We start from the raw sequence: 233,518 nt of genomic DNA on the forward strand, positions 1-233,518 counted from the left end.
TACGCTGATGTTCTCACAAACAACTGCTACAAGCCGGGCTTAAATGGCTTAAGGATGTCTGCAAGTAGTTAAAGAACTCGCTCAGTTTAAAAATACACCTTCGTTAAGTGGGCGCAACTGCGGATCTAGTTTAATCCTATATAGAAAGTGTGGTTTATGCAAGCAGGAAGGCTTTTGTTTGAATTGTAATTTTTGCCAAGTTCCTAGTGTCGGTTGGTAAAAAACAGTTAAAATCAATAATTTGTCTGAGCTAAAATGTTTTTGCTTTCTTCTGTATTAAAGACTATAATCTTCAAATAGATCCCCAATTAAAGGAAAAATACTGCTCTGAAGAGAACCACTCAAGGCAAAATTGAAACGTGTCATAGGCTCCACATGGTCCATGTTTTCACTAGCTTAAAGAGATTGTTGTCTTCTGTCTTTCTTCTGCATTGATGAACTGGGCCATGAAACCTAAAGGTGTTTTTCTGTATTGAGTCTCTTTCACTGTCAGATTCCCAGCCAGCGCAGATTGCCCCATCCTTTATAAATAACTGCAGAAACAGATTAGAGAGTACAAACTCTTGGACAATCAGAATTTATTTTTATTATCTGCCTTGCATGTTTTGGATAGTTACAAGGAACGCTGTGAAGATTTTTTTTTTTATATGTACACTTGTATCAATATTCCTTTAACAGGAAACATCAAATACAACTGAAAAAAGCACAGAAATCAGTTTCACCACATCTGAACAGGAGAAGAGACAGGTGATAAAGTATAAATGTTTCTAATTTTCTACATAATATAAAGTGCTACGATGAGAGGAAAGGTTTCGATGCGCCTTGGTATTGTAATAGAAAGGCTTTGGCTAAGTGGCCCCAGTCTGGTAGCGTGTGCTGGTGGGCTTTGGCAGACGGGATGTGGCAACAGCTATTTCCTTGGCCTTTCTCCAAAGCTGAGCCAGTTGGCGTGACTTAGCGAAGTCGTGTTAAACTGAGCGCAGCGTTCATATCTGAAGAAAGCGTTAGCTGAGCGGGAGCCGAGATCCTTTCATTCTGCCCCGATTCAGCCTGGTGTGGTTACGTGCCTCGGACACGGGCAGCCGAGCAGCCTGCGGCTGGGAGGATAAAGAGGGGTTTTGCCCCTCAGTAGTGGCAAAAAGTAAGGGTTTTTTTTTTTTACAGTGCTCAAACTCCTCAGGAAGGTGGGTTTGCCCTGATGACATCCTGGGCTACGAGCAGGGTCAGGTGAAGTGCGAGCACGTTTGTCGTGCTACCTCCTGTCAGAGAGCCTGGCTAGGCAGCGGGGCGGTAGCGTCGCACGCTGCCAGGGCTGCTCTTACCCAAGTTACGCCATCATTTTATCTCAGCAAGGGTCCAACTCCATATAGGTAGAGGAGCATAGGCGGGGTAAGGCAGGTATCAGAAGGGGAGTAAGCGGAGCACCTGGGTGTAGCACTGTTAGCAGAGTAAAGAAATGCAAGGGTTACATGTGTAAGTTAAACGGTGTAAGACTTCAAAACAATAACAAGGAACTGGGTTTGTGGTGTCCATCTGCTCTGAAATGCTCCATGTTCTGTTAGCTGCTTATGCCCTGGCTCTTGCCTTGATTTGAATTACGGGCCGTCTGGGCCAGGAATGCTGTATCTGTACGTTGCTTAGCATAAGAGCATCGTGGTCCACGGTTAGTACTTCTAAAATGGCTATGAAAATAAATTATGAAAGCACGTAGTAAGTATTGCTCCCTTTTTTTTACTTTACCACTTTTTAATTTTTGAAAGAGAAAAGCCATAAATGTGTCTAGTGAGTAGAGCAGGCAAAGGTCAGGTAGGAAGGGTACAGACACCTCAAAAATCTGCCGGGTTGGTGGGCTTGCTCAGCTAGGAGACTGTCTTCTTTCTCAGCTTAGCAGCTGCACCACATTAAATACGACTTGTTCTTGTATATTTTCTTTTTAAACACAGACTAACCTCAACCTAAAAATGCAAAGTGTAGATTAAAGAGGAACTGTTACTGAGCAAGAAAGGACATGGAAAAAGTAGCTGCCGTTTCATTCACGCTCTGGAGGGAAAAATAAGCTTATAGCCTCCAGGTAGAAAGAATAACAACTGGTTTCTTATTTCTCCTTCAAACCCACAGCGCCGAGATGATTTTATGAGAACGGTGAGCTGTGGGCTGGACGCCGCGCGTGAGGACGTTACATGGACAGAGGCCGTTTCTGAGAGATCGCAACCTCCGCTGGTTTTCTTCTGACGTCAGTTGCTGTTACCAGCCTTACCCCAGCGTAACTGAGAACAGTGAGTTCGTCGCTAATTATTTCTGCTCCCAAGTCGCCTTAACGTTTTAAAGCAGAATTGGCCTGTTGCATTTTGACAACGAGTTTCATCTCTGCTGTGTCATTGTGCTAGAAGTTTCCCTCAGAGTTATTGTTAGAGATTCCTCCGAAGCCCTCGGACATTAACACTCTACAAGTAGCAGAGATACAATAAAGTGCGTTTTGGTGGTGTGTTCTGTTTCGTTTCTGTACTTCTTGTGGTGTTATGGATTGAAAACAGATTTCAAGGGGAAGCATGTAAAATAAGTTGTGCTTACATCTTACGAAACCAGAACTTAAGCTTTTGGTAAAAAGCCTGAATAAAATGTGTATGGCCATCCCCTCTGCGTTCAGTAATTGTCACACCAACAGTTACTTTGTTAAATACCTCAGCACCCCCTGGAGGTACTGTCCAGGTAGATTTCAAAACACTTACAGGACAGATTTTAGCCACAACGATGCAGCTCCTGTGTTTATTTCCATGGCCACATTTCCTCAACACACTCAAGCATCCTCTGGGCTTGGGTCAGAGTCCCGTCCTGTTTGGGATCCCCTCTCCTCGCTCCTCCAACTCAAGGACTTTCCAGTTCTGTGCAGGTAGATTTTTATTTCCCTTTTTGCTGATGGTCTTTTCTTTTTCTGACAAGCAAAACCTGAAGTTAAGCTTTCTGCTACAAAAACATGTTCTGTTTTCCATGTCTTACCCAACCTTTCAATACTTCTGAGCCAGACACACTCATTTGCTGCCCCATTAACAACAGCAGACTGATATCAGTGTTTGCCTGCTGAAAAAGTCCTGGTTGCTCTTATCGGGTGTGCTACGCCCTGGGATTATTCCCTGGAAACTGAAAACAAGTACCTCTGTGAAATGTGTGTTCTTGGGAACTTCGACTCGATCAAACTGCAAGATAAATCTTCCTGACAGTACATATGGAAATCAGCCCACTTTCCATAAAGTTGTGTGATAGCAGTTCAGCTTCTCATTTCTACATAAATATTGTAAAATGCAACAAAAATATTTCTGTGATATAATGCAAGGTGTCCTCTTGATGTGTTCCTGCACATGTGTGCAGAAAGCAGGCCACTTTCTATTTCAGATTCCTTCCCCTTGAGAAAATGATTTTGTCGAATAAAGGGAAAATACTGTTGTTTACTACATGAGAGCCAAACAGAGCCAAAATATTCCTCTTTGCATATGAAAGTCTCTTGAAAGCTTTTCTGCAATCATCATTCTTGCATCTCCTCACCTCTCATGCTGGCAGCGAGGAACTATCTGGAGATTTCAGTCTGCTTTAAAGATTGCAAAACAACCATACTCTACTGCAGCCAAATTTTTTCAGTTTTCTTTCTGATCATGTCACGGAACAACCTTTTACTATGCTGAGCACAGCTCAGCATTGGCCCCATATCTGAGTTGGGTTTCATAAGCATTTAAGCAGCGCAAATTAGGATCAGACTACCTGTATGAGATTGCGTAAGGACCCATAGAACTTAAAAATCCTGACTGAAGTCCATAGGGTGGATGACATGCAGTTACTTCAGGAAGCCACCTCTCTTTCTGCCATTACAATAAAAATCAAGAGTAGTCTTGGAAGCCTTAATATTAAAGGTGGAGAGAATAGCAATCAGGAAATAATTCAATCAAGGATTAACAACCTGATAAAAGTAGTTATACTGTAAATATCAATATATTGGCTGTAATCTATTCATTGGTTTTATAATCTCATATAGCTATGTCTAGTGCATTAATAAATATGTTTACGTAGACTCAACATGCAATGGTAAAATAGGTTTCCCATGGTACAGCTTACCCATCTCGAAACTTCATTTGAAACTTCGTTTGAAATGCGAGTTTATTACTTGGATTTGTGAAATACATTTTAAGGATATTTTGAGATGTAAATGATATCAAAGCAAAGGAGACAGACTGACATATATTTGAGGAACCCTCAAAAGAATTAACAGAACTGATAAAGTGTATCACTGAATATCACAATGTGCTTTTAAGAACTCTTTCTGTTTGTGCGTCATCGCTGCCTTGTTTAGTTAAATCCTTCTAGCTGTATTTTGCAAAACAATGTAATAATCGTATCATTTAATCACTAGATGTAAATTACCACAAACTGTGAAAATGAAGTGACTTTAAAAATGTTTAAAAACTGAAAAGGGTATTTTCAGAATCAATGCAGAGGAAAACCTTATCCTTTACTAAAGAAAATATTTTGATACTCTAAATTCAACAAAACCTCCAGGACACTGGAAAAATTGGGTTTTTTGATAGTTTTGTCTGTGTGGAACATGCATTGCTTATTTATGCTTCAGCAGTTACCCTCATGCTAAGATGAGAGAAAAGTGCTTTCAGTACTGCTGCCAAGGTACAACTTAAGCAAATAGAGGAAGTCAAAAGTGTGAATTGTGTTTTTTCCTTCTGTGCTTCTTACAGTCATAATAGATTCGTGGGAATGATCAAAAAGCCATTCTCACGTAACTTCCTCCAACTTTTGGAATAAGCTTTAAGGGATGATAAGCTCTAATAGAAGTTTAGCGTTTCGGCTATCCAAATGTTGAATGTGACACAAATGGCTCTGTAGAGTAAAGGGGGTAAATGTATTTATTCAGGCCTTTCCAAAGCAGAAGCTGCTGCAAAGAGCATAGGATAAAATTCATTCTCTAAGAGAAAATCAGCACAAGGTCACACAAATCTCATCTAAGCCTGAACATCTGGCCAAGTGCCACAAAATTTAAGTATCATCTGAATTGTTTCTGAAAATCACATAGGCAACTCCACATTTGTGTCACATACATCATTTAAACTTTTGGCTCAAGTTAGGAACATCAGGACCTAATTCTGTATAAACCCTTGGTAAATACTCATCCAAGCTGTTGTCTATAGCATTCCTCAAAGAAAGAAACATGAAAGAAGGAAATAATAGATATTGTTTGCCTTAAAATATGAATTAAAAAAATGTTAAGTCAACATAAACCCTCAGAAGACAGTTTATTTTACTGTGGAGCTGGGGAGCTGGGTTGGCATCAAAATACCACTTGCTCTCTTGCTCTCCTGCTTGTGCCTCCTATTTGTACTCTGCTTTGTTTCCGCAACAGCTGTAGTAGTCTGCTCCGTGCCTTGTGCGCAGAGCTTTTTTTTTTAATTAAATCAAAATGTAAAAAAGCCACAAGTGTGAACTGAAACGTCTGAGCAGTGCGGATGTGGGTGTGCACACGTGTGAATGCACATCCGCCACACCAAGAAAAACATGCGGTGCTACCACGGTGACCTTTTGGTTTCTAGACATTCAAGTCCTGAGGTTTATTTTAGCTTTTAGCACTTTTGGTACTACCTTTTCAAAACTTGTGTTATTTGCACGGAAATCTGGGTCAAGACTGAGGACACCATTTCTGCGCGGTTACGTGGCATAGGTGTGGACACCATGACAAATCCTGTTGACTGAAGCTAATGATCTCCCCACTCTGCCTTTTCAGGCTGCTGTTTTTCTCTCCCAGTTACTAACACAAATATATATGACTCAACGCTGTGAGAACGTGTGAAGTGGTTGCCTTATTTTGTTTGAGTTTCTTTTAGAAGGAGGAAAGGATTTTTCTTTAAGGGTCATGTTTAATATTCATGTTATGGATATAACAGACCAGACAAGAGTAAAGAAACACTCCTGGCACGTGGAGCAACAGCTACCGGCATTTTGTGTTTATGCAAACCCCATATGAGGACCATTTCTGACAGGGGCCCCTTGCTTGCTCTCCTCTGGTTCCTTCTGACCATATGCCACTGTTTTAAGCAGGCACTTAATATAAACAGTTCAAACTTTACTAAAAATCCTTACCCACTTAATGCAAACGAAAGGGTGTAATGAGGTTAAAGTCATGGGAATAAACAGTTCTTATGAACTGTTTAAATACAGCATGCAGCCTGAGGTGTTCAAGTGATTTTTCTGGGAGATGCAAAATCAGTTACTGGGGAATATAAGAAAGAAAAGCGTGGGGTTTTTTTGTTTCAAAATGCCATGCATTTGTGATGTGTGCTCTTGCTCTGAGGCTTTGTAGATGTCACAGAACAGACTTTTACTGGTGAACAGGCAACTCTAGACATCTGTGAGGAAGGAGTTTAATTTTTTAGATTTTTTGCAATTAAAAACAAGTTTTTGCTAACCTCTCTCTAGCATGACGAAAGTGGAAACTTACCTTCAAGCATATAGAGGCATGTGCGAAGACATCCCAACTCAGGTTGAATTTTGGTAATGCATAGTCAGGTAATGCATCTTCTAGAGCGAACACTTCCTCTTGGGGTCCAGCCGCTTCCTCCTCATGCATAATGCCCTAGTTTTGCTAGGTTCCCCCAAATCATTTCCTCAGAGTATGTCCACTCTGCAGACTCAGGTGTAGACGTAACTCACCTTAAACGAGCTTCTCCAGGTCTAGTGCAAGTTCTTGGAGCTGGGTGGCAGCTGAGCTACCTTGGTGTTTGATGAGAAATTTTAACTTGTGCAAAACTCTGTAGCGGTAGCTCATCAGCTTCCATCACCTGAGCTACCACCTCCCACCTAACACTCAGCTACCAACACAGAGACGCAACAGAGCTCCCGGAGGAGCAATGTCTGGTTTGCTTGGTATGCTGGAAAACAGTGCTAGGGACCACTGTTTTCAAGCGAATCGCAAGGTTGATTAGGAGCCACAGAGGATGACAGAATGTCAAAGTGACCTTTTGTTTTCAGTATAGTGAATTTTATTGCAAGGTTCGATGCTGCATGGGATCAATAACAAGTTATTTCATCACAGATCAAGATGAGTCTTGATACTGGCCCAGTGTTCAGGGGGCGGATTTGTTGGTTCAGATGTCCTCATCTGAGCAAGTCACTCAAGGCTCCCTTTATCGTCATGGGAGAGGCATTGGTTCGTCAGACCTGTTTTGGACATCCATGTTGGAGTGAGCTGAACCTGAAGCGTCAGCTTGTACCCCCAGTACAAGCCCAGGGCGCTAACTCAGGCATCTGCATGGCAGACTTCTACTTCTCATCAGGTGAATCTCACCCCCAGTGTCTGCTTAGTGACCCATCCAGTCTGAGATAAGTTTCCCCTCAGGGCAGAGAGGGAGTCCGTGGCTGTTCTCAGTTCAGAAAAGGTCCCAGAGCCCCTAGTTATGGTAGCGAGGGAGAAATGAGACACTCCTGTTCCTCCTTAGCAGGCTAATGTATACTCTTCTGAAGTCAGGCTACCTGTTTGATTTTCATTTTTCAGTCATGCTGTGTACCTTGAAGGAGAGGCTGGATTCTTACGGGTGAGCAACTGGCTGTACCAGCCACACCAAACTGATAAAGCTTGAATTTTGAATCGATATCATTACAAAGGCATGTACTGCAATGTGACAAAGAGTGGTGCTCAGATACGGATATTTGCTAGCTGATAACGGTCCTCCTCGTGGGACCATTGGATGCGACAGTTGCATAAAGCACCTCAGAACAAGGCTAGCCTCCATCCTCCAAAAGAGGTCTGAGGCTATTCACGTGAAGGAGACGGCCAGACTCTAGCGGCAACATGTCCAACCTGGAAACCGCAATGGGAATGACCATTGCCGTCTTTGACAAGTACGCGAAGACTCAAGGCAATCCGCAGACTCTCACCAAAGCAGAACTAAAGACTCTCCTGGAAAAAGAGCTACCTAATTTCCTCTCGGTAAGATAACAAACACTTCAGCATCATTTCTGTATAAGCGCGAGAGCTACACGCAGACGCAGTGGTCAGCACATTGCAGAGGGAACTCCATCCAGAAAGCTACAATGGTTTGCAGGAACTTTAAGTACATCATTTGAAGAAGAAAAGGCTTTGAGCATACCGTGTAAAATTGATTCTAATATTCAGGGCCAGCCCCAGTTCACCGAGTTCATCACTCAAGTTATCAGGAAAATGGCTTTGAAATAGATTATTTTTCATTTTCAGAATTCATCTACTTCTGTTTATTCCTGGGTGTATAATCTTAGATGATGTTGCAAGTGCTGTGAAGGTGGTTTTGTTGTCAACAACTGAGGATCTTGATTGCAGTGGGGAAATCTCTCTAAGTGTTTCCGTTACACCAGTATGCACACCAAAATGATATATAAACAAGAATAAGAGCAGATTGTTTAGCAATTGTCTTTAATCTTAAAAGAAAGACCTGAGAAACTATTTTATATAATAGATTTCTCTGTAATCATCATGTACATTTAAATGGTTTCAATATTTATATCTAAATTTCTCTAGACAGGTATTCAAACCTCTTAATATATTATAGTAAATGATTAGTTACTGGGGAGACAAAATGCCTTTCATTTTCAGTCATTTTTTATTTGCTTTCCTTCACTAAAAACCTAGAAAATGGTTTAGGAGTCCTGTTCTTTCTACACAGGAGTAGTATTTATCTATCTGTGAAATTATTCTCCTTACTTGCAAAAGTCTAGGACCAAATCTTCCAAGTGCGGACACCACTTTACGTATCCAGAAAAACTGAATTTTCTAACTATGTTAGAGCACTACAGCAAAGGTAGTTCATACAATTTAGTATCTTTCCATGATACTAAGCAGTAGAGCCACAAGCAGTAGAGTTCGCTGTACGACATGTACGCCTGTTGGATTTATGACTCATTAATTAAATACAGATGCAATATACAGAATAAGAATCCAGATGGCTCTGTGTAGTTACATGAAAATGTCTCTGAAAACATAGAAAATAGATCGGTGACTGTGACTCAGAAGCGTCATGGTAAGTATCTTGCTCCCGGTCATCCTGTTTTTGTAGTGCTTTCAGTTAAAAACCAACCTGCCCTCGCCACCCAAAAAACAACTAATTGTAAGGGTGCATGGAAATCCACGAGACACTTTAGAAACTTTAGTCTTTTTTTAGACATTTGATCTAAAAAAAGTTGGGGAGCCACTGCCCTAAATGGCTACCAGATGGGATAACTCTCCAAGGTCATTCCTGAATATGTCTACTGGTCGGGCACCACTTTTTTTTTATTTCCACATGACTGATTTTATTACTTCTATTTATTTCCTGAAACAGCAGAAAGTACTGGAATTTCCCAAGGAGGTAATTAGCTAAATGTCCTTTTATGCTCTGGCTTCTGCCTCCCTTACTTCCTTTTTGTATTCTACATATTCTAGAGAACAAATAACACCAAATAACATTTTATGTTAGCAGTTAAAATAAATTTAAAAGAACGATGTTCTGTCCTGTGGGCCAATAACTACATGCAGGGCGTGACTGAGAATATAAGTCTGACTTCACCAAAAAAATGACCATTTTACCTGCTTTTTAAAGACTTTCATATATGTGTGTGTGTGTGTGTGTGTGTGTGTATGTATATATATATATTTTTTTTCAACAAGAAAGACAGGATCCTCTAAATGCTCATCTATATTTGTGGTTTAGAAAACGTTATACCTGAAAAGAGCAAACTACCTAGAAAGCTCTTTATGAGCTTCAGTCAGAATCAGAATTTCCTAATTCGTGATCAGGAGGAGAAATAAATCCATACATTGGCCTAAACTATTGGACTAAGTTACTAAGTGTTTACATAGAATAATTAGCGGGTTACATTTCAGAAGCAATTCAGAAGCTAAAACTAGTTCATGCAAGTAGCTAAATGACTGTAAATATGCACTTGTAAACTGAAAAGGAACAAAAACCTTTCAGATACATTCATCAATCAAATCTAGGCAATGGTTCAATTTTTAGTGATTTCAAAGATGCATTTTTTTTTCTTAAGTGAAACATGAAATTACATAACACAGAAACTTAGTTAATTAGCCTGTGATCCAGTAGAGCCTTCAGATTTCAGTCAAGGTAGTCATTATTCTAAATTCCGGGAATATTTCCAAAAGTTTATTTAACTTCTTCCTACCGTAATATCAGATTTATTTTTTTCTTTAGCTTCAACAAAGCCCACAGGGCAGTGGTTTCCTGTATTCCATAGGTCTCTGCTGCCACCCCCTGTTTATTATCAAAAACTGCATTTTCCAAAATCGGTGGAATCAATAAAACCGACCCACTGCAAGCACCTTAAAAAAAAACTTTTTTTTTATATTGCAAAAATTAAAAAAAAAACAAACAAAACTCTTTTTACTCAGACATTTTCCTGCTTAACATGCCGGGGTAGCGCGCCTGGGCTGGGCCGGGCCGGGCCGGGCCGCCGCGGGGCTCGAAGCCGCCCGTTCCCACGCCACCGCTCTTCTTTCGCAGGCGGGGAAGGAGCAGGAGGCGATTGACCAACTCTTCAAGAACCTGGATGAGAACGGCGACTCCCAGGTGGACTTCAAAGAATTTGTCATCTTCGTGGCCACTCTGACCTGCTGCTGCCACAAATACTTTCAGCAGAGAGGAGCCAAATAGCGGCGGGGCGGCTGGCCGCACCTTCCCCGAGCGGATCCCATTGAAAATAACCCCCCCTCTTGTTTCCCCCCCCGCCTTTGGCTGTGCGCAGAACTCTTTTTGCAACTTGATGTGCTTGTAGACTGTCTCACCCAGCTTGTACGGATTTATTTCCTAAACAAGATGAGGCCTTTACACCCATATAAGACCGCTAAGGAGTTGGTGATGTGGATGGGGCTATGCACTATAACCACTTGACTTGAAATAAATTAAAAGAAACACACCCCAAAATGGCATCAAATAAAAATTTCTGTGTAAAGCAAGCCTGAGGACAGCAATTCTTACTTCTTTACCTGAGAGCTTTTTTAATCTGCGGAGAAGCAGAACAGCTTGCTTTCAGGGGCCAGGCAACAGACGCGATGGTTGTGACCACGCAGCTGGAGCCAGGCTGCAATAATTTGCCTTTTGAAGCACTCCCCCGGTGAGAAGGCCAGTGCAAACTGCAAAAGCAACTTCAGCTGCTTTGGATGCAGAATCTCTTCTCTTTGGTGCTAATTCCAGTTTATGCCAAGAGCCAGGTGAATCCCGAACCCCCCAAAGCGTGCAAACGCGCCGGGCAGAGCAAGTCACTACAGCTACCCGTGCGGCTGAGCGACTTCTTTGCTTAACTCTCCAGATGTGGCTCAAGGCCACGGGGCATCACTTTGCAGAGCAAAAATGGGAGCAAGCCCTCCAGGGTCGCAGAGCTGGGCTTTAACTGAAAAAACATTTTTCTCTCCTTGCTGAAACCTGGAATAATGAGCTAAACTGCTGGCAGCTGGTATCTGGAACTGGACCAAAAGTTTTGCTGTGTTTAGTGAGCCTGAGGTTAAGCAACAGGTTTGACTCATTTGTAACCGTGTCTGTGTGTGTGTGTGTATTGGTATAAGCGTATTCGTCTTTTTGGGAACAAGCTAAGAAAAGGTTGTGTCCGGGGCGATGTGCACCAGAAGACGACCAGGAGCAGCAACAAAGTATTGCCTCGGTGCAAGAAGCCCTGGGAAAGCGCGCCTAACGTGAAGACTTGAGTCAGTGCCAAGACGGGCAGGTGCCCGTGAGCTATCCGAGTGCAGATATTGAAACTAGGGCAAGGACGTGAGAGAGGCAAGAGAATCTCGATGCAGAGCGCGGCTTGTAGTAACGCAGCAAAGCAACTGTAATCTGTAAACACAGCTGTATTCTCACACAATAAGGTATGTAAGAGAGGACGAAATATGAAATAAACAATCCTGCTTCACTACACGCAAGGTGCGTGCTTCAGTCCCCACAAGTGGCGCCCTGAATCAGGGAGCTGAAGAGTGAAATCCGGTGGGGAGCCCAGCTGAACTCGACAGAGGCTGCGCAGCGTTTTTTGCCGTTGCCTTCACGGAAGGTAAGCAGCTGGGAACGTGGGCAGTTCTCTACCGGCAGAATATGCATCTGTATACAAGGTTATGCAGCGTTTTCTAGAGAAACGGCAAGTAACTGTAAAGGCAGAACAATTAAAGGAGCTTTTAATTTGGATCTCCGCGCATGTTGAGGAAGCTGATACGAGTAATATATACAGTAAGGGGACTTGGGATACCATTGGAGTGTGTTTGTGGAACGCCGCCACCTCGGATGATCCCGTCGCCCCTTCCTTGTTAACGACCTGGCGACTTGTATTTGACGCGTTAGATCAGAATCACCAGGGAAGTATGCAGGAGGCAGCTAAGACACCTTCTGCTCCTCCTATGCGGGGCAGTGAATCTGTGGACCATTTGACCCTGGCCCTGTAGACCCTGAAAAAGAACCAGATTTATTTCCTCCGCAAACTTCTGCACCTGTTATATCAATGCCGGTTGTTACGCCTGTACCTCCAGTAGATCGGTGGAAAGACATGCGAGCTCAGGCGTTGGCAGAAGGAGACCTTGAATGCCTTCAAGCCCTCCCGATGCCTGTCCTCCTGTGCGAAGGTCAAGCCCCCACCTGGGAAAGTTTTAATTTTAGTTTAATAAAGCAACTGCGGAAAAAGTATCAAGGACTCTGGACTTAACTCTCCCTATGCGCGGGGCTTGATACAATCGGTTTTTAATAATATGATTTTAACACCTAATGACTGTCGTACGCTGGTCAGCTTTTGTTGACCCCCACGCAGTATATGTTACAGCAACAGGCGTGGTGGAATAATTGCGATCAAGCGGCTACAGCTAATTTAGATCGGCAACAAGGGGATCCACTGTATGGAGTGGGTCCCGGGGTCCTTTTGGGAGAAGGTCCCTATCGGGAAGAGACAGCGCAGCTGCATCTTGCTCGAGAGGCGTTGGCGCAAAGCAAAGGAGAGGCATTAAGAGCCTTGTTAAACCTCCCTGATGAAAATGGGAAAGGATTTAAGTCATTTGCGATGGTCAAGCAGGGTGCTACTGAAAGCTACATGCAGTTCGTGGACCGCCTTAATACTGCATTAGAAAGGCAAGCGGACAATTCAGAAGCTCGAACAATTCTGTTAAAACAAACAGCAATTGCAAATGCTAACGTAGATTGCAAGACAGTGCTTGATGCTCTGTTAGCGGCGAAACCCACTGGGGGAATTCCAGAAATGGTAGACGCGTGTAATGTTGTGGGAACACAGACTTACCAGCTGTCAGCTTTGTCTACCGCCTTTGCAGCGCTGAGTGCTCGGATTAAGTGTTTTTCGTGTGGTAATGTCGGACACACGAAAAAATTTTGTCCCCAAGGTCCTCTAAAATGCCCTCGCCATAAGAAGGGCCGACATTACGCTAACCAGTGTCGATCTAAATACGATAAAGACGGTACGCCACTCGGCACTCCCCAACAATCGGGAAACGGGAAAAGGAGCGCCAGGGGCAGGGGCGCTCCGACAGCAAATCCCTCCTCAGCACCAGGAACCTGGGTCGGCAACTGCAATGTCTTCGCTCCGCCTTGCGAGCCGGCACCGGCGGGAGCGCCGGCTGGGACTTGGCCACCTCCCAATCCGTTCACCTCATAGACACAAAACCTGTAGCGGTTTCTACAGGGGTGTGTGGTCCTTTACCAGAAGGGAATGCTCTTCTTTTGGGGTGGTCACCCACTACCCTGATGGGAGTTTTTGTCTTTCCAGGGGTTATTGATGCTGATTATACAGGGGAGATTAAAATTATAATATGGACCCCTAATCCTCCTTGTTTTATTCCTGAAAAAACCCGCATCGCTCAATTCGTGTTTTTTCCCACCATTTGTAATTCGGCAAGGCACGAGCCCATTAAAAAGGATCGGGGAACAGCAGGCTTTGGATCCACCGGACTTCCTCAAATTATTTGGCCTTCTACTATAACACCTCGATGGCTGATAATTCAGCGTCAGATACAGCATTCATCTACACAGCAAGTGACTTCTATCCAAGGTCTACTTGACACGGGGGCGGTCGTTACTATTATTGCGGAAACCGATTGGCCTACTGACTGGACATTGTCTCCTGCGGTAATGACGGCAACCGGTGTTGGCGGCCCGATAACCCCATAGCAGGGTACCGAATTTGTGACTCTATCCGGCCCCGAACAGAGAACGGAAAACGTCAAACCTTATGTGTTACCTATACCAATTACGCTATGGGGTCGGGATGTTTTAACGCAATGGGGAATGGTGTTGCACAATTTTATTTGGGGGCCACTGACCAGCAGCTTATCCCACAGGCTCACGACATGTCCAGTCTGGGTGGATCAGTGGCTTCTAACATGGGAAAAGCTGCACCATTTAAAAGAATTGGTTGATGAGCAATTACGGTTAGGTCATATAGTCCCTTCTCATAGTCCATGGAATACCCTGGTGTTTGTGATAAAAAAGAAATCAGGCAAATGGCGTCTACTCCAGGATTTACGGGAGATTAATGCTGTTTTGGAAGATATGGGACCTTTACAACAAGGTGTCCCTTCCCCTGCGACCGTTCCAAGAGAATGGCCTCTATTGGTTATGGATTTAAAAGACTGTTTTTTTACCATTCCAATCCATCCTGCCGACGCGGCTCATTTTGCTTTTTCTGTTCCTTCCCTCAATATGAGCGAACCTCGTCAGAGGTTTCATTGGACAGTTTTGCCACAGGGTATGAAAAATAGTCCCACAATCTGTCAGTGGTATGTAGCTCGGGCCCTTGCCCCGGTAAGAAAGAAATTTGGCAACTCCTTTATTTATCATTACATGGATGATATTTTATTGGCAGCTTCAAATGTTACTCTTTTACGTCTGTTGCCTCAACAGGTTCAAAAAAGTCTGGCAGAACACTCTCTGGTTATTGCTCCAGAGAAAATACAAACAGTAAGTCCGTGGCACTATTTGGGATAATACTAGTGCTAGGCCTCAACCTGTTAGCCTCAAAACCAATATTAATACTTCACGTGATTTACAGTGCTTGTTAGGCACGATTAACTGGGTACGCCCAGCTTCAGGAATCTCTACTGCAGATCTTAGTCCGTTGTTTCAATTACTAAAAGGTGATCCCAACCCTGCGTCCACACAAAAGTGGACAGACGAAGCTTATAAATCCTTACAATTAGTTACAACAAAGCTCCAGATAAACACTGTTGATCGCTTCGTACTTAATTCGCCAATTTTGTTTTTTGTTTTCACTAAACAGAAACCCTTTACTGCTCTTATTGGCCAGTTGGCAGAGAATCAACTGTGTAAACTCGAATGGATATTTCTCCCACATAATGCTACAAAAACCCTTCTGCCATTGGATGAGCAATTAGCTCTGCTCATAGGGAAAGGTCGTGTCCGTACCCGACAACTATTAGGTCAAGATCCTGACAAAATTTACTTATGCGTGACTACCATATATTTACAACATTTGTTACAGTTCAGTGATGCCTTTGCTGGTGCTTTAGCAGGTTTTACAGGCCAAATTTAATTACACTGGCCCAAAAATGTCCTTTTGCAGTTTTTTGATTCCATATCCCTTCTACAACGACCACTACTCAGTCTAACGCCGTTACCGCACGCTTTAACGGTCTGTACAGACGCCTCGGGGAAGACCGGCAAGGCTGTTGTTGTGTGGCAGGCCAATGCACAGTGGCATTGTGATGTGCATCATGTTGAAGGCTCCACTCAAATAGTTGAGCTGTCTGCTGTGGTACGTGCTTTTTCTTTATGGCCCTCACAAGAGTTAAATATAGCAATCAGTTCTCGCATATACTCCCTTTTCTCCTTTTTACTCAATCTCTTGTCAGGGCGCAAACATTCATATTTTACCATGCATTTGCGAGCCCATACTTCCTTGCCATGTCCTCTTGTTGAGGGCAGTCAACGAGCTGATGCCTTAACAGCGCCGGTGCTAACGCCTAATACTCTACAACAGGCCCAACTTTCACATGATTTTTATCATCAGAATGCCACTGCGTTACAACGCCAATTTCACCTCACGAAAGAACAGGCTCGCTCTCTTGTTCGGTCCTGTTCTTCTTGTCAACATCATTTTTTACAGCCCTTGTACGGTACTAACTCTCGAGGTCTATCCTCTCAAGATTTATGGCAGACAGACATTACTGACATCGCAGACTTTGGTGTTTTTCGCTTTGTCCATGTTTCTCTGCATACCTATTCTAATTTACTGTTTGCCAGTGTTCATCGTGGAGAGCGCGCTCGAGATGTCTGCGCTCACTGGACGCAAGCTTTTGCTTTTATGGGTATTCCTTGCACAGTTAAGACTGATAATGGTCCCGCACATGTCTCTGTGAAAATTCGCTCTTTTCTTCAAGCCTGGGGAATCCAACATCTAACTGGTATCCCACACAACCCTACCGGGCAAGCTTTAATTGAACATGCTCATAGCACTTTGAAACAGATGCTCTCTAAACAAAAAGGGGGAACCGAGGGGTATGGGTCTCCTATGTCCTTAACTTTTTGAATCGGGTCCGTGATGAGCAGACCCCTGTTGCCTCCCATTTTAACTCTTTTTCACGCCTTCTTCCCTCAGGACAAGCACAGCTTATGGTCCGTGATCTGGACTCTGGCCAATGGAAAGGACCTCTTTCTCTGATAACTTGGGGGAGGGGTTATGCTTGTGTTTCTACAGGTACCCAGCCTCGTTGGTTCCCTACTCGGTGCGTTAAGCCCTACGAAGTACGACGCCAATTTCGTAGCGGGGAATCTGAAGAAGTCGTGGCGTAGTTCTGGGAAATAATATGTTATTTTCTGCGATAATATGCCTTTGTGTTATGTCTGGAGAAACAATAGACGTAGGCAGAGGGATGTGGCCCTCTGTCTCCGAACGACCTAATCCTTGGGTAACTATAGCCAATGCCACAGGACAGGACACTGTTTGCCTGTCTGTGCCTTCGGCTTCTAATCCTTTTCAAACTTGTCTGGTGGGTCTTCCGACAGACGGAAAAGTATATCAAGTTTGTAATGGTACCCCGGCCACCCTAACGGGCTGTAGTCGGTGGGGCGATGTTTGGGATGGTTGGACGCCCTACGTACCGGTGTTACCTGGGGGACCACAAGAAATAGAGTTATTAGGTTCTGTGCAGATGGATCAGTGTATATATTTCAATTATACAGGATGAAATTCCTCTCGAAGGGGAATCGCTGTTGTTAATGCTACTTTAGCTGTTTATCGCAACACAACTTTATGGTGTAATGTAACACTGGGAATGTATTTGCCCAATTCTACAATGATTCTACAAAAACGACGAAATCGCACTAGACGATCTACACATCTTTTTCAAAAAGATTGCAGAGATGATTTTACCTTCTGGAACCCAGGAGAGATTATTACAGCATCCATTTTTACTCCTGGGGTCGCTGCTGCAAATGCTTTAGCAACCTTAAATAAATTAGGATGTTGGCTTGCCAAGCAAACTAATAATACTGCAACGGCGCTGTCAGGGCTGCTTACCGATGTTGATTCTGTAAGACATGCTACACTGCAGAATCGCGCAGCTATAGATTTTTTATTATTGGCGCACGGCCGCGGGTGTGAGATTGTGGAAGGAATGTGTTGCATGAACTTGTCAGATCACTCGGAATCTATCCACGACAGTATATTGAGACTGAAAGAGAGCGCAGCGAAGCTGAGGTTAGACGACAATGACGGGCTGGAACGATTGTTCTCAGGGTGGGGGATCACAGGGTGGTTATTAACTATTGTGAAGAGTGGCTTGTTTATGTTATTGATGATCTTTTAGCCTGTCTGTGCCTGTTTCCCTGTCTTCTGCAATGCGTGCAACGAATGATAGATGGCGCCTTCAATCAACAAGCGTATGCAGTTTTGTTAAAACAAAAAGGGGGAGATGTTGGGGGCAATGTGCACCAGAAGACGACCAGGAGCAGCAACAAAGTATTGCCTCGGTGCCAGAAGCCCTGGGAAAGCGCGCCTAACGTGAAGACTTGAGTCAGTGCCAAGACGGGCAGGTGCCCGTGAGCTATCCGAGTGCAGATATTGAAACTAGGGCAAGGACGTGAGAGAGGCAAGAGAATCTCGATGCAGAGCGCGGCTTGTAGTAACGCAGCAAAGCAACTGTAATCTGTAAACACAGCTGTATTCTCACACAATAAGGTATGTAAGAGAGGACGAAATATGAAATAAACAATCCTGCTTCACTACACGCAAGGTGCGTGCTTCAGTCCCCACAGGTTGGGCCTGTAAAATTATTTTGGACTGTGTTTTAAGCATTACAGCTATCCTTTTGTCTAGCCTTCTTCTGCTCCTCAGTTTGGCTATACCAACTAAATGCAGTAAACACCACTTGAAAGTTTATTCACAGTATTAAGAGCACAGTGTCACAAGGCACTTGAGCTGCCGTGCCTGCTGGCAGCTTGGGAAACGGCCGGCTCTGCTCGTCTCGCCACCCACCACCCCTCTGGGTTGGGTCGGATCCAGTGGCGGTGATCCAGAGCTGCACTTGCCTTGGGAACGTGGGGTCTGTCCCCATCACAGCTTTCTAACCCGGGTGAAATCTCTCCGAGTCCCGTCGCCCGCTCATGCTCTTTTCCCACGCTCTTGCCTTTTCCCTGGCACCTTACCCGCAACCGAAGACAGAGAAGCAGAGAACAGATTCCTGCCTTAAGGTGGAAATACAGCAACAAATTAGCTAACGTACTTTATAAACTGGTATATCTGTGCACGTAAGAGACTGCTTGAGAGGGAGTGTGTGTGTGCACGTGCGCAGACACGGCTGCCCTCCGTGGCAAGGGGCTGCAGCGCTGCCTCCCTGCCCCAAGGCTGCGGGAGCCCGAGCGCGACCCTCCCGTCGCTCCCGCCACAGAGCGCTTCGGCTGGGGGCCTGACTTCTGTCCGCCAGCGCTGTGACGCCGCAGCGGGACGAACAGCTGTGCGGGAGAGCAGCGGGAGGGCTGCTAACTTCCTGGATGGCCAGAGATTAATTGCAGCCCATACGTTACATTTGCAGAAATAACCGTACCTCCTTTAACAGTGACAGTAACCTTTTCTCTGCACCATCTGGGCAAGAAAACTAAGAATTACAGAAATGCACAAAATTCTTGCCAATCCAGAGCTCCCACGTTGGCCTTCCCATCACAGATGATTGCTCCATAACATTTCAGCTGTTTGAGGAACCTATACAGCTCTAACGCAGTATGTTGCTGGGGGATGACCGACGCGCAGCTCATCACCTGCACCCGCTGGCGGATCCTAGCATTGCTTCCTCACTAGTTCACCAAGCCTATAAATAAGACTTACTGTCGCTTTCCGTATTGTAAAGGGAGTTCGTTATAAACTACAGAAGTGAACTTCATATATTGCATATATAACAGCTAGCTGTATAAACCTTCCCCAGGCACAGACATTTAGGTGCTATCTGTTTAAACTGAACAGTTTGTATTTAATTCTCCAGAACTTATTTTTCCTTTTGCAACTTCAACACGAGCATCGAAAAGGTTTCCTCTGCCTTGCTTCGTGATATCGATCCTCACAGGAAAAAAAAATCCATTTTTTACCACTGTGTGGCACTAAACGCAGCCTTTTTATTACCCGCTGCGTCCGAAATTCTGTATATTGTCACTGAAACACAATTTAAAGAATTTCTATTCAGAGTCAAAAAAATTCAGAAGCGTTCGTGACATGATGGCAATCTCGTCTCTCAGCAAACACCGCACGTCCCGTGGAGAGCGTGGCCGTTCACCTGCAACCATCGTTTCGCCCGTCGCAGTGAAGGCTGCGGGAACCGAGCCACCGCGAGCCCACACCTTCCTCTCTCTCAGCGTAGGCTTAGCTGCACCATTGCAGTTATCTCAGTCACAATGTTTCCCTTTATTTGCAAATTGCAAATTCCTCATAAAAATCTTGTATAGCTCTAAGCACCATTGAGGTCCCTTTAAAAGACATCTTTGAAAGAGAGTAGTGGTGAACGGCTCTTGTCCTGTTAAACTAGAGCTTCACCTTGTTACTCCACTTTATCTGGCGCTGCTTAAAAAAACGTGCTCTTCAGCAGCGTGAGCTCTATACCAGTCTGAGCAGTGCTGTCATTTCCCCCAAATTCCACCCTTCTTTCCTAGACTTCCTGCCCTGATCTCCTACATCCCCCCGGCCTCGCTCCTCCACTACCCCCTTTTGCCCCTTCTGACGGAGCGCAGGCTGGGTCTGCGCTGCAGCGCACTTCAGGACCGGGTTTACCCTCCTCACTTGCAGCTCTGCTCACGGTAGCACAAAGCGAAGCCCTTTTTAATGCCCCCTCACCCCGCAAAACGTGAAACGACCTCGATCTGAGAACTGTGATGAGCTAAACCGTTCTCACGGTCATGGGGGAGTATCCGAGGTGGCCCTCTTGCCGCCAGCTCGAGCGGGCTGTGAACCCAGTGGGCTATCATCTTCCTTGCCCTTCCCGCAGGCCCCCTCCTGCGAGCCCGTCTGCCTGCGTTTAACTCCGTCAGGGATGTACGGCGCCCCGGTGTGTGGGGGGAGACGATCATGCCCAGGAGTACGCAGACGGGGTCCCTTTACAGCTGACGGTTCACAAGTTGCGGTCCAGTATTTTAGCCAGAGGGAGCTGTGGACGTTCAGTGCTGCAGAAAGAGGGGGAAGAAAAGGGTTTTGTGGTTCTTTTTTTTTTCCCCTGCAGTTCTTTCAACAGCTGCAACTCAGCGATGAATATTCATTTCAGTGTAGTGCTGAAAATTCAGCGGATGACACCTCCGAGAGAAAATGATCCAGGAATAAAAGAAATTAACATATAGCTCCCACCTTATCATATAACAAAGGTGACTTTTCAGAATGTATTACTTAACCTAAAAGCATTTCAGTAGAGTCACTTTAGATCTTTCAATCCCCTAATTTTCTTCCCCAGTATTATTAACTTTCTCCATGAACTCACAGTCTGCGCAGAACATGCTGCTTTTCCTTCCCAAGCAAGCTTTTGTAATTCAGAGTTAAAATTGCACAGGTGCTAGACCTGTTTTATACCTACCATTTAATCTTAGCTCTTAGGCCTAAGTGTATTACATAGTATGTGATAGTTTAAGGAATAGTATAAGTCAACTTTAAAAGAAGGGAAAAAACGACATAAATAGCACCTCAGGCGTTAGGAGGTAGCAGTTGTGGGCAACACATGTTCAACTTAGTTATGCTAACAAAAAATAAAAGATATGGGAAAAGACAGTTAGTAGCAAATGAAGATACGGAGAAACATCATCCGTGAGGAGATTCAGACAACGCAAAGCTTTCCAAAGGCAGAAGTAGCAAATCAGCCAGTAGACATTTTTGTTATCTTATACAAAATAATATGACTTTGTGTTAACAACTAATACCTTCTCTAGATTAAGATACTCCAGTATTAAATTACCTTACATAGGTTGATATAATTTTATATCACTGCTGAGGAAAGGTTTCGGTGTCAAGATGATGCTCTTCTGACACTGAACTTGTGTTCATGGGGCGCTTTCCATTGCAAGTGTCCTGAATGCTTTGAAAATTAGTCTCTGATCTTGGGTAAATTTTCTTCTCTATAGCAACCTACTCATGTTCTCTGGAGTAACAATTTAGTATTTAAAAATGTAAACATTTGCATTTATAGTCCTCCTCACTTTTAGCAACCTAATCATATGCTTCATAGTTCCGTATCTTTGTAGCACACATGCACCTCATGTTGGGCTCCTTTTTGCGTTACTGTTTGTTCATTCGTTGTACTGTGTGCTGCAAATGTAAAGTAAAATTTATTTTTCCTGTTACTATAGTTTCTCTGGAACAGATTCCCTTAATTCCCACCTCATGTCAAGGGTCAAACCTTTAAGGATGCTGCCATCAAATCATGAAAATATGTGCAAAAGGAGCAGAAAAAAGCCTCTTCAGATCCAGGGAAGCTCATCAGCTCTTACAAATGTTACTAAATTGCCTTTTATTCCAAGGTTAGGTGATTTTCTTTTTAATAGGGCTTTTGTTTTGAGGTATATCAGTTCTCATCTTTGAGAAATGTCTTCTCAGTGTCTTGCCCGTTTCCCTACTTGTCTGCTGACACCCTCTAAATTGTTTTTCACTTGATAAGAAAAAATTGCATGTTCAATTTCAAGTAAAGCTAATTATTTTAACAATTTGCCTTACTCCAGTGTCTGCCTGCTGTACTAGTCATTTTGAACTTTCGGTGGGGTACTGTCAAGGCTCTTCAGTTTTAAAAATAACCTATTGAACTTCCATTTCTAAGCACATGTGCAGGAGACAACACGCATAATGCTGCCTAACCCTGACGACACCTATGCTCCCTTACATTGTGCTTTTACCTGACGAGCTTCCTTATTATTTTACTTTCAAGTTCACTAGTGCTCACGGACAAAACTAAGTCACTCAGATAAGCTCAGTGTTTATTTCCTCAGTACCCCAGTCTGGGGCTCAAAACTGGATATTTTTCTCCCTGCGTCCGCCGAGCATCCCACCTAGCAAGGAGCGCTTGGCCTACACTGACAAGTTCAAGCGCTGTACAAAATTCATTTGTAGCTGCTTGTTGCTATAGAGAAGATGGGCAGAGGTTACCTATTTTTTCTGCAACAGCCTCATGGTAAAACACTCCCATAGCAGCCGGGAAACTGTGTTGAAACCTTCCCTGAGCAGCAGCCCGCAGGCCCCAGCTGAGCGCGCTGACTAGCAGGCTCGCGGCTAGCAGCAGGCACAGGGCACTGGCCGCCTGGTGCTGCCATGGCGTAACAGCTAGCGAGGCCTGGAGAAGGGGGACAGGAAGCAGCATGTCTCCGTAGCCTCGCAGATAGCGTATTTAGCTGGCAGTGCAGCTGTATGCATCCCAGATATGCTATAAGGGCAATTTTTGGATTTTAATCAATAACTACTTAATGCAAAATACGCAGGCAGCGTTAACTGAAATGACACTCTTTCCCAGGTGAGTCCCCAAACCACTATGCTGTGGACTTGCACTCGCTTCTACGTTCCTCTCTCCCTGGCCCACGATCTGGGCAATATGGTGACATGGCGTCAGCAGAGAAGGGGAAACCTGCTCCTCCTGCTTCTGCTTGGAGCAACCTGTCACCCTGGTAAATCAGAGACCACAACGCTCAGCCCCACCAAGGGCTGAGGACCCTCCTGGGTCAGCTAAGGAGCACCACCAGCTTTTCTTCGAGTGAGCTTTTACGTGAAAAAAGTGGACTCTTGCTCAGACACCTGGACATGAGGATCTAGGCTGCTATTTTCCAAAAGAGGCTTTGCAGCTGCAGAGCGGGTGACGTTCAGCGCTTGCCTGGTGTCCTGGGAGACGTCACCTACTGCCCAAGGCAGACTCCATGACCGACGTCCTTTCTGGCTTGGGTCCCTTTCCGAGATACCCTTCACATGTGCTGGGAGCAGAGCCCGGCTGCTTAACGCCGGTTTCTGCGTTCTGCTCTCAGAGCCACCCACCTGGAAATTAGTCATTACAGCATCTAATTGACTATGCTTTTATACAGCTTTTTCAGGCCATTTTCCTCCCTAGATGTGTTCCATCTTTTTTTTTTTCTTTTCTAGTCAACATTTTTTACTCCTTTAGCAACCTGAAAGCCTCTGGGTCACAGCTCCATTCCAAATGCTAATCTTTGTCTGAAGGGAAAGAATACGCTACTTTTTTTTTTTAAGGGTACAGCTCTGCTGCCCTCTGACAGGTGATAAACGGGTGCATATGCCATGTTGTGCTGTAGGACTAGGCGACAGAATATTCTATAAATAAGTTTAATTCTCTCTAGTGAACCTTTCCATTACATCCAGATAAATACATTGAATTTTTTCTTTGTGATTTTATAGCTTTCTATTTAGATGCAATTGCCAATAACATTTTCTTTCATTTTATGACAGGCAGAAGTAGGTCTCTAAAGTATTAGGTAGCTATTAACTCTTACATTCAGAAAGAACAAAAGGTTCCTGAAAAGAAGTGGATACAAAAGCTCAACAGAGATGTGCTGAGACCACCAGGAACCTTCTCTCCAGGCTGTAAGTACAAGCACAGAGAGAGCAAAGCAACCTGCAGGTCACTGCCACAGATTGTAGCCTTTCCGTGTAAAAGGGTTTAGATTTGATGAGGGCTTGAAATCCAAGGACTGTGGGTTTGCTTTGCAAGTATTTTCGTGTTCAGAAATTTATTTTCCTTTAGAGCCTCAAATCCTAGTTCCCGTCCTTCTCCTTGTTTCCAAACTGCTCTGTGATTTGTCAGGGATGCTTTGACCGCGTAGGATCAGACATGCGTGTTCTGGAAGCCACCAACACTTGATCACAAAAGCCAGCTTTCTGCTTCTGAATTCACTTCCTAACCCGTGCTAACCTCAGCTAGTTCAGCTTTCCCATACGCTTCAAGAGATTTCATATCCACCAATGTAAGTTACTGGGTTTAAAAGGCTGCAAAGTAAAACCTGCAGAACTGGTAAAAGGCTAAAGACGCTGGGCTCTCCGTTGCTCTTTCTGCAAGCGCTAGGAAGGCCTGGCTGAAACGCGTATTCAGCCTACCATGACAAAACCCACTTCCCCTTCCCCATTGCTGGCTTCCCCAAACGAAACGGCAAGCGAAAGGCCAGGGCTGCCCTTGCAGGGGAGCTGGGCCACATCTCCTGACATCGAGGACGGGATGACGCCGGCTGTGTCCCCGGAGGACTTGGCCACCTGCAGAGCGGCCAAGGGCCCAGCCGGGGGCTCAGCCTGCACCCCTGCTGGGAGAAAGGCTAAAAAACCAGAGTGAGGTCCCTGGCCAAGGAACCATCTTCCCCTCCAAATTCCCAAGGCCTCTGCCACAAGGAACCAGGGCTAAAAGCACTTCTTTAATTCTTTAGGTCATTCCCCCATAACCCCAGCTGCAGGATGATTTTCGTCTGGTTTTGGCAGGGATAAGCACAGCTCCTGCAAACCCAGCTATGGCCTTCCAGGTCTTTCTCGAGGAGGACTCCATCTCCTTTCTCCCATGACGAGGAAATAGCGCTGGCTCACAAGCAGCCAACACATCGGTTCAGCTCTGCTAACTGCAGCCACGGGAGGGATAACAAAGGCCAGGATAAAGCAAATGCAGCACAGCGGGGCAAAAACAAGACCTGGCAGAAAGGGCACTTACCACCAGCTGAACTGGAGCAGTATCTTTGTTTTTCCCCATATTTTTCTCCTTCTTTCCCTTCCTGTTTTCTTCCTGTTCTAATATAAAAGAGCCTTTCAGTGGAAAGAAAGCTGGCTTGTGGTTTATTCTCTAAATAACAAACTGAAGCATTTCTGTCCTGCTAAGCTCCTAAACATCAAGCAGAAGGGCTGTCCTCCTCTTGTTGCAGGAGGCTGCTGTTTTGGCTTGCCAGTTCACCAGCACAACGCAGTCCTTGCTAGCGAGTCTTGCTCTGCTGCAGGTCAGCCCCCTCTTTCAGTCCTCTTTCAGTCCTCAGAGAACGAGCACGTCAGCAGCTCGATAGGAGCAATGTTTGCTTCCAGTTTGCTCAGGCTATGCCCAATTATTTTATTAATGTTTAGATAAAACAAAGCTGTGCTTTAGGTTTGGCTTTGCAGTCCTCCCGGTTTTAGAGCAGCAAAAAATGAAGCACAGTAGTGTTAGCTTTCTTTCTGTGGGACACGGTGGAAGTACAGGCTTTACTGCGGAAGTATAGGCTGAAGCCAGTCGTCTGCAGAGCTCAGCACTGATGAGAGCAGAATAGCACATTATTTTCCTGATACTTTTGAATAGGGAAGGATATTTCTTAAAGATTTGGTTCAAGAATCTTAAATGTCTGTTTAACAGACAGTACCTTTGGGACAATGAGTGTGGTGCTGCACTTTACCAAGCAAGTCCAGGGTACATTTGGCTCTTCTCCTGCCACCCTCCCTTTATATATAAACTGAAGTTTATATATATTTGTGTTGCAGATGCTCTATATGGGGAAATTAGAATAGCTCTCTCTTATTACGCAGTAGCACCTAAAACTGTCATTTCTGAATCTTGGCTTAGGGTCCAAGATAGCCTCAGGCATTGTCATAGGCAATAAATGAAAAGTCCCTGGAATTAAAACTGTCACTACCTTTTTTTCCTTGCTTCTTTTATTTAAAGTGAGGTGAACCCCCTAAAGTGTTCCAAATCTCAGAGAGTATTTAAGTTATTGCCAAGGTTTTGTAGAAGAAGAGAGCAAAATTGTCAAAAAATATCCTTCTCAGAAAGTCTGGACGAGTCTTGGTAAATATTTGACTCCTGCCCGGAAGATGATCTGAGCCTAAAGGCAAAACTCCAACTTATTCAAGCACAGTTAGGATACAAGTTGGCTCTGCATTCATGGGGATATCACAGTCCATTTTATTTGAGAACCAAATCCTTTTTGCACCAACAATTTCAGTCATTCTCCTCCAAAGCTATTCACTTCTTCTTAACTGAAAGTAAAATCCAGTTTATCATCTTTCTTCTGTGAAGCCCATCCACAATTGCGTGGTAATTGCGTGTGCTTCATAAAATCCTGATCAAGGCTGCAAGCCCCCAAAACAGGGAGGGGAGACAAGCATCATCCCCCTCATCCGCCTCACAGACCTTGAGGGCTGGACAAGACAATAAGAAGAGGAGGTAACTGCACCTAGGTTTCTGCTATTGCAAAACCTAATTTCAGCCACTTTAATACTTTGCCTCTTAGAGACGAAAAAAATCCAATATATGTGCTTGGAAATGCTTTCTGTAGAAGGAATTAAGATGATGTCCTGTGCCCGCTATGGGCTGGCCCTGTGACCACAGCAAGGCTTGGCAGCGCTGCACGCTGTCGTCCCTGCCACAAGCTTCTCTGTAACTCGAGAAAGTCATCTTTAAACCAAAGGTTTTGATGGAGGCCACTGGCTGCTGGGTTGTGTACTAGTGTTGTGACCGGTGCCATTTTTTAAATCTCCTTTGAGAAACTGATCTTCCAATAAATATAAAATAAATCAAACAATGATTAGTATATTTACTGTTCAGTGGTGCCTATTGCTGTATTTCCTCTACATTTTTTAAAAGGATTTGGGCTTCATATAGCACTGAAAAAAGTAAGATAGAAAATTGTTTTTTCGTACTGCCTGGGGAAGGCTAATAGGTCTAGACACTTTGCAGTAAATACTCACCTTCCTTTGAAATTTTTCTTTTAATCTTTGAAAATGCACACAGCATTGATGCACAGCTAGAAAAGAATATTACAAGAAAGAATAAAGTCCAAATCTGGTAAGTATCAGGCTTTCTAACCACACGATCTCTTCAATCAGCACTAAATGTCAGTTATACCTGGGGATCAGAAGTGGTGGACCTCTTCCTCCCAGGCTAGAGGAATGCTGAGATATGGTCATCAAATAAGATGCAGACCTTGGCAGATAGATGTGGGGATTAAGATTCTTTCAGATTGCTTTGAAAAAGCCCTAAAAAACATTTGGAAAAAGTGCTGGCTCCCAATTCCATTTGATAGCAAAGAGTACTAAGTTTTACAGCTGGTCAACAATATGGGATAACAGAAGAGGATTCATGGCAACACACAAAAGAGCCATAGAAGCTTTGTTGTAGGATGTCATTCTGTATTTTAATAGCTCCTTTGTTTCAACGTACTAGGGAAGGATAACAGCAGTGAAACGGAAAGCAATAACTGGCAATGAAAGCAAACAAGTCATCAGCCAGTGATCTCAAGTGAGAACAATATATTGGGCTTATGAAGGAAGAGAAGACAGTAAGACAGTGGGAGAGGCAGTATAAAGGAAAGAAAATACATCACTATTGCTATATTTGAAGCTGAAATTTCGAATGCTAAGGAAATACTTTTTTTGCTGCATCACCTTGAGGTAAGGCACAAAGACCCTGTTGACATTTCTTTTAGACCTTTTCTGCCCTGTTAGCTGGTGACAGTGCTTCAGGCTGCAGTACCCCATTGCAATGGACACTGGAGGTTTTAAATCATCTACAGAGTATGTCTAAATTGCTTGATGTACCTGACTATCTGCAAAGCTCTGCAGTACCCTCAGCAAAGTCCGTCTAGCTCTGCTTTTGTCCCCAAAATATCTGTCTCACCCTTTGCCCCTCTCCTTCCCCAAAGAGGTTCTGCTTCACCCTTGTCATCACCTACCTGGTAACTACCTACCTACCTGCACCCATGCTGAGAGGGCAGTGGACAGACTCAGCCAGGGCTTAGAGGGCATACCAGGTCTGGTAGCCCAAGGAGGGAGGACAAGTACCCTGCTGTGCTCACTGCTGTGAGTGTACGGAGCTGAATGCGCCCTCCCTCCGCAAGGCAGGCTTCTACCCCTTCTGGTCTCCTCCACTCTGCCCTACGTGCTGTCTAGAGCTTACCTGCCCTCTTCCCTGAAAAGGTCTGCAGCTGAGGCTAGGAATCACTGTAGTCCACTAGCACCCAAGAAGACAGCACATCCCCAGCAGAAGGCGGAGTGAAAGAAAGAACCCTTTTGGAGAACGTGGGGTTGAGATGGTAATGGAACTTGGGAGGATCTCCTTTCAGGCATTAAATCAAGAGAGCAAATACACTTTCTGTGCACCAAGTTATTGCTGCCCAAATAAAACCAAATTCCTTCATTTTCACAGGCCGTAGGCAAAGAAGCGGTAGGCACAGCCAGCAGCGAAGGATAGAAACCAGCAGTTTTGGTGTCCCACAACCAACTTTGTCCTGACGCACCAGCTAGGAGAGGTCTCTGTTTCTTGGCCCGCCCTGGAAAATCCTGAAGGCAAACACTTCAGGATGTGTGGAGTAGGACAGGGTCTGAGATGAAGAGAGTACTCCTGCAAAAGACAGGCAATGATAACAGGTGCATCTCTGACTTTGGCCTTCCAAAAGCCCAGGAATCAAAATTATAATTAATAGTTGTGTCAGCAGGTTTTGGCTCTACTTAACAGAACAACAACTTGCAACAAAGGCTTCAACCTTCTCTTTCTTTCCGGACTGGTTTCTGCTCTAAGATCAGGGACTATTTGCTCCGCCAGTCAGGCCACTGACCTATATGGAACAGAAAAGCTACACACAACAAAGGCCAAAGCTGAATTTCCTTTTTAAAAATAATCTAAGTTTAGAAACAATTTAGATGCTGATGTAGCCATGTGACTCCAGGAGCTGTGGAGCCTAAAGCCAGTGGTTTAATCTGTACCTGACTCTTGGCAGACCTTGCTCTGCTGCTGATTTTTCATCTACAAATCTTCGCGTAAGATGTTAATTGGTCTGAAAAGCAGAGGCATAGACAGAGGAAACCATATTTCTTAACGTGTATCTGTCTCTAAACACAATACTTTGCATTAATTTAAAAGAGGCCTGCTCTAATTTATGCATACTGTCCAGCCCAAAGGAGGTTCCAATTCCCAACGTAGACCTCTAGACACTGTGCCGAGATGAATAAAAAATGTTAATGATCTCTCTCATTATACTTCCCTACTTGCTTACATGACTTTTAACAGATTTCATGGCTGGGATTTTCAGAATTGCTCCATGCTGGTCTAAGTCTGACCTTGGTTTTTTCCAGTGAACAAGGTATTCATTCAAAATAGATCCCAAAAAGAATATATAATTTGGGACACAGAATCGATTTTTCCCCTTAGTCTGATGGAGTAAAATCTTGCTGTTAAAACACATTATGTCAATCTCATGCCAGCGCCAAAATAATTTATCCCAGTATATACTATATTCATCTTGTTGTTATTCATAGTGGTTTATTGGGACTACGCAAGCAAGTAGTCAACCTTCTGATTTCTTAGCTTGTATCAGGAGAGTTTAAAAGTGCAACTTCTGTCATCTTGAAGCAAAAATGCTTTACATGTGGGAAGTTACTAGGGGTCCATTTTGTGATCGAATGCATACAGCAAGATTAGTGATCATCTGTAGCTCAGCTGTTATTTTTGCTGGGTTATCAAAGCCCTGGGGAGGATTTTGTAAAGCTATTTAGCCTGAAGGAAGGGATTAAAGAGGTTTCTCCCCATGAAACATCTGTTGCAAATGTACTTTCTAATATTCAGAGCAGCATGTTAAAATTAATCTGAGAAGGGAACACTCTCTTACCCTTTCAGCAGTCATACTCTCGAGTGTCAGTCATCCTAAGAGTCAATCCACTGCTTCTTCCCTAGCCCAAATCAGAAACTTCCCCAAACAATACACAAAAGAGGGCTTGTTTGGGTGCTGTGCACTTCAAAACATTGGTGGGATTCTTCAGCTTTTTCCACAAAGATCTCTTCTCTTTCCTCAATTAATGACAAACTACAGCTTGAAGTGACTGTTTTAGAAAGCCCAACCATCCATGACCTCCTTTGCTCCTTTCCCTAATTCCTGTATGTTCATGTTTTTGTGGTATATGCACATACACACAGATTTTTTTGCAAGCAGGTGTCTGATGGAATAGATGCATAATCTTGATTACTTTGAGCAATCAAAGCATATTTTTTTCCTCAAATGGAACCCAAGGTATCTATCTCCCCTTATCTATGTGATTAAAAAGGCAAAAAAATCTATTCTCAGTGAAAAAAGAACAGAACACCAATAAACGTGGGTACTAGCAGGTCTGATACTTATGGCCCAGCCTTTTTTTCTGTAGCTTTTCTCTGTTCTCAGGGTGCTCTCTCAAGCCTACTTATCCCAATCCCAGAATAAAGCTTGTGTACTAAGGACAATGACAGCTTTCTCCAGTAACAGGTAGGACTATGTTGTGCTGTACTTTACTGATTACAGCTTTGATTTCTAGAGTATCTGGCGGGGAGAGGAGACATCCCCTAATAAGAAAGTACATTCACTACACAGCAATATACGCTGTGCAAGCCTGTGGGTTAAAAAAATAGGTTAAAAAAATTCTCAGGTTGTTGCCTAGGTTCATGTATAGGCGATTTGCACAGAAAGTGGAGATCAGGCTTTTTGTTCCTCATTTTTAGTGCTTCTTTTGATTACTCAGTTTAACAAAATAGTCTGATTTTTTTAAAGCAAAAGGAAAAGTAATTTAATTCTTTTGCACTATATAGGCCCTTATACGTGCTTGTATATGCTGGGTTCGCTAGACTGAAGTTTCAGGAAGGGTGGGGAATGGCTTCCTGGTAGTATCCTAATATGAGCCATAAGTGGCACTGATTGGTGCTGCATTTCTATCCTCAGTTCAGGCGTGAACAAGTCCCAGAATTCTTTAAAACATGACATTATGGTCGTTGCTATTGATACGCTATCAAACGCAAGAAGAGGAGCAGCATGCTGCTGAACGCTTAGTAGGACACATCCATCATTGTCACTCCATGCCCCAGCTCTGAGGCAGGAACAGAGCCGTCTTATCTCCAGCGCGCCGCGTTCGGCCGCTCCAGGGGAGCTGCAGCCCGCAGACACGTGCGCGCAGCAGGCGCTGGTGCGGGAGCCGTGCACCCACCGTGCAGAACGTAAGGAACAGAGAAGGGAGGATGCTAAGGAGAAAAACTCCTGAAGCTGGATGCCTGGGGAGCTGCCAGAGGGAGCCCTGGGCTTACGCCCTGCAGTCATCCAGGAAGGGAGGAATTTTCTTCTTGCAAATACAGTTTGTGATAACAGAAATTAGAACAGAAATTTGTTTAAGAGTGTTTTTAGCAGATATACAGAAGAGCTAGAGATGCTATTTCTAGTGCTGAATAAGATGATAAGGGACATAAATGAGAAGCAGATAATAAAATGAGAGTAAATGCTAGTTCCTACTGGTATTAACTGCATCTCAAAGAGTAAGGAGTCCGAGAAGGACCTGGGAGTGCTGGTGGACAACAAGTTGAGCATGAGCCAGCAGTGTGCCCTTGTGGCCAAGAAGGCCAATGGGATCCTGGGGTGCATTAGGCAGAGTGTGGCCAGCAGGTCGAGGGAGGTGATCCTGCCCCTCTCCTCAGCCCTGCTGAGGCCTCACCTGGAGTACTGTGTCCAGTTCTGGGCTCCCCAGTACAAGAGAGACATGGCACTCCTGGAGAGAGTCCAGCGGAGGGCTACCAAGATGATTAGAGGGCTGCAGCACCTCTCCTATGAAGAAAGACTGCGAGAGCTGGGCCTGTTCAGCCTGGAGAAGAGAAGATTGAGAGGCAATCTCATCAACGTGAATAAGTATCTGAAGGGGGAGTGTCAAGAGGATGAGTCCAGACTCTTCTCCGTGGTGCCCAGCAACAGGACAAGAGGCAATGGGCAGAAACTGAACCACAGGAAGTTCCACCTAAACCTGAGAAAAAGCTTCTTCGCTGTGAGGGTGACAGAGCATTGGATCAGGTTGCCCAGAGAGGTAGTGGAGTCTCCTTCGCTGGAGATATTCAAAACCCGTCTGGATGTGATGCTGGGAAATATGCTCTAGAGGACCCTGCTTGAGCAGGGAGGTTGGTCTAGATGATCTCCAGAGGTCCCTTCCAACCTAAACGATTCTGTGATTCTGTGATTCTGTAACTGGTGTAGTTGTATCAACTGAGCTTTTCTACCTGTTGTGCTGGTTGAGGTTGTACCGGAAATCCTGGCTAATACAGCATGAAACCTGAAAATGGATATGGTGGCAAAATGACCAGGACTTCTTTCCGAGGTGATGAGGAAGGGGCAACCAGCCTTCTCCCAACGCTGGTACGCAAAGCTGCCGTGCGCTGATTCGGCATCCCCCTTTCATGCCCGTTCAGACCTTCTCGTTGAAACTTACAGTGAAAGTGTGAGCTCTTGTCTACTGCACACTGGAGTAAATCCAGAGTCATGTCACAGAGGACATAAAACAGCCTGTAAATAACCACAGAAAACCTAGGCCATATTAAAGCTGGCGATACGTGATTAAAAAAAAGCGACCGTTCCCCTCAGCCTCTGGTCCCACATCCAGGTGACGCTGCCCCTCCTCTGGGATGACTGGGAAGCAGCAGTTGACTTGGCAACTACCGCTGCAATGAAATACTTTCCGTCCGAATCAGAAAGTATTAAAAACATACTGACAACGTGCACCCTGCATTTTTCTCACGTAATAAATCTGCTTTTATATTTAAAGACTGTACTTCTTCCCCTGGCAGAGCGTAGCTGCAGAACATGTCCTTCCTCGGCAGAGGCTGTAGCGGCTCGGTCTCTGGCGGGCTTGCAGAGGGGCCCCGCAGAAGCGCCGGAGGGTGGCCGCCCAGGGAGGCACTGGAGATGCTCGAGGCTTTGCTAAAGACACAGCCAGGAGCCGGCCATTACGGGGCTGGCAGCCTCAGCTGGCTAACGCGGGGGGAGAGGGCTGCCAAAGCCCTCCCCGCCCCGGGAGAAGCTATGTCCTTCAGTCATGGCAAAAATTTCCTGCGTTCCCCGGCCGGCGCGCGCCCGGGCTGCCCCGCCACCACGCGTCGGCGCAGAGCCCAAGGCAAGCGCGACCGTTCCCTCGCGGCAGCTGTGAGGTCCCCACGGAGTCGGTGCATGTGTCTGTCGTGACCTGTCCTTAAAAAGCGCTTTGACTACAGCTATTCAGACAATGTCGTCTGTCGAGACGGGGAGCGGGTGCGTGAGACGGAAGCTAAGGCAGTTTCCAAATATGATATGCCCTGCTGCCGCTGGCCTTCAGAGGACATTTAGCTGGACCCTGAAAGGAGTAACCAGAAATAACTATGGCCTTACGTGACATCTGCAGCAAAGGCTCAGGCACAGACGACAAGCCTCTTGCCTTGAATGTAACCTTGGGTCAAGACTACAGAAATCAAAAAAATTGATAAAGACATCTATTAACTATGTCGTGGCCGCCGGTTAGTCGGCGCTCCCAAGCGCAGTAGAAGCAGGGTTTGTGGAGCAAACGGTAGCTGCTTTTTCTGGTGTAAGTGACAACTCCCTACATTTCTGCAAAATAACTCTGGGGAGGCATGCAGAGAAGCAAAGCCTCTGAAACTCGTTTAATTAGATAAGTTGGATCTGCAACGAGGAATTTGGAAACTGTCCAGGTTGGGGATGGATAATTCAGTGCTCTGGCTGGGCGGCAGCAGATTCTGCTGATTTGTGCGTGAATCAGCTGCTGCTCTTCTGGGTTTCCTTTTTCTCTCCTGCCCTGCAACTCATCTGACCACCCATTCCCCCCTCGAAAGCTTCTGGGTTTTTCCACACTGCAATCCCTCGCTTTTTCAGGACGGGTTTTGCAGGGCGGAGGCAGGAGGTGCGCAGAGCAGGCCTGCGATGAGCAGCAGGGCCGTGGGGCAGCGTGACTTCCCGGGGTCCCCGCTCCCACAGGAATGCTGTTGCATCCCCTCCTCAGCCCCTCTTGGAGGGAAGGGAAGAGTGATCTGTATACCCCCTCCCTGATTTTTATTTCCCTGGAAGCAGACAGGAGAAGCAGAAGAGAAATCAAAGGGACAGGACCCAAATTTGCAGGAGGGCTGAGCAGCTTCTCAACCTACTTTTAGGGCCAGTTACAGCCTTCAAGATATGCTGAATTAGGAGCACTGTGGGGGTGTCTAGGAGCACCCTGATGAAGAAACACAGGTTATGTTGGATGTTGGCAAAGTAACGTCAGGGACAAGCTTGAGCAGTATTAAAATCTGGAACTCCGGGTGCCCGTGGCCCCTGCCTAAGTAATAGCACCCAAGCGGTTGCACACGAGACCGCTTGTGTCCTGAGGTTCATTTACCTGACTCCCAGTCACCGTCTTCTAATATCGTCTGAAACCTGCTGGAACCGAGTCCTGTCTCCTGTACGCTCGTACCTGGGAGTGAGAGGCAAGACCCCGGCCGGTCCGTCAGAGCCGACGGCAGCGGGGAAGGGGCCAGCCAAATTCCCGCTCGGCAGAGAAACCGAACCTGCTGCGAGCGGGCAGAGGGAGATGGGGAGCGGGGGGAGCATGTTTCAGTAGAGGATGGCAAAATGAAGAGTCTCCAACCCTTGAAGCTGCACAGCAGGTTAAAGAAAGGAGTCATTGCCTAGCACGCTGGCTTGAAACAGTAAATTGCTGGCCAGCCACTTTGGAGGGAAACCCACCAGTTTCCCGATAGTGTCACCTGGAGCTTTAAAATAACATTTCCGTAGCCAGAAAAGATTTGGGCTTAATTTGCACTGGTAGCACTGCAACACCGGTGGAAAATACTGCGAGGGAGGGCAGCCGGGACTGCAAATGCAGGAAGGCGCCTGCCGCGCGCGCACTGCGAGGTGCAGGTCCCCCGGCGGCGTGCAGCCGTCCACGCGCTGGGAGCGGGCAGGGGACGCGCGGGCAGGGGACGCGCGACGAACACACCTGCACTCCAGGGGACGCTTGAGCTGCAGCAGCCTGGGAGGGAGAATTAAGGGCATGTCTTACACATGAGTAATTTTTAAATGAGAGAACATGTGAAACCTAATGGGAGAGGGCTTTCGGTATCGTGTTTGGATTATTTGGTGTGAAGTAAGGTGCAGGCATTGACCAGAGCATTTCCTCAGCTCTCTCTTCCCTTGTATGAGTTTTCTGGTACTCAGTCACACCTGTGATCTCACCGGGTGATCTTTGTGTGACGGGGGCTCATTTGGGCCTGTCCTCCTGCCTAAGTTTTCCAGACCTGTGAAAACAGACTATATCTTGGAGACAACTAACACTCAACTCATTTCGGTTGAAAAGTTTGGGTTTACCATTTGGGAAACCAGTGGCAGGGTAGCTCCATTGCAGAAGGACATTAAAAAACTGAGGTCTGATGTCACTTCAATCAATCATACTTCCCAAAATAGTGTATTTAACATGGCAGAGTGAAACAAAAGTGCAAATAAGTCGTGCACATGTGATAAACATTACCCATTCAACTCTAATGTTGTTCAAGGCTCATGAAATTTATTTCCTACTACCTTGTCCCATTCACTGAGAAAGTTTGGAAGAAATCTAGTCCCCTCAAATCAGAATTTTGTCTGATTTTCCTAATGGAGCAGGAAGCCTGAACTTTGTCCTTTACTATTTTTAAGAACAGAGCAAGAAGTAACGGAGTTTTCTTTTTCCAGGATTGTCCAGCAAGTGTTTTTCAGAAGCATTATATTTTCTTTCAAGATAAATATATTGCTGTCTTGCTGGTTGAAAAGTGTAAGCCAAAGCGTCTACATTAATCTCATCATGTTAAGCTGAAAAAAACCACCGGTACTCTAAGAAGCTAACAAGAACGGGTGGACGACCAGCACCAGTGTTTCCAGCGTGATTTGCCCGTCGCTGTGTGCCTGCTGTCCAGGCATTTCTCTGAACGTGACGGCTAGAGAGAAAGTGCTGTCTTTATATTGTACTTGAGCGCTTCAGGGAGAATGGGTTTAGCTGTGGACTAAACATTTCTTCTAGCAAACAGCTCACCGTTGCTCTCACCCAGCCTCTTTTCTGCAGAATTGTCACTGCTATTGCTTCTTCTGCATGAGACAAACACGCACAAACCCCAAAGCAGAGGAGTGACGAAGCAGTGCACCAAAGCAAGTGGCATAAAGCAGAGGCCCTGTAGGACACAGTGAGATCAGAATACCTTAATGCACAGGTAACAACCTAATTTTCCATGAGAGCAAAAAATTTTTTTGCAGAAATCCTATTTTCACCCCACTGAACTTACCAAGGTGTAGATTTGCAAAAGCCCCTGGGGTGCTGGATGCCTGACATTAGGCTACGACCACCTCACTCCTTTGGGATCCCTTTGAAAATGCCAGACTGTGGCCAGATGTAATGGTCAGAAGTACAAGCTGCATGTGCCACATGATTTTTGTACAGCTCACTCAAAGAGTGTGACTTTATAAAGTAAAAAAATTTTGGATTTTTGTGTGTTGCAAAAGGGAAGCATTAAAAACAAAATGTTAAGAATCAAATGATTCTCAGGTTGAACAGCTTTTTACATTGCCTAAATCGTTCCTGTAGCCTCATTTGCACCACGACCTGTTTGTATCCGCCAAGTAGTGTAAAGTCGCCATTAAAAAGACGTAAATACTATCCCCAACTAAAGGTAACCCAAGCAGACGTAACAGCTCTGTGACCTTTCTCAACTGAAAACATGTGCATGTCGGAATTGAGGTTTTACCTGCTCTGTTGTGATACTGAGCTTATCTCAGCTAAGGTGTTCTCTCTGTTGTCATCTTTCATCTCTGTGTTTACTGCTTAGAAATGTAGGAAGGCCCCACATGTGTTTCCTATGAAGTCCAGGCGAAACTTCTTACATCCTGTCCAATGTCAATGTGCAAATCAGGGCAACATGTTGTCATAGATATTTGCAGGCACGAATATCTCCTTTACACTAAGATGCTGCCCAGCGTCTCGAGGTCGAACCTCCAGCAGCGGAGCATTTGCTGCATTTCATTAGGCTAGCATGACTTTAGGGAAAGCACAAAGCGCTGCGGGAATATCAGCAAGCTCGTATAACGGTAACAGTTGTGTGGCGCAGAAGGGAAGCAGTGAAATTCAGTCATCAGAGGATTATCCTGGTCACGGAGGCAATCCAGATTTAAAGGACAGCCCAGGAGAGACCCAAGAACCAGCACACTGAAATTAAGAGACTTATGTACTTCGGAAGAGTGAAAAATTTACAGTTAATGTCTAAAATAGCCCTAATTCTACCCCGATCTGATGAATGAAGGAATATTAAGACGTTCAAAAGTTCCCTACACACAGCTTAGTCTTGCTGAGGAGCCTAAAATTAGTGTGTGTTAATCACGGCTGGATGGTTACTGTGCGCTCCCACAAGAGGAGAAAATGATGCTGAAAAGTTTCCGGAGTTGTTTACTGATAGGATGTGGTAGGATGTGGTTTAGAGAGAGTAATTAAAAAAAAATAATAATTAAATAATTAAAAAAAAAAAAGCGGGCAGCGGCGAGGCAGAGCTGCAAGGAAAAGGTGACAATCAGCCGCCAGCTTCGTGACCCTTCCTTTGGGTGCCTCACCGGGATGGCCTTGAGATCACAGCCCTGAGCGCGCGCAGCCTCCGCGGGGCGACTTAGCCCGGCTACGCTGGTAGCTTCCTTCAGCTCCGCAGCTGGCTGGCTTTCTGGTTCCTGAGCAGCCTCGTCTGGCTCTAATTTGGCTTTTTCGCGTGCTGTCGCCCGGCATCTTCACCCTCCTCGCTGGTCTGGGTCACTTTTGAAAGGGGGCTTAGTCATGTCGGTCACTTCAGCCTTGACACACCCAGCAGAGCTAGACATAAATATGTTTTAAATATCTAGGCACTGGCACGCTTCTCAGGTGGTTTTAGGACTCCAGCCTACACCACATTTCAATGCCAGCCGGAGAGCAGCTGACTGCTACATTCATGGAAATCCTGGCCAGGCACGTCGTTTGCTACATCCATCACAAAAGTCAATTAAATTGTGGAAGAGAATACAGGAACCAAACAAAAATACTAGTCATCACCCGTGCTATGACTTTGCGTGAAGAGCTGGCAGCTCGAACGCATGCCCAGAAGTCTGAAATCCCATCGGAAAACATAAATTCAGGGACAGCCCTTGAGAACTGCTTACATTTATTTAAAAAACAAAACTTGCCTGTTTCCCTTCTTGGCTCTTGAAGGAGGAAACTAAAGTCTTAAAGGTGTAGACAAAGTCTTCCAGAAAACAGTTTATATGTGGAGACTGTCCTCAGATTTACTTTTAAAATAAATTCTCTTGTGCTGGGCTCACAGTGGCAAGGCTCGGCATAGCGGTTGCCAAACAGTCAACAGGCCACGCCAGGAAAGCAACCTTGCTCAGAAACAAGTTACAATTTTACAAAGTCAGGAGAAAATACACTTTGCCCATTACACCTGCAATAACCTGAACTACGGTGCCATATCCATATTCTAGTATTACCTAGTCATCAAGGTTTAAGTATATTGTTATTGCCATAATTCTCCAAGCAGCAATTGTACTACTAAAGACTTTATTCAAAAAAAGAATTTTCTTGATTAGTGCAAACGATCTAGCAGGCGAAAAACAACAGGTAGTATTATTCAGTATCTTTGAGGGTTAGAGAGAACCAAATTTCTGCAAAACTGCCTCTTCCGTCGCTCAGAAAATTGACTCTGTGATTATATTATACGTCCTGACACAGAGTTAGTATGTACAGCACTGTTACGCGCTTCTTTATGTGCATGTTAAGGTGCCTTTTTAGATTTTTCGTAATTTTTATGTCTAGACGATTCATTCTGAGCAGGAGTAAAGGAATCTTGAAAAGCGACATTTTTTTTTTTCTAGGTATTTCTGCAAACCCGATCACAGCTTTACGCACGCGCGAGTTCACGGCTGAACATTTTAAGCGCGCGCGCTTGCAGAAGGGGCTCTGAGCTAGCAGCGCTCCGCGCCAAAGCTGCGCGGCGCACCGCGCGGCGCACAGCGCGGCGCGCAGCCTGCGAGCGCGGCGCTGCTCGCGGTAGCGCGGCGGCGGCGGCGGCGGCAGGTGGGGCTGCGCGGCGCTGCGCGGCGCTGCCGCGGGGTGCTCGGGGCGGGCCCCCGCGATTAGCCGCCCCGCGGCCGCGGCCGCCCGGTTATCAGGCGGCGGCGGCTGGCGCCGGTCGCGGGGCGATAGGGCTCGCAAGCGGGCGCTCTGCAGGAGCTCGGCAGCAAGAGCAAAGTGCGTTGTCGTACAGGCTCGAGCTGTAACGCCAGCTCTGGCAAAGCCTGTCCTGTGTTTTGGAGTCTTTCTGGGCTTGCAGCTTTTTCAGATATTTAGTTCTCCATAGGATATCTAAACCGGGACTAGTGGTTATCGATAGAAGTTAAGGGCCTGGGTGGAAAAGAGAAAGTATTTTCGAAGAAATAGGGTGTTTGGGATTTTGCGTTTTTGGAAACCTGGGAAAAACAGGGAATTTTGGAAAAAGAAACTGAAAGTAAACTTTTTAAGGTATGTGACATATTTTCCCACAGAGTGATCAGAGGCTTGTTTCAATTTGTGCAAATGTTGGTTTAAGGAAGCACATGAACATGGGAGCAGAAGTTTCAGAATTAAACGTTGGGCTCTTCCAGAGCCTGACTCTGCCTAGAGAAACCAAAAGGAAAAGCTTGAGCAACATCACCTTTCCCGAGACTGTATCAACAACTGCATTGCTCAACTTGCCTTACACCCGTGGTAAGAAGGCTATTTTTGTTTGCGGTTAGGACGCTGTAGCGTGACGAGAGCTCCTTGTGGAAGTGCGGGGGCTTCCCTGCGTAGCCTCACCTATACTCACATGTTGGTCTGATCCCTCAGGCTGCGTTGCACAGGCAACAGAGAGCAGCGGCACGTCCGCTTCCCAAGCTCTTTTTTCTAGAAATGGGAGTTGTATTTGCCTTATAACACACCTGTATTTCATACTGTTCTGGTGCCTTCTATTTTGCTTATAAGTGACGGTTTCCATTTTTAATGGCTTAACTCCTGCTCAGATTTCAGAGATTTGTCAACAGGTTTAAAAAAATGCATGTAAGCACCTAAATGTTCATCACAGCTCCATGCCTATTCCTCGATGACTTGGGTGTTGCTCGTGTACTGGTGCACAGATTTGGAAGCGTGGGCTAGCAGCTCCGTTGCAGGATTAAGTTCACCCTTTGTGCATTAAGACCCCCTCTCCAGGCTCAGCCACATTCGGCTTTGGCACGTTGCAGGTGACCATCGAGGCCAGCTGTGCTAGGAGGGATCTGGCCGCTTAATCAACTAGGAAGAGCGACCAGCTATCGCTGGCGCCCGTTCCCGTCCTCTGGCAGAAGATGTTTTTCTTGACCCACTGCTATTCTTGCCGGGGAGACCTGATTTAGGACTAGTGCCTTTAGGAGCTACTGCAATGCACATAATTAATTTGATAATAACGGTTACAGAAGAGTAGTGCAAAACTGATAACGTTTACAGAGGATCTTTCTGTAAATGCCTCTGTATTTACAGAAATAAATTACATTCGCATTTCCTGTTTTCAAATGTTCAAAGCCGAGAATATGAATGTTTCTGCATCTGTATAAAAATACTCTAAAAATGCTTATATTACAATATTAGTGAAACAGGCACAAATATATAGGCATATATATAAATATGAGAGAAAGACACTAAATAAATACCAGTTCTTACAAGTGTTTAGCCCCTGTAGCAGGCGCACGACGACGCTGTAAGGAGGACAGCTTCCTCAGCTACTTTCCGTTGAAATACATATATCTAAGAGCCAAGTTTAGGTCTAAAGTTAAGCTACTTTCTACTTCCCACGTGTTCAAGTACGTTCTGTAATTACCGTAACGCCCTGGGGCTTGGCGCTCGCCCCCCCGCCAGGGGTCCTTGCCCACCTCGTGCCCTTAGTGCCCTGGGAACTACACGCTGCTCAGCTCCCAGGCAGGTTAAACCTGTGAATCCCTGCGCCGTTCGTGCCAAGCCAGGCTGCAGCGATAGCAGGCTTTCTGCTACTAACAGTCCCAGCTATTGGCTGGGAATATTTTTAAGATTTCTAAATCATGCATTTGATAGAGTGCAATAAATACCCGCAGGAGAAAAGCGGTGACACAAAGCTCTCGCTGAGACCCCCAGGCGGGGCTCTGCAGCCGCCTGCAGCAGCGCGGGGCGTTTTTATGCCCAGGATTAGCAGGGCTTGGGCATGATGCACAAGCAGCATGCTGAACCAAGGGCTCGCAGAGCGCGCTGCTTTGCAGGGCAATTTCCCTGGTAAGATTTTGAGAACGGTGATGATTCCCAAGCACAAACGAACATGCTACTGTCATGTATTCAGAATTCGTTTGTTTAATCTCAATTTTTGCACAGTAAATGGCGCAGCTCGGACCTCTTTTTAATGAGTTGACGCTGCTGCGTTTCATCGCACAAAGGTTTGCCTGGAAGTGACAAAACTGTCAGAAAATTTCCAAGTTTTGGGAGAAGTGAATGCAAATGAAGTTTGTTAAACCTCGACAACAAACACGAGAGAAAAAAGAGAACTTGTTTTCAATCAGAGACGTCCGTGTCATCCCCTTTTTCCTTTTTCAGGAAAGGCAGTGAAGCGCTTCTGTTCTGGCTAGGCGCGTTCTTTGCAGTTGTGAATACAGTTAGTTTCAAAAGTGTATTATTATACAAAACCTCTGTCTCCAGCTATGAACTGAACTTTGATGATAAAAGGACTCTCTGGATCCATTCTTGGTCAGATGAATTTCCACCTCTGGGTTCATGTTTTATTTTAACTTTTTCCCCTAATGTTCATTCTGTCCTTGTTAAGAATACTGAATTAAGGAAAGTGAAACATTTCCTTTTGCTGCAAAGTCCACTCCTTTTTAAAGCACCATACCTCATTTTTCCCTCATCCTTAATTCTCTGTCCCTTTGATCCACCTCTGTCCAGTCTTCATGCATCAGAAAAGCCGCAGTTCTCTTTTCCATAGGTTTCTAGTAATTATCTGTTCCTTGTTTCTGCAAACTCTCTCCTATCCTAAAGAAGAACGCCAGCACTAATAACCTGAATGTACCTAAATACACCTAAATGCAAACACACTTGTGAATTGTCTAAGTTGGAGTGTGGATGAAGACTGACACATATCCTTGCATGTTGACGTGACTCAAATATATCGGCGGATTAAGAACAGTAGTAGTATTTGTGACAAACAGAAACATCTCCAATTGTCAGTAACAAGGAAGAAAATCATACCTTGTTTTGCTCTTCAGCAGCCTAAAGACTGTGTCTGTGGAATAAAAGTATTTTTTCTCTTCGCTGAAGGACAGAGCTGCATGGTTCATCCTGCCAAGCTAATGTATTTATGGTGTGTGGAGCTCTCTGCACCCACAGACGGCAGGCTTACGCTGGAATCCAAGGTATGTAATGATGGCATGAACATGATACACTTCCCTGTAACCTGCGCTTCGGGCAGCTGCTAATGCCCGTCTAACTTTCTGTAGTCTGCGGCCAAAGGAAAGTTGTCTGCAGCATATGCAGAGCTCCAGTTCGCTGCATACTTGCTGTGAAGGCACTGGCATGCTGAAGGAGATGCCGCAGAACTGGGCGCCATTTGCTGAAATTCAAGTCTCCGATGTTCTTGTATATTTGGGATAATTTTTCTGCCCGGGAAAGAAAGTCATTTCCTCCCTGCTCATAGTAGCATCTAAAGTCTCACACAGTGACCCACAGACACATTTCACTAGACACTACAGAAATGCTGGGGAAGATGGGCCGGCTCCAAAGAGCTTAAAGTCAGAGGTAGCAGAAAGGTCAAAGCACATAAAGGAGAAACCGAGAAGTACAGCGGGAAGGGAAACAGAGTCTGCAGTGACCTTGCCACAACTGCTGAGCAGAACTACAGCAGAGGAAGGGTTTGAACTCAGTCTATTGGCTCCTAGTCTAATCTCCTATTGCGTGCAGCCTCTTGTTTGACAGCCTTCCTCAGGAAAGATATGCCTTACTATTTCAATATTGCCTCAAAATAATCTCTTCTGAAGTTCCTCTCTTTAGGCAGACCCTTAAATTTTCAGGCTCGATTTATGCAATCCTTATGTCACTCTGTTAACAGGAAGCTCATTATAGTTTTCACCAAATGTAAAGGAGTCTCGTGGCATGCCACTTAATAATATCCTACTCCCCGAGCAGTTTATCTCCATGCGACACCGGCACACGAGGTGGAGTAGAACATGCACACAGCGCGCTTCTCTACAGCGCCTCCCTTAGTGGCTTCGGCCCTGGGCTATTAGGAAAGGCAGTCAGTCCTGCGGCTTGTTGGACTCTCGCTCCAACTGATCCACAAAACTGGGCGCTAGTAGATTTTAAATTCAGATCTTAAAAATGCTAAGTAACGTGGCAGGTCTGCTTGGTTTCTTTACATGCAACATTCCTCTTCCTACCTCCCCACAGGCTGTCTGCTTTTGTGCAGCGAGCGCTATGGTACGGTTGACTCATACATGGGGTTTTTTTTTTCCTGTAGTCTCCAGATCCTTTTCTACCAACTTGCTGCTAGTAAGCAGTTCCCATCTGGTATTCATATATATATTTATTGGTACCTAAATGCACCTCAGTTACGAAAAATGCCATGTGAAGTATTACCAAAGGCTTCATTAAACTCATCATATATAAGCTCCTTATACTCTTATTTATGTCCATATATTGGTGCATATAAAGTGAAGGCACCGGCATTAAGTATTGATTGTACTGGAGATTAGCTTTTAATGATTACAATTGGTAGAATAAAGACATAATTAAGTTAATGTAATTTATACTGCTGTGGGATAATTTGCCTTCCTGGCAACATTTTCTGGAAAACTAGTTCTTTACAAAGTGACTATGTTTTTAATACTACTGCCAAAATATAAAATTGGGTTCACAAGCCAAGTGCTGTATACCAACTACATTTTCAGTCTGGAGGTCTGCAGACCTTTTGGGAGTGCATGGGCATGGCCCATGCTTACGAGGAGGTAGAGCTCAGGTTTGGACCAGGCTATCATCTACATCTGAATTTCTCATCTATGGAGCCAACTATCAGGTATCGGACTGAACATCAAGTGCACGCTGGCAGGTAGGCTTTGTGGATGAGGGAAGATGAAGAGCAGGTGCAAAATTTACAGCAGATCATCTGGACAGCATAGACACACTATTATATCCTGGAGCTTCCTGGAAACGGCTCCAGATATCTTCAAGGGCATTTCCTCTTACAGAGCAGAGCTTATGAGTCCCTTCACAGCTAAATTCCTTATGGATCTATAAAGGTTAAGCATTAAGGGAGGAAGAGTAAGGGCTAAAGTCCTGTAGCTGACTTTTGGCAGAGAGGAGCATTCAACAAATAACACAGATTTGGCTGTAACAGGCAAAACTTGCATTTAGTGGTGCACAAAGGTACAAAAGGGTGTAGTCAGGAAAAGATGACAGCAGGAGGACAGTGCAAACACAGAGAGTAAGAGCAGGCTGCACGTAAAGAGAAAGAGGCAAAACAAGGCAAAGGATATTAGTGTCAACATTTTTTCCATAAAAGTCCTGTTTTCTACAGGATGTTTTTCCATTCTGTCTTAGCCTTTGACATCAGTTGAACAGTGTCTGCTCAATCTGACAGTAAATCTAACCCGTAGTTTCTAGATCACACTATATAACCAGATTTTGGAACTTTGTCGTTTCATTATTTGCGCACTTCTATTGATGTTCTTGTCCGTGTGACATTCTGACCACTACATCCACCATAAAACATCGTAATACACCTTGGAGTAAGTGCAACAATGGGTTTTTGCTTGTCTGAGGTTTTTAAATATTGAAACGCAATGCATTTTCAAGAGAGGAGTAACCTGCATGTGTCGAATCATGAGACCAGTTCAGCATCCTGCAACCGCGTTTGGAGAGAGCAAAATTAACCACTTAAGCACACTGAGTAAGGCATCGATTCTGCAAATACTTCCTGCCAGGCACAATCCCTTTGAAATCAGGGGGACTATTCACAGCCATAAATAAAAGCTGCGCCTGTGAGTAAACAATTGCCATTGCTAAGCCCTGGAAAGTGATTGCAGACAATACTTTTCTTCTAGGTGACAGCGCTTAACTTGCCTGCAGTCCGCAGCTATGAGATGACATATATGAGAAATATGAAAATTACACAGAACTGCCCCTAATAATAACTCTGTAGCTCGCAACTGGCTCCACGGGGCGATTAGAAGTGCTTAATCACTCTCTGAGAGGAGTACAGGAAATGCCGAGGTGAATTGCTGTAATTAGACACGTTTACCATTATTATTTATTAAAACATAACTAGTTACACTGGTTGTGCATATTCTGTAGGCAGGCCTTGTGCTGACCTCAATATACTACTATAGTTAAAGCTGTATAACGTCTCCTATTTAGATGGAGTTATGTCAGAATAGTTTATTTTCCGTAGCAGAGGGAAAATCAGTGATATTAGTGTAAGACATCTTAATGCCATTATAACTGTGCATCAATTTAAGCAGTACAACCAAAGGGGCTGTAACAATTCAGGCAGCTCAGATAACGTTGGTGCATGATTTGCACAGAAAACATGGTTAAATTGGTCTGTGATTTGTGAAGAGACCAGATTCTGCGCTTCACAAATAAACATTAATGAGTGAATCTTGCCCCCGGTGCGTGCAGGAGGACAGGGGAGAAGGGAGAAGCAAAACGCACGGTTCCTTGTTTAGGGTAGGGCCTTTTATGTCTGAGCATCTTATGACTTAGCTAGCATTTGCAGCTCTGTGAAACGCAGTGGGTTCATTTGTCTGCCGCCTGCAAAAGTACTTGGATCAGTCTGAACTGATTCTTTGAATGTGAACAAAAAGGGGAATCATTACGACTGCAGGGAGAGAAGCTGGACATTTAAGAGCACAGTAGAAGGTCACAGAGGGATAAACATTTCTGCCAAGCACTAATTTTGCCGTAATGTTCCGGTCTCTCATCTTGAAAAATGAAGGGAATTTTGTCCTTGTTTTTCCACTCAGAGAAAGTAAGGGAGTATGCACGTATATGCAGAAGGTGCACGCGGCATTGTGGTGGACGCTTGCTAATACTCGCCGAAGGAGGTTTCTGTCTGTCCGCAACCACTGAGGAGCCCCGTGGCGCTGGTGGACGGACAGCTGGACTAGGCTGAAAAGACTGGGCTTCTGCTTGCACCTCCGCTGCTGGTCTGCGGTAAAACCTTTGCTAAATTACTTATCTTCCTGTGCCTCAGTTTCTTCCTTCATAAAATGAGATAAGATCTATTTGTAAAGCACTTTGAGAGTGCTTCAAATTGGCCGTGCGGCACTGTTATCAGCTTCTATATCTTGTTCTTTTCTTGGACAACAGCCACCTTCAAAGGGAGGCATTTCAGGTCTGCATGCTTATTAGATAATTTACTAATTTTGGCTCCAAATCTGAGTTCAGATTTCAAATCAAGTTCAGAGTTTCAGCTTCCTGAATGTGATATTCCAGTTTGGGGTATTAATTTCTTAAAAATCCACATTAAAGAAAATGCCAGTTTTCATACAGAATGCTTCAATAGAACACATCTCATTCCTATTTATTATCTCAAATATCCAAATGGATCTGCTCAGCAGCACTACCACTTTTTGAAGATTCCTCTCATTATGTATTTATACAGGAATGGCTACAAGTAATTCCATTACCAATTGCTACCAGTAATTCTATTAGGCTGAATCACTGAGTAACCTTGTTTCTGACACTGTAACCAGATTCATCATATGAAGTAGTGAACTGAATGCATGACGCGCTGGGTGGCTGCTCAGAAGGATGTACTGAAAGCTAGGAAAAAAGAATATCATACATAGCCATGGGATCTAACCAACTGAGCCAGGATTTGGAGCCCATCATCTCTTGCTGTCCTTTACTAGTAAACTTACTACAATTACAGTGCAAAAAAAAAAAAAAAGTTTTGCTTTTCATAATTACCTGGCACATGGCACATCCATTACGTAAAGCCTCGTGTATGGAAATAAACCTGTTCACATGCAAAAACACCTTCAGGATGAGACCCAAAATTGTCGAGTGTCCCCATACATAAATTCCAGAGTGTGTTCTGTGCCATAGAAAGATCGCATTTGGTCTTTGCTATACTGTTTTAGTTCTGTAAAGCATCAAATATGAGTGAACTGGAATGAAAGAAACAGAATTTGGTCCCAGATGTTTGTATTAGGTGTGGGATACTAACTTCTCTGAGTAATTTGTAGCCTGATTTTAATTAAGCAAAAGCAGGAATTGTCTCTATTTCTGTCTTATAGTTGTGTCTGCTTTTGTATATATTAGCTAAACTTACGCATATTAATTACATAAGGTTTCATATTCGAGCTGTTTATTTTATCCCATTTTTATTGATACAGCATAGAAAACAAACTAAAGGCTACATTTCAATAATGTTATTACTTGTTGAATTACTTAATCTATTTCAAAATGGACTGCTCCTTTCCTTTTTTGTATTTCCTATACTTTTTTCTCTTGTTAAATCTAAGAAATTCTTCTTACATAGCACTGAAACTTTGACTTGTAGTAATATATTATTTTCTATAAGGTAGAAACATCCTGACTCAGGAAATAGTTCCTTCTGAAGTCCAGGCAAATCTTTGCAGCATTTAGAGGTCCCATGTGCTGTATCAATACTAGTTTAACTGAGCTGTTTGCCAAGATGCATCTCGTGAAATATCTGAATATTTTTTGTTTCATTAATTGTCATTTGGGCCTCATCCCAGCATCTTTTGACCCTTCCGATTCATGCTAGCAGAAGAGGTAGGCTTAAATTAATTTTCCACATTCAATGACTTCTCAGTTCAAGGAAGTTCAGATGCAGGCTCAGATGTGCTCCCTTCGTTCTTTCAGAAATTCCCTGCCTGTATCCCTTAATCTTGGGCGGTGCTGTTATCTGAAAATCCTATGCAAATTACAAAAGCTACGATTTTGCCCAGAGTTATATGAAAATGATATTGCAAATGTATATACAGATGACAAGAGCGGAATACATTCTTAACAGGCAGTATTCCTCCTGTTCGATTAGCTGCAAGTTGTATATCTGTCTGGCCCCAATTCAGGAAACCACTTTAACCTGTGATTAAATCCCAGTGGAATCAAGGAGCTCTAAGCACACATTTAAAGCTTGGAGAGTACGCGTAAGTGTTTAAAAAAGAGTGGCTTAACAACATGCATTCCCGAAGCAACATTTATTATGATAAACCAGTATTTCATCATGACTGGGGCACAGTTTCCAGGGAATTCACAAAACGAGATCTAAGTGGTCATTTTAAAAAAAAACATTTTAAAGAACACCGAGGCAACTTAAATATTCAACATATGTGACATAGTAAGTTCAGTAGCTCCACCCTTTCCATCGCCTGCAGGTGACTCCGCATTATCTCAGTGCCCCACAACCCACGCAGTCCCTTATCATGCCACTTCAAGAATTCAGACAGCCTCCCAGAACACACGTGGCAATGGTGTACGCTCACACGGAGAAATGCTGAAACCTAGCATCCGAATCACCACTTTAATTTATAGATATCAATATATATTAACATATATGTGTACATTTATTACGTACATTATTTATTATGGATTTCCGCTTTTGTTTTATGGACTTGTACAACAAACTTGGGAGCACAGCGTTGCAGACTCCCTCTTACTTTAGTGTACAAGTGGCCTTTTTGACGATCTGATGTCAGAAAGGATTAAAGAAAAAGGATTAAAACTGAAAGAAACAACCCTTATCCAAGAAGAAAGGAGTATGCATATTTATGTGTGGCAAAACTTTCCCAAATAGATACCTTAAATTATGAAAGCTATTTCTTTAATTAGCACTAGGTTCATCTCTCCCTCAGACATTTAGCCACTGCAAACAGTAACTGATATTGTCTGCAAACATGATACACTGCTGTGGGTGTTGTGCAAGCCAAATACAGCCCACAGGACAATTCCTCTCATACTATCATTACCATCTTATACAATCTTGGACTGGAGATGAAAGGAAATGACTAATTCAGGAGGTGCACAAACCTCAGCAGAAGTTGCTGCTTCCACATGAAGGGGTGGTTTGCCATCACTCGGCAATCATACTGACATATTTGGCCAGCAGCAGCTCCAGGGTGAAAAGGCGGAGACTGCAGGTGTGTGAACCTCTGATGAACCTTCTCAGCTCCTTCTGAGAACGGGTGGCTGCTGCAATAAGACTGTCACAGCAGCCTGTCTGGAGAAGGTGCTTCTGCTCTTGCATGTGAGGGCAGAAACGCGTTGGTGCAACCCTCTCTATTCAGCCCTGGGAAGTTAGTAAGAGCCATGAAACAATGAGCTTCTGCTCAAGGAAGCAGTACCGTACTGTCCACTATGCCTGTGATGACATATACCTGACAGGTGATAAATCATGTTAACCTACCTACTTGCTTTTATGTTTCCCTTGCAATTATATATATGTATCCGTTTATTGTGATGTTTTATCTTACAGATTTCAAATATGATGAATTAAAACACAGTGCAGTGTAATCCAAGTGCAATGAGGCAAGTAACTGTGAAAGCCAGAATTAGGATACAGAGAACAATGTATTTCAAATTAAGTGGGAATGAGATTACTTATTAGCTGAAAATAATGAGCACCTTCACTGCTTTATATGCATGCAAATGATAGGTGTACCGAAGGAATATGATATCAGCTGATATTACAAAACCTACCACCATGGAAAATAAGAGAAGTGCACTGGAGAACATAATTATTACAGAATTTTTTAAAAAATCCCCCAAAACTAACATCAGAAGCAAAGAAGTATATTGATTTAACCTGCCACTGCATAAACTGAAAACCTGGCTACCTGCCATGAGACCTGCTTCAAATGAACCCATAAAATGGGATGATGAGCCAGAAAAATGTGTGCAGTTAAAATAACCTCTGCATCTAGGGGTTAAAAAAAAAAATTGCAAGAAATCACTGAAGCTTGTTATTATTTCATGTTACTATAGCAAGTAGGATGGTTGACACAAACTGTCATGCTCTCAAGATCTGAGAACAATCACAGACAAATCTAAGCACTTTTCACTCACTTTGGATGAGAACACTGATACCAGTGAAATTAGGCATGTATTAAATTTCAGCTGAGCAATTGCTAAGGTTTTCTTTGCAAAACACATGGGGCAGTACTTTCAAAGTATTTAGGAAGTACTTCTTTCTGCCATTAGCTCATGTAACAGTTTTCAAAACTCTACAGTCACAGGTCATGATAAGCAGTGATGAGTATGTTGAAAGAAATGGCAGCTGAATGCCTTACTTTCACTGCACAACACATTAGCATACAGTTGGTGGTATAAAACAAGTAACATGAAGACTAGTATAATATAAATGGCCAACCTCATTTGCAGACAAAAAAATAGCACAGAGGCACAGAAAACGTATCAAGTCTTTTAAGGAGCTGAATGCAAAATATGGGAATTTACCTCCTTATTCAGAAGCTGAGTGACTATACGTGGGGAAGCTGCCTTCTATATTTTTCCAAGTGCACAAGTCTTTAAGAAGAGAGAGCAAATAATGCATTTCAGCTGTAAAAGCCTTTCTCTGCCCCTTAGTCTTTCTATCAGCTATAGTAGCTCCAGTCTGCATGATGCCTAAAACTCAAGAGAGCTATTCAGGTCAGGCTGCCAGTCCATGGAAGAGCTTAAAATCTGCTAGAGTTCCTATACTGGATTGCAAAATTCTCTACAAAGACTCCTTAGACACTTAGAAGTATCCCAAACTGAACTCTTAAAGGTTGTAAATGAGAAAGAAGTGCCTCAACTCATCCCTAGAGATCCCATTCCCATACCTATCATTCATGAATAGCACCGAATTTAGCCCCCCATCCATTTAGCACTCCCCTTTGACATTAGCACTCCTATTCCACCAGTGGAGAGAGCTTTTCCAGAAAGGCTGCTCTAACCAGCAGCCCTATAAAACAGCCTAGGATGAAGTCCATATCTTCCCTCCTGCTAACACTCAGCAGCTCACTCATGAGATGCAGATAGCATTTATATTTTGCATTAAAGTCAGATAAATCACATACGTATAACTGGAAACGAGGCTGAACTCCAAGACTTTTCCTTTCAAAGGAGTACTTTCAGCAACAAGATAGAGACTTTGAGTTCGTTTTCTTTACACTCTTGCTGCTCCCCTCTTGCAGTCTTTAGCAACAATAAGGATGGAGAGAAGCCTGTATCCTGGGATATTCTACTTTTTGCTCATCCCCTTGGAAAATTAAGAGTCAGTGGGTTCAACTTACACAAGATTGCTAAGGTCCCAGAAGAGCGGTCTCTGCCTTCCGAGGCAAATACGCCCATCACTAACTTACTGTGCAAAGCACTGTCGTTGCTACATTCTTCACTGGTTGCTGCCGGCTCTGAAGACACAAAATAGTATTCTGAACCCGTCTGTAGTGGTAAATAAAACAAGATCAGGGTTCAGACTGAACACAGGACCACATAGTACTTAACTATTTGCACAGTCTTTGCCAATAAACACTGCCTGGCGCCTGCATGTGCCAAGAACCATCCCTGATAGGAAGCCTGGATGCAGCCACACTGTTTTTTGGAAGTGGCGAGAGGACAAAGTGTAGTCACGTGGATATGAACAGTTCTGTGCCTCTGGGCCTTAGGGCCTCTGCTTATTAGTAAAAATACCTTTGTGGCCAAAGATGTTGCCGGCAAAGCCAAGTCTACTGTCTGTTCAGATGATTCTCAATAGTGTTTTCCGTGGACCAGCTCTGCGTAGTTCCCCAGCTGTGCACATGGGAGCCCTGAATCATCTGGCAGGCCTGAGCAGTTGGGTCAGAGAAGTGGGTGCCTTATATAGGCATCCTGAATCACTTCTTAGAGGGGTTTACATTTTTTGTTGACTGTGGAAGAAACCTTGCCAAATAATATTTTTTGACAAAGGAATGCTTCAATTCCAGATATGGAAACCAATTTTATGCACAACAGTAAGGCAAAGAGTTCTCAGCTTGTTTCTTAAGGATTTCATTTCCCACCTGAAAAACTTTGCAATGCAGTACTGTTCCACAGCACAGAAGCAGATACATTTGTAAAGGTGTGTTCCCAGGAATAAAAATCTGTAAAATCAAAATATTGTGACAGGTCAGAAAGCAATGCCCTTGGCTGCCAACTCTGACTCACCACTATGAATATTGATGTTGACATTTAGGAAGAAAATCTTTACTTCTTTGTTCTGAGAAATAAGCTATTCCCTCATTTAATGATATTGCATTCATTATACTCCTTTAACAAATAAATCTTGTAGGATTATATTCTGATCAGTCTTGTAGGATTATATTCTTATCTGTGATACGCAGTTGTGCCCCAAATCTGACACCTAATATTCCCCCCGATACACATCCACCGCATTATCTTGGTCTCTGCCCCCTCCTTATGTTACCTGATCATGGTACGTTCACGATTTAGCTCTATCTGGGCCTACAATCAGCCTCAGAGAAAAAAAAAATGTTGCTTTGTTAGGGAAAAAGACCTCAGTCTTCCCTATGCCTGGAAAGACTGGCTGGAATAGACATTTAGCTATTCCTTTATTTAATGATCTCTTCATCTGCAAAAAAATACGTGCTTTTTGAATATCAAGACAGCTATTTTCATTTAGCCTGTTAAAGCAAAAGCTATACCTGCTTTTTTATCTCTCAGGATTTGATGCTGAAGTAGTATCAAACACAAAAAACCACATCAATCTGTAATACAAAATCCTAATGAAACTAGAAAACAGCAGTTTTCATCTCAACAGAGATAGCTCTCTTGATAGAAAACGCCCTTGTAATATAAGTCCAAAATCTAAATTGCCATTGGAAAGTCAAAAAATTTTGTTCTTTTTCAACAAGTTCCAGTAGGTAACTAACTCTTCAAATGAGTATCTAAATATAATTCAGTTAGAATTACAAGGCAAACGATCACAAAAGACATTTTAAAGAGGGTATCAATGTAGTTGCAAAGTATAGAAATATGAGCTACTTCTTGACAGAAAAATACCCCTTCTTCCTCTCATGCTGCTCAGTTCTTTCTGTTTCAGCCTACCAGCCCTGCAGTCTATCACAGAGGCTAGAAAAATCTCCTTAGTGTGGTTACAGTTTTGGAAATTCAAGTATTAGATCTCAGTGTGTATTTCAAAATGATTTTTTTTTCCAAGATCAAAATAATAATTTCTTTTGTTGGGATTCAATACCCCTTTTCAAACACGGCTTCTGTCAAACTTGGCTTTTTTCCTATCCTATATGCACTCTCTGTAAGGACTCCTGGCAATAATGTTAATCAGCCACTCTTAATGGTTCTTCAACATCTATAAAATCAGTTTTTTTACTGGGCAATCTTTCCCAAGGTACCAGTTCTGTCAGAAAGTAGCAATGACCGTTCTCCCTCTTGCTCCCACAGTCGGTTCACACAAAAAAATACACAAAAATATATAGAATAAATATCAGTTAGTTACAGCCTATAAATAATGCACAGAGATTCACTTACCTACCACAGCTCTCCAGACATGTATTACTTTTTTTTTAAGTGAAAATGCTGAAAACATGCATTATTTTTGTTTTGCAGTTCTTAAGCACGGGATCAGATAAAAAAGCTTTTTTGATCAGCCAAAACAGCCTGTCAAAATGCCAGGACAATAAGCCATTAAGATACAAAAGATCTTTTCTTTTACTAGGGTCTGCAACAGAAACTCGTATTAAGAAAGTGCTGATGCATTAGATGAAAAGAATAATACTTTAAATGCAATTACTTTAAGAACTCAATACATTTTTGTTTGTGGTTTTTTTCAGTTTTGATTTCATATAAAACATTAATGAAGATGGAATGACTATCTCAGTATGGTCATTCCAAAATCTGTGGCCAGATCATCAGCCAGTAGAACACGATATACTCCTTTTTCAGCATTGTCACTGACTGAGAATATGGCCAATATCTGAAAATGTGTTTGCTGGAATTACTGTGGAACAATAATTATATTTCTGACAAGTAAGGCAAGGATTGGATGCTGATGCTGCAGGCTACTCAAGGATGGCTAATTGTATTCATGAACTATTTGTAATACAGCAAGCTGCCAAAACCTCAGACATTTCCAACATGGTAATTCTGGAATGCCGTAGTAAATAGGAAAAAACAGATGTCATAATGTGTTTCATCTCATTTAAAACTTAACATGTAATTAACTTAATGGCTTGACAATAGCTGATGTAGCAACAAATATAATGCAATTAACTTAGTACCTCATTATGACATCACATTCTTCTACATACACATTACAAATAAAATGATCAGATTTTGAGACATTAGTATATTTTATGTTGACTAACTATCCATAAAATGCAGAGGTAACACTTGCTTTGTATTTCATCACCTGTGGAAATCATTTCATTTTTATAACACTGTACATTCTGTATTCTTTTCATTGCATTACTAGTGAAAGCTGTTCCTTGGTTTATTGTTAGAAATGTTTTTATCTAGCTATTTGGACTTTTACATTCATTATGCAGTATAAAGCTTCCATTTTCTTTACCTTTTGTACCACTCGGCTGTTTGTCCAAAGCGTTTTAAGTAGTTATTGAAGTTCTTTCCTATCTCCTCTGAGCATTTCTTAAGGTGGACTTCAGGTGGTTTATTTTATATATACATAGCAGCATTTTGTGAAAGAGTCCTGTGCATGCATTGTTTTGGACTTCCCAAAGGTTTCTCAAGGTATTATTACGGTTTCCCAATTGTTAGTGCTGCAGGGGGAAAAAGGGCAACACCGAACCCAGACATTCATTATTACAAAACAGAACTGCCTAATCTGAAGTTTTGTTCAAAGAAAGCAAAAATACACATTTTGAGGTTATACTGATGAGGTCCTCTTGAACAGAAAAAAACATTGCTTTGAATTATGTAATTGATTTCTCAGGTGATGCTAGGTCTTCCAAACTCACCATGATAGTACTTTCCTATTAATGACATGGAAACCTGTCATAGCAAAGTCTGAAAGGAAGACGGTCCAACTGTGGCCTGAGGCAGATCCTACACAAATTTAAAGTTGCCTTCCATTCACTGCAGTGGATGCGGTCCTTCATGCTAACTACAAAGTGGCCCTCTGATGCTGTGCATATCTACAGCTGGCTTTTCCACTGTGCAGTGGTATTATTAGGAAAGAGAGATCAGTAAAAAGGAATCTGAAACTTGATCTAGTGCTGAGGAATGCCTTTTGAATGTGTCATTTGAACCTAGTTATTACTTCTGGGAGGTGTGAATGTTTTGCATGAGCTCAAAACCTGAAATCCATTGTAAAAAGTAGTAAAAGGATTATGCAAGCCTTCTTGCAATTAGACAAAGTAGTTCCAAAAAGATAACTACGTGCTTCTGAAGCTGTAAGTCATTATGTCCAATAAAAGATATTGTGTATTGGTTGGATGTGCCACCTTATTACCTTAAGGTCTTTTCTGGGATTTTAAAAATAACTGTAAGTTAATGTACATATTTGGATTTAGATTCTGGACACTTAGATGATCTCTCTGTTCTTAAATCACATTTATTCCCTCACGAATGTTGTTCTATCTTCATTTCTAAAATGCTGAATAGGCAGAGTGTTTCTATCAAGCATTTTATGTGAAGAGTTTATGAAGTGTGAACAACAGTGGACTGTCTAATGATTGGTTATCATGAATTTCAAAGTTAACCGTTATAGAACCCCTGCTCAGGGAAAATTAGCTTTTTATTGCACCTAGCAGGATATTCTAGGGAATATTATAAACTGACTAATTTCAAGGAAGTAAGATGCATAGTTGGCAGTAACATGCTTACAAGCCATGAATATGTCATACTAAATTGCTGTGCCTGTTACCCTTCCTCCTTCGCTGTGTTTCTTAATAGGAAAAATATTACATGACAAAAATCACTTTATGACAAAATTCACTATATGACAATGAATATGGAATTCATTTGAGACCCTTTCCAGCAGGGGTCAGAATGAAAAAGGGAAACGCTGGTAGCTGCTGAGGCTGACAACAGCTAAAACCACATTATCAGTCAGTCACCCAAATTTGTTTTAGCATTCTTTACAACACAGATCATTTAATCTCGATTTTCCAAATAAATGCTGCTACCTACAAAGCACGCCCGTGTAGTTCCTCTCTCTGTGTGTAGATTGTCACAGAGGGGCAACAAATAAAGTTCCCCTAGAGGGCTTCCTTCTTCGGTAGCAGATGAAGAGTTAAGAAAGGAAGAATCAGTGTTGCAAGTTAGTATGCTCTATCCCTACAGTTTTCGGGAGGAAAAGTTCATTAGCTGCTTCACATGCCAAGGGACCAGCTGTCCTCCAGCACATGGAGCAGCTCTGCTTGACCAGGAGGACAAGTGGGAAATAAGCTCGCAGCAGCGCCAGCACAGCATATGGTCCCTTACCAGCTGTTTCTGAAATTCTTGCCAGAGGGAACGTGGTTGGCTTTTAGGAAAACAAAAACGAACAAAAACCAACAGGCAAACAAAAAAAATCCACTCTCAGGATTCCTGAGATCTGACCGCAAAACCAGAACCTTTGATTTGAAGTGTCACACAGTAGCTATGTGAATATTTGTAATAACCTGTGATTTGTCTGCATGCTGTGGCTCCCTCCATCCAGAGGCTTAGGACTTCTCCCGAGCATCTGTCCCTTCTACATGACTTCTGAAGCAAGTAAATCATATAAAGCGTTAAATAAACGGATTTGTGCAAGTGATATACATCACCTTGCAAACACTACATAGAAATTGATTTAAATTGGTGCCGCCTTTTATTACAGACCAAAAGCGTGCCACGTTTTTCTGTATTTTATTTCTACCTTGAAAAGGGGAATTTAGGTTCGGAGCACGTGAACAAAGGGGGATTTGGTCTTGATTGGCGCGAGTCATGTTACAGCACTGGTGAAACGCGTTTCGAAACGCCAGCGGAATGACTCAGCAGAAAGCAGCCAGCAGCATTTCTCCCCCAAGCTTTTCGGTTCGCAGCAAGAAAGTAAAATAACTTACTCAGTAAATAAATAGCTCAGAGTACGACTCTGCCCTCCTAGCACAGGTTTTAAAGATTGACTTTCTCTCTAGATCCTTCCCATCGTACTCGTTCAAGGTTTCAGAGGGAGCTGAACTGCTTAACGCCATGTCCATATGACATCAATTACCGCCTAGGCAGCAATGTAACAGAGGATGTCAGCAGCTAAACTAGCTACACAATCCTGCATACTGAAGTTAAAAGAGAAAAATATAGGCTTATTCAGTTAGTCTAAATCAAATTTAGTACTAAATTAGATGTACAATTAGAACCATACTTTACAAAGATGAACTCTAGCTGCAACAAAAAGGAAAATAGAGTAAGGCTATGCTTGTATCACGAAATTAGCATGTGGGCAGGGAGGCAGCGGTTACTATTCTATATATAAATATACTATATAAAATAGTATATTTACATTTATATAAAAATAGTATATTTATAGTACATAATATAGTATATTTATATTAAATATAAAATATATACTATATAAAAATATTTATTTTATTATTCATGCTTTTATGAATTTCAATATACAGGCATAACTTGTTGAAAAGGCCTAAAAGAGACAACACCTTGGGGGAGGGGGGGGGGAATCATCCCTTCAAAGGTGCGGGCAGTTCCAAGATGGTGTTTGGCTGAAGACTTGGTTTGTAGAGAAAACACAGCGTTAGCCCATTTAGATGGCATACCACACCGTGGAACCCCAAAACCACGCGCCTGGCTGTGGATAAAGGGGGAAAAACAGTTAACGCACAGAGAGAACGTTTACTTCGACCACCTTACATAATATTGACTGTCCTTACGCCTACAGGCATTCACCTAGCTGAGAAGTGTGAGGAGTTAACATACATCTGAAAAAGACATTATTTTCCCAGTCAGGAAGCTTAATTAGTACTTTGGCGTCTTTGTCATATTTTCAGTGTTAAGAGTGGCCCGTTTTCGCACATCCACTACGCTAAAAACGCTGCTCTTTCACTATTCCACGGCCGTGTAAACAGCTCCGACGAAGCTGGCATTTAATCAATCGGGATAAAAGTTTCGCAGCGCCCGAGCAACTCGCCGACGTTTAGAATTCTCAAAAAAAAAAAAAAAAGAAAGAAAAAAAAAAGGACTTTTAAGTGAATGAATTTTTTTAAAAAGACGACTTTCTTTCCAGACGGGTTTTCACTGAGCGGCAGGACAAACCGCCCGCGTTCAGGCTCTCGGACAGCACCTCACGGCAGCGACGCCCCGCCGCGGCCCCGCCTCTTCCCCGCTCAGCTCGCTCGCGCCCGGCGCTGCGGGCGGGGGGCGGGCCGCGCCCGGCTGACGGTTACCCGAGGCGCCGCTCCCCTCGCCGGCCGCTGCGGCAGCGCCGCCACCGCCGCCGCCGCCCGGCCGGTGACTTTCAAACGCCTCGCCCGCCCCTCTTCTGTCTCCTCAGGCGCCCGGCGCGCCGCGCCGCTCCCCCCACCTCACTGCGCTGCGCTGCGCCGCGCCGCGCAGCCCGCGCTCTCTCCGGCGGGCGGGGCCCGGCCGAGGCTGTGCAACCAGGGCAAAGGGGCGCTTCCCCTCCTCCACCCCCGCCCTTCCTGCGCAGTCGCCCGCCATGCCGCCGGCTCGCTGGCGCCCGGCCGCTAGCGGCCGGGGAAGGACCCCGCCGCCCGCCTGCTGCCCGCCAGCGCGAGCACCCGCCGCCGCCGCCCGGCCCGGCCCGGCCCCGGCGCTGAGGCGGCAGGATCCGGGCCGCCCTCTGGGCGGAAGGATACGGGGAGGAGCCTGCGGCTCGGTCCGCCGGGGCGCTGAGTCCTGTTGCCGGGTGACGGAGCGGCCGGCCCCCTCCCCCTTCCCCCCCCCCCCTCCCCGTGGCGCTGGAGCCGCCGCCGCCGCCGCCGGTTTACGTAACGCCTCCCAGGGCAGGTCCCGGCTCCGTCCCGCCCGCCTCACTCGGGGACGGCAGCAGCGGGACGGAGTCCGCCGCCTCCTCCGGCTGCCAGAGGCCCCGGGGCCCCGCTCTGCGCCGCCACGGCAGGTAAATACCCGCCGCGGGCCCGGGGAGGGGCAGGGCCGCAGGCAGGGCGGCCGCCGCCTGCCCGGCGGCAACGGCGAGGAGGGAGCCGGGCGGCGGCGGTGCCGCCGGCGCCCCCCTGCCGCCGCCGCGCCGAGGGCCGGGCGGGCTCGGCCCCCGGGGAGCGCCGCGGCGGCGGCCGGGGGGCCCAGGCCCGCGCTGCCCTGCCCTGCCCTCCCCTCGCCGCTAGCGGCCCGGGCAGAGGAGGAGTTGCGGGGCCGGGCCTGGCCGGCGCCGGCAGGACGGGGCGGCGGGACGGCGCGTCCCGCTGCGCGGCTCTGCCTGCCGCAGCGCCGCGGGAGCGTGCCGGGGAGGCCGGCGGGGGGAGCGGGGAGGAAGCGCGGCGAGGGGCCGGGGAGGGGGTGCCCGGCAGTGCGAGGGGCCGGGCGGGGGGCTGGCGGGAGGCCGGCGGTGAGGCAGGGCTCGGGGGCGGGGCCGGGGGCCCGGCCGGGGTGCCCCGGTGCGAGCGCCTGCCTGGGAGCGCAGCCCTGCCCCCGGCCCGGCCTGGCCTTTGGGGTCCCGGAGGCGTCAGGTGAGCGGCTGCCCGGCCGGCGGCGAGGGAGCAGGCGGCGGCCACACGGCCTGGAGCGGGCGCCGGCGCTGCGTGCCTTTGGGGCAGGTCACCGGGCAGCGGCGGCGCCGGCCTGCGGCCGCGTCAGGGGACGAGGACGCTGGGGGATGCGGGGCTGCTGCTCAGGAGGGAGAGCCCGAGCCTGACAGCCCCGGCCCGGCCCGGCCCTGCGTGACCGCGGCGGGGAGGTGACAGGCCCTCGGCGCCGCCGGCTCCCCGCCGCGCCGGGCCGGGCCGGGGCTGGGGCCGGGCGCGCCGCCGGCTCACGCCGTGACCTTTCATCCTGCGCGGAGCCTACAAAGCCCCGGCAGCGGCTGTTGCCCGGCCGGGAGCCGGCTCCCAGCCCTCTGCCGTGGGGCACCCCGCCTCGCTGTGGGGTTACCCGGTTAACGGGGGAGGGGGGGGGGCGCATCTGGCGGGGCTCGGTCCCCTCCTCCCCCCCCCTTTTTTTTTTTGGTCCCCTCTCCCTCCCCCCGACAGCATTGTCCTTTAGGGGCCTATTGAAGGCAAAAGGCGGATAGGAAGGCTAGGGCTGCTGTGCCTGAGGAGGAGGAGCTCGGCTGATGGCAGAGTGATGGGAGCCGCGTCCTATGGCAGCGCGGCCCCGCGCGCCGCCGGGGCGGGCCCTGGAGGGCCGCAGCCTCTCGGAGGCACCGGGCGGGGTGGGGGGGGTGGGGGGGGAGACGACAAGGTTTGGCGAAGGTTACAGCTGAATGCAGAAGTGACAGAAACTGACGCTTCATTCCGGCAAACTCCTTTCCATCTTCCCCTCGCATTGTTTCGATTAAAAGTACATATATGTTAAGTCACGTCGTGAAACTTTGGGAAAAGTGAAACTGCAGTGCTGTTCTCTACGTTGTCTTTGTTTTAATTACTCATTGCAGTACCTGGTACTCATCTGAAGGGTGAAAACAGTACGATTGGCTTGTCCTTATTTAAAAAAAAAAAAAAGGCATTCCTATATTCCAGTGTTTTTTGCATATAAATAATTCGGCTTTCAGTTTATTGGACTAGAGGTCAGGAGCTACTGTGGTAGGGCTCATTGGTTTTCCTCCTGTAAACCCTTTCAAATGTTTAGTTTTTTGCTCTTCTGTTGCACACTGCATATTACTTGTATTTTCCTGGGATGAGGTGGGAATTGCAAATCAAATTTGGTTTCTTAGCTGTCAAAAGTGAGCTCATCATGATTCAGTAGATAATTGTTTAAAATAAGCTACTTCACTGCAGTGCTTAAATTGCAAGTATTGCAGGCTTCTGCCAATCCATGGAAGTCTGAAAATGAAGTAGACTTTTTTTTTTAGTTCATTCTTTAAGACAAAAATGTGCCTTATAAAAGTAAATGAAATGGAACTCGATTGTATCGCTACAGATTTTATTTTGTGCTAATCCTCCATCTGCTGTATCTTGTCAGTATAGATATGCTAAAATGGTAGTGTACAACTGCTCCCTTCCAATCAATAAAGCATACTGTATATGTATTAAAAAATCTTCAATTTCAAACATTGAGATACAAGAGGTGTAGATCAATGAAATAAGTGGTACATTGTACATTTATAATGTTCAAAATTTTCAGAGGCTAAGTGTTATAGGGGAAATCCTGATTTGCATACTTCATTGAAAGCATCAGCAGTTTAGATCTGCGCCATGTTCTGCTTAGCAGATATTCCCACACTTACACTCATGGAACTTTATCTCAGTTCGTTTGTCTTGTGCACCAACAGAGGTAATGACTAGTTCAGACCTGGTTCGGCAAATGTGTGTTTTGGTTGGGTATACGACCTCCTTATAGCTTTCCTGCTCGTTGGCAGGTGAATCGGAGAGGGAAAGAAAGGGGAAAGAGCGTTTATATGTAATTCAGGAGGAAAAATAGGAGGCCTTGAACTTCTGTCGTTATCTTAATATGCTGATTTCATGGCCAGTGCTCCCTGCTGCATTTGTTGCTGTTGCTATTCTTTATCCTTCCAAGGAAGAGATATTCCATAGGAGTGTCAAGTGATGTCAGCATCTTCCTTTGCTAGTTTGCTGTGTGTTCTAGCAGGAATAGGGACAGAAGAAGATCTAGATACTGTTCATAACTCAGTGTCTGCTTCATTACGTGTCCTTCTTGAGCGTCTTGTTCCTGGGTGAATGAATGAAGACAAGAGATTGGTTTTATTATTAGCTTTTTTTTTTTTAATTATTAGCACTATTGAATTTTATGTGCAATTTTGTTGGCTTTTAGGAAGGATACTGTAGAATAAGAGTAGACTTTCTATCTATTTATATAATAGATTACTTAGCTAGGATCTATCATTTTGGACTCTGCTCGGCTGACAGAAATAAAAACATACAAAATCCGTAATGATGGATGTTGAAAAGTAGTCATGTATTAAATATTTCCTTTAAATCATCTAAACTTTAAAATTCCTCTAAGTGTTAATGTTTTTAAAATGAGAACTTCACAGGTTTGGAGTTCCTTTTTATCGGGGGGGGGGCGCTTCTTTAGTTTGTGGGAATAGAAGAAATGAGGGTCTTCTATTTTTCTTCAGACATGTTTATAGGATAGATTTCATGTGTATCTGAATGATCATGTAAATAGCCTACAATTGTGAGATGGCCAATAACTGTTAAGTAATAACTATAATAACGATGATCAGCAATGCCTGGTAAAGCAGAACGTGGTGATGACAGAAAGGTTTACCCAAGAGAGGTAGCAGGAAGTATTCTGGTTATCCATACAACTCCTGGAGCTTGGAAGACAAATGATCTAGATGCTATTTAACATGCTCCGTTTACTGGGATAGTTTCTTCTGTATTGTGGAGCAGAGGTTGGAATCCGTCACTTCAGTCCAAGAACGGTGGCAGCCTGGTTAAGTAATTTGTAAACGTAATTATCATAGAAACAAGTTGTGGGGGTTTGTTTTCAGGAAAACTTCCTAGTAAAGTTGATCTCGCAATACGAAATAAAAATGTTCAGATAAATATTTAAATGGTCTGTTGCTTTCAAGTCATCAAATGCAGAAAAAAATGGCTGTTATGAGGGAAAAGCCTATTTTCATAATTTGGAAATCATTTATTAGAAATATCAAATAAGCATAGGACTATCTGTCTGCATGTTTTAGAAGAAAAGAGCTATGGGAGCTAGTTAAAATTATTTTTGCTGTAAAGCATTTTGTCATACCTTCCCAAAAGCTGATTAGTTGCATTTATAATGGACTCTGAGAGGTTAAATGCACGTTTTATCGTGCCACAGGGATGGTTTTGTTTTTGTTTTTTTTTTGTTTTTTAATAGTTTGAAAATTCAGTAAAAGGATTATCCCCCTTATTTCACAAACTTAATATTAAAAATATTTCTCTAGCTTTGTTGGAAGTTACCAAATATTTTTAATTTTTAATCTACTACTTCCTTTTTTATTTCATATACGAGTGTGTGGATTTACCTGATTACCTATTTAAAACTATTCTTCTGTTATTTTTGCATCACCTAGATCCTGTTTGTAACTTAGCTTTGGTATGTCCACTTTGGTATCCGTCCTTCCAAGATTTTTATTTCTACGGGAGTAGTGTGAAATTTTCAACTATAGAAGATTTAAATTATTTTCTACTGTTGTAATGTTACATATAATAGGTAAATTATGTCCTGCGAAGTTTGTGCATAGTCTGTGCTCAGGCGTCCTATAACTAGTTTCAATTTTAATATGATTTGAGGAATATTTAGGGTTCTCTTTTTATTGCTTACTGTGTTGAGGAGGAAGTTTCAAATATACAGTGAATGCTAGTTTTACTCACATCTGTAGCTTTCTGGGCCCTACTCTAGAAAGGATAGCATGGGAAAACATATACTCTGTACAAAAAGCTTGTTAATAAGTGAAAATAAAAGTTGTAACAGGAATAAGATCTGAATACTGTTTATGCTTTTTGTCACTTTTAAAAATCTACTCCTCATTATTAATAAATGTAGGTAAGGGTGTAAGGATACCAAGGATGCGTGGTCTCCTTGGTAGGTAGGTCACTGGGCTGGACCTGGAGAGACCTGCATTTTACTCTCAGCTGTCATTGAGTGAATTTGAGCAAATTGTTTCATCTTACCGCGTCTATCTTTTCCCTTCCTGAAGACTGGAGATAATATCAGCTTCCTTTGAAAAATGTTTGACATACATTGATGAAAGACGCTCTATGAAAAGGAGGAGCTGTTATGTTATCTGTGTATTATTAAGTTGTGGTGTGTGGGTTTTTTTTTTTTTTTTGATTTGGTTAGAAGAGCTAGCTAGGTTGTGGAAGGATTCTGAAGGGAAGCATAAGTGCATTGCAGAAAAGGTTTTGTGTGTATAGACTGTGGAAGAAAGTGTAGAGATAAGAGAGAAGGAGATTAGGGGCTAGCTGAAGACCAGAAAAAAAGAACAAGTTTCATAAGATTCAACAGTTTTGACATCAACGTAACAGAGATGAGTTGCGAGATATACCCTGCGAGGTTATTCCAGGTAGTGTTAGCTTAGTCAAGACGTAGATTGAGATAAATCTTTAACACTAAAGTGGCAAAGTATACTAAAACATACATAGAGAGTTTTTAAAAGGTATTTTGGTAAGTTAGTTTGTGTCATATATACTTCTTAGGCTAATAAAAGGCCTTCTTTCCTTAAAGGAAAGAGGCAGCTTGAAGCATTAGTAATGAAGAAATCAGTAATGCATACTCCTGCTATTTGATTGAGTAATTAATTCTCACTAAATCCTGATGATACTATAGTCTGTTATTACAAACTTGAAACAGATTTGAAGACTGTATGTCTGAGTGGGAGTATAACATTCAAACAGTACGTTGAATTTGGGGTATTGGAGTATCTTAAAAGGACCAGAGCCAGTTTCCAGTCATTTATATAACTTTGCTTATACATCTTTACTTTGTTAACTTTACTTATGAATCTTAAGGAATAACTTTTACTTTTTCATGATATTTAAATTTCGTTAGTGGAAGATCTTGAGCTAACCACTGTTACTAATTAGCTGAAGGTTACTGTTGCGTGACTTCTGTTCCCCTGGTTTTGTCTTCAGGGGTAGAAGTTCACTCTGCTTCTTATTTGATTGTTGCATTTAACAGTGAAACAGGATTACAAATAGGAGATTTTTTATTTGCTTTACTGAAGTTTTTCTAAATGTTTTGTTGGAAGTCATGTTGAATTAATTATGTGTGGGGTGGCACAAGAGTTTTAGAAAGTTCCCATAAGTCCAGATATTAGTTTGATTTTCCTATTGAAGTTTATTTTACCAGCTTTCTGAACAGGATAACTTATCAGCTTGAGAGAGACCTCAGAGTATCAGTTTTCAGTAACTTTCTTCTTGAGATGTGATAGAAATACCTTGATTAACAGTACAGTAACTTCCTTGAAGAGGAGTAATATAATCCTAAGCTGCTGCTTTTGTAAGGGTTCTTCTGGCAATAATAGTTAAATATTTCACGCTGTGATAAAATAAGATTTCCAGCTGTCATTAGAAGTAGCAAATGGCAAAATTATTATTTCAAAAGCAGTATTCACCTATCTTACCTGTTTAGTTTGTGAATTTTATTTTATAAATAAGCAATAGCATTTTTAAGGCCCATACGTGATCATAAAAATTGAACTAGGACAACAAACGTCATCACAATTTTCTGGAAAAGAAAGGGCGAAAAAAAGGCTGTTTTCTTAAGGGTCTTATAGCCTAAACTGCACAATTGCAAACAAGTCAAATGCAAAATGCACTTGAATGCTAAAATATATATTAATTCCTTCATGTGAATTGTTACTGTGTTACTGCAGGTTCTCCCAGTTCTATACTCAGTTTCATAAATGTGTGGGATATTGTTTACTTACATTCTCTATTAAAAAAAATAGAGGTGGTAGAAGTGCAGAAGAAATGGGATTGCCTCCCTTGTAGGTCTGTCTGCCATATTTTCTTTGCTTTGAAGTCAGTATCTTCTTTGCCAGTAAATTCATGGAGCTTGCAAATTCAACTTTTCAGAACTATTTGCTATTATTGAGCCTATTATGGCTGGCATATTTTACATTTTTACATAATTATTAATGAAAACATTGTCTATATATGGCTTCCAACTTAATTTATGGTAAGTCACTTTGTGAAAGGAGCTATTGAAAAGGCTGTGTATAGTCAGGCAAATGTAATGTTTTTTTTAAACCCTTTATGAGACTATTTTTAAGCTTTTAAAAAAAGATAATTAACCCTTTAGATCACAGACCAAGTATAGAAGACTGCAACCAAATATAGAAAAATTCAGTACTAAACACTCAGAGAAGTGCCGCATACAAATTAATGAAGGAATCAGGAAAATATATAGTGAGGTCATTATTAGGTAGCTGTTTGTATACTGCTAGATTATTAGCTTTGGAAGTATAAAGAGCTGGGAAACGCCTTAGCCTTTACAGAGGCAACAGCTATGGGATCTCTGGAATTCATAATTCGTTCTCCTTTTCCTTCCCCAACTGGAAGATACAAAGGATGTCTAAGAATAAATTCAATATTAATTGAATTAAATGCCAAATATGGTCGCATTAGAAGAGTGGCCACTGGGCTACTTAGTGTTGCGGTAGGGTCCATCTGATGTGAAGAGCCTGAATATTTTATATGTTTTTATCAAGGTGGCCCCACTTGTGATCTGGGGGCTGCATTTCTTCTGGCCGGCTGCCTTTGCCTCGTGAAGGCTGGACACACCTGCTCACCCATGCTGGCATCTGTGTCTGGGCACCAAGAGATCATGAAACTGGAGACAAGTCTGCTAGCGGACGCATGCACAGCCTGGCGCCTGGACCTCTAAGCCATTACCATCCCGCTTGAGAGGGGGAGTTACAACGCTGGCCTGTTAGTACCTGCTAGTAACAAGTAGCTTGGACTGTCATAAAGGTTGTGCGAATTGGAGAAAGGAGGAGGATAGAAAGCAGAGTGATCAAAAGTGTAGATAGCATATGTCTGGTCTGTTACTTGACTGTATCCTTCTCTGCTGCACTGTCATGCCCCCTTGTATATTCTAGGCAATAAACAAATATAAGGACGTATAGAGAGACACAAGGAATAGGAAGCTTACAGATTTTGCGTGGGAATAGGAAGCTTACAGATTTTGCGTGCTGAAAGTCCTGAAGATAAAAGTCCCAGTGAGTTTAGAACACACGCATCCTTTGTGATCTTAGTTACGTTTGTCTTTGTTTTTTGTTAACTCCAGGTATGTTTCCTTAAACCCTAGCCTGAGAAAGCGTTACTGAAGAACGATAATGGTAATCAACACTGTGCAGTCTGTTGCTTTGGTGTGTGTATGTAGTAAAATACAATACAACTTCTGGTAAAAGGTTCCCTTAAGACTTTAATGGGAGTGAACAAAAAGGCTGTAACTATGTCTCCTCCTTGAAGTAATTGCTGGACAGGTACTTCTCTCCAGGACCTACCAGGTGCTGTAGCATTTCATCCAGGTGTTCCCTGTGTGCGACAGAATGAGGCACACGGGAGGAGTGAGAGGTTTGTCAGTGGCAGTACTCCTGTCTGCTGACTTGCTCCAGTGTGCTGATATGATCTGCAATTTTAAACTGAAATCCTTAAATCATGCTGATATTTTCAGTGATAGAAAGAAATAAAAGAGAACAATCTGAACCTGATGTTGATCATACTGAAACGACACTCATGGTTGGGGAATACCGTAAAGTATAAGCTGAGGCAATGTCTGCGCTGTTTGAGGTGCACGCGTGCCTTCTGCTGAATTAACATCCACTGTTTCTCTCAGATTCTTTGCACTGGTGATCCATAATGTTATAGGCTAACTACAGTGCAGCACTTCCTTCGTTCCTACCAAAACTTGCAGCAGCAATCAGTAATTTCGTTGTCCTCTCCAGGCTACTGTTGCAGTGGGGTTCTGTTTCTTTTAAGGCTTTCCTACAGTCTGCTGAGTTATCGGACAAGTACAGGATACAGTTTCAGGATTTAGTAATGGGCATTACTGTGAATATGTTGGAAGCACATATTGTCTCTGTTGAAGTACCTGGACTAGTTTCCACACTTAGTATTCAAAAAAAAAAAAAAAAAAAAAAAGACGGTGCTCTGGAAGACTTGCATGTGAGTTATCTAAAGTGCAGTTTCTGAACTCCTCATTTCTTCCTAGTGTTCAGGATACTGGGTTTGTTATTGTTGTTCTTCAGCAGAGTTAACTGGGGGCTGCCGCTGAAGGGGGCAACCCTGCTTCCTGCGTTATACCAGATCTAGAAACTTTCTGGTGGCAGGATGAGTTGATCAGTTATTTACATTTGTTGAAGACTGACCTACCAAAAATTAATTTCTTTCCTTCAGAACGAACTGATCCAATTCACTCCTGCAACCACACACTGGATAGGCTTTGTGCAAGGACGAAAGGGTGAGGAGCAGCTGGAAGGGGCAATGGAAGAAACAGTGGAACGTCCTCTTTTGGTGATGGGTGACAGTTGGGATGCAGTTTGTGTTACGCTAATTAACCTTTGAGTCAGCCAAAGAGATTTATCAGTGAAGCTGCTTGTGGTGTCTTCCTTCTCTTGGAGGTCTGCCACTGCTAGTATAAAAAAACATTGCTTCTAATTCTCACAAACTGGTAACTTGATTTCTGACTTGCCAGCAGTAGCACCAACTACTTCAGATGATGTCAGTTATATGCAGCCTCGTTTTAAGATCGCTTTTAATGTGGAAAAGGATTACTTGGATTCCTTCTCAGTACATGCCCATTTATGTTTTTGAACTTATTAGAAGTTATCTTATTTCTGAGTTAGTGATATGTGTACATCTATTTTTTTAGTTTAGGCGGGATTTAAAAGAGCCCTGTAGTCTTGTTTAAGCAAAGCAGTAAAACTGTATTTAATTCAAACACCAGTTTTTAAGCAAGACTGAAATTTAATTCAGAATCCAATCTGTACGGGATATCTGAGTGGCAACTAAATTGGAAGAAAAATCACTCTTATGTGGCAGTTTATATTCTTCAGTTTTTATTAATAGAATGGAACCATTGAGATTGTGTTGGTAGGTGGATGACCTTGTTTGGAGAAACTCTGACTGAAGTAATGTCAACGTTGCCATCATTAATGATGGCTGAGCATTAGAAATTAGTGAAGCTGTATCTCACTTCTTAGATTCAGACTGTTCGTAAATATTTTTCAGTTTATTATATCTGATTGATATTTCAAGGTGTTTTTAACAGCTGTAAACTCCTTTTTAAATGAATCCTGAAATTTTTGGAAACAGTGGTTCATAGCAGGTAGTACAAGTGTGCTGTCCTTGCACACTTGCCTGGTGCAACCACACAGCAAAACTGGTACCAGAAGATGGTGTTTTATTTAAGATTCCTTTGTCAGGAGTGGAAGTTTTGTCAGAAGTGCTCTGAGCTCCCTTAAGTGTATGGAGATGGAAGTGTTGCCTGTGCTGCATAATTAAGTGCTTGCTTTTGGTATTTTTTTTAATACCAACGTTGTTTGATAGTGAGTTTTGATCTCCTGAAATAGTTTCCTGAGTGAAGCTATGAAATAACAGTATTATGTCCTGAAGATAAAATCCACACACGAAATTGTCAAGACACCTGTTGAACCGTGTTCTGCAAATCTTGCCAGTTGTTTTGGCTTATTAATTAAATATGCATACACTGTATGTAATAGGATCCATTTCAGAAGAGTCTTTTTGTAAAGCAACTTTTAGGCTTTCTTGTAATTCTATAACGTGATGGACTTTCCACATGTGGTGGATGTAGTACAATATGACCCTTTTTCACATGGCTTGTGGGCTTTGCTGCTAGTCCTGCTTCTTCCTCTTTCCATCTTGCCTTTTACTTCTAATTTATGGATTATACCTTTTCTGGCTTATATTACATATTTGTTTTGAGGAAGTGGAGAATATACTTGGAGTACTGGAATCTTGGCCATACAACTGAACCCCTTGTGCAGTGGCCTAACCTCCCTATTCTGTGGTCCATTAAGAATTATTTCACATCGTGCAGGTCTTTGCTTTGCTCTCCCGCAGGACTGATGTTCTGACAACTTCTAACAAAGTTCATATGTGTTAGTAATGCACAGCCCTGTGAGCGGGTCAGCTAATTGAACTCCTGCAGCTACTTTTTTGGAGTGTTGTACTATGCTGAACATGAATGTTTTATAAGAACAGCTGTACTCGTTCAGACAAAGGCTTTGTCAGGTCTGGTGCTTGTCTGCAGCAGCATCTGTAAGTGAGCTCTTAGGGAAGAGAGAGAAAAGGGAGAGTATATGTGATACCTCTCCTGAACATTTCCTCATCCTGGCACTATTTTCAGCCTAGGGGATTCCCTGAGCCTGCCGTGTTTTTTTTCTGGTTGGAAATTTTCAGAGGCTCTCTCTTGTTCAATTACTTCTGAAGCCCATCTAAACTTTTTGTGTCCTTAGAATCTTTTGGCAAGGAATTCTTACTACCTGCTGTGTAAAGATAATCTCCTTTAGTTTGTTTCATACCTAGTTGCTACTAAAAAAATACATTGAACGGTATTTCAAATACTACTGAAAAATACATTGAACAGTAAATTTCTGTACGTGGGGAGTCATGTCATTCATGATTTTATAAAGAACTTTTTCTGTCTTATTTTCCCCGCTTTCCTTTCTGTCATCTTTTGTTCAGACTGCAAAATACTAGCTTGCTTGCTTGTGGTATGGAAGCTGTTTCATATCTCTGATCATCCTGGATATAAATCTTTTCTGGATTCAGTATATCTTCTTTGATATTACAGGACCAAAGTTATATGTAGTGTACAATATGTGTGCAAAACATGGATTCATACAGTGACATAAATATGACCGATTTTGTTTTGTGATTTGCTCTTCTGACTGCTGCTGGATACAGAGTTTATTATTTCACAAAATGTGCATCATGCTACTCTGGAGCTAGATCCTGGGACTAACAGTCAGCTCAGAACTCATTGTTTCATGGAAGGAGTTCATTAGTAGCACGAGGTTATTATTCCTGATGAGTCTCAGTACGTCTTCATCTACACTGAACTTCATTTGCCTTTTCATTGCCCAGTCACTTCATTTCATAAGGTCCTTGTGCAGTTTTTCAGTTTACATCATCTTCGCTATCCTTGATAACTTGGTATCATTTGCAGGCTTCTTACTTTGTTGCTCATCTATTTCTCAGGTCACTTACAAAAATGTATATAAATGAATATTAGCGACACAGATCCCAGCACAGAAGCCTACTGAACTGTGCTGGTGACTTCCCTCCTTGTTTCGTCTTGGTTATGTCTGTGGTCGTCTTTGCTAACCTAGGTAAATGAGGCTTATACAGTTGCTCTGACAGCCAGCCATTAGCTCTTGAATTCTTTGAATAATTCCGTTACATGAGTAAGTGTGCAGGTTTACAAGGAAAAAATCCTATAGTTATGCCCACACGCTGGTTTCTCTCTCTAGCGTGGGTTCTCTGGCTCAGCTGAGTTACGCTAGAACAGTAGCAGGATCCCAGCCTTGCTAGACATCAGTCAACCATAAACAAAATCCATTGGAAACTAGATTCTATCACTCTCTCACTTCCTGGCGATACTGTATTAAAGAAAGATGGTATTCTATTTAGATCTAAAAGTTAATTCACAGAGCTACTATCATGCTTCTGACCACTTTCAGTGTTCTTTGCTTTGATGCGAGTCAGGTGTTTTACTCTGTCATGATACAGCAGTGCTTCTGAGGCTTTCTGGCAGAGGTCGTCTGAAGTAGGATGGAGGGAGAGGTTTGTTTACAGCATAGGCATTATCAATGTTTTATTTTACAGTAGTGTTTTAGTCATAAATCATATTCTTGCTCTACTGTGTGTGGTACGATAACATTGTATGCTATCATCACATAAGAAAAGCTGTCCTTGCTCCAAAGACTTTATAGCCCAGTTTCATAGACTATATGATTAAAAAAAAACAACTTCTTTTACTTCTGAGTTCACATGTCTTTTGAATGCCATGTGAAATTTATTAAGGACACAGATCCCATTGTTCACTAGATTTTAAATAGGCTTTGTTTCTAGGCTTTGACAATGTCCTCCCTAGTGTGTGACAGTCTGGTTTGTATATTAAGGATTTGCAGAGATTTTTCACTAAAAGAAACAAAACAAATCATAGTGTAATTGCTGATTCCTCCATAATACATAAGACAAATTTTGGAGCTTTCTTAGCATCACGTGATATGACTGTGCTTTTGTTTGTCGCGTTTCTAGGTGAGGCTGAAATTTCCTAAAGCAAAAATGGGATTTTAATATGTTACTGACTCAACTTGATAAAATTTTTGCTTCTGATTTATACTAATTGGGATTGCAGGTGTTTTTTTTTTTTTTTCTGCATATAATTGTTAGGAGGACAGGTTATTTGCTTTTAATGCAACCTTTCTGGGGAAAGTACTATTTTTTTTAAAATCTCGTCTTGTTCAGTTTTCATGCATTGAGAAAACATTATCAAAGATCTCGGAGAAAAAATTTTCAAGACGCAAACTGTTAATTGCAGGCTGTGTAATGTTATTAGTATATTTCCTGGAATAAGAGGGATTTTTTTGTAAAACTGTAGTTTAAAATTTAACATTGTTGTGAGAGAATGTTTGGTCTAATTGTTGACACACAAAAGCAGGTTGAATGAAGTCTGGAAGTGCAGATGTGATGGTTATCCCTTTTGGGAAGGAAAGGATGGAAACAAGTAGCTTTGTAGCTTTACCTAAGAGACTGACTTCTCTGTAAATACAAATAAATAAAGTAAATATATAATAGCGAGTATAGAGTAACTTTGAGGCTTGGCAGATTTTATAGTTTATGCAAAAAAAAGTATTAGCTTTCAACTGTCTTTAATATGTATAGCCCCTACCTTTTTTTCCATTGAGAGTGCAGACCTCTATGTAGTGAATTTAAGCCTGCTGACAATTTGTTTCTTTTTTAAGTTACCTTTTTAGGATTTCAGAAATAGTCTGTGGACCTTTAATTTACCTGAAAGATGGGCAATAATAAGATATGTTTTTCCTCTTCTATTCCAATGTACTGTTACTTTAAAACATAATAGTAGGCATATCTGTAAGAGTCTAAACCTGTTAAAGCATGGAGTCTATTCATTTTTTTTCATTTAAAAGAAAATTTTTGTACAGAACCTTGCCTTATGGATACATAATTTTCAGGGGCCTCTGGGTGCTAGTAAAATGCAGATGAGGCTACCTTATATTAATTCAATGGGTTTTGTGGTTTTCCTTTATTTACCTTTTCCCAAGAATAGAAACAATTGAAAACAGAACTTACTTTTTGTGAGCTTCTTAAAAGGACAACTTTTCTGTATGAAAGGGGATTATGGAGAAAGTAGCTGGTGAAGACATAGAAATGTCTTGCCTGGCTTGAGTTTTTTAGGCAATTTACTCTTCCTGTTGACAGTCTGATAAGAACAGTTACGTATGCTAGCACTTCCGTGGTGGGCCTGCATCAAGTTAAAATGAAGAGTGGGTGAATTGCACCTTTTTTCACTGCACTTTTTGGTAACCTCAATATAATTTTATGCTATAGTACTGCATTCCTGTGAACACAACTGTCACATTACAAAAGAGGTATTTGTGTGGCGCTAGCTATTAGAGTACCAGGGTGTTCTGTATCTTTTTTTTTTAATGCATTTCTCATGACTGTAACCATATTCCACTTCCCATACAGAGAAGACTAGGTACAAAGAGACTATTTACTATGCGAGGATTCTGTTGTAGGGAGCTTACCTGGAATGTTCCAGCTTCAGTTTCCATATCGTTCATCCTCCTTCGTGTTTCTTATTATAAGCAATTTGAAGTTCTTCCTTTTCCCTAGCTATATTTAAGCATACTAGAACTCAGTTATTGTCTTCTCCTGTCTATTTTAGGTCAAAAGAAAATTTAGTGTTTATCACACAGTAGGATTTTAAGGAAGAGTGTCTAATCTAAGATGCTCTAAATTGTAAAATCACAGTGCTTGTTTACACAATATTGTATTCTCATTCCTTTACAAGATACTTAATACATTGGCTGTTGTGCCTGTAGTTGTTAAGCTCTTTAATTGTTAAGCTCTTTGATTAGTATTCAAAGCCCGAAGGTTTGCTAAAAGGAAAAATAGGACTAGGAAGTGGAATAAGAGGAAATTCTTTTGAAAGAATTGCACTGTATATTTTGGCTTTGTGATTTGTGAGTAGTGTTTTTGAGAACTATATTAGTGGATATGTGATGATTTTATTTGATAATCCTCCTCATAAGGCATATCCCTCCATTGCATTTCCTAGCTGGAAATTGAGAATTCTTTCCATCTTGGCAGTTAAAATAACTAGCCTTGTACTAATTACTTAAGCTGTGTTGCAGTCTCCCTTTTCAGATTAGCCATAACAGTTGTGACTGGGGGGGGAGAGGGAATGGAGAAAGTTATTTTTAACAAGACTGTTTGAAAAAGGCTAATTATAGTTTAAAAATGGATGATAACTTACCTGTCGGAAATGGCATTTCTAAAGTTAAGCTTCACATCTCTTAGCAGAAATATTTGCTTTTTGAGTGACTTCTTGTATTAATTTGATATGGCAAACTTCTGAGAAGGGAAAATATTTTTTAATTTTGCAAGGAATTTCTTCTCCAAAACATAGTGGAAACATACATTTAACACTTTCTGTAAAGCACAGTACTCAAGGCAGTTGTAAAATGAGAATTCTCAAAAATATTTCTTTGAAATTTCATTCAGATTTCCAGTTACCATGTATGCATTTTGAAAAATGTAACAGAGTAATTTTAAAATGGGTGATTGAAATATCTTTAGTAAAGCTTCACTGTAATGTTTCAGTGTCATGGAAAGGTTGTTGTCTCGTTTCTTAATTCCTGTGATCTGTTTCTCTTGCAGTTTCCTGTATTTCCCATATCTGTCTCAAGACACGTTTTAACTGGTTAGTCAGGGTCAGACAGATTTTACCTGCCCTCATCTCAGGAATGTGAAGTTCTGCAATGCTTCCTGAAAATAATTATCAAGATAGAAAAGAGAGACCACGTTAATGTGTCGTTCAGGGAAAAACTAAAGCATAAACTCAGTCCTGACTAGATGCTAAGACTCTAACCATGTAGCATAGGAGACAATGTTTCTTCACTCTGCGTGTCACAGTTGATTGCTTTCAAAATAATTTTTCATTGAAGTAACTCGTTTTGCAGAAACCGTTTGCTGTAGTATATCAGATACTCAAAACATTCTAAGAAATATGCGATTGACTTAACCTTCCTCGCCCCATCTATTCCCCCTGCACTGCTTTTCATGGTATCTGGAGCTGAGTCTTTGCAAACCAAAGACTACCTGGAATGTGTGCTTTTTGTCCCTCCCCATTTTCTGCAGTCTCTGAAAAAGAAAAGATTATGGGTCGATGAGAGGCCAGCAAGATTAGAATAAAGGAATTTCTCGTTTTGCTACTTTCACTTTTAGATATTTTTTTTTTCTAATTTTTTGGGTCCTCCTTCCATAATTCCACTTTCCAGTTGGACTTTACCCCCTCCATCAAAGTCGTTGAGTTCCTAAATGTTCAGTTAGTTCTGTTCCATGCCTCAAAAAACTTGCACAAGAGTGTCAGCTTTCACAGCTCTCAGAACATGGGGCTTGGGGAATGAATTGAATTGTGGCATTGACTTAGGAAGAGGATTCATGACATGCTCTGATGTGGAGTAATTGGGTAGTAGGAAACACAAGATGAATGGAATTTTATTCTTCAACGATTGCAATTAGGAGGACATGGACTGTTTAAGCTCTTAGTTCTGAGTATTTTGGTCACAATACTATACTTCTGGCGTACTTTCTATTCTGTAAACATCTGGTGTAACCGTAACCTCCTAGCCCTTTGTAGGATGTTTGTATGTAGTTATTTGGGCTTCCTTCTGAGATTCTAGTACGTTGCATTTCAAATTCAAATATTGATTCAAATATATTGCAGACAAAGATTTAATACTGTTGCATTAGTTTTTCTCTCAAAACGAACCTTGCCATCGGAGCTGTAAGGCAGGGTGGGGCACTGACAGCTGTCCAGCGTCTGATTATAATGGCTTTCTTTCTGATGATGTTGTAATTGATTTGGCAAATATGTGGCATATACAGTTGTGTCTGAAGTGATGCAAATAAAGCTCCTAAACTATAATCTTCTGTTGTGAGGGCATCAGTATCAACTGCAATGGCCCCTATTAATTTTTTTTGGCCACAAAACATATGCTACCCACGTGAATCTCTCCTATGAGGAAAGGCTTCTACAGGGCCTGTTCATCCTGTAGAAGAGAAGACTGAGGGGGGGGGGGATCTGATCAATGTGTACAAATATCTGAAGGGAGGGTGTCAAGGGAATGGGGCCAGACTCTTCTCCGTGCTGCCCAGTGATAGGATGAGAGGCAACGGGCAGAAACTGAACCACAGGCAGTTCCATCTGAACCTGAGGAAAAACTTCTTCACTGTGAGGGTGACAGAGCACTGGCGCAGGTTGCTCGGAGAGGTAGTGGAGTCTCCTTCCCTGGAGATATTCAAAACCCGTCTGGATGCGATCCTGGGCAATATGCTCTAGCTGACCCTGCTTGAGCAGGGGGGTTGGACTAGATGATCTCCAGAGGTCCCATCCAACCTCAGCCGTTCTGTGATTCTGTGAAACACTACACACAGTAGATTGTATACATACTCATGTTAGGTGGTGTCTGTTTTGGGCATATTAGTCCCAATTATCTTGCAGTGTGGTTGAAAAAAAAGTAGTGGGTTTTGCTTAGATTCTTTAAGCTTTGTTTCCTTTCAATGAAGGTATGTTTCCTGCTAGGATATGATCTTTGGTTTTTCTTGCTGAGAAGTTTGGGACTGGGAAGGAGGGAGACAGCCTACATAAATACCAGATTTGGTCTTTTTTGGACCTGACTTCTGAGTTACAGAGTGGAAATGCCTGCATGTGTGGTGCTTGCTCCTTTTGCCACTTACTTACCGAGACTGATTTGGGATTGCAGGTGTTCTAAGTCTAGGCTGGTTTGTTTAATGTAGGATATGGTTTAGAGCGTAAGCTCTTTCAAGTAAGACTGGAGTATGTTTTCCATAAAGAGGTTTAAATGTTAATTCTGACATGGGGGTACCCACATATTTCCTGATTTATTCCAAAGAGTTTTTTTTAAGTGAGGACAGCTTTTGAATGATGAAATGCTTTGTTGGCCTATGGCAAGCAAATAGTGAACCTACCAAAAAATTCCCAAACCCTAGAATAGCAACTATTTAATGGTAGGATTTGGGAAACAGTTTTATGAATGTGCTAAAACTTCATGTCCAGATGAATTTCGTGAATTCAGTGTTTTATAAACAGGACTTTTGTTTTTTTTTTTTTCCCTGGATGATAAATAGATATTACTGCAAAACAGTAGGACTATATTGCCTTCCAGCGGTGCAAATTATATACTCAGTCTTTATGCCAGCTTATATAGATTGCTTTTTTATCACATTGTCTTCTTTCAGCTAATAATGAAAGTAATAAAATCTCAGCTTTCCTATAGAGCTGGATGAGGCAAATATATTTCAATCAATGGATTCATTGTGAAGGGTTTGATTGAAGAGTTTCTCTTTCTGTATTAAAAAGCGCCTTCTTGAAAAGTCTCCTATAAACTTGGAATAATTCCCGTTATTTTTCCAAATGACACCAAAATTGTATATTATATGTGTGGTGTAAGCAGTACGTAAAGGACTGTGTTCTACCTTGCCTTTTTTTTTTTTTTTCTCTGAGTGTTTAATATTATTCTTGTATGGATATATGTTATCACAACTTACCATTTTTTCCTCTTTATAGGTCCTGCTGGGGACTTGCATCTGGCCTCAATGTGAAATTAAGGTAGAAAAACACATCTGCATATGTGTTTGCTATTAGGATTTAGTTTATTCACTGGTCATGCCTGAAGAGTGATGTTCGTCTCTAGACGGCTAACTGCCAGGAAATATAAATGATTGTCCTAGAAGTCAAGCCTCTCTCCTATTTACTGGAGTGAAAATCACCTCCAGATATCGACGGAATATCAACTACAGAAAATGCTTCACGTTATAAGGATGCCAACCACCTAGATTCATGCGCCCTATCTGTACAGTTGTTGTGGATGGTTTGCCATCTGAAAGCTCCTCAAGCTCTTATCCAGGCCCTGTATCTGTTTCTGAAATGTCTCTGCTACATGCTTTGGGCCCAGTGCAGACCTGGCTGGGACAAGAGCTAGAGAAGTGTGGCATTGATGCCATGATTTATACTCGGTATGTCCTCAGTCTTCTGCTGCATGATAGCTATGACTACGACCTGCAGGAACAGGTATTTACATATTTTAGATGTTGTCCAGTGAAATGAGTTCTTGTATCACTTATGCTTTGTGTATTATACGTGGGTACAGCTCAGATAGTGTGTGTTGGGGGGTTGTCTTTCATTGTGGGGATAGAAGGGGGATATGAACCACAATGAGATCAAATTTGATTGGTAACCTAAGGTTGATATAGTTAGTCTGCTGTATAAGCAATTATATTAGATAAAATATTAGCATTGCTACGTTTTGATACCAGATTAGTTAACACTGGGGTGTCATGTATCGTAAATGTGATAAAATACTGATGGTTTCAAAATGAATTTAATTTGGAACATTAGTAAACTAATGTAGTCCTTGTAAGCTATGTGTCCAATTGGGCTGGTTTACAGTAGTTTATCGCTCTTCCCGATGGATTTCATCTTGTACTGTCTTCAGTAAAGAATGAGAACATATTCTTCTTTAGTATTTGGGTATTTAAAATACGTTATTGCACATGTATTATTCATCTCTTTTAAAAGAATGTGAATGCTGAATCCTGATAGAAGGCATGAAAAAGAGTTGTGAAACAGAGAGTTGTTGTGCATGGCTGTAATTCACAGAAGCAAGGGAAGGAAAAGTGCGGCCATATAATATAGGCACAACTCTATTACTGTTTCCATGTCTCTCTATTGCTAAAGATTTTGTGTGGCCCTAGAACGTGTTCTTCACTGCTGACTTCACCTTTAAATTTCTGTATTGTTTAATGTCTCTGCATTGTCAAACTATCTCAAAATACTGTTAGTAGTGGAGTATGTTTCAAAATAAAACTCAGGGAATATAGGACTCTGGTATTTTCAAGGAGAGGTGAGGATACTGTTGATCATAGACTTCATCTTATAAGGTAGTTATGATTAGTGTACAATAGAGGAAGGGAAGAAAGCAAAAAAATATATATGATGGCTTAGTTAAGAGCTCTTTTTCATTGCTCTTGTTATAGTGACACTTTGTGTATTGCGAACTAACTGGATCAGAACTTTTTGTAGTTTACCTTTTTAAAGATCCGGCAAGAGCAGGGCAGGGTGTTGTGGAGTAGATGAAAACACAGCTGAAGCAGGAAAAAAAAACTGTGTGCGCCAGATGCTGCAGTTTGTGAACTCTTAGGAACTGTTAATGTGCATAAAAGCCTTCATGCTTCCAATGTGCAAAACAAAAAACCTGAGTGCAAAAGTAACTTTTGTGCAAAAGTTTACCTGACAGCAGTTCAAGTGGCCAAGAACAACCTCATGACCAACTTGAAAAAAAAATTGCCAGGAAAACTGTAAACACTCTTTAGAATACACCTTAACAGCGAATTTATTTAGGTCTTGGTTAGACATGAATAGCTGTATTTTTGATGGGGGCTAGAATAAAGTTCCTGAAAATCTGCTTAATGTGGGGGCAGGGCAGAGAAGAGAAACCAAATGAAACCACACCAGAATGTGATGAGCTTTAAAGAGAGCCCTGTGGCCTTGGGGAAAAATGAAGACTTGTTTCTTTCCAGTCCATTTTAGAGCATAGTCATAACTGTAAAGTCACTACTGTGGTCATTTAAAATGACTGAAGTGCCAAAATGAGTTTTCTTATTATCAGGCTTTGCAAGAAGCAGGATAACTATATTACGAAAACCTCATTCAGTTTATTTCTTTCTTTGATACTTTTACTGGGTGCTTTGTGGGTTGATAGAGTTTAAAGGAATGTCTCTGTTCTTTTTCCAAGTTGATTATCTGAACCTAATGAGCCAAAGAGAGAATGCCACATGCTGACAGGATAGCCAAAACTGGTGTTGCTGAATGGGTACTGTAATACAAAAATACAGGGTGTCTTTTGAATGACATCTAGATTTGAAGAAGTTGCAAGTTTATCTTTTCCACCTCCTCCAATATGATCCCTGCTTGTAAAATACCTTTTATTCTGTTTCCTCTCTCAAATAACTCCCTTCTAAATTTTGAGACCTCATATTAATTTGGTTTTGGAATAATGTTCTGTACTAATGATTGGATGCGTATATTGTGAAAATATTTTGCTATCCTTTCTCAAGTAGCTTAGTGTTAAAGACAGCAAATATAAATTCCACATTCAGAGAATTGGGGAAATCTTAAAGAACACATACTTGATCTTTATTTTTTACTTAATCATCCTCTGGTTTGTTGTGTGAACTAAACAAAAATTCATTTTAAAATGCGAGGTAGATTAAGTCATTCAGAAACAACGGAATTTGGATTCTGAAGAATATGTTTACGTTTAAACAGTTTTAATCAAAATTTGAAGATGGGTGCAACATTAAGACAAATGGAAAAACAAATATCAACATTGTTTACTGATAGACTTCATGGAAGAGTACGGCTATTAAATACGTAAAAGAGCTAGAAATATATTAGGACTAAAATATTGAGAGAAGCTGAGCTCTTTTAATTCTCATTATTTTCCATGGAATAGTTGGTCCTTGGCATAATTCCTGAGGAATTATTTCTCCTATGTGATTCCTTTGATTCTTGAGAAATACAAAATTTCCAGGGGAATAACTGTTCTGAATATCGGTTTTATTTTAATGGTACCTCTTTGCTTTTAGAACTCTATTTCTGTGTTTTAGAACTCTATTTCTGTTCTTACCCGTCACATCTTTCCCCGAAAATGTGGCAATGACTTTTGTTTTGAGTGGGGTAAAAGGGAACGTATGGTCTCTAACAACCAGCAATGGGTCCGCAAATATGAACAGTGCGTACCAGTGCTGTTTTTGGCAGGAGGGAGAGGGGCCGACTATTTAGAATCTTCACTTAAGGATGGTTGTATGAATCATCTTAATTAGAAAAGTCTTACGCTGAAGTTACGACAGTCATTAAGATCTTTCCACCTCAGAATGTTGATGACATCATTAGCACTGTGTTAATTGCTTCAGGGAGCCTCCTTCATGCTTTCTTTGTGGTATTCTGGTGTCATCAACTGTAGCAGGGAAACGCAACTCTGTCTTCCTGGACTGTGGTTCTGCGAGGTAAGTAAAGAAAGATGTAAAACCAAAATGAACGAAAAAGCCTCCTAAACCTTACCAGACAACTACTTAAGATACCAGTGTTCTTGTGTTATCAGTTATCAGCCACTTCTGCTTACTTCTAAAATAGTTGTTTCAAAAAGACTAGGGATTCCTAGTTGACTGGTCTTCAGGATTTAGTCTTGAGAGTAGCCCAGGTGGTCCATTTTGTTCTGTTAATAAAATATGATATGTGAATTCTGTTCATGATTCAGCCGCAGACATCTGTGACTTTGTCACATCATTTATTTTCCTCTATTTCTCCCCTTACTCATTTCTTCCAATGTTGTCCTGCTCTATATAGTGAGGTAGTTTGATGTGTGGATAGAGAATAAGATGCGTTTAAGGATTTGTTGGGTTTTTGTTGGGTTGTTTTTTTACGATCGTTGTTAATTCCATGATATGCGCGTATAGAGTAGTTTCTGTTGGGTATCGGTATACGTATGCAGGTTTAGTTTTGCAGGGTAATAGCTACCTAAGTCAGGAGTTTTCAGAGAGTTGCTATCAGTTTTTTCAAGTGCAGGGATGTGGTGAGAGGCACCGTACAAAAAACAAAATGAGGTGAAGGTAAAACAGTAAATATGCTGTAGCTAGATTTTACTGGACTGTTTGCCATTTTTAGTCTGACTCATTGGCTTGAACTGAAATGTTGTCCAGTGTCTGTAAGACTATTGGGAAAATCAAAAGATAAGCAAGTATGTTTTTCCCAACTGTGTTTCAAAGGCCAGGTAGCGTGGGAATCTTTTATGTTGAACTGCAAACTACTATGATTGCACTTGAGTATATCAAGAATTACAGTAACGCTTTCTAAATATAGACACCCTAAAAGTTTAAGAAAAATATTCAAGTACTGATGTTAATCATCATAGGCGTTTACACCGCAGTTCTTACTCAAGCCAGTTACATCTGTGGATATTTGCAAATTTTGGAAATGAGTCTAAAAGCTCAAGACTCAAAGGTTCGTAAGCAGTTTGTTTGTTTGTTTACTGTGTGGCGATGATATTGCTGGTGGGGGGGTTTTACGAGGGAGGAAGGGAGAGAATTTGGGGGAAATTTGGAGAAAAAGGTTAAATTAAGGAGAAAAACATGTGAAATTACTGAGAGACCTTTAACTTTTGAGGATCCACAGAAATACTGTTAGGGGAGGGCTGAAATTTCTGAAGCAGCCTTTTGACTTCGGATCAAATTGATTTTTAATTAGAATGTCTTGCTCTTAGTACTTCCTAATTTTAAACCATTTAGATGTTTTTAAGGGTTTTGATTCAATTATATTGTTTAAATGCAAATTAAAAGTGTATTTATAGTTAGATACATGTCTTCCCAAATCAGTTTGATGCTGTAAATATTGCATTAAGTTAGTATACTTTGTGTGAAGCATTGTATTTAAATAGTATATTTTGTGTAAAAAAATTATTTCATTGACCTTTATGCAGTATTAAAGTCTGTGTTCTCTGATGCGTCCTTTACGTGCTATTTGTAAGCAAAGCTGTTTCCAAAAATAACAGGTTCATGGTTTTTGCCTGCAGAATGTTCTCCCATTTGAAGGCGTGGAGCCTTTATTAAAAACAAAACCAAAAGGCAGATCTTCTGAAAGATGAAGGCGTCACTGGGTCATGCAGCAAGAAGGTGTAAATGCATATGTGGAATATACTTTTCATATTGAATTTCTTATTTTGATTTTAATCTTCTTCTTTGAACTCATTTATTTAGGAAGTTAACATTTTTTCTGACCATCAAAAGCAGAAACGCTAAAAAAAGTTTATAAAACGATAGTGCCTTCGTAAGTCCCGGAATTAAGTAGCTGTTGGACCGCAAACTATACTCCGACATGACTGACATGAAATTACTTTTTGGTTTTGAAGTTTATAGGGGAGTTTTATTCTTGAGAAATAGTTATTTCTGGACTGATTTGAAATAGTTTACTATTTCGTTTAAGTAATAGTTTACTATAGTATTGCTATTTAGCTGAAAAAAAGGTGTACTTGTGCTGACTCTGTGATCATGGATTTCATTCTTGCTTTTCTGTCATTAGCACATACGTATTTAAAGTCCAAATGTAGACTACTTTTTTTCCTGGTAGATAAGGGAAGAATAGGGTGGTGGAAAAGGGAACTGTGACCAAGGCCTCAGCCCACATTTAGGGGGGGTGATGGGGATATCATTGCCAGCTCTTCTGTATTTGGCTAGCACATACATGCTGGTGACATGAGACACGTATGCTGACAACACTTGTGATGCCCTACTAGGTTCCAAGATCCAGTCGAATGTGGGGCATTTGTTCTCCTTGCCGTCATAAATTAACCCAGTAGAGGGACCTGATGCCTCGATTCTAGATTTATATTCTAACAATGGATATTTAGTTGTTCATCTGTATGTGTGTATATGTATATAATGTATATGTGTGTATGTGAATATATATATACACACACACACACATATATATATAGTTACAAACTTCACACTTCACCAGTAATATGTTCATTTTTTGGATGCAAAACATTTCCAGTTTACTTTGTGTTTGTGTTACCGCTTATTAAACTGTGTAGCATTAACTTTTTAATTCTCTGACCGTAGCTTTTTAACTACTACCCTAAAATTTCCACAACTTGAATTTCACATGCTTAATATATGAAGAGAAGAATATTTAGGTAGGAAATCAAACTGCGAGACCAAGACTTCCTCCTGTGCGTTTTTTATACGATTAGTTTGAAGTCCGTAGACTATTCAAGTGTGTATGTGTTTGCAGGACTGGGACCGAGTAAACTGAAACTGAAGAAAGACAGCAGATTTATCATATTTAGCAGACAGTCCTATATCCTCAAACTTAAGATGCCCACAAAGCTTATTAGTTAGTGGAGAATACTTGAGCTTTTAAAAAAGTTAAAATAAGAAGTTCTTACAGGAAAACTTAGCTATATGTTTTTTTTCCCCCCTCATTCAAGGCTGACCAGCTGAGGATGATATAAATATGACAACGTTGTCACATTTAATCTTTGGGAAATAAGACTTTTACATATAGTTAACTTGATGGGAAATATTTGGGAGATGTGGATACCTCTTCAACACATAATTAAGCAGTGGAAGACAATTGAAATATTTTTACCCTAAAGCCACGTGCCTCAGAAAACTCCCAGTTAGTCTCTTTGAACTGCTATGTGTGCAGCAGGGTAGGGCCTCTTGTTTTCAGTCCTAGAGTAGCCTTATGATTCACCTAGCTCAAGGGACTTTGTCCTGTGAAAGCCTCTGTTGATCAGTTTGTGAAGAACTGCTGCACCAGTAGTTGCTTTGCAGCTCCTGAAATGGTTGCAGTTGGGTTTCTCTGCGATTGCTCTCAGTACTAGAGCTTCCAGTAGAAGCTTCTGTAACAGTCCTCATCAACGCAGCTAAAATTTTTACTGGTACAGTGCCTTTAAGGGACTGAACTTTTTGATTCTTTTTTAGTTGATGTTTGTTTTGTTAATTATGTTTTAATTATGTAACATATGTTAACAACATATGTTAAATATGTTGTTTTGTTAATATAGAACCTGTCCGTTCTATATTTCTGTCTTGGTGACTGCTACCTATGGGGTGGAGTTGGTTTATCATGGACTATGCAATTGTCATCTTTATTTTTTTTCAGGGACAGGAATTGCAATTGAAGGGATTAGAGCTCAGCAGTAAGCAGTCAGACTTATTGTCTTTGTGCAAACCGTACAGGTTTCACAGTAGTGTGCTTCAGCTGATACGTTATTGCAGAAGAATAGTGGAAGGCATTGTTCTCGAGAAACGTGGTTACCAAAGTGATTTTTCTATGAAACTGTCTTCTGGCTCTGTCTCACACTGGTGGGTGACATCATATTGAAATGATGTTTTTGCTAACATTTCTTTTCCATTATGTGAAATGTTGTCCATCTCAGAACATCAAACTTAACCCGAGTTCCATGGTACCTATGTTACACGCTGTCCTATTGAAGTAGACATGTTCATGTAATTATGGTTAAAATGTTATCATTAGTTTCTGCTTCAAGTAATCAAGGCTACCTTTGGAATAGGTACTATATTGCCTCTTCTTGGCTTGCACAATAACTAAACATTAGATACTATTGAGAATCTCTTGCAGTCATGCAAAAAGAATAATAGAATCGCTTTTTTTTTTTTTTTTTGGTTATATTAGTTATCGCTACTGATGTGTTCTCACAAAACGAAGGTACTAGTACAAATGCCAGGCTGGTTAGCCCTCTGAAGAGTCAGAATTTATTAGCAGCCCTCTCTGTGCTGATATAATTGTACTGTTTCTGATTCTGGGGCTATCTGAGATACCTTTCTTTGTGTTTTTTGTACTGCAGAGCGTTGCATGGTGGTTCACTCAGCACATGTCTGCAAGCATAAGGGTATGCCGCCTGTATACTCTGGAATCGGACGATTATCTGTAGTGATTGCCCTGCAATTTTATTCCTAAGTCCAAGAGAGAGTAACCATGAAATTCTTTGCTAAATAACTTCTCCAGTCACAACGTATCCTCATCAGACCTCTGGACTATGTAGTGACAGTTTCTGTTAAATTCTTAGCTGTCTTTTCTGCCTTGTGGGCAAGACATGTAAACAGAATGATCTCCTTATATCATTGCTACGTTTTCTTCTTCTCTATATTAACTTTAATAGGAGAACTCTATAGGCAACCTGCTCAACAAACATAGGATTTCAACAGATGCAGCATTTGCCTGTTCTTCCCACTCTTGGGAGTGGGTGTGATCAAATTTCTTTTGCCTGGTTTCATCCTAGAGTAACTCCTAATTAGTGAAGAACACACAGGCTGCCCTTCCAAGTTAGTCGGATTATAAGCAAGAGTTTATAATTGATAGAAACTCAAATTATGGTATTTCATACCCAGACTGCTTGGGGTGGGGGGGAGGTTGGTTTTTTTAACAGATAAAGCTCTTCCCTGCCTGCAAATTGGGGAATAATCAGTCCTGAATGAATGCCTTGAGGGCCTTAAAGTCCTAGCAGTATACGCAGCATGGTCTGATAAACAGTAGTATCAGCTGTTCTATTACAATCCAATTGAGCAGGATAGTAATAGTCCACTTGCTCTAGTAGCAGCAATCAGGAAGGGAGATTACTGTAGTGGCTGGGGGCTTTAATAGACTAAGAGCTTATAATGTGCCTTTTTTCACTGTTAAGAACTAGATTGCGAATAATTATTTAACAATTAAGAATATTTTTTCAGTCTTCTCCGTTCTGCGGCCAGCATGGCTTCTGACATGGTGAAAACTTGTGGTGCTGCCTCTGTGAGAGTGTACTTATCTACTAGTTTTCTGCTGGACTACTTGCGTGTCCTTTAGAGTGCGTAAACTGAGCTTGTGCCACAGTTTTCAAGCATGTCCTGGGAATCACCTTATGTGTGTAGTATCTTATTATCTCTGTCTCCGACTGAGTCAGCCTGTTGGGAATGTCTGAGCCAATCCGGGCCCATTAGACCTTTCTGTTTCGTTCTAATGAGATGCAACGTGTCTTAAACCTTGCACAAAAGCCATTATGAAAAAGTGCGCATCTGTGTGGCTCTAAGCAATCTATGAAAATTCTTCCTGAATCTCAATCTACAGGAAGCATTTTCTTTTCACAGAATCACAGAATCGTTTAGGTTGGATGGGACCTCTGGAGACCATCTAGTCCAGCCTCCCTGTTCAAGCAGGGTCACCTAGAGCATATTGCCTAGGGAATGTCACTTTGGCCAGCTATGTAGTCTACTTCCTGAGTAATCTTACAGGTGAAATACATCTGGGATCTGTTGCAGTCTTCCCCTTGATCTCTCGGATTCTTCTAGAGGTAGTGAGGAGCTGTTCTATTTTGGACATCATTTATGGCTGTTTTCTTGCATTGCCTGTCTATTTAAACATTTCAGAATTTATTTTTGGTGTTCTTTGAATAAGTTTTTTGGAAAAGTTTCCTGCAGTGCACAATGGTTCATAGGTGTCTACGGAAATCTTGGATATAATTAAATGTCAGTGCTTTAAAAACTGCTGTTGCCAGAAGAGACCAGGTCTGCTGGACTGCCTAGCTTGTCATTATGTCAGATTATGTAGCCTAGGGTCTTTGTTTTCTTACATTTGCTACAAGCTCAGATAGCTGTTACTGCCTTAAAATGGATCAGTGATTGAAGCTTCATGGGCTGTGTGTTGATATGCAGGAATTATTTTGGGTGTGTTTGTGGAGAGGGAATGTGAGTGTCTTTGGAGAAAGCTGCTGACTTGAGTTTAAAGTATTCCATCTCAAAGGCAGGGCAGATGTTTTATTGAAACGTTTTAGGGTTTGGGATGTCTTATACAATTGCTTACTTAGATACAGCAGTTATTTTGGGTGACCTCTCTGTCTTTTCCTCTTTTTATTCTTGTTTCTAAGGAAGTAAGACTTAGGCATTCAGTCTGTCCACATGTGCATTCATTCCATTCTTTCTCTTTGTCCTATCCAGTGATTTGTTGATCTATTTTAATTCCCTTTGAAAGTCTTGGAAAGTTTTGTAGGGAAGGTTTGTCCCACAGCTTGGTAGAGCAGAGTCCAGGGTGATGCACCTGCCTGGGACCAGCAGACAAAGCTTAATCGTTATATATTCCATTTGGCAGGAACTGGCCAGCCATTCAGTAGACGGACGCCTTCAAACTGCCCGTGGCAAAAATATCAATCAACTGTCTTATTGATTCTTTAGCAAGTTCCTGTTTCTCTTAAATAGCTGTGCATGATGTCTCCCAGGAAGGGGGAAGAAATCTCTTAATCTGTTAACTAGTCAAGAATTGTAAGAAGGAAAAGTTGTTCCCATATGTTCCTCAGTCTTGTCAGGCTCTGCTTGCATACCTTAAAAGCCTTAGGAATTCTTTTTCACATTAGAAGTTAAATGACCTTGTCTGGCTGTCTGAATAACTTATTTTAAGTGTATTCTTTGAGTTGGAATCTTGAAAGGAGAGACTTTGTGTATGTATTTATTTTGTATTTGAGAAGTTATGAAATTGAATGTTTCTTATTTTTTTGTATGGACTTGTTACTAGTGATTGCTTGTTGAAGCAGCATGTTTTGGCTGGCCAGCGATAACTTTTAGGAGAAGAAAGAATACTAGGTCAGTAATATGCTTGAATCACACACAGTTTGTGCTGAAATTAAAATGCTCAAAAAATAGGAGCTCTTCAAAGTGTTCTTAGTTTAAAAAAATTCTGAATCGGAGAATTCTCTTCTCCCTTCTAAAAGAATTGAAAGTCTTTCCTTAAAATTGTTCCATGAACAATTCAAAATAGGAACGTTGGCGGAATAGATAATCGAGGCTACTCGATTCATTACCTGAAAATTCGATAAACGTTGCATTTGTTCATCATCTTACTGTATAGATGATTCAATCAGTACTGCATTTTTGGAGAGCGAATCTCAGGGAATCAGTTTTTCTGAAGTTACTTTTAAAAAACAGTGAAATTTCTTAAACGTGTTTTTCTGCTAATTTGATTTCTCCATTGGAAGAATATGTTGATCAGGTTATTAAATCTGATTATTTCCTGTGTGCTCTGTTGATGAGGCAAAATGTTAGTTTGCTCATTTACCTGAGCAGAAAATGGATCGATGAGCCCTCTAGTATTTCTGCATCACTGAGCTTGACTCCAGCTTTTATAAAATATGGGTAGTTCCTCCAAGATTCCTGAGATAAGCTTTTTTTTCTTTTTTGAGATGATATTTAAAAAAAAAGAATATAGGTACTTCACCAAAATCTCTGTAGCCATATTTATAAGTTCTCTGATTATTTTCATGACAAAATTGTCCACTTTCAGTATCTTTACAATATGCACTCTGAAATTATCTAGTTACTTGGTAGGTAGGCCTCTGAAGAATGGATAATTACATACCAGTTTAGATATTCAAAGCTGATTTTTTTTTTTTTTTCCTCCTCCTCCCCCCCCCCCCCCCCTCAATATTCAGATAGTATCAACAGGAAGCAGAGGCTTACTTAATGTTGGATGGTTACCCTTCAAAATTCAAGTAATATTTTTCAGTCAAAGGAATAAGCCTACTAATGAGCTTCTTGCCATTGAAAAAACTGCAAGAGATTAGTTACAGACATTTGAAAATACTGAATTATCTTTTTATCACTTTAGTCGTAACAAAAGCAGAATGCTCTTCAGTTTATTTCAGTTGCATCTCAAGTTCTAAAACCTCAGTATAGAGTTTGTGAAATGTTCTTAGTCATTTTACTGTAATATCTTTTCTAATTAATTCAGAGTAATTCTGATACATTACAGCAGAAGAGTTATATGTAAGGATTTTTTTCATTGTTTTGTAGTATTTTATGGGTGTAGTGTTTCAGTTATGTGCAGAAAATGCAAATTCCTTGCTAAGTTTTGGCTTACGTGTACTGAGAAATTCCGTAATTTACTTGGGGGTTTTAAACTTCAAAATTTCATGTGGAATGGTTGTAACGTGTAGTGTTTGCGGATCTTATAGAATGTGAAGCTAAAAATTGGTGAGCTTGTCCAGAAAAAGAAAAAAGGAAAACTCAAGTTTTCAACGGTGGCAGTCATATGAAAATTAAAATAGTAGTGTGAAGCGCTGGCAGCCAGAAGTAATTGGAAGCTGTATGTTCAGAAACAAACTTGCTATGTATTTTCTAAAGTGGCAGAAAGGAGGCGAGGATTCTACAGGAGCTCTGTCTGCAATCCCTGCGTCTTGCAAGATGAGTCATGTTGTTCCCAAAACGGACAAAGAAAGTGCTAACTCTGACAGAGAGGGATAGGATGGTGATGGACAGATAAAACCAGTTCTGTGTTGGATGTTTGAAAGAAAATGATGTTGAGTCTCCTTTTCCCCCATTAAAAAATAAGTATTTTTTTTATCACAGAGATTAAATATTTAAAAATTGGAATGTGCTAAAGTTATCAGACAAGTGTCAGTGCCAGATATCCTTTTATTTATTTCTACTGTTTATTACGTGTATGGGTACAATGGCTGTGCTTACAGGCTACTAGCATGTACAGCTGGTGAAACTACCCTTGCAGAGGGTTAGCAAGCTTTGTTGGCATAGGTATATCAGAAGTATTTTAATTTATAGCATTTTGGTAATGTTTTCGTAGTATAAATGTTGCTTTACTCAACTTTTCCCCTAAAAACAGACCAAATAAAACAACCTAGTGCACGCTTGCTGGTGTGCCTACACTTTCCTTTAAAGTAGCCTGCTGCAAGTGAGTATTTAATTTTGTTTTCTTTGTAATTGTGCCTGCATGTGGAGGAATGGGAGAGGCCTTGGGAGCTGGTGGGTCTCAGCAGTTGGGATGCTTTCAGGTGAATATCGGGAAGAGTTAGGGTACTGAATCAGTGAAATTTGTGTTGCATCTTGCATGCAAAGCAGAGTGTCAGTCTCTTCATTGTGTATGAAGAAATATATAAAGTAAAATTTTGGAAAAAATCATATAAAATTATAAAATGGAGTATGTGTGTATAGTTTATTAAACCTATTTTCTGAAAACATTTTCTTACTTTTTTCTGTTATTGTGTAAGTATCTTTTTATTAGTGTTTCTAATAACAGAACAGCAGAATATTTAGCTTTCTTGTTTTAAAGGACCTCTTGAAATCTTGCACATATACAAGTTAAAAATAAAGTGACTGGTAACTTTGACTTAAAAAAAATTGTTTTTTCAACAAATTCCTCTACTCTTTCTTGAAGGACTCAGTGATGTAAAAAAACAGCAATGGCAGTCATTTAAAGTGTTTCTTTCAAAGGTGATTTCCACCATGACCCCTCTCGCTCCCCCCTTTTTTTTTAAACTTTCATTCTATTTTCTGATTACAGTGGGGCAGCTAGTTTCACTAACAACTTGAGTTTAAACCATAGGCAATTGGCAGCTGTTTGAAATGAGGGTAGGCTTTAGCAGTGATTTTTATTAGGAACTGTCACAGATGGTAGGAATATCGGAAGGCATCAGGTTTTTGTGGATCTTTCTGAAGGAAATGATTTAGACAAGCATGCATTAAGAGACATTACAGATGATTTTGCTGGTAGTCAAAATACTCACTTGATCAAATGAACACAGGAAATCATATGTATATGTGTGAATGGACAGTGAAGAGCAAGCAAGACTCGGTGTGTTTCAGGAGAGAGAGGAGTATTTAACAGACTGAGAAAATGAATAGGGGAGGAGGGCAACTTTGCAGAGGGGTTGGAAAAATACTTCTGTGGGGGGCAGGTTGCTTTTTTTTTTTTGTGCGTGCGTGCGTTTTTAGGTGTTCTTTTGTTGTTTGTGCCAGAGTGATTTGGCTTCTCCAATATGGTATAAAACAGTCAGTATGTGCTACATTGATCAATGTTAGGTGGTAAGCTCTGAAAAGTGTAAACCTGTAATGTGATGTAAACCAGATGCTACATATCTTCAGATGATTGTATATAATACAGTAACATTTTCTTTAGATTTTGTTGTGCTTAATTCAATGTTCCTACATATATGGGAATTCTCCCTCCTGAAGGGTGTCTAACTTGCTTTAAAAATTAGCTTAGGACCATTGGAAGGTCACTTTTATTTTAACGGTATGTTGGTTTTTATCCCGTTCTGTCATATTACTGAGATATTTATGTGCTTTAATATTAGTGTAACTTTCTTTCCTTTGATTTCAGGAGAATGACATCTTCCTGGGCTGGGAAAAGGGAGCTTACAAAAAATGGGGAAAGAGTAAGAAAAAGTGCTCTGATCTAACACTAGAGGAAATGAAAAAACAGGCTGCTGTCCAGTGTCTTCGCTCTGCTTCTGACGAAGTAAGTTTGGATTATTTAATAGATTCTTAAGAATTTATGCCGTTCTTTTTGAGTAGGATATATTTAGCTTGTGATGCTTAATCTTTTAATCTGTAGCTTCTTAAAATGCAAATTCTCCAAGAGTTCTCTGAGAGTTCTTTATTTCTTCTTTAGGAAATTATGAAACCTGTGTATGGCAGCAGGATTTCACAAAAGATTCTGTACTGTGTAGTGTCATGCTTTCGTCCTATGAGCCTTCCCCTGCTCTTGTCAAGGACAGTTGCAATACATCAGTTTCTGTCGAAATTACAACAAAGCTTTGCACAAGGATATTTATTAAAATACTAAATTTACTTTATGTTGAAGTGTGGATGAGCAGCAAAGAATGGAATATTTAGGCAGAAAGCCATCATGTTTTGTGTATGCTGGATGTGTAATCCAGAATTGCTAAATAAAATGCAGTGTCATGTAGCAAACATTCATTTTCTAGATTACATCATTAAGTGGGAGCTGAGCTGATGCACACTGACTGGAGAAAGGGGGGAGAGGGGAAAGCAACAGGTTAAAGGAGGATGCCAGAAGAAGTAGGTAGCATGTAGCTCTAGCTTAAAAAAAAAAAAAGAAAAAAAAAAAGAAAAAAAAAAAAGAAAAAAGCTTATCTTTTAGCTTACAGAAAGAAAGGTAAGGCCGCTGATGTACAAATACTTTAATCTATTACCACTGCAAGAAGAAACTCTCCCTGCCTCCGCAGCCTGGTTGCCTGTTGTTCTTGCTCCATACACCTTTGTGGTCACAGTTTCTGCTTGCGCAAGCGTTTGTGTGGTTGTATGGTGAACTGAATTGGGAAACTGAATCAGTTTCCTGAAATTAACCTGGCTGGGGTGGAGGAAGTGTTAAGCCAGAGAAGTTTCCCAGTCAGATTTGTAGCACAGACACATGTGTCAGCTGGAATGAGGAAGGCATGTGGCCAAGAATAATGAAGAAAGTGGGATTGATAAGATTTTTTTTTTTTTTTCCCCTTCCCTTTCCCCCCATCCCCCTCTTCAACAGCACTGAAGCCATCTTATGCTGGTTTATTACGAAGCTACTAAAGCATTAGTTCAATTACTAAAGTGTTAATTGACTAATTGGGAAGTTACCTAAACTCCCATTTTCCCATTACTTATGATCCTAGCAAAGTGGGGCAAAGTGTAATTTTGTTGGCAGTTCGCTCTCCTCTTACACAGTACTAGAGCACTGATGTCAGCACGCTGACTACTGTTTGAGGTAATGCAGATATGAAGAAATAGTTGCAAGAAATAATCCCTTTCTGAGGTATGATGTCTTTTGCTGCTCATAAAATTAGTATAAAAAATAACAGTCTCATACATAGACCACAGGAATACTGGCAATCTATTTTTGACTTTAGAAATAACTTTCTTGGTGCATCTTCGTGTAACTGAAAATCAAGGAAGCATCGCTTACAGCTAGATTTTTATCACATAAATAAAAACAGTTGAAAATGGAAAGGAAGAGGGTGAATTTATTTGTAACCCCCAAAACTGACTCCACTTGAAAATTTGTATAATCTCAAGTAGAGTAAGGAGGGGGAAAAAAACCTTTAAGTAGAGTTTTGAAAGAACGAAAAGAGGTGTGATCTGGAAGTTTGAATAAGTAGCTTCTTCCTTTGACACCTACAGCATCATCAAACTTTATTGTTCAACAACCTCTTGTATTCTTTTGGGACTGTATTAACTCCTATATTGTGTATTCAGACAGTTGGCACATTTGTCTTTAAGGAAATTGTAGGTTACAGGGTTTTTTTTCCATTTTCAAATAGAAAACCTTTAAACCTGCTCTTCATCTGTTTTTAATTTTTTTTTAAGCTGGTTTGTAGATAATATATATTGTATAAAAGAGAGAAATGAATTTTATACCCAGGAGTTGGGTGGAGGGGGACTGCTTCAATACTAGTGATATTTTAAAGTAACTTGGAGGTACCTTTTTTTCTGCTTTTCAGGCAGATTTACTTTGTTAGCTGGTTTCTGTATTAAAGTTGTGTGCTGCTCTGTTAGGAATAATCAGTAGTTCTTGTACTCTGAAACATAACATTGTAATTGTATTTCTGCTGAGGCATTCAAGCTGCTCCATGCAACGTTCGTGATTTCACTCTACAAGAAGATAAAAATACTCTGGTAACAGTAGCCAAATTTGATGATTAGTGGTGTGTGAGTGAGGAGTGTTTATATAAACTGTTAAAATACAAATAGACTTCTTTCTTTTCAGTGCTGCTTGAAATTCTTTAAGATCTGGGTTTTTTTTTTTTTCCAAAGCAAAATAAAAAATCTCTGATAGGAAGAGGTTCGATGTGTTTGTTAGAATCTTCATAAATATGATAAGTAGCAACTTTCAAAGTTCTGTCCTAGACTAGGCTAGGCTTAGTATCCTAGTTAGGTAATGCGTTAAAATTGCCACTTATTGCAAATTGCATTTATTGCAAGTGTGTGCACACACACGCACAGGCACGCACGCGCAAATGAGTAAGCTTTATTTTATTGGTCTTTTATTTAATGACTGAAATATTTTGAAAACTTGATTTTTTTTGTGCATTTTCATAGGCTAAATTCTGGGGAATACTTTGTTTGATAGATTGAATTCTGCTAGTAATAAAACTAATTTTGTGTCTTTTATTGAAAAGGCTAGTATTGTAAAATATTAGTGCGAGACAGAAACCCGATATTCTAGTTACCATGTTATGGTGCAGGAAACAAACATTTGACCTCAAAAAGCTGATAGTTTGGTATTTATTTCTGAAACTCTTCCTAAGCTACAGAATATGACAAGTTAGAGAGGCTGAAGGCTTCTGACCACTGTGTACCACCATATCTTGCAGTGGCTAAGCATGTTGCAAACTGAGTATTTTCGTGAGAGGAGGTCTGACTTTTGACAGATGCTGTCTGGTTAATGTGTATCTAAGAATGCAAACCATTTACATAAGCATGTTCTGGGAACAGTATTATTTGGGTGACAAACATTTTGATGTCTCCAGTTGTCCATATTCATACGAATGTTTGACTGCAGATGCTCATGATGCAGTCAGAAGTAGAGAAAACCCAAATACGTTGCAACTTACCAGAAAAAGGAGACAGAATGATGATGAGAAGAACTTTAAGACTAGTACTTAAATGTAATAATCAATTGCTATTCTTTGTAGTGCAGCTCTAAAGTTTATCTTTTCAAATACTTGAATGGAATATAAATAGTTGCTCAGAGAGATGTGCTGAAGAATTGTTCAAACTAAGCTCATAAGATCTCTACTCAAGGTCAATAATTATCTAATATTTATCATCTTGCTGAAATGTAGAAGAAATCTGAAAATATTGGTTTGCAATTAAATGACAAAGTAGGGGTATTCATTCTAGTGAAATGTTGGGGAAAGAAAGCTGTTTAGGAGTGGGAAGTGTTCCTGTAAATGTCCTCTGAGGAAAATAAGGAATTGTATCAAAGTAGTGCCTCAAATTTTAAGCAGAAATAGCTGGGTTTTGTCATTATTGAATTACTTTTTAATTTTGTGTACCTGTCTGGTACACCAGAAGTTCAGAAGGTCAGTTCATGTATAGTTTGAGATGCTTTTTCTTCCTTAGGGTTCCTAGTTCTGAAACTCTGTAAATTATTTTGGATTTGAATAATGAAACTTATCAGTAACAGGACAGAAAGCAATATCACTGAGACTCAGAAGTTTGGCATAAAAAGTAAGAATTGGGAAATTGATCTATATTTGATTGTTTGCAAGGTGGATACTGTCTGAACAGGACTGAGTTATAGGTTACTTGTTGAAACTGATACATTGAAGACTTTTAGTTCAATCGGGATCCATGTGTGTACATTTCCTACTAACAGTGTTGAAGTTTGTCATGATGGCTGCCTGTTGGTCATAAAATCTGAACTTAACTAGGAAACGTTTTGTCCGTTAACTTATGTTTTAACTAGTATTCCGCAAAGGGTTGCTTTGACCAATAGAGTGAGCAGGTTTGCAGCTGTGCTGGTGCGGCTCCTGTACAGCTCGTTTGGTGAAGATTTGGAGTACTGCATGTGAAATTCCACCCCAAGATGGTGCTAGAGTTTCAGTTAAAGCAATTGGTGAATCTTTATTCTGCTAAACTGTATGAGGACACTTTAAGAATGAGCAAAGGAGACTACTTCAGATATACCTTATTTTCTGCACTAATGATGAAACCTAATCTATCAGGGTCTTTCCTCTTCTCCCAGGAGGTGGCCACTGTACTTAGGCTGTTCCATTGCACATTCTAGGAGATTGTGTTAGCGTCTGACTAACGTTGCTGATCACTCAAGGCTTGTCCTAATGGAGTTCAGGCAACGTGGCACCTTTCTGAAATAACCAGGTCCTCAAAATTTGTTGCCACAGGGAACAGTCTGTAACTTGTTCAAGTAAGAATTAGTCTTGTTTGACAGGAGACGGTGAAGTTTGAACAAGCACTGCTCTAGTATATATGACAAATGCAAATAGTGCCTTTACTTCCTAGCAGTAATTTGTTTGAAACGTAGTCAGGTGCGGGCATGCTGTTAGCTGGCGCGTTGGCTTTTGCTGGCTTTGAGTTGCGAGGGAGGAAGGTGACCATTCTGCCGTCTGTACTCTCATATGGGGGCATGTGGAGTGGCCCTAGTTAGCAGTGTTATTAAGAATTTCAAATGGTAGTATCATTCTCCAATGTATCTTGCTCTCAGAGTATGAATTTGAGATGTGACTAAAATACGGTTTTGTTTAAAATGTCTGGGCAATTTGCATCTTTCCGTTATGGTCTCAGGGCAGAACCATCAAACTTTCCATGCAGTCGTTACAGTTTTGCCCGTGAAACTTATTTGAAGCAATAAGGTCATAATCGGGCCAAATAAATCACTTAGTTATAATTTCATGACATGAAGAGCCCTGAACACGTTCTTATTGATGGGTTACTTTGTGCAGCTATTACAATCTCCAAGGATTTTTATATTTGTGTGCCACTTGGACCAAGGCGCTGTTACATAATTGCACTGTGAAATAACGATATGAGAGCGGAGGCAGGAGGGCTTGGGGAACCTTGTTTCTTTTCTAGCCTAACTTCTTGTGTAGGATGCCAGGTTCACTAGATTCTTCACAATTCTTTATTTTATTGGACACCTAAGACTTTTCTTCACTAATCCATTTCTGCTGTTCTCTGCTTCTCTGATGTAAGCCAATATTAATTAGATATATTTTGCTCTCCTGTGCTAGTAGTGAACTGTACCAGTGAATCAGCTAGTAAACATTAGATGGTTTAAGTGAATTGACTTACACATCTTCATGTAACTAGAAGTAACACGAACAAGAGATTTGTGGAGAAAGTGCCCAATAGTCTTTTGATCTTTTTTAAGAAGAAATGAAAGCCATAGTCGAAAAGCCCTATAAAGAGGGCGACCCAGTGCTCTGATGGACACCGTTAACGTAACGATAAAGGACAGTACAAGAATGAAGCAAGTCTTCTAAAACCTGTCTTAACAAACCAGAAAAATGAAATGCTGAGGTTACTATTCAAAAGTCCAAAACTGTTAAAGCGAAAAACCCAGAGTTAAGATTCCCAAACAGCCGTGATGTTTCTTGAAGTATTATCACCTAAACACCCAAATAACCCAATTTGATATCGGGGGGACAGGGTGGGGAATGGAACCATACTACTTTTTCTTTCTTTTTTTTTTTTTTTCTCCATCCTCCCGTAAGTTCTCTTGCTTGACAAAGTTATATCTGTTTGGCTCTTTCTATCTTCCCTTATTTGAGTTTATTAAATCTGAATTTTCTTCATTTTTAGAAATTGATGTTTGGGAAGCTTTTTTCTAAATCCATTTTCCTGATGTATCCTGACTAGCTCAGTAGTAAGCATTTCTATGTGTCTGAGAAGGATAGTTTGTTTGGGATTCCCTGGGGGAAAAAAAAAAGCATTCTCAAAACACTTCACAAAACCAGTGAACGTAAGCTTCCTTCTGAGATGTACTCCTTTCCGGAAGATCAGCTGGATACATTGTCTGTCTTTAAAATAAACAGCACCATTTAGCAAAGGATTTTGAAACGAGTTAGAACGCTAATAAGAATTTAGATGGGATGTATGTATTAAAAAAAATACAATTGAGCTAGAGCTGATGCCACTGAGCTTTTTCCATGAGAATGCACCATAGGTTTTTATTATCTCTTAACAGTTGCTGTTGTTCCCCCATAATTTAATTTATATTGGCTTAAGAGAACTGGCTCTGTATTACCACACCTATTGGCTTCAAAAGTTTCCCTTTCTCTCCATTCATGTACTAAGCTGTGTACTGTGTTTAACTTGGCAGACTCTTTTACCCTACGTTTATAACTCTTTAAGTACCACATAGAAAATTGAAGTGAATTTATCTTGCCAAGGTAACCGCCATAGAATAAAATAGTTACAATAGTAATTCAGTTCCCTTTTCCTTATGATTTTTGCATTCCGATTCAGAGGATATTCATGGTACCATGTATCTTCTTCAAGTTCCTGAGGCTGCTGTCCTGAGTATAATAGTAACTTTCGTGGAAGATGATAAAATTCCAATTCTTATGTTGGTTCCCTTGATAGTGAATGAGTAGTTATCTAAACGTATGAGTTCTTCACAGAACTCATACATTAGTCTACACAGAAATTGTGTTATAACAGTTGGGCACAAAAACTTCCTCAGTTTGTATCAAGCCAGCAAAAATAAACAGGTACTTTCTCTTACGTCCCTTGTATTTACGTATCCCACATAGTGTAGATCATTTTGTGCTGAAGACTGGAATTAGGCCTGTTCTGTATCTTTGCAAGTTATTTCATCTTGCACGCACTCCCCAGGGTAGTGGGAGCAAAACTGTTCCTTTCGGGGGGAGGAGAATGTCTTTTGTCAGCAACTTGTCTGATGAGTCTCAGCACAGAAAGGAAGTTTCCATGTATAGGTGTACGTGGAGAGAAAGGATACACACCTCTGTGGTCATGAGAATGCCACAGAAGTCACTCAGAGTGAGCCGAATAATCGCTTGTGTTTCGTCACAGAAGGATATTATTAGATTGTGATTTTCCTTAATGCAAAGTAATTGTTTTCACAACAAGTTGAATTGAAGCTTCATTCTTCAATGGATATGGCAGAGTACCTACCAAGGAAATTCCAGGTGTCCCTTCTACATTTCATCCTATGTGGAGAATAACTTTTGTATAATTGGTGAAAATAGGCTTTTACAGTTTTCTCACGTTTCACTGATAATACAGATAAAAACATTTCCACATCTGCAAGCTGAAATACAGTGATACAGTGAGTCTCACAGCAGCATTACTTACAAGGATAAGTCTGTTCTGGCTTTGAAGTCAGCATGTTTGTTTACAAGGGATTAATAATAATCAGGAAGAATAGGTCCCAAAGAGGAATTATACTTTCCTGAGCGGGGATCATTTCTTATCTCTCTGTTGCCCGCTACGGGAAGGAACTACTACAATTAAGTTCTGAATAACAGAAGTCAGATTAGCTACTCTCATAATTTACATTTAGGGATAGCTTGTTCATTTTAAGTTACTTTAAGGTGGTAGTTGACCTCTTCTATCTAGAATTGGTAAATCACACTTGCTGTGGTCTATCTCTGTTATAATCTGCTGTGAGAAGTGATGAATGACAGCTCTGAAATCTGAGCCTGATCTTAAATGTGGGTTTTAACTTTCCTAGTGCTCTCTTAGTACAGAAGACAGGACCAAGAGAGTAGCGAGGATGTATTTCTTATGCTCTCTTTGCTGGTGAGCTAATGCTCTCTGGCTTGAGGTTGGTTGTTTTTTTTTTTTTTTTAAATATTATTTCTGTCTGCTAAAGAAAATCTATTGTGTCAAGGTCACACCTTTTATTGGAGTTCATTATTTGGATGAAATATTCATGAGCCCCAAAACAGAAGTTAATAAATGCAATTTATTTTTCTGACTGATCCAGAGGCTTTATTGTAAATGATTACATATGCAAGTGAACAGGTAAAGATACAGTATTCTCACTAGTGAAAAAGGGAATTTTTACAAATGTATATTCTAAATGCTATCTTAGTGTCATCCACCTCATTAGAATTGAGGAAAATCATTAAATGCAGACTGAAACATTGTTTTTTTCCTTAGAACTCTACATGGATTGAACCATTCCAGAAGGCTGTGTTGTTTGATGGGGTTTGTTTGTTTGTTTGTTTGTTTAGTCCTTCCTACCTGTTGAGTATGTCTCTTCAGTTACTCAGTGGTGAGGATTCTTGATTTAATTTGAAATTGGAATCTTTCTCTAATAAGATGAACTATTATACCTGTAATTCTCTATGTAAATTCAAATAATAGCTCTCCTGTTGAGCCTTAAAACCTGGTCCAGGTAAAGTGACAGTCTCTTACTACTCACATACTTACGGATAAAGCTTAGTGCTTATGCATTACTCATTTGGGGTTTTGATTTTGCAAAACTATTCTCCATGATATTTAGCGCTCAGTTTCTTCTGAGAGCCCCCATTCAGACGATTATCCTGCTTCTCAGCACAGGTACTTTGCTGTGAAGATCAACTGAAGCTGATGCAGGACGTTATGTCACGCAAAAAGGAATACTCGTCTGAACTTGCTTGAAAATCTTATGTCTTGAGTGATAGGCTTAAACATATAGCTTATGGTGTAGACAAATGGGAGATTCAGAATATAGATGAATACTTCATCCAAGAGAGAGATTTTGAATGGAAACTGCAGGCAGTTAGCAGGGGAAATGGACAGTAACTTCTCACTCAAGTGTATTTAATACAGTTTGTAACTTCAAGAAAGATATGAAATAACTGGCACTCACTGGAGAAAATGTCTGGAGGTTGAGAGCCAGTGGGGATGTTTGTTCTTGTTCTCCCTATCTTCCTCCCCCCCCCCCCCCCCCCAATCCTCTTGGCTAGTGATAGGGCAAGTTTCAATCTGCTCTCACCCAGCAAGTACACTGGGGAGCTTACTGAAGCTCTTCTGAGTGTCTGTCAATTTAAGAAGGGAAAGTTTGTGACTTTTTTTTCCCAAAACTTCTGGAAAAAATTAAAAAGTCTGAGACCCCTGTACTTGTTACTAGATAAATTATACTGCCTCAGAAGTTTAGAAATGGAAAACGCAGACTTTTTAGCTAGCTCTCTTCATCCTAAAAAAATGTAGAAATAGATGTGCGATTGCAATGAATCATATTTTGTGCCTTGCTCAGTTCACATGGCTTAGCGGCTGATTCACAGAGAACAGCTACCTAATCCTTCTCTTGGTGACAGGCTGCTCGCCAAGAAAACAATCTGGTGCACTGCAGTTAGAGCACCATCTCTGTTTGGAGTGCCCTGTGAACTGTTAAGGGGACGATATAAAACTATGAATATATTGATTGACCTTAATTTCTAGATTGTTCAAAGCTGCATTCTGTGAAAGTGAAATGAGTGTTTGCTTTAACGGTGTAAACTAGAATGTGCTCCAAATTCTACAAGGAAATAATCGATTATTTTAGTTGTTAAACTAAAGTGTAATACTTCTGTCTCTTGAAAAAGCTTAAAAGAGGAACAAGGAAACTTCCCCATACCTTACAGGCCTCCTGCAACAAGCCATATTTAATAAATAACGTACAGGACGCAGTTCGAAGCATCTGGAAGAAGACGTTAAGTTTTGTTAGGCTAAAAGAAAATAAAATTGCCTCTTGAGTTATCTAATGTGATGGAATTTTTCAATTTCTACAGATATATTATGATCCAACAGGTGTGGAAGGCTGAGTCCAAATACTGGCTACCGCAGCCCTGTTTCTTCCTTGACATGTTTGGGGGTTTTTTTTGTCCAGAATTTTTGGCTGTTGCATATGTGCAGGTAGACTCTGTAGAACCACGTACACGTTTGCTTGGCATTTTGGGGGTGGAAGTGTAAGACCCATGACTAGACATTACTGGGAGAGGAAAGGGGTTGAAAATTGGTGAAAAGGAACAATTCTCCTGATCCATGCTATCTTCAGTTCCACAGAATAACTCTGTGAAATAATAGTGATGTACGATTATTTATGACATCCAATTTGGGAAAAACGTGTTTAATCTTCTGGGTGATGACGTTGCAGTGCTTGTTTGCAACATTCAGAAGTAGTCTACTAGCAGAGATAAATGTCAACAAGAATTAAAGCAAGTCATCCAGAATCTGAGAGGACCTTATATCTTGCAGCTTCTTACTCAAACTCTGGGGACGTAGGAGCCAGCATCCACTGTTCACATAAGCAACAATTTTTTTAGTGGACTGAAATTTGACCAAAGTAATATATATATATTTTTTATTTCCATGGTTTGCAATTGATTAAACCAGTTATTTTAAATTTATAGAAGTATTTCAGAAGTAGCTAAACTTATAGATTTAGAATCTTCTGAGAAATTTTTCTGAAACTATACAAGGATTTGAACATATGATCAAGAGCAGTTGGGTTGCTGTGAGCTAATGAGTTGCCACCTGTCAGCTCCCAGACAGCAGAGCATGTTAAAAAGGTCTTTGATTTAAGCTTTGACTTATTTTGTGTGTGTTGCATGCACACGTGCACACGCGCACACACAAATCTGTGAGACCTTCGCCTTTTTTAATGGCTGTCATTTCTTGTTATGTAAAAGTATGTTAATTCAGTTCTGAATAAAGTTATGTTGTGCAGAAAGCAAGACACTGGCTAGTAGAGAGAGTCCTATAACTCTGCAGTCAGGCTGACTCTCTTTTTCGTGTTGGATGAGTTCAGAAGCTTAATTTATCTATTAGCATAGTCACTCCTATGCCAGTAACGTGACACCTATCCTTTATATAATCCCTTCCTTGCTTCAGCCAGCTGATGAAAAGCCAAAAAGGACAACTTTTGATGGAACTGGATATAAGTTAAAGCAGGGGAAGGAAATATAAGCATGTTGGAAACAGTAGAACAGAATAAAATATTTGGTGTGGAGGAATATGTGGAATACCAAGTGAAAATATGAATTAAAGAAGCGATGTGCTGCCCTATGTAGTATGAATGAGAGAAAAGGAGTAATAGAAATCTGGGTCAACAGTTAAATGATCTTGCAGACAATCATGAGTTTTAAACCTTTTGTGTTAGACTTAGCACTTAATCATGATGGCTTTTGTAAGAATGTTATGCTAAAAAGTACTTCTTCGGTACTCCAATACCGGTACAACTTTGTGACTTTTTTTTTTAATGCTAAGATTAGGAAAACATTTCAGGCAGAAGATCTAATTTTTTTTTTTTTAATTCGTTTTGTGCTACTGAGGTAAGCCAATACCTGGCATACCCTGCTTTCTGGAGGTGGGGATGTTGTAACTACAGTGCGTTAACTTAGACAACAAAAAAATGCAGTAAGTGTATCAGACATTCAGAAGAGAACGCTGTCATATATTGAGCTGCTGCTGAGAAATTCGTTGTATTAAGTCTGCAGCCAGGTTTTATATCCTGCAGTAAAAGGTTGAGTAAGTGGTCTCTAGAGACTTGACATTCTGCACAGTGGCTTTTTTTTTTTTTTTTTCCTTTAACCTAGTGCTAGCTTCGTAGGGGTGCTGTGCAGGACAGCATGCTGTATGTCAGCTGACTCACGTATTAGTTTCATGGTACAGGAGGAAATGAAGCGTTTGATTCCAAAAGTTTTCGCTTCTTCGATATAATGGTGAGCATACTGATCGTATTGTTGTTACCCTTTCTTTCTTTCTTTCTTTCTTTCTTTCTTTCTTCTGGACATGATTTTATAATTAAGTTAAGGAAGTGAACGTGGCTTAGGTTTTGAGTATTTGCTGCAGTTGTCTACTCAATTAGCCAGTGCGGAGAGCTGAGCAAAAACAATGCCAGCTCCTCCTCTTCTGCCCTTTTGTGGGGGTAGAAGGGAAAAAGTCATAAATGGTATGTGTATAAACTGACAGTTATTACAGCTGCATAGGACTGTCCATATTACTGAGCTGCTTGGTTCCTTTTAAACAATTTACGTTAGTAAGTTTACTAGTGTACAAGACTCCTTCTAACATTTAGTACTGCTAAGTCATCCTCAGTTGTCTGTGGCATAAAGTTTTATATTTAGCACTTCAGCAGTGCAGCAATGCAGTTAGGAATAGAAAATTGCTTTTTCGCTTGACTGCAAATAATGAAAATGTGGAAGTTAGTGTAAAAGTCAGTTGGTTCAGTATGTGACTTTTCAAATGCATGTTTCTGACAGAATGAACAAGCTAGTTTCACTATATAGTTTAGTATTTTGTTTTTCCATAACGTGTACTTGTGCTTTACCATTTCTTATCCACGTTTCTCAGCAATTTCTGCACAGCAAGCAGGAGAGAGGAGGAACTCTTGCATCTTGGAAAAAATAAAATCTTTATGCCACCACAGTGACACAGCAAATCTTACCTTTTTTTTTGTATGCATTTTTTATAACATCTTGATCTGTGATCTGTATTACCTTTAGGGAGAGTGCATATTTCATGATTGTGTACACACAAGATTATGTCAAATTCAGAAGGTGAGATATTTATTCAGGAGTTTTGCATAAGTCTCAGAATCTCCAAGTATGACGGAGGCAAGATTTTGCAGTTGTTACTGGGGAAGCTATGGGTAGGATGTGAAAAGGTGCAGAATTCTTCCGTAGTTACCATTCCTAGGCTTATAGTAACGTGAAGGGGGCATCTTACATCGTCCTTAATCATTTCGGATTGCTTCTTTTTGCTACAATTCCAACTTTCGTTTCCAGTTGTGGAAACTGCAAAATGTAATCTCGAATTGTGACCACTGAGTATCCAAATAATTAAAACATGAAAACCTACATAATGCCTTGCTTATTTTTCCTTTCAAAAGGAATGGACATTTCAGGCTGTAAGTTGATGTTTATTATATCACTGACTGGCACACAAGTTATATCGCATTAGAATAACAAAGTGTTTTCCGCTATGGGACAGTTGGTAGTATAATATTGCACTTCATATATGTGTTTGTCTTACAGCGTTTTGCTGTTTTGGTAGTACTGCTTTTATCTAGGATTACTTGCAAGTCTAGGCAGATAGCAAAAGCAGAAAAAGCTGTGTGCAAGAATGACATAGAAAACTGATTGAAAGGAAGCTAGAGTTGGGGGCAGAGGGGAATACTGGCAGAGAGAGGAGATGGAACTGTTCACTTTTCCCTCTCCTCTCCTCAGCAAAAAACACAAAGTTTAAAAAGAGAAAAAAATGGGCATGGCAAAGTAGCAGAACTATGGGATAGGTTTTCCCTGAAGATACTTGGAAAGCTTTCTTCTCCCTCCCTTCTACGCGCACATCTATCTCTTCGTAGCGTTTTCCTTGTCGTCCACTCCTGAATCTTCTGTGACCGTCCCTTTCCCAAAATCTGAATTGTGCAAGAAAAAGGTTCAGGCTTAGCTTCTTAAAATGCGTCTGAGTGATTAGTTGAGACTTGAACTTTTAGCCTGAAACACTCAAATAAATCCTAAGTGATTTATTCCTAAAGTGCAGTAAATGTGATAGTGTATAGTTTGCAGAACCTTGGATGTACAGTAATAACGTATGCAACTTTGTAATTTGAAACCTGTAGTGTGAGTGTATTTAGTTGTTTTATGTAATCATTTTGACATCTGATATAAGTTATTTATGGAAATGGATTTATACCTAGTAAACATTTTTGATGCTTTTTAATAGTTGCCATGCAAAAGAAAATACATGGCTGCTGAACTATTTTTACTGTAGTAATGTCATTGTGTAAATGTAAAAAATGAATATTCTTTTTAGTAAGTTGCATTTTGTGGGTTTTTTCTCCATTTTGTTTTCTTTTGTGGTTTTGTTGTACAGAGCTCTGGGATTGAAACTTTAGTGGAGGAGCTTTGCTCCAGATTGAAAGACCTTCAGAGTAAGCAAGGTAAGTTACAATACTTTATTCTTTTGAGGTCATATATCATGTTTATCAAGTACCTACCATTCTGAGATGGGGGGGGGCCTGTTACTTGAGTAGCTGTTTGTGTAGGTGATGCAATTTTAAGATACGCTTGAGTAGTTTCCTTCAAATAGCTGGAACAATTCTATAACGGTATGCGTTGTTTGCCTAAGAAAGAGCCGTTTACAGGTGGAATTTTCCGTATGAAACGATGTAACGATTCATGTCCAGCAGCGCGTACTTTTTCAGTGAATATTTTCTATTCAGTGTTCCTCCATGAAAAGACCCGTAAGCAAACAAACAAGCAAGTAGGTTTGCTTCTATTCCGTTTTTTATATTGATATTTGAAAAAAAAATACAGTGGCCTCAAAATTGATTATATATTAGCTATTCCAGTGAAAATCATCCATGCGTAGCAGTCTCATAGAGAAGTGCAGTTAAAATTTGCAGGCTTCAGGGAGAATCGTGATGGGGGCGCTCTGTGCTCAAGCATAGGGCAGGGAGCGTACAGTTGTGGTGTCCCCAGTGAACACTTGTTGCATATGAATGTTTGTTCAGGAACATAACAGCAGCCTTTGACACTGCATAAAAAAATAAATATACTTACTGTGTGTGTGTGTGTGTGTGTATATATATATATGTATATAAAAGTTGAAATGGACTGACTGAACTTGTTTTCTGTGCATAAATATGCAACTCTTAACTTTTGCTTCTCTTTCAGAATAAGTATTTACCTACTTTAAGCATGATTTTAGTTGTTTCAAGTCGTTTTTTTGTTTGTTTTTTAAATAGCAGAACTATCACTAATCAGTTCTAGGTGTTTTGTAGTGTTTAGCAGTGACACCTCACTGAGCAATAGTGGTGCTGACTATTTATTTTGGGGGGGGGGGGAGTAAACTTTAGTGTGTATCTTGCTGCTTACCTCCCCCCCATCTTACAGATTTTGATATAAAGGTTTAAAAATTTGTAAAGTCAACTCTTGCTCAGGATATCTGCCTTATTATGTGTTCACCCAAAACACAGCAGCTGCCACAGGGGTACTTCCTTTTACTGAAAGACATGCAAAATTAGATGCTACCATATATTTTAAAAAAAAAAAAGTTGTATTTAACTAAACATTTTGTGTATAGCAATGCAAGAATGAGCTAAGGATTTGGATACGAAATAACTAAAAGCTCAGTAAGAAGTCTTGTAGTGAGGACACTGTTAACCACAGCATGGCCTGCAGTTACTAGCTGGCCATGTTTGGTGAAATCTGTGGGCTTTAACAAAACAACTGTGGAGAATTTACATCTTGGGTGATACCTTATGGTTTTTTAATGCTTAATAAGCAGACTGCGAGTGGTTTGTTTGGTTATTTGCAATACTATATGGAAATATACTACTACTTACAGGCATAAATCCTGGTGCGTTTTTTGAAATACTGTTAAAAAATACATTGACTTCTTGAATTTTCTCTTAAACATTTGCAATTTTCTTCCAAAACAGAGGAGAAGATTCACAAAAAGTTAGAAGGCTCGTTGTCTCCTGAGACTGATTTATCTCCCACAGCAAAGGATCAAGTAGAAATGTATTGGTTTTTTTATTACTTGAGACTGTTTTCGATTTTCTCTCTTTACTCCCATATTTTAAAACAGTGAAGTTAATATAAAATTTGGAGTTCTGTGAATGGTAGGAAGTAAAATCCTTTTTTTCCTGCTATCTTCTTTTGCACATCTTAAATATTTAAATATGGCTGCTTGATACCACAGGCTGGTTTAATACATGGAAAAATCCTGACCACTTTCCTTTGACTATATGCAGACCTGAGTTTTAAGCCATGCTGTATGTTAGATTTCTTAAGACCAAGTCAGCTAGGCAAATTAAAAGCCCTTAAATAGCGTTTATTGACACATCACAGACATGGTTTCCTGCCTTCAGAACTCTGTCTTCTGTTGCAGAAATGGGAAGCTGAAACTGTTTATAAACAAAAGGCTCTTCTACTAAACAAGTACCCGAGTCCGGTGTCACTAAAGTACCCAGGAGTTTTGTCTTTGATGTCTCTTGGAGAAATGACTGTTGCTGGAGTTTTTTTGTTTGGTTGGTTTTGTTTTTTCAACAACGGCCATTGTTAACAGTAGGCATTCTGGTGGAAGTGTTGCTAAAGGGATAGCAAATCTTCTAAAAACAAATGAGGGAACTGGTTGTCCGAATGTGCATTTAAGTGAGCAAAAGGGCATTCAAATCAACATACTAATGACTGTAGTATCACTCAAATCAATGCTCTTAACATTGGAAGAAGTTATAACAAGGACATAAATTGACATAAATCTACACACTGGTAATAGTTACTTAACTGACTTCTGAGGGGTTTTGAACAGGTTTTCACTGAAATACATATATTTAAATACATGAAATATACATGTATAAGTTTCTTGACTATCAAACCCATGCTACTTTGAACGTCATAGGAAACCATGTTTTAGCCTTGTCCTTGTTGGCTAAAGCTCTGACTGCATCTTAAACTGCTGTAGAAATTAACCTCCTTCCCCTGCCGCCAATAAGATAAGGCATCTTGTTAGAAATGGAGACTTGTTGAATCTTGTTAGAAATGGAGACTTGTTGAATCTCTCTGTAAAGCCATGTCGATGATGATGTTTGATTCTTGCAATTGCTGTGACTTTTTTTTTCCTTAAACTGGAAGATCAAACTGTGGAGGCTAACAGAAAGTGTCTCACCTCACAAAGAAGAATCAACAGCTGATAGACTGCAATTCAGGACTTCATTACTGATACTCTAAATCAAACATGATTAAGTAAGAAGTCTGGAGTGAATTGCTACGTTATGTAATAAATTAGAAGTCAGACCTTCACTGTTTTAAGCATCCACCATTTCTGTCCATAGCAGAAGAAAGTTTAGTACTTCCTTAAAAATGGTAATGTTTATTTTGCAGTAAATTTTTAAACATGCAATATAAGCATCAATATAAACACTTTAAAGTTTTTCTTAACTCTCCTTTCAGCAAGAGAGCTATGAATGGCATGTGCATATGTAGAACAAACTAGATGTACTGGCAGTTAGAGGTAGTAAAATTATGTATTTTTAGTAATGCTTTCTAACTTTAATGCCTATCTGAAGTTCTAAGATCTGAATGTCACCTTTTTGTTTTGTGTGCAGGTACTATGAAGCATTTCCTCCTCTTTCTGAAAAGCCAGTTTGCCTGCAAGAAATTATGACTGTATGGAACAAATCCAAACTATGCTCTTACTCTAGCTCCTCATCTTCATCCACCGCTCCACCAACTAGCACAGATACATCTTCTCCAAAGGACTGCAATAGTGAAAGTGAAGTAACTAAAGAGAGAAGTAATAAAGTATCTGCCACTGTACATGAAAGAACCCAACAGAAGAAAAGTAAAAATGAGAAAGAAAACAAGTTTAGTAACAACACTGTTGAAGATAAGCCTGTTTTGTACAAAAAGCAAGTCCGACATAAGTCTGAGGGAAAGATGCGTCCTCGCTCCTGGTCATCTGGCTCCAGTGAGGCTGGTTCAAGTTCTAGTGGTAATCAAGGTGAATACAAGGCATCAATGAAATGTATTAAAGTAAGACACAAAACAAGAGAGGTTCGAAATAAAAAAGGGCGTAATGGGCAAAGCAGGCTTTCAGTGAAGTCTGGTGAAAAGGCTGATAGAAAAATCCACAGTGGAAGCAGTAGCAGCAGTAGCAGCGGGTCCATCAAACAGCTGTGCAAAAGAGGTAAAAGGCCATTAAAAGAAATTGGAAGAAAAGAAGCTGGCGGTAACGATGGAAAAGATCTGTATTTAGACAGCAGAAATGAGAAGGAGTACAAAGAGGAGCCCTTGTGGTATACTGAGCCGATTACAGAGTACTTTGTTCCTCTTAGCAGAAAAAGTAAGCTTGAGACTACATACCGCAACAGAGAAGATATATGTGGTGTAACATCAGAGGCTGTAGAAGAGTTGTCTGAATCAGTGCATGGTCTTTGCATTAGCAACAATAATATTCATAAAACATACCTCGCAGCAGGTACTTTCATCGATGGTCACTTTGTAGAAATGCCTGCAGTTCTAAATGAGGATATTGACCTCGCTGGGACCTCAATATGTTCTCAACCAGAGGACGACAAATATTTAGATGATGTTCATCTGTCAGAACTAACACACTTCTATGAAGTGGATATTGATCAATCCATGTTGGATCCTGGTGCCTCAGATACGATGCAAGGGGAGAGTCGGATTTTAAATATGATTCGACAAAAGAGTAAAGAAAAAAATGATTTTGAGGCAGAATGTTGCATAGTGTTAGATGGAATGGAGTTGCAAGGGGAAAGTGCAATATGGACAGATTCGACCAGCTCTGTTGGTGCTGAAGGGTGGTTCTTGCAAGACCTTAGTAATTTAGCTCAATTTTGGGAGTGCTGTTCATCTTCTAGTTCTGGTGATGCAGATGGGGAAAGTTTTGGAGGGGATTCTCCTATTAGATTCTCCCCCATCTTAGACAGCACAATGCTTAATTCACACATGCTTGCTGGCAATCAAGAGCTCTTTTCAGATATTAATGAAGGGTCTGGTATAAACTCTTGTTTTTCAGTGTTTGAAGTGCAATGCAGTAACTCTGTTTTACCATTTTCTTTTGAAACACTCAATTTGGGAAATGAAAATGCAGATTCTAGTAGCACTGCTAATATTCTTGGGAAAACACAGTCTAGATTGCTAATATGGACCAAAAATAGTGCCTTTGATGAAAATGAACACTGTTCCAATCTTTCAACAAGAACCTGTAGTCCATGGTCACACTCAGAAGAAACACGTTCAGACAATGAGACTTTAAATATTCCATATGAAGAAACCACGCAATTTAATGCAGAAGATATTAATTATGTAGTTCCTAGAGTGTCTTCAAGTTATGTAGATGAAGAAATTCTAGATTTTTTGCCAGAAGAAACCTGCCAGCAACAAGCTAGAACTTTAGGAGAAATGCCCACTTTGATTTTCAAAAAAAAATCTAAACTAGAATCTGTCTGTGGTATTCAGCTAGAACAAAAAGCAGAAAGTAAAGACTATGAAACTACACAAGGGTGTAGTGAAAGCAGTCCACACGGAGAAGGCTACAGCTCAGGGGTTATTAAAGATATCTGGACAAATATGACAGACAGAAATTCTGCAGCAGTGGTAGAAATAGAAGGAATAGAAGATGAATTGTTTTCAGCTGATGTAAATAACTATTGCTGCTGTTTGGATACAGAAGCAAAAGGTGAAACCCTCCAGGAGCCCAATAAAGCAGTGCAGAGATCAGAGTATCACCTTTGGGAAGGTCAAAAGGAGAATTTAGAGAAGAGAGCCTTTGTTTCAAGTGATTTATCAAAAGTAGATGGTGGTGACTATACTACACCATCAAAACCTTGGGATGTTAACCAGGAAAAAGAAAACTCATTTATACTTGGTGGTGTGTATGGGGAGCTCAAAACATTTAACAGTGATGGAGAATGGGCGGTGGTGCCACCTAGTCACTCAAAAGGGAGCTTATTACAATGTGCCGCTTCTGACGTAGTGACAATAGCTGGTACGGATGTCTTTATGACTCCAGGCAACAGCTTTGCCCCTGGTCACCGGCAATTATGGAGGCCATTTGTATCATTTGAACAGAATGAGCAATCAAAGAGTGGAGATAATGGATTAAATAAAGGTTTTTCTTTTATCTTCCATGAAGACTTACTGGGAGCTTGTGGTAACTTTCAAGTTGAAGAACCAGGGCTTGAATACTCATTCTCTTCCTTTGACCTGAACAATCCATTTTCACAAGTTCTTCATGTAGAGTGTTCATTTGAGCCAGAAGGAATTGCATCTTTCAGCCCTAGTTTTAAACCTAAATCAATTCTGTGCTCTGATTCAGACAGTGAGGTTTTACACCCCAGAATATGTGGTGTTGATCGAACTCAGTACAGGGCTATACGGATTTCTCCAAGGACTCACTTTCGTCCAATTTCTGCATCTGAACTTTCCCCAGGTGGTGGAAGTGAGTCAGAATTTGAGTCAGAAAAAGATGAGGGAAATATTGCTGTCCCTTCTCAAGTAGATGTGTTTGAGGATCCACAAGCAGATCTCAAACCTCTGGAAGAAGATGCAGAAAAAGAAGGACACTATTATGGAAAATCAGAGCTCGAATCTGGAAAATTCCTTCCCAGATTAAAAAAGTCTGGAATGGAGAAAAGTGCGCAGACGTCATTGGATTCCCAAGAAGAATCAGCTGGGATGTTGCCAGTAGGAAACCAAGATCCGTGTTTAGAGTGTAGCATGAAAGAATCTCTAGATGGGAGGGCGATGGAGAGCTCTAAAATAAACTGCAGAATAGTGGAGCCTCGTGAGGAGACTAACAAGTTTTGCGGTTGTAAAGCAGGGTGCCATTTTCCTACATATGAGGATACTCCTGTTTCTTCAGGAGAACTTGAACAGGTAGGTAGATATGTAAAAGCATAGAACTTGCACCTAGCAGCTGATTATCAACAATTCGTCATGTGACGGTTCAGTCTAAGTGGATGTTACTGTACAGTTCTATAGGAAAATTAACCATCTTCAGGCATTATGGTGTCATCTTGCATACCTGTAGAAATATGTGATGTTCATAAGTGTATGCTCACATGGCTTTGAAATCTGTCTGCCTTAGGTTTTCGGTTTATCTGATTTATGTGCATTTTAACATACTATATGTAAACTTTGAGCAGTGAGATCTACTGATTTTGATTTAAGCCTTTCTTAAAATTTGGAAGAGGATAATCTGAAATCGGTCTTTTCGGTATGAATTCCAACATGAATTATCATTATTTCCAAGTAGAAGAGTATAGGTTTGAGTTATTGGATGTAAACTCCATCAATGAAAGGTTTGTAGAAAGGCTTTATGCTCTGGAAATTAAAATATTATTTTGTCAGGAAAAATATGGACATGAAATAAAATATGGACGCAAAACATACTCCACCACCACGATAGTATAAGGAGGCCTCAGTATAACTGAGAATTAAGCTCAAATTTTTCATTTTGGTTTGGTTTTTTAGGTAATTATTACAGTAAGTTAAGTCATGATCAAGAGCAAGAAGCCCTTCCAGCCAAAAACATCCCAGTACTTAGTTATGAGATTACAGTTTGTATTGCCATGAACTCCCTCTGCTCTTCAACCAGCAAAAATCATTTCACTGTACAGCCCGCACAGAGAAAGAAATTGTCTGGATAGTTAAGTTGCATTTTATGTTTGCTTTTTTCTTTAGCCTCATCTTCCACATAGTCAGCAGTTGTACTGTCTCTGTTGGGAGGAAATTTTCTGCATTTTCAACTCAAGTGTTGCAACCAGCTTGTGTTGTACTGATCGTATGCTCCTGAATTCTAACTTTGAAAAACGAATTCATTTATGGGAAAGCTAACATTTTTCTTGCTAAAACTAAAGTTAAACTTTCTATTAAAAAAAAAAAATCAAAATTCCTTATTTTCTTTCTTCCTATCTGCTTCTCCTCTCATGCTCCTTCAAATTAATTACTATTGTTGCTTCTCCTCCCCAGTGCTGGTCAGTTGATGTCTCTGCTGCTTGTACAAGAGAATCAAATCCATGGCTTTTCCAGGCCCTTTCTAGAGATCTTGGTTCCTGCTGCTCTAAGTTCATCTCTATTAAGTGTCTCCAAAAATTTATTTTAGAGTCTGGGAAGTTGTCCCAGAGTTTGTCCCAGGCCTTGCAAAAAGAGTCACAAAAATTTTAATAAACTTAGGCTGTAGTTCAGAAGAGATTCTGAAATTACATTTTACCAAGGATAAAGTGGAATCTTAACTTCACTTGTACAGTAAGACATAGTAAATGAACAAATGGTATAATACAGTTGTCTGTGATAGTGAGAGACTAGGTTCTTTCCAGCCTCTTTCCAAATCTCCTTTCTGTATCCTTAGTGCTCCATGAGGATGCTTATCTAAATTTATCCAGGGATAAAGAGAAAAGAGGTTTAACTTGAGCAGTGGTTATGAAATTAATTGATTCATTGTATAGACCAATATTTTTGAGTGGTTTTTTTTTTTAATGAAACCTCCATGCTTTCTTTTATGGACTTGTGACAAAATTTAAGCACGTTATGTTACCTCACTGTTGATCCGACGTAGCATTTTAGTCATGTTTTGCGATATGGGCACCTCCAATGTTTTTACATAAATAATGGACTTGAAAATACTACAGCATAATAGGAAATCTTTCTCTTTTGTATCACATAAAGTCTAGTTAGTATGTGGACTGTGCAGACACGTATCTGTGAATGCCTCCAATTTATAAGAACATAAGAATTTGGTTCAGTTCCTTCCCTTTTACCTTCCCCATTAGCGCACTCCTTTTGGGATTGCAATATATTTTGGAGTATGAATCTGACGATAGCTCCTACAGAAGCTCTTCAAAATTGAAGAGATATTTCTATATCTAACCTTTTTAGATAGATTTCAGAAAAGGTTTAAAAAATTAAAAAAGTGGTGAACTACAGATCCCCTTCCTTTCGAAGTAAATGCTCCTTTCACCGCTTACCTGTGGAGTTATGGGTAAGTATGCATGAGCTCTCTGGTCCAGTTCATGGTCTTGGAACGTATTATCATTGAAACTATTAACAGATCTGTATTATATAGACTCTGATCTAGTAGATGTGCCCTAAAAACGCTTATACTATTGAATTCTTGACACAAATAAATGAATATCTAACTTGCAGGTTCTGTTGGGACGTTACCAAACTTCGCAGGTCTGGACATACCTAGAGCAATGCCTTTGGGGACTAGGGCATTTGACTGGCCAAGCATAAATATTTATGCATCTCGTGACTTGATTGGGTTATTAGATTTGATGAGGTACTTCACTTGACTGGAATAATTAACATTGCAAGTATAAATAAACATTGCCTGTATATAGCTTGTATAGGAAGACTGGTGAGAGGGAAAGGGAAGAGGGGTGCCTTACATTGGAAGGCTATATACATTGTTTCTGAGGTGCATAACACAGGAGATAACCTTCTGTAAACCTCTAGGCAGTGATAAGAGGGAGGCAAAATGCAGAGGGTCTGCTTTAGGTCTTAAAACCAGGAGAATCAAGTGGAAAAAAAAATTTAAGAGCGTTTAGCAGAACCATCTACATACAAATCAAAGGACTTTGTGGTAAAAGGGATGGCCGCTGCTGGGACGTCTGAGAAAGGTTTGGTCCAGATAATTCTTGATATACGTTGATCGCGACAGATGGTGAAAGCAGCTACAAGACTCAGCTCTAACTTCCTAATTAATCAAATTTAATTTACTGAGATTTTGAAAGCTTCTTGTATAAGAGGGACCCCTAAAATGATGGGGTTCACAATGACAGCATAAAAGTTGGGGGGAAGAAACAAGGTATAGAGCAAGTCAATAAGATAACTATTTGGTATACCTAGAAGTCTTTAGAAGTAAGTCAGAAACAGAAAGAAGGCTAAAATAGGATTTTGTGGGAAACAGAACAAGCAAACAGGGGAAGCTATGAAAGGATAAGAAGTTATTTCATACATTTTTCCCCACTCGTTTCAATTCTTGTGGAAAAAATAATGAACTGAACAAGGGAAAAGTACCGATAAATTACACTGTTTCGGCTAGTTATAGGAACATTCAGCTGACTATCATGAGGAACAGCTGATTTGAATACAACTCAGGAGAACGCTTTTTTGAAAACACACAGAAGACAACCTTTAAAAAAGGAAAGCACGCTTCCCCTTTAAAAGAGGAAAAGGGAAGTAGTGTATTATCTCTCTAACTTTCTAAACAAATATTTTAGCCAGTAAATCGCTTGGCTATACCAATAAGTGAACAAGTTACTAAGTTTTGGGTTGATAAGAAGAGACTGCACACTCAAAAGAACTGTCAACATCATGCAAGTATTACAGGAGAACAAGGGATATCATTAATGATCTTGTCTGGGAAGTAAAAAAAAAAAAAAAAAAAAAGAAAAAAGAAAGAAAAGAAAAAAAGGTATGTTTGTAAAAATTCTTGATACCACACTGGGAAAATCTGCAGTTATACTGGAAGACAAGATTAGCATCAAAAGTTTCTTGAAGTAGAGAAACGATCTGAAAATGAAGATGTAATTCAGCAGGGACAAATACAAACTTCTGAAGAAACATAATCCTCTCCACAAACAGTGTAAGGAGTGACAGGCTAGGAAATCATGTGAAACAGAAAAGCATCTTCAAGTAGATCATAAGCTAGGCATAAATCATGACACGCTTTGCAAAAGAAGGCAACATCGTGATATATAAATAGAAATGTCCTTCTGGTAGAAGTTAGGTAATTGCTCCTCTGTACTTGGAACTGGTAAGCCCTCTGCTGGAGTACCCTGTTCAGTTTTAATTACCTCGTTTCAGAAAAGATGTCCTGAGGAGAGCAACCCAAAGAACGGGCATAACTGCTTTTGAAAACAGATGGAAGGAACTGAGGTTGTTGTATCTCAGAAAGGAAAAACTGAAGAAGAAACCAGTAGTATTGCTGAAGCCACTTACAAAGCTGCAGGAGATGAGCAAGAGGCTGTGCTTGTTCTGTAAGCTCTGCAATATGCAATGGATGAGGATGTGATGACCTTAAACCACAGTGAGGAAAAGAATTCTAACAATAAAATCAGTTTTCTGTGCAAGAGTAGACTAGATGACCTCGCAGGGTCCCTTACAGATGTGTTTTTCAATGAAATTCCACAATTAGGTGACTGCCAAATTAGTTTTCAAAATATTTTCAATAGTTTCAACTTTGGCTTCCTGTTGTTTGGATCTGATCCTTTTGGAATGGAACTCACTGAAGCTCACTGCTGCTTTGACTTCTAAACATGCATGTTTCTTTATATTCTTACTAATAGTAAAGGGGTTGCAGAGCAGGTTCAAGAAAGATTTTTTTACTTACGGATTAATATGACTTTTACTTTTCTTGTGGTTGGTTAAGAAATTAACAGTCATAACACTTCAAATAATATTCAGATAATAATGAGACCTGAGCGCTTATTCTGTTCAGCTTGTGCAAAACTCTTGTCATTACCTTGGTATTTGTCCGTATGCGTTCTGAAAAAGTAGAAATATTTAATGCTGATGTTTTGAAATTAGTATCTGAAGCTGAAATAGTCTATCCTGAAAGGCCTGTCAGTTCACATGGAAAATGTGTTTTCATCCTCCTTCTGACATAGCAAAGCTCCAGAAAGTGAGCTGGGACTGCAGTGCTCATGTCTGCAGCACGTGGAGAGGGAGGGAGGAAGAAGGGGCAACAACTGGAGTCTTGAGGTGTTTATATGAGAGCTGGAAAGAGGAGAATTTTAAACTTGAGTAGCAGAGTTTTGCCAAAAGACCTTAGCAAGAACAGCGGGAAAGCTTATGCTTTTGTATGCTCTATATTTAGTTGTCACATGGTTATTGAAGCAAGTTAAACGATCTCAATTGTCTTATTTTGACACTTAGCATGTGAGCTGAGTCTAGGGTCTGCTCTTCCACAGTTCAGTCCAGTGTTAAGACTTGTGTCAGTTCTGGGCAGAAATGATAAATATTTTTCTGTATAGTGAACTGTTTAATTTTTTTATATTAAAGCTACTGAAAAGCTTACTTTCCTCAAGGCACTGTTCTCATCTGTGTAGCGCTTGTGCTTTTAAAATGATGCAAGTATTACAAATGGTGATATAACTAGATGTAAGATGTAGATTTAAGATAAATATTATCAAGTGGCTTTCTAGAAGTTGGTGAGAAGTGGCTTTCTAGAGGTTGGATCTCTTCAGGTCTCCTCATTCACAGAGGTTTTTTTTGTAAGAAGGAACTGTTGTCTGTCGTCCATCTAGTGAGTAATGTGATGTTTGAATGCGGAATGATAATAACTGCTGATTTGCTTCAAATTACACATAGGATTAATGAATTTCTTTTAAAAAGATATTTTTAGAAGTAGTAGGTAGTTTTGCACATATGATTAATTTATATAGTGAGGGATGGATGCACGCAGACACACACACAGAGGTTTTATAATCTTATAACAAGAAGTGGGGGACTGGAGAACTAAGTGTTACGTGAATCAACCGCAGAATAAGCGTTGTTACTGCATGGTCTGCTCCTTGGCAACATGATGGAGGGTATCTCAAAGGTGCAAAACCTTTAAATATTTTTGCAAGGTATTCCCTCCATGAAAAGTGCACTAGATTTTTTTTTTTTTTTTCATTCCTGTTAGCAAAGCCACAGATACCTTGCAGAATTTTTTAGAAATACTCAATCTGCTAACTAACTTCAGTTTCAGAATCTATCCCTTTAACAGATTGCATATGTTTATATAAATTAATAGATGTATTTACATATATAAATATATTCCTCGAACACAGGACAGTTCATGGACTTGGACTTTGCAGTTCTGCAAACCTCAATTTTCTAAAAGTCTTGAGGGTAGGTAGGTAGACAGTGGGAGGAATTTAACTGGCAGGGTTATCGTTTTGCACTTATAAATGCATATGATGAATTTATAAAGAGTAATGGGTTAAACCACAGAAAAGAGAAGAATGTGAAAATAAAGCTCATAAAGGCACACAATATTTATGCTTATATTTGTAAAAGCAAAATAAACATCATGTGCATTTTGACACCTCTATCTATGAAAAAGGAAAAATTTGGCTAGAGGAGTCTAGCTAGTGGTCCTTTTCCCCCTTCCTTTACTGTGGTCGTTTAGAAAGAATTTGAGCTCATTAGCAGTAAAGTTTCTGCATTTGGCAGGGCATTTTATGTGCTGCCAAACGCCAGTAGAACAGTGTTAGAATCGCTCCTTTACTAACTGGATACTTTTTAATTACAGCCCCTAACCACAAATATGGAAATAATTAGCAGAAATTAAATATACGCAAAACTCAGGAAGAGCAAAGACTAAAACAGAAATCAAGTGTATTCTGTCCCGTCTTTGTTGCAGTCTTGCTGTTTGGTTTCGAATGACCCTTTGTATGTTGTTTCTTCCATTTCTAAATGGAGGAAGCAACTTTATGTACAGGACTGGCAGTACAGGGGAAATAGCTGCTGAGGTGTGGTAGAGGGGATTTTAGCATCTGTTTAAGGTTGCCTGAAATAAAGATAGAAGGGACTGAAAAAATCTGTCTCGTATTGGGAATGAACCTGGCAAAGTGATGGGCAAAACAATTTAGCAAAGCTTTCTCTTAAGAAGTTCTAAAGCATGAAAGTGTCATTGAAAAGTAAAACAGCGTAGCTAGCTTCTTTTTTCTTTAATTCCTTGAGCCAGATGGTCCTCAAAACTCTTGAAAACTGTAAAATCCCACTCTGGGAAGATCCTTTGTTCTGTACACACACAAAAAACCAAAAGCTGGAAGAGTGGGACAGGGAAGAGATGGACAGAAAGGCAGGTGTGGGTGGGCAGAGGGATTGTTGTTCGATCCTTTGCGTTAAGTTTTGCTTGAAGAATAGAGTTCTGTACAGTATAACTATCCTAGCTAGCAAAAAAAAAAAACGATCTGCTTTATGGACTTGTAGTTCTTGTTGGGGAGATTATCTGTAACGGCAGGGAAAACTTTGTGATGGAAGCAAGGAGATAAACAAAAAATACCGATGCGCCGCATACAAAATTAAGCGTTCAGGAACACTTTTCTGTTCAGGAGCAGAAAAAAAATTATAATATTCCTGCTCATGCAGGTTGCAGATAAAATTTAAGTTGATTAGTAAATCCTAAACCAATTATTGGTGTGGGGGGCAGGGGGGAAATGTATTTCATAGTCTTAAATGGTCTTTTTAACAAATTTCTAAGAGTATGCAGATAAAACTTTCTATCTGCATTTTTCTTCCTGGAAGAAAATAATACAGTAAATTCCTAATGGACCAGCTGCATAAGCAAGAAAATTCTTACTTGAGGAGAAATATTTTAAAAGAGAAAATGGATGTATTTTGGGTTTTGTGGAGTGTTTTTTTTTTTAATTTTTCAGCATAAACTTCTGTTTTAATACTTCTGTATATGTAACCAAATACAGGAGAAGGGGGGGGGGGGAGGAGAAGGAAAGTTAACTCCCTCCCCTCGACACTAAGTTTCTTCTACCTTTTGTTCCTGGGTCTTGCCATCTACACATTCAAACCTAATATTTCAGAGGTGAAAATGGGACAGTACCAGGTTTATTGATGGAGCATAGTGTGATTGGGTCTTGCTTTCATACTTTTAGACCTAGTCCTTATTGACTTTTAGTTGCTGTTCTCTCATCTGCTTAAATGTCTGTGTCAAAGATGTTTCTACATGTTGGCCTAGTATCGTCATACCGAAATTGCAGTGAAATTTCATATTTGCCTGCAAACCAATGGTACCACTCAAATGTACTCTGTGTCAGGCTATCACTTAGTCACAGTTGAAAAATGTAGTTGGATACATTCCTTACTTGTAGTGAGTATGAAACATTTTATGCAAGCAAAAACAGCAAAAGACTAAAATGCTCCTCCCGTGCATTGGTAGGCCCAGCTCTACAATTTGATACTCAGGTAATTTTACATATCCTCACCTGGAAGCACTAAGAAAAGCTTTGATTATCGTATGTCTAGCTGTAAAACATGAGAAAGGAACCTTTGGTCTTCTCTCTGACATGCAGCAAGCCTGGGAGTGAAACTGTCGTAGCAGTTGGTTTTGTCTTGTTGTCTTTGAGCTCTCCTTAAGAGGAAAATAAATATGAATCCTTTCAGAGAGGAAAGACTTCCTCTTGCAATTTGTAATACTAGTACGATTGAGAATTGCAGCTATTAGATGGGTAGATGAAAAATTTAATAAAACTTCTCAAAAAACACCGGAAGTGTGTTTGAGTTGGTGTGAGAGAAGAGGAAGCATAAATTGAAAATGCCCTTTTAAAAGGGAAAGGGTTGGTATTCCGTATTTACTAGTTAAGAATACTTCTTTAACGCACAGATTTTCGTCATGATGACAGACTGTGTAATTGTAGCAAACATCTAAGCAACCATAGGAAAAAACATTTTTACTCAATGAGTGCATAAAATGGACTTTGGTTCCCTCACATACACCATCCTCCCCTTCCACTTCAGTTTAAAAGGGAATTGAAACTGCCACACACTCCTGGAATAAAAACTTTGCGTAAAAGTGCTTGAGAATGTTTTTCCATGGAATGGAAATGGAATGTTTTTCCATTAGTCATTTAGTTTGGTCTAGAAGTGCAGTTTTGAAGTGAATCTCCTAATTTGCCCAATCACTGTACTTTAGTTCGTATAACGGAGCATTTTTGAAGTATACAACTGGATTCCTTTTGCATGAAAGTAAGCCTAAGAGATGCTGCTTCCAGGTGTCCAGTTCACAAGATCAGATTGATGCTGGTCCAAAATATGAACTCCCAAAACGCATTTAGCATGGATAACAGGTCGTCTGCATCAATCATTTTGCTTTACAGCACTGCTCTTCAGTCTAGTTTAGACATAGCATTCGTTGCTCCATGTGAGCCAACATGAGTCCAGAAGGGCCCAGTTAATCAAGCCCTGCTGTGCTGCTTCCGCATGCAGCCACCTGAGTGTCTCTGGCCTCTCTAATACTTTGGCTTTGGAGGCAGTGATGGAAGGGCACCTGGGCTGAGCCAGGTCAAAGCCAACATGCCAGTTCAATCACCAAGCCACCCTGAAGCAGATATACAGGTCCTGATTGCAACTCAGCCCAGGAAGCAAAGCAGCTGTAGCTGGTGTGCCCTGCCAGACCTGAGCTGGCTCTGTGGGGAACCCGCAAACCAGGAAACCCTGGTTCATCCAGCCTGTCACGTGTGCAGATAGGAGTGCAGGTGTGACAGCAGCTGTGTGAGAAATAAAGTGTCTGTGGAGTTTAGATGCCTCTATGTATAGCCAGCAGCTGAGCGAGGCTTCAGATACTGAGGCCTCGCTCAGCTGGCTTACATTGATTTTCTAAGTAAATGCCAAGATTTATTGCCAGTGCCAAGTCCTGCTGGAAGAACACTGTTTTGTGGGGTGGAGGTTTTTTTTGGTTATTACAGTTTAATTTTCTAAGAAATCACTTTTCTGGAGTTGGAGTTTGGATTTTTAGAAGGCAGTTTTGAAAGGATTGTCCTTCGGTGTTGGAGGAATGTTGTGATAGGAAACCAGCATGGATAATTTCAATAGCTATTGTAGCAGAATTGATGGGGAAAAAATTGAATATGGCAGATGCTTTTGAATACAGTACTCATGAGTTGCTCATTTGATTTGAATGGGACTAATGTTTATTAAGTAATAAGCATTTGTAAGTTTAAGTTCTATAGGTTTATAGTTCTACAAAAACCAAAGAGGAAGAAAAAGGAGGTTCATTATTTTTCCATGTTTAATAGCTCTCAGTTTTGTAGAGGAGGAAGCTGGATAGAAACTCAGTGTTGAAATTTATTTGTTAATGTTTTATAATAGCTAGTTGCACTATAGTTTGTATATGAGTCATTCCAGGTTACATCTATAGGGGATCTTGTAAGACAGCATCGTATTTTGAAGATCAGTGGGGTTGTCACAGATACAATCACAAAGCTAGGCACGTGTCTGTTTTGGCAAGCTTTGAATATTTCAGTCGTGTCCATTAATTTCACAAGAACAAGGCTGTGGTAAACTTAAATTAGCAGTAAAATACGAAAATTAAATATTGAGGCATTTTTAGTGAGTGGATTGAGATTATTTTTCGCACAAAGATGAATTCTTAATCAGCCTTATAACCTTTTTTCCTTGCGTTGACACGTTAATTCTCTAGATTTGTATTATGATATCAAATTATTGGTACTATTGCTAAGTCACCCTTCCAGAATTTAAACATTAAATTTTGTTGCTGTTTGTTTGCTGCCTTTGTGTGTGGGTTTTTTTTTTTTTTTTAAACCCTGAACTGTTTATCATATTGCCTAATACTGCTTCATTGTTTCCTTGTGTTTTTCATCTCCTGGGTTGCTATCTGTTTTCTCTCGTTAAAGCAAGATTAGATTACTCAGATTATGAAGTAGATTATAATCTAAGACTACATAGATTATAAAATAAGGGGCTGGAATTCGTCTTTACACTGCATTTGCACTATACTGTATCAATAAAGCATGAGCCCTCAGTAGGGTTCATACTGGCTGTAATAGTTCAAATAATAAATGTTCTACTGTAGTTGGACAGTGCTTTCCCATTAGTGTTAAAAATTGAACGGTGTGACTTCTGGGACCTAGCAAATTGGTTCTGTCACCAGACTTTCCTCCTTAACATGTAAGTATACTATTTATGGTACAATGAAGTCTGATTATTGTCTAAACAGTTCTCTATATTGAATACTGATCTGCAGAGAATGAGTGGCAGCCAGGAAAAACAGAGCTGGTGGGAAAAGGCGCTCTATTCTCCCCTCTTCCCTGCATCACAGTGCGAAGGTAAGAAGCTATGAATGTTGGGACTAGCTGGCTGTTGCACTTCCGTTAGAATTAAGCACGTTTCCTTATGGGTTTGAATTGTTACGGGTGAATTAGAATTACCATCTTATTTTAAAGCAGTAAACTTTTTAAGGCTGTTTTTTTTTATCCAGGAGAGAACTGGGATGGTTAAATTACATTTATAACAAATGCCTAGCATGCTTCTAAATAGTTTTCAAACTAAAATGCTTTAAAATAGTCTATTTATGTAAATTTCCTTATACTAGAGCTTTGCTTTACCCTTTACCTTTGACTCTGGAAATATTTTATTAAGATTTGGAATAATTTTCAACCTGAATAATAATTATTAGGTAGCTAATTTTATAAGCATGCAAAAATTACTTGTTATAGGTTTGCATGAAGAACACGCACATTATTCAGGGAAGGTGTGGAATTCCTCCCGAGCTGGGCAGCAGAGGGGTCTGCCGCTTCGCCGGTCCTGCCCAGTGACAACTTGGGAGTTTTTCAGGCTCTGTTCAGTTAGAGATCTGTTTCCCTAAGAACCCAGAAGTAGATTAGCAAATAATTAATAATGATTATTTAATTGTTCTTAGAGTGCATCTTAAACTGCACACTACTAAACTGTGTTTCTGGTGCCTGAATATCCGTACTTTGGTGTTTAGGACAGTTTAGGTAACTTTCAAGAACATCTTCACTTATTTCACTCCCAGCTAGAGAAATATGTTTGCCCTGTGAAATGGTCAAATCCATGTCTACAGGACTTGGATCTGCACTGTACCTCCTGGACAGATCACACAGCTTCCTGCAGAAAAATGCTCAATCTTTACAAAGTAAAAATGTTTGGTGTCCCTTTGTACAGCGTCCCCTTCCCCCCGCCCCCACGCTGTGATAATGGCAGCGGTATTATTGGTGTAATAGCAAATGCACTGACCTGGGCGATCTTGCAGAGGTATTTTACACCTGATAATCCTTTAAGTCCAGTGAGTTGAATTGTGTAATCTTTTTGCTGACATCTGCTGGTGAGCTCACCGAACTATCTCGGTGTTTCACCACCTCATTTTATCAGAGGAAGACACTGAATACACAGTATAAAATAGGGTGAAGTCCAGAACCTACTTAGTATGAGTACAGAGTACAGTGTTAAGATGAATAGTTCCAGAATTTCATCTACGTTTAGACTAGATTTAACAAAACCAGAGCTTTTTCCTCAGAGCTAACGTTACTCTTTCACAAATCTTCAGCTCTATACTAATACATGTGACTCATATATATGGATATGATATGTATTATTATTATTATATGTTGAAGGTTTCTTCTGGTAGGAGTAGAAACCACAGCAGTTCATGTTATTTTGTTTTGCCCTTCAGTCAGGATCGGGCCGCTGCTGCAGTAGATTTTTTCGTAGGTAGAGAAATGTGAATGATCTAAAACAGCATGTAGTATCAGAATTAAGAAATGTACTGATCCTTTTCCAATAAAAAAGGAAATCTTGCTCTTTGAACCTCATTATTTTAAATGTTTTCATTAACAAAGTAGCTTATTTTTATTTGGTCATGCAGGTAAGATTTGATGATGTTTTAGTAAGATGATATGCTTAGCTTTTTAAGGATGTCCGACTTGAATCTCAAACTCTCTGCTCATTAATGTGGCTTAGAATGTGAATTTTAAGGCTGCTTCTCTAAATTTTTTTTTTTAAAAATGTAAATAATAGTGTTTCTCAATTCTTTTTTTTTCCTCCTTCTTCCTCTGAAAAACAAACCCCACTGTAAGAGTGTTATACAAATGCCAAGGGAGAGAATGGTGTAGGAGAATTTGCAGATGTAAAGGAAACATCCAATGGTGATGAACACCTTTTAGATTTTAATATGGTAAGTTTGTTGTTGGTTTGGGGAAGGAGTTTTTTGTTTGTTTTATAAAGGTATGCTACCACATTTTTCCTTTCCTCACAGTTTTCAGTTTAGAGGAAAAAAAAAAAGAAAAATGAAAATGGCCTCAAATACCTGAAAAAAATCCTTCAAAGCTTTTCTTTCATCATTTTTTTTTTTTTAATCTCTTCCTTGTCTTTGATATTCTTCTGAGAACTCACAGTGTTCAGGTTTGTACTTTGAATAGTTAAGCAGATTCAGTTTCCTTTGGGAATAGTTGGTTTTTGCTTGCAAAGTATGTTAAAAATATGAATCTTTTTTCCTCAGTTTCTAACTTCAGTAAGTATAGGGTGGGCTGATGTGCACTGTGGAAGGCAGGAGAGGCCAGTAACCAAAAGGAGTGAATGTAATGTGTGCTCAGTTCTGTCCTGTCAAGCAAAAAGCTGATGCACTTAGTGGTATTTTTTTGCTGTAGGAAAATATTCATGTGCAATCATATGCAACTACTGATACGTTTTTAAACTTCATGTTGATGACAAGACCTAAGCCTTACGCTTTGACATGCTTTCTGTAACTTTACTGATTCAGCTGACAACATACTGGTTTTGCTGGAAGTTCAGGCAGATTAATGATGTATTTCCTTAATATATAATATTTATTACCAAAATTTGGAGATAATTTTAAGAGTAATTTTTCTAAATTACCAGTGATAATGAGGCATTCTAATTTAGTTCACCCTTGTTTCTCTTGCTCTTGTGCAAACCCTAAAATTAAGGAATAGGGAAAAAAACCCAGAAACCCTCCACTTTTTTTCCTCCTGTTCTCTAGTCCTTACTACATAATGCACTAAGTCAGGGAAAGGGAAAACTTGTGCTGCAATTGTGACATCTCTTCTAAACATCTGCAAAAATCCTGCAGTACATGCCAGCCTAGAAGCAAACGAGTATGTTGGGTTTTTTGATTGTTCCCAATCAACACTGTCAGTTTAAATCCTTAGGTTTCTTCTGTTTATGAAGCAAGATGTGCAGATGATATAAATTCTGAGGCAAAACCAAATGGCTTCAGGAAGAATATCTACTCCAGTGATAGCTCCAGCTCTGAAGAGACAGCTTCAGAAGGTGGAAGTGAATGGGCTGATCCTTGTGAGGAGGAGCTTTTTTCTCGAACTCAACTATAGAAACTGCAGAGTAGAACAGATGATTTAAAAGTAACATGAGATGGAAAACTATCCTTCTTGAGGGTCTGTAGCTCTAAAACAACAACTTGAGTTTCCTCTTCAGTTAATGGATTCAGATGTGTATTTATCTTTCTCTTCTTGCTTATTTTATAGATGAGGACACAGCTGTCCTGTGGAAGATTTTTTTTCCCCCCCCCCCAAACTGTTAAATTCTTGGCTATTTGAACTAGACTAGATTGTGTTGTCAAATCAAGAATGGATGTGCATGTGCTTGTCTTAGTAGTACCACTGCTTTTTTGCATCTTAATTGCAGTTATTTTCATTCGTAACTGTAGCCCTACCACTATTACTATCTTCTTAGCATCGCAGTGTCTACAACTACTTCTGCTATTCAGAGACTTTAGCTTTTGGCACATTAGGCTTTGTTCTTTAAGAACTGGGAGATAAATACTTAACACTGTAATCTATCAGTGCCTTTCTGAATGCAGGAGAAAAGCATGAATGACTTGTCCAGTCTTCATTCAGTAAATCTCATAACTTTGAAGTAGGAACAACAGGGTTGTGCTTTAGAGACTTACAGAAACTGTGTTTTCTATCCTATGATTTCCCCCTCCCCCTTCCCGCAAACCAACACTGAGGATACCATGGTTTGTATTTTTGCTAACTGGAGAAGCCAAGGATTTTTTTTGTAGGTATGGAGGCAATGTGGGCTTTTTCCTTTTTTTTTTTTTTTTTTTTTTGTCCTTTTTAGCAACTTGCCAATATAGGGCAGAAGTTTAGAAAGAAAGAACACCAAAAAATAATAAACCACTGGGGTGATGTGTGGATTGTTGTGAATTTTGTAACAAGTAATGAGAATGTTGTCTTGTTGCAAATGATGGTATTCATGTAACCTGCAAAAGCATCCTATACTGAATTTGAGCCTGAATGACTGAAACTATCTAAAATGCTCAGAGTGTTCAATGTTTTATATGCAAAGGGTCAGTGCTTCACTTGAAAGAAATCCTGTGGCTGCTGCAGTTAGCTGCTGTTGTGGCTGTAATTTAGTAAATCTCGTAGTTCATTTTGTGTTTCTGAGAGAATGTGTGGGGCAAGTTATGTGTGTGGTGGGTGGGGGTAGGGAAGGTGATGACTTACAACATACATGTGTGATTGCAGTAGTGATTGTTGCTTTATGTGACTTGCTTTTTAAATTTTATTTTGTTAACTTAGAAAGTCAATACATTGTCAAGTTGCATCTGTACAAGACTATCAACTCCTTGTGCTTTTAACACATTATGCAAAATGTATAAGCCAGGAGGAGCAATATTTGCAAAACTAAACATTCTAAGTTTTTACCAACTCATAGTTTAAAAAACAACAAACAACTAACTAATCTATACAATAGCAGCATGTCTATAACATCAGGAAGTGCAGAAAGTCCAATACTGACTTGAAAAGCTTAACCTTTAATTTTGACAGGCAATAAACCTCATGGAAAAACGATAGTTGTTTGAAATGTGAGCTGAACTGGCTTTGAAATATGTTCTATGCTAGGAAGGTTTTCTTAATAACTGGGTTTTGTTGCTGTTATTCAATTGATAGCGTAAGAATTGAAATACATGGTTTAAGAAAAACATGCCATTCTTTGTGCAACATTGTTATTGAAATCCTGACTTAAAATTGGCTTGGTTTGTCCTTACCCAGGGACGTTTTTTTGGTCCTCCTATTAAACAATATGTTTTAAGGTTTGTATTCATACAAAACAATCTTTTGACACTTTACAGGTTTTTTTCTTAATTTATTTGCAGACTTTGGGTAGATTTTTATATATTTTACTTTCTTCTGGAGCTTCCTTGAGAGGTTGTTTAGCACCTGCACTGAGAACTATTTAACTGTAAACATGACAGTAAAAAAAGAACTTTACACACAAATTCTTCAAATCACTACAGTGAAGAATGGAATAGAACTTCATTCTAGAATAAGAAATGACCAAACGGATATATTTCAAACACAAACTTCAGCTCAGTTTATTTTGGATAGAGCTGCTTCTTTTGCAAGAAAGGGCTCAAAAATAGCAAAGGTGTTGCTTATAGTTACATTATGGCATGTAATATTCCAGCACCTTTGGGGAAAATAAAATGGTATATTGAGCTTCGGCAATAACAAATTGTCTTTACTTGTTTTCATAGTTTAATGGCTAAAGCTCTAAAGCTTTCAGTGAGAGTTGAAGTGTGGTTTTTAGTTTTTCTGTATGGATAGAGACACACACAACAACAACAACAAAAGCATTAAAGGTTGGCAAACGCTGAACCGCACTGTGGTATGAAGCGCATTGCATATCCATAGCACTGAAGTATCAGTTTTCCATTCCTGGGCTGAAATTTGTTTCTACTTTTTGCTTCAAGTGGTTGTATTGTTCTGATTTCACGTACACCAGAGTAACTGATTTTGTTTTCTTGTGGAGTTACTTAACACCGAATAAAAATATAAAAGGACAATTGGATGGTGTGTGTGTGTGTTCATTTGCTTTGGCTAAAGTTTCTAATTTAGATAGAAAACAGCCATTAAGAATCAAACATTCTTAAGCAAGAGATACCATGAGACTTCTAATTTGGGAGTCCTTTTCCTTGCTATAAATTTATCATCTATTTCTGTGCTTTTTCAATACAAGACAAACAAAAAATTAAGTACACTGCATGTATTCTTAAAAAAAAGGTAGACAACCAAAACAAACATAACAAGCTTAGTCCCCACTTTATTTAGCTTTGTTTTTAAAAAAAAAAAAAAAAAAAGTAAAAGTCATAAGGTCATGATCTCAGCCCTAAAATTAATTTGTAATGACGTCATGTTTAGAGAACACAATTAACTTTCTTTCCAAAATACCAAAAGAATTAGAAAACAAATAATCCCTGGCCCTTTCTGACATGGCTGTGAAAGTTTGTTGTGTGTTGGTTTTTTTTTTTTTTTTTTAAAAACCTAGTGCTGGATCCGAAGTAGCAGTTCTTGTTTCTGCTCTCAACCTGTAGTCAACCATTAAATAGCCAGTGGCGGATTTCTACTTTTTTAGAAGAACGCAGGACAGCAAAACGCAAACTGCTCCTAAATCCGAAATCCATAGCTAGACACCTTCAAACAAAGACCCATTTTTCAACAGCTCACATTGAGCTTAGTGTAAACGTTCGTTACGTGGTGTAAGAGAGCAACCATAATGAATGAAATATAACAAAAACCAGGACTTGGGCTTCAATGTGCCCAATGATTCTGACTCCCCTGAATTAGAACTGCAATGGAAACAGTACATAAATACGTAGTTGGGAACCCTCTGTGCTCTGTGAGGAAATAATAGAAAACATCTATTCTGTTAAGGTCCTTGGGTGAATACTTTTGTTCATGAGTATCTAGCCACCTTTCCTTGTGTTTAAAACTTCCAAACTTACCCAAATAACTTTAGGCGTAAGTTATTTCAAAGTATTTTTTTATTAAATAGCATAACTAAAGGAGTGTATTTTCACTGTGTTTATAGAAGATGCTTGCTAAGAGAATTAGATTTGATCAACCATGCCTTTCAAGTGTAGTGTCTGAATTAATATTAATTCCAGATATCCCATAGAATTAGATGCTGACATAAACAATGCTTCTATCATTAAAAAACAGTGAATATTACTGGGCAGTAATGGCTTCGGTCAGTGGCAGGGCAGGCCTTAAATGCAGGTCAAACGATGACTTCAGGAGACTTCCAGGATTCCCTGACATTTTTCATGCCAGTTCCTGCATATTTAAATATTATCCCCCCTGAATTCATCATCTGCTCTTCACATACAGCATTTGACAGTACAATATTTTTCTGTGACCTGTGAAGACTCTTTAAGAGCAACAAGCCTCCAAAGATTTTGGGCATGTGAAACCTAATGAATGCATTTTAGGTCTCTACAGTAAGATCCTTTTTCCTGTGTTTGAACTGTTCTTAAAATATGTTTTAACATGTGACTGCACATAAATGTGGGATTATGAGAAGCTTAAACCTGGCAGATCTAGCCATGGGTCTGATGAAAGAGAGAAAGAGATGAAAGACTTCTCCATGTACAGCGGCTTTTGCTACCCGACAGCCTTCCTGCAGGGCAAGTGCTTTTTTAAGAACTACATCTGCTACTGTAATGTACTTGCTATTGTGGAACAAAATTACGTCTAGACCATGGGGAGGTGCAAAGCAATAAAACGTCTCTTTCCCTGTCACTAAAATACAGTCACTCTTATTGATAGTAGTAATAGCTATATAATATTACCACAATTGCCTTTCATACAAGGATCTTAGAAATCTTTATCATTGTCAATGAAGAAAGCTTAACTGCCCATCATCTCTGTGTAGACCTTATTTCCTACAATACAAACAAAGAGGGACAAAGTGAGATGTAGCAAGTTTCCTTATATCACAGAACTGATTAGTCTCAAATTTTTGAATGTCTTTCTTCTAAAATCAATCTAAACAATCAAGTTTGTTTTAAAAAAAAGTATATTTTCATATACAATTTAAGGCTTGTTGTGTTCATAGACAAAGGAAATGGTTAGTTTATAGACTATACCACAGTTGAAAAAATAGTGCTATAGTATTGTCTCGGGCATAGCAAAAGGCATTGCAGTAGAGTGGGGCTGTTGAAGGCAAATATGTAAGCCCTAGAATAAACTGCCTAAAATAGCGATGTCACATCCACCACTAGAGATTTTTAGGAACAAATTAGAAGAAAAACATGTCAGAAATAACACTGGTATACTTGATCCTACCTTGAGGAAAGAGGATGAACTAAATGATCTCCAGATCACTCCCAATCCTGTTTTCCCTTACTCGTAATACAGGAACAGCTTATAGGCAGAAGGACTATTTCATCTATTTATAGAGTTTAAAGAGAAAAAAACATTAGACTGCCTATGAGCCATTAAATTTTTTGCAGTTACTCCTTTATGGATCCTAGTAGCTTGTCTTTGATAAAGTAAAGCTTTATACTTTGAAAAAAGTATAGCTTGTGTTTGGTTACAGATCATCTTCCAAAGAATAATATCTCTTACCATCCTTGCCTGCTGTGGTATGCTGCCTCCCTAATCCCTTCCAAATACAGGATAGAAATAGGTATTGAACATTTCTTTTTCACGTTGTTACTTATTCAAGCAACAGTGAATTTTAAAGATTGTTAGTGTTCCTTTTGTTGTAAGACCCTTTCAAAAGGATTTTTCCCTTTTTCCTCTTACATTTTTTCTGTTTCAAAACTTCTCATTTTTGTACTGGTTTTTTTTTAATTGTCTTCACACTGAGATGGGCTTTTAGCCCATATTTTATTGACTGTGAAAGCGTTATCAATTTGGCAACTAAATTTTCTTCAAGAAGTCTCAGTTCCCATTCATGCTTTTAAAAAAATTTCCCCTCCATTTTTCCTATAATTTTCTTCAAACTGGAAATTCTAACTTCTTTGAAGCGCTATAAACAGAGAAGTATCAGTTGGGTTTGTTCTCTGCCCAAACTGGATGTTGCAAGGTTTCATCCATTCATCATCACTAATCCTAGACAACCACTAATTTTTTGTCTAGTACTCAGTTTTTTCTCCCTTAGGGAGCTCCAATGGAAAGTTACCACATCTTGGGTACAATGCCTTTTGTGTTATAGAAATAATCTATTTGCTTTTGGAAATATAATTTAAATTCTGCCTGCTTAAGAGCACAGATTGCCTATAACATCCCAATTTCTCATTATACAGATGTGCATAAGAAGTTTCCTTCTCTGGTGTGATTTAGCAATGTGTTAAGATCTGAGAAAGAACTACCACGGAGGCTTTGATAGCAATCATTCATGTGCACTTAAGATTCCGTAATGCGATATTAATGCAAGTATCAATATTTTTAGTATGCACAGCATTATTCCTTCACATCTTTTTTTTACTCGGTTTTGTCTATAGGTTTTCGACGAGTGACATAAACATTCTAATCCCATGCCTCAGATTTCAGTAATATCAATTAAAATGTGCTGGGAAGTCTTGCTCTATCTTGCTCGACTGTTTCCCCGTCTTCGTTTGCTTGCTGTCCCATATGAGGGAAAACATTGAAGCCTCCCTAAGCCATTTAAGTCTATTTTTACTCCATGATAACAGAAGGTTAACAGTAATGGTAGTTATAAACCTGATTTTACTTTCTTCATCTTTTTGCATTTATCATGACTAAGTTTTGGCTGGCCTTCTGTATCCTACAGAATAAGGCAGCCTTTTGGGAGAATGAAATGGCATTTTCTCCAGCTGTTCCTGATTCGTCCCAAACCTATTAAAATGGTCTGGTGCACAGACTTTCCACTGCTGGTAGTGGAAAGAGCTGATGGTGGCTGTGCTGGAAATGGACTGCTATTAATCACAGATGTCCAAAAGAGAGACAAATATTAGTTTTGAAAACAAAATTATTTATGATGAATTTGAAGTAGGAAACCGTAAGTATTCTCTACTTGTCAAAAACACCACCATTTCCTTGACAAGTATTGATATTTTTGATGAAATCATAGTCTTGCTCATTGCTACAAATCCGTAGCATTCCCTTTTTCTGTACCATAAAATGTGCACTAGTTACTTTCTCATAAATACAAGTAATTCTGTAAAGCAAGTAGGAAAAAGATCAATATCTCATCTCTGTTCTGACACTTACCTTCAAGAATGAACTTTTCTGTCTCTCAGCATGACGGACTATAACAGAGATGATCCATCTTTTGTTACGTTTGGGGCACTGGCACTCCCGCCTGCGTGAGCTAGGTACTACTTTAAATGACAGTGATGGGAAATCCAGACATGAGATAATGATTGGCTAGTGATAGCACTCAATGATGTGCGACTGTTTTGTCTTCATAATATGCAAATAGTCGCTTATGTAGATAAAAGTTATTATATTGAAGTGTCTTATAGTTTGTGACAGAGAATTACTGATCTCAAGATGGACAGGGAACTGCAAAGCTGATTCAAATGAAGCTCAGTTTGGCTGTCTCTGAAAGCTGCCTGCATCATTCTTGTTTTGTGATAAACGAAAATTCAATCTAGATGTTTCTGTCCAGTTCTTAAAAAAATTAAAATACCAATTGCAAAAATGTTGAAGCTTCAAAAGCGAAGTAAAACACTAAGCAGAGAATGGATTTCATACATCTAGAGGCATGAGAAGCATGAGGGAAGCTTGCTTTTCTGTTCCTGAACTCCTTTGTTCTATAGGGACAAAATAAGGACAGTTATTTCACACTTTTTTAGTATGCACGCGTATTTTGGAAAAATCAGTGAGACAGAACAGAGCACACCAAACTCTTCATGCTTTCTGGGAAACAGTAACCATAAAACTGTGGTGTCTTGAATTCTACTGGCACGAATATGAATTTGTATGATAGGGCCTTGAAAAATACATTTTTTGGAAATTAAATTCTCTAGCATTGATCTATTATTAGACCACTTAGACTTTTTTACCCACTAGGTGAGCTTCAGTTGCCAATTTCAGGGAGCTGTATGTAGTGATTTGTTTCTGCAGAACAGCCACAGGCAAGAGTACACTCTTGAAGCCATCCAGATTTTGCCCCAGGAATTTTTACAAAATTCACTATTTATTTTGCAGGTTTACCTGACTCTACATCAATGGCAGAGCACTAATGATAGCCACACTGAGTAAGCATTAATATTAATGTTCCTCAGGGATTTTTTTATTTCATTGTTGTCCATTTTGCCAGACTGCACTGTTCCAGATTAGGGTGAATGCTGAGTAACATTTTAATTTGTGTTTATTTTTCTTATCATCTTTCAGTGTTTGTTTCAAGAAGCATTTAGCAGATTCTAAAGAACTCAAAAGAGAGAGGATGTATCTCACCTACCAAAGAAGCTCAAGTACTGCAAATTGTTTTTTTCCTGTAAATACTCTGTAAACATTTGCACTTCATGCTAAGTCTTCTTTTTTTAACAGCTTAAACAGTCAAGTGAGTTTAGACTTAAAAAATACTAATGCTGTATTAGGAAAAAATACAACACCAAAACCAACCTTTGTATCAAGTTCTTGAGGATTTGCTGATTCTTACTTAGAGGCCATCTGTCAAAACAGGAATACTTGATTTTTCAAAATGCCCTTCTGTATCAACAGTTCCTTTACATTTTGCACAGCTGGGAAACAAAGATTCTAAAAAGACCCCTTTGCACTTAGTTATATATTTATACTTCCCATAGCCGTTATATTTTCTTTTTATTTGGTAATTAGGAGATTCCACACTTCCACGGGGGTAAAAATGTGAAGCTGTATTTAGTCATATAATTTCAGCCCTTCAGTATTTATCAGTACAGAAGAATGCTAACATATACCCAATTTTTATAGATGGATGCGATGGTATCTCTGACGGAGGTGGCTTTAACAGAACTAATGCTAGTAGTTACTGCTGCAAAAAGTCAACTTTTGCTAATAGCAGAAATAGCATTACCCTTCTCAACTACATATACTGTCATTCACATGCAATTAAGAGTGTATTTTTACACTGACTAAGCCATGATTTTCTGCAAGCATTTTGAGGCTGACCTTGGAGTTTGTACAGTACCTAGCACAGTGGGATCCTGGTGGTTCTTACATGTTTCCTCATTACACAGAATAGCAGGAATTTTGCTGTGAGCAGGTATCAAAGAGCTTAACTACAGAATAGGAAGGGTCATCTGGGGGTTGGAAATGGGAAAATAAACTACTTGGGATGGCATCCCAAAGGCATGATGAGTGTTAGGCATAACTCTATCCCTAAGTAACTACTGACCCAAAAGGGGTCAAAATGCCTTTGGCTGATTTTAAACTTTTCGCTGTACTCCACACCCACTCCACACTGCTGAATGATGTCCCATGACAGATTTTTCTAACAGTTTCTTCGCTCTAAGAAGACGATAGGAGCATCACTATTTCCTTTGGAGAAACGCTACAGACTTACAAAATTCATTACTGTGCATTTTCATCCTGCTGTTTACCCTAGGCACCTCACAACTCTGACCGAAGCTTGATGCTTCTTCCATGATGATGATACAACGTTCTAGTTGTTCAACAGAGGAATTAATTCCCGCTCTCAGAAACAAAAGGAAAATGGTAATACTGAAAAAGAAATTTGTTACAGTGAATGCTCCAAAATAGCATTTGTCTCTTGCATATGAGCAAGCTTACCGTGTTTTAAAGGTATTGTGCTTTTATTTACTCTCTTTTAATAATAATATGCCAGCTGTCTGAAAGAGGTAGCACTGATTTTCAAATAATTTGTTGAACAGAAAAGAAATGGGGAAGTTTGTGCCAATCTTAATTATTTTTTGTTCTTGTTGATACCCATCGCATAAATCCACTGAGGTAAGATAGATGCTGAAACTTATCTCTCTCTGAACAAGACAGAGACACAATCTGTAGAGGTATAATTTTTGGTTGACAGCAGATTTTCAGTGCCTACTTTCAACTAAAATAGTAATATTACAAGTCCATATATGGATGTAATTCTATCATATAAACATCTATTGCTATAGATCAGTCCACTGAACTACCAAGAACAAGTAAAAAGCATCTTTATGTCGTGATATCTCATTCAACATTTTTACACCTGCATCGACTTTCTTCAAACCAACAAATTCAGAGCCATGTGAAAAGAAACACTCTTTTAGACGAGATGCTTATGTGACCCTGGAACCTACAGGCAGATATACACAATAACGAGTGGTGTGATTACAACATGAATAGGTATATTTAAGCTAATTCTCATCTTGATAGCACAGAAACAGTATTAATGGGGTCACGGCTGCAAGCACTTCAGCGTAAGTTTACCTCAGCCTTTCGCAATTTATTTGTGCAATTTGCCCACATCAAAGCCTGAATAATCATGGCTTAGCTCTTCTTGATGTTGAAAAAGTACATTAACACACATTCAGATATTCCAACACTTGCTGCACTCACGCTCCCAACTTGAGGGCAGAAGCAACTCGTGTGAAATGGCGACAAGCAGTAGCTACTTACCTACTCAGTCACGTGGGGGAGAACAACTTTATTTTTATACCTCAGTGTATTCTAGAGTCATGATCGTGAGGTTTGGGAAGCAAAATATTTATGACCTTTGCAGAAAAAGCAAGGATGAGTTTCCAATATGCATTTGCATCTTTAGAGAAGGAAACCTGAGAGCTCTGCTCCTGTGAGGTGTTGACTCCTTAGATTTCAATGTGGAGGTGGAGAGAAGGGATGTGCCTAATAGGCTGAGGAGGCAAAATCAAGAGAGAACTTTTTTGAGCAGGGGAGTAAAAGTAGGAAAGGGTAACAGGATGGAAAGGTAAAAAAAAAAAAAAAAGCAATGAATAAATCAAGAAGATAAACCAAGCACACTGGAATAGCAGCTATCGTTCTGGTGCCTCTCCTATGGGCTACGCCTTCAGCTGATGCCCCAAACCGAGACACTGCACAGTTCAAACTTGCTTAAAATATTAAATGCCGTTTTCATCGTACAAGAAAACCACCGCGGAAGTCGCAGCGAGGCCGGGGGGGGGAAGGGGGATTGATGGGGGCCGGCTCTGCCCGGGGCCGCCGCGCTGGGGCCTCGGCAGGGCCGGGGGGGGGAGGCGCTGGCGCTCCCGCCAGCAGTAACGCGGCCCGGGGCTGCAGCCGCCCCGAGACGGGGACGCGGGACCCGTGTGAACGAGGGCGCCCAGGCGAGACGCCCCGCTCCAAACCGGACCCCTTGCCCGGCGCCGGCGCCCCCGCGCAGCCCACCCTCCCCTTCGCCCCACGGCGTGCTGAGGCGATTCAAAATGGCGGCCGGCGCCCCGCGCCCAACGGCCGCCTCCGCCGCGTGCCACCCCGCCCCCCGCCGCGCAGGCGTTTCCTCCGCGGCGGGCGGGGCTTGCAGCCGCCGGGCTGAGCAGGGCGAGCGGCGGGAGGGAGGTGGCGGCAGCGGCGGCGGCGGGGGGAAGGAGGGAGGGTGGGGAGAGCAGGCGAGGCGAGGCAGCCGGGCAGCGGAGCGTCGCGGGGGGAGCCCGGCACCTGCCCCGCCGGCAGAGCTCGCCGCCAGGTGTGCGCCGCGCCGCGGGGGCGGGCGCCATGGGAGGCCGTGCGCGGCGCGGGGAGGGCGCCCGGCGGGCGGGGGCTGCGGCGCCTCACCTGCGCTGAACCCGCGGCCGCGCCGCGCCTCCTCGGAGCGGGCACCTGAGAGCGACATGGAGCGTCCGCCGGCCGCCTGGTAGCGCCGCGGCGGGGAGCGTCGGGCATGGCCCAGCGCGAGGAGAGCCACGGAAGGCAGCGCTGCCCCGGTGAGGCGTCGGGGTTTTGTGCTGGGCGGTTGGTTTGGCGGCGGGGGGGGGAAGGGGGGCGGTTGGAGCCGCGCGGGGGCGGGGGGCGGCACCTGCGCGGGCGCGGCGGGGGGACGAGAGGGGGCGGCCTGTGGGCAGGGGGCGGCAGCTGTCCGGGCCCCGCGGGCCGCCGCTTGCTGCCGCGACCGTCTGGAAAAGTTAGAAGAGCCGCTCGGCACGGAGCGGTGGAGGGGCCGCAGGCGAGTGTGAGCGGTGGCTTCCTGATGCCTTTGGAGAAAGGCATTGGTTGGTTTTTGTGGGCTCCTTGTTCTTTTTTTTTTTTTTTTTTTTTTTTTTTTTTTTTGCTATAAAGGCCACCAGATAAGCGCGGTTCGACGTTGTGAAGGTTTCCTGAAGCCTGCGAGAAGGAAGCAATTTTCACTTCTCTCGCAGGCTCTCTTTCTAACCCAAGTCCCTTTGGGTGATTTCCAAAGACTTAAATAAAACTTAATTGGGAACTTTATGGAGATAACGTAAGTTCGGTTTATTATGATGCTGCGCCTAGTTCAATATGATCTCTCATTTTTCAGTGCTCTTGGTGGGGAAGAGAAGCCCTGTAAACTGCTTCCAGAACAGAGGCTTAGTACAACACTCTGACTCATTTATACTGCCTGACGTAGCAAAAAAGTAGAAAAACCGTGAATAGTTCACTTGTGATCGCTTTCCAAATTCTCTGCTCAAAAGCCAGGTTTGTTCAGGTCGTGCTTTACAAAGGTTGCTGGCTGAGAGTTAGATAAACGACTTCTTAGTGAAGAAATCTCAAGTAATTTCTTCTTGCTAGTAAGGTTTTGGCAGTGATTACATATGTAGTGTTCAGCACTGTACCTCATGCTTTATTGTGACCTAGACTGTTTTCTAGCTTAAGGAAACTTTATTTGCTGAAAGTGCTGTGACTCTTAGAACCGCAAACAATTCGAAATAAGAACTTCTTTAATAAATGAAGCTGTTCTTGATGCATGTTCATGTATGCTGAGATCACCTGCGGTTGCACTTGATAGCAGTATTGTACTCTGTTTCTTGCGACATGCAATAAAAAATACTAAGTTCACGAAGAGTTTAAACCCTTTGCTTTCTCCTTTGTTGCATGCTTTCTTCTTGAGAAGAAAAAAAGTGTTGCAACGTTGTAATTAAGAAATTCCTTACTCTAAAAATCAAAAATACTTTTTTTTGCAGGCAGAAGTAGCGATGTTGAAGGGATAAGGTGATGAAAATTCTGCCTGCTTTGTAAATAATTGTCTAAACCTTTCCTCCAAATAAGTTGCTTGCCGAAGTTGCAATGCAAGGCACAGTGAATTTAGAAGAGTGAGGCTTATGTTGGCATCTTCCTGAACTTTGTTCCAGCAGTTTGAAATTTACAATAAAATGGATACAACTTAGCCATTTTAGTCTGTATATTAGAAGTTATGATCAAATATGAGTTTTTCCCTCTCTAGGGTTGGGTGATATGAAAAGTCAGAATCTGTTTTAGCTCCCCTGGTGTTGTCAGAACATGCTTTCATACGTGCTGTGATCAGAATCTCAGGAATGTGAAACTCTGGACAGCCCGTACTGGGTCAGAGCAAAATTCCACCTCGCAGGCAGAAGGATTTACCTAGGCGAGAGCCTAAAATCAGGGCTAATGTATATTAGAAGGTTATTTCCCTGAAGTTCTAACATTTCGCAGTTCTGGAACTTCCTGAGCTATATATGGTTTGTTTGTGCTTAGATATCCTCAGTGAGTTTTCCTTCCATGAACTTGATATCATGTAAACTTCTAGCATCCGTCATGTACGACAGCAAGGAGCTTCACAGCTTGACCACCCGTTGGTTGAATAACTATTTCCTGACGTTAACTTTGAACCTGGCTACGACTACCTTCTTACGGTGCCCCTTTGCTCTTATGTTGGAAGAGGCAATGAGTAAATGATCCCTACCTCCTTGCCATTGGTGACCTCTGTTTTATCTTTATATCTCCATTCCCGTTGTCATCTCTCTTCTTTGATAGTCATTCTTATGAGATCATGATTCTCATAAGACATAAGATGTTAAGGAAAAATTGCAAATCTCAATTTTATTTAAATATATTACTGTCGAATGGGGATTGTGAATACTATGCAGATGAAATTGCTTATTTTTGCTCAATAATTTGTTATGCTAATATTACGTTTATAAAAATATTGCAATAATGTTAATAAATGATTTATAGAAAGACGTTAGTATTACAGTATGTGACCCTTAGAATGTTTGACGTAATTGTCAAATCTACTTAGCAGTGAGGCAGCTAAAGTAAGGCCAGGAAGCTAAATATCGCTTTACTTTCTTGTCTTCAAAGAACAATCCTACAGCAGCCTAATGCAAAATGAATCAAGGAGTTCTTATGTATGTTTTCAACAGCTGATCACTTCTCAAGCTTTCATTTAAAGCTCTTGATGGGTATGCTTAAAAGCTACCGCCAGTTTCGCTGAACTGTGTAAAACCTTTGTAGTTTTTTATTGCACAATTTGCTCCATCAGGCTGTAGCTGCTACATACTTCTGTACGTGCTGCTTGCCCATTTAACAGGAAGAGTTCCTTTAGATTTCCTGCTTAAAAAATTACCAAGCCAAGTCAGAAGCTTCACTACCCTGTATGGAAATTTGTTTTCATTTCTCTGTCAGCTCTCCTGTTTACGGAGCTGTTCGACCTCTTGAGCTGCTGAATTTGCTAGCTCTTCCCAAGGCCACTTGAATGCCTACGATTTGTAAGTTTTGCCAGGAAGAGCCATGTGATTAAGCTGAGGACTGACTTCTACTTAGGAAAATCATTGAGCAGAAATGAAGGCAGTCAGCAGAGCATATCATTATGGGAACATGTTTGTGCTGTTTGCCCAAATGCCATCAAAGTTGTTCTTGGCTGTTTATGTTTCTGAACTTGATTTTCTAGACTGTATTTTCTGAATATGTTAATAAGTATGCATTGTGGTCAAGCAAGCACCGGCTTGCTTTTAAAATTCTATAGGGTGTATATATACTTTAGCAAAACACTGGAGCTGAATGGGCTGTTCTTTTAAAGAACAGTATTATGTGAATGAAGGGGTGTGGGTGAGTATGGGGAGAGAACAGTCGGACTTACTGTAGAAAAAATACAGGCAGAACAGCCTGACAGCAGCCTAACTTATAGAAAAAGAAGTGAATTCAAGGAAGAAGGTCACAGAGCAAGAGATGCGTTTGATATAATTATTGTTGCAAACATTTGCTTCCTATTACATCATATTTATCCACTTTTACTACCATGATCAAATTGACAAAGTAGAATCATTTATTGCCTGTATTCAGAAAATGTTATTTAGGTTTTTCTGTTTCTTTTTGCTGGCCATTGCAGTTTTAATGCACTGAGAAAAGAGGCTGCTAAAGTATGAAGTTTGTATGATAACTGTCTCAAGAAATCACTTCTTTAAATTGCAGAACATGTAAGCTTTTCAAAACATGGTAATGCAAAAAAAAAAAAGTTGCTATAGCAACTGTGTAATAAAAGTGTGCATCTTCACAAATGCTGTAATCAAAACAATAAATTTGAAACTTCGTTTATCCAAAGGACTAAGCAATTGGTGCATTAATTGATTTGCATGGGTAGTACGTAGTTGGCCCTGAGGAAGTTCTTAAAACATCTAAAAGATGAAATGACCTGGGGGGTTTTTACTTGGCTTTTTCCTAAACTTAGCGCACTGAACTGGAGTGGTTGATGGAATAGGCCTGTCTTATGTAGTAAGCCAAGCAGTTGGCATAACGTATAAAGTATGTTTGGATTAATGAACTTCTCACGTGACTAGAAACTTACCAAAAAATCTTTTAAGATTCAGGCAAATGGAATATGTTTGAAATGTGTTCTGGGTCTTGATGCCTGCCTGTGTTACAGTTCCAAAGTACATTGGCTCTGAAGTGAGAAAGGACGGTGCGTAAACCTCCTCCTAGTGGAGAACTGGCACCTTTTAGTTAAGCATTATGCTTTAGAGAGAACAGGAGACCAGAAAACCGGCTTCAGAAGTTGGAAGAAAATCTGTTTAGAAAGAAAGCCGTTTGCAAGAGGGGAAGAGTATTCTTCACTCCTTCACGCTTAGCACGGAAAGTGTTTCAGAGTGAAGAAAATGAACCAATATGTGCGTAGTTCTTCTGCCAACTGCAGTAGAGTAATTGCTTTGGAAACTTGAGCTGAGGAGAAAGTAGCTTAACCATTTTGTTTGTATGGAGCCGTGTGGAAAGAGCAGATGTATTTACTGTCATAATAATAATCATGTACTGTCTCAAAGGGTCGGTAGCAGTTCTGGGAGCCAGGGCAGCAGTCCCAGTGATACTCCAGTTTTATGAAAGGCTGCAGTTTACCCGTCAGGACAGTGCAACTAATCTGCAGCTCTTTGAAGGTCACTTGGATTTAGGCTGGAAGTGGGGCACTGTTGGCAGCCCCTGGAGGAAGAATGTGAATGCGTATTGCATATATGAAATACAGTGGTCTCTATGAGCAGTAAATGCAACCTATTTTTAAGTGTCAGTTTCACTCTCTGTGCACCATGTGTGTTGTAAAAGAGTTGGCTATATGAATTTAATGGCCGGATGGATTCTGCCCCTGTAGCTTGATACAAAGTTCATAGGCTATGCGTTCTTTTGGAGTGGGAGGTTTCTTGTCAGTTGTTATGGTTTCAAGAAGAATGCTAAGAAATTCTGTTTAAATGAACCCTTCAGAATTTTAGCCTGAGCATGAAGTACGTAGAGACAAGTAAAGTACTGCAGTTTTTGCAGTAAGTAATTTCACTTTCAGGAGGGGTTTGTGAAGCGAACACTTGCACACAAACTGCTTAAGAAAAGGCTTTTCGTGTTTGACGTTTTCTAGAAGCTGAAATTAAGTTGCCATTGTCCTGCTTGCTCAGGACAATGCAGGGGGGAGAGATGGATCATCTGCAAGAGAAGATTAATAACTTTAATTAAAAGAGCCTAACTTATAGCAGGACTGAGAGTGTGTGTGTGTGTGTGTGTATATATGAGTGTGTAACGAGGAATTTTTTTTATAATCTTGTCTATTCTTTCTTTTTAACCAGTTACCGCTTGGTCCAAGACAACTGATATAAATTTATCCAATTCCTTAAATGGTTTGAGCTGGATGGGAATTCTGGATGCAAGAGTGGGCAGTGGTATCCAGAGTCTTCAAAACTTCAATTCAAGGGCCCCAAGATCTCTCTCATTGCCTGAGTATGGGCCTAGCCAACACTCCAGTGCTTTAGAAGATTGTCATAGCCTTAAATCTGTGGATTCTGGTATTCCAACTCTAGAAATAGGAAATCCAGAGCCTGTTCATTGCCGCGTGTTAAATGTGAAGAGAAAGCAGTCGGAACCTGAAATTGTGCCTGACAGAGCTTTTCAGAGTGCATGCGCACTGCCATCTTATGTGCCTCCACGTTCTCTGACTTCCGAACACGACCACCCTGTGCGAAAATCCTCAACTTTTCCAAGAACTGGGTATGACACCGTCAAACTTTATAGTCCAACTGCCAAAGCTCTGAATCGAAGTGATGATATCTCAGTCTGCAGTGTTTCTAGTCTTAGCACAGAACTGTCAACAACTTTATCAGTTAGCAATGAAGACATTTTGGACTTTGTGGTCACAAGCAGTTCAAGTGCAATTGTGACTCTCGAGACTGATGAAGCGCACTTCTCAGATGTTACCCTGAATTCTACTAAAGAGACCAATGATCAAAGCCAGCAGGAGCGTTGTCAAGAGACAGATGTGGACAGTAAACCAAAAATATTGGGACCTTTTACTAACTTCTTTGCCAGGTAATATTTCTGTAAAATATGTTTTAACAATGAGTAAATAAGACCGTAGGAGAAAGATGTTGTATGGTAGTTCACTCTGAAAGAAATAATAGCTTGCTATTGTAATTTGAGCTGATATGAACATAGTTTGTTTTGAGTAAGTGGGCAAATATTGCTAGGGACTAAGACTTCAAGTCCTACTCTGTATTATCTGTAGCATATATGGAAACATCTTAATTCTCAAAACTTCCCCTCTGCATTAGCATAGAAGGAATCCTGGACAAGGGTTGTCTTCAGTGCTATGTTTTGTCATTTTGGCCACAATCCTTAATCTTTAAGTAGGTAAATATAGGTAGAATATTTACCTATATTGAAGAGTTTTGACACCTAAGAATTAAGAAGTGATCTAGCAGCGCTGGAGTAAATGCAAACATGTTACATGTACGATACAAATGCTTGTTAAACGCTTAGGTGACTACTCTGATTTTTCCAGATCTTAGTGATAATTTTGTTAATACTTTGCTTCCTTGATTTTTGTATGGTACTGGAACACGGAATTTTGGTGCTCTGTTGTTGAAATGAAAACATTTTGCCACTCAGAGCAGTTACGTGACCTCTTGTAATCGTAGCTCTTGGATGAATGGTAATGTGTTTTAGATGCAGATACCAATTAGATAAATGGAAGAGAATTCATCTTGTAATGAATGTTGCAAATGAGGAAGAGAATTCATCTACCTTTTTTTATTCATTTAAGGCCTTGCTAATGCTTCTTACTTTTAGGTTATAATGTCTAAAGTATTGTATAGTTCCAAGAAAAGGATCTAAAAATAAACTAAAATGTCAAGCAGCATTGGCCATAGTTAACCTGTTTTGTGCAGGTGGTTACTTTGACTAAGCTCTTTTTTCCTCTTGTAAATTTTTCTTTGCACAAGATGAACGTGCTAAACATGCTAATTAAAAATACCTAGGTAAGTGGCAAACGTTATTCTTTGAAATGCTGCCTGATTTGCAAAGCTAAAGCGAAGCTGCTGCTTTAGATCTTCTAAACTGGCTCAGGCCTTGATTGGATTTTATTTTATTTTATTTTTTTTGGTAATTCTTAGGTTGAAGTTGCAGTAGAAAGTACTGTGCGGTGGACTTGACTCATCAGTCATGTTTAAGCTGTTAAAGCTTTTGTGGCCCTCTGTCTATTTGTTGTCGTGGAACCAGACCTAATTCTGAAGCAGGAGGCTTCTTCGCTCTTCACAGCCTGCAGAACATGAACTTTTATTACCTGTTCTGCTAGCACAACCGTTAACTCAGGCAAACGCTGTCTTTCGGCCTGGAGAGAGCACAGTGGAACAGGCACGTTAAGACCCTGTGCAGAGTAGAATAATTAACTGCTGCTCAACTTTTCCCATCCGACAAAATAAAAGCATCTGTGCATAGTCTCTAGAAGTTTTGCCAGTGTTACAGAAACTGAAGTGCTTAAGAGACTAAGCTTTTTAGCGTCAATATTTCCAGGTGCTTTGGATTCGGTTCAGACTGGGTTGTCAGCTTTAGTGTTCAAACTGCTCTGTCTATAGCCTAGCCTTTAACATCTTTCCCTTTAGCATCCACTTTCTGATCCCTGCTTTGAAAACAATAGAGCTACTCACTTTTTGTCTCTCCTCCTCTTCCACGTACCGGTACTCCATCTGTCCATTCTCTCATCTCATGCAAACTGGGTGTGAGTTTCACAGGAATTAAACAAGCAGAGAGCTCTTGAATTTCTTTCTGTTCCACGGGGAATACTGTATGCTACTTGAGCTGTGGATGTTGTTGAGGATCAAAACGTGCTGTTGCTTGTCTTGTTGATACTTGAAATCTGCTCTTCATGTGGTTGCGTTTGCTTCCTCTATTGTTCCTATACAGTCCCTTTTTCTTTTGAGATCCTGTGGCTTTACTGTGCTGCTCAGAGTCCCAGGGCTAAACGAACAGTTCAGAAATGAGTTTGGGCCCTGCAGTGTTCTGTTTGAAGGTTACTGACTTCTAAGGGCGTTCCCACCCAGCTAGACCTGACTTGGGTGTCCAGATTTTGTGTACAGTGTTGGAAGAGAGCAAGGTGTTTGGAATAGCATCTTCGAAAGCCGGGGAGCTTCTTAAAGCAGCTTGTAGAAAGTGCTGTGGTGACAGGTAGAAAGTGCTGTGGTGACAGGTAGAAACAAAATCCCGGGGGGGGGGGGGGGCGTGTTTTTAGCACTTTGCGCGGAAGAGAATTTCGCTTGAGATTCATGGACATGCAGGTTAAGTGTGTAAATCTTCCCATTCAAAAGTGAAGGATGAAATCAATCCTTTAATCAGAACAGTGGCAGAAGAAATTAGTGGTGCCAAATTGTTAGGTCATTGGCTGGAACGCTGGTGTACAGTGTGGAAGAGCTGGCACCTGAGCGGTTTGGATACTCTTTCCACCTTCTGTCAGCTCAGTGGTTGTGGGGCAGGGCTGCAGTGGTGGGGCCCTAATCTGCAGGCTCAGCTCGGTGGGGTTCCTCCAGGTAAAGGGATACACTGTGAGCTAAGGTGAATCTGCTTAGTTCTTGCCTCAGCTGTTAACCCTTGGTAAAAGGAAAAACTTTACTCTAGAAGTGGCATCTGTGCTTGTATTGAACCCTGTCCATCATCTGAGAATTTGTTGGTTTCTCTTAAGTTGTCAAGACTAGGTTTGTTCTGGATATGTCAGGTAAGATTTGCTGCTCCTCGCAGACATAGTAGTGACAAAAATCGGATGCCTCCAGTGCTTGGTAAGAAACTCCGGTGCTGGGGAGAAATTCTGAGGGTCACAGGGACTCGGGCACCTGGGTCATTTAAATAGCAATTAAGACTGAATCTTCCATAGTGTTAAGAAAATGCTTAGAGAAGCCTTTCTTTTGGAACATACAATTATTTCTTAGCACTTCATGGATTTATTTTTCCTTGTGAGAGAGTATATATACATGCATGCACAGGCAGTTCATGTATATGCTTTTCTGTCTTCCGTATCCGTTCTGGTGATATTGGTAACTCATTACAAAAGCGTCTGTATTTGCTTGAGGCTGCAGTTGAAAACTGAATTACGGTAGAGACTGAAGAAAACAGAACCCTGTCGGTTAGTTACCTGTCAGTCTCTGGCACCTTCAAGGACACCTGGCAAAGCAGTGTTCCTGCCCTACCTTCTCAGGCAAGGCTGAAGTTTCCCTGGACTGCTTTCCAGATTCAGTTGCTGTCTGTTCAGCAACTTGAGGCTTTGAAAGGTATAGCTGTTCCTTCAGGTTGTTTCGTGCCTCTTTGGGTGTGGCAGGAAGATCCAAAGTGAGAGAAAGAGGCTGCTCTCCTGCTTGTTTACAAGTAGCCTCCTCCTTGAACAGCTTAAGGCATCACAAGTACCAACTAGGTGCAGTATTAGTGTTTTATCATCGGGTTCCAGGTTAATACATGGAAAAGGAGTATCGCTTCTGAAAGCAGCTGACGTGCTGACAAAGCTGACTACTTTGTATTTTAAGTGTCAAGTGTACCTGTATCAACTCTAAAAGGCCAGATTTTTTTCACATGAAGTGTGAATTTGAATTAATTTTCTTCCTTTGAATATAAGCATGAACTCGGTTGGAGAAAAAGTGTTAAGTAGTAGTTCATTTGGAGACTGAAGAATGAGTGACTTGTCTGTCCCTTCTTTACCCTAGTGACCCACAGCGGCTTAGATTAATGAATTCTACCTTTGGACTTTGCTTCTGTGCAGTACTGCTGAAACATACACTTCTAAAACAGTTCTCCCTTCTCCCCCCCCCCCCCCTTTTTTTTTTTTTTTAACAACTTCACTGAGTCAGGAGCATTATGTTGTGCTTTTCTTTTATTGTTTTGGAAAGTGAAAATGATACTTTTTATGGCCACACATAGTTTTTGTAGGACTGTGTTTGATTAAGCAGTAAGCTGTGCAGTTCCCTTCCTTGTTAATGGAAAACAAGAATCTGAAATCTTAGTCCATCGGTGTGGATATTGTTTATTCATTCAGGAATCGGGATCCTCTTTCTTTCCAAACTCCTCCTGAAACTTTTAATTTGGATGTTGTGAGTAGTGGCATCTTAAGAAATTTTGCAGAGAGCGGGGACTATACCATAGAGAAAAGTCTTTAAGAGGGAAGGTATGTTTTACTCTTTCCAAAGAACCTTTATATTTCTGAGGGAGAATGTCTGAAGCAGGGTTGGCATCCCATACGTTAAAACAAACAAACAACAAAAAAACCTATACCCTATCCCAAGCCCAATCAAGGCCGTGGCCCCAGGATTAAGGTTCAAAATAATATCTGCTGGTTTCAGTGCTAAGTCTGAAATCATGTCATTTATATCTGTGTGTGTGTGTGTATGCATGTGTGTTTTGAGGTGACTGGGCACATAATGTGGAGTTCTGAACTTAAGGAATTAGGTCTACTGATAGCATGGGTAAGTCATGTTAATGAGCGGGAACTGTTCATAGTGCCCTTTCTCTTTTCATGAGAGAACAGCATATTGTTCTCCGATTTTGATGTTGAAGGCAGAATAACAATGAATATCATGGTGTTGATTTCCCACTTCGATCCCTTCAGAAAGGGCATTCAGTTACCATAGTAGGGAAGGAAGTCTGAAAATAAATCCCCAAGACTACTCAGTCACAATTGAACTGTTTATATGTGATGTTGTCTCCTCTTTTATGGACGTTTCATGTTAAATGACAAATAGAGTATAGATGGGGGAGGAGGCAATCTGAGGACAGGACTGAAGTGTGTTAGGAAGAGGGGGAGAGAAAGCTGGATGCAGTGCGGGGAACAGTATTTGTACACTGTTTTCTAAACACAAATGAACAAAAAATAGCTGAACTGCAGATAAAGCTGTCCAAAAGTTGAAACAAGGAACTCCAGAAGTGCAGCCTCTGACAGAAGGAAACTGCAGAGATGCTCCATGCTGTTTCATTGACCTGCAGGAGGGCGAGTGCTCTCCAGTGCTATTTGTTGACTGCAGTTGACCCCAGAGCTTCCTCCTCCTTCCCTCCTGTCAGAGGGATTAGAGGAATTTAGTTGCAATCTGCCCCTCTCCCACTGGCCTCCCCAACATGCACACTCGCATGTCTCTGGGTGCCTTTTGAGCTCTCTATCAATAATGGGGATCTGAAACATTCAGGAAGAGATTATGGGGAGGGAGGAAGGCAAACAAGCTTGTTTCAGTGTTATCGGGAGCATGAATTTGCACTGAGGATCCACATTAACAGATCATGCTGGGAACAAAATTTCAGCAGCCCTTGAGGCACTCAGATATGCTCCTGTGACAAGTGCTTCAATCCTTACAATCGAATTTTGGCTACTACTTCCTTGGAAACCATCTTCTGTCTGCTTGTAACAATGAAACTAGTGCTCCACCCCTAGTCTGTATTGACTATCCTATGTCTGTGTAGAATAAAAGAAAAGTTATTGATTGATTTCTGAAAAAAACTTACTTGTAAAGCAAATCTTGCATATATGCAAAGTGAGAGCTGTGCAAAGATAACAGCATACTAAACCTTTCCTTTTGATAAAGATACAGTTTTCAGAATCCTAGTTCGCCAATTCCCTGTATGAAGTTATGAACTTTGTCATATGGCCAATTCACTAGATGTTGAACTTAAACTGGACACATTAATCTGTCCTTTTCCTTTATGCACGGAATAACATAACTCCTATTCAGAACTAATGTTCTGTTAGATCTACGTTAAATTTACATTAAATCTTATTTGAGATGCTGGCCTTCAGAATAAAGGGAAGTTTTGGGGGATTACACGTGCTTTATTTAAAGTCTTGTTTGTGAGAAACTCTTTTCAGTTATTCAGTAACCAAACTGAAGAGGCTGATTGAAGCTGTTTGTTGTGGGAGTTAAACGATAATCTGCAGAGCAGTGAGCAGTGCTTTGAGTTTTTTTTTCCCCCCTCCACAACAGTGCAAAATTTTGTAGTAGGTGAGGAATTATTTTAAATAATTCCTTCATGATGAAGTCAAATGTTTTTTTTTCTTTTTAAAGTGGAAGCATTGCGAAAGTCCCAGACTAGGTCGTGAGTGAGATTTGTATTGTGGGTGTTGCATATTGCTTGCAGCATTCAGCTGTAATGAGTGTGTGTTTTGTTTGTTTATTTACATGCCATCTCCTCTAGCTCCTGTCTGAAGCTGAAAACTTGCAGGAGCGCAAGTCTAAGCGCTCTACATGTTTGCTTTGGAATAGAAAGAATAAAGATTGCATACCCTTTAAGAGATGTCTACAAGACTTCAGGAACTAATTCAGATGAATGAAATTGAATTCTGGCTTCATTTTGATTCATTGTCTATACGAATGTTCGATGAATGAATGGGTTAGTTGGACTTGGTATCTTCAGTTAATTCATATGAGCTTTCCTGATGTTTCCTTGTGGCACAAAGATGATGTAAGTAGAAGTGGGCAGGAATTGGGAAGAGGAAGAATAACACTATCAGCACAATCACTGCCATGTGACAGTTTATCTCTCTATATAATCAAAATACCATTTAATCTTCGGCTGACTCTTTTTCTCCTTTATCAGTAATGTCAACTGCTTCAAGTTATTGCAAGTGCAGAAATCGTAAAAACACCATTACTCTGACCTTTAAGAGTACCTAATTCAGGGTAGACATTGTGAAGGAGCGTTTTGTACACTTAGTGATTCTAAAAAATGGAGTGAGCAAGGTGAAATCATATGGAATAGACATCTATTGGATTTTCATCTCAAAATGAGGTGTTACACAATTCTGACTCATCTTGATTCTCTAGTACTACCTCCCTTCCATTACCAGTTTTATGTAATCTGTGGGGAAGTTGGAGTCACAATGAGCTTGTTTTTTAAATGTCTTTATAAAGGCTGAAATGAGAAATAGTCAGTTAATAAAATTCTGTATAGTGAGAATGCAGTGAATAGAAAAAGACTACTTTGGGAGTACGTGGAGACCATGGGTTTTCTGGGTTTTCCCATCCTGAGAGCAGGAATATGTGGGTTTTTTTTTTTTTTTTTTTTTTAATACCGTAAAAGCACTCAGAATATCCAGAGTAAATGTTGAGTTTGCTGGCATGGCAAGCCAAGGAAAAATACAAATGCTTCTTTATGGACCGTTAATTTGGATATTAGTTGTATCGCTGTTTTAAGAAGATACCATGTTAAGTATCTCTTCATAAACACTAAGAAAAGAACATGAAAAGTTTTCAAACCATACCATAAGAATAATTAAAAAAAAACCCCAAAACTAATTAAGAAGCCAATCACTCTACATTGACAACTTGCAGAATAAATACAAGAACGTGATAACAAACCTGAGGTAAGATGAGTTATTTACTTGGTGCTTGGTCTCTCATTTGTGAGCCATAGGGTCTCTTAAGTATAGAATCACAGAATAATTTAGGTTGGAAGGGACTTCTGGAGCTCTCTGGTTAACTTCCTTCCTGCTCAAAGCAAGGCTGACTTCAGCAATACATTATGTTGCTCAGGGCTTCATCCAGTCCGTTTTGAGTATGTCCAAAGATTGCCACAACCTCTCTAGGCTTATATGGTTCAGGATTTAGCCATCTACCGCTGTGATTTTATTTTTATTTTTTACTTTTATCCGGTTGGCATTTACCTTGCAGCAACGTGTTGCTTTGCCTCTTGTTCTTCCCATGTGCGTCTCTGAGAATGGCCTAGCTCTTGTTTTCTCTATAGTGCCGTAGTGCATCCCCCCTGTACCCTCCCCCCCCTTTTTTTTTTTTGTTGTCTCTTATCCAGGCTTAAAAAAGCCAGCACTCTCAGCCCCTCTTGTATGTCATAGGCTGCAGCACCCAACCATCTCAGTGGCCATCCATTGGACTGCCTCTGGTTTGTTCGTATCTCTCCCTTTTACTCTGGGGACCCAAAATTGGACACAGATATAGTCTCACAGGTACCACTAATCATTTTCCTTTGTCCTGGTGGCTATGCTCTTGCTAATAAATACAACTTAGTTTGTGTTTAGTCTTTGTTGTTGCAAGGTCTTACTGCTGCCTGAGTTTCAGCTTTTTGTTCATAAAAGCAGAATGAATAGATTAAATGTCTTTGGTTTGTGTGATTGCGGTGCTTTAGAGCAACGAACAAACCTGCTCTCGGTCTCTGGGACTAGAATTAATGGTTATTCTGGTAACACTGGCTATCACTGGGAATTCTGCTGACTAGAAAAGGACTATTATGTGTGGTTGATTCTAATAGCTTGAACTTGAAATGTTGCTTCTGTAGGGGAGTCCTGGTTTGCAGGAACTCTGAGGATTCCACAAAATTTGGATGGTAGAGTGGCACTGTGCATGATCTACATGCAAAACAGTTCTTGGTTTGCTACGGCCAGTCTTAACTGCTAAACATGCAGGATTAGTGTCTGACTTCTATCTTCAAGTCTTTGACACTTCAGCACAGGGGACTCTGCCTTGTTCTCTTCTGAAATGAGGGGCACCTCTTTAAAAAAAAAAAGAAAAAAAAAGAAAAAAAAAAAAGGTGAGCACCTTTTGATAATGAATATACCAAACCCTGCCTTTTTTTCCCAGAAAGCAAAAGAGAGAATTCCAGGTTACCCTATTGCAAGCTTTCAGGTATCGTGCACTGCAAGGTTGAATTGAATTATATTATTGTCTCCCTTAACTACTGTGGCAGTCTTTTTTCAGGCCTGCGATCTGTTGCGTTGTGAGAGGTAAAGTGTCATTATCCTTGGTTCTTACTGAATATACCAAGTGTGCTGAAGTGCATGTGGTTGGCAAACTTTATATAAATCCCTATCACATTTCATAACTAATGTGACTTGTCATTTACTACCCCTTTTATAGGTAGGTGTGCTTCTAGGCTAAGTCTGGCCCTGCTTCTGTTGGATTTGTTTATCCGTAAACCAGTCATTCTTGGCAATCTCTTTTTGCGATAAAAATCTGCAAATCCTGCTTTTGTATGAGGCTTGGGAATCTTATTTAAAGCCTAACTTTTGATATGTTGGGATAGGTTCTTCACCATAGCCAAAATATGTGGACTTCTTGATATTTTGTTTTAATTTTGTAATTGGATTTGTCATATCTACCTCTATTTGATTGAAGGGGCAGTGGGAACATTTGCTTCATAGAATTCCCTAGTCTAAGTCTCTGAGGACAAAATATATTAGGGTCAGAGCGTAAAATTAGTATACCTTTAGATGTATTAGCCTTCTCTGCGTTTTCATAATTACTTAAAGCCAACCAAAGCATGAGCAGGATGTGGTGGGGACGTAGTTTTTGCTCTCCTTTGTGGCTGCCTGCATCTAAATTAGATTAAAGTGACCGTGGAACTGTGCTCTCTCCCTGCTTTGGAAAAGGGTAGGTTGATTTGAGAGGTCATCTAGGGTGAGAAGGGGAGAATGCCAGAACCAACAATCACTGCATCTGGTTTGTTATTTCTAGAAACTAGTGTTACCTGGTCACGGGTACCTGCCACTGGCTTTTAGCCTTGTGTGAGTGTAGATTTAGGCTTCCTCAGGAGATTTCTGTAGGCTCTTGACGAGAGTTTCTTTCTTCCCTAGTCACCATGATCTGCTGTATGTTAATGTCTTGTTCCTCCCCTAATCATGTAACCAAAACTGCTGTGATAGAATGCATTGCTGATTTTTTTTTTCAAGATTTTTTTCTGTGCCTCTGGAAATTACGTAAGTGACAAGAGCGCAAATTGGGAATATCTAGAAGAGAGAATCTTTTCTCTGTATTGATGATAAGTTATGAAGGGTGTGTTTAGTACAGCATATCAAAAAGTCATTGAAGGATGAGGGGAAAACAAATTATTACATCTTTTGCCTAAATTCCATAATGATGTGAGAAAGTTAAGTAAATAGGGTTGACTGATTTTGATGATAAGATTAAGCCAGATAAGATTGCTGGACTTTTTTTGCTTAAAATTCAGCAAATATTTCATAAAAGTTCTGTTAATTTTTTTTTTGTTGTTTTGCTTAATAGATGCCTCATACATTACCTAAAACATCTTTTCAGCGTAGATTTCTGGATGCCTTGTGGAATTACATCTGTGGAAGACAACGTCTTTACCCTGTGTTTAGGTGCTCAACGTAAAACCTCTAGATTTACCTAGCTCGGTCCATTATATGTTCCAATTTGGCCATCTTTGCAAAGACTGAGGAGCTAAGAACCTGTGTGCTTTCTCCACATGTAGTCTGGAGTTATCTGGCAATTTCAAGAGCCTCCTGCAGAACAAACTGAATGAACTCTGACTTGCCTCTCTTTCTTTTCTACCTCTTAATAATACAGGCAAGTCTGATATTCATTCTTGAATTGTTTTTGAAGATAATTTTGTTATACAAAACCTGAATCTTCTGAACTTTCTCCCTTGCCCTTGTTTTTTCATCTGCTCTGTTCGTGAGGCTGGCTATGTCCTTCCAGTTGTTAATTCACATGACCATTCTAATTGTTCTACTGAAAATAACCTTCTGCATCGGAAGACTAATTAAAATTTGAATGTCAGCATGCAGCTTGAGAGCAGGAAATGTTGTATGTGCCTTTAGCGTTCCTATTCTAACGAAGATTTATTTGCTCTTGCAAATTAATTTTGAGTACCTGCTGGCAACAAATTACGTTAGTCTGTATATGAGTTGAGTCAATAGCTTTCTACTTAATTCTCATGCATTTTTTTTTTGTAGTAACTGTCTTTTTAACAGTAAGGAACCCCTATGAAGTCCAATATATTTGCAAAAATGATCTTTGTTCTTGGTCAGTGTTAGTCTGCTGCAGCGTAGGTTGTGCCTCGTAACTTTTGTTCGTAGCTATTATGCCGAACTGTGTGCCCGTAGTTCACATGCTGTGGTCTGTGGAACTCTGTCTAAGGAGCTATGTTAACACAAGTGACAACAAAACAGTTGAAAATAATCAATTTCAGATTTTCTGGAGACCATAAATACTCTAATTGTTTTTATCAGTAATAATTATCAACTTTCAAGGTTTCACAATGAATGTCATCCTGTGAGCCACGATATTTTTTTGCACGTTATTCCTGACTTGTAAAACTGCTCAATGTGCCACTGCCTTCAGTAGTTACGCTTTATAAATGGCTAAAGAAATTATAAATATCACTGGGTGGGTATTTCCCCAAATGAAACGTGATTCCAAATTTCACGACTAACTCAACTTTTTGTGTAGCAGTATCGGAAAAGGCAGCTGTCAGAAGAAGAACTAGGGGAAAAATAAGAACAGCCATAAGCAGGGGCCTGGCCGTCTGTCTAGTACGTGTTCATTAATGCAGCAGGCGCTAGTGAAGGCCACAAGTAAGATGGGAAGGAACCTGCCAAGTCCGAAGTTCCCATGTCCTTTATCGCAAGCGAGCAGTTTGTTTTGGGAACTCTGAAAGGAATCTTTTGTCCAAACTGAAGGAAATCTGAAAGGAATCTTTTGTCCAAAAGAGATCTTTTGTCCAAACTTGACATCCATAAATCCATGGGCCCCGATGGGATGCACCCACGAGTGCTGAGGGAGCTGGCGGATGTTATCGCTAGGCCACTCTCCATCATCTTGGAAAGGTCCTGGAGATCAGGAGAGGTGCCTGAGGACTGGAAGAAAGCCAATGTCACGCCGGTCTTCCAAAAGGGCAAGAAGGAGGAGCCAGGAAACTACAGGCCTGTCAGCCTCACCTCCATCCCTGGAAAGGTGATGGAACAGCTCCTCCTGGAGGTCCTCACTAAGCATCTGGAGGACAAGAAGATGATCAGGAGTAGTCAGCATGGATTCACCAAAGGGAAATCGTGCTTGACCAATCTGATAGCCTTCTATGACGGAATGACTGGCTGGGTAGATGAGGGCAGAGCAGTGGATGTTGTCTGCCTGGACTTCAGCAAGGCTTTTGACACTGTCTCCCAATCCCGTCCTCCTAGGTAAGCTCAGGAGGTGTGGGCTAGACGAGTGGACAGTGAGGTGGATTGAGAACTGGCTGGATGGCCGAGCTCGGAGGGTTGTGGTGAATGGCGCAGAGTCAAGTTGGAGGCCTGTGGCTAGCGGTGTCTCCCAGGGGTCAGTCCTGGGTCCAGTCTTGTTCAATGTATTCATCAATGACCTGGAGGAAGGGACAGAGTGCACCCTCAGCAAGTTTGCTGATGATAGTAAACTGGGGGGAGAGGCTGGCACACCAGAAGACCGTGCTGCCATTCAGAGGGACCTGGACAGGCTGGAGAGGTGGGCGGAGAGGAACCTCCTGAAGTTCCACAAAGGCAAGTGCAAGGTCCTGCACCTAGGCAGGAATAATCCCATGCAGCAGGACAGGCTGGGGGTTGACCTGCTGGAAAGCAGCTCTGCCGAGAAGGACCTGGGAGTGCTGTTGGACAACAAGTTAAGCATGAGCCAGCAGTGTGCCCTTGTGGCCAAGAAGGCCAATGGGATCCTGGGGTGCATGAGGCAGAGTGTTGCCAGCAGGTGGAGGGAGGTGATCCTGCCCCTCTCCTCAGCCCTGGGGAGGCCTCACCTGGAGTACTGTGTCCGGTTCTGGGCTCCCCAGTACAAGAGAGACATGGCACTGCTGGAGAGAGTCCAGCGGAGGGCTACCAAGATGATTAGAGGGCTGGAGCACCTCTCCTATGAAGAAAGATTGCAAGAGCTGGGCCTGTTCAGCCTGGAGAAGAGAAGATTGAGAGGGGATCTGATCAACGTGTATAAGTATCTGAAGGGGGAGTGTCAAGAGGATGAGGCCAGCCTCTTCTCCGTGGTGCCCAGCGACAGGACAAGAGGCGACAGGCACAAACTGAACCACAGGAAGTTCCATCTGAACCTGAGAAAAAACTTCTTCGCTGTGAGGGTGACAGAGCATTGGATCAGGTTGCCCAGAGAGGTAGTGGAGTCTCCTTCCCTGGAGATATTCAAAAGCCGCCTGGACGCGATCCTGGGCAATATGCTCTAGGTGACCCTGCTTGAGCAGGGAGGTTGGTCTAGATGATCTCCAGAGGTCCCTTCCAACCTAAATGATTCTGTGATTCTGTGAATACTGTGCACGTGCCTGGAAGGCCGCGTGCGGTGTGTGAGTGCGCATCAACAGGTTTCAGTGGGTGTATATGTGTCTGCCTCCCTCGACTCCACCTTCTCACAGCTACTCTGTTGGAGCCCATCCTCTTTCCTGTTGAGGGAGTGACATTTGCTCAAGAAATGGTTCCTCAGCTCTGGCAGCACTGACCTCCAGAGGTGTCTCAGTGGCCACAGTACCAAAGGGATCTGCCTGGCTACCTTTGTGGTTTTGACTGAGAAGATGTGGAGACTTTTCAAGGAGCTTTACAGCTGAGTTGAAGATCTGGACTAAATTGGCAACAGAACCCATGGCAGCACTGCATGTGCTCCTTTTAGTGGATGGATTTGTATACAAAACTTGGAAGGGAGGAGAAGGGGAGGGATGATCTTATAGCTGGTGATTTCACATAAGTGGCTAACCTCGCTTTGGGATAAGCCACAGCTGAAATGTGGAAAAATGGAATACTTTAAAGCTTGTGGAGCAGCACTGTAAACACTTAAAGTGGCAGTATTGTTAGCAGTTCTGCGACAGGCTTCCTATCTGTACAGAAGGAGAATTGGACAGAGCTGGATAAACTTTCTGCTTTGGTGGCAGAGGTTATTTAAAAATGTAAACCTGAGAAAGATGTATCGGTTTGACTTGGTTTCTTCTCCTCAAGTATTTTTTTTTTAAATCTGACTGTGGCTTCCGCGTGACCATGAGAGCACGCAGGGCTACATAAATACTGCCAGTATATGAGCATGTAGTATGTCTATATCGCGGCTATTCAGCAACATTATCTTAACTTGCTTATAGAACCAAAATGAAGGAGTTCTTAAATTTCATTCAGAAATAGTTTTCCTGACGTTGCTGAGCTTAGCTCTTAGTAATAGCTTACCCCCTTCCCACAGGAAGGTAGTCAGGCAGACTGGCAGACAGTAGTGGTACAGTATCAAGTGAAAGATTGTTCAGTGTCCCTCTTGTATGCCATTTGTATATATGTAAACATTAACTCTGGCCTTAGAATGGGATTCTGTTTAGGTAGGCAATTCCTCTCCACAGCTCAATTAAAATAAGGTTAAACAGCCCTTTAGTACCAAATTTTGTTTTTAGAGGACTGTGCAAAATTTGTCTCCCATTTGGAGTGTGATCAGTGAGACTGAGGTAGTGATTAGTATGTGATCTTTGATTTCCAAGTGTGTCAACCCTTTTTAAATTTGAGAACTCAAAAGAGTTTTTGTATCTTAAGACTGTTGTAATTAAACTTGGAGATCTTTTTTCCTAGGATTTCTGAGCTTGACTTTAGAGTGAAAATCCATATATTTGCAGAGAATTTTTGTTCCTCCTTAATCTGTGTTCTCCATTAGCTAAGATCTCCTTAAACAAGGTACCTTTGGGTTTTTTTGTGTGTGAATTATATTTGCTCGGAAGTAAGGCTGCTCAGTACTGTTTTTGAAAATCCTGGGGAGCTGTCTAAACATGGGGGGAAGGAACTCCTTTTTGTGCTATGGCATCAGAAAAGAGAAGCTTTTGATGTGGATTGTTTGCTCCACTGCATATACTGCAGAAATCATTACTTCCTTTTAAGTGAATAGCATTTTTAGGGGTCCACATTCAGTCCAGAGTCTCGAGCAGTGGCTATATTGAGGCACTGCAGTGTCACCCTGACTGTTTTAAGACTCTGTAGAAATGGGACCAAAGAACATTCCACGGGGTTTTTTTCTCTTGATTTTTCTAAGGTTAGCTGAAAAGGGAGCAGCATCCCTTTTGCTACTCCCAGTCCACCCCAACTGTAGTGTGTTTTATCTGTGATTTGTAACAGTCTAGGACAGATCAGAATTCAAGTGTTGTGCATTCTCAGTCAAAGCAAAAGATTGTCATTTACAGTTACGCATTTAATTGTGCCAGTTTGAAGCTTTTGATACAACATCATGCCATTTGGGATGCTTTTGGGGACATGCAAAAAATACATAAAGAGAGTGTTACACTAGCAAAATCTCAAGACCTAAGCATAGACAGAGGACGAGAAGAAGAGAAAAAGCAGAGTTCCTTGCTCTCTTTAGAACGGGAATTGTGTTTCGACCAAGCCTGGTCAAAAAACAAACAAATGAACAAAACAAAACAAAAAAAAGGCGCGCACACAAAGACAGGAGAGAACTGGAAATCACTGACAAAGTGCAGGGAGAGGAAGAGATGTCTAGTACCGTAAAGCTTATAGTGGAAATCATGCAGACAGTTCCAGCACTGTTAATAAGCCTTTTCGGAACAGTGACCAGAACAAGTATTATGCCATCTACCAGTTAAGCTGGAGAACAGGTTACTTACTGTGATGCTCCCTCTAAAGGAAAAACTGATGGGACTGTTGAACTGAATTCAAAGCAGGTATGAGAGACTTTTCAGTTTTAATCCAAGTTTTATGGAGGCACTTCCAGCAAAGAGCTATTATACTTTATCATCCCAATTTATCTTTATTAAGCTCTGAGGATAAAGACATATTGTAGCCTGCTGCCACTCATAAAATCTCTTAAAGGAGATTGAAGGGATTGCTGCTTGCATACACTTATGCTAGCAACCTGTAACGTGGGTAGGTAGGGAAAGAAAATTGCCTGTAAGGTGGGGTGTTTTTTTTACGTTTTTTTTTTTATTATTTTTTTTAAGTTTCCATGCTATTACACTTTAATGTTCCGTGGTGCTGGGGAAAGGCCTTGGAAGCCTTTCATTTGCAGAACAGGATTTGAGTGTGCACATCACTGTCCCATGGGTGTGCCTGCTTGTGTGGCACTCTCAGACACCCCTGATGCTAGAAGTTCTTATTTTTCTAAAAATAGCGTGCAGTCTTGAACTGCAGTTTGCTTGCTTTTGAAGTAGTAATTGCATGGCTCAAAAGTAAGTTTTTTGCAAGAACATAGTTTTGGTGATGTTATTCTACTGTCATGTTTTCCCTTTCATTCTTTTTGATTTTTGGATACGTTTCAGGATGTGCATGAAATTTCTTCGGCTTAAATTAACTGACCGTAAAAATAACATCTAGTGTTTGTGCCTCTAACTTCCCTGGAAGCTGTCTCAATCCTATAAATTCATCATCTCATCCTGTCCTAATTACATGTTATCTTCCCTTCCCCCCCCCCCCCCCAATTTCATATTCACATGCATATGCCCTTCAGAGTGTTAAATCTCAAAACAGATTCTTTATGTTAAACATTGTCTAGCTGAAGGAAGTGCTGGTGAAAAGAAAACAAATCCAACTGATATATCGTTATTGGAAGTTGTTTTTATTATGGTCTTTTTTAGTAGTAGTAACAGTTGTAGCAGTGCAGTCAAACTTGTTGATTAATGCTCTACTTGGCTTATAAATCTTTAAATAGTGTCTGTAAGGATGAGCTGTTGGAGAGTTTCATATCACTGAAACTGAGTATGGTTGTTGTAGAGACAGTGCAAATCTGATGTTGATCCGATTGTTTCCCTGTAGAGTGTATGATCTCATGCTTTCAAAAAGAAAGAGGAAATAAGGAAAAAATGGCATTAGGTTTCTACATTTTCTGTGCTGTTTTTCTTTAGTGCTAGCCTTACAGTTATTTCTCCCACTCCTTTATCTTTTATTTCTCTTCTGGGAGTGGAGGGGGAGGTACCGAAATGGGTTTGTAGACTCTTTTACTCCTTAGCTTGGGCATGAGCTGTTTTTTTTACTGATTTCTGTACTTCAACTCATTGGTCTTATCTCTTAATATGATAATCTGTTATTGGTTTTGGTTTCAAGGTAACTGTGCCCTTGTGATATGGAAGCGTGTAATCATTTGGGTAAATACATGCCTTTTTTAAGGGTGGTAGTTTACCCTATGAGCTTCAAAATACATTGCAACGCACTCTGAGGGTTGTGCACGTCACTGCACAGAGTTTCTTCATATTAAGCATGTCTACTACATTCCAGTAACAATACCCTCTCCCTTGGTGTATATATACGATATTGTTCTTGTTAGTTGATTTAAAGCGTGTACACATCTTTGTTACCGCAGATGGGAATTCAGGCCATTTAGAACGTGAAGTTCCATATAGTTTCATTTTCCAAATTGCCACATTTCATAAATAAGAAATGGTCTGTGCTTGCTGGTGACATTCCTTTGGGCGTTGAGGTAGTAATTGTAAGGTAAAACAGTAATGCTAGACTAGAAGCATCTGTGGGATCAATGTGCTATAGCTGCTTGCAGGTTGAAGTAGTGAAAAAGCTTTTGTCTTGGTGGAACTCTTTTTTCCTTTAATTGAGGGAATGAAAATGCATATTTAAGTTGCCAAACAGCTGCCAGAAAGTACGGGAGTAGATTACCTAATGTGGACATATTTGAATGGTCTCTGAACTAGCGAGTAGGACAAAAGAAAATCTGCTATTTTAATGATTCGGACGTGCTGTGGGTGTAGGATGTCTGTTGTACTCTTGGAGGAGCTGAAGATCGGTCTGTACCGTATGTTCAATTTTGGAAAAAAGTAGTTGCGAGAAGGTGCAAGTTTGACATATTGGTTTATGATTAAAAACTAGTAACTTCAGTGTAAATAAGGCTGCAAGCCACTGAAAAACAACTTATTTTATCTAAAATATGGGCATGTCTACTGTGCTAGCACCTCAGCAGCTCATACTGTGTAGCCTTTTAAGAAAGTTGTTTTAAGACTGCTACTAGATATATAAGCTGGTTAATTTGAGACATTTAAAAGGCTCTTCAAAATTAATGTATTTTGATAGCTGCTTTTAAGGTATTCAGGAAAAACATATTTTTATGCAAGCAGGTCAAATACGGTGAAAGACTGCTGTGTCAGCAATAGTGTTTTTTTTGTTTGTTTTTTTTTGTAGTACTCTCGCAAGAGCAAGACGGGTAGAAAATGTTTACGCAGTAAGTGGTTTAGTTTTAATAGTCTTTCTCCAAGAGTTGGGTTAAATGATCAAGAGGGAAGAAAACATAGATGGCTTCTTCTAGGAAGTTACAAATAGACATTTTTATTTACTAGAAATTCTTTTTTACCGAAGTCTGTTGCCTAGCACGGTGGTAACACTGCATAATGCGTCTCCTGAGGGTGAGAATCGGTTTCTGCCAGCACAGCTGTAAAAGCAGCTGGAATATGTGGTTGGGACAGATAAGGTTGGCAAGCTGTCTATCCTTCTCTTTTATAACTAATCAAGTCTTTTTCTTAATCATACTTTTAGGGTTTTTTGTTTTGTTTTGTAGGAACTTGTTTACCAGAAAGCAAAATGCAAGATTTGAAAAACAAAATGATGTGGGATGGAAGTTGTTCGGAAAAGTACCCCTCAGAGAAAACTCACAGAAAGATCCAAAGAAGATGCAAAAGGTATTTGCTGATGTCTGCTTTAAGATTAATGTTGAATGTAGAATCTAGTTAAATTTATGATCTGCACATTTGACTGTGAAGCTTGTTTGAAGATTTATGCACAGTTTCTTGGACAATGTCAAAGATGGTTTTTGTTAATTTTTTTTTTGCTTCCATTGCAACACAGAGTGCTGTTCAAAAGACTGTGTTATGCAAGGTCATTGCGCGCTTCATGAAAGTACATACCTCTTTGATAGAAAGCATTTGATGTGAAGAGTAAAAGTATATGAATGCATATTTGGTTTTTATAACCAAATATTTTGGTTATATATATATATTTTTTTTTTTTGAATATGTTTCAATTTTCTTCATTTTTATCTTATTCTAGTATTTACTTGTTTATAGCCATTGTGTCATAGGCCCATATTATAACGTACTATTTGAAGGGAAATTGTGTTCTGGTGCTAGGCCTTGCTTAAGTAGTAATTTAAAATATGCGAAATCAGGGTAGACTCAATGCGATAAAACGTCAGAAACTTCTGTTGGTATGCTGATTTCACACGTTCCGTGTTTTTTGGAGTGTTTGCTCCTTGGGGTTGAAATGTTCCTTGTATAGGCCTTCTTGGAAGTTTGGTTGCTGACTTGAAATATTGAATAATGTAATATCTTTCAGGGGAGAGTAAGTGAGATAAATTTTTTTTCTTGCACGGTGTATTTCAAAAGGGAGTATTTCAACTATTTTGAAATTGTTTATTAAAGTGGTTCCCTGAACAGGAAAATCTTTAAAAGCATGAGCACCCCTCCTCCCAAAGAATTTAGATATCTCTGAGTCTTCATTGCAGTTTAGCTGGGTTTGGTGCCGATTTGTACTTGTGCATAATACTTATGTTTGCCAGTAGTAAGTTTTTTAAATCCATCACTTGTTATATTTTAGACCGGCTTTTTATTATGAGAGGGGTAGACATCATCTTTTCAGACTTTCCTTTAGGGCCTCCTAATGGAATAAAAATGAGGTGAAATCCTCTTTTCTCTTTCTTTGCATATCACTTCTAAAGCTACAGAATTAAAACGTTATTGAAAATATAACACAGTGTTTTATAAATGTTAGTTCTACTCCAGACAAAAGCGAGCACATAACCAGTGAATCAAATAACCTATCTTTCCCAATGAGGAAGAATATTCTGGGATCCGAGTATGTGATCAATAGCTTATAAGCTATTTCTTCTGTAAGAAGAACTGTCTTCATCTTTGTCACTTGATCTGGGATATTTGGGTCATATGTAGGCTAATATTTTGTGTTTGGGGTTTTGTTGCATTCCATTCAGTTCTTAGCGGTATTTGAAGCTAGGCGTTCTCTCTTCTTTGTTCAGACCACTGTGGGAACAAGAAGGTTTACAGGGAGAGAGGCCATATAGGCAGAACTTCCAAAGCAGCTGCTCTTTGTGAAATTAGAGTTCTTATTTGAAGGGTGGCGCTGCTTCATTTGGGATGAAGTGCTCTGGAAATCCAGGGGGGCTCATGTGACTGTTCTTAGCTGTGGGCTGTTGATTTAAATGAAGCATAGCACCTTTATTAAGTTTTCTTTGAGATCAGCTGTTCAGATTCTTATGTATAGTTTGTCTTGAGACAATGAACAGTTCTGAAATGTTCACCAGAGATCTGTTGATGACAAATTTGAAGAGGCTTGATAATTGCAGTACTTTGACACTGAAGTGTGTTTCATGGTAGTGACCTTTTCTTTGAAGAGTTGGTGAATAAGTCGTTAATATTTTGTGGTTGTTTCTGGCACTCTGGGTATTTTTCCACTAGGATCCAAACTGTCTTGCGTTTTCGGTGTTCCTAAAACATTACAACTTCGGTTGCATTAAATTTATTAGGGGAAAAAAAAGCAGCTATTAAAGAATTACGTGCTATGGCATCCAGCCGCCAACCATTAGTGAGTTTCTGGCAAAATTGTAAGTATTAAACAATCGTTCTAATTCCTCTTGGATAACAATAAGCCTTCCTGGTTTACTTGCTTTCGTGAAGCTGTTTTTGAAATGTAGAACTTCCTAGACTTGAGTAATGCTGTAAATGACTGATCCAATCTCACCAGCACCCAAAAGCACATCCCAGCTTAGACTGCCCACTGAGGCTGCTTTGGCAATCACAAAGTGGCACTGATGTTGCGGAGATGTTTGCCCACTTGGAGGCATGCTTTTAGCCCTGTGACTTGAGCTCTTTTGGGCACATGATTTGGGCCCAAAGAACTTGGGAGGAGAAGGTGACAGCATGTGGCTATTAGGATGGCACATGTGGGCTTACAGCCGTTCTTCCCCTTTCTGAAGAAAGCGTACTAGCCCAGAAGAACAAATGCTCTGCACTATATTCCTACCTTGAGGTGTGTATTTTATTTCCAAGGCCAGAAGAGTATGTGCCTAGAAGAACCTTGTCTCATGTATTGAAGAATTTGGAGGTATGCAATGAAATGTGGGGAGGTGGGGAAGAAGATGGCTCTGAACAAGATAAATGATTAGTGTCCTCTAAATGACTCCAGTGTCTGCAGTTGCTACAAAGTTCCTATGGGGCATGAAGCAAGATGCCAAAACTACTCCTTTTCTTTTCTTTTCTTTTCTTTTTGAAGCCACTATTAATTGTGGGTGCTTTGTGCTTTACTTGAAACTGGGCTTGATTTTTAGAGGTTCTGGGGTCTCCCTTGCAGCTGAGCGTGATGGGAGTTATACTTGGACTATATGAAATCCTCTATAACGGTAGGTGCCCTGAGAATCGCATCCTCTGTGGATGCAGAGTTGGTGGCTGTTCTGGAGCCTGAGGCTTGATATCTTGATCACGTGGTTCATGGCTTGACTGTCACACTGTCATATGAGATGTTACGGTAAGCATCTGTGGAACGCTCTTGCAGAAATTGAGAGAGCTGGGGCTTGCATACTGTGCTGTCAGTGAGTTGTGAGGCTGTGGACGATGACAACATCATAGTTGTTAATTGTAACACTGTCCATTCTACGGACTGAGTGGAATGGTCTCTGTGGAAAATACCACCTAGACAGAAGGGGCTGGTTCAAACCTGAAGTATGCTTTTAGTGTAATGTTGTATGTAATTTTCTATACACATAAAGAACACCAAATTGGAGTGACGAGAGGGTGAATTGTTATCTGACTTCATGGGAAATCAGGGTTGAATCCTGTGGTCCATTGATCTCTTGAGCTAATGAAGTGATTTTAGCAGCAGTTATCTGTCACTTCATGTCATGGAATTTCTGGTTACATTATGGGATTGGGCGTGTGCAAGTTTCTTGATGAGAAACAGACATTGCTAATGTGCTGCTGGGCACAGATATCGTGGACATAGCTTCCTACCCCTAGTACATTCTGTTCCTTCTGAATTGTGTATGTGCAGGGTTATCTGATTTCATTCACAGATCTTTCTGCTCTGACGGTCTGTCTTGTTGCTAATGGTCTGTACTGCTGAGATGGTGTACAAAAGAGAAGCACCTTGACATGCCTCTGTAACTTTTTAGCGTTTTACCTCTCAAGTATTTATCTGGATTTGTACTGAAGAGATGTTTGATGCTTTGTGAAAGGATTTCATACCTATTTGCTGGCAGCAGAAAGCTGACAGGATTCTGACATTCTGCTTCCAAGTTGGTGAAACAGGGAAGGGGAAGCATGTACCTCCCTCTCAAGCTTAAGCCTCTCTTTCCTATTCCACTTCTCACCCCTCCTAGGGCTGGATATTAATGGGGTACTTGAAACAGAGGTTGTTTATTGAGCAAGAGTCCTTGCGTTGTATGTCTGCTCAGCCTTGACTTGAATATTTTTTCCTTGAAAAAAGATCAATAATTCGTACTGTGGTGTCCAAGTCTTTCTGCAAATTGTCAGTTTAGTTTTTTTTCTATGTGGTGAAATACGCTCCGTTGCATAGACCGTAGCACTACATCTGCCTGACTACATAGGCTCTTTGAGAGAGTTCCTATGGGCAAAATCTTGATCCAAGTTAATTTTGAGGCAAGTTAGAGGAAAGGTGACTTTCATTTCTTTATCGTGATCTTTACTTCATTATGTTTTTCTGTTTCAAAAAAGTCAAGTTCCCTGTAACTTGTGCAGACTTTAGGAAATCCTCTGGAGTATCAGAGATGCCACAAAATACCCAGGCTCTAGCAATAACGATGGTCATCAGTTGATGTATGTGTTTGTCCTCAAGCTCAACATACCTAGGGAAATCAATCTTACTGGACTTGCTTGGTGTGAAGCTCTTTGTGTGCATGAACAAAGGTGACTGAGTCATCAAGCAGCACTTTCTCAAATCATCTTCTTTTGCTTCTGGACAAACATCAAAGAAATCCTGGTCAGCTGGTTAGAACCCTGTGACTATCCCATAAATCTGGCTGTAGACTCCTGTAGTGACTACTTCCTTGGCATGTTTGTGGTTCCATCTTTTGATACCTTTACTATGTGGCTTTTCTTTTCTTTTCTTTTCTTTTTTTTTTCCCTTCTAAAATGAGATGAACTAAGGTCAACTGCAAATTTAAACAATCTTGACAGAGAAGGATGATTGCGCTCACGTTTTTGAAATTTGTGTACAGGCGATAAGAGTTTTTAAAAACATTCTTACTGTACATAGTTCTGATACTTTCCCCATAATAATCTCGTCTGGGACTAAAAGAAACTTGCAAGAAATAATGTGCTTGTGAGGAGTATTTGTTTGTAATACGAGAGAGGAAAAAGAAGTAGCTGAACTGTGAAGTGGTTAACATTGTTTTTTAGAATTAACAGTTATTTCCTTTACGGCTTGTGCTTATAAATAAATATAACCCGAGTTCCTCAAACTTTAGCTGCAGTTCACAAGTTGAACACTATTTCACTGCAACTAAAGATGGTTGTACATATGCAACTAAGTTGGGCACGATCTGTGAGGAGAAGCAGCTCTTCTTTTTTGTCTGACCTCAGCTGGGAAAAAGAATAGTCAGACAGGTTTTGAGCACGTAAGCCTTTTCTCAAGTCCTATAGATACTATTTTAACAAGGCTCCCTTGCTTATACCTTGTAGGTATAAGATGTGGCAGCATACTCGGTTTTTAACGGTGTGGGAATTAAACACTGCAGCCAGTTGCTGTTCGGCTTACTTTTGAAAAACAAAGCTCTTTCTGAATGTTCTTGCTGACAGTGTGCATGGACGTTACTCTTGATAAAGAATCGGTATTCGTGTAGGCTGGAGTTGGTTGCTCTGCGTTGTCACCAAGAAATTGTGTACAGGTTTTATCCAGGTAAGTGTTTTAAAGCTAAAAACCTTCCGGAACAGGTAATACTGTCTGAGAAATTGTCAGTGCGTTTAAAATGCAGACCTAGGTAATTCTTTGGGCCGGGGGGATATCGGTTATCTTCAGGAATCTTGCTTCAGCAGAACTGGTTATGCCAGTTGCTTTTGTAATTGATGGGTCAAAATGCACTAAGTCAGGTGACAGTACTTCACTGAGAATAATCATAAAAGTAAAATCCTCTTGCCCTCTAAATAGACTGTAAAACTGGAATTGGGCTTTGTGGCCGGTATTTGTTTCAGGAGCTCTTCAGGACTGGCAAGAACAGCAGATATAAATACCATATGTTCACAGCTTCTTGTTGAGTGGTTTTGCTAGTGAACGCTCTTGACAAAAAAAATACCTTTAAAAATTCAAGGTGAGATAGGATTGTGTATCACTTAATTGTCTCTCAAGCTCAGTCTTCAGGGAATTTCTTTGTAACTAGCCAGTCAAGAGCTTAAGGATTAGGAAACTAACGTGTATAGAGGAAAGTCTGATTTTCTCCGCTGTATCCTGAGATATGTTTTAGCTCTCTTGCCCAAAGGAGCAGCTTTGTTTAAATTACTTTTTTTTTTTTTTAGTGTATGTTTAGATGAGATGTTGTTTCTTTAGTATGGCAATCCATTTTTGAATCAATGGATAACTGTTTTCCTTTCCAAGATGTTCTATTATCTTATGCAAACTGTTCAATTTAATTTTAACTGTATGGATTTCACTAAGAACCTAATGGAATTTCTTCATTTTCTTTGAGTTTCGATACCAGTAAAATTCAGCACATATGTCATTTCAGGCCTTTCAAGTAACAACCTTTGCTTATAAATTCAAGTCTAAATATCTATTTATCTATATCTATAATAGACATTCTATGTCGAAGTATTTAGAATGTCTAATAGCAGTTCCTTAATAATAAAAAGTAGTTAGGACTTTTAGCCTAGGGATTATAATATTTCTAAACCTAGAAGGGTTTCTATTTTGAAAGCCATAGTTTTTGTGCATGCTCTCTGTTGTGTGCTTTGTGTGTGTGTGTATGTGTGTATATCTCTCTCTCTTTTTTTTTTTTTTTTTTTTAATGGGGGAGAGATTCCATTAAATAAATGTTGCTGGGGAGTTGGTTTCTTGCTGTGAGGCCACCAATGATAAAAGCAGTCTGTCCACTTTAGATACAGTGGAAAACTAACAGCAGCTTATGTACAAGTGTGAATAACAAGTCTGTCTATGCAAGGAGCATATTGCTGGTATACTGCAGGCAGAGTGACAACATGAGGGCTATAGCCAGGCTTTTCAGTTCCTGTTGTTTGTTTTGTCTTTACCAGTGCAACAGTCATTTGAATCAGTGCTCATCTATGCTAACCGCATCAATACTGTATTGCTGCTGTCATACAAGTTGGGGGCAGAGTGTTCCCACCCCCTCCTAACCAAAAGTTTTGATTTTTTTGTTTGTTTTTTGTGGGGTTTTTTTTTTTTGGCCCATTGCTGTATTTCTGTTTTTCTTTCAGAACATCTGATTCATCAAGTATGTTTTTCTGTACTAATTTGATCCCACTTAAGATCATGATCTACATTCCTGTAAATTAAAATCAGTTGTGCATAAGAGGCTTCCTCTGCACGCAGCATGTGATAAAGTGAAAGTGAGTTCTTGAAACAGCTAAACACAGTGCACGGCTTGTAGGTGATGCGTTTCTATGGGATGAATATTTAAGTTTGTTACAGTACTTGAGGAAAAAATGTTATAAGATGATTTGGATCAGTTATCATTCAAGTCAGTCTTGATTTCATCCCTCCTCCCCTTTTTCGCTATAATCCTTGTTTATTAGTAAAACCACTTGAATATTATTTTTGGCTTGGATCTAAGAGATGGAGAAAAGAGAGTTGCAGAACACCACCACCCAGCAGGAATTTTTCAAAGGCATTACTACAACCCCCCCTCTGGGCAGACAGTGACAAGAGCTCCTGTTGAGGTTGGTGTGCTTTGTCTAGAAAGAACCAGAGAAAACTGCGCGGAGTGGACTGATTTCTGATCTGTTGAGGAGGTTCTTATGCTGCTTTTGCAGTCATTTAAAAATATTTAGCTTTTCTAAATGTTTATCTTAAACATGCTTTATTCTGTATTTAGCTACGCCATTCAGTGCCTGTGGAAAAGGAAGTGGTTGGTTCAAGCTGGCTGCTAACGCCTGCGGGAGCTAGTTCTACGTTCTGGATAAAGCATTGTCCTCTGCTCATATTGAGTTTGTCTTGGGGTAGGTCATTGGGTACATCATTGTGTCTGATGGCTATAGCTGTTGATGACTTGTGGCGTGGGGTTTTTTTGGTTTGATTTTTTTGCTTTTAGATTTCATTTGCACTTTAAAGTGTCCTAGACCTTAAACTTTGTCTAGGGCATGTTTTTTTCTGTTCCACCGTAGGAGTCAGAGGGTGCAAATGAGTCATTTCCTGTGTTCTCTTCCTCTGGGTTCATTTCTGTTTGTTATACTTCAAAAGGCAGGAGCTAGATCTGTCACTGAAGGGGGGGGGAGGGCAGGGGAGAAGAGGGGAGGGAGTGCGGTTGCAGCACAGAAGCATATCGTAGTCTAAAACTAACCTATGCTCACTCCTGTTGCAGTATGTGAAAATAAAGGTGTAACTCTAATTTTTCACTTTAGAATCAAACCCCTTGACTTGTAAGTTGCCTCAATGCACTACCATTTCATGTGTCTTTTCTTTTGATTCTATTCAACATGTTTTGATTTTATTTGTAATCCTATTTAAAGGGAATTTAATTTTTTTTTTAAGTAAATAAAACTGGAGAGAAGAAACCCATTTGGTCACTTAAAAAAAAAAAAACTATGTCATAAAAAATGTTTCATCTCCCCCACAACCCCACCTAGAAGCCTATAAAAATGTGCTGAAGAGATCATTCAGTAATTCCAGTAGGTTGTATTACTCCACAAAGAGTATGTTGCCCTTGTCCTGACTTGAAAATTACCTGCCTCAAACAAATCTACTATCTTATTTAAACAGATAGAGCAAGACTAATAGCTTCCATCCACAGTAAATGAAAGGGTAATGTGATACAACAGCAGAAGGATTGTTACTGTGTATTTTAATAATAAGAGAATGTAATGTGACCCACTCAGATATCATAATCTAGCAGACAGCCTAGATGCCAAACTGGTGCTTTTGATGTCCTTCTCTTATTCGCAGAACTTCTCACCTAATGGCATGAGCACCTGAAAGGACAGAATACATAGTAAGAATATTTGACAAGTAACAGGGTTTGTATACAGTGTTCATAGTTCTGACGAACTGAAAAAGTATTTTCAAAGAAAGAGTGTTTTCTCCATTTCAGTTTTAAAGCTTTTATTTTATTTCTACCACTCTCTAAAATCCCTCAAAAATTATCTTGGTCAAAATTTCTGGAAGCTTGAGGGATCCCAAATAGGAGTAAGTAAAAGAGATGATGTGTGAAGATAGGTTTTTAGCTTTCTAGGAAAAAATACTGAATAGATTAAAGTGCGAGCTAGCGATACTCTAGTGATACACTAGTTAATACTAGTGAGAAGTTTTTGGGGAAATACAGTGTGTTTACAATGGTCTGATGAGAAGTTTGTTTGTATTAATTGAAACAATCACTTTACGGCCTAAGTTGATGCTTAGCTTTAGATGGAATATAAATCCACACTGCACGAGGAGGTCATCTTTAAATGCAGGAAAGCACAAACTCATCGAAAGATGGCTGACTTTAGAGGAGGAAGTAGATAATTCTTCTTACCCCTAAGATTTCAAGGCAGGGAAGACAGTTTTCCGGAAGACCTGATACATGTGTATAAATTTTCATTTGATGTTAAATGAGAATCCAGCATGTAGTTGGCATTTATGCGTCTCTAACATTGTTTATAGATAGATACATAAACACCTAGATCTTTGTGTAGCCTGGTAAGTTGTTTTCAGCGTAGTGATCTTCCACCGTGCATGCTAATAAGCAATACACAGGAGGCTATTGGTGTCGTGTTGTTCCTTCCCCCCCCCCCCCCCCCCCCCCCAACCAAAGGATTTTGGAATGAAAATAGAAATCTGTAGCGAAAGAGCTTGGAAATACTAACAGATGCTTTTGAATGTTGTATTGCACCAATATTTGGCAAAACTTTTCTAGAAGCGGAGTTGGAGATAAATCCTGAAAGCAGGTGTGTCAGCTTCTAAATATTGTGGGAGAAATGCCTATCCTAACAAAACACTAGAACTTGCGTTGTTTAAAAAAATATATATATTGGGAAAGCTTTGCTGGGACTTCAGTATGTTATTTCTGTATTAACAGATGCACGCTCCAAAGAAACTTGATCCAAAGATTTTCTTTGTTTCTCTTCTAGATTATACATCTCAAACTTCATCTAAAATAAAGAATGGGGGGGAAGGTGAAGGTTTTAAAAGGCTAACTCTTGCCATGCTCTCCATCAGCAAAACAAAACAAAAACCTGATGCTCTCTGTGAAATGAATGGAGTTACTGTATGTGTGTTATTGGAAACCCTGAGGATATGGATGTAAAGATTTTTAAAATCCCAAACTGGTATTTTTTCCTTAAATGTCTTTCTGAAGAAAGGCTAGGAAAATAATTCTTTGCGTTTTAAGTTCTCTCTTATGAACAAAATATTTTTTTTATCTCAGCAACCAGAGGACAGCTGACCCATTGTTCTTGATTGTATTACACAATTTTTGTGCCCGTTAGTAATTTCTGCGTTTAAAAAAAAAAAAAAACTGTTCTACTGTATCGTGAAGTTCCCTCTGACATGACATAGTTCACTAGAAGCTATGTCAAGAGTACTGAAGCCTGGAAATGGTCACCACTTGAAGCTAGGCAGTGGAGGTATGCTGCCTTCATTCTTAATGTGTATTTATGCGTGCATCTTTTTGAAAGGCACAATTTCATCTTCTTAAGACTGAACCTTAAACTGAAAAGGTAGCAATATTCAGGAAAACTTAATTTCACATAAAGCTCTGTCAACATGTAAACATAGAATGCACAGGAGTCCTGTAGTCTGAACAGATGAGGAGGATGTGGACCACACCATCAGTAGGAGCGTTATAGAAACTACTTCAAGGATAATTTCAGGAATCAGAGCAGCGTATATGGATGTAGCAAACCACTTGAAGAAGCTTTAGTGCAATAGATCTATTGCCTTGCTTTTTCACCCTTAGTAAGGGCAGATCCAAGTATAAACCTTGAAAAGGTCAGATATCCCCGCATCGGTATTCAGTTACTGTTTTTGTTTGTAAATAGATGTGTATGTAGGTAAGTTTGTGCAGGCTTGTATTTGACTTTAGCATATATACCAAGCTAGCGTGAGAAAGGGTACTTTGCTTGATGCCATTAACTATATTCTACTTTTTCCCTCTCTTAAAATCAGTTTGATAACTTCCGTTCTGCTTCCTCATCAAAGTGTGGGTATCTGAACAGCGTGATAATACAGGAGTTGCTGTGCACTGCAAAGTAGATAGCATTCCTCGGTGGCTTTTATGCTGTTTTGAAGATTGCAAGTATTCAAGGCCATATTTGCAACTGATTAGAGGATTTGCAAGATAAAAAGTCATGTTCCTGCAATTCCTTCCCGATATCCCAGAGTTAACCTGGTGCTTTGGCTGTCTCAGAACTGCGTCAGCGTTAAGCTTAAAAGGATACATGCGTTTGTGTCTTGCTCAGAATGAGGGGAACAGTTCATAAGTAGCCAGACTGAAGAGCATGTTGTTTGAGATTAGATAGTGGAGATAAATTTTCTTCTGCAACACCAGCACTAACACTTTGGCACTAATGTGAAATGTCAGGAGAGAAAGTTGTTGAGAGATTATTTGGAAGGGTATGGTGGTGAGGCTAATATATAAAAATGAGTTGGAGAGATTAGTGAGTGGGCTGCTTCTAGTTGATGTAAAACTTAATTTTTTTGTTTAAACTCCCTATCCAGTGTAATTCCAGTCTCCCTAGAAGTGAAACGTAAGGGATACACTGAAAACTGGTGTTGGTTGTGGTTGGTTTTGGCAGATGTTCGTTGCAAAAAAAGTATATGTTTAGCTTGTATCCCCTTGCCCAAGGGTTTATCAGATACTTGCTCTGCTGGAAGCCTTTCCAGTAGATGTTTCCACTTGTTTGATACGGTAATGTATCAGATAATATCAGTGCTTGGTGAAACTGTGCACGTTGGTATACTGCAGATTAAATTGCATCCTTTTCAATGTTTTCAATGGAGTACTAGATTTTTTTTTTTTTTTTTTTTTTGCATCTGTGACTCTTATTGGAGGATGCTGCCCAATCTGAGTATGGGTATGTTTGACAATAAAACGCTATTCTTAAACTGCATGGTTCACAGGTGTGCTTTGTCACTTTTGCCTTGTACTTTAAATACAAGGACCTACTCTAGCTTCCCTGTTCCTTTTTCTTTATAAAGCATGTCTGATGTTATATGACCCAAAAAGCACTTAAATTATTTATATGTAGCACAAAGGAAAGATGAACCCTAAGGGTGAGAGCCATCTTATATGTAGCACATTACATGTTTAGAGAGGAGAGAGATTCCCGCCCCTAAGGGGTATTTTAAGGGAGTAAGGGAGGAATTTCAGAGCACTTCAAATGATGCCTGAAAATACATGGTGTGAATTTTCCTCATGTGCACTGGCCATAGGCTCTCACTCTTCTTTTGCTCAAGCATTCCTCATGTGTGAAGTGTGGAGCAGGCTGTGGTGCTAGAGATAAGAAGAGTGTTCAGATGGGAAGTAACACTTTGTGAACCTACGATGTTTTTTCAATCAAATATTGTGATCTTATTGCCATCTTCTGCTCTGATGCTCTTTCTGTGACTTAAAAAGATTAAAATTATATCTAGATAAAAGTAGGGATGACGGTTCTTGAACTATTCATTAATTGTAAAACTTGCCAGATTGCTTTGCCAAAGTCTGCAGGTTGAGCGTGCAGCTCGGATTTCTCAAGTTGTCAGATCAGTAGCTAATAAACTAAGTGTACGTCACAATAGATAGGCCCTCCTTTTTGGAGTTCTTTACAGAACTCTATCAAACTTGCAAGTGCACACATCCTTTTAATATTAACCTTTCAAAGAACTCCTGGAATTCAGTAATTTGTATTTTTTTTTTCTGTGAGCTTTTGGAGGATAGTCTCATAATCTAATTTTAGCCTGAGATGTTAGTCTCCCGAAGCTCCCTCTGTTTTACTAGGGAGATGGAGAAGCTCCTCCAGAGCAGTTAGTATCACCTACATTAGCTTCCTGTCTGGATTGCTTTCTCAGTCAGGTTTCCCAAAACGCCCCGGACAGCAATCGTAAGTAAATAATTAAAACAACATCACTGGAAATAAAACAATCTAATTTTTTTTTTTTAAGCTAAGTCAATCCCTCCTTGTTATTGATACTGTAGTAACATTTCTGGCTATGTGATTTTTCTTAAATCCTCTTAATTGCAAAACTCTGCTGACATAAATTTGTAATCAAAAACTTGCAAACCCAGGTTGTTCCTTAAATTATCAGAGAGAGAGAGAATTTTGCACAAATGACTGGCGTAGAGATTAGTAAGTCTTATTTGATACCCTTCAGAAAGGAGCAAAATCAGCCTGTTTGAAATCTTAACATAACAATTCTGCAGCTTCTTAAGGAAAAATGTAAAAATACTGAAAGGCTATTAAAGGCTTTGATTTTTATATCGCACTAAACTACAAGTTCACACAATGACAGCATGGCCAGGGTTGGAAGGGACCTCTGGACATCATCTAGTCCAACCCCCTGCTCAAGCAGGGTCATGTAGAGCACGTTGCGAAGGATTGTGTCCAGGTGGGTTTTGAACGTGAATTGTTGAGTTTGTCTTCTCGATTCTGACTGTGAAAATACTAAGAATCTAAAAATGTATAAAGGTTTGTATATGTATCTGAATCCATAATTTGAATCCATTCCATAATTTGCATCACTTGGAGCAATAATATCATGCTGTTCAGACTTTCAGTAACACTGATAATGAGAATTATTTTTTGTGCTGTTACAGTGCATCTTTTTTGAAAATCTTAGTGAGCAGGGTTGTTGTACTGTAACTTTTTGGTGGGATGATTAATGTGCTTTTATCTCCAGTGGCTGAAGATGTTGCTGCTGTTGATAATAAATCTTCAACATCTCCTGTGATAGTGAAGACGTAAAATGATCTTTTTTCCATTCACTCTGATTGCTGTAGTCATATTGTATACATAAGAGCCTCCACTGCAGTGATCCTGACTCCATTACAGTGATCTAGACAAGGTTTAATACCTTATCTAGAATCAGATCAGAGTTTGCTAACCCAAAAACAGTCGCCGCAGTTTCATGATCAGATGGTTTCAACTGCTCTACTGCAAGAAGTAGTCCTGCTGCTTGCTCCTTTTCCTGCATAGCCTTTTCTTTTGTGTCAACACAAGTATTATTTACATTGCCCCACAGCAAGCCAATTCCAGAAATTATCAGCGTTAAAACTAGCAATTTCCCTTTCCAGCAAAAGGAAAAACTCGTTTTCAGCAGGTTCACTTCCCCAGTTCAGTTTATCATACAGTCACGCAACTACTTATGGTGGCACAAGAGAGTGGTGTGAGGGGCCAGAATTAAGGGTGGGGAAGAGCAGAACTGCATGGAGGATGGTTAAATTGCTGGATGTGTATCGGCTTAAATTTATCTGATAAATAAAAGACAAGAGATTGCAAATCGATACACAGCAGAAAACTGTGAAGCAGCACTGAAGCAATATTTAGGTTGCGGGCAAACTCAAAAGTCAGGAAATGACGATTTTCTGTTTACTTGTCAGGAACCACACCAGGATTGCCAGGAACCAGTCTTCTGTACTGAATGGTGCAGCAATTCCAGTGCAAAAAAATATGATGTAATTAAAGCTAGTGCATAACTTGTTTGAGTAGCCTCAAGTGCTCTTACAATTGCAGGCAACTTAAAAATGGAGACAACTACTAAATGTCTATATGACGTGTGACTCTGGTTTGAAGTACAGAATGTAACTTGCTTTGTTTTTTATCCACAGAAGTATTTTCCAGTTTCACTAGCTTTCAGTTTCTTCCCAAAAAGTTTTGCAGAACGCATAGTTGACAGAGAGTTCCTCCTCTTGTGAATTGACAAATGGCTATTTGCTTTGTCCGAAAGATGTGCAGTGGTGTTGTGTTTTCTGTATGTGAAACCACAAAGGTTTACCACAGGAATACTATGGTCCAGATAATGTTGCTCGCTCTTGTGATCTGAAGTTTTGTTTTCTGTGTCAATAGCTGTAATTTTACATGTGTCATTTGATATATGTGATAATGTATTGCTTCAGGCAGTTTATGAAAAAAAACATTTCCATTTGAGCCTGTGGTGCTTTCCACACCATTCCACACTGACACACCATTGAGGCAATTGTTAGTGCTCTGCTACTAGATGCTTGGGTGGCAGATGCGTGCGCAATTAATTGGTGGTAGTAGGAATGAAACATTTTTGAAAAAAAAGTAGTGAGCTGTTCCTAGTGAATTAGGTTAAAAGCAGGATGTTAAAATACTAGTTGGTGTAACTTATTTTCTCAAAATTGCTAGCTGTTATCTCAGTTTTTGCAAAGGCATCCTTTGGACGTAGAATACCTAAGTGACTTTGGTTCGTCAAGTCAGTCCTTGCTGCTCGTTTTGTGATTCAGGATATGGCCTTAGTAAGGCCATGAGCCGTGCAGCCTTGGCAGCGGCAGACCTTAGTCAGTGAGCTCGGTCATAGGGAATTCTTAGCACAGTGCTGAGAGAAGGACTGCTAAAGGTTGCAGGTGAATAGGTAGTAAGATAAAATGCGGGTCTGCCAAAGGTGATGCCACAGCAACTCGGGCATCTCCCCTGAGTAAGATAATGGGATTTTTGGACAAAGGAAAAAGGGTAAACTTAATTCATCTGGATTTAAGCAAAGCATTCGATGAGATGGAATCTGGAAGCTGTTTGAACTGCAGGAGATGGAGATTTAGTCCTTTTAGAGCTGTTGGAAGGGGATAAGAATAGTGAGTTTTACTGGAAAAGATAATGATGCTGCATGAAGTATTTCTGCATAAAACTTGTACTGTTTCTCAGGACTGATTTAAGGGCTGATGAGTGTTAACTGCTCTTGCACTGCACTCACGAAACGGACCGTTCCCAGGCTTGGGAAGGCCATCTCAGTGGGGAGGGCGTGCGTACACCGTGCAAAGAGAACAGCCCGGCTTGGGGAAGTGGGATGGAAACTAGCAGCGTGCAACGCGGGGTAATTACGATACTGTCAGAAATCTCCTGATAAATTGGGAGTTGAAAACCAGTGAGGAGAGAGGCTAGTGCAGTCTGATCAGTTTTCTTAGTTGTAAACGTGATTGGGTTGTAAAAGGGCATATACGGTTCTAGGGGCGGGCAAAGATGCAGGATAGCTGATGCTGCTGTACAAGTTTTCAGTTGTCCGTATTTAACAAATACGAAGTTAAAAGCGAAACAGAGTCAGGCGGGCTTCTTGGACAGCCGCCCCCCCCCCCCCCCTTTCAGAAATGGGAAATTTGCCAGAGGTGCAGAACACGGCCGGGGAGGGCAAGTGCTCGCCTCCGCAGGGGGGAAACGGCAGGGGAAAGCGGCCCCGTCCCCTCAGGGCGCTGCGCCCGGGAGGCAGCGGGTGTAACTCGGCGGTGAGGAGGATGCGGGCGGGCGGGCGGGCGCCGCGGGGCCGAGGGCGCCCCGGCCGGCGGCGGCGGCAGCCGGGAGCCGGGAGCGCGGCGCGCGCCGATTGGCTGCCGCGCCTCTGCAGCTGACCGGGGAGGCGGGCCGGCGGCGCGGCCCCGCGGAGGCCGGGCGCGCTCGGGCGGGCGGGCGGCCCGCGGGGCCCGGGCGGCGCCGCAGCGGCGAGCGAGGCCCGCGGTGCGCGGCGGCGGGCATGGGGCTGCGGGGCCGCCGGCCGTGAACACCGCAGCTTTCATGGTGAGCGGGGCGTGGGAGGGAGGGAGGGAGCGCTGGTCTCGAGCTGCGGGGCGTCGCGCTGAGCGCGGCCTTTTCCTCCCCCTGGGCTGCCCGTCCCGTAAGATGGAGAATCAGCTCGGCGGGAAGAGCGCGGCTCTTTGTGTGCGGCGTGGCGGCTGTCAGCGGCGAGGCGCTGATGAAGGTGAAACGCGCGCTTGCAGGGCGAAACAGAGCGGCTCGCGCTGCTGGGCGAAACCCAGCCGCCGGCGTATGTTCAGCATCAGCGCTCTTACGCTAAGAACTTAAGCGTGTGCTTGCTATGAATAATTTCAGCTCTGATACAAAGCACGCTTAAGAAGCTGCTAGTGATGGAGTAAAACCGTTGAGCAATCTGATTTTTTTTTTTTTTTGGTTTCCCCGTCATCTAGCATTAATGTTTCATGTTCGACTTAATTTGAGGGTGGTTACCTTTAAACAGACAGACCAAAAACCAAATGACCTTGATACAACAATTTGTGTATTGCCGACTCAATTATGTTGTACTACCGGTGGCCAGGAAGGCTCGGCGTGTGCGGGAAGCCCCCGAGCCCTCTCCGGGTTGGCGTAATGGATCTTTTTGCACTTGCCCTGTGTTCTGGAGGGTTACCTGTGTTTCTCCTTAGAGATGGTCTGGGATCCCCTCGCAAGTTAGCTTATCTTCCTTGAAGAACTGCAGGGAATGATTGGAGGATCACACAAATTTGGGCTATTTTGTGTCCCTACTGCACAGCTGTCAGGTTCCACCCAGAAATAAACTTTTATTTTTTAAAAATAGCTCTAAGAGAGTGGACTGTAGATTAAAGTGCATCTTCAAACCCTGCTATTCTGCTATTGTGGCTGGCAGCTGAATAGGTTAAGGCAAAGCCTGGAACAGAGCCCAGGTCATCTCAGTGATAAGGATATATTCTAAATCATAAATGATCATTTCGCCCTGAATTGATTTGTAGCCGCAGTAGGTTAGTAATCCCTAACTGCAATATAACATTTAAATAGATACTTAATTATTTGTTGTTTTAAGAGATTGGAGACTCGTTTAAAAAAGAAAAAAAGAAAAAAAACTTAATGAGCTATCCTGTGGTTCGTTCTATTGCAGTATACCCATATGTGTAAATACTATCACTTGCTCACTCAGCACATATTCTTAATATGAGTTTGTGGAGGCTTCGGTCTGCTTCACTTCTGCATCATACGTTATGCTTTGTTCAAAATTGCATTCTGTTCTTCTTGGAGTAAAAGATTATCTTCAAGAGCTTTTATTTTCCACTTTTTTTAACTAATTCAAAAACAATCCCGTAGATAAGACCTATCAGCAACCGCCTTTTTTTTTTTTTATTATTATTTCCTTTTTGGCTACCACTGAAATGAGTGAAAATACTACAAAGGACTCGTACTTCTCATCTCATCAAATGTGCCACTCCCATTTTGCATGCTGCTCTCGCTTCTTTACTGTAGGGTAATGCTGGGTAACATGTATCCGTGAATGCTCTCTGAAATGCGGGATGAGCTTTTGCACTTTAAAAGGTTTGAATAACTGTCCTAATCTGCCAACCCTGTAACTAACCACCTGAACTCTGAAATATATCAAAGTAAGACTTTTTTAAAATCAGGAAATTCATGGAAGAACACTATGCTTAGTGCTGAGCTGGAGAACTTTGCTCTTTATGGTGTTTTACATGTATTTTATTATCAAGTTTTGTGATGCTTTAAGGTGAGCAAAATATGATTTCTGAATATTAGTAGTTTCTTGTGGATGTCAGGGTTTTTTTTTGTTTTTTTTTTGCCCCCTCCCCCCCCCCCCCCCCCCAAAAAAAGAAAATCTCAAAGGAGTAAAACCATTAGATTTAGGGACAAGGTTCACCTTCTCTGTGGAAGCAATAATATAGGTTAATATTTGACTGTGTTAATTTGTAAAAATAGCTAGATCAGTCTCCTAAAAGAAATTGGGAGGAGGAAGAGCCATTGACTTCATTCCTCTAAGGACAAGGGATATAATCCACAGTTAGTGGTGCAACTGAAGCGTATTTCAGTGGTCCACTCTGACGCTGGTCACTGTCAACAGCTTTCAAAGAGTTGCTAATATAAGAATAGCAGCTTAGCTTTCTGAATATGCTGTCCATCACAATATCTTTTTTACTGTATTTCTTTGCCTTATTTTCTTTGGCTGCTTCCTCCCCCCGTTTAAATTAAGAGTTTTGTCAGTACGAGCTTTCTCCTTTCAATAGTCAAAGCTGAGTACGATTCAGTAGTTTAAACAAGCTTCTCTTAGTCCTTTTGCTTGTTTTCAAACTGATATCAAACGTAAGTGTTAGCTGGTATTAGTAAGCTTGACTTTCCAAATTCATGACAGTATTTCCCATCACAGAGGAGCAGGCATCATAGAATTGATTGCTGAGCCAGTGCCCAGTTAATAAACCAGGAAAATGATTCTTCTGTGCGCCAAGAGCTTCACATAGCTGCTTCTGTTCCAGATAACTGGCTTGAACTGGAAATGAGTTGGGCTACATAGTAACATGACAGTGCTGCTTTTTTACACTCTGCATTCACGAGTGTAAAACACATGAGTGTGTCGTTGTGCTCCCCCCCCCCCCCATAATTATTTTTTTTGTTGGTTTTTGAAGTTGGAGGTGCAGGGAAATGCGTTTCTGTAAACAGTAGGGATCTTGTTTTAATTTCTGGATGATCCAGGCTATTTTGATTGTGGTAGGGGTTCAGATCTACCGCTCACTTCATAGTGCTCATTTATAATGCTTAGCTTTTACTGTATTATATATTTTTTAACAGAAGTGGTATAAACAAGCAATACATGAAAGCAGGTGTTCTTTGGAAGTGGCAAAATTCATGATAAAGTTGAACGTGAAAACGTCAATAACGTGGACTTTATATTCCCGTAAGGACGGTTTGACCATGTTTTTTGTCTGTATATAGCTGATACTTTGAGTACCAAACACTTAGTCGAGTGCTTCACGCTTTAGTGTAGATCAGAGTTGTGTATAGGTTGTTTTACCCCATTAGGTTGTGTTCTGTATGTTTTCTTCCAAAACAATGTTCGTGGGAAAGACAAAAACAGTATGGTATATGTTATGCTTTGTTCTCAAATTTAGATCTTAATCATAGAGTAATTCAAGGTGGAAGGATCTCTGAAGGTCCAACTCCCCTCTCAGAGCAGGATCTGCTTAGATCAGATCCTTGGGACCCTGTGCACTTGAGCTTTGAATGCTTTCAAGGCTGGAGATGCCACAATATCTTAAGCAACTTATTCCAGTGATTTTTGTTTTTTCGATAGGAAAATTTCCCTTGTAGCAGGTTGTGTCTGTTGTTGTCTTGTTCTTTACACATGCACCTCAGAGAAGACTTGGACTGAGGCTTTCCTTCCCTGTTACTGCTGTCTGCAGCTACTGCAGATCCCTCCGAAGCCCCCTCTTCTTCCTGCTGAGCAAGGTTCTCCCAGTCTCTCTTCGTATGACCTGTGCTCCAGTGCCTGGTCATCTTGGTGGCTCTTTACTGGACTTACTCCGGTGTGTCTGTGTCTGTACTACAAATGCAAGATAATACGTCCTACTCTGTCACGATGCAGGACTGTCACACTTCAAGGCGTCTTAAGAAACATGGGGTTTCTGTCTAACCACAATTTAACCTTTTCTTGCCTTCCTTGAACTTTACTGCATCTACAAATAGCTTGAGTAGGAGAACTCTTTAAGATGAGATTTTAAGACAAGAGGCCTGCGGTAGTTTTTGGCTTCAATTACAAAACCATATATATCAAAACAAAAATATTTTAAATGGGTCTTATTTTATACCTCAGCTAGTATCTTCTATTTCAAAGCTTGTTCTTAGCAGTATTTTGTAAGAAACATGCTTCCAGCCAGAGGAATTTTAGCTATTTCTACAAATAGAGTTAACGCAAGAAACAATCTGAACTTGTTCTCCATTGATGTAACCTGTCCTGTCTTTTTCTTGAATAGGAATATGAAGAAAAAACTGGGCGAGGTCACAGGCCGCTTTCTCCCAAACAGAACGTGAGGAAGAATCTTGATTTTGAACCACTCTCCACTACAGCACTTATTTTAGAGGACAGACCAGCGTAAGTTCTGGGAAGTACCCTAGTGAGAGTCCCTTTAAACTTGGGCTAGCAAACCTTTTCTTACTGTGTGTATTTGGTCACTCTAACTTATTTAAACAGATGACTTAAAATATAAAATACTTTTTTCAGACTACTGAGTATGCAGGCGAGATGATGAAGAAAATTATTCAAAAAAGTAACCTAATTTTTATAATAAAAGCAATGGCTTTGTATGAAAGATAATTAGGGGAGCAGAACTCTAGTTGTGAGTACATCTAGCTTGCACGCATGAGTCAGTGCATTCTCTCAGGTGAAATAATAATCAGGTTTAAAAACGAAGCTGGCATAATGCTAAAGAGATTGGCATAATGCTAAAGAGATTGAGAAGCAAGGATCCCCTGTGCTCTTTACACAGAGAAAGTCTAAACCTCCCTAAATAACGAAGCAATGTCATGATTGTTTTGCAGGGAGTTCACCATCACCTTATGAAGGTTGTCAAGCGCTTGATTAGTTATTTCATTCCCCCGTCACTGCAAGCAGATTCGTGCGTATACAGGTTAACCCTAGAAAGATTTAGTGGCAGCTTTACTATGGTTTGCTCCTGAATTTTGCAAATTCAGTCATGTTTCATCAATTTATGAATGGTACCTAGTTTTACAGGCACGGACAGAAAACACTGTCTTTTAATATAGCTGTGCGTTGTTGGTATAAGAAGCTGACATAATGTGGGTGTGTGTTTTCACTACTGAATCTGTATGAAGAACACTCACATCAAGCTGATCTAGTTGCAGGGTCATTTAAGATGCTTTTTTGTGACTGGTAAAAAATATGTGACAAGATCTCCTAGTATATATAGAGCAACATAAGACTGATTATTTGTTATAGCAGTTGTTTGTGTACAACTAGAAACAATGTACGTTAGCTTATTTGTTGTATTTCAAACTTATCTATTAAAAACAATTTTCTTTTTTTGTAAGATATTCTGAAATATACAGTGCTCAAAGAGATCGAATTAATGATACACTGTGGAATAACATTCAGTTTTTGGTTTTTTTCCTAATATTGATAGACTAAGGAACTCCCCCTAGCGAAAACTGGATATTTTTAAGATTCTAGACAATTGAATGATTATTTCTTTTGTCTAACGGAGGAAACTGTTCTGAAGAACAGTGCTGTCATTAAATGAATATCTTTAAAAGATTTTTTTTTTTTAATTATTTACTTTGAATTTGCAGGGCAGGGTTTTTTTTTTTTCCTTATGATTTAAGAAATTTCTTCCGTTATCAAAAAGATTTAAGACTTAACAGAAAAAAAACGCAGAGAGATGTTCTCAAAATGGCTGCCCATGCGATTTCATCTCACTTGTTGGGCGTAGGTAAAACTTCCTAGGAAAATTCAAATCATATTCCACAGTCTTTCTAGCTTTAACTGGAAAAGGTGTTGACTCTTAATAGATATTAAACATCATCTCAAGTATATGATGATGTCGCAAAAAATTTAAGTGGTGCACCTTAAGTTAACAGCACTTGAAAGATTTCATCTAGTTTTTCCATTCCAAACTTTCCACAGCTTATACCCTTTCTGAGGATCCTAATTTTACAAAAAGAAGGATCTGGTTAATTTGCATAAATAAAACTGAACTCGTAGGTTATTGTCTGTGGTTAAAGATTGCATTAATGTGAAAATCCGTTCTTCTCGTTCTTGTAACAGTCTTGATTTTTAAAAATATTCGTAGGCATATATCACAGGGCTATCAGTGCTTTGCAGATAATATGATTATGTAAATAGTAAAGCATACTAACCGTTAATGTTGACTCTGTTGACAGCTAGCAGCTGCCTCATGTATGAGGCCTTATAGAAATGTGCAAGTGAAACTTTGCATATCTTTGGTTAAAAAAAGATATACACTGTCTTAGAAATACAGCACAGTGAAGAATAAAGTACTTAGTCACTTCCTGTTCTGATGTTTTGGTAATCATATAGTTGTGCGAGGTGCGTAGTGATTACGTTAATTGCAGAGTTTATGTGGTCTGATGTATGAGTATGTGCATTTGTATGGTAGAGACGTGGCCGGTCCAGGCTTTACCCCCAAATCACAAAACAAATGGCTGTGTTGGGCTTGGTAAATGAAGAAGAGAGAGGATGACTCCAGAGCTGCTTGTTGCTGGAGAGGTGAGAGGCAGGAGTTAAGCCCTCTAAAGTAGAAATGGGATCTCTGAGCGCAGGGAGGAAAAGGAAGCTGGCATAGTGACTCATTACTGCCTGAATAAAGACAGTTGTGGGTGTAACTTTGTGGGGTGTGCAGCAAGAGAAAATAGGCTCTTGAATTAGCTGTAGAGAGCAGTCTAAATCGAACTACCAACTTGGTATGTACCACTATATTCCATTTATTTATAAAGATTAGTCTGTGGGTTCAGTTGGTTTCATTAAAACAAAAATGCTGAAATTACCAAGCAAAAGGAAATTACTCAGCATGTTCTGTGTATAAAAGTAGTCGTAGCTGGTCAGTGTTCTTTCCTTCTCTTCTGCTGACGCTGGCAAAAAAAAAAATCTTTCCAAGAATCTGTTGCACCACGCTTTGATCAAATATTTTGACAAGAAGCAGTATTATGCTTTTCTTTTAGAAGCATCTAGAATTTTCTTTAGACGGGCATGCCAAACTTTAAAAACTGCTTTTTTTTTAATTTAAGGAACCTCCCTGCAAAACCAGCTGAAGAAGCTCAGAAACATAGACAACAGTACGAAGAAATGGTGGTTCAAGCCAAAAAAAGAGGTGATGGAATTTCTTGTCTACAGAGGAGAGAAGTAACGTTAAGGGGTATTTCTAAACCTGGAATGTACTTGTCAGTTTGTTGCCCTGTTGCTTGAGGGGTCTGTACCTCCCCTCACAGGGTCAGTCTAAGAAAGAAAGAAGAATAAAGATAGTTTAATTTAATTAAAAACAAACAAAAAAAAAGCCTGCACGTTTATTTGTTTACTTATTGGTGACTCTTAAAAGAATTGAGTGGCATCTGTCTGTGGGTTTAGAAGCTTGCCAGTGTATTGGAATAGATATCAGTCCAATTAGTTAAGACCAAATTTTTTTGGATAACTGCAGGATATTTGGTAGTTTTATTTCGGGAACAACCTCCTGAGGCTGTAATTCCAGGGAGGAAAATGTGTGTAATTACGTTCATATGATAATCTGTCTCCCGCTTAAAATTTACAGTTTTCTCAAGGTTTTGCTAGTCATTTATTATCTGACACGGTTCACAGAACTATCTCAGTAACACTACTGTGCACGTCAGGTGGAGCTGGCAGTTAGTAGTGGATTCCTTCTGCAGATGTTCTTGACCATCTGGATTTTCTAATGAAAACAGGCATTGTAATGATAGGAAATTTGGACTCGTGAAAGTTTTGTGTCCAGCGAGAGCTTCCGGAAATAAATGTTTTCCAGCTGCCCAGACCCCTGAGCCGTATAAGGTGGTGAAAAGGTGATATGAACTGAGGACTTGCTTGCTTGCTGTAGTTGGTGTTTTAGTAAAAGTATCGTATTGTGGTTTTGAACATGATATGCCTACTGGTTAAGTTTATCCTCCCCTTTCATGTGATTGCCATATCAGTATATCCATATAACCAGGCAGTAGTGCAAAGGAGATTGTGTTCTTCCTTTGCCTGTAGGGTGGATGGTTTGGGAGAAATGCAATGATGCTCAGGTTAGGCAATGAGCCAAGTCCTTGTTCTGACTTCACTGTATTGGAGTATATCATTCTGTCCAGATAAACACTCCAACAAAGCCATTTCCCCTAAAGCCTCTCCAGATGAACTATTTTGCAGAGTGATGTATTGCGTAGAGGGCAGGAAAGCAGTGAGTGTAAACGCTTCTTTTGTTCAGAGAAAAATGCAAAGCGTGCATTTAGGCAGGCTCACAAAAAGCTGATGTCAAAGCTGACAAATGTTAGGAGGCAGCTGTATGTTTCTGCTCAGATGTAGCTTCTGTAATGCTTTAAAACGGAGCCATCAGGTTGTGTGTGTTCGTTTCAAAGACCTCGTTCGTGGTCCTGCTGTCTTTCCAGTCATTTTTCTTGCCGTGTCGTTATCTTCCCATATTGTGGAGCGTGTTCCATATTACGTGTGTTTGTCTTTCATTTTCACTGTGCCGCTATAAGGAGCGTCCGCCTGTGTTTGTAAAACTGCATAGTAGCATGTCTAACAAATTTGCCTGTGGAAAAAAATAGTGGTTGAGGATGTGAGAGGACATACAGAAAGGTAATGCAGAAATGTAAAAAATGTTTAAACTAACCATATGAACAAGTGTAGGATTTTATTTTTAGTGAACTGAAAGCTTCCAGTATGCCTATTCTTGGTGTATGCCATGTTTATATTAACCATCTGCTAAGTTTAGCCTCAAAACCATGACTCTCTTCATTTCCTGACAATATGCCTAAATCATGATTTGCAAAGACAAGTAAGTGTAAAAACAGCAAGCAAAGTTTAAATTGTTATGGCCTGTATTTTTGAGATGCCCATGAAAAAGGCGTGCGGCGTTATTAGGGCCTGTCACCTGCTCGGCTAGGTCATTGATTTGTTCTGTATTGGCTGTCAGAAAGACGCTAATTGAAAGTCACTACTGTGGTTAAATTTGAAGGCTCAAAGGAGCCACATACTATTAACTCCTCTTTTTTGTCCTGTCCCATCCAAAATGAGCCTAACGCATAGTTCCACTTTGTTCTTTATTCACATTTGGCATCACTGCTGAACTTGCTGCATATTATTTAAATGACTGGAAAAGTTTTAGAATTTGGACAGGCCACTGTAACCGTAGGTGTATATAATGTGATTTTACATGGCTATATAGTCATGAACAGCTAGCTCTGAAGTACTTGGTTTCTGATTTTTATCAACTTAAAGGACATTGTTCTTCTGCAGAACTTAAAGAAGCCCAGAAGAGAAAGAAACAACTGGAAGAACGCTGCAAACTGGAAGACAGCATTGGCAATGCTGTTTTAACTTGGAACAATGAAATCTTGCCCAACTGGGAAACTATGTAAGACAGTATGTTATACTTAGTGTTAATTGACACTGCAGAGGCTGTATCCTAAAGACAAGTTATAAAGTTAGCAAGTGTTACTTTAAAGAGAAACTTTTAATTGAAAGTCAACTTTGGACGCTATAAAGGAAATTAGCCTCCTTGCAGAAAAAAGAAAGCTTGTGCTGCTCAGTGATGCAGTTCTGATTCTTCTTATTTGTCTTAATGGAGGTTCAAGATATTCAGAAACTGTTAAAGATCAAGAAGTGATCTATGCTAGGAAACTTAAAAACAGAAAGCATAATGCTTGAACACCACACATTTATCAGAAATCAGCTTTCCTTGATTACCTGAGCTGCTGATGTGATAATATCAGATGTAGATTGAAGTACATGCCTGGTATTATTAAGCCTTTTTAGAGTGGTGTGTACCTGCTGAGATAATCAAGTGATGGAAAAGAAAAGTAAGGAAAGAGGTGTTTTTAAAAAAAATCTTAAGTTCTAAAAGATTTTCTGCAAAGGCAAAGCACAGGCAATTAGTAAGCTACCTTTATTGTCCAGTTTTTCATGGGCTTTGCTAGTCATCTTAAAACAAACAAAAAGGTTCCCCTAAATCCCAAACAAAACCACCACAAAAAAACTTCAAAGCATTCAAAACTGCATTTTGCTTAATGATGGAATTCAATTGCCCTGAGAATATATGTGAGGTATTCTCCAGCAATTCTGTCCACGTTTTTATCTGGGAAACTGAAATAGCTTACAATTTGTTTACACTGTTTTTTTAGTTCTACGTGTCTATTTTTGGTATTTGGACATGCATTTGTTACAATCGTTATAAAAATAAGCACACTTTTTCCCTATATCAGTTTACAAATTCAGAAGTTCCCCCCTGTGTTCCATATTTCACATTTTTAGTTCATAATCTGTTTTTAGATACATGACTGTGTTTTTTGTCACTGCCACAGACTTTAATAGGTGATCAAGTGCTATCTTGTTCCTTCTTTTGGGACCCTCCGGTTGATAAACATCAACCTTCAGCTATTTCAAGATTTGTGTTGTGTTAAAACGTCTTTCATGCTCCCACCTGAAAATTGTTACTAAACTTGCAGCTTCATGCGTTTCACTTGAGAGAGAGAGCTGCAAAGCTGAGTGGGAAACTGCATGTCTCGTTTGTGCAGAAGGGTGTTGAATGAGGGGAGAAGATAGACTTTTCTAACTTGTTTCAGTATTTAATTGTAGCTGGAGAATTGAGCCTGTGCAGTCTCTAGCTTATGCAGTGGCACAGGAACGGATCTCTCTTTTGCTCGTTTATTTCTGTCCCCTGTGGTTCTTGCTGATGGTGTGTGGTGGCAGCTTGTGGGCGCTCTGACTGCAGTGCTCCCGTGTAAGCCATGAACTTTGGAAAGAAAGCAGCTTTGCTTTACTGTTAAAAGCAAAACAGTACTGAAGAATGGATATATGAATCTAGATCTTTTCAGCTGTGGTGCGAAGGGAGACTGGCAATTCAGCTGGCAATAGAATATTTCCTCTTAAGAGCATCTTTTCTTTTGAACAGGTGGTGTTCCCGTAAAGTTCGAGAGTTATGGTGGCAAGGCATTCCACCAAGCGTGAGGGGCAAAGTCTGGAGCTTGGCAATTGGCAACGAGTTAAACATCACCCACGGTGAGATGACTTTCATTTTTGTCTATAGCACGTTACAAAAAGTAGTAGTGAGGGAAGAGTCTTGTATTTCTTACGGCGTATCAGAACCTGAGGTGTGAGTGGGAGGACATGGTGTCTGGTCACATTTCATTTGTAGTATTTTTATGTGTTTTGTTCAAAAATATTTAAAACTTTTAATCCTGTTCCAGGACTGCTGCTGTGTATTATTAACGATTCTTTATCTTTGTATCTCGCTTTGATGTTAAATGGAAACGGTCAGAATTAATGACACGATTTAGATAAGAAATAAGTTTTATTTTACTTAGAATTGCTGTTAATTTTATACTGCCTATGGGTACGTACATGTTGTTGTTGTTTTTTGTTTGTTTGTTTTGTTTTAAGCAAGACATTGAGTTTGTGAGAGACTAAAAGACCCCTGAGAAAATTTGTCCTTTTGCTTGTGCGTGGGCTAGTGAAAATAGAAATAGCGTGCTACTTCAGACTACAGGAAAATAAAACCCTGAAAAACTACTGTGATATGTAACTAATTCCAAAGTGGAAAGTGAATAGATTGCCTGTACTCCTGCTGTATTATACTGCCTTTCCATGCTTGTTTTAGTTACTGTAGGTGTAGTTCTTGCATGGAATTTGATAGCCCTATCCCGGTTGTCCATTCAGAAAATAAGTTTGAACGTAAGCGTTACGTGGGAAAAATAAATGCTTGAGCATGCTGTGTGAGTTGTGCCTAGATTGCCTTTCCTTTTCACCTCATCTTAAGCTGCAGCTCAGTGGAACAACGCTTTCAGAACCATAAGCTACTTAAAGTTCAACTGGTATCTTAGAGATACTTAAGAGACTGGAGCAGCATTGTTTGTATGGAAGGTAATCAGTAACTGACAGTGGGCATGTGCATGTGCAAGTTACAGACTTGGTTTTCTCTGTTTTTCATATCTTTTTCCAGAACTCTATGATATTTGCTTGGCTCGTGCCAAAGAGAAATGGCGATCACTTAGCACGGCAGGGGCTGAAGTAGAATGTGAAGGTATGCTTCTAATGAGTGATTTTTGCTGTGTTACAAAATAAGAGATTTTGTAAAATTGTCTCTTAAAATGAAATAACACGTTTTTAACAATTTTGAAAAATTCACCTGTAAAGATAAGTCTGATTAAAAAGAAAACTTTGTAGGAAGCAAGAAATAATTGCACTCCTTCTTAGTGACTGCAGTCTCTTGTATGCCACACTTGTTAATTTTACTATCTCTGTGTCCAGTTCTTAAATCGATGCTGATTGGTAAATTAGGAAAGTTCTGGGGATTATAGTTTAAGTTATAACATTAAGATATTTTGCTCTATCTGTTGGTTCTGGGATTAAAACTCTCCAATCTTAGCAGTAAATTGCATTTTAGTGCCTCAGCGCAGCTTTGAGTCCATCTCTGTGGTGCGCCTCAGTAGCAGTTTATTGCTGCAGACTAAGCAGTTCCTGATTTTCTAATTGATTAGAAGAGATGTCTCTTTCAGAGAGTATGACGCTATATGCAGATGCTTGAATTTGCCTTTGGCAAGTAATTATGCTTAGCAGAAAAAGGGGAACATATATACTGGCATTTATCAATAAAGCAAAATAGTTTTGACTGGGAAAACCTGGACTTTGTTCTCTGCAACTTAAATAAGATACAACTTCTGTTATACCTCTGTGCACTTTTAGCTTCCCCTTGCACTTTCTTTAGTTCTAGAGTGTATATACTTAACGTGATTGGTGTAAGCATCTGCTAGTGGCAACTCTAGCTCCTAACCATACTAATAAGGACAGACAAAATAGAAATAAAATTGGAAAGAAATGTTGGAAAGAAAACTGGTGCGTTAGAAATTTATTTTGCATGAGATTCATCTCAGTTAGTTACGGAGAATGTATTTGCAGTGACCGAAATCTGTAACAGAAAATAGAAAGAGAAAGTAAATGCGATCATATTTTGAAGGAAAACTGACAGTAGCAGGGATAGGCAACATCCATCACATGCTTTTAGTTTAGTTCTTCTCCCTCCCCCCCGCCCCACCAGAGCCTTTCCACACAAGCTGCTACTTCAGGACCCACTGAGAAGCCTTGTTGGGGTCACTCGTTTGCAGGCTTGTGCATGTCCACTGATTTGTCAGAAGGATACCCGAGACGTGCTTGGCCCTGCCTTGCTTTGCCCCTTTCTCTTTCCCTCTCAGCGCATAACCTATTGAGGGGCAACATGCTCTGTAGGACTGCTGTGAGCCAGGACTTAGTTGCTTCTTAGCCTGTGTGCTGAATTCAGGGAATTGTTGTTGTGTGTACACTGTGCTCCCTAGCGTTTACTTGGAAATAAATGAACGGTGCAAAAGCTAACCCTCACTTTATTTTCTGTTTACTTTTGTTTTTTGATTTTTTTTTAGTATGTGTTTGATCCTTTTAGTAAATGCAGCGACTTTGGCTTTTGTAGATGCTGGGTTTTCTGCAGCTGACAGAGAAGCAAGCTTGGAGTTAATAAAACTGGATATCTCAAGAACGTTTCCTAATCTCTGTATTTTCCAGCAGGTAAGCAATGTTAACTTTTACCTTAACTTCTCAGAGAAATTAGGTTTACGTTATCTTGTCTGTCCCTTGGTTGGAACAGCCGGTTGAGTTCAAATCTGAGGGAGGTAAACTTGAAAAAGTTCCTAAAAATTCTGGAAAACTATAAATCAGTTAGAGAATAGAGACCCCAAGGTACTAGACATTTGGTAGAGGCTGAAGACAATCTGTTGGCAAATCAGCACGTGCTGATTTGTCTAGCCTAGTTCATGCTGATTTCTGTCTGATGAAGTGATGTAGGGCAATATTTCCAAGCCAATGAATCAATGTTGCTGAGTTGCAAGTACACTGGAAGTGAAAGAGAGCTCAGCCCAAGCAAGCAGGCGTTGCTGGCCTCTCTTTGGTTCCATGCGAGACCAACTTGTATACCTTTACTGTGCTTTAATGACGCACTCGTTTTAATCAGACGTTTTGTCCTTCTATACGTAGATTTCAGCATGCCTGTAAAATGTCTAGGTTGTGATGAATCAACGTTTCTAGGTGAAAACCTTTTCCCTTCGAAAGTTCTCAGCCAGTTGTAGTAGTCCCTGTAAGATAAGGCACCTGTTAACAGTCAACAATGTGAAATTCTGTTTTAGCTGTAGAGATGCTTGATATGCTGTGTGTGTGTTAAGGCATTTTTTTTTAACTGTTTTTGTCATGATGGAATTTTTCCTCCAGCCTAATAGATGCTCTAGTAGATTCTCGTTAGTGTTCTGCTTTCTTGGCACTGTTAAAATGCTGCTAAGCTATAGTGAATCTCTTATGCTTACCTCCCTCTTATATCTGAATTTAGTGTGAAACTGATCTGTTGCATCAACTGTGTGTGTCTGCAATAAATGTGGTGTGGATGGTTGTTTCATGCTGTTAAAGCTAAAGCTTCTTTTGAAAGAGTTGGAGGTGTTCAAAGCTTTGTAGAGAAACAACATGTCCTTCATCAGAAGTCAACAGATACTGACTGTAGCATTGAAGGGGTTTTGTGTGTGTTATGCTCAGATGTATTGTCTTGTTTTTGTTTAATTATAGGGTGGTCCTTACCATGACATGTTGCACAGTATTTTAGGAGCCTATACTTGTTACAGACCTGATGTAGGCTATGTAAGTCAAAAGTTTTCTTCTGGGGGAGGGAGGGGATAAAGAGGGGGATGAAGGATTGTGTTAATCTGTCCTTCATAGACTAGTGTAACATGATTTTATGAATACTTGTGGGTTTTTATCTATGCTTTTTTTTCTATCCCAGTACATGCTTGAGAGGTGTATCTAATTATATGTAATGGTTCTATTGCTAGATTTAAGCTTTTTAACAGGTTAAGACTTTGGACGTCTCAAAAGTACATTTTGTTCTGCTTGAAAATTGGAGTTGAAGAGAAGATGTTAAATTACTCCTCTGTAGCACACGCTGTTCTTGACTGTAGTCTTACCAAGACTGTTCTCTTAAATTGAGTATCTTCTTCCTTTTGATTTGCATGTCTGTGCCTTAGCGCTCTGAGCTTCTGCAACGTTCTCTAAAGCAATGTCCATCAATGTCCAAGCGAGCTCCCTCAGAGCATTCAGAGTAGTGGTATGAAAGGACTGAGTGGGTTCCAGGTACTTTCAGTCTTTTTACCACAGCAGGGATGTGTACAGGACCTTGTTCTTTGTTCTGGAGCAGTTATTTTAGAGAAGGCAAACGTGGAAAAATACCGTTCCTATTCTGAGTGGCGCTTGATGCTCGGCAAAAACTTCTGAGCGTGACTGCCGAGAAACCTGGAAAAGGGCGGATCAGACGGTGTGCTTCACTGTGGCATGGGGTCCGTTGTGTTGTGGTGGAGCATAGTCTTGGAAGCACTGTCACAGCTTAGTCCGTGTGACTAGGTGATGGGAGCTCTGCATGCTTTAAATGAGCAGGCCTTGCCAAGATTCAGCATCGAATCCGTTGCCTGCTTTGTGGAAAAGTGCACTAATACAGTGGGCTTATGGTAAATGAAGAATGAGCTTCATTATCTTAAAAAGTTACTACTTGTCATAGGAGTCATTACAGTTGTTCATAACTGCCAGGTAACTGATTGGAAGAGGAAGGAACAGGCCTTGTCTCTAGTGCCCCAGTCCAGCTTTCCACAAGCAAGGATGTATATGACCCATCCTTAGGAAAAGAGAGATTACTTATAAACAATCTGTTCGTCAAAAAAAAAAAAAATCTTTATTCTGTGTATTTGAAAGTGCTGTTATCTTGGCCTTGCCTGGGAGTTTTAATTTGGGTCTTTGAAAGGAGTTAACATGCGGATCACTAGCATCCATATTGTGAACATTCAGTGCCGAGTGGTTATGTGACTTAAAAAATCCTAGCTTTCCGAAAGACTCACAAAATTTGGCAGCACCAGTGATTTTATTAAACACTAGTGATTACAAAGTCAGAAAGAGGCAGCGTTCTTGGAAGGATACAGTTCTTGCTGAATGGTAACACTTCTCCTTTCTTCAGGTACAGGGCATGTCATTCATAGCAGCAGTATTGATCTTGAACTTGGATACTGCAGATGCCTTCATCGCTTTTTCTAACCTTTTAAATAAACCCTGTCAGATGGCGTTTTTCCGTGTGGACCATGGCCTTGTAAGTATGCAAGAAAATTGCAATCTGTATATTGCAGATCTGTGTACCTAAAGTTTAAAAAATGTCATGGGCTCAGTAGCCTGAGAAAGAGGTAAGAATTTATTTTAAAGCACCACACTTAAAGAAAGGAAAAGAAAAAAAAAAAAGAAAGAAAAAGAAAAGAAAAAAAGACAAAAAGACAAAGATAGACACTCCCAACACCGAACCCACCAACCTTTTTGAACAGGCAGATGAATGAAATTGTTCAGCTGAATATTTTATGATGCTCAGCGAATGGTTACAAGAATATTATTGCAGTTGTTTTTAAGCTTGAGCACTATAGTTGAAAGCTGTAAGCAGCTTAATAGTCTTAGAAAAAGTGATTTGAAGGCACTTTTTATCCCCAACTATTAGGTTGCTAAAAAAAATAATCTGTTAAGGGAGGAACCAGCTTTCCCATCTCTTACTGTAGCAGCTGTGTTTTAAAGGGAGCCTGCAGGAATGAGATGAGCAGACCTTTTCAATTTTCAGTGGGTGCCGGGTGCCTGATTCTCTCTGGATTCTCTGAAATGCCTTGTTGTCATGCTCAGCGGACTACTTGCACACCACAGCAAAATAAGGCATCTCCGGAAATGTTTTTAATTTATTTTAAAAGTAATTTTCTTAAAACATCTGGCATTCTGTATTTATTTCTCACTTACTTACATTTTGGCACTAGGAAAAGAGGAACTGTTTCTCGAGAGTTCAAATGGGAGAAATAAAGCAGGGGAATAGATGACATCAGCACTGATTACTTGTGTTGCTTAAACAGCAGGGCACTAGGAGTCCTATCGACGTTTCCTGCTGGAAAAGCAGTATATAATTCCCGGTTGCAGTCCTTGAAACTCATCAGTTGTAAACGCCAAGGGGTAGAACCACAGCTCAGACAGCATTGCTAGAAGTAGTATCAGTCATCTCTGTGACTGGACCTGGAAAAAGAGGACATACTCAAGCATTCAGTGTACAAATACTGTTTCTGTGAAGACGGTTTCATAATTAATGAGTACTTACGAAGAGTAGAAGTGGCCATATGTGAAGAAATATGAACGTGTTCTGAAATTACAAAGTCATGACCCTCATCAAGAGGAAAACTTTGTATCTAGTATTTCAGAGTGGTGAGACAAAGGGAGAAAATTTTAACTTCTTATGATTAAAACACTGATCTGCTGTGTATGTACCCTGATCTTTTTGTCAGTTTTACAGCTTAATAATCACATACCGGTTTGTCTTAAGGTTAAATAAATAAATAAATAAATAAATAAATCCCAAAGGTAAAAACAATGTAAGACAGTTGCAGAAGTGCTAGTACTGTATGCCGGTTTCTCTTGATTTCTTTTATTGGTCACAGTATTACCAAACTAGAACAAATGTAATTACTACTAAAGAAATGCCTTATTGAATGTTGGTTTGATCAAGATAAATATCTGAACTACTATTGCATTTTTAATAGCGCTGCCTGCATCACTTTCAATGGATGTGATTGTAGCAGAGTTATGTGTAAAACTCCTTCCCTAAAGTAGTTTTGAAAAGCTTTAGTAGAACTCTCTTACTGTAGTATTAGTATCCAAACATATAGATCGTTTAGAAAGTAGGACTGCCTGTTGCATTACCTGTCTCCTTGTTTGTTCTTGCAGATCTCACGTGATGCTGGATTTCATGTATTTAAAACTGACAGAATTCAGAGATTTTACATAACTTTGACTATTTCTGTAGCACACACCCATCCGATTGGCTTTTAAGTCTTATACTCTTATTGACTGCTACTCTTTTTTATTATTATTTTATTTATTTGCTGTTGTTTATGAAGATAGTCCACCACCTGTCACTTCATTCAGATGAAACAGGAAAAAGTCCTGTAAGGACATAGCAAAAAGCAAAGGAAACAAGTGTTTCATTTGTTTAAAAAGGCTTCAATCAAAACTGATTTCCCATCCAAACTACTCTTCTCCCTTTATGCTCTTGGTGTTTTGGGGAGACGCATGCGGACAAAGCTCGTACTTTGAGGAAATCACAACCGTTCTTTATTGCTTTAGTCAGGGTGTTGTAATTAAAAAATAATGGGTCATTCAAGGACTTGGCTGAACTTTCCTCCTTATAGTATTAAGAGGACTGGGGGGTAAAAGCCAAAAAGCCTTTTGTATTTAACTATTGAAAAATTCCTCTTTTAGTTGAATGGGATGATTTCCTCCTCCTCCCCCCCGCCCCGGCCTTCTATTATGGAATGTAACCCAAATACTCAAATTTTAAAATAACTTCAAGGTCTTCGTGTTAAAAGCAGTCTGCTTCAGGGTTTGAGGTATCAGATTGGAGTCAGAATCTGTTTCCGTCTTGCATAGCTGATTTGTCCTGGTCTTTGGCTTTTCTGTGTGTACTTTGTCTCTCTTTGCAATAGAAATGGCTATTATCCCTTTGTCGAACTTCTTGTATAATAGAAGCTTCCTTATTTGAATATGATTAGTAACTACGTAACAACTTGACACTTCACTCTTGCTGTGGACTGTTAAATCATTTTAGCTTCAAATTTCGTTTTATAATCCCTTGGGCCTTGGAGTTTGTTCAGCATAGTATTAGGTCACTGCCACAAACATAAAGCACCATTTTGTTATCATAATTATCTTGAGTAATCAGCAAATAACTTCTCTCCTACTGATATTTTTCTTTCTAAAGGAAGCTAGCCTAGACCCAAAACAGTTATTTGGTTGTTTAATATGAGAAGGATATATAGAGTGGCTCTCAAACACTTGAGTGCACACAGATGCTGTCCTTTATGTAAACATTTAGCTCTGTATTGTATTGTGTAACTCATATGATCCTGTTTTTGAAGTATATTAATCTAACAACAAATACTGTTTTAAGCCTATTAATAATACGGCTAACTGCTTTCTTCCATTGTATTTCCCCAGATGTTGACTTACTTTGCTGCATTTGAGGTATTCTTTGAAGAAAATCTGCCAAAGTTATTTGCTCACTTCAAAAAAAATAACCTGACTCCAGACATCTATCTTATTGATTGGTAAGACTTTCAAAGTGTAATTACCTATGTGCATACTAGCTTATAGCTCCATGTTCCTATTCATGACATAAATGGGAGTGCTGTTAGCTGTTTCACTGTTCTTTTAAGATAAACATTTCATCTTCTGTTCAATAATTGTGTTTTTATGTCCGTCCAAATCATCCCTACAGCGATACTTTTGTAATCTGTTCAAATTCTAGGTTAGGCAAATATTAAAGTTAATTCTGAAATGCACCTGTATAGCAATTTATCCCATATTTTCTACATATTTGGACTGATCTGAGAAAAATCTATTAGCTTATCTTCTACTGTTTCCTTCTAGTGCAGGTGTGTACCGAGCCATGTATTCAGGCAATAATGCTAGGCTTGCGCTAGACATGAATAGTATGTCCTTCCGCAGGAAGAGTCGTTAAAACGTAATATTTCTGTCCACACAAGAAAGAGCCTAGCAGTTACAGAAAGGCAAGCATCTAGGCTTTTGGCAAGATGAATCAAGACTCTTGGCTAGGGTCTTACTCATATGTGAGATGGTCTCAGAACCTATTTAGAGGATCCCAGTACAGGTGTTTTCTGAAACTGATCTTGACCTAGTCCATTGCAGTAGCAAAAGGGTTTCGGCTGATTTTGAGTAACTCTGGCTGTTCCATGAAGCAGACAGGTTAGTTTTAATTTTTCTAACTGAAGAGGCTGCCTGCTTTTTTAATTCTGATGAAATTAGAACTTTTTTCTTTAGAGAGAGAAAAAATAAGCAAAGATCTCATTTGCAGCCCTGTCAAATTTCAGTAAAGTATAAAGCAATCTAAATTGAGTAAGTGCATTTGTGCCTATCAGGTTTTGGTTTGATGGCAGCTGAAGTGTCTCTCCTCAGTAAGCAAGACTTCAGCAGTTCCTGTCCGTCAACTTCAGGATCATGCAGTGTCTTTTTTTGTGAAAACCGATTTGCTTTTAAATTTCTGTTTTTACGTATCTGACTAACTGCCTTCAGTAAAAGCTGAAATTTTCAGTAGTAACAGCATTTTTTCTGAGATTCTTAACTTATTATTTTGGAAAACACTTATACTGTTCATGCGGTTCTGTCTGAACCAAGCTCTAAATACCCTGATGACTTAAGAGGAGTACTTGTAATTGTTAGCAATGAGGGTGTTGCTGATCCACTCTATAGAATTCTGTTTAAAGTCATTTGGTCTGATCCAACAGCTACAAGCCTGAACATGTGAGTTTGCATAGCATCATAGAATGGCTGAGGTTGGAAGGGACCTCTTCAGATTGTCTGGTCCAACCCCTCTGTTCAAAGCAGGCACAACTAGAGCAGTGTGCTCTAGACCATGTCCAGTTTGGTTTTGAATATCTCCAAGGATGGAGCTTCCACAACCTCTCTGGACAACCTCTTCCAGTGTTTGAGTACTCTCACAATTTTTTTTTTTTTCCTTATGCTTAAATGGAATTTCCTGTATTTCAATTTGTGCCCGTTGCCTCTTGGATACCCCTGAGAAGCGTCTGGTTCTGTCATCTTTACTCCCATCAGGAAATTATATACGTTGATAAGATTCCCCCATGAGCCTTCTCTTCTCCAGGCTAAACAGGCCCAGCTCTCTCAGCCTCTCCTGGTTATGTCACATGCTCCAAGCCCTTAATCATCTTCAGGGACCTTCGCTGGACTCGTTCCAGTATGTTGATGTCTCTCTTGTACTGGGGAGGCCAGAACTGGACACAGTTCTCCAGGTATGGCCTCACCAGTGCTGAGTAGGGAGGGAGGATCACCTCCCTGGACCTCCTGGCAACACACTTCCTAACGCAGCCCAGTGCTGGCTCGTGTTCATCTTGTCACTAGGACCGCATGTCCTTCTCTACAGAGCTGCTTTCCAGCTGGTTGGCCCCTAGCCTGTAGCAGTGCGTGGGATTATTACTTCCCAGGTGCAGGACTTTGCCTTTCCCCTTTGTTGAGCTTCGTGAGATTCCTGTTGGCCCCGTTTCTGCAGCCTGTCGAGGTTCCTCTGAATCGCATCAGCCACTGCTCCTGGTTTTGTATCACCTGCAAACTTGCTGAGGATGTGCTCTGTCCCATCATCCAGGTCATTGAGGAAGACGTTAAACTGCACTGGCCCCAGTGTGGAATGCTGGCGTATACCATTAGTGCCTGGCCTCCAGCTGGACTTTGTGCTGATGATCAAAGTCCTGTGAGCCCGCCAGTTCAGCCAGTTTTCAGTCCGTCGCATTTATCTAGTCTGTACCTCATTAGTTTGTCTGTGAGGATGCTATGGGAGACAGTGTCAAAAGCCTTACTAAAATCAAGATAAGCAATATCCACTGCTCTCCGCTTATCCACCAAGCCAGCCATCTTGTCGCAGGAGGCTGTCAGGTTGGTCGGGAATGATTTTCCCCTACATAAATCTATGCTAACTACTCCCAGTCACCTTGTTGTCATTCGTGTGTCTCAAAATGGTTTCCAGGAGAATTTGCTCCATCGCCTTCCCAGGGACGGGAGTCAGTTTGTAGTTCCCCCGATCCTCCTCCTTGCCCTCCTTGAAGATAGGAGTGATGTTCATTTTCTTCCAGTCCTCAAGAACTTCCCTGATGGCTTTCAAAAATAATTGAGAGTGGCCTCGCAGTGACATCAGCCAGCTCCTTGGGCACTCATGTGTGCATCCCATCAGGTCCCATGGACTTGTGTATGCCATTTTTGTTTTGGTATTTCTTTTTCGCTTTTGTTTTTATTTTTGTTTTTATTTTGATCCTCCTCCACCTTGTTTGGAGCGACTTACTGGAAGTAAGTCGTCTTTGCTCTGGGCTTTCCCACTGGTTTCAAGGACCTGGGATTCCTAAGGCCACTCTCCTCAGTAAAGACTCAGGCCAAGGAGGCACTGAGTACTTCAGCCTTTCCTGTGTTCTTTGTGATCAAGTCCTCTGTCCCATTCAGCACCAGGCCCACGTTTTCCCTGGTGTTTTTGCTACTGATGTACCTGTAGAAGCCCGTGTCACCCTTAACATCCCTTGCCGTGTTCAAAATCAGATGGGTTTTGTCTTTCCTAACCCTTTCCGTGCATGCTCCAGCAGTGTCTCTATGTTCTTTCTGGGTCATCTGGCCCTGCTTCCACCTCTTGCGCGCTTCTTTTTTATATTTGAGTTTTATCGAGCTCCTTGTTCATCCATACAGGCCTCGTGCTGCTTTTGCTCGACTTCCTTGATTTTCAGATGCTCTGTAGAGAGGACAGTGTAACTTGAATTTTATTCGACTTTGCTTTTTATGCTTTGGATGAAATTTTAATGCAACATGAATGGAGGTATGAGGCGAAGTGTGATGGATAGGCTTATTTTTCCTAACATTCAGGAGAACGATGAGAAAGATGTTTATGACTGAAGGCTGAGGAAAATTAAACTGAACTGTATAATGCACAGATCAGGAATATGCTGGAAAAATACTGGAATGGGATAGAAGGGAAGGAAGAAGGCAAGAGGCTGGTAAATCTAGTGATAAGAGGAAAGATATTGGTATTAAACCTCCGAAAGTGGTGTTAGTAGCCTCTGTATGAAGCAAGCCCTTGAGTTAAAGGGATATCAGAATAGGAAGACTGTAAACATGCAGGAGAATAACTGGTTAGAGACACCTTTAAAATCACCAGATCATTTTCTGCCTTAATGGATTACTAGCTGTTACAAGTAAGGTGCTCTTTAATGTAGGAAAGACTAAAAACGTGTGTCTCCATGGTGTAGGAGCTGTTAACATCACTCTGTTGTCTACCTTTGAGTGTTACGTTTTTAACGAGATTCTGAAGAGAACAGCAGAATTTGGAGATTTGGAAAAAACAGTCTTGAGGAAATGTTGAAGGCTTGCATTGCCCCTCAGGAATTTTCCTTTAGTAGACGAGCGTTTGTTATTTCTTCTTTAATGAAATTTTATTTGATCGGTTGTTCTCTGACCACGTTTGTAGCTAGAACAAGAAGAAATTGATTGATTTAAGAGCAAAGAACTGAGCTGCTGAAATCTGAGTTAGTGGGACATGTTGGTCCCCCTCCCCTTTTGTTCCTCTTTTGGGTGTTGTTAAGAGTAAGAGTTTCTTGAAAGACACTTCTCTCGGGAGTGATTGTGGATGGTGATTCTCACGTTTTTTGAACCAGTGGACCAGCAACCCTCAACATTTCTTGCCGACTGTCTGCACCTATATTAAATCTGTACATTTTAATCCCAAAGACTGCGTCCTATGTTTCCCCTCCCACTCCCATAGGATCACAGCACTAAGATGGTTTTAGCTCAGGAATGTGGACTAGTTGAGGTAGGTCCCCAGCTCTTCTCCAGTCCTTATTATTAAAACTTTTCATACTCCTTATTAAAGCAGTATTAATTTTTTTTTTCATACTTGTCAGAGTGGGAGAAGCATCTACCTCCGTCTTTAGTTTTGCTAGATAATGGGGTTGGTATTTAACTGCATAATATTTAGGTACAATATTCAGATACTTTCTCCTTTCAAATCCGTTGATGCCATAGGAAGCAGATTTAGATTTGCTTTTTTTGTGGCCACTAGAACCTGAAAAAGAATTGAGGTTTATATGCCAGCTCTCCTTCGTTACAATTGGTATGGAGCTAGAGATTAAGCGACATAGAAAAGGTTGCCAGGAGAAAGTGAAATGGGTCTGTGTTCTCAGAAGTGACTAACTATTAAGGCAAAGGACTTCTGAAAATTTTGTTTAGGAGGTTGCCTGTGGCTCATGAAGGACTGCCATTGAAATTTGACAGTGCATTTGCTGCAGTACAAATATCACTCCATGAAAAACAGAACCGTTCAGGAAAGATAGAAGTGAGGTTTCATTATTTTTAAAGTTAGGGAAGAATACTGCACAGTATTACTTGCGCAACTTTGCACGCGGTGAATTCTGAGCAGACAAGCCTTTTGGTTGTAGGTAAAAATCTCTTTGAAGCAGCCGTGCTCTAACAACGTTACCTTTATTTTAAATGCTTATTTGTTCTGAGCTCCAAAGGGACGCCTGCTGCTATTCTGGTGGCTGGCATGGTTACTGTGCAAGCATCTATGCAGTAAATCCCTGTTGGTGCCAGCTCTGGGAGGGTTCCAGTAGCCAGTGTTGCACAGACCAGTTGCTGGGAAACCCTCCTGCTCCTGCTGCAATTACAGTTGAATTAACTAGTCTCCTTTGTGCTGCTTCGTGCAACTTGGAGGCCACAGGGAATGGTGATAAAATTGTGCTTAAATCATTTGCTGAAGGGATGCGTTCCAAGAAAAAGCAAGACTGTGTGTGTAGCTGGGTCTGGATATGCAAATGGTGTAATGCTGCTCGGAGTTCCTGGGGTTTGGTAGAGGTTTTGGGAAATGGAGCTCTCCTGTCAGCTTGGTTCTGTTACTGTGTTCTGTGATGGGAAAACTTGAAAGCATTTAAGAATTTAATTAAAAGGTACAGTGCAATGATTTTCAGTGGATGCCTGCCAGGAGTAAGGCATCTCTTTTATAAAGCATGTATTTGCTTCAAGCCATAATTCCAGCTGCTAAATCTTATAGTAAGAATTCAAAAGCCAGGCAGGTTTTTACTTTTTGGAGAAATATAAAGTGAATCAAACATGAGAGGGCTGTAAGGAGCGATGTGCAGCAGTCAGGTTCACAGAGAATAGAGAGGAAATAGTGTCTGAATAGCCCGTTTTTGGCCACCTCCAGTAGAATCCCGTGGAGAAGCGGACTCGGCTCTCTGTCAGCTGATTCACCACAAGCTCTTTTGAGGAGAGCAAAATGCGGATTTGTGAAGGACGCGTGCTGTCTATTTACGGCCTGCTGCTGCTACTCAAGTACCTCTTTATCTCCCTGCTCAGAAGAATGGTTTTGGCAATAATGATAGCCAAAGGCTTTATTTGTACTGATGGATTTATCAGTGGTTCTTTAGTATTGCATTGATTGTGATTATGCTCTGTAAACAGCGAATTTCTTTTGACACCATGCGCTTGTTATGATGAACCTCCAAGCCACTTTGTTTATGTGGATTTGTGGTGGGCACTTCCAGTGAAGTGTTTATAGCCTTGCTGTGTATTACAGTAAGAGAAGCTTAGTCCCTGCCGTTCCAGTAATACTCGACCCCCTTAGCCCCCTTCCCTCCCCCAGTGAAGCTCACACTGGTGCTTTGGATGCATGCCTCCCTCTCGAAGAAAAAATTAAGCAGAAACCTGGACTGTAATTTTATCCAGAGGATTTTGATGACGTTCTGCATTTTTGAGTCAGACTTGTTACTGGATTTTCTTGATAAAACTAGGGTCTTTGACCCAATTTATGGCGTGCCGGATCCTCCTGTCGTTACAGGTTGTGATGGAATCGGTTGAAATACTGCGTTACTGTGTAGTACTCCTAGGTGAGAACAGGGCTTGTTGGGTGCTTCTGATTTGTTGGAAACTTTTGATTAAAAAAAACAAACAAACCAATATTTGTATTATATTGGTAGGTTTTTAGTGTATGGTCAGAATTTTACTAGGTAATTTAAAAGTTGCTCTGTTGCAGTCAGTGCTGTATAATACATAATATTTAAGGGTTTTTTCCCCCTCCTCCTCCTTTTAACTGTAGTGATTTGGCTAAAATTGTACTAAGAAAACTGTTACCAAAAAGCTTATTCCAATAACCCTGAAGTTGCTAATGGGAAAAGAGATATTCACTATACAATAAAGTAATGCATGAAAACTTAAAGATGCAATCTTTTTCCCAAAGGAGCTGGTTGAAATTGATACAAAATGTAACAACTGAGAACTAGTACCAGGATGAAGGAGGGACAATCTGGGAATAAGATTCTAAACTGAATTAGTTCAGCAGTTCACACAACTGAACTCAGAAGCTGTAGAAATACTTCTGTGCTGTTAAAAGATACAGCAAAAGAATGTGTAGTGCAAAAACGTGCAAGATCGGATCTGCGTCAGAGTTAGTGTGCAACAGTTGGTCCAAAATCTGGTGTACCTCTCTTCAGCCCTGTTGCTAGTGATGTCTTATGAAGACTAATTAAAAAACAACAACACACACGCACACACATGCGCGCGCGCACACACACGCCCTCCAGCACATGTGATTATCCTGGTGGCAGTGCTGTCTTGGTAAGATTTTGGTCATATGCTTTCCCTATGCATCTAGCTCAAAATGCGCTTTCCTCATAAGCGGGCCCAGGAGGAGCAGGAGCATCTGGTACTTTGTTTTTCCTCATCTGAGCAGGTGTCAGCCACTAGCCTGCATTTATGCTACTTCAACACTGGACGTCTCTGTACTCGTTATCTTGTCCATACCTGGGACTTTCAGTGAGTTGAAAAAGAACTGCGGACAGAAATTCATCCTGCAGGAAAGCTAAAGCAGGTCATGTGCAAGTAGTGTGCTGGGACTGCAGAGAGCCAGTGGTCTAATTTGTTTCAGTCTAGCAGCTGTATTATTACTTGTAATAAATTTGAGCTGGGGTTCGGTGTAGTAGCTCAAATGTCTAATAAAAATATCTTTCGGTAGGAAATGTTTTAGAGGCGCATGTGCTATATCTGTTCTTACCGACAGTGATTGTTACTGTTGTTTTGTTCCATCTTCTAGGGGGCCCGATTTCCATTCCTAGGGCTTGACACATTTAATTCCATACTAGTATTAATGAAAACTAATTGCCTTGCAGATTCCTTGCAAATTGCACTTCCTTGCAAATTATGAAGAGATCAATGTCAGATTCCTTATTTGAAGTGACAGGTTTTTTGGTGTGAATAAATCTCTTCCTACAAAGAAGAGTAGAGCTCTAATAAACAGATGTGAATGTTTCTTCTCACAGTTAATTTTCTCTATAGTTGCAGATTTAACACCTGGGTTATTCAGGTTAGGTCTGAATCATCGCAGCAGCATAGCTTCTGTGAATGACAACAGAGCAAAAAAAAAAAAAAAGGTGTTGTTACTCATCTTTAACCAGGATTAGTCTAGCTGACTGTTTCCCTGTTACCTGGTGACCAGGAAAGGACTCGGTTGAATTACTTCCTGTTACGTTGTTCTATTTAAATAGAAAACCTGTTGCTGTTTTCTGTGTGTGTGTGTGTGTATAGTCAACAAGCCTTACTCCTGCTGTGCAAGTGTTTCGTAGCAAGGCATTTTTATATATGGGATGTGACTGTACAAAAAAGTTGAAAGAGTATATGGAGTCTGCAACAATATGGTCAGTTAAATTCCAAAAGAAGGGAATATTTTTTTTTTAACACTTTATTTTTTTTCATTCTAGACTCTGCCCCTTATTTGCGTACTTCTTAATTTTATAATTTAGCTTTTTGGAGAAGAGATTTTCATGATTTCTACTTCTAAAAAAATACTAACATCAGACAAAATATCTAAAGTAAAATATCACAAGTTCCCAAACCTGCAGTTTTCTTGTCATCTGATTTTGTGCAAATGGTTTAATCTCATCTTGCGGCTTGTAAAATGAGCATAATATTTTTGTCATTTTGTTAAAGTATACTGATTTACTAAAAAGCTTGATTCTTGACAACACGTCATTCAAATCGTCTTATATGGTAGACAGCAGATAATGCATAAAACCTTTGGTTATTAGAATTTGGTGTGAAAATACAGGTATAGAAGATGGCAAGGGGAAATTACATATACACTTATATAAAAATATTCTTGATGTTCCGTTGTAATTTCTTATGTTAAGCCCAATTTCCTTTTAAAAAAAAAAAAAGAAAAGGGGGGGGGGGCGGATTCCAGGGCTACAGGGGAAGAAAAATCTTAAACACTAGAGAACTGATGCTGTATATGCTAGATACAGCATACTTTAAAACATACTTTGTGTGTTAAAGATGTGAGAAGATTTTATTTATGTTAGAGGTTTTGCTGACCTCTGCTGGAGCAAGAATTATTTGCAATTTTTCAGAATGCCGGAAAGTGTTTCTCTGTACGTCGTCGCTATGATGAAATGGTTTATCTTTAAATTCTGAAGGGAAATTTCACTCTAACTCCTTTTCCTACTATACTATAACATGATTCCAGTAACTCTTATTCCTCCCTTCACTTGCTGTTATGATGTTGTTAGTGGCAATGAGAACAGATCTGCCCTCTAGCAAAATGTGAGTTCAGGAGAGAGTGGGGAATATTTCCTTCCTTGTTGCAAGCTGTCAGTGCTATGATGAATGGAGAAATGTGCTCTTGCAGTTATGAGAATGCAGGTTTAGCAACTGGAAGGAGGTTCTTGCTTCTGCTATTGCCTTTACTCTTTTGGGGATCACATCCATTTAAGCATAATGAGCCCCAGCTCACAGCTACCCACTCCTTCTCTCTGGATATCTTGCCTATCTCCCTCAACTCACTGGGAGTTGATCTTTCTTCCAAAACTCATGCTCTTATTTTGGCAGTCAATCCAGCCTGGAACGCAAAGGTAATTGCAAGTTCTATTTCACCTGCAGCGTGCCTTAAGATTCAGCTGTTTACCTTCACATAGCTAAAACTCCACAAATCCTCATCTCCTGAAGTGATGATTAAATACTCCTTTGATTATACCTGTACCTAGTGCATATCCATCATAAAATTTCTGTATTATCTCTTCCAGTGTGATCTGAGTGGCTTGAACTTGCAGACCCACGTTTGTAGCAAAATGCCTTAAGTGTTGTACCAGTGTAGTACAGTTTTGTTTCATTTATTGTTTTGCAGCATCTAATAGAAGTACTTTTGATATTAAAATAGGTATATTCAGTTATAAGACTTTGGCAAACTTCAAAATTGCTAACGATCAGTCTATGTATTTCTGTGGCTACTTTAGACATTTTTCTTATGCACTAACTCTAACGTTTTTACTGTTTTTTCAGGATATTCACATTGTACAGCAAATCTTTGCCACTGGACTTGGCATGTCGTGTCTGGGATGTGTTCTGCCGTGATGGAGAAGAATTCTTATTCCGTACAGCCTTGGGAATATTGAAACTTTTTGAAGATATTTTGACCAAAATGGACTTCATTCATATAGCCCAGTTTCTAACGAAGCTTCCGGAAGACCTGCCTTCAGAAGAATTCTTCACGTCCATTGCTGCCATTCAGATGCAAAGTAGAAACAAAAAATGGGCTCAGGTAAAGAGGGCGGGGGGCGAATCTTTGGTGAAGAGGTGATTGTAATGTACCCATGAAAATGGGGTTGGCAACGCCTGGAAGAATATTTTAGCAGAGCTAGGGTTTGATTTTACAGTTGAGTAGGACTGTGTAGCTCACTCCATGCTTTTAGTGTATATTCAGGTGAGAGGATTGCATGAGCTTTTCTCCTCTGGAAAGGGAGAGCTCAGTGACCATTCCACATGGAAACGTTGGATGGAGTTGATGAAGTATCATGCAACTTTTTTCATTTCTTAATTGCAAAGGATGCTAGTAGCACCAAAACTTGATATTTAAAAGCAGAAATTCGCTCTTTGGGTAACGATAACAATTTGTCAGGGCACGTCGCCAGATATTGAGTCATTACCTTAATATTGTTAGGGACTTAGTTTGCCTAATTTTGGGCTGCACAGAAGTGACTACATCTCTGACTTCTTCGCTGGAATTTAGCACCGAAGTCATTACTTTAAAAATTGTAGATTCATAACTATAGTTCCAGCTAAATTCCCGTTTAAAAGAAGAAAGATAGAATTGTGTCGTCTGAACGTAACAGTTAAGTGGCTGTAACGGCCGTTCAAGACGCTGGGGAGTTGGGTCAAACGCACATAGCATTTGGAGTGGAAACTCTTGTTTTTTGCTTCATAGCAGCAATACAGCATGTTTCATGAGTCATGCCCTATTAGATCTGTGCCCAGTTCTTTTTTGCAGAGAAACAGAAGGGTGATGTTTAACTTAGCAGTTACAGCATTTAGCTGCAAAAGGAAATTCATGGTTATTTCCTGGAGTAATAGTCTGTCTGTGCACTGAGGGTACAACCAACTGGCTGTATGAGATGAGAATTTCCAACCTTCACAGTAGGAGAAGAGATCATACCATTCTGAGTCTTTCCTTGTGTTTAAGAGGGAGCACAACACTGCTAGCATGTCATCCATGAAACAGCTTTCCTCGCAGCTTATTTTGCATTTATCTTCAGGTCTTGGTGAGAAGATGCTACTACGGATCCATCTTTATTTCTGTCCTCAACAACGTTTTTCAGCCAGCGATGTCTCTACAAGTAACCTCCTCGTCATGTTCCTCATTCACGTGGTTCGCTTTCTGTGCACCTGTTCTATGTGAATGAGGATCCACATACCAGACAAATTCTCAGTCTACTGCAGCTTCAGATCCTTGCAAAGAAGGGGATAGGGATCTTATTCTGTCAAATACCTCGAGTAACAGGCCCGTCTTACTTATTGAGTGGTTTTCAGTCTGTCACCTGTGAAGGCTTAGTGATGATTATCACAACAGGAGAACTTCAGAGTGATCTAGCTCAAGTGGGCTTCCTCAGTCTCCCCATCAGCTTCATTCTGAATGCACTGAAGTTTCTCAGTTTGTCTTGACTTGCCATAGCAAATTGAAGAAAAAATGCTGCTGGACTGTGGTTCAAAGAGGTCTCGAACTGAAATGAGTTTGCGGCAGGGTTGGTACTGGCTGAGATCTTGCCTACCTTGTTGACTTCTGCACCAACTATTTGTCTTCGTCATAGTTGTTGTATTGTTGAAGGAGTTCCCATCAGGAAAACCTTTTCACTTCCTTAAACCTGCTGTTCTTTTCCAAGCCAGAAGTGGTTAGGGGCTAAAGGTTTGCTTGCAAGCTGTACGTACTAGTACTTCTCAGTTGCTGAGATACCACTACTGAACCAGCTTAGGAACAATAACAAGACACAGTGTATGGGATTTTGTTTTCTTTTACTGAGATGCTGATTGTGCTGGCCTCGTCCTTCTCTTCACTCTTTAAAGTTGACCAGAATGAACTTGGACTCAGAAGTCTGAACTTTGCTTTTCCAGGACGGACGGGCTTTAGGCAGTGTGCAACCTGATTGCACAGGTGGACTCATAGCAGTGGCATGGGGAAGTAGGATCTGGCAGTGCTGGGGCCTGTGGCAGCACGCGCCCACGTGATCTGAGAAGTGACAGTGACTATTGCTCTAGAAGTCAGATGCTGTGTTGTAGGATCTGCCCGTTCTCTGCAGGGAAATACCTTTCTGAGTTACCAAAATCAAGGTCAAGCCTGATGGATGCACCACTTTTAAGGTAAACTCTTAGGTGGACTGACTGCCCAGGGGCACTGCTTCCCAGAGGAAATAAAATGCTCTTAAGCTTAGAAAAATGGGCGTTCGCATCTCTGGCGTCATCTTGTTCAGCTGCAGTGACTGTACTGCATAAGCAAGCAGCGTAGCTAAGGTGCTGTCCTCTTTTAGAAATATATTTAACTGGATGGAACTGAGACATCAGATCTCGGTAGCTGATGTCTGTGGCACTCTCAGCACGCCCACTTACTGAACCTTTCACCTTGCTGTACCATAATAATTTTGCTCCTGGTATCCTATGAGCCATATTCTGGGATTATGCTGTCTAGAGATAACGTATGTCGGACTTCATCTAAAAGGCTGCTTATAGGCTGCTTATGAACTGAAATACAGCTTCAGATCTCAGCTCCGTCAAGTTTTCCAAATAACTAAGGAATCTGAGCTCTCTGTTAAGTTGCTTAAGGTCTACATTTTATGCTTTCCTAGACGGGTATTTCAGTGCCATTCTAAAGTTCCTGAGAATGGTTAATTTTTTCCATCAAGAACATTGTCACTACAGCACTTAGAACTTTCATGCGTTCATTTGATTGAGTAGCCGTTGATTTACACTGAGCCTCTTTGAAGAGCGTCTGAGTGAAAGATCTCTTCAATTCTAGAAGTTGTTGAATGGCCAGCTAGCTGCAGCTCTAGTCATACCTTTATCGAACTCTCTTGTTGCAACAGCTATGGGTGTTTTTGCGGTAAATATAGGCAGTACTGTGTGATTGCTTTACTTAGGCCCACGTCCTGTTAATTCTGATGGTGCAGAAGTTTCTTTAACTGTACTGTAAACTAGACTGTTGATCAGAGAGAGAAAAGAAGGTTTCTCACCCATAACTGCAGTTTTCGGAGATGAAATGTCTGTAAGTACATTCAATTCCAGGCTGATTCGTGGGGATGCTGCTGTGCTGTTTCAGTGGAAAAGTAACCAGGTAGCAGGGAATGCATTCCACTTAAGCAGCAAGAAAAACTGGGTATCAGTGTGCCCTCTGCAAGTCACGAGGGCTAAGGAAACGAAATTATGCATCCGATAATAGGGATATAAATTTTCAATCTGAATGTAAATGCGAATGTTTTTGATTCAGAAAAGCTTACATAAACAGACCTGGAGACAAAGTGATGTGGTCTAGGCAAACACCAATCAGTGCTATGGTAATTCTGTCCTGAACTCTTGGATAGTGTTAAACTATTTAGGCTGCTCAGTTGCTGTGTTTTTGGACAGGTCATTTATCCTGATAATTCTAACTTCCCCTCAGGCAGCTGCTTTTAATAGTGATAGACTTTAATAATCCGGGTAGGAAATTAGGAATCTAATATCCACGTTTCAAAGTGCGTATGTAAGAGGTTAGCTAAAACCTTGTTTGTTGTTGTTGTTGAATCCATTCAAACTTACTATGCCCCAGGGACTTACGAGAGAGGTTGCATTCAGTGGAAAGCCTTCCTAAACTTGCTTACTTTTAATAGTGAAAATGGTATTGTTTAGAGGAAGTTCTTCAAACAATGATTTATTGAGTCACTTTTTAATCTAATACTTTTTCTCTCTCACTTCTTGAAATGTCTAGATACTGGCTGCTCTGCAGAAAGATAACCGGGAAATGGAAAAAGGAAGTCCTTCGCTCAAACGTTAGAACTGTGGTTACCTCAAGTGACTCACCAGAGAAAGAGCTAAAGTGGCAAAAGTATTGAGTACGGTTTGACATATATGAGCCTGCAAATCAAAGTGTTATTTCATGGTTTTGTTTAGCAGTAGGATAGCCTTAAAAGGGAGAGAGGGAGGAAAAAGGAAACCTAGGCTTAGCCTTAAACTGCTAGTAGAATGAGCATTTGCAGTGGACGGCATCACATTCTGTACTTCTGATGAGTGCAAGTGAAACAAAACAATATTAATTTTTTAGGTTTTTTTCCTATCATGTTTTAAAATATTGGGCATTCAGTAATGTTGACTGCTTTGAAAACTATTCCCCAGTTTAATTCTTAGGCAGGATATATTTCCCATACCCATAAGAATCATTGAATCTGGATTTTAAATAGCTGGTGCTGAAGTTTATAGTTAAATGATGTTAAGGACCATTTGTTTAGAAAAGCTTCTTGGGTTTTTTGTTTTTTATAGCCTGTATGTCCTATTTACCAAAGAAATCACATACATATAGAACTACATTCCATTCCTTAACAACAAAAAAGTAGTAGAAAATAAACTTGGAAGAGAAATCACGCTAGCACTAGTGCAAAGCACTTTTTTTTTTTTTTTTTCTTTCCCCAAGCTGCCTTGCAAATCTCTGTTTCCAATCTGGATGTATAGGGAAAATGTTCCATTCATCCAGTTAGATTCCAAACTTGCCAGGAGGGTTTCTAGTATTAAGCTGCCACTATGTCCCGATTTTACTCGTGCTTTCCTCTGTGTAAAAACGGGTCATATACTACTAAACGTATGCTTCCCTCTATCTCTCTTCTGGGGCAGTGCCATTTCAGGGTGCTTTGGCCTGCCCAGCTACTTATTCCTATGCCATCTGGCATTCCTGGGCCATAACTGGAGAGTTATGCTAATAAAATTTTTTGTAGGCTGAACAAACAAACCCGAAAAACAGTTAGAAACAATTTTTATAGTTACATTTAACCCAGCTGTGCTCTGGCAAAACTGAGGAGGCTGGTATATGGAGAATTTACGTAGGCCTACTTTGCTGCTGAAAAGAACGGTTATGTCGGAACTCTTTAAGCTGCTGTTACCACAGGAAAAGGGTACGTGCAGCTGAACTCTGTTAGTGACAGGAGAGAGAATTTTGTCGAGGAATGTGTCAGACAGATACTAGCAGGATAAGTAAAAGCTGTCATTTCCTAGTTCCTTTTTAGGGTAGTTGTTTTGTCCAGCCTGTAATACGTGTGAGCAAGTTAGAGACAGCAAACTGCAGTTGCGTATTTGTTGCACAGCTTAAGTTCTCTCTGCATTCAGCTGAATGTCTGTGTGTAAATCATGAGTGCCTGTGATTTACAAGGATGTTTATTGCATAACGTATAGAGTAAAATCTATTTTATGAATGACTGTCACTGAAAAGGGAAACTAACTGAAGCAATATGTGTATTTAGCCGTAAACGGGAATTACTAAATCCTCTAGCTCTACAGTCTTATGTTTCCCATTACTCTTCAGTCTGTTTTATGCTGTTTTGGCATTGTCTGAAGTACAAATGTACAAGAGAATTGGAAAACTAAAAAGGTGGGAATAACAGTTGCATATTGCTCAGCTCGAATACGGAACACACAAAATATAAGAATTGTGGGACATATGCAAAATACTGTCCATTAGTACAAAACCATTAATTCTGCGAGTGATACTTGGACTGTAATATCAAAAAGACTGAAATGCAAAATTCCTGGAAGTGTTTGAGGACTCCTGATCACTTTGAAAGCTCTGTAATGCAAACGCAGCTTGCAAGTCTGTTACCTCACTGGCCTCTCTTCATGTCCACTTTGTGTACCTAGTGTAATGGATTTTTTTTTTTTTTGTTAACCATCTTAATTGCTCCAGAAGACTTCTTCTAGGCCTCGCTTACTGAAAACAGACTTCAAAATGTTGATATGTGAATACATCCTAATTCTCCCAGTATTTGCATAGCTTTGGTTCTTTAATGACTGGTACTTGTGTTCTACATGCTTTGAAGTGCAATAGAAAGCTGGAAGGTCAGTAGGTGTTTTGGGTTTTTTGTTTGTTTTTAATATTACATTTTCTATTGCTACAACAAACATGCCTTTTTGTGAAGGGTATGAGAGGCCTAAAATCTGAAACATTTGCACTATACTTCTAAATGGTTCATTAAGCATACAGACAGCTCTTTCCTCAGTATACATTTGTTAGGTGGTACTGTAATTTAAGTCTTCGTTGCACCTAGATGTGTATTTCCTTTTAAACCAAGTCTCCAACAAGTGTGGCTCACTTGTCTGGTTAGAATGCATTCTTTAGCCACTAGGTACCTTTGCAGCCGTCTCCAGCCTGTTCTCCATTTTCTCTTCTCAACAAAATGTTGAATGTAACACTGAAAATGGGCTTAGTTGTGGGAAAAGGCCTGCTGCAGCACTTGTGCACTGTTTGTTACTTGCAAATGTAATTATTTTTGTTCTGTAATTTGATCTTTCTGTTCTTAGAAGATGTATATATTTTCTAAATGATTTCTTTGTGTATATAAGCTATGTTCTTTAATGAAGAAAAGCAATGCAATAAGGAGCTTTGCACAGTTTGTTTTCAAACAAAATGCATTTGAAAAAAAAAAAATCCACCTGCCTAAAGATGCAGTTGTTTCAACTTCGGTAACTTGATTTGAAGATAAAGCTTGAATTTTGATAAAAACAGAGATGTGTAGTAATGGCATAGAATTACTTGCCACTAAGCTTTTTCAGTTTCTCGCAGCATACCAAATTTCTTAATTAGCCATTAAAGGTTTCTGTAATAAATTCAGGGATTGCATAAAAGATTTTGACAATTTTATTGTTCAGGTGCTTGAGAGCATCTGTAACATGATGCATGAGATTTTTCCCTCATTCAGCAAGTGTCTCTCTGTAAAGCAAACGTTTTTCTTTTCATCATGGATTTAAAGAAAGAAAAATGCTGCAATACATCATAAATCTGCAACTGTCACTTGCTCATGCAGCAGATGAGAGAAACCAGAAAACTTCGGTCAGGTTTGGAATTCTGTGCAACCTGCACTTTATAATAAAGCCGTTTTGCAACTTAAAGTAATCAATCATTAAAATATTTCATTTAGTAAAGACTTTCATTTTAAAGGTACTTTATAACAGCTTATTTTTGAATGTTTTAAAAGTTAGAATGACATGTAGAGAACTGTTGATACATCCCCTGTACATCATGTTTAAATTGTTTTTATGTAGTTACTGATTTGTTTTGTTTAGATATGTGTATCAAACTGGAACTTTTTTCAACTGTAAATATGTGGTTTTATTAAATAAAGTTATCTTAATCACCTGTTGTCATTGTAATTGAAAAATTAAAACTGTAAGTATCAGTCTATTCACAGGCGTCTTAGTAATTTTTGTCTGCTCAAAATCCTGGGCTCTAGGTATTTAAATGTTATAGTGAGAGGATTTTTTTGGTGACGCCTCTCAAGATCTCATATTAAAACATATATTTTTATCACATATAAAGGTGATATTTAGAAGACTGGCTCCTTATTGAGCCCATGGTCTAATCCATTTCACATGCCGTTCTCTGCACTAGGTTTGAATCTTAGTGATACGTTTATTAAAAAAAATTAATGCAAATATAATAATACATACTACTCTGTATTGAGATAGTTGTGACATGCACATAACTCAGGAACAGCTGAATACCTTTTCTTTTCTTTGTTTTCCAGGAGGAAATCTTGGTTTATTTGTAGGTTTCATAATTACAAGGCATTGTTGTGCTCTGACTCTAAGGCAGTTATTAGTTCTTACGTAGGTGTACAACTCCAGCGATTAAATGGAGATGCTTCCTGCCTCTTAATTAACTGAAGAGGGATTAAAATACCAACTAACAAATGAAAGCTAGATAAAAGCTGGGGATGGGGAGACAACAGGGGCGTAACAGCACTGCACGGGGAAAAGCAGTCAAAGACTTGACTGACACTGTTCTAGTTTCTCTAGCAAATGCCTGTCTCACTTCTTTGTACTGAAGTGTCTTAGTTGGATTTGGTTGGTTATAACATACAATCAGAATTGCTTTATATAAGCCTATACCAACTTCATTGATACTTATATTGCATATATTACAGAAGTTGCATAAAATCGTTTAAAACTAGGTTTACTTTTCCTTATCTGTTTTCCCTGTACTAATTCCATTCTACTTGAAGACAAGTGAGACTCCTTCAGGGAGCTTTGGAGGACCAGAATATCAGCAGGTTGTCTCAACAGCTCCGTTCCGGGAAAATAGGTCCTGGAGGCAGTGTATGGAGTAAACTCAGTAGTATTTCAGTAGAAATATTTGGTTCGGGGACAGGGAATATACCGTGGCAACCAAAAGTTTTGGTTTTTTCCAGACGTCAAACATGCAGCACTGAAAAGCACCTAAGATTTACGTTGCCTGCTTCTCACTCCCTTTGCCCTTTTGCATTTGTTGCTTAGTAATGTTTAAAAAGTTGAGGGAAGATTCCTGTGTCTTATGCCAAAAGGAACAGGAAACATAAAGAGAATTTTCCTGGCAGGAATTTGTAGTAGAAGTCAAAATAGAGGAAAGTAACTTCCACTTTTTTAGGGAGATGAGTGCTTAATTATTTATCAAAGCAGCAGAATGCCAAGAGGCTGCTCAACTTGCCCAATAGCCACTCGTAGGAGAAAAGCTCACATTTGGTAACTAGGCTTAAAGTGAAAGATAATGTTTTAATAAAGTTTTTCAGGTTACGTGGTTTGCAGTTGTCTCCTTTACTATCCAGCAACAGATAGAGGAAGACTTAACTGGTATTTTGTAAAAAAAGGTTTTGAATACAGTTTTAGTTTTGTAATCTCTCTTCATGAGCTTGGGAGCTACTGAAGACACAGAACACGTGAGTTGTTTGCAGAAGAAGAGTGTAAACTGTTTCACTTTGTTTTCTGTAATCATTCTGCAAAACTGTAAAGATCTTAAAAGAATATATTCAATTGCTACTACATGACTGGAATAAAGAATAAAAAATGATTGATCTCTTCAGACTGCCATTCCACCATGATAAAAGAACAAGATTTAAGCCTTCAACAGCATAATACTTACTTTAATTATTTATGTCCTTTAAAGAGCCAGGCAATTCAGAAAAGCTAGTTCAGAGGTCATTTAAAAAGAACAATGTAAGGAAATAGCTTTATATAAAGTTTATCTATGCTTGTATCCCCATGTAAATGCCCTCTGTAATTTGTGTCCTCCTTTTTAATATATATGCAACTAGAACCAACAACTCAAACCCAGCTTGACAGTACTACATCCCTCAGGATGGGATTCGAACCTGTCACAGAAAACCAAAAGATTTAAATTCCTGCTCTTTGCCAGTGGGACCTGTGTACATAGGCTGCTTGCTGCCTTTGAACACTTGAATATGGTCCTCAGTACTTAACTCAGACTACCAAAAATGACACTAAAGCATCACAGTCTACCTAAGAAAGTAGTGGTATTTTTGTTGGTTAATTGATTTCTGTGCTTTTCTAGGTAGGATTTATTCAATAATTGAGCGCATCAGCTAGTGATGGCCTGTAAGGAGCCCACTAAGGTTGAGTTCCCCTCAGTAGAGAACATACTAAATCAGAGCTCCAGTACTTTGCTGGCTTTTCTAAGATATTTCCATATTCTGGATGTCATCTGATGCTTTTTACGAAATTAATACTACAACTGAGGTATCAAGTGCTGCAGGATGCAGAACAGTGCCGTAGTCATTGATTGCCACAAGCCACATGGGAATTAATAGTTGAAGAACATTTATGTTATTTTGAAAGGGAAGCTGTGCACAGGAACCAAAGTTCTGTGGGCTGCGGAGTCATAAAGGTGTTAAGTTCTGCCTCTCCCTCCCCTCTTCCTCAGTCTTTTTTTTCCTGGAATTGTGATACACTACACTTGGGTAGTGCTGAAAGGGCTTACACCACTCTGTGCATCTTCACACACCGGGAACGAGGGCAAGGCCAACAACCCCCTAACATTGCAGAAGTTGAAAGACAGAAGAAAAAAAAAAACAAAAAACTAGTTTTGAATGATAATATGTCTGTATGCATCTGAACCGCAGATCCTGAAGAATAGGAATTCTTAAAGTAATAAATCTTCCTTTTGTGCACCAACAAATTTTGCAGGCAGTTATATTTAAAGAATGAGTAAGTAATTTAGTGCTTTAGTGTAGTGGCTGTATGTAAACCATGTCAAGTTTCAGTAATAAACTTCTCTTTAGGTCTCAGTCACATCTATGGGAATTAACCCTTACGACGTGCCTAGAAGGCATGTATGTTTATTTTACAGATAAAGAGTTGATCCTGAATTCTAAAAGCCAGATGGAGGCTCCCAGAATCAAGATTTGAAGTAGAATATGTTTGCTTAGTGCTCTGCTTAAAGAACATTGCCATGGCCTTAAAGGACTGAATGCTGAGATGTATTTTTAGCAGTCTAAGCTTTTGAATGCGTGTGAGGTTTTTTTTTTTAATGAGTTTAGCAAGTTTTTATGTAGTTTCATTCAAAATAAGTAGCTCCACTGTAATCTCTCTACTGAATGCATAGCGCTAATATGGAATTTAGGAAAGACTTTCTAGGCGTACATGTGATGCATTCCCCTGGACTTAAAAAATTACAGAAAACTCCTTGGTTTATATCTTTTTCCTGCTTTCTTTTCCTCAGTCGGCCTCAGCAAGGTAAAAAGGACCTAGCTTCCTTGATCTTTTTCTGAATTCCCTTGCATGTAAGGATCAGATCAGCATGGTGACATTTCAGGATTTCTAATCGCTGGCTTAACAACTTTACGGTATCCACCTTTTCCTCAAAGTCCCGAAGCAACGTCTCGTTTCCAAGCAGCCCACATTTCTGCTGCAATTTCAAATTGTCTATCCGCAACCTGTCTCTGGCCTGCTTTGTTCTGGTCAGAAGGTCTCTCTTCTGTGACAAGATGGCCTCAATGTCCATCAGTTCAGCCTTTCTCCCTTGATTCTCAGCTTCCACAAACTGTAGTTTTTCCTTGAACTGGCTGAGAATTTGCACCGTATCAGAGATCTTCTTTTGGAGCTTCTGCAGTTCATCACTGAGGTCGTCAATCCTTTCACTGTATTTCTGATTCTCTTTCTTCAGCTGCTCAAAGTCTATAAAACATACTCCGTCTGTCCTTTCTCCCTGGGCTTTCAAGACCAATTCAAGCTTTTGGATTTCATGCTTCAGCTTGATGTTTTCCACACGGGCCTGGATGAACAGGAAAAAAAAAAAAGATTTATTTTAATCCCTTGTCTTGCCAAAGAAGAACATTGCAAAGTAGGTAACAGCAATTAAAAAAAAAAAACTTCAAAGGGAGAAAAATATCTAGCATCTGCTGCTGTTCTTTAACATGAAGTGGTAGATATTAGCCTTTGTTGTCCCGGAAGGCAAGCCCCCTATCTGTAAGACGAGCAAAAGGCAAATCCTTTCGCCAAGAGTCAGGCAGCCGGCCAGGGCCTCACCTCGCTCACTTCTTCTTCTTTGAGCCGCTCCGCCGCCTGGATGCGCTCCACCGCCGCCGCCGCCGCCGCCCGGCCGCCCAGCCGCCGGCCCAGGGCGCACACGGCCGCCTCCTTCTTGCGCGCCTGGAAGGCGGCCCACGCCGCCTCGGCCCGCGCCCGCCGCCGCCCGCAGCCGCGCCGCTGCGCCGCCTCCCGCTGCCGGCAGCCGGCCGCCGCCTCCTCCCGCCGCTCGCGCAGCGCCTGCAGCGCCCGCAGCTGCTCGGCGTAGCGCTGCTCGCCGCCGCCCCCCGCCGCCGCCGCCTCCCGCCGCGGCTCCTCGCCCTTCCGCAGCCGCAGCAGCTGGCCCAGCCGCAGCTGCAGGCGGCAGCTGGCCTGCCGCAGCCGCTCCCGCTCGCTCGCCAGCTCCCGCTGCTCCTCCAGCAGCGCCGCCCGCACCTGCGGGTCTTCCTCCTCCTCCTCCTCCGCCTCCTCCTCCTCCTCCTCGGAGCCGCGCTCCGCCCCCGCCAGCGGCTCCCCCTCGCTGCCCCGCCGCTCCGCCTCGGCCGCCCCCCCCTCGGCCCCTCGGCCGCCCACGGGGCGCTCCCGCTCTCCTCCCTCATCCTCCTCCTTCTCCTCGCCGCCCGCCGCCGGCCGCGGCTCCGCCGGCACCTCCGGCTCCGAGGGCCCCGGCTCCGCCGGCACCTGCGGCTGCGGCTGCTCAGGCCCCGGCTCGCCCGACACCCGCGGCTCCGAGGGCCCCGGCTCCGCCGGTCCCGCCGGCTCCGAGCGCCCCGGCTCGCCCGGCCCCTGCGGGTCCTTCGGCCCCGGCTCCTCCAGTCCCGCCGGCTCCGAGCGCCCCAGCTCGGCCGGCACCTCCGGCTGCAGCTGCTCAGGCCCCGCGTCCTCCGGTCCCGCCGGCCCCAGCTCCTCCGGCTGCGGGTCCTTCGGCCCCGGCCCCTCGGGCCCCGCCGGCTCCCCCGGCCCCTCGGGCCCCGGCCCCTCGGACCCCGCCGGCTCCCCCGGCCCTGGCCCCTCGGGCCCCGCCGGCTCCCCCGGCCCCTCGGACCCCGCCGGCTGCCCCGGCCCCTCGGGCCCCGCCAGCCCCGGCTCCTCCATTCCCGCCGGCTCCTCCATGCCGGCTGTTTACCCGCTTCCCCCGTTGCTCGGGCAACAAGATTCGGCTCCGCCTGCCAGCAGGAGGCCCCGCCCCGCCCCGGGAGCCGTTCTGTCACGCCCCCTCCCCTTAGGCCGCCACTCAGCGACGGGGTCGCTCGGGTTCGCTTTTCCGATTGGCTGCGAGAAAGGAAGCCGGGTTCCGCTTGGCCAATCCCAGCCGCTTAGCCCTGTTAACCCCCCCTGCGCCCAGCAGCGCGGGTCCCATTGGGCAGGGGGCCGAGGGGCGGGCCGAGCCCGTCAGCTGTATTGGCCGCCGGGCGCGCGGCGCCGCCCGCCGGGCGCGCTGCCATTGGCGATGGCGGCGCGGGGGCGTGGCGGCGCGTGCGCGCGGCGGCGCGGCGGGCGGGGTAAGATGGCGGAACTGGGGAAGAAGTACTGCGTGTACTGCCTGGCCGAGGTGAGCTCGCTGCGCTTCCGCTGCACGGAGTGCGCCGACATCGAGCTCTGCCCCGACTGCTTCTCGGCGGGCGCCGAGATCGGGCCGCACCGCCGATGGCACGGCTACCAGCTCGTCGACGGCGGCCGCTTCACCCTGTGGGGCGCCGAGGCCGAGGGCGGCTGGAGCAGCCGCGAGGAGCAGCTGCTGCTGGACGCCATCGAGCAGTTCGGCTTCGGCAACTGGGTAAGGGGCGGCGGGGGCGGCAGGGGAGGGGGCGGCGGGGCTCGGCGCCCTCCCCCGGCCTGGGGGGCCCGGCGGACCGCGGCGGCGCCGGCTGCCGCGGCCCCGGAGCGCTGGCGCGTCGGTGCCCCCCGGAGAGCGGCCCGCCCAGACGCAGCTCGCCGGAGTGGCAGCTGCCTTAAATCCGAGCGCCGTCTTCCCCTCCGTCCCGCTGGCGTTGCGGAGCTCGTTTTGTCCCCTCTTCTTCCCAGTGTGCAGCTCCTTGCCCCGGCGTGTCGCAGCGGTAAGGCCCCTGTTTGTCCTCTGTGCTAGCGCACGACCAGGGCTGTTCAGAAGGAGTGAAAAGCACAGTGAAGCAGCTCGAGCTCTCCTTGTCGAAGGAGGCGCTTCTCTCTTGTAAGAAGTGTCATCGTTTGAGTCGCTACTTGTTGCTTTGTTTCCTTTCGTTTCGGTAAATGTAAGGAATCTCTTCCGTGTGAAGATCTTTGTGTTTGTGACGGCTGTAACTTTTTCTTCTAAACAACACCCAGAAGAGAGCTGGAAACGATCTTATTTCTATATTGCTTAAAGTACTTTGGCAACACTGTAAACGAGGAAAACACCAATGACGTGGTAGTATCAGTACTGACTTGGGATTTGTCTGTTGAAAAGTACGACTTTGTGGACTTCCTCCTGGTAGTAAGCTAACTTGCGACCAGTAAAGACTCGGGGCTTGCCATGTGGATTTAGCATCTCAGTGGTGTTCCTGTGAAATTGGAGATCTGATACAGCTTACTTTATTGATGTTGCTATGCCCGTTTCATGGCCTAAGTGCCGCTTGTAAATATTTATCTACACCTGAAAATCCAGATCGGATGGGTGTGTGGCAAATGCCAATATTACTAGGAAAGTTAAGGTATTGTGTGTTGGCTTTTGAGGGGCGGGGAAGAAGTCGTACTCTTAACTGAATGCACCCTACCCTGGAGATGTAACAGCAACCATTCTGTCACTCCTCCTTGTTTTCCATTTAGGAGGACATGGCTGCTCACGTGGGAGCCTCCCGAACGCCTCAGGAGGTGATGGAGCACTACGTGAGCATGTACATCCATGGCAATCTTGGCAAAGCCTGCATCCCTGACACTATTCCGAACAGAGTAACAGATCACACGTGTCCAAGTGGTGGCCCGCTTTCTCCTAGCTTGACCACGCCGCTCCCACCATTGGATATATCAGTGGCAGAACAGCAACAGTTGGGGTATATGCCGCTTCGGGATGACTATGAGATTGAATATGATCAAGATGCTGAAACTCTGATCAGTGGCCTTTCAGTGAACTATGATGATGATGATGTGGAAATAGAGTTGAAAAGAGCTCACGTAGATATGTACGTAAGAAAACTGAAGGAGAGGCAACGGCGGAAGAACATTGCCCGTGATTATAACCTGGTACCTGCCTTCCTGGGGAAGGATAAAAAGGACAAGGAGAAAGCTCCCAAACGAAAGATCACAAAAGAAGAGAAGGAGCTGAGGCTGAAACTGAGGCCTCTGTATCAGTTTATGTCTTGTAAGGAGTTTGAAGACTTCTTTGAGAACATGCACAAAGAGAGAATGCTCCGAGCAAAGATTCGGGAACTGCAGCGGTATCGTCGAAATGGAATCACCAAAATGGAAGAGTCAGCAGAGTATGAGGCAGCGAGACATAAACGGGAAAAGAGAAAGGAGAACAAAAACATAGCTGGCTCCAAGAGAGGGAAGGAAGATGGTAAAGAAGGTGAATTTGCTGCCATCGAAAACCTGCCTGGGTTTGAACTGTTATCGGACAGAGAAAAGGTGCTCTGCAGCTCTCTAAATTTGAGTCCTGCACGTTACGTGACTGTGAAAACTATAATCATTAAAGACCATCTCCAAAAAAGACAAGGAATCCCTTCAAAGAGTCGCCTTCCCAGTTACTTAGATAAGGTATTGAAGAAAAGAATTTTAAACTTTCTAACAGAAAGTGGTTGGATATCCAGGGATGCTTCATGAAATTCAGCTGATCTGAAAAAAACACATCCAAGGTGCATTATGGCCTCAAGGACAGTATTCATGGCCCATGGTTCACATGGATTCTTGCTTTGGATCATGGCAAATACTGAAAAATACTTATTCGTGCATTTCATTGGTTTTGGTACATTATTAGAACAGATCTCTTCCTCATGTAAACTTATTCAAGTCCAGTAGGCACAGAGTAGTTACTCTACTCCTGTTGGACAAACGAATATCAGTGTAATCCTTGCTTTTTTGAAGGCGGGAGACAGTTTCTAGCAAGCGAAACTTTAATCTCCTTTCGTTTTGTTTTTGACATAACGCTGGCAGCAAAGTGAGGCTCACAAAAATCCTGAGCTCTTGAGCAATATTAAACAGGGATTTTTGTGAACATTACTAAGCTTTCAGAACACTTTCCTTAATAACTACAGCCAAGGCGTTGGCAGAACAGTATGAGAGTTTCTGTAGAGGTTGCTGCAGGGATGAGCCATGACAGGGAATAGAAACCAACAAATGTGAGAGAGAAGATGCCTTCAGGTACTGATGCTGTGGAAAGCTTCTCTACCTTCACACCCCACTGATCCTGAGGTAGATTTGACTTGATTTTTTTTTTTTTTTCCTGATACAGGCCCTCACTGGAAGCTTCAGTGTTAACTAAATTAGTAGCAAGCTGCAGAAGCTCAAAGCAACTGTGGTGCTCTGTTTTGGAAGTGAGATTTTTAGGAGGTCAGCGCTACTGTAAAGTGGGTAATTCCGTCCAGAAATGGGGTTTGGGCAAGGATGCAATGAGCTGTCTTGCCGCAGCTGGGAGCCTTAGGCGGCAAAATCACTGTCTCCTATTGTTACCTCTTGCTGGAGGGAGTCTTCTGCTCCTCCTTTCCTATCTGTAATTCCTGAGCTCAGACAGTCTGAGGAGGCGTAGCTGCCACCTCCTGAGTTTGTTTGGGAGGGACAAGGGAAATCAAACTGATAGTGATCAGTGAGATTGGGTTAAAAACCAATCTGTATTACTCTTTTTTTGTTTTAAACCACGGCTGTTAAAGTACAGAACTATAAATGAAGTCAATACAGGTTTTTAATTGCACATACCTTGAAACATACTGGACTAAATGTTTTGAAATTGAATTTACTGAGATGGTAGCAGAGCTATGAATTCAGTCCTCTTCAGTGTAAGCTGTGCACCTTGACAGATAACTCTGTCAGGACTACAGACTCAACTAGGTGCTTGCAGTAGACATAAACTTGTAAGTGGAGCATATAATAGAAATGCCTGATCTATACATCATTTTTGTAATACTGATTAAGGGAATTAAGTTGAAGAGGTAGAAAAGGATTTTTAGACTCATTTCATTCTTAAATTCCTATGCTGGAATTGAACCAATCGAATTAAAAAAATGGGGGATGCTATGTGGCAGAGGGCACAGGCTTATTTATAACTCTGTTTTGCATAAGATATTTTTTTTCCTGGCCTTTTCCAGAGCAGGAAAACTGGAGGCTAGTTGGGTAGGTCTTCCAAATTACAGACATGCTGAAAAATGGAATTTGACTGAACAAATGCAAGCAATGGAAATGTAATCTTGTTTTGATGCTTCGGACTGTAGTCAGTGAGGGACCCACCAAATCTTATAACAGTATTAATTCTGCAACTTGACAAAGGTATACTGATGAGAGCAGAATAATTTTTACTTAATATATCCAGCATTACCAAAATAGTGTTACCGGTGAGTTTAATATAAAAAGGGTACAATTATAAAGCCAGCATTTCTAAGGAAAAAAACTCTAGTGCCTTTTTCATTTGAGCTTGTGGTATTACAACCCTTCAAAAAAGGAAAGGGCTATGTCCTCTCTTACATAATACTTTGTTTTGCTTACCTGTAAGTGGCTTCGTGTGGAATACCAGAGACAAAACTGTCTCTCCTTGGCAGCAGTGTAACTAAGTGCAATGTGCTGAGCCGCTTACAGAACCGCTTCCAACCTATGCGCATGTACAAACAGCGCACAAAGCAAGTTCCTAAGGTACAAACCAGTGACTTTTTTTTCCTCTGTCCTACTTCAGTGGAAAGGAAGTTCAGCCTTTCTTTCCAGTGTTCCGGTTAAGCAATTTGGTTCTTCCTATAACCTGTTACCTAACTGCCATAACATACCATTACTGATAGTGTTCTGAAGCTTCAACTATGCGTGTACCAGAGAGTTTAAAAGAATTGTGAATTTTTGAATTTTTTCCCAAATCTGTGATTTTTATATTTCTGCAGTGCTGTGGCACACCTAACTGAAGCAATAGTCGAAAGCCCATTGGAACAGTAACCTAAAAATTCTAGGCACCAGTAAGTCATTTAAATGCTGTACAAATGAATTCTTCTGCATTTACACTTTGTAGTTTCTTAATTCCTCAGCCCCTCCAAAATGTTTTTTTGGTGCTAGACGTAACTTATTGAACATCAAAATGAATGTAAAATAAAGTATTTTTAATGTATGAAATATGAATATCAATATTTATTGAATCCTTGCAAGCAAATTCAAGGTAGTATATGTTTGCTTTAGCAAATACTAATCCCTTGGAAAGGGCTTCCCTAGAAGCAATGTCTCATTGTCAGCTAGGCTTTTAATTTTAAAGATGACTTGCACTAGAGGATGCTGCTGTTCCATATTTTCCAATGGAACTGTTTAGTCTAAGCATTCCTTTGTTGAATGAGCTGCTTATTATTATTATTTAAGCTGAGATCTTAATCCAGCAACTTACTACAGCTATTCTGCTTCACTTTTGTAGTGAAAGAGCTGAAAATAACATGGCAAAAGAGCTCTTCAACTCATATCTCATGTTTATCAGGAAGTGCTTCCTGTATTATACAAATACCATAGCCTTCATGTTGCTAATGAACAGGTGTTTTAAATGCTTAATGCTCTTGGCTTTTTTCTAATTAAAGATCTATACTAATGATAGTGTCTGTCCTGACAGCATTGATGTAAGACTAAGAAAAAGTGATGCTTGAAAAAGCTGCTCAAAATTCTGAGCTTCTGCTACTGATTGAGGCAGCAGTACATCTGCTTTAATGGTGCAAATTTACTTCAATCAATCAGCCCAGTCCCAGTGAAGTTTTGCAGTAATTCTTGCTCACTAGGTAATAAGGGCATGTTGGTCTTCATTCTGTGCATACTACCCAATGCAGGAGAGCTAGTTATGGGCCATTCTGCATACAGCCCCTCCTGCCTGTTGTTCTCTTGCAGCCCCAGCAAGCACTAAGAACAGTGTTAGTGGGTCTGCATGAGCCTTTGACCATGAACTGTCTTGTAAATCACACAGACCAAGCACTCTGCCATTATTCTCTTGTGCAATGGCTGCAGCAAATGTCTTTGCAACTGTAACTGACTTTATTAGGTTTTTTTTTTTTGGTTTAATAACTCTTTTTTGCAAAGTGTTTTTTGCATGTGCCACTGTTGCTCTTAAGCTATGACAAATTAAATACTGTGAAGGAAGCTACCTGGTGAACGTGTTCAGTTCATCAGCATCTTCCTTAAAGGGAATGTTGCACTCACTGGCATAGTGTACTGGTACAGCTGTGCCAGACACACAAATGCCTGTGCTGAAATCATGTAAAATCTAACTAAAGATGATGTGCACACTCAGCATTTTGCTATTTTTTTTGCATTGTGTATTGATAAATAAACTTGCATTAAAGTTTCTTTCCATAACTGATTAATTGGTACTATAGCTTGTTTAATGAGGAAAATGACTAAAGCCTTTGCAAAAACAAAGGAGATGCATTAGCGTTCCTCTAGCATTTAGATTATGGCTAGAGAAGTTAGTTTTTAATGGTAATGGCTAAACCAGAGGTATGAGTTGTAACTTTGTTGGCTGCTCTCAAACTTCATCACCACCTTCCTTTTGTCTTTAATTTCCTCTGTGCTGCTTACTGTTGTCTACAGCAGAGTACACAAGTGCTATGAGTGCTCAGTAAAATCTGAAGCAGTCCATGCTGAAAGTATAGCTGAACAGGCAAGCCTAGGAGAAGGAACTACTTAAATGAGGCGTTCAGTAACGAGAAAGAAGGGCAGCTCCTACAAAATGAAGGTCTGATTAGTAGCATCTAGCAGTGTTTAGCTACATTCTGAATGGAGTAAAGTCTAAAACTACTCTGGGCAAGAAGCTGGGAAGCTGACAAAGAACATATCTTGATCTGCTGTGGCCAAAGCTGGCTATTAGTCCTAACTGTCCTATGGGGGGAAAAAAAATTATACTATAATTTATAACTGTAGTTATTACTGAGTTTAGTTTAAATCAGATTTTTTTTTTGGGGGGGGGGGCGGTTTTTACAAGGCAAAAGTCTCTTAAGGCACAGCATAACATAAAAGCAGTGGTCCCAATCAAAGTACAACAAAAACATTTGCTCAGTCCTACTTCACACACCCACAAGCATGCGCTAACACTAAGAGCTTCCAAAACCAGCTCTTCCTCTATGTTTGTTTACACCAGTCTTTCTTTGCATTTTCATCCCTGTACTTGATTAAACTACTTCCTAGTTTGCAAGAAGTTTAACATTGCTGAGTTGTCTTTGCACATGCAAAAGATAATTATTCTCTCTCCTCTGCCTAGTCAAAGCATTGATTTTGCTTCTTGGAGTTGAGGAAGAAATAACTAAAGCCTTAAAATACATTAAACTCAAAATGAGAGGCAGTAAATACTTAAGTTATTCTCACATAACTGGTTGATTGCCATGCAGCAAACCAACATGAAAAAAGACTTAAAAGAGGAAGTAATCACTTCTCATCATGAGCAGCTATTGGCAACTTTGCATATTTCTCAAAAGCAATACTCAAGGTAAGAAGCACCTTAATTCAAGACAAGCAGGAACTAGAAGGGAGGGTGGAAATTCAGACATACTTAACTGTTAGTTTACCATGCTTTAATAATGTGCAGAAGTTTGATGTTTCTAGCCTATGTGTTAATGAACGAACTTTGAGGATGTGGGAACACAGATGCTTTGTCAGTTGTATGATTTGGCAAACTCCATCCACACCTACTGAGGTGATCACACAACTGAAGTATAATGCAATCAATTAATAAGGTATGTTTGTATTTTAGCCTGATTCTGCAGAAGTAGGAACAAGCAGATAAAGAGCAGATAAACATGGCAAAAGCTGCATCTGGGAAAAGTTATGTTGAAACTTAAGATCCTGGAAGAGTAAACCCAAGAAATGGAGATGAAATTGAGTTCACACTTTTGTTTCAGCCACTTAAAAGTATTTATGTAATTCTGGAAGATAATAGGTATCAAACTCAGCTATTCACTTGTTTGGCTATTCAGATTTTTCAGCAGGACTGTAACTACAGTTTGCATAACAAACTGGTTCTAATGCTTGGAAGTTACAAGACTATCAAAATTGTTTAAACCAATTTATACAATATTCAATTAAATTAAAAATCCAGAGATAGGATAAGTAAGTTGTGTAAGTTCTTCAATGCTATACAAGTATTAGATGGTTTTCTTGAGACAACTTTAATATAGAACAAAAAGGATTGAACAATTACAAAAGACGTCTACTCTCCCTTGCCTTTTTCTTACAGGTCAGAATTCACAAAGGTTGCAATTTCAGTTATTGAGAGAGGCTCTACTTCTGAATAGACATATTACCAAAAAAAAAAAAAAAGCATTTATCACATCAGCAAGTGAAAGCTGGTGGACACTTGCAGAAAACTGGTTATTTGTACTACTTCACCCACTTCTTGTTTGGTAGGAACTAATATAACAGAAGACGCGTTTGAACAACTGTTTGGCTTTCCACTCTGGATAGTGACAAACATAAGATTTAAGAATTCTCATGAGCACTTTTTTCCTCCCAATTTAATGCACCTTCAGTAGCAATGACACTGTTAAATGATATCCAAAGCATCAAAGAACCTATTGGCTTTTGTATTTCATACCTAAGAATAGAGCTTATAGAGCACTGATGTTGAAGGCCCCTAAGCAGCAGAATTTCATTGTTTGCTTCATTTTCATGGGGAAGATCTCAACTGGTTCATTTAAACCTCTCTCAGGGGATAGAGGAAGGACGAAAGCACGATGTAAGAGAAAAAAACCATCCAGCTGTTAAATAGTTGTATGGCATTTTAAATTCTCAAATTAAGCAGCTAAGCGTCTTTCACGACACCCACCAAGGCAGGCCGCAGTGTACGCCCATGCAGCTTATAGCCAATCTTGGATACTAATGCAATAGTGCCAGGCTCCTTCCCTTCCATAGGAGCATGGAACAACGCTTCATGTTCGTAGGGATCAAACTTGGCGCCGACAGGATTCAGTCTGAGCAGGCCATGTTTTTTGAACACTTTTTGAATCTGTACTTCTGTCATGACGAGACCTTCGTATAAACTCTTCAGATGAGGATTTTCATCCTTAATTTCTTCTTTTGGAACACTTTCTGTTGCTTTCTCCAAAATGTCAGCAACTTCTAGTAAGTCCTTACAGAAGCTTTGAATTCCTGTAAAGAAACGGAAGAGGGAATGGGATTCATCCAGTGAAAGAAGCAAATATTCAAAAAGAAAAAAAAATTCCAAGGGCAATAATCTGTATATTTTAGATTTTAAACAAGGTAGGATATTACAAATAGCTGGGGTAGAATGTCCTTCCCAATTTTACTTGACTATTTATTATATTTATTTGGCTTTACTACTACAGATTCCTTACAATCCACACCCCTTCCTTAATTCTGTGGGGGAAAAAAATTCCACTTAATACTCAGAAGAGTTGAAGCTACACTGGTGAGCTGACCTTAACAGTTATGTTTACAACCAAAAGTCATCAAAACTTCAGATGGCCTAATGTAATTCCCTCACGTTATGGAATGTTTTCTGTCTCCTCTCATCCTGGGATTTGGCTGAAGAAGTCCAAAGCATTACGTTGCCCTATGCCTACATTTTCATCTGATGTGCTAAAAAAAAATTGCAGAAGAAAAAGCCCTAGTCAGAATGCTGAGGACTCTTAAGAGATGAACAGGGATTATTCCTTGAATGAAAGGAACTCACATCTCTCCCCTTCCCACTACAAAGACTTTTACAGAGTTGGAGTCTGAAGCCACGCTTTGTAAAAACTGAGTAATTCCTAAACTAACAGTCTGTGTCCTGAAGCTGTTCTCTAGCTAACACGGAGGTAAACCAGTGACAAGACGCACTGCATTTTGGTTAGCTTTATTCGCTCCTTTTAGCCACAGTCAGCCTTTTTAATTCTGCCTCACATTTTACGTGTATTTTCCCTAGCAAGAAGTGATACGAGCATTACCAAAGGACATGCTTTCAGTTTATGCAAAAGAGAACTAAGGGAACTAAATTGTGAGATTTACAGGGACCAACAGGTTATCAGGAAAAAGAGTCACTTTAACATTCCTTAGAGACTCAAGCTCTTTATAAAACAGTAACTGACAGTGTCCAAGTAGTTCTAAAAACATTAACAAATGATTCAGACTTTTAAATTAAACCTAAAACTATGGTTACAACTCAAGCATCTGTGCCAACCACAGGTTAATCAGTCACCTAATGATCTGAATCAAACCAAACAGCCAAATTATGCAAAAAAAAAAAAAAACCTTCTGAAGAAGTTCTCTCTGCAGATATCTGTGACTTTGCATCTCTGTGGATCTACACAATTCTCAGGATTCAGTTTCTCTTCCCTCAATAGAAAAAACAATCACACATGAATGATGAAATTTACAGTCACGAAGATGATCTGAAATGTAGTTTTCGTAAGAAATTTATTTATTGCTATTGTAGCATCTGACGTAGGCATGCTTCAAAGCCCTTATATGCTAAGGATCGCATTAGTGAAAAAATGGAAATTGAAAATGAACTTCAAGATGAAGCATTAAAACATCTATGAGAACTGCACTAGAATACTATGTAACTGAGAGAAAAGCTTCTTCCTCACAGTAGATAGCAACTGATGACCCTGTCCTCAGAAATCAAAGTCCTGTATTCAGAATTAAACGATATAGCTGTGTATAATGTGTGGCAGAAGAGGCCAATTCATTTCTCAAGTCAGAGTGACAGTTAAACACTGAGATGAGACCGTGTGAAACAAGATTCCTTCTGCTACAGTATTTACATGCAATCTCTGTGCTACGCTTTTGTGTTTGAACCATTTCAAACCCTAACTCGGACATTAAATGAATCAGTGGCCTGGCTCTTGAAGAAAGATGTACTTTTAGCACTCCTCAAAGCCAGTGATTGTACAAGCTCGTAACTGAAAAAAAATCCAGTCACTTAGACGTATTACCTCTATTTGAAAGCTACAGCCTTCAACAGAACAGGAAAGTCATTAAGATGGCTTAAAAAAAAAAACAACACAGCAGGAAGGTTCTGCGCTCTTGGTTCAATTTATCACAGTCAAATTTGAGACTGACTGTGTGAAAAAGGCAAACTTCAGGCTACGAACCTTACTGAAAAATTCACTAGTGCGGTATATATTGCAGGAAATCAGAAACCAAATTCAATCAAAATTTCAACAGACCAAGTATCACCCTTGTCTAGTGAGATGATTATAATCCCGATAAAATCAGTTTAAACAAACAAGGAACTATTTACATCTTTCTGCCTCAAACATGTTTTTAATCAAGTCACCATAATATCCAGAAAGTAACACCGTGGGCTATCAGCTCAGTTTCCATGCTTTGCATTGCACACTAGTATTCCTGGCTCTTACGAGTACATGCAAAAAAGAGTCTTCACTGACCATATAACTTTGCCTCTTCTACCAGTTTCTGGCTTCTTTGCCTCACGTTTTCTGCATCTGCCAAGGCTCGCTTGTACTTGTCCTGAAGAAGAAAAAACAATTACAGAACGGATTTCATTACAGGTGTTTGAGTACTTGTCAGTAATTCAAACAAGCATATTCAGTATAAAATAGCATTTTCAGCAGTGACATAGCCTAAGTCCACAGTTTAAAGATTAACGCCAAGTATCGCAGCATCCTTGCTACACAGGCAAACATTGGCTTCATTTCAGTGCACAGAGAAGTGAGGGAATGGAAATAAGATGGGTTTCCAGACCCTCAGTATTCGCCAACAAATTAGTCTGGCAGGAACTTTCAACACTAGGGATATATGAAGTTTTACGAATCAAAGAGATCTGCTTTTTCTGATGTGTGTTGAGAGAAAGCCTTTGTAAGTCATAAGACATTCTGAAACCATGTCAAACAAGATTCAACCCAACCTTTCCTTTTAAGCCATCTCTCTCTCCTCTCCACACCAGTATCCTCCAGTTTTTCAAACCTTATGGAATTTAACTTCTTTGTTAATCAGGTTAAGTTTAGGTGCGTTTCCAGCAAGATGGCCATATAGCAGCATACGTACCAAAACCTAAATCCAATAAAGTTAGACACTTCAGAGTGAATGCTTCACCACCTAACCCAGAACTCTGTGCTGGGCTTCCACATTCAACATGCTTGACTTTCACAGGCTAGTTATCTCAGAAGCGAATACAAACAGTCAGCGAGCTGGCTGAAGAGCTACTTTAGGTAGCCAGTAGACAATTTTGTCCACAGAGACGTTAAGTTACACCTCAGTTTTGTCCTTCAGTGCTTTGGTAAGGGCATCAGAAAGGAACCTCAATGCACTTACGATCCATAGGCACTGTTTCTAGAGAAGATTCTGGGTTACTTCTCAACGTCTCAAACACTCTAGAAGGGCAGTCTATACCAAGTACTCATCCAGAAAATCAACACCTTTGTTTAATCCACACCTCCCCTTTCTTTGGGCATTCTTCACCCTCTGCTAAAGTCATGCGTGGGAGGGAGCACAAGATTCATTAGGCGAGAAAGAGGGAGCATGACACTTCACTCTTGTGTTTAAAGGACTCCCCAGCAGAGAAGCGATGGGCTGAAATTCCCACTTTCTAAGAACCGTAATAAATACGCTACCACAGGAAAGCTAAGCATCATTGACCTCGGCCTTCGGAAAAGTTAGCAGCTATGTTTTCATAAATCCTGTTCTCAGTGCACACAAACATACCCTAAAGATTCACTCAAACCGTTCAAAGGACTTTCAGAAATCATTTCGGCACTGAGCAAAAACCTAAGTGAACTGAAGTCAGTGAGGCTAAAATTAATGAAATTTCAGGCTGGAGGAGGTTGAATTCCACTCAGGAATCTGAATGAAACTAACTGAGCAAAAATATTTTGTCTTCACCTTCGACTCAGGATACATCCCAGGTCCTGCAGTACATCTAGTTTTAAGTTTAATGAAGTTATCAAATCCAAACTTTTTGCTCATGAACTAAACAGCAGCCACACAGCCCTATCCAGACTGTGCACAGGGAGAACCTGTACTGGACACTCTTAGGTATGCACTTTGTAAGCTATGCACACTGACTAACCAAAAGACACTTACAGTAACTTCTTTTAGTTGTTCTTCCAGTTTAGCCTTTTCTTCAGCTAGCATTTTCTCTGCAGAGCTCGGCTCAGCCTTCTGCTCATTTTGACTCTGACTCTGGTCCTCTTCCAAGTTCTGGCCGGTATTTTTCTGTTGTGTTGCTACACAGAGCAGCCGCGGAGAAGTCCTAAGGCAAAAAAAAAAAAAAAAACCCTTAACCAGTTGCTTACTTCAGAGGATATTAGCATTTTCTGAGCACAGTGGACGCTTTGTTTCTGGGCATACTGATGCGTCAATGTCTACCACGAGCTCACGTTAAAGCAAGAGTGAATGCAACAGTTCCAGGCCCGTGAAAACTCTTCCCAGAACTTGGGCTCTGACGGGCACAAGGAAGGCCGCGGGGCGCCGCCGGGACCCCTTCGGGGGGCGGCGGGGGCCGGGACGAGCCGCCATTCCCCCGGCGGCTGCAGAAGGGGCGCCCGGGGGCGGAGCCGGGCCCGGACCCGAGCCCGAGCCCGAGGCCTCCCCGCAGCTGCTGGGGCAAGGGGGCCTGGGGGGGCGGCTCGCAGCGCGGGGGAGGACGAGGCCGGGCCCGGGGCGGAGCCGCGGCGACATGCCCGAGGCGGGGCCGGGCGGCGGCGCGACGCGGCGCGACCCTCACCTCAGCGAGAGACTCAGCAGCGGGTACCGCGAGCGCAGCGCACCCCGCACGCACTGGGCCACGGCCGCCATGCTTCCTCCCTGCCCAGGCCGCCGCAACCGACCCCTGCGGGCCCAGCCCGCCAATCGGTGCGCGGCCACGCTGCGAGTGACGCGGCGGGCGGCCAATCGCCGGGGCGGAAGCGGGCTCGCGAGGCGGGGCGAGAGGGGGCAGGTAGCTCTTCCGGGGCGCTGCAACAAGTTTGAGTGAGAGGAAGTGCCCCGCTCCCCTGTGGCGGAAGGGGCCGGCGGGGGGGCGGGGCCGGCGGGGGGGCGGGGCCATGGCCAGGGCGGGGCCGCTGCCCCGAGGCCATTTTGTTCCGTGAGGGGGCTGAGCGCAGGGGGTTTGGGGGTGGTTTTGGTGTCCGCGGCTCCTCCCTGTGGGGGTTAAGTATAGCGCAGGGATTAGTGATCCGCGGAAGGGAGCGGGTCTTGGCTCCGCTGTTTGCCTGCCAGAGCTGGTCGGCACAAGCAGGGGTAATTTGGTGGCCGCCAGTGGTTCAGTCTGAGTGTCTGTCTGTTTCCTCTGGGCTTTGTGACTGGAAAAGTTCCAGGTTGAAGGCTGTGGCTCGTTTTTTTTAAAAAAAAAATTCTGAATAAGCT

At 41.0% G+C, this 233,518-nt stretch overlaps 6 protein-coding genes and 3 long non-coding RNA genes across 13 annotated transcripts; 6 read left to right on the forward strand and 3 right to left on the reverse strand.

Annotated features, from left to right (window-relative positions):
• Positions 1-7,768: 7,768 nt before the first annotated feature.
• Positions 7,769-10,965, forward strand: S100P (S100 calcium binding protein P). Its single transcript, XM_068943418.1, has 2 exons — positions 7,769-7,978; positions 10,521-10,965. Exons 1-2 carry the CDS (start codon positions 7,841-7,843, stop codon positions 10,668-10,670), a joined length of 288 nt encoding a protein of 95 aa, XP_068799519.1. The 5' UTR covers positions 7,769-7,840; the 3' UTR covers positions 10,671-10,965.
• A 28,853-nt stretch (positions 10,966-39,818) lies between these two features.
• Positions 39,819-46,486, forward strand: LOC138067072 (uncharacterized). Its single transcript, XR_011140734.1, has 3 exons — positions 39,819-39,981; positions 42,565-42,659; positions 46,263-46,486. It is a non-coding gene; the product is annotated as an uncharacterized lncRNA (long non-coding RNA).
• Positions 46,487-59,068: 12,582 nt separating this feature from the next.
• On the forward strand, positions 59,069-128,762 carry KIAA0232 (KIAA0232 ortholog). 2 transcript variants are annotated; one of them, XM_068943419.1, is made up of 9 exons: positions 59,069-59,317; positions 77,692-78,195; positions 91,846-91,983; positions 105,789-105,855; positions 107,359-107,440; positions 109,027-112,324; positions 123,159-123,240; positions 125,011-125,108; positions 126,103-128,762. In XM_068943419.1, exons 2-9 carry the CDS (start codon positions 77,965-77,967, stop codon positions 126,280-126,282), a joined length of 4,176 nt encoding a protein of 1,391 aa, XP_068799520.1. In that variant the 5' UTR covers positions 59,069-59,317; positions 77,692-77,964; the 3' UTR covers positions 126,283-128,762. The 2 variants fall into 2 exon arrangements, with proteins under 2 accessions (XP_068799520.1, XP_068799521.1); XM_068943420.1 differs by lacking the exon at positions 59,069-59,317 and adding an exon at positions 59,792-59,885.
• Positions 128,763-129,000: 238 nt separating this feature from the next.
• On the reverse strand, positions 129,001-137,572 carry LOC138067243 (uncharacterized). Its single transcript, XR_011141112.1, has 5 exons — positions 137,404-137,572; positions 134,296-134,343; positions 132,937-133,481; positions 131,044-131,146; positions 129,001-130,640 (listed from the first exon to the last, which is right to left on the reverse strand). It is a non-coding gene; the product is annotated as an uncharacterized lncRNA (long non-coding RNA).
• On the forward strand, positions 137,214-213,971 carry TBC1D14 (TBC1 domain family member 14). 4 transcript variants are annotated; one of them, XM_068943422.1, is made up of 14 exons: positions 137,214-137,314; positions 142,638-143,373; positions 161,541-161,661; positions 181,854-181,972; positions 184,642-184,724; positions 186,860-186,977; positions 188,514-188,620; positions 189,561-189,641; positions 191,061-191,155; positions 192,197-192,268; positions 193,629-193,757; positions 196,679-196,788; positions 206,573-206,831; positions 210,519-213,971. In XM_068943422.1, exons 2-14 carry the CDS (start codon positions 142,700-142,702, stop codon positions 210,582-210,584), a joined length of 2,034 nt encoding a protein of 677 aa, XP_068799523.1. In that variant the 5' UTR covers positions 137,214-137,314; positions 142,638-142,699; the 3' UTR covers positions 210,585-213,971. The 4 variants fall into 4 exon arrangements, with proteins under 4 accessions (XP_068799523.1, XP_068799522.1, XP_068799524.1 ...); XM_068943421.1 differs by lacking the exon at positions 137,214-137,314 and adding an exon at positions 137,363-137,552; XM_068943423.1 differs by lacking the exon at positions 137,214-137,314 and adding an exon at positions 137,929-138,064.
• LOC138067242 (uncharacterized) lies at positions 166,485-169,174 on the forward strand. Its single transcript, XR_011141111.1, has 3 exons — positions 166,485-166,622; positions 166,804-166,903; positions 169,050-169,174. It is a non-coding gene; the product is annotated as an uncharacterized lncRNA (long non-coding RNA).
• A 345-nt stretch (positions 213,972-214,316) lies between the features above and the next one.
• CFAP184 (cilia and flagella associated protein 184) lies at positions 214,317-219,199 on the reverse strand. The gene is made up of 3 exons (XM_068942924.1): positions 219,110-219,199; positions 218,087-218,998; positions 214,317-217,832 (listed from the first exon to the last, which is right to left on the reverse strand). Exons 1-3 carry the CDS (start codon positions 219,197-219,199, stop codon positions 217,287-217,289), a joined length of 1,548 nt encoding a protein of 515 aa, XP_068799025.1. The 3' UTR covers positions 214,317-217,286.
• Positions 219,200-219,563: 364 nt separating this feature from the next.
• On the forward strand, positions 219,564-225,557 carry TADA2B (transcriptional adaptor 2B). Its single transcript, XM_068943425.1, has 2 exons — positions 219,564-219,863; positions 220,871-225,557. The coding sequence occupies exons 1-2, from the start codon at positions 219,594-219,596 to the stop codon at positions 221,861-221,863; spliced, it is 1,263 nt and encodes a 420-aa protein (XP_068799526.1). The 5' UTR covers positions 219,564-219,593; the 3' UTR covers positions 221,864-225,557.
• GRPEL1 (GrpE like 1, mitochondrial) lies at positions 224,308-233,146 on the reverse strand. Its single transcript, XM_068943427.1, has 4 exons — positions 232,878-233,146; positions 232,235-232,403; positions 230,581-230,662; positions 224,308-228,337 (listed from the first exon to the last, which is right to left on the reverse strand). The coding sequence occupies exons 1-4, from the start codon at positions 232,946-232,948 to the stop codon at positions 227,991-227,993; spliced, it is 669 nt and encodes a 222-aa protein (XP_068799528.1). The 5' UTR covers positions 232,949-233,146; the 3' UTR covers positions 224,308-227,990.
• Positions 233,147-233,518: the final 372 nt, after the last annotated feature.

Source organism: Struthio camelus, chromosome 4 (genome assembly GCF_040807025.1).
Source record: "Struthio camelus isolate bStrCam1 chromosome 4, bStrCam1.hap1, whole genome shotgun sequence".
Taxonomy (NCBI): Eukaryota; Metazoa; Chordata; class Aves; order Struthioniformes; family Struthionidae; genus Struthio; species Struthio camelus.

Coding starts and splice junctions, on each gene's coding strand:
- S100P (XM_068943418.1), top strand. CDS start 7,841: ATGTCCAACCTGGAAACCGCAATGGGAATGACCATTGCCGTCTTTGAC. Junction 7,979..10,520: donor AGCTACCTAATTTCCTCTCG/GTAAGATAACAA, acceptor CTTCTTTCGCAG/GCGGGGAAGGAGCAGGAGGC.
- KIAA0232 (XM_068943419.1), top strand. CDS start 77,965: ATGCGCCCTATCTGTACAGTTGTTGTGGATGGTTTGCCATCTGAAAGC. Junction 91,984..105,788: donor TTCGCTCTGCTTCTGACGAA/GTAAGTTTGGAT, acceptor TTTGTTGTACAG/AGCTCTGGGATTGAAACTTT. Junction 105,856..107,358: donor AGACCTTCAGAGTAAGCAAG/GTAAGTTACAAT, acceptor CTTCCAAAACAG/AGGAGAAGATTCACAAAAAG.
- TBC1D14 (XM_068943421.1), top strand. CDS start 137,510: ATGGCCCAGCGCGAGGAGAGCCACGGAAGGCAGCGCTGCCCCG. Junction 143,374..161,540: donor TTTACTAACTTCTTTGCCAG/GTAATATTTCTG, acceptor TTTGTTTTGTAG/GAACTTGTTTACCAGAAAGC. Junction 181,973..184,641: donor ATTTTAGAGGACAGACCAGC/GTAAGTTCTGGG, acceptor TTTTAATTTAAG/GAACCTCCCTGCAAAACCAG.
- CFAP184 (XM_068942924.1), bottom strand. CDS start 219,199: ATGGAGGAGCCGGCGGGAATGGAGGAGCCGGGGCTGGCGGGGCCCGAG. Junction 218,999..219,109: donor CCGAGGGGCCGGGGGAGCCG/GCGGGGCCCGAG, acceptor AAGGACCCGCAG/CCGGAGGAGCTGGGGCCGGC. Junction 217,833..218,086: donor AAGAAGAAGAAGTGAGCGAG/GTGAGGCCCTGG, acceptor CTGTTCATCCAG/GCCCGTGTGGAAAACATCAA.
- TADA2B (XM_068943425.1), top strand. CDS start 219,594: ATGGCGGAACTGGGGAAGAAGTACTGCGTGTACTGCCTGGCCGAGGTG. Junction 219,864..220,870: donor AGTTCGGCTTCGGCAACTGG/GTAAGGGGCGGC, acceptor TTTTCCATTTAG/GAGGACATGGCTGCTCACGT.
- GRPEL1 (XM_068943427.1), bottom strand. CDS start 232,948: ATGGCGGCCGTGGCCCAGTGCGTGCGGGGTGCGCTGCGCTCGCGGTAC. Junction 232,404..232,877: donor CTGCTGAGTCTCTCGCTGAG/GTGAGGGTCGCG, acceptor TTTTTGCCTTAG/GACTTCTCCGCGGCTGCTCT. Junction 228,338..230,580: donor AGAAGAGGCAAAGTTATATG/GTCAGTGAAGAC, acceptor GTTTCTTTACAG/GAATTCAAAGCTTCTGTAAG.